Source organism: Hyaena hyaena, unplaced genomic scaffold, assembly GCF_003009895.1.
Source record: "Hyaena hyaena isolate Hyena2069 unplaced genomic scaffold, ASM300989v1 scaffold_164, whole genome shotgun sequence".
NCBI classification, from domain to species: domain Eukaryota; kingdom Metazoa; phylum Chordata; class Mammalia; order Carnivora; family Hyaenidae; genus Hyaena; species Hyaena hyaena.
In genome coordinates, this window is record NW_024080796.1 from 1,274 (window position 1) to 246,601 (window position 245,328).

The 245,328-nt window shown below is 46.5% G+C and overlaps 1 protein-coding gene across 1 annotated transcript; it reads left to right on the forward strand.

The window, feature by feature from the left end:
- Positions 1 to 48,913: 48,913 nt before the first annotated feature.
- ETV6 (ETS variant transcription factor 6) lies at positions 48,914 to 201,431 on the forward strand (the record flags this gene model as incomplete). Its single annotated transcript, XM_039239962.1, has 7 exons — positions 48,914 to 49,046; positions 151,100 to 151,264; positions 165,816 to 165,950; positions 180,645 to 181,190; positions 194,761 to 194,903; positions 196,803 to 196,903; positions 200,513 to 201,431. Coding segments are annotated over 7 exons (1,329 nt in total), but the record flags the coding sequence as incomplete, so codon positions are not given.
- Between the last annotated feature and the right edge of the window lie 43,897 nt (positions 201,432 to 245,328).

Sequence of the window (245,328 nt, forward strand, 5' to 3'; positions counted from 1 at the left end):
ATTTATTTATTTCTAGGAGAGAGAGACAGCGTGAGCAGGGGAGGGTCAGAGAGAGAGGGAGTGACAGACTCTGAAACAGGCTCCAGGCTCTGAGCCGACAGTCAGCACAGAGCCCGACGCGGGGCTCGAACCCACGAACTGCGAGATCATGACCCAAGCGAAAGTCGGACGCTTAACCGACTAAGCCACCCAGGCGCCCCTTAATGTTTATTTTTGAGAGAGAGAGAGAAAGCATGAGAAGAGGAGGGGCAGAGAGAGAGGGAGACACAGAATCTGAAACAGGCTCCAGGCTCTGAGCTGTCAGCACAGAGCCTGACGCGAGGCTTGAACTCGGGAATCATGAGATCATGACCTGCGCCGACGTTGGACGCTTAGTGGACCGAGCCACCCGGGCACCCCAGTAAGTGACTAACTCTTAAGTGACCTGGGCACCAGGGAATTCTTAAACTGGCAGGTGGAGAGAGTGAGTCCCGGTAAGGCTGGCTTCTGGTAGGGTAGCCGTTCCTCCAGGCGTGGCTCCGGCACGGTTTGCTTCCTGGGCTGTATCTGTTTGCTTTCCGCCCGGAGTACAATTTGCCTTTCGAGTTCTATGAATGGAGTCGGGGGGTCAAGTCTTGACTTTGTTGGACGCCAGACCCGCAAGTTGGTTCCTCTTGTTTGGGGAGCCCTCTGCGCCGCGGCGAACATTCTGTACTGTCAGGTAGACCTTTCCGCCAAGGGGACCAACCCTGGGGTGTTTGGAAAGGAAGACGAACCTGTATTTGGTAGAAAGGGCCTATTGTTCCCAGGGAGCGGTTGTGGCCAATTTCTCGGGCTCCTTGGCCGACTCGGAAGAAGGAGTTGAAGTCAGAATGCTAATCACTGACTTGCACAGACATCAACAGTCAAACCTCAGGGAACTCGTAGGAAAGTAAACAAAAGTGCTCCATTTCAGATTCTGGGAGGAGAGCGGTCGCGTCAAAGAGGCTCAAGATGGAAAAGAAATGTGTTGGCGAGGGAAAAGAAATTCTCATTCCCCGCTTCTCAAGTGGGTAGTTTTTTTTTTTTTAATTTTTAAATGTTTATTTATTTTTGAGAGAGAGAGACAGCACAAGCAAAGGAGGGGCAGAGAGAGAGAGAGAGAGAGAGAGAGGGACACAGAGGATCCAAAGCAGGCTCTGCGCCCAGAGCAGAGTCCCATGTGGGGCTTGAACTCACAAACCACCCGTGAGATCATGACCCGAGCCAACGTCAGACGTTTAACCAACTGAGCCACCCAGGCGCCCCAAGTGGGTAGCCTTGAACAGAAGGAAATCCTGAGGTGCAGGCTCAGTCGCTGTCACCAGGATTGGTGTGGCTGGTGACCTTTTTTTTTTTTTTTTAACTCAGAGGGGGTCTCCTCAGCCCAGAGCCCGGAGCAGCGTTGTGAGAACGGCACTGTGTCTACACCGTGTGGTTTCTCCACCTGCGCTGGACACATACATTTGTATCCTGGCCGTGCACCTCATCTCCATTGATCCATTTCGTGTTCTCACTTGTTCTTTCCAATACCGACAGCAGGCTGCTGTTGGGAATGGTGTTATCTGGAAGGAGCAGATTTCTTCTAGAAGGGAGAGATTTTGAAACTGTTGGAGCCAATTGTGCAGCTCCGAATCTTGGGCCGATGAGGTGGGCTTTTCCGTTTGGGTTAGCCTGTGATAACTTTTCTTCGTTGGCTGTCAGGAGAGAGGTTCCCCCTCACCGCCCCCCGTTACTGCCCTCCAGCGTCCTTCACGTAGACTTATGTATTCTAATCTGGGCCTTTCTTGGATTTAGTGCCCGTTTATACACATTCCAAGTCGTGTATGTGACAGGTGGCTAAAGGGGTCTATCCTAGAATGCATGGTGGAAACAGCAGCCCTGGCCGTGGAATGGGGAGACCCGAGTCTACTTCTGCCAGTGACCTGCCCGTGACCTGAAATGTCAATGAGCTGGTCGTGTCACTTTACAGGCCCGTATTCACCTGTTATTGATGAGGCTGGACTAGAACATGACTACAGTAATTCTAATCTCAGCTTTCTTTCCTTCTATATTATAGTTTATAAAGTGACTCTTTAATAGGAGCCCTTTAGCGGGGGCTTGAATGGCTCAATCGGCTGGGCATCCGACTTCTGCTCAGGTCACCATCTCACAGTTCGTGGGTTCGAGCCCCGCGTCAGGCTCTGTGCTGACAGCTCGCAGCCTGGATCCCACTTAGGACTCTGTGTCTTCCTCTCCCTGCCCCTCCCCTACTCACACCCTGTCTCTCTCTCAACTATAAATAAACATTTAAAAAAAATAGGAATCCTTTCTAGGCTGTTTGAAGTGTATCCGTTTTTCTTCCAGTACTTGTATTTATGATTCCCAGCCTTGTTCCCCGAAGTTTGGCCAGTAGAGAAGTTTTCCCATCCATTATTCTGTTATCCTCATCTCTGTATCCAAAGCTGTACTTATTCTCCAGGTTCACCTTTGGTCCAGTGAGAGAGAGCTCTCACACACAGCCTTGACCTCACTTAAGTGAAATTGGACTGCATCAGAGCTGGAGTGTGTGGGACAGATGGGAGCACCTCAAGTTTAGGATTGAGGAGTTCTGATGAGAGAAATTAACAGCCTGGTGGCTCAGTGGGTTAAGTGTCTGACTCTTGGTTTTGGCTTAGGTCATGACCTCACAGTTCATGAGTTCGAGCCCCACATCTGGCTCCATGCTGACAGTGCGGAGCCTGCTTGGGATTCTCTCTCTCCCTCTCTCTCTCTGCCCCTCTCCCGCTCACTCTCTCTGTCTTTCAAATAAATAAACTTCAAAAACATAATAAAAATAGAAACATTAACAGAACCGTTGAGGGATTTGAAGGCACGTAAAGCATTCCTCACTGGTGACCATTCTGGGGAGTCCTGTTCTTTCCTTGTTATTGACTTGACTGGTCGGGAAGCTTACTGGCAGGTTGGCAATTCACTAGATGGGCCATAGTGCCATGCTGTGTTTTCTTAAGGAGACATGGGGCCGAGGTGCCACATCCCTGGGAGGTGCTCCCACCGGCTGCTCATGGCCTGGACATCACAGATGATTAAGGTTTTCACCTGTTGCGCTACAGGCTTTTCTGCGTTGCGCTTATTGACAGGAGGCTGCCTGTAGGGCCCGCCAAGTGGGATGGCCATCGTTTTGCCCTAAGGCACGTTGTACCTGTGCCCCTGTCTTGTTTCCTCATCTCCCATTGCCTCATCTTCCTGCCTTCCGTGACGCTGAAACCCAGTGCTGTTCTGGCAACTCTGCTGTTCTTGGTGGATAGATTTTTATTGCCTTTGCCCCCGCCCACCTTATTATCCAGCCATCAGTGCGCTGTTTTTGTTTTGTTTTTAAAAAAATTTTTTCTCATGCTTATTTATTTTTGAGAGCAGGACAGAGTGCGAGCAGGGGAGGGGCAGAGAGAGAGGGAGACACAGAATTTGAAGCAGCTCCAGGCTCTGAGCTGTCAGCACAGAGCTTGACGGGGGGCTTGAACCCACAGACTGTGAGATCATTACTTGAGCCAAAGTCGGACGCTTAGCCGACTGAGCCACCCAGGTGCCCCTGTTTTAAGTTACTCAGATATTCAGCCAGACTCCGTGGGAGGATAAAAAGTGTTGGAAGAAACTTTCCCAGAATGTGAGGGACTTAGAATCCACCTGAGAAGGGCACATCTAAGCATGTGAAGAGGTATCTAGCAGTATCGGCTCCTGGATAGTGTAGACCATGTGATCAGAGGAGAGATTTCTATTGAGGAGTGATCAGGGGAGGCTGTATTGAGGTGGTAGTCTCACTACGTGGCCTGAAAGCTTGATTTTTCTCCCTTTTATTTGATTTTATTATTTTTTAAGGATTTTTTAAAAGTTTATTTATTTTTGAGAGAGACAGAGCACTGCTGGGGGAGGGGCAGAGAGACAGAGGGAGACACAGAATCCGAAGCTGGCTTCAGGCTCTGAGCTGTCAGCACAGAGCCCGATGCGGGGCTTGAACTCATGAACTATGAGATCGTGACCTGAGCTGAAGTTGGATGCTTAACTCACTGACACTTAACCGACTGAGCCACCCAAGTGCTCCTCTCCCTTTTATATGTAACATTTGATGTGTGTGTGTGTTTGTGTGTGTGCACATGTGTGTGTATACATATACATACATACGTACATATGTGTATATATAGAGATGTGTGAGTTACAAAGTATAACAATAAATTGAAGGGGCACCTGGGTGACTCAGTCCATTAAGCATTCATCCTCAGCTTAGGTCATGATCTCACCGTCCATGAGTTCAAGCCCCACGTCGGGCTCTGTGCTGACAGCCCAGAGCCAGGAGCCTGCATCTGATTTTGTCTCCCACTCTCTCTGCCCCTCCCCTGCTCACACTCTGTCTCTCTCACTCTCAAAAATGAATAAATGTTGGGGCGCCTGGGTGGCTTAGTCGGTTAGGCGTCCGACTTTCGCTTAGGTCATGATCTCGCGGTTCGTGGGTTAGAGCCCCGCGTCGGGCTCTGTGCTGACTGCCGGCTCAGAGCCTGGAGCCTGTTTCGGTCTGTGACTCCCTCTCTCTCTGACCCTCCCCTGCTCACGCTGTCTCTCTCTCCTAGAAATAAATAAAACATTTAAAAAAAAAATGAATAAATGTTAAAAAAATGGAAAAATGACAACCATAAAACGAAAACCTCTGAACCAGCATCTGAGGAACTTGAACATGCTCAGTACTCCTGCCCCGCCTGTGTGTACCTCTGCGACTCCACCCCCACCTTCCCACCCCAGTTAGCAGAGCTTAAATTCCGTGAGGCTTATTCCCGTGCTTTTGTCTCTTCTTTTTGAAAGCCTTTGTACAACTCATGTTTTCCTTGGAGGTCTCAGAAGTTTCTGTGATCTAGGATCTCTGAAAGCAGAACACCGGGGCATCTGTGATGGTCAGCGTTATGCATAGGCTCCCCCACTGTCCAAAAGTAGAGCGTTCCTCTGAAAACTGTCTTAAGCTGAAATGGTGTTAAAGTGAACGGATAATTACCATCAGTTTACATGGGAGAATTTTTGAGTATTTCCAACCCCCCCAAATTAACGTCCCTTGGGCTTTGCTGATGCCTTAGTACACAGACACATCTTGCTAACGGGCCCCCAAAATAAATCAAGCTAAAGCACAGATGGCCACAGACACAGTTCAAAGCTCTGGCGGCTAGATGCAGAGACGCTGAGTGTGGCTTCCAGGGCAGGAGCTTGGCGGGGGCCACTGTCATTGCTCGGGGTGCTTTGCCTCTGTAACGGCTTGCTGCAAAACAAACACTGACTGCTATTTTCACATTTCTCCTTTTTTCAAAAAAAGAAAAAAAAGGGAAAATCCTCTTCAGATTTCATTTGGTTAGTGAAAACAGGTACTAACCCAGGTCCTTTGTAAAGGCGAAGCGGCATAACATGAAGTTTTGCAAAGCGGGGGATACCTGTCCATGCTTGGTTGGGCCACGGTGCTCAGATATGTGGTCAAATCTGTGAAGGTGGTTGTGAGTGAGATTCACATTAAAATTGGGAGACTGTGCATAAAGCACGTTGCTTTATAATGTGGGTGGGTCTTACCCAATCAGTCGAAGGCCTGAATGGCACAAAGGACCGCCCCCCGCCCCTCATTCCCACCCCCCCCACCCCCCCGCCCTGAGCAAGAAGGAAGGATGCAGTGGACAGCCTTCAGACTTGAACCGTAGCCTTGGCTCTTGCCTGGGTTCCCAGCCCGCCAGCCCACACTGCAGATTTTGTACTCGTGACGGTTGTATTTCTCTGGAAAACCCTGACTAACACGGCATATCACAGTTCACTGCATGCCATGTGGGTAGCATTTACAGAATTGATTTGCAGAGGACTCTTATGTCAGGAGATCAGCAGTATATTAGTCACATGCTAGGAAAGCGTTGGCTGAGTCCGACCCAGACCATGGAAGGGAAACCTTGATTTTCTATAGAAGCAAAGCCAGCCCTCTCTTTCTGGAACACTCTTGTCTCCTTGGTGTCGTACCCTATCCACTTCCAAAGCCCCGTTGCTTTCGTTAGTCACTCAGATACCCTTCCCTACCAGCCCTCCCCACCCCCCAACGCCCAATACACCCATCCCTCCTCAACAACACGGCACAGGTGTGTCTGTGTATGTTCCCATATCTTCTATCTAGGACCTAGCTCTCCTCTTTTCCAGGAAAGACATTTCTGTCCCAGGGCTTGGGGGGCGTCATCCACCTGTTTTTAATATGTGCTGCCATGTTCCAGGCACTGATCAAGGTACTTTACCTATTTATTCCATGCTTATCCTTGTAATAACAAGCCCAGGCGGTAGCTGCTATCATCGTGATTACTTTGCAGCGAGAAAATGGCAAGAAATTTACAGAAATGTTATTTGAATCCAGTGTGTCCCTAGAGCCCCTGCTCCTAACACCTTTTAAACATATTATAAACTGGAAAGTATTCTGCAAGTATAAGATACAGCTATTATTAAAACATACCCTTGGGGCGCCTGAGAGCTCAGTCAGTCGAGCGTCCGACTTTGGCTCAGGTCATGAGCTCACAGTTACTGGGTTTGAGCCCTGCATGGGGCTCTGTGCTGACGGCTCAGAGCCTGGAGCCTGCTCTGGATTCTGTGTTTCCCCTTCTCTCTGACGCTCCTCCACTCGCACTCTGTGTCTCTCTCTCAAAAATAAATAAACATGGAAAAATTAAAAAAAATACTCTTGCCTGGGGGCCCTGCGCTTTGCTAGTTGATAGCTAGGGCATTTGATCCAAGCTAATGAGGTCATTAGGAATGTGTTGCCCTTCCTGGAAAGCTCTGGTTCCTTGACAGGGGCCTGGCCGTCACATGTCCTGAGCACCAAGGAAGCGTTCTAAAGGGGACCCTTCAGACGTGACAGTTGGTGGTGAGCTGGGTCTCGAGCCTTCCCTCAGCCCACGCCCAGGAGGCCGCTGCTTAGTTTGTGTTTAAATAGATCCTGGAGACTATAGTGTAGCCCACTGAGGCAAAGCTACGACTCCGTCCTTACTTCAGGCTCCATCCTTAGCTCAGGCGAGGGCGCCTTGGCCTGGGGAGTCAGAGCCCTCAGCCAGGCATGGCTGACCTCTGGTTCTCCTTCGCCAACCCGGAACCGTGGCAGATGCTGTGAAGGCCTCCTAACACTCCTCAGAATCGCCACTGCTCACTGATCGAATTGTGCAAATAGCACAAAAGGTCTTTGGCCGTTCTTGCAGAGAATGGTTTCCCCAGAGAACCGAGCCTGGCTTCACTCTGGCCTGGCCTGTCTCTTTTCTGTCTTTCCCCAGCCGTATATCTCCAGGATTTCCACCCTGACTCTGCCTGAGCTTCTCGTGACTTCCATGTTTTTAACTCCTTTTCCTGTCTGGTGACGAAGTGGGATGGCACTGCACACCTCAGTGTCCGAAGCAGACTCTCGGGGAGTGAGAATCATCTCCCCATTCATGGAGACACTTCAGTCTGTTGGGTAATGGTGGTGTGTGGAGACAGTCTCTGCCCCTGCTCGTGTCTTGCAGCTGTGGAGTTATTCATAACATTGAAGTGTAGAAACTTTTTTTTTAATGTTTGTTTCTGAGAGAGAGAGAGAGAGAGAGAGAGAGACGCATGAGCAGGGGAGGGGCAGAGAGAGAGGGAGACACAGAATCTGAAGCAGGCTCCAGGCTCTGAGCTGTCAGCACAGAGGCCAATGCGGGACTTGAACCCACAAATGCAAGATTGGGACCTGAGCCGACATCAGATGCTTACCCCACCGAGCCACCCAGGTGTCCCTAGAAACCTTCTTTTTAAAAGGCCTCCTTTCCTTTTGCTTCATACCTCCTGGTCCCCCCTCTCTGGTTCTATCACGTGGACACTGGCACGTAGAGATGGTGTCTGGTCCCAGAGTCCTTCTCGAAGGAAGGAGAATGTTTGTGTCTGCCTTAGTTTTCTGCAGGAGATCCAATGCTCTCCCCTCTGCTCTCCCAACATGTCTCCCAACAGCGTTTTCAAAATGTCGGTCATGCAAGAGAACAATGGTTTCTGGGTCATTTCAGGGGCACCTTCTTAATTATTCAAAAACGAATGAAATGTAGAGGAATACTCATCCGAAGCCGTGATTTACACGTCATTTCCTTGCTTTCTTCAACACCCTTATTTTTGAACCAGTAAGTATTTTGATCAACATTTTTTTTTTTTTGAGGAAGAATTGTGTGGTATTTCCCAACCTTCCCCCGTGGGCGGAACTGCATTACTGAATCACTTTTCTCTATTTTTTTCCGCTTTCTGTCTCCTGTTTTGTCAAGGCTCCAGCAAACTCCAGCCTTTTTTCGGTGTTTTGCAGCCCTGGAATTTCAGCGTGGCATCTGTGGTTGTGTGAATTTCCCATCATTATTTTCCAGCCCATCAAGGAAGCCTCAGAGAAACAAAGCATTTTGTTTAGTCCTCAGGTGGAGGTTGGAAGCCTGGTACACGCGGGCCCTTTGCGCGGCCCCGGAGGTTGGAAGGAGAGGGGGCTCATCCGCTGTTGGCAAAGCGAAGTGCATTCCTAGTTTGCCTTTGTGTTACTCCCGCCTTCATCCAGCCAGTCCTTTGTGAAGGATAGAAGTATTGTCAGAAACGTTCCTTGTGTGGTCAGGTTTTCAGCATTTTAACCTCGTCTGAGACCTCGGGTGACAGGCCAGGCCAGCCCCTTAGGGCCCTGTGTGGAGCGAAGGACCCAGAAGCCAGTCTAGTCCCATCCCTTCCTAGAAGTGTGACCTCTCAGGGCTACGCCACCTCCCCGTGGGTGGGGATGATGTTCCTGGCTGTGCCCGTCTGTAGCAGTCGGGGCTCTCTGGAGAACCAGAACCAGTTTGTGTGTGTGTGTGTGTGTGTGTGTGTGTGTGCGCGCGCGCACACACGGAGGCGTGTAAGTGTGCAGAGAGATTATAAGGAGTTGGCTGGCAAGCCCCAAATCTGGAGGGCAGGCTGGCAGGCTAGAGACCCAGGGGAGAGCTGGTGTTACAGCTCAAGGCCAAAGGCAGGCTGGAGTAGAAGTTTCTCCTTTTCAGGGAAGACCTCAGTCTGTCTTCTCTTCAGGCCTTCCAACTGATTGATTGCACGAGACCTGCCCACATTACAGAGGACAGTCGGCTCTACCCCAAGTCCACTGATTGAAATGTTTGTCGCCTTAAACAAACAAACAAAAAAATCGCCTTCACAGCAACGAATCGGCTGACATGGGCCAGATATCTGGGCTCCGCGGGCCAGCCATGTTGACACGTAAAATCAACCCTCACACCATCGTGCAAGGCTTTTACGAGGGGCAGCTGTGAATAGTCAGGAGCCGAAGGCATGTATGGGGAGGCAGCCGTCTTTAGTGCTTCTCTTGTCTTGTCCCTCTGTCTGCCTCCTTCACTTCCTGGATGTTTCCTTCCCTCCCTTTTACCTGTTCCCTCCTTCTTTTGGCCCGTGCCCTTCTTGTCCCTGCCCCCGCCCCCGACTCTGAGATGGGAGACCGGTGTGAAGTGGGGATACGGGGAACAAGCCGGTGGGTGATTAATGTGTAATGGAACGAGAACAGATCTTGAAGTCATTCCGACTGGAGTTAATCTCGCCCTTTTATGGTTATAGGCAAGTGGATCCACCTCTCTGAGCCTTTGGTCACTGATTTTTGAAATGAGAATAATGGGATGTATCTGGTACAATTGTTCTGATTTAAATGATTTAACATAATCATGTACATTTCCCTTGCTCCCAGATGTGTCCTCGAATCAGAGTGTATTTTAAGTTTAAAACGTTGCCCATTTTGAACTCCTTCAGGCTTTGGGTGCCTAGCCTTCCCATTAAGATCACAGGAACTATTTTGCTGTGATTGTGAATCATCTTTTGATAAAGTCTCCTAGTGAATGTTCTTGTGTCTTAGTCTCGTTTGCTATTTCTCAGACACTCCAAGCACACTCTACCTCAGGGCCTTTACATGTGCTATTTGGTCTATATAGAGCTCTTCCCCCAGATAACTGCATGGCTTCTTCCTGAACTTCTTTCAGGTATCTGCTCAAATGTCACCCCTTCAGAAGGGCCTTTCCTGATTACCTTCTATACAATAATACACTCTTGCACTCTGTTGCACTTATTTGATTTATTTTTCTTCATAGTATTCATCTGAAATATGTATTTATTTTCTATCCACACCTCCCACTAGAATAATGGTTCTCAACCTTGGATATTCATTATAATCGCCATGGGAGCTTTTAACAATCCAAATGCCATGTCGTACTCCAGAACAGTGAAAAAAAATTTTTTTATGTTTATTTATTGTTGAGAGACAGAGAGATACAGAGCACAAGCAGGGGAGGGGCAGAGAGAAGGAGACACAGAATCCAAAACAGGCTTCAGGGTTCAGGCTGTCAGCACAGAGCCCAACGCAGGGCTCAAACCCAGGACCCTGAGATCATGGCCTGAGCCAAAGTCAGACGCTCAACCGACTGAGCCCCCCCAGGCGCCCCCACTCCAGAACAATTAAATTAGAAACTCTGGTCTGGGGGGGAGACCTGGGCATCAGTAGTCCGTAAAACTTTCCAGGTGAGTCCTGTGTGTAGCCCAGATTGAGAAGCAGTGTCCTCATCTAGAACTTTACTACAAGAATGGGGACTGGTAGTGCCCACATCATCCGGGAACTTAGTGGAAATACAGGTGTTTGGCCCCATGCCAGACCCGCCGAGTCCGATTCTACTGTTTGGCAAGATCTCCAGATGAGCCAGATGACAGTGACCTTCGAGAAACTTGTGGCCTTGTTTCGCTGTATTCTTAGCGCCAGAAGAGGGTCTAGTGCATAGTAAGCACTCACTAAATATTTACTGAATGACTGACGGATTAGAGTCCGGGATCAGAGAAAGGAGGTAATAAGGGAAAGAGGACAGAGAAAAAAAGAGAAGGGAAGACGGAGAGGCAGACAGCGTTGCCCTGCCCACGTTCCCTGGGCTGCTGCCTGCTCCCAGTGGAAACATAACCAGCTTCACGTCCAAGGTCCCGTGGGCTTGCCTCTAGCGATTGTGCTTTCCAAGGTGATAGCTGACTAATCAAAGATACCCTGATAATGAATTGCCTAACTACCCAGGCCGACTTCCTCCCTTCGAGCATAGATTTTATTAGGAGCCTGCTGAAACCAATTTGCCAATTAAGTAATAATTTAGTAAGACTTTATGGACTGCCCACTACACACATGGCTTAATGTGGCTCAAGAGGCAAAGAACCAAAGATGGAAAAGACACTTATGGGCCCGCGGTGGAGACAGGCGTGGAGGTGAGGGATTCTAACTTGAGGCAAAACGTGATCGGTGCCGTAAGACACGCAGGCAGGTGCTGTGCAAGGCGAGGAGTAAGTGCTTCTTTCGGGGTTGGGGTCGGAGTGGACTTCTGGCGGAGAGGCAGGGGCACGTGCGTGGCTGGAACACGGGGCAAGAGAGGCTTGCTCAGGCGCGCAGGGAAGGCAGGTGGGAGGCGGGGAGGGCGGGGGGTGGGGCACGGCCAGCTGTTTTCTCACAACAATCCCGAGAAGAAAGGGATGTTGTTTCCGTTTTATTTAATTTTTAAATGTTTAAAAATCGAGATTCAATCGACAGGTAACACCGTATTTGTTTTAGGGGTACAGTGCAGTGATTTGCTGTATGTGAACATTGGGCAGTGGGTATCACAGTGAGTACAGTTAACATCCATCACCACACAGTCATGAACTTTTTCTCTAGGGATGAGAACTTTGAAGATGTGGTCTGTTAGCAACATTCAGATATATAGTACAGGGGGCACTCAGTCGGTTAAGCGTCAAGCTTCTGCTCAGGTCATGATCTCACAGTTCATGTGTTCGAGCCCCACGTCCGGCTCTGTGCTGACAGCTGGGAGCCTGGAGCCTGCTTTGGAGTCTGTGTCTCCCTTTCTCTCTCTCTGCCCCTCCCCTTCTTGTGCTCTGTCTCTGTCTCTCTCTCTCTCAAAAATAAACGTTAAAAAAATTTTTTTAATTCAAATATACAATACAGCATTGTTAGCTGTAGTCGCCATGCGGCACATTACATCGCCAGGACTCATTTGTTTTATGACTGGACGTTTGTGCCTTTTGACCTCTCCCCACCCCTCACCTTACCCCTCCTCCTCCCGCCTCTGGCAACCGCCAATCCGCTGTCTGTGAGTTTGTGGTTTTTTTGTTTTGTTTTGTTTTTCGATTCGTGTAGTGTGCGATCCTACGGTCTTTGTCTTTCTCTGACCTATTGCACGTAGTTACTTTCATTTTAAGGATGAGAAAACCAAGACTCCCAGGGTAAGTAACTCACCCAAGGTCACACAGCTAATAAAAAGTGCCATTGTGGGCTGTGAACACAAGTCTGTCCCATGTACACTGTGATCCTCACGGCTGTGCCTGGCTGTCTCCGGAATCAGCACTTTCTCCCGCTGCTGACGATGGGCAGACCTTACAAAGGAAGGTCAGACATTGCCTGCCTTGTTTTTCAACAGTTTTGTTTTCTCTGATTGTCATAAATTGGGGATTTGTGGCAGCCTATTTCTCTCAGAGACTTTGGTCACGGTCACACAGCATGACCTTTAGAAGTAAAGGCTTTGATGGGGCGCCTGAGTGCTTTGGCTCAGGTCATGATCTCACCGTTTGTGGGTTCGAGCCCCACGTCAGGCTCTGTGCTGGCAGCTCAGAGCTTGGATCCTGCTTCGGATTCTATGTCTCCCTTTCTCTCTGACCCTCCGCTACTCATGCTGTCTCTCTCTCTCTCTCAAAAGTAAATAAAACATTAAAAAAAATTTTTTTTAATTAAAAACAGAAGCAAAGGCTTTGAGTTCCTTAAAAAAAAATCTAGATTGTAAGAGAGGGTGGAAGAAGCCTAACCCAAATCAGAGAATTCCTATCAGATTTCTTTATTAGGTTTCTAATAATAAGGAATAAATAGCCAGCAGTTCTTTCTTCACCTAACTAGAAGAGCCAGGGAAGAGTGGTGACCTTTGACCTAGCTGTATCAAGCCTACAATCTTGGTAAAAGGGAACTGACTGAGCGCTCTGGGTCTCACACGGAGAAGCTGAAGAAAGCCACATCTTGCCTATTACCCTTCTGTTTCAGACCATTTGGACGCGTTTAGGTGGAGAATCGGGGCTGTGATCTGGTGAATCGGGACTGATTTATGCACACCCCCACCCCTGCTCCTTGACCTAAACGAGTAGGGGTCCATTCAGACTGCTTCCGTTTCTGGACTGGCATCCATACTAGTATTTTGTGGAAGTTGGTTGACTTCTGGCTGAAACCGGGGGACGTGGGCGGAGCAGAGCTGGCTTCTCTTACCCTCTTCTCTAGGAAGGCGCTGCGTAGCTCAAGAAGGCTCATTATGCAGACCAGCAGTTAACGACCTTAGACATCTCCATTTCTCTGTCTGTGAAAGAAGGGACCTAGTCAGGAGGCTGCCTGACAGAAAATCCTGTGATTCTTCTTTTACACCGTGAGCGAAATAGCTCTTGAGCTGCTGTGTGCGGTTTTGCCTCATCACCCTCTCCCCCCGCCTGGATCTGTGGATTCAACTACGTGCTCACGTCATTCAGTTTTCAGAACACCTTAGTGGCCTCCGCACAGGTGTGCACAGTCCATAAGCGGCCCAGCCACTTACCCCAAGCTGATGAGTAGGTACAGATTCTCATCTCTTGGATCTAAGTAGTGAGGTGGATTTTGACTTGGACAGTGGAAGGCCCAGTGTGGTAGGCAGTAGGTGCTCATCCGAGCAGGTCCTTCTGGCCTTCAGTGCACCTGGGTGGACGGCTTCCCCCGAGCACATGGGAAACGGTTATTTTGCCTGACATTGCCCTTCCTGCACCACAGACGTTAATGTCATTCTTCCACCTCAAACAAAGCAGTGTCCGCTCAGCTCCGTTTTCTTCTGTTTGCCAAGAAGCAGGCAACCGGCCCTGCCTTCCCAAGAGAGAGTAAACGTGGAGCCAGACGGGCCACATTCTCAGTAGTTGGATGGCAGTGACTTTCGTTCCCCTATTTCGGCGCCGATTAGGATGCGAAGGCAGTGCTGTGTGACACGGAGCCCATAATGTGTATCTGCTGCCTGCTGATTTCGTGGTTCTGGAGGGGAGGCTGTGTCTGGGGATTAGGACAGACCGGAGTGACAAGCAGGGGGCCAGGGACTATTTACTTATACTGCAGGGAATCCCTGTCCTTTTGAAGGGAACACAGCTGCCTTTCCCCGCAGTATAGCACTGTACTGCTGCACCCGCGTGTGCGTGCGCGTGCCGCAGAGCAAGGAGTGCCCATCCATCTCTAGCTGGCATGTCTGAGAACATTAATAAAAAGCTCACCCTCAGATGCCTGCAGGTGATCACAGGACAGCTGGTGAGGTATTCACAGAAACACTCTCTGTCTTCCATCCCCTCTTGGATCACTAGGGAAAACCTTCCCCAAACCACTTCTTAGAGGGGATCGTTTGAGGCAGTCCTATAGTTTGTTGTTGATAATCATTGGGAGGTTTGCACCCAGACAGACTCCAGACCGAGTGTGGCCCTAAAATCCCCTCCCCCATCGTCTTGATCGGTCATGTCTGACCCTGTATTCTGCGCTGCGGCAGCCTCTTCTGTAGCCGAGGGAGCCTGTACGTTCTGCAAAGAGTTAACCGCCTAGAAGCGGAGCTCTCTCCCTCTCAGAAACGCTCATCTCATGCAAATTTCCCTTAAGCTGAAAAGAAAAGAACAAACAAATAGAATGCCAACTTTTCAAACAAGCTTGGGAAACATTGGGAAAAAGTCAGACTATGTATAAATCAGAGAGAGAAAATGAGGCCCGTAATCAAAGATTTGAGATAAATGTGGGGAGTCTCCCAAAAATAGTGCTCCAAAGTGAGCAATGCTTGGTATGTGTGTCTGAGCAGCTGTTTCCGAGGCCGCCATCACATTGGCGGTATCGCCCTACCCCGGGCACCCCGTGCCCCCTGTTGCCTGGCCAGCGCCCTCCTTTCTGGGGCGCGGCCACCCTTCCCCGCCTTACCCCTGCCAGCCCAAAGCCTCACACCCGGCGTGACCACACCCTGCTATTGGCCCAGCTTCCCAGACTTACTGGAGTGACTCTTTGATGGGATTTAAAGAGCTTGGCAGGACCTCTGCATCGTGCGTGGGGCCCAGGGCACGATGGACACTCTAGGCCCCTTGCTCAGAAGTTATGAAGAATTTCCGGACAGCTCCGGGAGAGCGTTACAACAAGCACAGGCACGCTCAAACAAGCGCGAGGCCCTCGCGCCCCTGCCCGGTCCCCCGCGCACGAAGCCAGCCGGACGTCAGGATTGCGTCCTGGACTAAGCACGAGTTGGTTCCAAGGCCACCCGAGAGGCCCAGTCTCTGCGAGGGCCTTTGGCGGGTCCCTGGGCTGTGATTCACAGCCGTTCGGACAGGGATTGCCTAGGGTCTCTCTCTCTTCCCTGAAGTTCTTGAGGTTGTGCGGAATGTATTTGTTCGGTGCCTTGTCCAGGCTGTCTGCGTAGGCCTTTGGGGCAGTCAGTTTCCCTGGCGTCCCCAGACGTAGAAGCAGACCAGATTCCACGAAGGATGGAGGAGTCCCCCAAGGACCGGCCATGCTGCCACCCTGTCCACGACACGGAAGCCTGGGCCGCGGGGGGCCTCTTTCCTGGAGTCTGGGATACATTTGCTCCAGGCAGGAGGCCCGCGTCTCAACCTAGGGGGTGCTGCCTTGGGGAAGAAATGAGTGTGTTTGCCCCAAATTATTTTATGACCTCTTGGGGCCACGTGACTCGTCTTAAAAATGCCAGCAGACCTTTGACCCATAAAATATACTGATCTTTGAGGTCTGCCGTGTGATGGGGACATCGGGTCCTGCGGGCAGGGGAGGGAAGAGGCTTTCCCTTCCTGAGGCACAGGCTTCGCTAGTGGTTTCCTGCCCTGAGATTGGGTCACGCCAGCCTTTCATCCAGCAGGGATGGCAAGGAAGGACTGGCTGACAGATAAGAAAGCAAGCCCGTCTGTGATTTCACAGGACACGGCATAGCAACGGGTTTATCTCTGAGCAGCCCGGGGACGGCCTCGGTGTTCCTCATGGTGAGAAGCCCCAGGTGCCATGGCTGGTTTGGGGCGCTAGGGCAAAGTTTCGGGGAGCCGCCTCGTCGGCAAGGCGTGGGGAGGAGACAGGCAAGTTCAGACACTGAACTCCAGTGAAGGTGGGGCTGGAGGAAGAAAGGGACAGGTGCGGAAACAGGGATGGAATAGTAACAGCCTCTCTTCCTCCGTTCTTCCTTCTGCCTTCACACCAGACCGTTTGGCTCCTTCCGTCCCCGTAACGGGAAGAGGTGGGGTGGTGGCCTCCAGACGTGGGCTCCTGCCGCACGGGCACCCTGGCTGGCCCCGACTCTTCCGGGACGGGAAGGCGTCTTTTACAGCCTCCTCTCCCGCCGAGACCTCAGGCTTCTGCTGTACAGGAAATGTCTGGTCTCCCACTAATCAGAAGCTGTGAACAAGTAGTGGCCGTTGGTGCAGATTGGGCAAAGGGGTGGAAACTGGTGGTTACTTGTAGTAGTACTGATCGAAGGGGGAAGGGTACCTACGTGAAGATACCATGAGGGACTTCTCAGCGTGTTCATGTGTGGCCTTACTCCTTAATGTTTGTTGGTTTGTTTTTAAGTTTTGAGAGAGAGGCAGAAAGAGAGGGAGACAGGGGATCTGAAGTGAGCTCTGTGCTGTCAGCAGCGAGCCCCGACGGCAGGGCTCGAACTCCCGAACTGTGAGATCATGACCTGAGGCGAAGCTGGACACGCTCAACCCACTGCCCCACCCAGGTGCCCGTCCGGCCTTGCTCTTTAAAAGACAGAAAGAGCAACTAGCACAGCCATCCCCTCAAAGGGCCTTGAGAGCATTGTCACAAAGAGAGTTCTAGGTGGAAGTAAAAAATCGTGCTGAGTGGTGGGGTGTCATGAGCATAGGTTTGGGGGTGAGGCTTGGGGGAAGTCGGCTCTGTGTTCAGATCTTAGCTCTAGTGCTTAAGAATTCTGGGACTTAAATTCTCTAAACCTGTTTCTCTATAAAAATCAGGATAAAAATTTCTTGCCAGGTTGTTCTAGAATTCAGCAACATCATGTTTGTAAGGTGTCTGGTGGTGCTGTAGCACCCCAGACTGTGCAGTAGGTACCTAATTAATTTTAGAGTTCTTGTTTTTCTTAAGAGAACAAAGATGTCATGGGCAGTAGCAATGTTGGGGAAAGTCAATTATTAAAATTAAGACAGGGTCCACAGAGAGGTGATGGGTCTAAGATACCCGTGATCAGAATTGTCCGTGATCTTGGCATCTTTAAGAGGTTTAGGGGCAGTTGGGTGGCTCAGTCGGTTAACCGTCCGACTTCAGCTCAGGTCATGAGCTCACACTTTGTGGGTTCGAGCCCCGTGTCGGGCTCTGTGCTGACAGCTCAGGCAGGGCTGGGAGCCTGCTTCGGATTCTGTGTCTCCCCATCTCTCTGTCCCTCCTCCGCTCAAGCGGTGTCTCTCTCTCTTTCTCAATAATAAGTAAATGTTACAAAAAAATTTTTAAAAAAGAGGTTTAATTCCAGGTAATAAGATAGCATAGGTTGCCTCCATAGAAATTCCAGAATTTGAACGTCATGCTTCTGTTTCCTTGCAGACTGGTCTCACACTACAAGGTTCGTCTGGCCTGACTGTATCTGATAATTTGGGGCCGGGAGAAGCAGGGAAAATTGAAGCCCACAGATAATCCCAGTGTCTCGTTTTCGCCAATAACAATTTTTCTCCCACCAAGTCCTTGCCAGAGCTGCTAACAAGGAGGAAAATTGGCTGGTTTGAGTTTCCTCACCTTTTCTTCTCCCCTGCTTATCGTCAGTAGAGGTGCTAATGAACAGTGAAATGGCCAAGAGGTGAGCTGAGCGAAGTCACAAACTGGGTAACCGGCTTGAAAAATTGAGTTCAGGTAGCAGAAAGAACGGACCACTTGCTATGCTTTGTCGGGAGCTGAATTAACACTTGGAGCAAGGCTTTCCTTTTCAACTTTCTTTTTTGTTTGTTTAATTTTTTAAAATTTTTTAATGTTTTCTTTATTTCTGAGAGATTGAGAGAGCGTGAGTGGGGAGGGTCAGAGAGAGAGGGAGACACAGAATCTGAAGCAGGCTCCAGGCTCTGAGCGAGCTGTCAGCACAGAGCCCGACGCGGGGCTAGAACCCCCGAACTGTGAGATCATGACCTGAGCCGAAGTCGGACGCTCAACCTACTGAGCCACCCAGGCGGCCCAGTTTGTTTAATTTTTTAATGTTTGTTTATTTTTGAGAGAGAGAGAGGGGGGGAGAGAGACGGAGAGACCAGAGTGTGAGCAAGGGAGGGGCAGACGCAGAACCTGAAACAGGGTCCAGGCCCTGAGCTGTCAGCACAGAGCCCGACGCGAGGCTCAAACCAACAAGCTGTGAGACCATGACCTGAGCCAAACTTGGACTCTTAACCCACTGAGCCACCCAGGTGCCAGCCTTTTTAACTTTCTTTTTTGTCTAGTGATGGGTATTTTGGGACCCTGTGGCCTATTTAGTCTGCTGACTGATGTTGGGATGGCATGAAGGAATGAAACCACCGGAAGAATAAGGATTCTTACCTGCTTCTAGACGCCTTCTGTCAAAGAATAGATACAGTCAGAGAAGCCAGACTGACTTCTCTGAAAATACAGGGCATGGCCATTGCTCTCCTGAGCACCAGTTCTAGGCCACTCCCTACACTGACAGAATGGATGATCCAAATATTTTGACCTTTGCCTAATGCCAGGCAAGGCTGCTCCCCACAGGGGAGAGGTATTTTATTATCTGTTTCTATTTAGCCGCTATCTGGAGACTCACTGCGCTGTGATTAATTCTGTGCTACTCACATTGTTCATCAGAATTATCTAGAGGGCTTTTCAAAACAGTTTGCTGGGTCCTTCCCCTGGAGTCTTTTGATTTAGGACTGGGTAGGGACCAAGATTTTGCAACTCTGGAAGTTTCCAGGTTCTAAGGACCGTGCCTTGGGAACCACGAGCGTAATGGATAAGAAGGTGAGCTCTGAGGGGTGCCAGGGAGGCTCAGTCGGCTAAGTGTGTGACTCTCGATTTTGCCTCAGGTCATGGCCTCCCAGTTCGTGGGCCCGAGCCCTGCGTCGGGCTCTGTGCTGACAGTGCAGAGCCTGCTTGGGATTCTCTCTCTATTTCCTCTTCTCTCTGCCCTTCCCCCACTCTCTCCCTCTCTCTCTCAAAATAAATTAACTTAAAAAAAAAAAAAAAAAGGTAGGTGAACTCTAAAATCAGACTACCTGGATTTGGATCCCAGATCCCTCTCCTGACAGTTGTGAGAGTTGTGTGACTGGCTAGTTAAAGCTGATGTAATCTCTTGGTACCCAAGTGGTCTCACTTATCAAATGGAGATGCCAGTATCTGATAGTGTTGTGACCATTCAATTAATTCTTGCATGAGAAGCCCTTAGAATGGGGCTTGCTGTGTCCTAAGTGTTCAGTGTAGACTGACAGGGTGATAGGTCCCCTGTAACAGTGAAGAGAATGGCTAATATTTGTTGAGCGCTCACTGTATCCCAGAGGCTACACACTTGACAAGGATTGTCACATTTAATACCCACAGCCCCCTTTCCCTTCTTTCTTGCTTCCTCACTTCTCCCTTCCGTTTTCTTCTGTCCTTCCCTTCCCGCATCCCTCATTCCATCCTGCCCTTCACAAACAATACTGTAACAAGATTAATAAGATCCTAAATAACAAAGAAAGCACACATTTTTTTTTTTCTCACAAAGTGCGACCTTCGAGAATGTGACGGCCTTCTTCATCTTGGTATCCAAGTGTGGTAACAGCCATACAGTAGAGTTTGGTGAGCCTTTATGCCATGAAACCCGTCATCCTTACGAAATCAACCTGGGTTTACCCACCAGGGGTCCCTTCCGGTTGTTTTGTCCTGATTTCTAATGCCTCCATGAATTTAGCCTCTGCTCTTTCTCCCTTCACCTCTGGCACGCACCCACCAAGACAAGGTGCTGTCCCCATCTGTCTACACAGCTTTCATTTCCTGGCTGCTACCTTGACCACTTGCCAACATTTAAAAAATAAGAGACCCCCCACTCCCATCCCCAGGAAGCCCCGGGTCAGATCCCCCAGGAAGCACCCCGGGACCCTTTTGGGGCTCCTCGGAGTGACACCAGGCCATCCGAAGCCACCCCAGGCCCCCTGACCAAGGGAATTGGTGCTGTCTGCAACCCCTCCCCCCCAACCCGGGCCGCCACGTAAGGGATGCTGGCGTCCCCTCGCCTGACTCTCGGTCTTGTAGGGAAGTTGGTCATCAAGTATTGCCCAGTTACGGTTGGTTTAAACTCGCAGCTAACCAGTACTGCCTCCAGATCGTAAGCAGGTCGCCGAGTCTCTGGTTACTCTTGCAGTTCAGGTTTCCCTCCAGCATGTCCTGCTCGGGGCTGGTTTTGCAAGGCTGATGCGGCCAGGGCTTAGGGCAAGGTTTAAGGTTTCTGCGTGCGCCGTCTCAGCGGGCAGCCTAGGGAGGGAGTACGCTCTGAGGGTTTGGAAGGGCGTTGCTTTCCATGCAAAGCATGTTCCTGGATCTTTAGTGTTTGGAGCCAGTCATGTGGAGTGGATCTGTGCCAGGAGAATTTTTACCGAGGGGAGTCTGTAAACCCCGTGACATTTCAAGGGGACGTGTTTTCGTTGTTTCTCTTTGCTTGCCCGACGACTGGGTATTCCAGAAACATTGATTGAGGGCCTGCCATGCGCCAGATACCCTGCGAGCTGCTCACAAGGGTGGGGAGGAGAAGGCAAAGATGGATAAGACTTCAGGAAGCCTTCATGTCCACTCTGTGTATCAGTGGAAGATTGAGTTAGTGGCAAGAACAGAGTTAGGGGAGAGGGAACTGAGAAAGAAGGATAAGCCTTCGAGACGTAGGAAAAAGTGTGAACTTGGAACATTTTTTAGACCGTTTATTAAAGCATTCCTAGTAGATATTTATCTAGACATGGGACTTCTCTGTCTGCATGGTTCATGCATGGGACCTTTGCACGCTTCCACAGTGGCTTTTAGCCTGGGTACTCAGCATTAGCATTGAACCTGTATGGGGGAGACCTTTCTTATTATATGACACCAAGGTTTCGGGTACCCACACAGATGAATCCTCTCCTCTGGCCCCTGGGTTCTCCAGCTTCCCATTTGGGAAGAGTGGAGTTCTATGACTAGATATTTCTTCAGTCACGAACTGGCCACCACCTCCTTCTCTGCCCAGTTTCCCTATCAGGTTCACCTTGGGTCAGGGCACATCTTTCCTCCAGGATCCATTCCCTGCCAGGAAGCCACAGGGAGCTTTGAAGGCGTAACGTTTCTTCCTCATCTTCTTCTTCATTTCTTCTTCTTTCTTTTTTCTGTCCCCCATGCAACACCTAGTCTGGTGCTAAACACTTACATGTTATGCTGTGAATATGAGTGTGAACGGAGTGGTCAGGATTCCAAATCTTAGTGGCAGGAAAATCCTTTTGTTTTGCATCGTACACGGTTTAACGTGAGGAAAGGTCCTGACAAGGACTTGGCAATCCTGAGATTTTGTTTGGAGTGACATTTGCCTTAAAATATGCTGACCTGTTTTGTCACAGACCGGGATGGGCTTTCCCTTTTGCCCACAGTTGCAGCAAAGTTCAGTCCATTGAAGGTCTATCTCAAAGGCAATATATGTTTTAAAAATTTCAGAGCAGTGTTCTTAGGCTGAGTTACAACTTCCTCTTGTCTTAGCCTCTGGAATGCTGGATTATTTTAAGTGTTTGTTACCTTCCCATCTGACTTCTTCCAGTTGCCTCAAGGATGGGCAAGAATCGTGTCTTTTTTTTTTTTTTTAATTTTTTAATGTTTTATTTATTTCTGAGAGAGAGAGAGACAGACAGCGTGAGCAGGGGAGGGCCAGAGAGAGGGGGAGATACAGAATCTGAAACAGGCTCCAGGCTCTGAGCTAGCTGTCAGCACAGAGCCCGATGTGGGGCTCGAACCCACGAACTGTGAGATCATGACCTGAGCCGAAGTCAGATGCTTAACCGTCTGAGCCATCCAGGCGCTCCAAGAATCGTGTCTTAACCATTTCTTTGTCCAAGTATGGATTCCCAGTGCCTGTCACTGGCACACAGTATGTCCTCAGAAAATGTTTATGCACTAAAGAAACGTTCTCAAGAGAAATGTACTCAAGAAGTGACCAAATGAGGGCACCTGGGAGGCTCAGTCAGTTAAGTGTCTGACTCTTGATTTCGGCTCAGGTCATGATCTCATGGTTCGCGAGAAGACAGCACAGAGCCTGCTTGGACTTCCCTCTCTTCCTCTCTCTTTGCCCCTCCCCATCCCTCTTTGCCCCTCTCCCACTCATGTGCACTTGCTCTCTCCCTCTCAAAATAAATAAATAAACATTAAAAAAAAAAAGTGATCAAATGAATGGATAACTTGGCTTCTCAGAGTTCTTCAGGGCATTCCAAATGGCCGAAGGATATGTCTGGAGGAGGGAGTTTAAGGGGTCCAGGGGACAGAGGGGGGATCCGCTATATCCAGAACTCACAGTAGTTTCCTCAGGAAACATCACCAGAGATCATGGGAGGTGGGGGAAATGACACCCTTGCTCAGCGTCCTAGACTGCAGTTGTCACACTGGGTACTTACTAGGTGCACAGCTAATACAGTGGAGAGGAAAAAGCAACGTGGCATGATTCTTCACAACTGAGATGGGGAGGTCAGATATAAATGCAAAATAATTAAAAAATACAAGTCAGTTCAGGATTAAGTATGTGAGTATTTAGGCTAGAGAGAGGAAGAGAAATACCTCCTGGATACCAAACATTGCATTCATACAGCAGTAGGAGCCTTGAACACACACACACACACACACACACACACACACACACACACACGACTTCATTTAATCTGTACAGCCTTTCAAGATAGGTATCTTTGACTCTAGTTTTCAGACGAGGGAACTGGGATTTAGGGGCTGGGTCCCTTGTGCAAAATAGCTAGTAAATGTCAGTGCCAAGGTTTGAAGTCATGGTCAGGGAAGAGACAGATGTAGATGGTGGAGGGTAGGTAAGCTGTGGGTGGGCAGAGGGAGAAGGATACCAATATGCAAAGGCTCTGCCTTGTAGCTCTCAGGAAACAGACAGACAGACAGACACACACACACACCCCACCCCACCCTGGACGACAAGTGTTGAGTGTGGAGTTTACCTGACCCTCCCACCAGAGAGAGCGGCACAGAAGAAACCTTACATAGCACAGACGTGCCCACGTCCCTCTCCCATGGGTTACAGGGGCCGTTTGTCCACCCGCACCAGCCAGCGACACAGCTCACAGAACTAGCTTTTGTGACATGGGCCCCGCATAAAAACCATCTTTTAGGGCCCTCTACCTCATCGGGGCAGTGCGCCCGGGAGTTTCCTGTTCCCCTGTGGTGGCCGCGTTCCCTTCGGTCACTTTACATCGCTTTGTTCACCTCCTCCATCCCTGCCATTTGTGAAGTCACTTGAGAAGGATGATAATAATGCTAAAGAAGGACTCAGAATAAGAAATACGAAAAGCAAAGAAAATGGAGCCTCAACATACTTGGAGCTGGGTTTCTAGTTATGAGGCTTGATTAAGAGTGTGGGGGACTGAAGCTGATTTTCACATCGTCATGAGAAGTGAAGGGAAGTATTCTAGCACATGAGCCGAATAGGCTACATCACAGGCATGGGGAAGGAGCCTGAGGGTTGGAGGCCCACTGGTGAGCACAGAGTGCTACCACGAAGTGCCCCCTGATGGCTACACAGGAGCTGACCCTGGCCGGGGACAGTGGCTCTGATTCCAGTTATAGGACTTGGTCATGGGGCTGATATAAAGACTTCTGTGGGGTGCCTGGGTGGCTCATTCACTTTAAGTGTCCGACTTCGGCTCAGGTCATGATCTCATGGTTCGTGGGTTCGAGCCCCACATCAGGCTCTGTGCTGACAGCCAGCTCAGAGCCTGGAGCCTGTTTCAGATTCTGTGTCTCCCTCTCTCTCTGCCCCTCCACCACCAGCTCTCTCTCTCTCTCTCTCTCTCTCTCTCAAAAATGTTGTCCATTTTTCTTTCAAGCTGGTTATTTGTTCAGCACAGTGGAGTACCTTAGGGGTGGATTAAACACCCATAAGCACTGGTGTGCCTCATAAGAGAATGGTCTACACCTTAAAAATTAGATCATATTTACTCTGTGGTGGTAGAGTGATGGGTCTGGCCTTGAGGCTATTTGGAGATCCCCTTCACAGTTAAGATTTATGACACTAGTTTTACTGTCAAATTGGGTTGTAGACATTTATAATGTCAGGAAATCATTTAAACTTATTTACTGTTAATTAAGTGTTTAAACCACTTTAAAAGATTTTTTCAAATTGAGCCTCTTTACATAGTAACCAACCTCCTGCGCCTGATGTCTTCAGTCTTTAGCCCTGTGGGTTCCCATAGCTACTGGGTGGTTTTTATCAATGTCCTGTTACAATTTCAGATTCTACTTTTAGCTATTTAATATTGATATCCTAATAGGTAATATTGTATATTGGGCTTTACAGCTTACAAAACACTTGGACAGACATTATCTCTTATTTTTGATGGCTCAAAAATGGCATTCCAGCTGAACTGATCTGCAACAGCTTAAGGTTCTATTTCATTTTATTTTATTTTGTTTTATTTTTAAATTGTTTTTTAGTATTTATTTATTTTTGAGACAGAGAGAGACAGAGTGTGAGTGGGGAAGAGGGGCAGAGAGAGGGGGAGACAGAATCTGAACCAGGCTCCAAGCTGTCAGCACAAAGCCTGACACAGGGCTCGAACCCATGAACCATGAGATCTTGACCCAAGCCAAAGTTGGACACTTAACCAACTGAGCCACCCAGGTGTCCCTCTTTTTATTTTTTTTTAAGTTTTCTTTTTTCTTTAAAAAATTTTTAAGTTTCTGTTTCTAAACTGAGTTCTGCTCAACTGTGAGAGCCCATAGCAGTGAACATGAACTAGTTTTAGTCTTATTTGCTGTTCCCTGCTTAGGCAGGTAAGATCTGCTGAAGGAAAGACCTGTTGCCGAATGGCCAGGTGTGCTGGCTCATGGCTGAGAAGGGGCAGCTGTCGGATGGACTTTGCCCATGTTTTCGGGATTTTATCTGATCTTCTGGGTGTACTCATGGGTATACACCTGTGGGTGGTACATTTATTTATTTCTGAGAGAGAGGGAGGCAGCGCGTGAGCAGGGCAGGGCCAGAGCGAGAGGGAGACACAGAATCCGAAGCAGGCTCCAGGCTCCGAGCTGTCAGCACCGAGCCCGACGCGGGGCTCGAACGCACAAACTGTGAGATCACAACCTGAGCTGAAGTCGGACACCTAACCGACTAAGCCACCCAGGCACCCTTGAATCAGAGACCTGTTCAAAGGCTTTATAACTTTAACTGAAGGACCTTTCTGAAGGTCCTTACAGGTGTTAGGCAGCCACCTGGGAACAGGCAAGGTCAGGTTGTAGAACAGTAGGTGACCTTCGTGACCAACAAGTGGTCTGTCCGGGGATCTGAGAGGGTCACTCCCGGGGTCCCCTGCATGCTACATGTGCACGAAAGAGAGAGTTCCCCAGTCCTGTTTGGTGGGCCTGCTGGCAGCCTGATGATTTCTTTCTTAATCTTGAGGCCATCTCAGTATAAATACCATGGAGAAGATGGTATTTATACCATCTCAGTATAAATACCATGGTCTTTGAACTCTTGGCTGATATGGTCTTGACCTTGGTTAGATACCATCTTGACCTCTGGAAAGAACTGCGCCCTAGGCTTCTATGTTATTGATTCTCTTTACAAAATAACTGGTGTCTTTCAAGGTTTTACTTTACATGCTTGATGTTGAAGGTCATCTTCTTTGTAGTGAAAAAAATAACCATTTTCCCAGGGGCTGTGCCAGCTGTGTGGGCTAAAGCAGGAAGACTAGCTGCCGTGGGTTCTATCCCTTGGTTTTTTGCTGATTCACGGGGGCAGTTAATTTCTCCCTGCCACGTGTTCTAGCTCTGCAAAGTAAGAGAAGGGAGCTCATGAACATTTATGTGCTCCTGGGGGGTTTTTCGGCACAAGTGAAAATTATTATTGATGCAACCACAGGACTTGCTGCCAGCTTCAAGGGGTGCGTTTTTCCTTTGTCTGGAAAGAGTCCAGCAGTAATGATGGAAACACAGTGCATTTGACTTTGACCTTACTTTTGACAACTGTTCTCTTACAGTCCTTAAAAGCACACTCCACCTTTTAAGAGCATGGCAGCAGGCCTTCCGCGAAGCCTATGCGTGGCTTTGTAGGTCTTTGGGATGGTGGTGAGAAAACCCTGTCCCTCACTTGCTTCCTGGTAGCTTGGCATTTTAGAGGCATCTGGAAAGAAGGGTGGCCGAAAAGCAGCACAACCGGCTTGACAAGTCTTGTATAAATAGAGGAAGTCCAGTAAGGCTCCTGGTCTGGGATTGCCCGGTACAAAGAAACCGATTGTGTGTGCACAGAGGCACAAGTCACTAAGGGCCGGAGATATCCCGGGAGGCCTGCATGTAGTCAGGACCCGGAGATCTTCCCAAAGACCGAAAGGTCCGTTGCAGCCGGGGGGCTAGCAGAGTTCAATGACTGTGGACGCTTGGGAGAGGTGGCATTGTTGCCTAGCCTGGCTGTGTGGCTGGGGGCAGAGGGGACAGGTTTTCTGGCCCTGCCTTCCCACGACCCTGTTTTCTGGATCCTTCAGACTCATCCTGCAGGGGCAGATGGTGGCGGGGGCCGCTGTCTCCACGGCAGAACATGGGTGAACTTGTGTGCTTGATTTGATTTCCTCCTTTTGCTTGGGAAGGGACAGTAGTCAGCTCACTAGAGCAGACGTGGAAGGAGAGTAAACCTTTCCCACCCTGGAGAGTAAACCAGCCCCCCCTGGCCTCTTGGGGGGCTGCCCTTTCCCCTTCCCTAGAAATTGACTTTATCTGGTGCATGTGATGCTTCTAGGACATCAGAGAAGGTGGGAGAGTATGCCTTCCCCAAATATGTGTATAGGCAGCTTTGAGCCGTTCTTGTGAGTAGGGGAACCCATGGACTTGCTCCCCGGTGTACCTCCCTCCTCGGCTCACATCCTGTCTGCCTTCTCTAGGCTGAGCGTCTCCAGTGTGTGTGTGTGTGTGTGTGTGTGTGTGTGTGTGGTGACCCAGAAAAGGCGAAAAGTGAGATGGCCTTCTGGGGGCACTGCTCTCAGAGAATGGGGTAGCGCTGCCCGGGAGAAATAATCTCCGCGTGAAGTTTTACGTTAGGCGACCGTCCCCTTCCACGGCACCAAGGAGAGTCAGGAATCAGTCCAAAAAGGAGTGTTTGCTCTTTAGGATCCCGCGGTGCATAAAATGAAATTATATTCCCCACGTCCGGGGTTGTATTCTCAGCACCTGGCACCGTGTTTAACAACAACCAAGTTTTGATTGAAAATATCCCTAGACGGCCAAATGAACGGGTGCGACTTGAGTGTGAGGATTTCTCTTTTCTGATCAGGTGGTTTTCTTACCTCAGATTATACAAAGCAAGAATGGAGGATGCTTCCAGGGGAAAACGAATGCTGTTTGTTTTTCTATAATATTTCTATACGGAAGCAAGAGCTTGCTCAACTTCAGAAGGCTTTGGAGGTTTTTGAAATTCCCCACCGTTATTCTCAAGAAGAGAAGAGAGAAACAATTTTTTTTTCTACCTTCTTGGCTGATAAGGAAAAGCGAATTTCAGAAAAACATGGGACGGAACAGGAAGTGTTCAGAGATTTAGTCATACTTGTTAGGTCTGAAAAAGCCCCACTGCATTCTCATATTGTTTCTTTTATAGACTTAACACTTCCGACTTTGAGAATACCTTCCTCCCCAAACTGAAGGCCCTTTATAGTCATTAATCTTTATCCTGCTTTCTTTTCTTAAACACTTGAAATGTTAGCAACCGTTTGGCTGGTGTCACGCCAGCTCAGACTTCCAGCTAAATACATTTTATCAGTCCAGGTTCATTCGCTCAGTTGAGAAAGTGGCCCTGCTATAGGCAGTAGGGGGGGCAGTTTGTCCCTGTGTCCTTGGGACTTTCCTGGTTTTACCACCTAAATCCCACATCCCAGCAACCCTTTCAACCCCAGGGAAGCCAGGATGGTTGGTCATTCAAGGAGGTGACCAGTGCCGGGAGCCCTGAGTGAAGAGAAATCCTTCCACCCCGCAGTCCTGACCTTCAACTTGGCCTTAGAAGTGACTTAGACAAGAGCGTGTGAATGACGTGGTGCAAACCTTTAATGCCCCTTGGTGGTAGAGGATACAAAGCATGTAGTCACGGAATTAGGGAAATTGGAGACGAGTAGGGGTATCTTTGGGACTATGAAATAAAATTTCTGGTTTCTTGGGGGGTTTTCTTTTTGGTTTGGTTTGGTTTTTGTTTTCGGTCTGCCCTTTCGCTCCTTACTACAGTGTATGGTGAAAAGCGAAAACGAGAACTGATAACTACCTAATTTCTGAAACAAGAAGTGTGATTTTCAGATACTTCTCTTGGTCTCAGATTTTTCATCTGAAAAGTGAGGACACTGGTCTCGGTTTCTAGGGCCCTTTTCTGCTCAAACATACAGTGAGGAAAGAAGCAGGAAGCAGGAAGCAGGAGAGGTCAGCGAGAAAATGGACTCCAGTCCCTTTCATAAGCCCTGTTCACACGGAGGACGTTTTCCTTTAAACATGAGCCTTTCGACATACGTAGGGCGTTGCCACCCATCTTTACCTACCTCCTCTTTTTCTACCATCTTACACCATGCTATTTGAATGTACTGCTTTGTCACTGCCAGGGAGGGAGTGGGTGGCCGCCATGGTTCCCTGGGGGCACCTGATACACGGACATCCTTTCCTTTTCCCGCCTCTAGAAGACCTAGAACAAACTTTGCTGTCAGGACATCTTGGCAGTGGCCCTAGATACATTACCCCAGATGTCAGCACATGTTCGCTTCTACCTAAATCGTCCCAACTCCAGGTACACAGTCATCCTGGGAAACACTCAGACTCTCAAAAACTTTCCAATCTATTTTGTTTTTTACTGTCTTTTACGAGTCCATAATGCCACTTTCCTTTTGCCACAGATCCTTACTCCTCATTTTGGGGAGGTAACCTAAAGGGATCGTGGCTTTGAAATCCAGCATACCTTGGTTGGAACTCTAGTACCACTGGCATCAGAAAGAGCATTCTTTATGCTGATGAGGCTGGCCTTTGTCATTTATAAAGCCAAAAGGTGTCAAATGTTAGTGTTGGCACATAGAAGGTGCTGAATGCATTTTATCTCCCTCTTAACCCTTTGTTTTCCTGTGGCCCTTCCCGTTGGACCAGACTCCCCAACATATGGCCGTGTGTTTGTCCTTTGCTCCTTGTTGCTTTCAGAGGTTACAGAAAAGGCGTTACAGGTAAGGGAGAGTAAGGACACCGTGAGCGTCCCTGATAATTATACCAGGCTGTCCTCCTGGGCAACGCTGCCCCTGAATGGTTATGGAAACAACGGGAGAAAAGATGTCGTTCGCAAAGACAAAGTCCCCTCCGTGTAAGAAACGAAATGCGTGCGTTCTTAGGCACCTTCCACACCACCACTCCCGTGCTCCACGATACTGAAAAGTTGATCTGTAAATGTGGATAACACTGATAACTGATCATTGTGGCAGGCGGTGGGGAAACCTCTGTTCAGCAGACCTCTGGGTGTCTCAGCTGTCGTCGCTGACATGTTCATCGAAAGAATCAAATGCGTGTTTACCTTTTAGCAGAGCATTACTAACAGTGGTGTAGAAAGCACCTTGAAATCGCTCTCCTGAAATATCTGCCAAATCCAGGTAGCATACCAGGACATGTAGACCTGACAGTGGCCATTTCCATTGCAGCATCTTCATAGGAATTGAGTCTTTCCATGTCTCTGTTTTGTGTTTTTTATTTCCCTTGTTTTTGTTCCTTGCTTAGAAATAGATCATTTGCAACAGCGCTTGAAGGTGACTTAAATCCTGTAATAAGCAACAGTTTTATGTGAGCGTTGTGTCTTTTATTGTACAGTCCTTGATGCGATTATGTGACAATGACATGTAAGTTTGTGATATCTTGAATCTACCACAGATGGAGCCACCAAGCCATCTCAGAAATGACCATATCTGTATGTGTGTGTATCTGTATGTCCTTAAGATTTACCACGGTTTTGGCATATGTACCCCCGTCACTGATACTTATTAAGCGTTTTACGTGTTCTAGTGTATCATGTCCATCAGTCCTCATAGCCTTTGAAGGAGGCTCAGTGTTGTGATTACCCTCTGTTGTAGGTGAAGCCACTGAGGCTTGTAGAGGTAAGTAACTTGCCCAGAGTTGTGCAGAGGCATGCGGTAAGTGCCAGGGCCAAGATTGAAAACACATTTAGGTGCTCCCATGCTGTAGCTCCTCACTAGGTTGGCAAAAAACAATTTGAGAACTGACCAAAGAAATCAAAGAAGGGGAGACATGATCCCTAGACATTAATGTCTTTTGTGATAACAATAGGAAACTGCTGTCTCTTTAAAATGTCATTAAAGTAAAACTTGAAAGTCTCCATTCTCCATGTACTGAGTAGTAAGAATGTGCGAGAAGTCTCCCTAATAATTCATGACATGTGGTCCCTTTTCGAGATGCTAGCTCCTGTTGCCAAGCCTTCTGATTCCTTCCAGTTCCATGTGTACCAGTGTTTATCTGCTTCTTTTTAAAAAAACTTTTTTTTAAATGTTTTATTGATTTCTGAGAGAGAGAGAGAGACAGCTTGATCAGGGGAGGGTCAGAGAGAGAGGGACGCACAGAATGTTTATCTGCTTCTTAATCCACACCCACCCCTCCCTAGGTGTTGGTGGGTCCACCGACATTCCCGTGGCAGCTTCTCCTAAGAGTACCTTTGCCCCAACATCAGCACAGAATGGGGGTCGTGGACCTCCGACTGAGGGAGCCTGGAGTTTCTTGATGCCCGTGAAAGTACAGCTAAGGGAAGCCGGTCTTTGGAGGTCTTAGTGAAATCAGAGTTGCTGTGCCACCTAATGTGATTTCTAGAGCAGTAGGGATAAGGTTAAAAGGAGTATGCGAATCTGCACTTGGTCACTTACGTGTTATCTCCTTCAGACCTTCAGAGATAGTCACTCAAAGGACAAAGCATTTACTTGAATTGTATACCCATTGCTTGGTGTCATGGAAGAAAGGCCCTCAGCTCATAGGCTCTGGGTTCAAAGACTGGCTTATCACTTATTCATGTTACGCAAGTTATGTCACATTGTCGAATTCCAACTTTTTAGTCCTTAAAATGGGGATTAAAATCTCACACTTAATTTGAATGCTGGGACATTTAAATGAAATAATACATGTGGATGCTACGTAAGAGTTGACACTACATATTTTTCCTTTTTCCGTAACATTGTGTTCTCTTCTAGCCTTTAAGCTCCTCTTTAAAGAAAATACTTTTTTTCTTCTTATTCATCTCCATATTCTCAGCTCCCTGTAGTGTCAGGCATGTATTCATTGAATCAAAGACAGATCTTTCAGGAAGGACTTCAGATCATTCATTTATTCATTCGCCCATTAGTTGCACCCCTACAGCGCATCAGGCTCTGTGCTTGGGGTAGTGCAGTCAACAAGACAAACGTAGTCTGTTGCCACTTTTTTAAGTCTTTCTGAGAGACAAACACTAAATAGGTAATTAGAGAGATGAACAACTTTGGTCCTTAGGGCGCGGGATCTACATTTTGGAAATAGCCGAAATTATTTGGCCTCAAGTCTGATGAGTACTTAAAACTGTTTTTGGCCAGATATAAAGAAGAGCAATAAGTTGTTATAATTGGTTCTGAAAGCCCCAAATGAGGTGTTTCTAAAGTACTTCTGGGGAAAGATGGCATCACTGGACTAAGTGTAATCACATTACAAAGGATCTATCTCAAGAGGCAGCAGAATTGATGGGATGGGATCAGAGTAGGTAAGGTGTTCCAGGAGCTTGGAACCACCTCAAGGCCTCAAACCAAGTCACATAACTGGGTAATTGGGCAGTGAACATGCCTCCAGGAGATGAGAAGTAAGAGGTGCTGAGGCAGCTGGTAGCAAGATTCTCATGTAGATAGTTGGACTTAAAACTTTATCAGTAAGTCACTGGGTGACCCTAGGGGAAAATCATAAGACAAATGATAAGTTTGTGTTGGCATCAAGAAATGTTCTTGGTGGGATTTTCTAATGAGGCTCATTCAATTCATTCATTCATCCATCCATCCATCCATCCGTCCGTCCATCCATCCATCCATCCATCCATCCATCCATCCATCCATCCAACAATGAGTGCCTAGTGTTAGCCAACAGGTACTGCTCTAGGTGTGAGGGGAACAGAATAGAGAAATCTCTGCTCACGCAGAGTTTTCTGCTAATGACAGCTTTCCCTCCTGGCTGGGTAGGAGGGTGTGGGGATCCAGGGTGCTCTTGGGGGCCTGAGAAGCAGGTGAAAGTGAGGTAGGCCTCTCCTGCAAACCATCAAATTGGAAATGAGGAACTGTGAAGACGGCACCTAGATCCAGATTCAAGGGCAGATCTGCCAAAGGCGGGCAGGCGTGTGCAGACTGGGGAGGCTTGGCCTGACATGAGGAGAGGTTGAGGCAGGAGAGGAGGCCCTGAATGGGCAGTTGAGCCCACGGAGCGGAGGGAACTGCTTAACGTCCTGGGTTCGGATGCTAGAGCTAAAATCCTACAATCAACTTTAAAAAATTGTCTTAACATTTGATTGAACTAGAATGTGATTGACAGTGGATTTGAAAGAGCCGGGTGTTTATTTGGGTGTTCAGATGCTCAGGGTCACGTGGAACTTTTCATCTTACCCCTATTGGTAGTGCAATTTATTCTTTAAATATTTATTATTTGTTTTTAATCTGAGGGAGAGCAGGGGAGAGGGGCAGAGCGGTGGGGTGGAGGGAGAGAAAGAGAGAGAGAAAACCCCAAGGAGGCTCTGTGCTTAGCACGGAACCCGGCACAGGGCTTGATCCCATGACCCTGTGACCATGACCTGAGCAGAAATCTAGAGTCACACGCTCAACCAGCAGAGCCACCCAGACCAACGAAAACACTGTGTGTTCTCTCCCCAGTGATCTATAGTGCACAAAGAAACTGTTATAATGCTGTGAGAAAAGGCATATGAACTTTTTTTCCTAGCTTCTGACGAGAGTTGTGGACAACGGAGGCAGCATTCGTCTTTGAACCTAGGTCTGAAAGTAGTGGGAACAAGAATGCGACATGGTTTGCGTGGCCTCTTTCACGTATTCTAACTCAGTCGACTTACTCAAAACCTCGTCAGTCCGTCAGTACAGGCGTCTCCATTTTATAGCCGAGGAACCTGAAGCTCAAGTTCGCCCCCCCCCCCACCTTTTGTGGATTTTGTGGGAAGAATCAGTGTACAGGGAATCGGTGTTCAGGCTTAAACTTGTGTTTTAAGCCGTGCGAGGACGGGAAGGCACATACAGATACTAGAATTGGTAGAAAACTGAATGCAAGTTGCACTGAAACTGGAAGGTTAGTCTGAGTAAGAGATTGAGTGTGTGGGGGGAGGGGATGCGGGGACGTCCTTCCGGGCGAGCATCCGTCACAGCCTGGAGCACCTGTGTTCCTTTCAGCAGCTGGACCTGCTGCACTGAGCCAGGCCAGGCAGGTTGAGCGCAAGTTGGACCCAGACTTGCTCTCAAGGAACTTAGATTCGTGTCTTTTACTGTGTATAGGGCCTCACTTCCACTTTCCGCTTTAATTCTGTTTTCTCCTAACTAGATACGTCTTCTCTCTGATGAGTGCAAAGTGTCTTCTGAGAAGTTTGAACCGCTTTTGTGCGGCTCAAGAATTGCAGATGGTAGAAATAATTAGTATGAAAACAGAGTCCTGAAACCTAAGGAGTTGCAGGTGGGTTATTTCTGGGTATCACCTAAGAAAGGTTGTGGCCAAGTTCAAGACCATCCACATGAGACGAGGTTGCCAAGCACAGTGATAATTTGAGCTGGGGAGGAGAGCTGAAGCTGCAAGGTGGCGTCCTGAACGAGCTTGTTTTTCAGCTCCCAGGGAAGTCTTTTAGGATACGGTAAAGAGGGGGCGCGTGGGTGGCTCAGTCGGTTGGGTGGCCAACTTTGGCTCAGGTCATGACTTCCGGTCCGTGGGTTCGGGCCCTATGTCGGGCTCTGTGCTGACAGCTCAGAGCCTGGAGCCTGTTTCGGATTCTGTGTCTCCCTCTCTCTCTGCCCCTCCCCAGCTTGTGCTCTGTCTATCTCTGTCTCAAAGATAAATAAATAATAAAAAAAAATTAAAAAAAAAAGAAAAGGAAGGTAAAGAGAGTGAGCGAGCAAGCAAGCGATCGAGTGAGGGAGACAGATATTTATAAGAAGAAGAAAGTAAAAGACTTCTCTTGGTGGAGTCTAAACTCCTCTATATTCTTTCTGTTGAGTTCTGAGAGGCTCATCATCACTGAGTACAGGGACAGGAAGCACTCTGTCTCCTTTGTCCTTCTCTGTAAATGCAGTTTAGAGGCCTCTAGTGACTGTTGTGTTTTTTTTTTTTAAAGTTTTCTTTAAGGAGAGAGAGAGAGAGAGAGAGAGAATAGGAAGGGTAGAAAGAGAATCCCAAGCAGGCTCCCCCATGTTAGTGCAGAGCCTGATGTGGGGCTCGAACTCAAGAACCTTGAGATCATGACTTGAGCCATAACCAAGAAATAGCCGCTTAATGGACTGAGCCACCAAGGTGCCCCTAATGACTGACCGTTGTAATTGGAGAAATGCGAGAAGAGAGGGGCGCCTGGGCGGCTCAGAGGGTTAAGTGTCCGACTCTTGATTTTGGCTCTCAGGTCATAATCTCATGGTTGTGAGGTGGAGCCCCGAGTCAGCTGCGTGCTGAGCCAGGAGCCTGCATGGGATTCTTGGTCTCTCTTTCTCTCTGCCCTTCCCCTGCTTGCTCACCTGCACTCTTTCTCTCTCTCAAAATAAATAAATATTTAAAAAAAAGAAGGAGAAATCCAAGAAGAGGAACGTGGGTCATGTGTAGTCTCTGTCTACCTACCCAGACTTCATGATGTTTCTGAAAGGATGTGGGTTGGCATCACACCTTGTGACCCCCACTCATTCCTGTGTGGTGCTCGCTGTCCCAGGCTCTAACCTGGGACAATATGCAGTATGGTCGCCTGTAGCTAGATGGGGCGAATGAGCCCCAGAAACAGCTAGTGCAACAGAGAAACGGAATTCCTAGCGTATCCCATTTTAATTTTAAAACGTACTTGATTTTGGTTAAAAATCTTTTAAGTGTGTTTGGAACAGCTTGCATATGTGCATTTACCTTTTCGACTGTAGATTTTGTGAAATCTAAATACAGATCGAGTATTTCCAGTGAAAATTTGGGGTCTGATTTGAACTGTAACCCAAACCAAACACTAGATTCCAAAGACCTAGTATGGAAAAAAAAAGAATGTAGCTCAAAAACTTTACTGCTTTATGTGTTGAAAGAGTATTTTGGCTACATTGGGTTAAATGTACTATATTATTTAAATTAATTTTACCTGTCCCTTTTTAAAACGTGACTGTTAGCGAAACGTTCAACTACACACATAGCTCGCATCGTATTTCTGCTGAACAGTGATGGTCTAGATAATGTCTTATTGGATCCATGGGAAGTATTATTAGGAATTTTAGGGAAAGTTGCTAGTCTTCCAAAATTAGAGACTATTTTTCCCTATTGTGTTAAACTCTGCTTTTTTTTTTTTTAGATGGATGGGCTTATGACACAGAGGGTCTTGGAAAATAGGTTTTGGTTAAGAGTAAGTTAATTGCGGTTGCTTCTGTTGATTCGGATGATTTTCAAATGCATTTTCATCCGTTGGGAAACCACTGATTGTCATGCAAACAGAGACCCACATGAATGCTTTGTCATTTGTGTCTGTTCAGACCCAGATCCTTTTCTTCAGGCACAATTCTTGGTGATTGTCAGCAGAGGTTTGATTTGCCTGTGACAAGGAACCTAAAGAAATGTAAGTAACCCGGAAGTCTGCAGCGTTAAAGGAAATAGTAGCCCCTGGCTAGCTCTTGTTTGAATCCTACCAGCTCCAAGTGGTTTTCAGAGTCCCTATTTCAACTTCGTTGCTTAAACTTTCCAGATCTTCCTATTTATAGATTTCAGTTGTTGGCAGCTCCCTGTTCAAGGCGTTGTTGACACCAGTGGTGAGGCCTGACTGGCGGCAACGCTGTAGGCTGCTTTCACAGCTTGGTTTGCAAGTCGCTTTCTAAAGATGCAAAGAGAATTACTATCCGCTGTAGTAGTTTCAACACCTGAGTGAATTTCACATGACAGAGTCACATTCTTGCCATGAGTCTCCCACCGTTTCAGAATTGTAGTTTGCTCACGAGGAAGAGGAGGTAAAATACTAATAACATCAAGATGCTTGGCAACTTAAACAGATTTTGTTTTATAGGAAGAACTTCGGTTTCCAGAGACTTCTTTTGAGAGTGTTTTATTTTTTAAAACAAGGAGTGAATAAATCATTCTGCTTGCTAGGTTCTTAAGTAAGCTACCCTGCCCCGTAAGGGCCACTTAAAACCGAGAGTTTAAAAACCATTGTAAGGCAATGGGGCGCCTGGGTGGCTCAGTCGGTTGAGCATCCGACTTCGGCTCAGGTCATGACCTCCCCGCTTGTGGGTTTGAGCCCCGCATTGATTGGGCTCTGGGGCTGACAGCTCAGAGCCTGGAGCCTGCTTCAGATTCTGTGTCTTCCTTACTGTCTACCCCTCCCATGCTCATGCTCTGTCTCCCTCTGTTTCTCAAGAATAAATAAATGTTTAAAAAGAAAAAAAAAAAAAAACATTACAGGCAAAAGGTAACTCTGGAGAAGGATGGCATCCTTCGTCTTTGGCCCCCTGCTAGAGGAGTTGCGGGATTCATTCAAGGAGCTCGTTAGCCCGTCAGACTCAGTTCCTACATCTGTTGAGCAGGTTTTCTGCTCGTTCTGGTGACATGAGTCCTAGGCGTGTTAGGAGGCTAGAGCCACCTGTAATTGAAGGGCTTTTGGTAACTGAAGGCTGTCTTGGTAAAAAGCCTTAGCAGCCTCAAGGTTTCTACTGGTTTAGGGTTCTAAAATTTTATTAAGAAGTCAGCTGGTTGGAGTTCAAGCTGTTCCTTCAAATTATAACCAGATGATAGTTTGTAACTATAGTTGCTAGTCTGCAAAAGTAAAGACCTAACCACTGGTAGCAGGGTTACTTTTGGGGGGTGGGGGGTGGAAGTGGAGCCCCCTCACCCCTTTCGAATGGTATGTGCCCTGAGCGCCATCGTGGTGATCCTGCCCCCTCACCTAGGGAAGAGCTGTCCAATCCCCAGGCTACTTAATGCGGATTCATTCTGAGCAAGAAGGGGATCCAGGGCCTTCACACATGAAGACAGACCCTTCTGGGTGGGAGCGGGGGAAGGGGAGCAGGCCACAAGTGGAATGGGTTTTCTTTCGTTCTCTGCTTTTCCTTCATTAACCCTGTCTTGCTCCCGCTGCACACATCAGGTGCTGAGAATGCAGGCTCCGTGTAGAGCTGTGGAGGGGGCAGCAGAGCAGCCTTCCTGCTGCTGGGCTTGAGGGGGGGCCCTCTAGAGGCAGTGGGGGGAGAGAAGAGGAACCACTACAGGCACCCCTGTCTGCTGCAGTTGTTTCTGCGTAGCTCAGGTAGTCATCGTTCGGGAACTTTGTGTATTACACTGATAATCTCCATTGTTTGGTTCAAGGCAGGATGCTAACAATTTACTCAGGAGGGAAGGCCAGTCAGCAAAGTGGTTAGTAAGGTTTCTAAAAAACTATTGTGAAAGATAATCCGTTAACGTGTCTTGATTTGCTGTATTTACTTATGTCTTGATTTCTGACGGTGATTCTCAGCGTGACCCGTCTGCCTATCGGAATCACGGGGGGTGGGGGGGTTGGGGGAGGGAGCTTTAAAGCTACCCATCCCTGGCTGATTTACTTGGATACTGGAATTTCTTTTCTTCCCAAAGCTTCGCCAGATGGTTCTCCCGTGCAGCCAAGATTCAGAATACCTGATTTAGCTTGTTTGTTTCCTCAGCGGTTAACTGATCCTGAGTCCCTGAAGTATGTGGAAACTCAGGCATATTTTTCAAATACCGAGGAACGGTAACCATTTTAATGAAGGCACGGATTAACAACAGGGCTACGAGAGTGTCGCACAGGAATTTCCTTATTTCAAGCGGTGTAATATTCTGATAATCACAGCTGTCATTTTGCACACACGCAGTAGTCTGGTGTCAGAAACAAAACTCCCAGGTCTTTCTCCCACCCATGACCTCAATGAAGGAGAAGATGCCTTTTCCGAGTTCCTATCAGGAGTCTGGCGTCTAGAATCAGGGAATTTCTAGGATTTTTGATAAGCATCGGTAGTATAGGTAGAGGATACTTGCCACTATGGTGATTGCTTCTGGAAAAGTTTGTCTGAAAGGAAATTCAGGTGTGTGACATTCGTCATCCGTATTCAAGGTTGTTTGTATGCTACTTTTTAAGAGGTAGTCTGGGCAGGGAAAGGAGAGAAGTTCTGCTTTAATTCCTCCATCAGTCGTACAGTGAGGTCACGTCAGTCTTGTCTTGGTTTTAATTACGTTAGTTTCTCATTTCACAGCATAAAGACAGGTTTCATTCTTAAAGATGTTCAAAAAAATTTTTTTTAACGTTCTTTTATTTTTGAGAGACAGTGTGAGCAGGGGAGGGGCAGAGAGAGAGGGAGACACAGAACCCAAAGCAGGCTCCAGGCTCTCTCTGAGCTGTCAGCAGAGAACCCAATGTGGGGCCCAAACCCACGAACCGTGAGATCGTGACCTGAGCCAAAGTCAGACGCTTAACCGACTGGGCCACCCAGGCGCCCCAAGACAGGTTTAATTCTTAAAGCACACACCGAAAGTAGTGCTTTATTTGGGTCTTCTCAAATTCTGTGTCATCATAAAGCCTTGCATTGAAAGGGAGCCTTTGTTTGAAGACACTCATAATATTTTATAAGCTTCGTCTCATTTGTCTTTAAAATAATGTTATGTGACAGTGAAGGTTGGGTATCGGTATATGCCAGTTTCTCAGACAGCAACGCTGTGGAGAGGGCTGACATTTCTTTCACACCGCTTTTAAGTGTAGCGTTCTTATGTGGTTCTGTTGCAATTATTTTCGTAGTAAACATTTTCCAGAGATATAAATCTTTTCCAGATCTAATTTGTTCTTGTTACCCTTGGTATACAGTTTACAGGGCTTTTTCTCTTCCTATTTATTTCTCCGCCTGAGGCAGCCCAGGAGTTATCTGATATATGTAGAGCAAGGGAATTTGTTCAATTTGGCCATGGTCGTGGCCGTAACCCAGGCCTCCTCCGCCTTACAGATTGAGGCCCGGTGGGGTTGGGGGTGTCTCCTGGTTCACTGAAAATGGACTGGATCCAGTAAGGAACTTGTAGGCTTTCCTGCAGAGCTCTTCCTCGGGGCTGCCATTTTAGAGACTTGACTCAGTTTTTATTTAGCATCTCTCTCTGGATTAGTCTTATTTGAATGAGAATGTAAATCTTGCCTCTGGTATCAAATGTTTAAAACCTACTACTTCTTATGGTTGTTTTTTTTTTTTTTATTTAAAAAAAAAGCCTTTTTAGTTTTAGAAGAGGTCTGAATTGCGTCCCCTGTAATTACCCCCAGCAAACAGCTGGGGCTGTGGGTTCAAGCCTTAGTCTCTCTCTCTCTCCTTCTCTCTCTTCCTTTTTACAAGACTTCCAGGATACAGCCGTTGGAGAAAGAAGTGCAGATGAGCAAAGCCCAGAGTGACGCCGGAACAGAAAGAAGAAAGCTGCGTGGGGGAGGGGTGAAGGGTTGATGAAGCAGGTGGAAGGAAGGGGAGGAGGAACACATTGGATAAGGCACAGGTTTGAAGCAACCACCTGAGCATTAACCGTTTATTCTGCCGCTTCTGCCTCCGGGCTCTGCAGGAGCCTGACCCGAGATCTTTCTCTGCCTGGGTCTTAAGGTCTGGTGTGACGACCCCACGGGACTTAGCTCCCACCCCGGGGTGGGGGGGAGCTGCCAGGGCGCTAGGAGGGCAGTCACATGGCAGGTGAACATGCCTGGAAGGTATGTCTCCTCTGGGGGGAGAAATTGAGAAGCTCTCTCTAATGGCGCCCTTGATACAACTAAATAGCAACTCTCTCAGTTCATTACTCGTTAGCCCCAGGCAGGGACACCGCATCCCAGCTAATTGTAATAGCCAAATCATTAAGGGGAATGGCATTAATGGAGGAGAAAGCATCTCATCAAGAGCCGAACTTGGCCACTTTGTTGTGCCCAGGATATAAGCTGCTGTGAATTTAAGTACCTGTTTCTTCTGCTATTAGAATTAGTTAGGAAGAAAGGACTTAGTGACCCTCTTTCAAAAGGTAGATCAGAAAGCTTAGGGGCATTTCTGGGTAAATCCAACAGCAAGGCTTTATTTTTCCCAGAGATTACACCTGCTGGTTGGGTGTAAAGAAAGTCACACCAGCTTTCTTACACCGAAGCGACCCACTATCAGTAGGACGTGCCCTTTCGCGGCGTCGCCAGGAGCGAAGAGCTCACCTGATCTCCGCTTAGAGCGAAAGCAGTCCTCTCCATCAAGGCAGGGATTGGGGGTATGGTCAGGGCCATGGAGCTCCCGCATTAATTCTCCCATCCAGGTCGAAAGCCTGTGACCTCATCTGCATCAGCACTGGGTTCCAGCCAAGGGAGCCAAGTATCCTTCAAGCCTAGACCTCCCTGGAAACCATAACCTGGCACGAAAGGGGATCACAGCTTGATATCCTGCTTACGAATCATGTCAGAAATACTTAAGAAATTCAGGGGGAGAAAAACAAGAAAAAGAAAAGGAAAGAAATTCATACCATCTCGGGTTGGAGAGGATCTCAATTAAAATGCTTTGAAATGAGAACAATAAGGAAATCTATCTGGGTTTCGCCCCCACCTCCCCAACCCCACCGGTGCTTGTTTTTAAAGGGCTTGCTTCTAGTTCTAGACATTAGTGCTTTTCCTAATAATATTTGGTAGAAGCCTTGAACGCTATGAGGGATTTCTGATGGAGAAAGGAGGGGATTGTGGTGTTCAGGCGTTGTTTGGATCTGTTCTGCCCACACTGTAACTAATAAGCTCTGAGTTACCAGGAGTTACAAGGTTCTGGAGTCCGAGGGCATCGTCAAGTTCAACTTGAGTTCCTTCCCAGTGTAGGAACCCCATTTAGGGAAGCCTCAGCTTCCACTGGCTTGAGGGAGAGCAGTACGCCACGTACAGATTTCTAGTGTGTGGGTATATGCTGCTGGCCCGACCCTCTGAGGCGCTGAGGAGAAGCCCTCTCTCTTTTTACACTAGTCCTTCTCATATTTGAAGACATCTAGGAGAATCCTGTAGATCTTTTCTTCCCCATAGGCTACATACATCCTCAGTGCCTTTATCCATGCCTTATTTGAGAGAATGGGGTCTGCCATTTTCAGACCGTTGGAGAAGACTTCTTGGACTGTGGCCACTGCAGTTTCTACAGGTAGACTCTGCTCTTTCTCCGTGTGCAGATCTTCTCACTGCAAGTGTGAATGAAATGTCGACAGAGCCTTTCCTCCTCACTGCTCCTGGGCATCTCACCTGTACATTTAGATTTGCTGCTCCTAGATGAAAGGAAAGCGGCTGAGTAAAGGAAATGTTTGTTGTTGTTAAAGAAAATGTTAGAGGTAAGAGTAACATATTTTTTTAATGTTTATTTATTTTTGAGAGAGAGAGAGAGCAGGGCAGGGGCAGAGAGAGGGAGAGACACAGACTCTGAAGCAGGCTCCAGGCTCTGATCTGTCAGCACAGAGCCCGACGCGGGACTTGACTCCACAAGCCATGAGATCATGACCTGAACCGAAGTTGGACGCTTAACCGACTAAGCCACTAGGCACCCCCAAAGTAACATATTTTTACTCAAAAGTTACCTCAGGTGAGGGGCACCTGGGTGGCTCAGTCGGTTAAGCATCCAGCTTTGGCTCAGGTCATGATCTCATGGCTCGTGGGTTCGAGTCCCGCGTCGGGCTCTGTGCTGACAGCTCAGAGCCTGGAGCCTGCCTTTGGATTCTATATCTTCCTCTCTCTCTGACCCTCCCCTGCTCGTGCTGTCTCTCTGACTCTCAAAAATAAATAAAAAAAATTTTTTTAATTAAAAAAAAATTATCTCAGGTGAGATTTCTATACCAGGTGAAGTCATTGTATGCACAAGTAACCTGTAAATGCCCTGGTGGCCCGGCTGATTGTGTCCCACAGGTAATACCTGTCCTTGGATGAATTCTAATGGCCACCCCTACTCTGAGGCCACACCAGAACTTCTCTCATACGTCGTATTTAGTCCCTTGCTCAGCTAAATGTGTTTATGCCTTCCGTCTGTGTTCCCAACAGGATAAGCAATAGGCTTAAGAAAGTCGGCACCCTGGCTTAGGCGGCTCTGTTGAGTGATTCTCGGGAGCCCCACGCAATTCTGTGAGGAGCAAGGGCACAAAGCAATGACATATTCCCAAGTTGCAATGATTCTGTACAAGCTTGGACTTATCTCTTGGGATTCCCCATAAATTCTGAAGCCACCGTTGACAGGCGGTGCTCCTTAAATGCAATGTCTTATTTCTCCTCATGAGCTAGGGACTTGAATGGATTGCTTCACCCCTGTGAGCTTCAGGTCAGCTTCCTCGTGTGGAATGGACATGATCGCGCCCTCCTTCGCAGGGTTATTGTGAGTCTGAAACAAAGTGAAGGCTTCGTGGGAAGCCCATGGCAAGTACTCCTTGAGTGCTAGCCCCCCTTCCTGATGGTCGCGGTGAATATCTTCCAGCTGAGATGGGCACATATGTTCTGAGGGGTGTAAGTATTTATTCTATAAAGTGATACAGAATGTTAAATGTTAGGACCATCCTGGAATGTCTAGCACTTATAGTGGCACAATTCATAATGCCTAGTACAGGCATTGGCTCCTAGTGGACGCTAGAGGGATGATGAAGTATTTCGTAGTGATCATAGGGAGAAAAATACCCTAATGACCTTTCACAGCAATATTTGACTCCAGGGCCTATCACTTATACTTCTTTTTATTTACCGCGCTGTCCATAGCGAACATAGTTCTGGGCAAAAGGAGAGCTTAAGATGTTTTGGCTAGATTGGGTTTGATTGATACACACGATACTCTGTCTTCTGATTTTAGGCCAGGAAGGTGAGGAAGAGGCCTATTCCAGTTGTAGACTTGGCACAGTTCAGGTCCTGAATCCATCTTCTCAGGTGTCCAAAGAAGGAGCCCTTCTTAGACCAGTAAAGCCAGGCTCCCGGCAAGATCTCCCCATCAGTGTGTGTGTGTGTGGCTCGTCGGGCGCTCGCTCCCTCACCCCCTTCCAGTGGCTGAATGGGCATCTGTGTGACCAAGGAAGGAGCAGGGGCATAGTTCCACCTCTTCTAATTTGCACGGGGTATTCCCATGCCACACCCACCCCTGAGATTACTGCAAGTGCGTTGAAAGCCAAAGACCCACTGGGTGGTACAAATCTACTGACTCAGCACCCAGGGGGTGCTCAGGAGAGGGGCTGGATGCTAAGAGGAAGGGCTGCTCTGGCCGCTGGTCTAGATGTCTCCTGGAACCTCTATGGGATGGACAGAGAGCATCACACCTTTGCTGCTGCGATTTGATGGAGCTGGGTTTCTACCTTAGAGTTGGTGTTTGAATACCTCAGATCCCAAAGTATAGCCCAGATCCTAAGGGATACTGCTTTTTTCCGGGGAAATGCCAAAAATGGCATGGCCTGGGGCTGTTGGTACGGTGTATCCTGGTGTCTGCATCTTTTCCCAAGTTCTTGAAGTTGATCTCGCTAAATGTTGGGGCGAGCAAAATATTCAGCGTAGTTTTGCAAGTGAAAGGAACTGGCGTTCGAGCGTGTGTTCAGGTTCTTGTGCATGTCTGTATCCATGGCGCCCAAAACCTCGAAAACCGTGCAGCTGCCGTTTCTGCCTTGTTCAGGTCTTGGGTGATGTATAGATCGCGCTTGTTCATGAAAACTTATTTAATTCAAGCTATAGCCACCGCCTTGAATCATTTCACAGCCAGAAGAGTGTACTTAAATAATTGTGTACTCAGACTTCAGGCTAGTGAATTGCAGTAAATAAACTTCCCACAGGAGACATTTCTTCTCTTCAGTCTATAGAAGACGAACTGTAGTAGAAGCGTTGGCTTTTCCAGGCAGCTTTCCCAAAAACCTGCAGGGTGAAAAAGTGATCCTTCCCTCAAAATAGGGGATGTTACCAGCGCGCCCACCGTATCTCTGGTGCCTGCTGCCTTCCATTGTCTGAGTTGCCAGTTAGAGTGCAGTGACGGGACATCATAGTGCAACAGGGTGAAAAGGGCAGCTGTAGAATTTTTTACCGCATTTCCCGGAGAAATGGTCACCACTCTGTTTCCATGACACTCTTCCTTCTGAGAGGAACATACATGGCTCTCAGAAGCCATCTTTGGGGTAATCTGGCATTCATAATGGGGATGGGGGCTATTTTTGGAAACAGTCCCTCAATCAGGGACATCTCAGCCTTAGAGGAATCTTTAAAATCACCCGGCAAACCGTCTTTTTCCAAGTGCAACCAAACTTTGTTTCTATTCTTGTCAATTCCAGAAATGCTTTATCTTTATTTCCAGAAAGTCAATATTTAATTAGCAATAGGCTCTAAGAGTGTCAGCCCTTCAGCGTCTTTCAAGAACTGATGGTGTAAAAACAAACGTGTAAATGCACCAAGGGATCCCTGTGATTTATAGAAGCTCTACATTGAACAATTTTGAAAAGGGAAGACCTTTTTGGTGATAAGAATATTCATTTTTTTTAGGGGCGCCTGGGTGGCTTAGTCGGTTAAGCGTCCGACTTTCGCTTAGGTCATGATCTCGCGGTTCGTGGGTTCGGGCCCCCGCGTCGGGCTCTGTGCTGACTGCCAGCTCAGAGCCTGGAGCCTGTTTCAGTCTGTGACTCCCTCTCTCTCTGACCCTCCCCTGCTCACGCTGTCTCTCTCTCTCTCCTAGAAATAAAAAAAAAAAAAAAAAAAAAAAGAATATTCATTTTTTGACTTTTCTGTTCTGTAATATGCATTTGTGGTGGGGGCAGAGGGATGGGAGAGGGGAGGGGACATCCCATTCTCCTATGGAGCATAAAATGTTTAAGCTTATTTTACGTGCTAGTCACACGTTCCCTAAGCACTTGATTTAAAAATGAGCAGAATCCAGTGGGTACCCTTCATTGGCCCTTCATGGTTTGGGGGAGGGCGGAGGACAGGGAATAGACCTCATTTTGGTTTCGGTAGTTAAATGCTTCCAACAACCTTACTCCATATTCCATTTAAATTAAAAAAAGAAGAAGAAGAAGAAGAAAAAGCTTTCTATAATGGTTGGTGAAATTTACATTTCATCCCTTGCCTAAAACTACTTTTAGGCTTATTTTCTCTTTTCAGAGCTTTGTGCTGTCCCCTGTCCCCCCCCCCCCCTTAGGTATTACAATTGGTCTTAGAAATGGCAATCCTTCCCTTTTGTTCTGCAGGTTGGTTTGATAGGTTGTGTCTGCACATTTGAGAGCAGCACATTTTATTTATTTTTTTTTAGCACCTAAACAATAATGTAACCACATCACGGCCTTTTCAGTCACATCGTTGACCCCCGTCAACACAAATGCATTAATGTTGTATTCATTTTATCCCCTACAACACTTGAATGCATTAATATCACTCTCTGTAGCATTTTAATTTAATTAGAACAGTGGTTATAATCCTCTGGGGGAAAATCGTTATCCCGTCTGTAATGTTAAAATAAAACACCTCTGGTTTTCACCCGACTGACAATTTGCTTTTGAGGTGACTGAGCTGTACGCGGGTGCTCCCTCCTCTTTGTTGGGGTCGGCCCACAGAGGCAGTTATGAGGAAATAGGTCTCCTTTATTTGAGAAATTGGGTGTTTTAGTTTCCTTAAGCCTCTCCGTCTAGATGTCTCCATCTGACATTGTGGTGTTTGTTTCCTATTTCTAATTGCTAGTAGTGTGCTGGTTATGCCTTGTAGATGTTAAGTGCATGGTTGTAGGAATAGATGAAAAAATGTGAACTGTGTGAGTTGCCCTAGAAATTAACAAAAAGAGAGACAAAGCCTGCCATGTGGGGTTTCCAGGTGTGTGTTTTGTTCTGTTAGGAAAGAAGCCCACATACTGGGCGATGTCCTTTCTTGGGTCCCTTCAGGGCTCTACTGGCTGCTGACCTCAGGGTCAGGGTAGGGGTGTAATGGCTGCTAGCGAACTGCTCAAGGCCCTAGAAGTGCATTTTGCTTCAACCCCTGCCCCCCTTCCTGGTCAAGTACTCTTTCTTCTGATACTGACAAATCTCTTCGTTGAACCTTTTAAAAGAGCTTCCCGTCCCACACTTAGGGTGTTGCAATATTGCTGAGTAGAAACCATCATCTGGAATGAGAGTCCAGAAGCTGTCTCCATCTAGAATTGTTTGGACATGGGGCGTGTCATAAAATCCCAGGGCAGGCACTGAAGTGTGGCTTTTCAGTATAGCAGTAAGGATAGGTGACCACGCAGATGTGCACACACACCAGGGGCTCCCTCCTGAGAAGGTACAGTTGATAATTTAGCCAATCAGAATACATACATTTTAAAGGCGGTACCTAACTTGACTCTTATCAGTACGCTAGAGGTAGATTTCCCAAGAAACCAAGTAAAATCTGCTTTGAGGGCTGGGTTTCTCCCCTTTTTGACTTTGAAGGATTTGGTGAAGGGTGAGGGAGCTGGGATGACGTGGCCTCTCACTCACAGGGACCAGTTGTGGGATCTGGAGAGTTTCTCCTTGCTCTAAGAGATAGTCATGTTATGAAATGCTGCCTTTTCTTTTTTTTTTTTTTCTCGCACTCGTGCCATGCCATTTGAAAACTCTTTGGCTGCACAATGTTTTCTTCATCAACAGTTTCACTTCTGCAAAAACCCTAACAAAACAAAGCTATTTCTGGGAATAAAGTTAACGGCAGATAAGATATCTAGACATACTGGGACTGGGTTTTTTTTTTTTTTTTCGAGGGTTGAAGTGTGTTAAACTAGAAGAACAGACTGCATTTAAAATGCTTCAAAAGCCTATCTCACTTTGAAAACCCCCTAAACAGATTGTGTGTTTCCCAAAGGTGTGTTGATGCCTTTGACTCTTTCACCCGCCAAACCCCAAACCAAACCCCCCAAACTTATAACTCTTCCTGAAGCTAGAGTTGCTCAAAATAGGTGTGATTGACAAAGTTCAAGAAAAGTGAAGCTGAAGGCTTTGCCTCTGGGTGACCTTTCACAGGACATCACGATTGATATAGAAGTGAAATCTAGTATGTATACGCCTGCCTTTAATTAAGAAATTCACCAGGAAACTTTAGGATGTATGTTTAAACAGAACTATTCTAAATGCCTTAGTTGCTTGCAGAGGATGCCTCAGGGAAGGCACAGTGATTCCATTTCGGAAATTACAGAAATATGTATATATTCATTTAAAATTGAAACTTCCTACCACAACCACCAAACTTTCCAGGCTCTGAGCAGAAGAGAAGCTTTAATTTGGTTATACAGCCAGGGGGACACCCCCCCCACTTCCCTTTGCACATTTGATGAAATACAAAATGTTAGAGAGCTGTCTTTCTAAAACATAAACACCCCACTTTACTTTATTTTCATCTGTGATTTTCCTTTGGCTCCTGATTTTTGTCTTCGTAATGACATCTTCCTCATCTTCCCCCCCAACTTATTTTTGGACCTCGTATGTCCCACTTTGCTTTGCCCAGTTGAACCACAGAAACTGACGGAAGTTATGTTTATTTATGTATGGACTTTAAGTCAAAGTAGTTGGTATATAGATCTGAGATGCAAATTGTGCTGCTGGTCTAGATGAACGTAATGGTTGGTTCCTTGCCATTATTTGCCGTGTTTGCACTTGAAGCTAGTAATAATCCTTCCCATCCCATCCCACCCAGTTGTTTTAAGTGATCTAACAAACACTGCCTGTTTGAATTTAAACAGTGGATCCGCAGTTGTCAGTTGAATAAGTACCTTCAATTAGACAGCGCTTTCCTCAAATGCAGACAGTTCTTGAATGAGCTCTGAAATACTTTAGAAGGAAAGGAGCGCGCTCTTAAGATGGAGAACGAAGGGACGAGGAGACGCTGTGAATGTCGCAGATATGTCCCTGCTACGAAGGAAAAAATTAAACCCTGGATATTTTTGGTTTATAATGAGATAGACCGACCATAGAAAAACCGTGCTTGCAGATTTATTCGCTAAATCTAGAATTTCCAAGCCATCACTTCGAGCTCACCTCTTCTTGGATCTGAGTACAGAATCATATTTGCATTAGAAGCTGGGGATATTGCCAGAGAAGAGGAAACGTGGTTTTAATGTATGGGTGACATCAATTATGTGACTTGGACAAGTAATTTTTGAGAGTAGTCTTTAAAGCCATTCTCTTGGACATACTGTTTCATTTCCTCCACCTTGTCTGCCCTCTTCACTTGAAAAAACCTCTAGTACAGCGGGGAGGGGAAATGGATACCCATTGACCCGAGTCCAAAGAAGCCCTAGGTTAAGCCTTTCCACAACCTCGTTGTAAAGCCCTAATGCTGGAGATCTGAAAGACCACTAACTGTCTGGAGTGTCTGGAGGGCGAGCAGCAGTGATGCGAAGCCTGGTTGCTGCCATGCTCAATGCCCTCTGCCCCGTTTGCTCCCCACCCCTCTGGCTGTTTTCACACCGAAGTCAGTTCCAAGCGTTCATGGTCTTCTTCCCCCTCCCCTCTTCCTGCCCTTCTTTTTAACAGCAGGAACGAGTGTCATATACACCTCCCGAGAGCCCGGTGCCAAGTTACGCTTCCTCGACTCCACTTCATGTTCCAGTGCCCCGAGCGCTCAGGATGGAGGACGACTCGATCCGCCTGCCCGCACACCTGCGTGAGTGTTGGCGCGCATGCGCGCGGGGGTGGGCCGGAGGACAGAGCGGCTGGGAGCGGAATGGTTGCCGGCGCGGGGGCGGGGCTTCAGGCAGGACATTGGCCTCCCTCTTGGGGTCCGCCGTGGGAACGTCACAGTCTTCTTTCACCCCCGCCGCCCCCTCCCCCCGCCATTCACCACCCCATTGACGGCTTTGAAAAGCTTGAGACCCCTGTCCCTTTCTGACCTGTTACCCCCGACTCTGGAAATGCGCACCGTAGAGCAAGGTCAGCTACATCTCCTGAGATCTGAAAGTGAACGTTTTGGGAAAGTTTGTCTCTCTTCTTGAGTTCACGCGTGGCCGCTCGTTTTCATCTTTTCGCAGGCCCTACATTTGGGGCACTTTCTGAGTCAGATGCTCTCCCTGTTTGATTTTAGGCTGTGTTGCTCTTCCTTTCTTTATACGGAGGGCCTCCCAGCCTGTTTTTGTTTTCGTTTTTGTTTTGTTTTTTGTTTTGTTTTGTTTGCTGGCTGCTTTTCTTTCCTTCATTTGGCCTTTCCCTCCATCCTTCCGTTTGCTCCCCTCTCCTGCTTTTCTTGCACCTGCATTGCCTTCCCGGCTGCAGCCTTTGTCGTCTCTCCAACCTTTCTGTCTCAGGTCACCTCTGCCCCTTGCCTCTCCCGCCATCGATCTGCAGCGTCGCAGAGGCTCAGCGCCAGCGCACGTGTGCGGCTGGGGCCCGTCTCCAAAGCAGCCGACACCTGTCATTTCCTTTTCGTCTTCCTTTCCTGCGCTGCCACCCAGCCTCTCGAGGGTACAGTGCGATGGGGCAGCCGGGGAGAGCGAGGCACCTGATTCCCACCCTGATCGCAGTGTCCAAGAAAACGCCAGGCTCTCTGGCTTGCGTATCGTCCTCGGGGCGCAAGTCCAGGTGGTACGGAGTACGGGGGTCACCTTGGCCCTTCCCTAGCTGATTCCTGCGACTTGAGTGGCAGCGCGCGCGGTTGTGCCTGCCGCCTTTCCCTGGCCTGGTGACGCTCCCCGGGATATTCACCGCCTCTTGTTCCCGTCTCTCCTCGGAAGCCAGAAGGTTGCTCACTGAAAGGGGAGAACAGAAGGAGAAGAGGGTGCGGGCTTCTCTTCCCTGTCCCTGCGATAAATCAGGGAACCGGGAATCGGGTGACTGACTGGGTTGCTGGGAAGTCGCGGGGGAGTCTGGCTGGCTCTTCCTCCTCCTCCAGTGAGGATGCCTGATGGGCTTCGGGCGAGGACTTGAGGGCCACGACAGTCCGTCCCCTCCTCCAGCTTGCTGTGTCCCACACTGTCTACAGAGTCGCCACAAGTTACAGGCGGCATATTCCAGCTCCACGTGGGCAGAGGTAAAGGGCACAGCTCCACCCTGCCGTCTCCTCCACAAGATGAGATTGGGACCATAGTGGGGCCAGGCTCATGGCTGTGGGCACCCTTGTCCTCCATTACCTAGAGCATCGTGGCCCCAGTAGAGCAGACAGGACTGGAAAAGAAACCACAGGCAGGTCATAATCTCTTTTCCTCCAGAAGCTGTCCTGTGACCAGTAGCATATCCACTTCAGGAATATTCGCTTCCCAGTCGAGCATGCTTGATTATGCCGTGCAGAGCACTCCTACCGTCTAACCTCGTTCATTTTGTTTATTCAACACTGCGCTGCGCCAGGCACTCTTCTCGATGCCCGGGATACAGAAATGAACACAGCCCGCCAAACTCCTTGCCCTTATAGAGCTTCACGTCTAGTACACAGAAAAAGAAATATGTGAACTTTGATCCCAAACAGGCTGAGATTTCTTTCATAGCCTTTCATCCCTTTCTTTTGAGACATCTGGCCCAAGAAGGCCCTAACTCTTGGTTTGCCTCTGGATGCCTTTAGTTTTGGAAGCTCTTTTACCACCCGGGACCGTCTCCCCAAAAGTAGTGACCATGGCAAAAACCAGCCAAGAAACACACCAAACTAGGGGACCTTAATTCTTAATTAGTTCTGCTGTTGAACCAGCTGTTTGATTGTGAGTCAGTCCTTACAATACTCAGTTTTCCTACGATACACGATTGCAGTGGGTCAAGAGACTGTCTCCTGGCCCTCTTACCTTTACAGTATCAGGATCTCATTTAAAGAGGCATTCTGCCTACTCAGAACTGTATTTTCTATGCCAACACTCTTCTGGGGAAGACGGTTGCCTCCCAGGCCACAGCTGGACTGCCGACTGCTCCCTGCGCTTCCACACGATCGTAATAGCTAATATTTGTCGGGGGATTACCCCGGACCCGGCACTGTGTGAAGTCCTTTATGTAAATTGTTTCATTTCATTCTTCCAGCATGGATTTGTGTCCATGTCACACGCAAGGAATTTAGGGATTAGAGAATACGTAACCTGCCAAAGCCACACAGTTAGGAAGAGAGAGAGAGAATCGGGATTCAGACTCAGTCCCGCCTGACCCCAGAGCCAGGCTCTTACCTACTGTGCCACTGTGTAAGTGTGTAAGTATGCCTTGGATAGATGGATGAATTCAGGGTTGACGCTTAGCCAGTATTCACCGGTGTAGCTGTAGTGGCTGGAATGGTGTATGGCTGGAATCTTCTCACCGGTCAATGAATGGTGGGATAGTTTGCTTATCTCCCTCGGATGGGTGGATGGAGGGATGGACAGACCCTCCACATATATTAGCATATCTAGGATTATCATATATAGCATTGTAGCCCGTTACTGCTGACTTTAGAACGTATTCAGTTGTTAGAATATGGATTCAGGTCAGGGCGATGCCTTCTGTCTGGCAGGCTGACTCTCAAAGGCTTCTGGGTGATCTGCATGAGCCCCGTTGGTTCTGACATCTGGAGTGAATCCTCTGAAAATGGAGGTTCCCAGGCTTTTGTTGTTTGTCCTCAGCTGGGGCTTTCCACATGAGGCTGAGCCGCCTGCCCTGCTCGCCTGTTCCAGGATTCAGCTGCACGTTGGGCTGTTTGAGAAACCTCTCGTGTAGCCCCTAGGTTGGTCGAGGCTACGCCATGTCCTTGAAGACGCATCCCAGCTGGGTTTCCAAACCTAAAAGAAAATAAATATTCTAACAAGGGAATTGGGTTCTTGCTGTTTTAATCTGGGATTCCAGACAATTCCCAATGGAATGCTCATGGAAAGTACGGGGAAGAATCTGGAAGCCAAGGCAGCAGCAGGACATTTATGGTATTGCGAGGTTGAAAGCATTTTTAGCTGCTTGTTTTAAAGGGATACTCACCAGACTGGTATGCGTCAGAGTAGCTTCTTTTCACCATTTATCCTCATGGATCTCCAGATAAACCGCCTGTCTTAACTCTTTCTTTTTCTCTTTTCATACTTAAGTCAAGATACAGCCTTTCCTAGTTGGAGGGAGGGTAGGGGTGATCATGTTTAAGATTCGCATAGGAGGGGTTCTCGCCATCTTGTTCTGCAAACTAGAGCTGTATACAAATTAGCAAGCTGTTGGGAAGTAGAAAGTAATGCCTTTCCTTCTACTGGCCTGTGATAAAAACAAAGTGGTAAATGGAGCAAAGTGTTAAATGGCGAGTAAAGAGGACCTGACGGGTCCAGGTGCGGTGGTCTGGGCCTAGGAAGGGGGCGAGCAAAGGGGAGAAGGGCCCGCCCCGCACTGGCCTGGCCTGGCCTCCCCACAGCTCACGTGTGCAGGCTTGTGGCTGCCAACACAGGTTCCTGGAACCTTCCTGTTCTGCTAGGAGAGCAAACATAGGTATGTTTATTGACAAGATGGAAAGGCCTTCTTCTTCTTCTTTTTCTTCCCCCCTGTCCTTCCACAGAGGATACTGACTTAATTTTTAAGCTTGAGGGTAGAAGAGCTGAAGTACAGCAATTATACCAGGTCAGCTGAAAGACACACAAAGCTCTACTCCTTAAAGGGAGCCTAAGCCTCTCGTTGTTCCTTGAAAACCCAGAAAGGACTGAAGGCCCCAGAGAGTGGCTGGAGGAGCTCGCTATCTATTCTCTAAGCAGTGAAGGCTATCGCCTCATTTTCACAAGGGACCTCCTGGGGTGAAGGGGAGACATTTTCTCATTTGTCTGCCCAAAGACCGCCTTTTTCTGAGTTTCTGGGGGAGCATGGGTGTTGCGGGGGGGCCAGAGGTGCCCCATGAGGTGGTGCCCACTGTGTGAACCACTCAGCCTCAAGCAGTGATGTCCGGGGCTGCCCATCGGATTACAGTAAGCGTGCTTCAGATTCATCGGCAGAATTTAAATCACTAAGTGTCTTGTTTTTACGTTAAATCCCCTTTTGCACGATCATTTTGGATTTAGTGGTTATAATCCCATCTAATCACAGGTTGACGTGACGCTCTCTGCCCAAAGACTTTGCACAGTTTCACAGTGCCAGTTGGGCCTTCTAATCTCCCCGCGAGTTGGTATTTAAAAATCGGAACTGAGGACTCATTCATCATTTTTAATAGGGTTACGGTTTATGATGTTGCAGGTTAATAAATAGCCATAATAGCCGCTCAGAGTTTTCTAGAATCGGAACACCAGAAATAGTCCCTTGGCTCTACTTCCTTTCCTTGTGAATCTTTCAAAATTCTTACATTACTACTCCTACTTGTGTGTTTAATAATTTAATTTAATGCCTGCCTTTGGAAACGTTACCTCGTTGCTCACCCACTTCGTGATTTTTGCCTTCTCAGCACAGTAACTGAATTGAAGACAGTCACGTGGTGAGCAAGGCTATATTAGAACCACGATAGTGCGAAGAGATGTACTGCCTCTCTTTTCTAATTAGCTGGAGCAGCCCACAATTTTATACACTTGCAAGTTAATTTTATTCCCCAAGAAGAGGCAAAAATGGGAATTAAAGGTAATCGTAGTTAGTATTTTATATTGTTAGGAGCGACGGCATGTGCTCATATATATTATCTCATTTAATCAGGCAACAGCCTTTGAAGTAGGTGTTACAGATTCTGTTTTATGGATGGGCTGACTGTGGCTCAGGAGGCTCCACCAAATCTTTCAGATTCACACAGCCTATGAGGAGCCGAACGTGATGTCTACCTTGGAAGTCACCAGTTAGGCTTCTTAGGAGAGCACGGGATGATGGAGTCTTGTGGACCTAAAAGTGGAGACACTGCTGACTATTGGAGTCTGGGCGGCCGTGGGTGCGGGGGACTGGGAGCACTTGGGCTCTGGTAATGCACTTGACCATCAATTTGCACTGAACCTCAACACGGTGGCTTCCACCAGGAACCAGAGGCCGTTACTGTGGATAATTCACTTCCGTCTTGCCCCACCCATCTCTCCTGTTCCTCCCTCGTCACTCTCTTGTGAGCTCAGATTGACGTTCCGCTACTGTCTGCAACAGAGCTGGCTGTGAAGGCCTCAGAGGGCCAGCTCCAGGAGTGGGGCCCGACCACATCCCCACATTCCCTGGCATTTCACCAGGAATGGCCTCCTGGGAACAGGTCTCGCTGCCTTTTTGGCGTTTCCAAAGGAAAAGGCATGGCAATCGAAAGGACTTGGGTTCAAGTCAGGAAAGAACTGAGTGGGCTTGGGTTCCAGGGCTGCCTGTCTCTGTTAGAGATGATTTAACCTAAAACTCAAGTTTCTACTGCACCTGACCATGAGGGTTTCCCGTAAAGATCAGAGCTAACTTAAGGGAGCACCTAGCATGGTGCCCGCCAAACGGTGGCCAGTAACTCACAAGGGTCTATTTCAGTTCCCAAAGCTGGTAAACAGCCTGTTTAGGAGGTGGCTTCCTCATTTTTAAGGGCAAAGAGAAGCATGTATGTCCTTGTTTGTTTCACTGAAGAAAGGCCCCTGAGTTCTGCCTGTATAGCATCGAGACTGAGTTCCATCAGTTACACTGGAAGTCGGCTTTATTTTCTAACGTCTCTGATTTCTAGGAGCTCAGTTGTGCTCTCCTACCCACACCCTATCTGCACGTCTGTCTGGGATGGTTTTCTTCACTGGCCTTGCCCAAATCTGTAGGTCTCCTTCTGTGGCCCGCCCTTACCCTTCTTCTAAAACCCAGCAAGGCCTCCCGTGTCCTTTGCCGTTATCAGGATTCCAAAAATGGCCTCGCCTCACGCAGCTGCCTGTGACGTGTCGTGACATCACCAGCAGAGTTGAGGCAAGGACACGGGGCGGGGTGGGGGGGAGATTTAGTTCAAAGTCAGAATCTGACAAAGCAATAAGGACTTCTAACGAAGATGGCCAGCCACCAGCATTTTATATCTTGTTTCCCTGTAAGCCTTCCTTTGGGTGCCTTCACCATTCACATTCAGATGCTTGAAGGCTTTCTCCTTTTCCAGCAGCACGTGTGGCTGTATCAGGGGCCCTGCTTAGCTGTTTCAAACAGCTTGAAGAGAAAAAAAAAAAAAAAAACCAGCTCACAACCGAACAGCCAGGATGCTTTGGAAGGGAAATTTCCTTTTTGGGCTCGCTGTCTGAAAGAATTTCCGATGCAGGCAGACGTTAATTCCTAGCTCCGTGCTTCCTGATAAGGAAGCAGCTTCAATAAATGCAGCTATTTATAGATGTCTTTCTTTAAAAAAAATATATAACCCAGAGGTCTATTGACCTTTTCTTTCACTTTGCATTTCATGCCGTGCGCTCCTTGTACATTTAAGGCAGTTCCTCCGGCAGAAGCTCTGACAAAGTGCCCGTGAACCTGGGGGTGGGGGGGGTGGGGAAGGGAGGGCTCTCTCTGTCCTTGGAATTCTGAAGTTGACGTTTGGAAGCTGTTGGCAGTTGGTGATCCCTGCCTGGTTTTGTGGGCTATTTGCGTGAGCCCAGAGATGCCCGGCACTGTTCTAGACCCAGTATTGAAAGAGTATGACAGACAAGCGAGATAGCCATTTAAACTTAAGAGCCGATGAGGACCAGTCAGTTCTCCGAGTAGTGACTTGAACAATGGGAGATAAAAGATATTCCCATTTCTTCTGTCTCCTTTCAATGGTCTCCCCTGGGATTTTCCAACCGTCAGAACCTCTGTGGTCTCTCTCTTGGCATATTAGGGCCCCTGTCCATTGAGGTCCATGGCCAACTTCATCTATTGTCACACAATCCTTGCTGACAGGCATGATGAAGATTCAATGTGACGTTGGCTTGAAATGGCTCTCATAGGTGACTCCTGAACATCCTCTCCATTATCACAAAGCACTGATGGGGCTGAATCTATACAAATATGATGAAGTTTCCATTCTCAAATAACAGATATTTTCTCCCATTTTGCTCTGTGCCTAAGTTGCATCTTATCAGTAGCTTAGACTCTTGAAATTTCTGACAGAAATGGCTTTGATTGCCTCATCTTTATGTTTTTCCAGAGGTGAAAGTTACCAAGGACCTTCGGATGTTACTGATTTCACTGATGTCATAGGAAGATTCTTGTTCAGTTGCCTGAACCCTCCATGTGTGTTCTGGGGTTTCTCTCTTCTGGTCCCGTCTGAAGGAAGGGAGAGTAGGATTTTAGAGATATAAACTGGCCCTGTCTCTGGTCACATGCAGACTGTAAATTCCCAAGAATAATTAGTTACCCTGCCCTGATAGTTACTGCTTCCATCTTGGGCAGGTGGATTAAACTCCATTCCTTTGAAATTAGACTCTATTTCTGTTTCCTCTAGATCATGGATAGAAATAGCCTCAAATGGAGCTCCAAGATTTCAGTAATAGAAATGCAGATTGCAGATATAGGTACCGGAGAAAGAGCTGTGGATGTGTGGTAGATGCAGATTAGATGCATTGGAGGCAAAGTCTAGTCCGTGTAGGGCTGTGCGGGGAACATTTGACTTCACCAGTTCACTGGGGCTGAATTCTCTACTTTGGGGGTGGTGGCATTAGCGACCATGGTTCACTGAGGAGGGTGGAGGTTTGTAACAAGCATTAAGAGAAGAAAACAAAAGGCACCCAGATGAGTCTTGAAGGGTGTGGAATAGTAATAGCTGAAGAAAAATTGCAGCAGTATCAGGCAGTCTATCTACCTCCACTTTAGAAGTAACAATATTAGGATTCAACTACCGTGTGTTTTCTAGGAGTGGCTTATCTTGGTGAATGAGTGTCCTTTTTGCTGTCATACCCACTTGCCAGTTTGCCAGAACTGTGCCATTTCCTAGGAGCCATTCCTGAGATCAGCTGTATATAAGATGCCACTCTAGGGATGCCTGGGTGGCTCAGTTCAGTTAAGCGTCCTACTTCGGCTCAGGTCAGTATCTCGCGATCCGTGAATTCAAGCCCCACGTCAGGCTCTGTGCTTGACAGCTCAGAGCCTGGAGCCTGCTTCAGATTCTGTGTGTCTCTCTCTTTCTCTGCACCTCCCCTGCTCGCACTCTGTCTCTCAAAAATAAATAAACATTGAAAAAGTTTTTTTTTTTTAAAGGATGCCACTCCACAGAAATCTCTGTTGCAATAATGTGCGTAATAAGTAATCATCGTCACTGCTGTTTATTGAGCACTTTCTGTGTGCCAAGACCTTTATATATGTTATCCTGAATAATCTCTAACACTACAAGGAAGATGTATTTGTGTCTGTATCCGTATCTGAGGCTCAGAGTGGTAAATCACTTGCCAGTGGTCACACAGAGAGAAGGTGACAGAGCCGTGATTTGAATCCAGATTGAATACCCCAATTTAGGCTTTTTGCTACGTCACTGTGCTGCTTCTTCATCAGGAGCTGATAGAAGTCGTGGTTAGAGGCCATTGGTTAGGAGAAAATCCAAGCTAACAGGTTGCTGGCTTCTTTTTTGTTTTAATTTAAGCAGAATTTTTATAAACAAGAGACCAGGAAAGCCAGAGGGATAAATGAGCGACACGAACTAAATTACCTTGTGAACATAGAGGAAGAAAAAATTTTCAAATTCAGTCCTCTCTGCAGACTGTTTTATTTTCAGGTACCTGTATAAATTCTGGAGTGTTAGAAGCAAAATTCAATGAAGTAAAACAATCCTGTTGTCCACAGTCTCCCTTCCTTGAAAAAGAGACGATCTGCCTCTCAGAGGATTAGTAAACAGCAAGAAAGATGATGTGCTCGAACGGAGATTGTATTATTGGGTTCACAAATGAAAGCATTTCATTCCTCATACTTTATGGTAGTCTGACATGCTTCAGAAAAAGGGTCTGACATTTTGGTGCCTCAGTTTACCAGCATGGGTTATGTTCCAGCAAATTCCGCCAGAGGGTAATAGAGCAGGGAGCGCATTTGTCTGAGTGTTGGCCCCTGCATGCCGGCTGGTGGGGTGATTCCAGACAATCCATTCTCTCTCCCAACCTGTAGCTTCCTCGTACATAAAGCAAAGTAGTCTGAGTACAGGATTCCGTGGGTCCGTCACAGCTCACACATTCTATTTGTTCTCTAATTCCAGAAGAGAAATAATAAGGGATGTTAGCAGTGGAGCATTATCTATAAATGCTAAGCATCATGGTCATTCACTTGATCTCAGCACTCAACATCAAGTTTTAGTTCAGATGACGGTATTTCAAGGATACAGGAGATTATTACCCTCTACTTTAGTTTGTGAGGATGCCCTCTCGCAAGGAGCTACGGCAGTTCAATACCTGATGCAATTGGATGCTTCCCTGATGATTAAGGTCAGGTATGGAGGTAGTTCCTCGACCTTGCAGATTTTTCTGAGGGCTGTTGTGGCCACTCGCACCTTACACCCGGTCCCAGGAACCTTCTCTCTGATCGCAGGCCTGCTTCCTAATTCTTGCAGACCTGAGAAGTATCTGTGAGTTGGCTCTTTGCCCAGGGCATTATGCACAGGTGTGGCTTCTGGTAACTACCTCCTTGACCCCAACTGCACGATTTGTGGGAATCCCCTCTGCACCTCGAGGCACGTTTGCCTTTTCCCGTAATGCATAAAAATGACAACATGTATTTTCCTCCCTCTGCCGATGTCCACTGGGTTTCCCGCTTTGCAAAGCCAGCTGATCTGCACGGATAGGGCCACAGGATCCTCTTCAGCTGGCCCCATAGCACATGCACAATTAATACCGCATTAATTAATTATAAGAGGGGAGAGCACAGTTGGCAAGGGAATGAAGGCTTTCAGCTTCTAAAGTGAAGGCTTTGATGCTGAGCTTTAAAGTACATTTCCATCCGCCCCAGCCAGCAGAGAGAATCTGTGACACGTCTGCCGTCCCATGGGCACGAAAACTCACACCCAAGAAACTCTTTCTAAATAGGGGCCCTGAATCAGTTACTCACATCATCTACTCGTTGCCACGGGCTGTGACAAAGGGGTATGGGATTAGGGAGAAAAGAACTGCCCAGAGCAGCAGTGACTTGTGAACAGAGCCGAGGGGTGGTTTTCTTTTGCCTTCTGAAGTAGCTCTCAGGTCACCAACGTCAGGAACTCATTGTAGAGAAATAAATGTGAGCAGATGACTTGGTGCCAACCCTCTTGAGGAAACAGAATTACTCTTTCTCCTTGCCCCTCCTGTGCCTTGCTTGAGGAAGTAGCCCAGAGGCAGTGGCAAGTTCACAAACCTGTTATTCTGATGGGCTGGAAGGTTCCTCTGTCTTGGGCATATTTTCCTACTACAGATGAACCAAGTGAGGGAGAAAACACTTTCCTTTCTTTTTCGTTCTAATTTCTTCCACACTGTCGTTCGCTTGGTTCTGCCTCCCACACTTACTCTTTGCACTTCTGGGCGCGAGGTGGTGGGGAAGCCGCCTCACAAAATCCCCGCCCTACGCAGAGAGTTCTCTTCTCCCTGTTGACAACCCTGCGTCAAATGTGTTGTGTGGCACTCTCGCTGCCCTTAACAGCCTGGCCAGGAATCACAAAGCTGCCCGGCTATCTGGGATTTTATTTAAAGGTTTTTTTAGAAACACAAAAGCAGAGATTCCCTGAGAGAGATTCCTCACTTGAGAGCCGTGGGTTATAAACGTCCTTTGAAACTACTCTTTAATTCTCTGATCGGCTGAGAGGGACTTCAGAGACCCACGAAAATCTAAACAGATGGAAAATTTGTTTGGACCTTGTCAAAGGAAAAAAAATTTTTTTTCTTTTGGTTCTTAGGCAAAGAAAAATTTCCCTTCAGACGAATCTAAGTGTGTGTGTGTGTGTGTGTGTGTGTGGTTCATATTGTCTCATAGCTGTACCTACAGATGTTTGCTTCACAAGACTCCTGTGATGATTCCTATTACTCAAAGCGATCCAGGGAAAGAAGGGGATGGAATACAGCTGGATTTTGTAGCTCTGGCATTGTACATTTAGCTGTGTAGCAGCCTCCGTCTTGTACTTTTTCATTTGCTAAAGGAGGATTGAGATTCAGAGAGTGGCTGGCTTCGGAACGCTTACTGTCCAGAAAGCACGACTATGGAGCAGGACAGAGGGCTTATAGCGGTTTGTGAACAGAGCCAGTGTTATGCTTTCGCCGGGTCTGCGGTCACCCAGGTACAGTGATTTAAGAGTGTCCCGAACTTAGGTCTCTCGCACGATGAACCGCCATGATGTCTGAAGTCCCATTGTTAAGATACATTCCTTTTGGATTGGGCATTATTCCTACCTAGCTCTCCTTTTTAACGGTTGGTTGTTAGGTTAGCTGCCAGTACTTTGGATAGAGATAATTAATACCTTAAGTTTCATTGATAACTTAATGAAAATTAGTGTATCAAACCTCTTGAATCCTTTAAAATAGAAGAACCATGGCCAGCATGGATAAAGTCAAGGGAGGGAGTGGAGTTGGGAGAAACTCCACACTTTTGCCTCGGGCTGGCCTTCTCCGTGGAGAAGACTGATGTAAAATTAGATGGAAAATCCAGGCCCCTTGATTCAGACAAAACATTGTGACCTCGGACCTCTGAGATGAAGATGAGTAATCCGATATTTACCAGGCCTGGCTGCTGGTGTCAAGGCATTTGCAGCATTGGTATTGACCGAACCAAGTTGGATCTTCTCTGGCACATGGTCAACTGGAAAATGTGCAAGTCATCTTCATTGCCTGGAGAGGAGGAGTGAACTTTGGATCTGAAGCCTTAAGTCTTTCAGTCAGTCTTCACCCAAATGCCTTTAACTCTGAAGTGACTGTATGTTTGATTGTAATACCAAGACCACGCTGATATCATGAGGGACCTCACGTTACTCCGAGTCTCAAGTTGGAGTGGTCAGGAAAATCTTGACTTGCGGAGAATTTAAAGGTGCTAGCCAGAGGTGAGTGGCTTATTTGAGGAGTGGGTGTGTGGAATTTGGGAGAAAGATCCTTCACAGCTCTCTGCGTGGAGTAATAACCACCATTTATTGAGTATTTGTGGAAGGCACTTTTCACATGTATTATATCATTTAATCCTCGTGACAGTCCTATGGGCTGAGTTTTATTATCCCCACTTCACTGATGAAAAGTCGGGTTTAAAGAGGTTAAGGAACTTGGCCAGAGTCACAGAGCTGGTAGTTGGCAAAGCAGGTTCCTCAGGCTCCCCTCCACACGTTCCCTCCCAATACAAGCCACAGGCCTGTTTCCTACACCCTTCTCTCTGAAAACATGAAAAATGATGTTGGGTCCCCCTAAGAGATTCAGCCGTGTGGTTAAAACCTCGTAAAGTTTAGGGAAAAAAAAAAAAAAAAAAAAGAATAACTAAAAATAAAACTACAAATCCACTCCACGGAAAATATCTACCACAACCCCCAGCCTCAGGGTTAATCTATTCAGATTTCAGTGCTATAGGATTCTCGCGAGGCCCTTAAATATCGCTCTGTTTCCTGGTAAACAATATCCCTTACAGAGCGCTGGCACTTGAATAGTGTAATAAGATCAGATTCTATCGCTCTGCGTTCTAATGCAATCTAATTGCAGGGTGAAAATCCAGGGCTGTCTTAGTTCCTCATCTATCTGTGTCTCTCTTTGTCGTACCGCCTGCTTTACAGTTTGAAGTTCAATACCACTCCCTCTTTTGGTGCTTTAGGTCTCTGTGTAGTTTCCCGTTCACAACATGGTTTTTTTTTTTTTTTTTAATGAAGTGATTTCAGATGGAAAATTAAAAACTTAATGCAGTTTCCTGCTAATGCCTCGCTGCTAAGAAGCTTCATAAAGTACTATATATTATTCTTCACTTCACAGCTGCTCCGGGTGCTCACCCACTTCGTCATTCACAATATGTCTGAGGGATTAGTTTTTACCAGGCTGTGGCTGTAGATATTTCTCCCCTTCCATGTTTTACTTAACATCTGCACTAGGGGAAGTTTATGTAGAAAAAAACTCCACCACCCTTGAGAAAAGAGGATATGGTAATGGACGTGCTTTAGAAGCTCTAGTGGGCTCCTTTATTTTCTTGTACCTTCTTCATCTGAAACACCGTAGTCTTTCTGTGACAGGTCTCAGGTCGGTGTGTGGGGCTGAGAGGGAACACGAGTGCGTGTTTCGCTCCCGTGTCCTTGTAAACCTCCTGTTTGGGTGTCGGGTGTGTGAGAGAATCACTATTCTGGTTTCAGGCAAAGGCGGGGGGGGGGACCTTACGCCCTAATAATACAGCCTCATCTTGGTGACCAGATCTGATTTTTGTTTAAATATCCAAGTTCCATGAAGACAGGGTTTTTTGCCTGTTGTTGTTGTTTTAACTATTTCATCCCCAGTCCCCAGAACAGTACCTGACACACAGTAGGTACTGCTTTTTGTGGGAAAATAATTCGGGCCTCAGGTGAGTCAGGGCAGCTGTGGAAGCGCAGCTCGGGGCCCTCTTTGTGTAAGCACTGAGGGTAACGAGTGAGATTTATGGGGAAAAAAAGCGCGGGTAGGATGTGGGAAACATAAAAATAAAATGTTTAGAGTAAGAGCAGACCAGACACCCTCTCTCTGCTACCCGTCCCCGCCCCCGCACGCCAACCAAGTTGTCCTGATTTTCAGAGTCTATTCAAATTAATAAAATTTTAAGTGAAAGAAAGAAAGAAAGAAAGAAAGAAAGAAAGAAAGAAGGAAGGAAGGAAGGAAGGAAGGAAGGAAGGAAGGAAGGAAGGAAGGAAGGAAGGAAGGAAGAGGTGCTTCAGTGGTGCAGCACCGTCGGATGAGCGTGGGGTGCGTGTCTGTGAGTGTGTCTGCCTGTGCTCCGTGGGTGAGTCTCCACAAGCCCCGCTTCTTAGTGAAAATGGCGGGTGCTTAATGTCTCCTGGAGAGGTCGAGCTCTTGCTGCGACGCGGGACAGGACGGAGGGGGGCGAGGGCGCTGGGGAATGAAGAAGAGGGAGGAAGGGGCGAGCCAGGGTGGGGTCCCCAGCCCTGTGGGGCGAGCCCCGAACTGTTTGTCCCCGCATCCCCCCAGCAGCAGAAAAGCCAGGGGTGTTTTGGGGACTCAGCTGCCAAAGTTTCTTGAAACAGCTCTGCTCAGAGGCATATGCTGGGCTCACTTCTGAGGGAAATTTCCTTTTTGGGGAAGTTGAAGCAAAGGAATTTCCTGTGTGGGCAGACAGAGCTTCCTGACTTGAAGGCTTCTTGGAAGGGAAACAGTTTCATAATGAAATGACAAATTAAAGACATACCAGCCGGGTTCACTTCAAAACAGCTATTGAGAGTACAGGCAAAGCCCTATTATACTCCCTCACAGAACAAAAATAAATCCCATCCTGACAGGTTTCTGTATGCTGGATTATATCCGTCCCCCCCGCACCTTCCTTCACAGCCTCTGCGCCTCTCCCTTCCTCCCACCCCCGCCATTAGCTGCCGCCATGTCTATCTTTAACCGCTCCCAGGAGCAGCCGGCAAGGAGGCTTGGAGCATCTCTGGCCGTGATGCTCTGTGGCTTCGCCCATCCCTGACCTACATGGAGGCCCGAGAGGTTATGTCACAGCCCCATGCTGCTAAGGCTCACCGAAGTGACCTCTTTCCTTCCCCCCTCTGACACAAACAATGGTTGAAGATGTCTTTAGCAAGGGGGTAAAAAAGAAAAAAAAAATGTAGCCATTTCCTAGGCTGGTCTTTAAAACCTTGTATGCAGTAAATGTAAGTGCCCTTCTGGTCTCAGGAGCTGAGCCTGAAGTCTTCGCTTTGTGGAAGGAAGTAAGGGTCTGGGTTGGGCGGAGGATGTTCTTACACCTGAACAGTTTTCTAAGGTTGGGTCAGCCCACGTTTTTTAAATTGACATGAAATGCCTTGTGGAGTAACTCTCTTTTTTTTTTCAGTCGAAAGGACCAGGAGAAAGGATGGCAGTAACAGTTGTGGGTCAGAATTCGTTAGTCTTAGGCTAATGAAGTGCAACGGCATAGGGTTTGGATCCAGATATGTGAGTTCAGACGCCAGCTCCAGCAATATACGACCAGCAGGATAACCTTGGCCAAGTCATTTAACATCTGGCCTCGGTTTCCTTATTCCTGAAATGGGTACAGCAGAACCTTTTGTATACTGTTGCGAGCAAGTTAGATTAGGATTTCAAAAACGCTTTGTAAACTCCTCTAAAGGCTTTTCCAAGTGGCGCTTGCTATTTAGCCATGATTGGGATCTTTTGGGATTGAAATACAGCATTAGGTTGAAAGAAGAAAGTTGTAGAATTTGTAGATCACTTCAGCAAGTATTTATTGGCGATTTTTCTGTGAGTGCCGCATGCTTGGGCTCTGTGGGGAGAAACAAACAATAAAGCATGAAGTTTAGAGTAGCCTCAGAAAGAATCTTGGACTTGGGGGTCAGGAGGCCAGGGTTCAACCCTGGCTGTCACTCAGTTGCTCTGTGGCTTGGGGTGAACTATTTAACCGTCACGAGGCTCCGTTGTTTGTTTTTAAAATTGGGGGAAATCAGACTCTATGCCTTTAATAAGTCCTGTCCAATTCTGACACTGTTATCATCGATTTTAAGGGGTCTCTGCCTTGTGTGGTTGTTTATAAGATTTATTCTAAAGTCCTCACTGTCTGAGGAAGAAAATCATATTTTTTTATTAGTATATCTGATAGAAACCGGAACAAATTAGTGCTTGCTAGATATGTCAGCCCTAACAATTTGGTTTGGGGTGTTTCTGAGTGAATGCTGACTTGAAGGTAAGTAGGATCATGGATCGAATATGGCGGTTTGCCCAAGATAACGCGTGTCAGGATTTGAACTTACCTTCTCTCAGCTGTTCGTTCACTGAAGCCACCCTCATCATGGACGTCCCCGTCCAAACAGCCTCCTAGGATAGAGGCCGCCATGCTGACTGGTCCTGCCGTCAGGTTTTAGCGTGGGCTCATATGTAATTTTGAAGACCGCCCCATTAGCCTTCCTCTCGTTTCAGTTCGTATGAGTAAAGGTCTCCTACTGACTTTGCCTCCGAGCGTGGTTTCTCAGCACCCGTTTCGATGTGAGAAAGCTGAGGCACTGGAAAAATTAGATACCTCGTATAAAATCACAGTTGCAAAATGGTGACAAGCCAGGCTTTGCATAAAAAGAGCTGCATTGACTGGGTGTGTGCTAGGTGTGCTAATATTCTAATAAATTGTCCCATTAATTTTATTCTCCCAACAAGTCTGAGAGGCAGGCGATATTATCTTCACTTTACAGATACAGAAACCAGGGCTTTGAAATGTTAAGTAATTTGCTCAAGGCCACAGAACTGGTTGGTGGTTGAGCCAGAATAGGAAGGCAGGTCTGTCTGTTTCAGAACCTCTGTTCCTTATCCCTTGGCTGCGTCTCCTCTGGGTAGTCCCTTGTTTCACATCGACCTCTGTGCTTAGAAGTAAAGTCAAGCCTGTGCCAGGCCCCTGAAAGGAAGCAGCACTAACCCCGTAGTCTTGTCATGGCAGAAAAGCCTGTGGGAAATGATCCACCTGGGTAATAACCTGAGCAAACGTAACTCTGCCTCTCGCCTCTGGAAGAGAGCCCTGTTCTGGTTCATCCCGGGGCTGCTCTGGCCTGGAACCTCACCGGCCGGCTCTGGCCACAACTTACAAATTAAGACAGAAATCTGCTGGCCATGTTTCAGAGAGGTTAAGGAGACTGCCTAGTGCCACACTGCATCCTTTCCCTTGTGAAATTCCTTGGAAATAAATGCTCTCTGTGGCTGCCCGGGCTTGTTCTGAACAAAATTCAAATCTCGTTCTAGTCAACAGGCATTGATTGAAGAGCCGCTGTGCTCAGTGCTAGGGATACAAAGATGAGTGAGGTAGGGACTCCGTCTTAGAAAGCAGAACTTTGGATAATCGTTCAACAAAACCAGAATTGAGACTCTCCTGTGCCCAGTAGAGTAGCAACTGCCAAGAGATAACTACCTAAAAAACTTACAAGGAGATGTTTTAACTCTCCACAGAAAGTTTGTGTTGTTTTTTTCTGGATTCCTGTTTGGTGTTCTTAACTTGCCTCTGTGTGAGTGAACTTACAGGGTGTGTGCTCTTGTTTAAGTCCAGAGCGTTACTATTTTTCATTTCTTTGACTATCATGTCAATAGCTCCAGAACTCCTCTTCATCTCATTTTTCTCCCCCAAAGAATATAGATGTCTAAACTTATTTTTCAATAAGGTATAAAATATTTTTAAAATTCACTTCTATTTAAGACACAACTATCATCCAAGAGAAAATCTGAGGGAAAAAATGGGATTTGGTCAGCACTTAATTAGACTCAGAGTGCTAAGTTGTTCTCTGGCATGTGTAGCAAAAACGCTAGGTAGGTGTTGTGTTGAGTTCATAGTGAGGGGAGAAGAGGGGTCATCACTCCTGCAGAGAGAAATGTAATCTCTGATTTCAGTCTTTCAGGGGCCTCCAGCGGCCACTGGGGTCTTCTGAAAAAATTCTTTTTCTTCGTCCCTCACTTCAGTCCCCACTGGGGCTTAAGGTGGAAAAACAGAAAGTACTGTTGAACTGCTGTGACCACATCGGCACTTTATCACGCTCCTTCTCTCCTCTGGCGGGGAAGTGGGGGAGACGTGGAGGAGCTTGGCTTACTCCTCGTTTCGTTTGGAAGCGAGCAGCAGAAGCGCGGGCACGCACCGTGTGGCCCCCCGGTCCTGCGGTCCCCCGGCCGCTTCCCTCCCCCGGCACTCACAGGCAGCTCTGCGAGCCAGGAGTGTGTGAGGAGGAGGATGGTATTAGCTGAGGAGACGCAGGAGCCAAGCGGTGCCACAGGGAGCAAGGTGACTGACAGGTAGATGAAATACAATGTCCTTTCCCCTCAGAGTTTTAAAAAGAGACGTTGCTAATCAGAACGTTGGAGTGAGAGTTCCTTTTTAATAGTCGCTGCTCCTCCGACACAGGCGATGACGATCTACTAAACGTACGCCAGCAGATGTGGGGAAAAAAGAACAAAACTTGCCCCTGAGCCTTGAGACCCCTAAGACCCCCCCAGGGCTTGGATTTCGGGAGCTGACAGTGTCGCCCTGTGCGCTGTGCCGTTGAGACCACAGGTAACGGAGACGGGGGCCCAGCTTACGCTCTGGGCCTGCAGAGAAAGGAAGTCCTGCCTTCTTTGTTCACATCCTACTTGCCGGATGCCGGGGTAGCCTCCGCCCGTCTTCTAGGAGAGCGCGAAGTCTCTGTGTGACCCTGGCCCAGTCTGAAGCCTGAGGCTTCTGCCCGTACACATGGTAGTTCCAGCCTCCCTTCCATGACTCCCAGGAATTCCTAATGGGGAAAGCCATACCTGGCCACTGTCAACCTAATGAAAGACCAAGATCCCTCCTCCCTCCACCTGCCTTCTAATAATCTTAAGATTTACGGGAAACTGGGGACGCTTGGGTGGCTTAGCTGGTTAAGCACCCGACTTTGGCTCAGGTCATGACCTCACAGCTCGTGGGCTCAAGCACCGCATGGGGCTCTGTGCTGACAGCTCAGAGCCTGGAGCCTGCTTTGGATTCTGGATCTCCCTCTCACTCTGCCCCTCCCTCCCTTACATTCTGTCTCTCCCTGTCTCCCAAAAATAAACAAATATTTTTAAAAAATGTTAAAAAGAGATTTAGGGGAAATTGGGATAGACCTTCCTGTAGACAGACACTGAAGTTTCACATACAAATGTAGCTTCCTCTGACACTAGAGAGAGAAAGCCTTTTTGACTTCTTGGCACCTCCTGGATGATCCAGTAGGTAGATTTGCATGAGACCCAGAGTGACCCTGACATGCTTTAACTGATGACCAACATCAGGTCTGTTTGTCTCTCCCATTAGAGACTGGTGCGACCTGTCACACACAGGAGCTCCACTTCCTGCAAACGTAGCAAGGTTTTATAGGGTCGACACCAACTAATGCTTTTGCGTCTCACACCTCCAGTAATGAGTTGAGTTCTGTGTAAATGGTGCATTACGGATGATCAGTAAGTATTAAGTGGTAGTTCCGACGGTGTCCCCCTCCACATTGTACTTTTGGTTCTTTGTCAAATAATGTCGTCACCGAGTCCATAACTCTAACATAGGAAGCAGTCGCTCCTTGTGAACTTGGTTGCTCTAAAATTTTGAGATACCTCTCCCTTACCTCCTTCCTTGTCAGCGGGTATTTATATTTTTAATGGCATGTAAAAGTCAATCTCCAAACACTTTAGAGGTAAATCCTAGCAGAGATGAACTTTAAGCTGGTGGGATTACGGCGTAGAGCAGTCCCTCTGGGAGTCAGAATGAGATGCTTGTGTGTCTGGCCTGGTGGAAGGTTTTTATGTTACCAGAGTGATCTCCATGGTAACAGATCAACATGGTGCCAGGGACGGGTTTACACTCCAGGCTTTAGGTTCCCATGAGAAAGTGGATTCTTACGGCAAATAGAGGGGAAGAAAACGGAATATGGATGTATGCTCCCCTTCCTCGTAAAGTTCTGGTCATTAAGTTTCTGTTCATACAACCAGTGGCGTGTCCTGCTTAAACCCCTGGGTTCCTCTGTTAACCGAGACTCTTCAGAGAATGTGCAATGTTCTCTTGAATTTTAACTCAACTCATACCAGGTTTAAGCGGGCTTTGATAGCAAAGGACTGTATTGTAGTGGGACAGGAAAGCGACTTGGAGTCAGGAAATTGGGCCATCAGACCCAGCTTTTATACTGTCTTGAAGGCCCTTACTTTACTTCCCACATTCTTAGATTCTCACCAGTTTTGATAGTCATCCAGTTATATGGAAAGCCCCCGGTACGATACATTGGCAGTAAAAATGGTAGCCAGTTAAATAGAGTACAGTGTGCCGTCCCCATCACCATCAAAGGCACGATAATGTTGTGATCGTGTGTATGCAAATATGCAGACACCTAAAAAGTAGAAGGTAGGAGTCATCTCTTTTAAAGATTAATCTCTGAACTTAACAACCAAAATCTGGAGGCTGGGTAGCCAGCAAAAGAGTTCGTTTTCTGGAGCATTGGTTCCAGAAGGTTATTAATTTGGAGAATCAGCACTCGTTTATCTTGAACCGCAAGAGAACATTTGTGAATTCAGAAGAACAATTATGTAATTTGGTGATTTCGTGAGCTTCTTCCCTGGGGAATCTTATGACTCAACGATCAAAGGTGTCAGAGTAGAGAAGATGACTTTCAGTGGTCAGGTCTGTGCCCCTGAAGTGAGATTCTTTGTGGCCAAGACCTTGGAGTGATTGGTGACGGGTGGTTTGGGTAATGGTATACATTTAAAGGGGACCAGTCTTTCCCCCAAGGGGAAGTTTCTTTTCTAAGGAATTTATTCCTAGGGTTGTGGGGGAGTTAAACCCACTGTGTGTCAAGGAAGTAACTGATTGCATATTTCCTATAAAAGGCGACAATGAACTTGATATTGACTAAAGCAAACCAGCAGCTTCTTTCTGCCACGTGGTTAGAATATTTCTTTACTGTACTTTGCAAGACTATTAAGGACAACCGAGGTGCCTGCGTGGCTCAGTTGGTTAAGCATCTGAGTCTGGATCTTAGCTCAGGTCACGATCTCCTGGATCGAGCCCCACATCGGGCTCTGAACTGATATCACAGAGCCTGCTTGGGATTCTCTCCCTCTCTCTCTGCCCCTCTCCCACTCACACTTGCACGCACACACACACACACACACACACACACTCTCAAACTAAATAAACTTAAAAAAAATGACAGCTAATAATGGTAGTGCCATTCGTATCTTGCAATTCTCTGTGGTCTATCTCTAACCAGTGAAAGTCTGAAGATGTTTATTTTAGAATCATAATGTTGGAAGTGCTTTAGATTGTCCGTATCATAATGCCACTTTTAAGACTGGTTTTTGGAAGGTTTCTCTGCTCAGAGTTTAAGTATGAAAAATCTTGATCTTATTTCCTTTGTCATTTCTAGGTCTTTTTTTAAATCTTTAAAAATTTTTATTCATATTTTGAGAGAGAGAGAGCGAGCGAGTGAGCACAAGTGGGGCAGGGGCAGAGAGAGACAGGGAGACACAGGATCTGAAGCAGGTCCCATGCTCTGAGCTGTCAGCACAGAGCCCGAGACGGGGCTCAAACCCACGAACCGTGAGATCATGACCTGAGCTAAAGTCGGACGCTTAACTGACTGATCCACTCAGGTGCCCCATCATTTCTAGGTCTTAAGTTATGCTTTATTGACATAAAAGGGATTTTTGTTTAGTTCAGCAAAAGTTAAAAGAGCAATATAGATCTATGTTTAAAAAATTTTTTTTAATAAAGATTTTTTTTTGCCTGAGAATCAACAGTGTTGGGACTGTTTGAGTTGAAAATGGAAACGTTCTTGAGGTGGTATCAGCATGGACAGGACAATGAGTTAGAGTTTCAGAGCTTGGTTTCCTGACTGTACAGTTCTAGTTCTAGAACATTAGCATTGTCTACGTTCAAATGTAAATAGACCTTGTTTTGTGGTTATCTGCTAGTTTAAATTTTCATCGGGCTTGTAACGAAGAGATCATTGATCGCTCTGAACCCTTCGAAAAGGAGACTAGACGTGGCTTAGTCCCACTGAGCCGCTATTCAAAGCAACATTTCTCATGCTCTGGCTTGTAGAGCTTTCAGAAATAAGGTGTTAGGAGGAAAGGGAGGGCTTTGAGGAAAACAGCATGTTTGTACACTTCATTCCCTTCAAAACACAAACAAATAAACTGGGAAAAAAAAATGAAAACACCTATCTGAATCCCAGGAGTGGGAAGGGAACCCGCCCGTGGGAGACTCCCCCAGACCAGCCACCCCCGGCTTCCGTTGCCGATGCTACTGTTGCCGGGAGTGCGGCATGGCGACTTTGACCCGGGAGTCAGGGGATGAGGGCAGACCTGGCGCCCAGACGGCTGAGGGTAAGGAGTGTCGGGGCAGGACCCCAGCCGCGAGGCTGATGGGAGAGGTTGGCGATCTCGGAGATCTCAGAGAGGAGAGGTGTTTTAGTTTGCTTTGGCTTTTAAAGAAAGAGGGAGTTGAATGAGGAAGGAGGGTGGGAAGCCTCAGGGCGGATTCCATCCAGGGCCGAGAGATGTTCCTCCGAGCAACAAAACGCCTGGCTTTCATCTTGGCCTGAAGGGTGGCCCACCGCCTGGGGAACTCCGTTAAGAACCCGCTTTTTAACCACCCAAGAGAGTTTACAAGTGGAGCGTGGGGGCTCGTGCAGACGGAGCCACATGAGTCTGGGGCTGGGCTTGGGCCAGCGTGGACTCTCCTGCAGAGCACTGCAGCGCCCTGTACGGCGGCTTGCTCCAGGCCCTGCAGGGGTGTGAAATGGCAGACTCGTTCTGCCCCTTAGAACGTGTGTCCCCAAATCTTGTTTAAACCCGGAGCACATTCCCCTCCGCCCCTCATGGTAAAAGAATTAGATGTAAACAAAATGGTGTTCAGACGTCTCCTTAGCTCACAAAAGCCCATATCTAGCGCATGCTCTGTCTGAAATAGAGTACCGGTAGACCTGTTTCTACCAACCACCTTTTCTCGTGTAATAATTAATCTGGCAAAACACATGCCGGTGCATCATAACCACTGTCCCGCCCCTCGAAGGAACTTGGGAGAGAATGGACATTTGGTAACTTGTTAGCCAACCTCTGAACGAGGGTAGGTGCTGCTTTGGACAGGCCCCAGGAACTCTGAATGATGCGGGAGAGGACTATGGCCCCATGAGGGCAGATGAGGGAATTATCCATCCCTCTTCCTATGAGCGGGTCACTACGGAGTGTCTAATCAGGAACTTTGTGTCTGGAACATGACCTCTGCAGATGCGGCCACGGCTAGGTCCCTTCCTCGTGTGCTGTAGCTTTCATTCCCGTCCAGGCGCAGTCTCACCCTTGCCTGGCGCCTTGTACCAGAGGGCAATTTGTTTTCTCTCGTTGAATCTACGATGTGAGAATTTGGCTGTTAATGATTGAGAGTACAGGGAACCATGGGGGTCCAGAAGGGTGAAGCTGATGTTCCCAGAACCGTGAACTTGGGACTCTGCACCATGGGTGGTGGTGCCAGCAGTCGCGGCCGAGGCAGGGAGGCTGAGGGTGGGTGATGGTCTCCTTTCCTGGGAGACTCCAGGTTCCAATCCTGGAAAGTTAAACTTGGGAAGAAGACTTAGCCACTCACAACAAACATGTAGCAGACTTGTTTTACGGCAGCCCCTGTGATGAGTGCTGGAGTTTCACACTGAATAAAATACAGATACTCCTCTTTATAACTTACTAAAGTGTTTTTATGGAAGTTTGCGTTCTCTTTTTCAGCAAATATTAACTGAACACCCATCACGTGCCAGACAGCTGCTAGACAGTGTGGACACTTTAGTGAACGGGGGCAGGCAGTGTTGCCCTGTTCGTTTGTAGGATTTATGGTCCAGAGGGAGACTCTACCCACCCCATCGAAATATGTGCAGAAGGCACTGGCACTGCCCTAATTCTGAGTCTTTGCTCAGGTCCCTCCCTGAGTTGAGTCCTCCCGCATTTATAAATATCCCTATTGTGGAAGCCACTGAAGAGGACAGAGGACCCTGATGAGGCAGGCAGGCATTGCACCCAAGAGATGGTTTGTGAACTGTTGCTGGGGCAGCTGCAGTTGCCTGCACCGAGCGTTATGCTTTTTATGTGCACATCAGTGTGTTACTGATTGCTTCCTTGTGCCGATCTGTTTTTATTTCCCGTAGTTCCTCAGGTCTGTCCGAGCCAGTATGATCTGGTTTCCACTAACATTTCTGGAGTTCTAGGGAACTGTTTAATCCACTTTCTTCCGTGTCTGCCACAGCACCAGGCACCACGCTCCCTAACCACGCTTGATGGCGATGCCCAAAAAAGATGACTAATACCAGGACTGGGTCTGTAAGCCAGTCTACCAGTGATAGAACGGTCCAGGCTTAGCCTAGGAGCTCATAGTCACATGGAAGAAGGAGCTGAGCACCATGTCCAGGAAGTTATGGGGTGATGGGAATTGATTTCATGTAAATCTCCAGTAAGGTGGAGACACACAGGTCAGAGCAGCACTATAATGTCCAGGGCGGGGACTTGACTTCTACTTTAGATTGACCATTAGAATCAACTCACCAAAGAATAAATATTAGAAATATATGCTCAAAATGATAACATACCAGAGTTTGGTATTTTAGCTGGCAGATTTTTTTTTTAATGCTAATTCTCAATTCAGATCCAGCTGGGGGGGAGCCCGGCACACGTATCCATGCTTGGCACAGGTAGGCTTTCCAGATTTGCAGCAGCAGCTCATAGAGGAGGCATGTGTACGCAAGTGACACGAAAACACACCAACAGCGACCTGAGAACAAAAACACAAAGCGCTCAGCATACCCTGGGGCAAATGTGGGTGAAGATCCTCAAAACAGTTTAACTCATTGGCTCACTAACCTCTTCTCTAAGAATCCATCCATAGGAGACAGTCTCAGATGCCAGTGATGTTTCTCACACACGGATGTGTGGCCAAGAAGACATCGGTTAAATGGATGAGGGCAGGTGCATTACACCAGAATATGATGCAGCAAGTAAAAATCACATTTTTGAAATGTCCATCTGATATAATCGAAAAGGAAGGATACATATCCCTCTCCTCAAAAGAAACCCCATGTTTAAAAATCCATTAAAACAGACCAGAAGGAAATGCAGGAAAATAGTTCTTGTGGTTATCTAGGTGAAAGGACTACAGGAAGAGGGTTTTTTCCCCCCTCTTTCTCTACCGTCATTTATTTCTAGCATTGTCTAGGATTATTTTTGTCTTATGAAATAGGATCACATCTGTCCCCAGCTGGCCACTTTGCACATAGATTCATTGCATTAAACTTCAGGCAGATGATTAGCATTAAAGAGTGTTATTTAATTCAAGTGCTTTCCATGGTCCCCTTCCCCCTACCTTAAACCCCTCAGGACCTTCCTGCTGCATATGGGACAAATGCAGCCTCCTGCGGGGTCCTGCACACTCCGGGTCCCACTCACCGCCGCACCTTTATTTTGTACACTCACCTCCTTGCTCTCTGCTTCCCAGCTGTACTGGGCCTTTTTCAGTTTCTGTACAGATCACCTTCTCCCTCTTCCTTCTGGCTGCAACACTCTTGTCTAGGCTGAGCCCTTCCCCTCATGCTTCCCCTTCAACTCCCTAATTTAGCAAGATAAATTCAGTATAATTCCAACTCCTCCTTTAGACCCCCACTGAAGTCACCTATGCCTGAGGACTCACCAGCGCCCCCAGTGTACTTCCAACAGGCTCTTGACTTCCCCCCTTACAACATGGGTTCCCAGCCTGTCCCAGACTACAGCACAAGCTCCAGAGGACTGGGACCATGCGGTGTAGATGACTCCCGCCTTCCCCCAGGAGGCAGCACAGGGTTGAGCTGACCATAGAGGGCTCTGAAGTATTGATGAGTGGGTGAATCTCATCTAATTGGACTGAAACTTCTGTTCTCAGGGAAGGCTGTGCCCCATGGTCGAAAATGCCCTGTGTACCTGAATGTCACCAAGTCTCCTTTTCCTCATCCCTGAGAGGAGGCTCACAGTACTTGTCTGTACCGTGGTGAGGTCGTATGAGTTACTGCTTACGGAGTGCCTAGGAGAGTGTGTAGCACACGGCAGGTGCTCAGTAAACAGTGGTGACTTCCTGGGCCGCCCTTGGTGCCTGTCTACGCAGCCAGGCCTGGCATCCACCTATTGCTGTTATTTTTTTTTAAGTTTATTTAAGTTTATTTTAAGTTTATTTAAGTTTATTTAAGTTTATTTTGGGAGAGACCAAGACAGTGCAAGTGGGGGCAGGGCAGAGACTGAGGGAGAGAGAGGATCCCTAGCAGGCTCCGTGCTGCCAGGGCAGAGCCTGATGTGGAGCTTGGTTCTGCCAACCGTGAGGTCATGACCTGAGCTGAGGTCAAGAGTAGAAAGCTTTAACCAACTGCGCCACCCAGGCGCCCCGGCATACAGCTGTTTTTAATATGACCTTATCTGCTACACGGCACTTGAGGAGGGGATTCCCCAGAAGAAACTTAATATTTTTCCCTCCTCGGAAGATGAGGTCTGGTGAGTACTCCTCATAAGCTCTAAGGCACAGTCAGATTCCTGGGGCCCAGGCCTGCACTAGACTCCCGGTGTGGACGTGTGTCCAGTTGACCAGAACCGGGGCTGAGGCACCGAGTGAAACCTGTGTGTCCATCGGCTTCTTCTTGCAGATGCAGATCACTGCGAACGCAGCCTGAAATCGTTTGCCCAGTTGGAAGAGTAGAAAGAGAACTTCCCTGATGGGTCAAAGAGCTCTTATTTTTTCTTTCTAGAAGCCATTCTTCTTTCAGACACCATTAAACTAGCCCAGTTATGGACCCTGGGCTTCAACTGTGTGGTTATGAAAGCCAAGTTCTTTCTTCGAGGCCAGAGCCCTAGATGCGGGTGACCTCAGGTAAAAGCGCACAGAGATTCAGACAAGCCTTTCTTTTGTATAATTGACTATTCAAGTGCCCCAGCCCTGGGACTGCCCCTTACTGTCACTTCTCGAACACTGTCACTCTGTCAGACTTGGGCTGGTGGGGTTTTTTCCTCCCAAACAACCAAAATCAGATTTATTTTGGAAGTGGTTATTAGTATGGATGTTGTCCTTCCCCTGTCTGGACCCTGAAGAGATCAGAACTAGCTTCGGTACCTTGCCATGTAGTTCCGTAGGTGTGGGCTTCGAGCAAACACGAAACTGGGGCCTCGTGGCTTCCAGATGCATGTCTACACGCTCCCACCCCTGTGTTTACGTGTGCGTGCTTTCTGGAATAAGACCTCCTTTAAAACTCAACCTTCCATCATTTGAGAACTGATTTGCTGTTCTATAGCTTGTCCTTTTTACGGTTCTTGGACAATCACGGCAGCAAATATATTTGGCAGCAACTTAGCACGCAAGCCCTTCCTCAGACCTTGGTACCACATTTGCTGAATTCCCATCTTAAAAACTTGAAATCCCTCTAACTTTTTTCCTGCGATGTGCTCATTTTTGATCTAAAACTGTAGTTGAAAGCTCGTCTTGGTAATCATTCACATCAAGAAAGGAGCGAATGTCTCAAAAAAGAAGTCAGGTGCTAAAAATAATCTCCACGCTAAGACCCACTTGCTTTTCTACCTAGGGAATCAAGACAGAAACATTTCTAGGCTAGAAATGGCATAGTCCAAGTGATGCAACCATTTAGCTGCCTACTATTTTTTTTCTCTTCTGCCAGAAGGAAAATATGTAAGATAATGTGGAAAAATTTCCCCTGAGTTGTTAAAATAATCACTGAAATAACCTTTGGTGCTTAGCACAATACCCTGAAATCTTGGATCTTCAGAATAGTTCGTTTCTGAGGTTTTCCAGATAGCCAGGTTTTTACTCAAAAATCGGTCGGTAGAGCAATTGCCGCTGTTACAATTGCACATGTTATGGGAATCCTTCATGGAGGTAAAAAGTGTAAAGAAAATTGCTGAGAAGTGACCAATGACTCCCTTCTGTGTTTGCCTAGTGTGCTGTGTAATTAAATAAGCGGGTAAAGTCTGTGTGAAGTAAAGTATTATGCAATATCAAATAAATGACATGACTTTTAAAAAGGTTTGGCACATAATTTTTTTTTCTATGTCTGTAGCATTACAGATGTTCTACCTTTAGGCTTCCCTGCTTTCTGTTACATGGATGCCAAAAACAATGGGATTAATTAGGACTCATTCCTTTTTTCTCTTCCTAGCACAAAGGAGGCTTTCAATAATATGTGCTGAATGAATGAACCAGTCTGTGAGTCATAATTTATCACATCGCTGATTAATAGAAGTATAATTGTTATCTTCTCTGGTTTAATAGATGTAGCTGATTTTTTTTTTTTTAACTTGAGATTATCTCTGTGCCTGGGATGCCAGCGTTTTAGAAGAATTGTGGGCTTGTACTGCAAGTAGTTTTTAGGGTCAGTATCCTTTTTTTAAAAATTTTTAACGTTTTTATTTATTATTGAGAGACAGAGAGAGACAGAGCATGAACATGGGAGGGGCAGAGAGATAGGGAGACACAGAATCTGAAGCAGGCTCCAGGTTCTGAGCTGTCAGCACAGAGCCCAATGTGGGGCTCGAATTCACAAATCGTGAGATCATGACCTGAGCTGAAGTCGGATGCTTAACTGTCTGAGCCACCCATGCACCCCGTCAGTATCCTTTCTAATATATCAGGACAGGAGCAGATATTCAGCAAACCCATTCTGTGATGGAACACTGTTCAAAGTGTGCCAGTTCTTGGGGCACCTGGGTGGCTTAGTCGGTTAAGCGTCCGACTTTCGCTTAGGTCATGATCTCGCAGTTAGTGGGTTCGAGCCCCGCGTCGGGCTCTGTGCTGACTGCCGGCTCAGAGCCTGGAGCCTGTTTCAGTCTTTGACTCCCTCTCTCTGACCCTCCCCTGTTCACGCTGTCTCTCTGTCTCTCTCCTTGAAATAAATAAAACATTAAAAAAAAAAATTAAAAAAAAAAAACAAAAAAAGTGTGCCAGTTCTTACGTGCAAATAACAACAACAAAAGTTATGTATAACTTAGAAAAATGTCTCATTGAAAAGATATTAGATAATTCATTGGCTCAATTATAAAAAAAAAAAAAAAAAAAAAAGCAGAGGCGCCCACATGGCTTAGGTGTTAAGCATGAGTTAAGCGGAAGTGTCCCGACTCTTGATTTTGGCTCAGGTCATGATTTCACGGTTCCTGGGGTTGAGCCCTGTGTCGGACTCTGTGCTGATAGACAGCAAAGAGTCTGCTTGGGATTCTCTCCCTCCCTCTGTCTCTGCTCTTCCCCTGCTCATGTGTGCACATGTGTGTGCTCTCTCTCTTAAATAAGTAAACATCAAAAAAAAAAATCAGTAAATAAAAGCAGACGCCAAGGCATGTTCAGGAGCCAGAGCTCTGCCAAGATCATACCTCAGGGGACAGGGCTCACTGAATGCCTGCACAGTGTGGCTGCCAGTAGACACACGACTCACGAGGCCGACGCCACTGCCACGAATAATAATACCCCGCCATCCCCGGGGAAGTGATCACTTCCTAAAGATTCAAAAACTGGGACAGGTGCATTGAACACGCCCAGCCTCTGATCCAGGGAACGGGTGAGAAAGCCTGCCAGGCTCAGGATTCCCCCAGCAGGAAGGGTGTGTGGAGGGGCACGTAGACAAAACCCTGCAAGGCTAGCATCAGATTGTAAACAATTGCACAGCACTGTTTCCCCTTGTTTTTGTGTCCCGGGGAAGCTTCATTCATGGCTAACTTCATAACTTCACTCAGAGTTAAGGGGCTCCCCATCTGCATTCCCCAGGTCAGCATGCAGAACATCAGTGGCTTGTGTTCTTATCATCTTTGTTCCACCTTCACCCGTGAGGCTTTAGCAAATTATGTACAATGAATTTTTTGGTTTCCAAATTCTGCGAACATGCTAAGAGCCCGCCTATGCCAAGCAGTAGCCAAGCCCTACTCCAAGAAAATGATAGGCCCAGCTTTCTAACACAGGCAGCATCTGGCTCTTTGGAAGTGTTTATTTACTGTTTTAAAAATTGCTTTTGGGGTGCCTGGGTGGCTCAGTCGGTTGAGCGTCCGACTTCAGCCCAGGTCATGATCTCAAGGTTCGTGGGTTCAAGCCCCACGTTGGGCTCTGTGCTGACAGCTCAGAGCCTGGAGCCTGTCTCACATTCTGTGTCTCCCTCTCTCTCTGCCCCCGCTCATGCTCTGGCTCTCTCTCTCTCAAAACTGAACAAACATAAAAAATTGTTTTTAAATTACTTTTAATAATATCTGATATATATCCATGAGTCTAAAAGCTGTAAAGGACCTCAGAGATGACATGTTTTGACTTGTCACCCAAGCCGTGACTGTCTCAACAGCATCCCGGATGCAGCAGGTCGCTGACCTTCTGCTGGGACGTGGTCAGTGAGGAGCACACCACCGCCTCCTCTCTGTCCGGTTTTTGGATGTCTCTGGATATGATAAGACTTCTCTGAAATTCACTTCGTTGTCACTTTGCTCTTTGGTTCTAGTTTTGTCATGTGGGGCCAAACAGGACACGTTTCTCCTGCATTAATTCTAGAGACAAACTAAACTTCGGAATCAGGTATGGATTTGACTCCCACCTTTGCCATTTACCAGCCGGTTGAATTTTAGAATCACTGTATCATCTTTTTTGAACTGCTTTTCCTCATTGGTAAGATGAGAAATAGTAGCCCCTCGGCCAGGATTAAGATATAGCAGAGAATTAACTCACTATGCCTGGCCAGTAGTATTGTTCCTTAATAAATGCTGTCATCCTTGTTATTAGTCATACATTCGAAGATGGCTATCTTGTCCCTTCAGTCTTCTGTTTTCCACGGTAAGCCTCTGCTCACCTGTGACGAATCCTCCTGGATACTTTACCATTCTGGTCTTCCTCCTGAGTGCCCTTCTGACCCTGTTCTTCCAGCTTTTATGTCTCCCAGTGGTTGGGGTGCCCGGATGGCTCAGGTGGTTAAGCATCCGACCTTGGCTCAGATCGTGATCTCACGGTTGGTGAGTTGGAGCCCCGCGTCGGGCTCTGTGCTGACAGCTCAGAGCCTGGAGCCTGCTTCGGATTCTGTGTCTCCCTCTGTGTCTGCCCCTCCCTCGCTCACGCTCTGTCTCCGTCTCAAAAAGTAAATAAGCAATTAAAAAAAGAAATTTAGAAAATGCGGTCTGCACACCAGCTGGGCTAAGGGGAATGGGACTATGACATCCATGTAGGCGCAAACTGATTGTTGACGGATCAGTAGGCACTTACTTCGTCAGTGTGATACAAGGTGACGTTAGCCTGTTAGTATCAACGTCATACTCAGGTTGACCCTTTTTACTTGGACTATAGCCAACGTCAGAATTCTCCTCCCTTATGCTTCAGTAGATTTTTTTAAGTTAAATATATGCCTTTACACTTAATCCCATTAAATTTCATTTAAGCTGACTGAAGCAATTTCGATCTTATGTTCATCCCTCTTGAGAATTTCTTCTACCTTATGTCAAACAGTTTAGAAGAGAATTCCCTATAGGCCTTTATGGTAATTGTTTGGGAGGCCAAGATGGAATGGCACAGGGTCGGTGAAGAACCCCTGTGGCATGACTACTGAGAGTGTCTTCCAGCTAGGTATGGACTGATCTTTATAATTTATAAGTATGTTGCGGTTCTATCGTGTTCTATGACATATAAGTCTCTCTTTATGTGCCCTGTATTATATCTGCCGTAAATGACACATCATCGTTTTTGCAAATGTGTTCATTGGTACTACATTCCAATTTAACCCATAAGAAAACGCAAACTGTCAGATTATTTGCTGAAGTCAAAGATGCGCTCCTTGGCTCTCCTGAAGAAAGATCTTTACCAACTACCCACTTTCCTCTGCTTGTCTCCTCCTGGTGAACCTAAAACCTAAAAAGGTCTTCTTGGATCTGTGGTAGTAAACAGATGGCTAATCAATTTATATACTCATCGTGCTTTTGAAAGAGAAAAAGGAGAATTGTAGTTTTGCCAGAGAGGAGTTTTTAAACCTGGTCACGCAGCTAAAATATATCTGAAATCTACTGAGCAAGAGAGAGCGTCTTTTATTCTTTTATCATAACAGTATGTACATGTGTATATTTGGAGATGTTTTCTTCCACTTGTGACAGTGGGTTTTTATATTTTATTTTTCATTTTAAAGTGAACTCTGAAATGTTCACTAGTGCAATAGAAAGACAGAGGGATTTGGGCATCACTGGGAAGTGCTTGGAGTCAATCCAGTATATGATGTTCATGGTAACGAGTTCAGAAGGGGTTAGCTTCTCTCACTTATGTGCTGTTTCTCTCTAAATATCTTTTCAGAAAATTCTCAAAAAATAACTTATGACTGTAACATCAAAAGACTACGACACCTTGGTTTGTATGTATGTAAAATTATACAGAAGTTAGCCTCAAGTGTGTTGACCCAAGAAATGCAATTAAATTATCTCTGTGTATAAGAAGTATATGGGAAGCATCCATATATGTAAGCCAGTAGCTACAGATCTATGACTGGCTGAAGAAGGAAGTCGGTGTTGGCTTTTGAGGGGTTCAGGGTATGCCATACTAGTGAGTTTGGATTTCACCCTGAAAGTTGTAGGGTGACTCAAGGGAATTTTAATTTTTTTAAATGTTTTATTTATTTCTGAGAGAGAGAGGGAGACAGCGTGAGCAGGGATGGGGCAGAGAGAGGGAGACACAGAATCTGAAACAGGCTCCAGGCTCTGAGCTGTCAGCACAGAGCCCGATGCGGGGCTCAGACCCACGAACCGTGGGATCATGACCTGAGCCAAAGTCGGACATTTAACCGACTGAGCCACCCAGGCGCCCCTCAGGGGAATTTTAATAGGAAAGAGAAGCGATTAGATTTATGTTTAAAAGCTTTCAGAGGTAGCAACACAGAGGACGGGATGAAGTGAAAAAACTGCTGCACCGATCCAGGTGAGAAAAAATACGAGTCTGACTAAGGCAACGGCAGTGGGGACAGAGTGAAGTAGGAACATCCAAGTGATAGTAAGTAGGTTCCTTGGGCAAGGTTGAGGGATAGATCAGATGAGGAAGGGGAGAGAAAGAAGCGGAAAAGATGGCTTGGTGGAGGGCCCATTGTATAAGACGCCAAGATAAGAAGGAGCAGCCTATAAAGAAGCACATGGAGGAATAGGGAAATCCTGGAAAGACCAAAGAAGGTGCATTTTGGGAAGGAAAGAATGATCCCGAACAACTAAGTGCTGCGAGAAGTCGGATAAGAGGAGGACTGAGGAAGCCCCAGGCTTTTACACGTGAGAAAGTCATCCGTGACGGGTCAGGACAGTTTTTGAGGTGGGGAGAGGCCGATGCAAACCTGACTGCCGTAAATTGAAACGTGGGAAAAAAGTGATGGTAGGCGTCCCTTTGGTTGACTGTGGATTAGAATAGATCGGAGAGGAGCGGGGGCCGGGGCGCAGCCGTGGGTAAAGGGAGGGTTTTGTTTGTTCAGTGGCCGATATTGGTGCATGAAGACTTGCTGGTAAGAGTTACGAGCTGAAAACCAAGGAGGAGTAAGGGGTGACTGATGGAACCAGGTCTCGCAGAAATAGGAGAAAACGAGATACAGAGTAAAAATGGAGATGTTCTTTAGTGTTCAGTAGGAGGGTGGGTTCGTTCCACGAACACAGGAAGAAAGGCATGTAGGAAAATACAGCTGGATGAGGGCAGAGGCTGAAGAGCGCTGAGAATTCCCCCACAGCATGCATCCCTCCCGCCCCCACCCTGCAGAGAAGCCACGTATGGACAAGGTGCAGTTAAAAGGAAATGGGCGAGTGGCTGAGTCAGGCAGAGAGAGGTTGCTTGGCAAATCGGGGGCCTGGCGTTGCCTCCCAGCAGGACGGGGCGTCGGCGTTGGAATATAAGTCTGTCTGTCCGTGTGAGTTTCCCCTGTGCCGGCCAACACTGCGTGTAGCTGGGGAGAAAGGAGATGGCCAGGTTCATTCTTTCTGTAAATATGGAGCACCTGCTGTATGCCAGGTACGTTCCAGATCTTTGAGAGGCAGCAGCTAACAAAATAGAGAAGGGAGGGAGAAAGCCGTGAGGCGGTTTGGGTGTCATGTATTCGAAGCACGGAGGGCGCCGAAGGCCTCCAGGAGGGATACATTTGGTGTATTAAAAAGGCACGGCGAGGAAGCAAGTGTGTCTGAAATGATGTCTGGCAGATGAGGGACCCTTGGATTTGGAAGGAGGGGTGGGAGCAGAATTTGGGAAGACCCTTCAGGCCATTGCAAAGAGTTTGGCTTTTAATTTGCCAATGAGAATTTTAAACAGAGGACTGACATAGTCGGACTTTGAGTTTTAAAGGATCCTCTGGCTGCTGGAGAGAGGAGAGGAGGGACAGTGCAAGGAAGGAGGGAGGGAGGAAGGGAGGGGCCTGAAAGCAGAGAGGCCTGCTGGGAGCCTGTTAACAGTAAGTCTGGCAAGCCATGATGGAAGGTTAGGCCACGCATATTCCTACCTCAGGACCTTTGCACTTCCTGCTCTCTGGGTCTGGGATGCTCTTCTTCTAGATATTCCCGTAGCCCACACCCTCCTCTCCTTCAGATGTCTGCTTAATGTGAGCCCTTCCTAACAGCCCTCACCCCCCTCACCAGCATACCCTTTCCATGATTTTTTTTCTCCATAAAACTTAACCACCATTTGACATAGTATACGTTCTCATTGTTTATTTGTGTGTTGTCTATCCTGACCAGAATGCAAGCTTTTTAAGAACAGAGATTTCCCTCGGTTTTGTTCATTGCTGTGTGTGCCTGCTCCCTAGAGTCATGCCTTCCCTGAGGAGGTGCTCAGCACATACTGGTTGACTCAGTTAACTCCTATCTCCGTTCTCACCAATTCCACCTCCACCATTACGACTAGTAAGAACAGTGGCAGCGATACCACCCCGTTTCCTACGGTCTCTCCCTCTTTGTGAAGATGAGGTACATCGGGCTTCATCGGGCTTCCTCTGCAGAGTAGAAGTGTGTCACTAAGCCATGGAGTCGATTTTTTGGCTCATCGTGCAGCAGGCAGCCTGGCCTTTGGCTTGTGTCAGCCTTTGCGTCTGTGTTGAGTCACGTCGCTCATGCTCTTCAGAATCCTCCAGCTTAAACTCTTGAGTAATTCTGGACAGTGGAGTTAGCTGGGAACTTGAGAACCAGAGGAAGGATCCTGCCAATAGCATGCCGTATGTGCTTGGCATCTAATTTTGGCGCTCATTTTAGCAGGTTTGATTGCATAATTCAGGCACTGGCGACATAAAGTGACCACATATCCAGGGAGGGGAGGACTCGGAGGTTCAAGATGGAAGCTGTTCTAGGGATTAACAGGATGGGTGAGGGCTCTTATTTTTAAAAATATGCCTGCTCTTCCAGTGCCCTTGGGATTCTTCCCAGCCCCCTGCGTAGACCATCATGGAATATTCCTTCCTTTGGGGACTACAGGATGATGCTCTCGGGTCCTTTCATAGCAAGTCTCCATTTTATGTTTTTTTATGCCTGGACCCCATGTTTTGAAGTATTTTTTCTCCTACAAAATCTGTATCAATTAAGTACAACTTAGTTTGTTTTCCCACTTTTCCCTAAAGATCTGTATCTATAGACAGCTCTCTGAACTTCTAAGTATGACATAACTGCCAATAGCATGTGTAGTTGACATGATTCCAAAATAAAGGCCAAAAATTTGTAGATTTCACCCTCACACCCTCAGTGTGAGTCAATAATAAGATTCCTGATATTTTTGAATGTACCTTTTGAGAACCCTCCGTTTGCTCCTAGAGGAGAGACTACCGGGGTTTGCTTTGTGTTCAGTGTGTGGAATTTTCAGTTGTGAGTAAAAGACCACTCTGTATCACGGTCACAAGGCAGGGCACTGGATCTATCCCTCAGCAGACTGGTGATCGCGGGCAAGTCATGTGGAGAAGAGAGTGTTGAACCAGGTGACTTCTACAGACCCTTCCCCCGTGAGAGTACAGTCATCTTTTGCACATGTCCATGCCTGTTGTCTCTTTTTGCAGCCTTCAGGGTTAATGAGAGCTCTCGGGAACACTGTGACCTTAGAGGGAACAGGCTTACATCAAGAGAGCAGATGCCAGCCCCCTCTAGTCCTTTCCTGGGCATGACCCACTCCCTTTTTGAAACCCTGAATCTTTACGTCACTGCTAAGTGCCCGTATAATTGATACTGTCGCCAGTGATCAAACACGGAGATCACCAAATGATAGAGCTGGAGAGACTCTAAGCTGTTATCTAGTCCAATTATGGCCCCCCAGACACCTATGTGTCTGAAAAAAGAAATGGGGGCAGGTCCATGAGCCAACTTTAGTATTCCAAACGCCGCATGGTAATTCTATATTTGAGGATAATATTGTAAGGTTAATCAAGCTAGGGAAGCATGAGATTGCTCTGCTTTTGGCTGGAGTTATCAATATATAGATAAATCAGTTGTTCGTAGTAACTGCTCTCGGGGAAGCAAAAGCTTTTGAAAACCAAAATGCCTGTAGCTGTGTTGTCTGGGACAATTAGCCCCTGGCCACATACTGAGCACTTGAAACGTAGTTAATCTTACCTAAGCTGTGCTGTCAGTGTTACATGCATACCAGACTTCAAAATCTTAGTAGAAAGATGTGAAGTATCTCACATTTTTAGATTGGTTACATGTTTAAGTGATAATATTTTAGATATATCAAGTTAAAAAATGTTTAACAGTGATGTAGATCCTTTCTTTTTATTTCTCTTTACTGTAGAGACTAAAACATCTTAAATTACATCACACGGCCCCCATTATACTTCTGTTAGAAGCGCTGGTCTGTCGCCAGACATTTCTGGGTGGTGAAAAGTCTGGGATGCGTTCTCTATTTGGTAGACCCGCAAAGTGAGATCAGAGAGGTTAGGCCACTTGTTCAAGATCACACAGCAGGTTGGTAGCTGAGCCAGGATTCGGCCGGTGTGCTTTCCATTACTGCAGACAGCCTCAAGGATCACAGTGATTTGTTTTACTAGGGGTCTGTAAACTTGCTTCTTTGAGTAAATGCCAAGGTTCTTGTATAGATGATTAGCCTTGTGTCTCCCCAGTATCAAATCCAACCAAAAATGAAAAGAAGAAAGAAGAAAAGGAGACAGAAAAGGCTTTCCCTTTAAAGGACCCCATGAGAAATCACAGTTTTCATTCTTGAGCAGATTTCCTTTACCCCCAGCACCCTGGCGTGGAACATTAATTGCTGACGAAAACCGCAATAAGAAAACATTGACGAGGAGTGCAGCCCTCATTCAGCATGCATTTCCCTTCAGCACAGCAAGAATCCCTCATTAAGAGATTAAGGCTGACCAAAAATAAATGGTCTCTCGGTCCCCGGGCAGTTCATGTGACATCATTTCCACAGGATTAGGGACCCCAAAGGTATGTGTTTAGCACGGGGCTATGTTAGTACTACGTAGAATTATTCTCCCAAGTTTTAAAATATATTTTTAAGTATTGAACTACTACTACTTAAGACTTTAATGTGACTAGTAACTATGATATTTGGCCCACAAACGGGGACTTTTCTCCCCCTCACCAGCGTGTAACCAAACCCAACAACTCGACCTTAAAAAATGTATAACAAGAAGACTATGGAGTGTAGCAATGTCATGATCACTTGAGGAATTGTGTAATTGTATGGAATGGAAATTTACCCTCCAGTGCACGTGATCCTTGGTCCCTTCTCCTCTAAGCCATCATTTCTCATCTGATAACCTTATGTCTTTTTTGTGCTTATCCATATTGTTAAATACAGAGTTTAAAGAAGCTAAAAATTTTATAAAATTTTGACATCACAAAATCTTTTGTGCACCCCTCCCCCCACTACATCCCTACTCTTGATTTCCTGCCCACCAGAGGCCATCACTTTTGTATCTTTTAATTGATTCTTCTGTCATTTACCTCCAGTTCTTAAATCACACACTCAGGGTGCCTGGGTGGCTCAGCCGGTTGAACATCCAACTTTTGCTTTCAGCTTGGGTCATGATCCCAGAGTCCTGAGGTCGAGCCCCACGTCAGGCTCCATGCTGAGCCTAGTGGAGCTGAGAGTTCCTCTTACCTGCTCACTCTCTCTCTAAAATAAAATAAAATAGAATAAAATAGGATAAAATAAAATAGAATAAAATAAATCGCACACTGATGTTGCTACTTCTTTGTTTTTCAGTTCTAGACATTATCTATTCTTATCCCACCATGGAAGATGATGGTTTATCCTTTTTGTCCCCTATCCTTACCCCTATCATAGAAGCATCTAGGTAATCATAATTTCAGACAGGTCAATATTTAGTGTTTCCATGCTGTTATTATATGAATGCTATCGTATCTGACTCATGTATTCTATTAAGATTGCTTTTCCTTTACTGTAACTTCTGGTTCTGCCCTGGAGTTAATAACTATGGTGTTTTTTACCATATACTTCCAGTTTTAATGTACTGATCATTTAGTTTTTTACGTACTCATTGCCAATTCATCCTTCTCAGATGCAGTAGATGTTAACAAATGCTGGAGCAGAGCCTTCAGAACCTTCCACCTGCTCTGGTCTTGGCTTCAGCATGGTGCTCAGCAGCTGTCTGGACCTTTCTTCACTCCACCTCCTCTTTGAGTTTGATTCCATTTCCTGAATTCCATGCCTTTTCTTGTTTTAGTTTATTTTCTAGCCTTCATGGAGGACAGTTTTCAATAGCTTCCCAGGGATGGGGGGTGAAGCGAGGTTAGAGGGGAAGTAAAATTGTTGAAAACTTGCACATCAGAAAATGTCTTCACTCTCTCCCCGTATTTGATCATTTGGCTTGATAAGTCGCCTAAGTATATAGTTCTAGCAGGAAATAAGTTTCCCCCAGAATTTTGAAGGCAGTGCTCCATTGTATTGTCTTTCAGCGCTGCTATTGCGAAGACCGTGCCGTTCTGACTCTTAATCTTTGGTGTGTGAACTTTTTTTGTTTGCTTATTTGTCCTCTGGTGAGTATTTTTATCCTCCACTTTCTAAATCCACTGTCAAGTGCCTTGGCGTGGGTCTGTGTTAATCCATTCAGGCCACTGCAGTCCTGACCTCCATTTCCTTCAGGTCTGGGAAATTTCCTCCCCCGTTTCCTCAGCTCTTTCCCTGGAACTCCCATTATTAGGATGTTGGTCCTATGATTTTCTTATCTTTCCTCGTTATTTTCCACTCGCTTGTATTTTGAACTCCTCTTTGGGAAGTTCCTCCACTTTACTTCCCACTCCTTCTAATACATTTTGATTCCTGAAATCACGCCTACCTTTCATATGCAAGTGTGGATTTTCGTTGTTGCTCTGGGCATGTTCCTCATTACAACATCTCGTTCTTCTTTCATAGTTGCAACATCTTCTCTTATTTATGGAAGGATAATAAGAATAATAATTATTATTAATTTTCCTACATTGTCTTTTCTCCATGACGCCTTCTTCTGGTTGTTTTGGGGTTGGTTGTTTGTGTCTAGGTGGTATTTTTTTGTTTTGCTCTCTGCCTTTACTCTTTTATACTCAAACATCTAGTGATCTCTGCCTGTTCACTCATATCGGAGAGTTGATGGAGCACTGATTGGAAGCTCTGCGCCCATGGGTGGGCTTATCCGTGAGGGGGACAAGTCAGGGTATTTCCTTGACATACCTTTGTTATGAATATCTCGAAGTCTTTTGTCTTTGGCTGCTTTCCCCAGAGACAGACAGGTGGCCATCCTGGAGGGTGTAAGTCTAGCTGCCGACCTTCTGGGAGAGCAGCAAGAGGAGACGGGCTGGGGTGGGGGTGGGCCATCTCCCTGGTTGCCACATACACATCCTTTTACTCCTTCCTATATAAATTTTCAGTTAATTCCACCAAGCCGTTTTGGTTTCAGTTCTTTCTGAATTCACCGTACCATATTGTCTCCAGTGCGTAAACTTCTTTTTTAATTGTTTTTTAATGTTTGTTTATTTTTTGAGAGCGAGAATGGGGCGGGGGAAGGGCAGAGAGAGAGAGGGAGACACAGAATCTGAAGCAGGCTCCAGGCTCTGAGCTGTCAGCACAGAGCCCAACATGAGGCTCGAACTCATGAACTGTGAGATCATGACCTGAGCTGAAGTGGGCTGCTTAACCGGCTGAGCCACCCAGGCACCGCCGGTGCATAAACATAAACATCTAATCTTCTGCCGTGATAGGAGAGGACTCAACTGTCCAGATTTTCCGATGTAACTAGTGCTGCCAGTCGCCCAGCCTTTGAGGGCTCCTGCTCTACAAATCTGGTTATTTCACAGCTTTTCTTACTATAAGCTTAGCATTCTCCTTTCCTGGGTCTGCTGATTACCATTGGTTCATCTGCTTTCAAGTTTCTTGTCTTTCTCTTCTTCTCCCCTCCTTGTACCTCCCCCTCTCCCATCTCCTTCTTGCTCTTATCTGCTCACCTGGTGTTTCAGTCCATGTGCTTTCTTACAGATCTTTTCACCATTATTTCAAAGGAGTTTGGGGAAAGAGAGCAGAGCTAAAATGAACTTCGTCAACGACTGATGAACTTTGACAGTCTGTCTGCCACATGGAGAGATTGTCTTACACGCGTGTGTTTCGTATATTTCGAACTAGAGCCTCTCAGGAGGAAACTTTTTTGTTCATTGAAATTATTATTACTATTGATAATTTTTTTACCCTTAGGCTAGTACAACTTGTGTCACGAAGTGTCGCCTGCACAGAAGTCTTATAAGACACTACTTACAGGACAGGTAGCTGTACTTTTGTGTTCCTGTGCCCTGTTGAGGGAAGTAAAGTTTTATGTCTCCTTCATTGTAAGAAATCAGTGAAAGAACCTGGATAGAACCCAGTTAGGTTTTGTTTTGTTTTTATACCAACACCCTTTCCTCAATGAAGAAATCAAGACATGAAGTACCCATAAACTAGTTATTATACATAGAGCTCTTAGAATCCTGACAGGCACCCAGCAGTATGTAAATGTTAACTGCTAGTGTCATTCTTAGATGCTCTTGTCTTGATAGAACTTCTAAATCTTCCAAGAGTTCCATCCATTGATTCCCAAACCCGGCCGCACAACAGATTCACCTGATGATCTTTTTAAAAAAAGATCACATTTCCCACCTCAGACCCCCTTCATCAGAATCTTCATGGGTGGGTTCCAAACACCTAACAAAATCCAGCTCCAGTTTTCTGGGGAAGAGATAAGTGAGACATTTTGAGAACCACTCCGAGGAGGGTGTTGTCTTAGCACCGATGGAAATTATGTGGATGATGGTTCAAGAAGATTGCAGGGGAGCCAGCTCTGGGAGCTGAGACTAAAAGCAGAGTACATCTACACAGCAAATAAATAAATAAGTATACACGCAACCCTACACAGAGCTGGAAACCAAGGCCGTATACCTGGCCCTCGTTCTGTACAGAGCATTTAGGCAGTAAGTTACTCTTTTTCTTTATGCTGTTTTGCTCTTTTCTTGAGGTCAGATTTTACCCGGCTAGAAGAGTTATTGAAAGAGGTTCACGTGGATGGATGTGCATTTATTCCTCTGCTCCCACGTGCAGATGTTTGTGAAGTTTTGGCCAGAGTCAGCTAAGCATTTACTTTAGACAAGACCCACACGCCTAAAGGGGAACTCATAAAAAATTCAAATGGATTACATTTATATGAATCCTTGTTCAGACTCCGGTCTCATCTGCTAACAGGGTTCAATTTTCATTCATCTGCTGTAAAACCAAACAACTCTTATTTGTGGCTAAGGGAGAGGAAAGAGAGGAAATTAAAAAAAGCATTATGTTTTATTTCCATGTAAGTGATTCGGAAGGCTCTAAATGGTTATTTTATTTGAGAATTAATAGCAATCTTTTGTTTAACTAAAACGGTGTTCGAAGAATAATTCATAGAATAATGGAATTCTAGCATTCAAGATTATATAATTATATACTACTTCATAGAAATCATGGTGAGGGGCTGCGGAAGAGGGGTGGGTGACAGAAGCAAAATGCCGAATTGCAGTGACCAGATTCAGATCCACTCATGTGTTACATTATCCAGATCTTAATGCTTGATTATAAGGAATATTCCTTTATGATTTATCTTGAGATTCTCCTATACTTGGTGATGGAGTAATGGAGAATGATCTGGGCTTTCTGTTGAGAAAATAACAATAGCTAGCCCTTACTTCACGCAAACTACGTGCCGGTCACAGTCCTGAGCACTTTTCTGACTGCTGGCTAATTGAATCCTCATCAAGGCCTTGGAGAAGGTTCTATTAAGATAAATGAAGTGAGGGGCGCCTGGGTGGCTCAGTCGGTTGAGCGTCCAACTTCGGCTCAGGTCACGATCTCACAATTTGTGGGTTCGAGCCCTGCGTGGGGTTCTGTGCCAGTAGATCAGAGCCTGGAGCCTGGTCCAGATTTTGCACCTCCCCCTCTCTCTCTGCCCCTTCCCTGCTCATGCTTTCTCTCTCTCTGTCAAAAATAAACATTAAAAATTTAAAAAAAAAGATAAATGAAGTGAAAGCATGGGAGGCTTAATTGCTGGTAAGCGGCAGAGCTCCCCTGTTTGCTTAGCTGCTTTGCTCTACTGGTTTGGGGCGCTCACCACAGGTGCCTGGTGGACGCTATGTCCCTGACTGGGCTGGCCAGGGCTGTAGAAGGTGTTTCAGACACGAACCATAGGAGGCTAATACATGGCCTCCTCTTCCTTCCATATGCTCTCTCAATTCCAGACCAACAGTGACTTTCTTAAGGGACTATTAGGTGAAGCTCGGCTCAGAGAACCCCAATAAATTACTCAAGATCACACAAATGGACAGTGACAGTCAGAATCCAATCCAAATTAGATTTCAAAGCCAGGGGAATACCCCCCCTTCTTCTCTTAACATTACCTTTCGCTCTGTGTTGCCTCTCAGGAGGCAGGGATGAGTAGGTACAATTACTCCGTGTAGCAATGTGTGACTCTTCAGTCTCTTTCCCAGGCATAAACCTGGCTGGATGGCAAATAAGCCCCAGCAGAAAGACAGCCTTCCCCTTTTATGCCTGGAAGAAATAACACTCTTTTTGCATTGGCACCAGAGAACGGTGCCCACCAACTCTGATTCTTTTCCTCCCCCTTCCCCCCACCCCCTTCATCAAAAAGATATGAATGCTGAGATCATCTCAGAGAAATCTAGAATAAATACCATGAGAAAATGGTCCCCCTGGAAGGCATCTTGTTCTCCTGCTGTTTGTAATTGTGAAGAGCTCAGCAACTGGGCAGCTGGATGGGTATAAATATAGCCCAGAGCACTGACGCCCGCTGAATCCTGCTTTCTTAGAAGCACAATGGGAACCCACGGAAATCAGGGAAGGAGCAGTAAAGCCCAGTCAATCAATCAGCCTCCCTCCCTCCCCTCTCTCTTTCTCACCCTCTCTCTCTCCATCCTAGACCTCAGTGTGGGTGTGAGGATAGAAGCTGCTTTTAAGAGTGCACTTAAAATAGCTCTTGGAACTGGACGCCGGGTAAGCTCAAAGACAGGGAAGATGCTACCTGCAAAACCGGCCCCTGTCTGACCCGTAAGCCGGGGACTGTTCTGACTGTTCTGGTGGGGACTCTCAGGAGCCCATTTATTCTCAGCCCCGCTGCTTGGGCACAAGCAATGTTTCTAGTGTGAGCTCCAGGCATTTGGTGCCTCCATATTCAGAGATGTTATTCTAACCAGACTCAGCTGCCTAAAGCCCTGGGATTAAAAATAGCCTCCTAGTGCTAGCTGTGGGATTGACGGAGAGATACTCAGGGAGCAGAGAGGTCAGCTTTACTCAGGCACCGGACTCTCATACCTGTGGGTTTCATTGCCTCCGAGTGTTCAATCTCTTGAGGTGATTTTAGTTTTGTGCTATACCACTGCCTATTTTGTATGGCTGTTGAAGATAAAACAGTCAGCCTAGATTTGCGGGCATTGGTATCATTAGGAGTCTGGATTTTGGCAGGAGGAAGCCATTATTTTTGCTTGGTGGTTCCCAGAAACAAATTGTGTCTAGTTATCTTTGCATGCAGACATCAGTAGTGTTTGCTATTGATGCCTACATTTATTGGGTTTTTTTTTTCTTTCCCATTTGGCAGTAAATACTTCACAGAAAAAAGAACCATGCCCTCTACTTTCATTGTAAGTGTCCACAAAGCTTAATAAATGGTCTTACATGACTTACTGTGTTTTGCGACTATTGAGCTGACCGAAACAACCTTTCCTTAATGTCCGTAGCACTCTTCTAGAAGATGGCAGAAATACTGTGTCATTTGCATAACATGCCATTGTTTAAGGTTCCGTGTTCACCACTGGTCTAAGAGTAATCTGTGCGCATGTGTGTTTTTAATTGTTTTGTTGGATATGAGCTGCATCTATGCTTTTTTCTTTTTTTTATTAATTTTGAAGATTGCTTCCTCCAAATTGAACCTCGGAGTGTAATATTTGTAAAAATAAGGCAGGAGCAGTTAAAGTGGAATATATTTAAAGTATAAATTTAAACGTGGATCAATTGGAGAAGGCCCGATGTCGAAGAATAGGAACTCCGTCAGTTCACTGGTGGCCAGAGCGCCGCAAACACAGAACCTTCCTCACAAAACATCCCGTGTCCAATTGTCTGTCCTTGGAACCGGAGCCGTGTTAGGAGAGGGACACCAGCTGTTCTGGCCTTGGTCGTGACTCCCAGGAAGTCAGGCCACCGCTTGGAGGCTTCATAAAACATCTTGCGTTCCAGCCGGGGAGCCTTGCAGGTCCTGCTGAGTTCTAATGATTGACACCCTGAAAACCATTCACTTAGTACAGCGCCTGGCACACAGTAAGGACTCACTGAACGTTAGCAAATATGCGAAGGCCTTCCACCCTTATCTCTTAGCTCAACTTCCAGAAGCCTAGAAAATTCCATCTGCACGACCACAGCAGCAAGTGCATTCCCGCCGCCAATGATGAACGGATGACCTCGGCCACATTCCCCGGATTCTTCCCTTCGCCTCTGAATAGAGACTTCACTTGACACAGATGAAAGGCCAACACCTCAGCCTCCCGTTCAGGGACTGTCCCAGAAAGAAGGAAAGGACATTGTATATGAAAACTCATTAAGAAAAAAATAAAAACAAACTAGTCATAAAAAGAAAGAAAAGAAAGAGCTCGTTATGATGCATCTGAGACAAGAGGCTAGATTGAGTTGTGAGCTTTCATGCCCCGACCAGAAAGGAGAGGAGAAGAGCACGCCACACTGCATCATCTTCTGCTCCCTGGCCGAGATTCACCTTCACCTGTTATGTGCCGTATTCATCTCGCCCCCTTGCGCACCGGCCCGGTGACGTTCATCATTACCTTGAGCTCCCACAACAGCCACAAGCTGGGTGGCGTTATCCCCCATCTTCAGATGAGGAAACAGACTCTGGAGTGAGATGACTTGTCCAAGGGTCCGCTAGCGAGTCGATAGCAGAGGAAGGATTGGAGCCCGGACCTTCTAATTCTCAGCCAGGTGAGGTAGGAATAGAACAGTGCTCATAGCTGTGCAGCCCTCCCAGAGTGTTATTAAGAGTACTGTAGTAAAAGTACTGACAGTCTCAGAGATGATGCTAATTTTTCTACATCGCTTACCACTGAAACCGGGGCTGTTGCTGGATATTGCCCGTGCCGAGCCCTCAAGGCACGGAGACGGTGCAAATGACAGCTTTCCTCTCTACAAACTTTCTTTTCCTCTTTCATTTCAAGAAATTGAATAGTGCTGAGGGATAATTTTTTCTAATTAATTTATTTTGAGAGCGAGGGATCAGGAGTAGGGGAGGGGCAGAGAGAGAGGGAGACAGAGAATCTCAAGCAGCCTCGACACTGTCAGCGCGGAGCCTGACATGAGACTCGAACTCAGGAACCATGAGATCATGATATGAGCCGACATCAAGAATCAGATGCTCAACTGATTGAGCCACCCAGGCACCCCAGGATAATTTCTTGAAATAGGACTTTATCTTCTTCTTTTTGAGAAGGCCTAGGTGTCTTTTCTTTAATGAAAGATCCTTTTTCTCCCATAAGAACCTAGAAATAGTTTGTTGGCCCTCGACTATACAAATCATGCCATAAATAAAGCTTAGTTTTTGAGAGGTCGTTCGTTCTTTCAAGCACTAATACTTTTACTCGGTGTGCTCCGCACTCATCCAGGCACTGGGAACAGAACTGAAAGGATATTCTCTTTTAAGAAATTCACGGTTCCCAGTGCGCCCGGGTGGCTCACTCAGTTGAGCATCCAACGTCAGCTTGCGTCATGATCTCGCAGTTTGTGAGTTCAAGCCCCTCATCGGGCTCTGTGCTGATAGCTCGGAGCCCAGATCCTGCTTCAGATTCTGTGTCTCCCTCTCTCTCTGCCCCTCCCCGACTCACGCTCTGCCTCTTTCTCTTGCTCAAATATAAATAAACATTAAAAAAAAAAAAAAAAAGCAATTCACGGTTCCCAAACTTCACCTGTGCCCACAGAGTGGGGGCAATTCGGGACATTTCAGTATCAGATCATGGGAGGAAGGCCAGGATCACCACTTGTTAGCAGGTTATCGAGGCACACTGCTGATAGTTGGGGGTGGGGGGTGCCTAACATTAACTTTGGAAATGGAGCTTAAGGAACAGATAGCAGAAACCCAGCCATAGAAACTGGGATTCAGTCGCAGGACTTGTGTTATGGAGAAGAACTGGAAGACAGAGCTGGGTGGGAAACCCAGATAAGGGACCCCATTACAGCAAAGAATTTTCTTCCAGGTGACAGAGCAAGGCCCAGTAAAGCCAGCAGTGGTGGTGACTCATTACTGATTCCCTGAACAACTGGACCCAAGCTTCCTCTTGATAAAGGAGACGATTGGGCCTGGAGTCTGGGTGGGGCCGGACATACAGAAAGGGGGTTAAATAAGTCCAGCTGGAAAGGTTGCAGGGCCCTAGGCGCAGCCAGCCGAGTCTCTTCCTGTGGCTAAAACCCTTGTAACATCAGTAGGACAAGTGGGATGCACAGATCTCTCAGGAGAAAGTGGACATTCCAAGTTGGCATCATCTGCGGGAAAGGACTTCAGTTCTGTGAGTCTCAAAGATGAAGTTACGAGGTTGCTAGGATGCTGATGATACAAGACGTGTTTGTGTGAGCACGTTATTTATAGTAGAAACAAAAGAACCTTCCTATAGTCTTTACCACACAAAGGTTGCAGCAGAAGATTAGCTTCTTAACAAATACCTATCAACTATCTATTACGTGATTCCAAAGACAAATAAGACGGTGAAATAGTCGTTGCTCCTGAGGAACTTGTCGTCTCTCGGTGAAGACAGATAACTAACCAACATATTAGAATCCGGTGATTGGGGTGTGTACCGTGTCATTGGCCCACAGAGGAGAAGCAGTTGATTTAGGAAGGGAGTAAGGGTTTACGCAGAGTTGTGAAGGAGAGTAAAAGTAAGGAGCCTGAGGAAAGCAAAGAAATGAAGGTGCGTGGTGAGTTCTAGAAACAACCAGCAGCTGGTGGCTGGCGTGATAGAAATGGAAAGCCAGGTCTGAACAGCCTGCTGGGCTAAGCTGAAGAATGAAATTTCTCCCCGCAAATCTGCGGGGAGCCATTGAAGGGTTTTGGGCAGGGAAACGATGCACTCCTCTTCGGGAATGGTGTGCAGGGTGGGCTGTAAGATAGTCAGAAAGGCCAGTGAGGAGAGAGAATGATGCTGCTACTGCTTGGGTACTCGCCTTTTTCCCCCGTCGCCTGTCGTTGCTCCAGAACTGTAGACTCGTCTCCATAGAAGCCACGCGAGTGTGGAATATTGGCTTGTGAGTCTCTCCAGAAGGGTCTGCTGGTGCCTAGAAGTTGGGCAGATTGAAAGGATTCCTCTAATGAGGACATGAGTTACATTCGGGCACACGTCTGAGGAAACTGCGGAAGAGTTTCAAGTCTCAGTCACACGGGAGCCATGATGTTTGTAAGAACCAAAATTTGACTGAGTAAAATGCACAAAATGCTTTGCAGTTGGCCCCCGCCCGCAGCCCGCCTACCTTCACCCTGAGCTGCAATTGAAATCGAAGTGTGGCACAGCTGTGTGAGGGGCACGCACATTCTCGCACATTTCGGATCCCTCGGGTCCATTTTGGTAGTATTTGTTTTCCTTTGAGATAGGAGTTGACTCAGTCTCACTTTCTTCTCCTGACAATAACTGCATTTTTTTTCCTGGGGTAGCTTTCCCTCCAACCGTTTCTTGTTGTTCTTACCCAAGACCCGGTATCTGCCAAAACAAATGTATGTGAGTGATAAACGCTGAGAGGAATGTCTGTTGGACCACAGGAAATTTCCTGTTCAGGAAGAGATCTTGGGAACTTCCTGTGGAGGGGTGCATTGTGGGACTTTTGGCTGCAGGCCCTTGACCACAGCTGCAATTAACTAAAGGCAAGTGGGGGAGGGGAGAGGAAGAAGAGGAGACAGCTACCCACAGACGTTTTTATCCACGTAGCCGGAGGAGAGAATGGGCTAATACAGGTTAAAATTTTCCAAGTTAACTGAACGTCAAATGCACACCGAGGTTACTGGTGCCCGGTCTCTTTTATTGCCACACCATCCTTCATGGCATCCTAGACACTTCCTTAGGCTTCCTAAAAGCAAGCACTGGCACCTTCTCCACGTGAGGGCTCCTGGGCCTCCATCCCTTATACGCCTGCGTGAAGTGTCCACCTCCTCTTGGGCTGTAGCGACTGGTTGCAATGCCCTGACTATCCTCAGGACCCCTCATGGCCACTGGTGGCCACATCTTGGAGTTGGTGATGTGTTCCATCCCGACTTAGGTTTGGAAGAGAGAAGAAGCGAGGCCTTGGCTCTTTGGCTTCCTCTATCTGACTCAGAACACAGTAAAGACATGTTGCTGAATTATCGCGAAAGACTGGGTTAATAAATCCAGTTCATAACCACAGTCAAAACCAACAGGACGACCCTGCTTTCTTATTCTAGAGTCTCCGTCCTGAGTAACGCCCCATAGCCAGACTTCTCCATGGCTGCATGGCCGAGCTGAGTCCCTCTCCGTGGGGAAGTTTCTGGGGCACTGTAGTAGGCAGGTAAGATGCCACGACTCGGAGTTTCGAGGCTGTTTCTAGCCGTGTAACCCCAGGCTGTGGAGAGGGCAAGTTATTTTTATCTCTGCATTTCAGCTTCTTTGTCTAAGTTGGGGTATAAAAAAAAAATTCCCTTGTCAGGATTGAATTAAATCAAACAATGTATAGGATAGTGCCTAACCCAAAGCAGACGCAGAGAGTTCCACATACATTTTCCTTTGAGTCTGTCATCATTACAGACTGGAAATTACTTAGGTGTGGTTCTGGCCAGCGTCAGAGGAAAGGCTTTGAGGGGCCTTTCACCCTCCACTGCTGTGATTTGTACTTAAGGAAGTTTTTTCTGGAGCTTTGACTCCACATCCAAGTGCCTGTTACTTCCCTGCGGCTCCTGCTCGGCGTTTATGGAGTACATTCTGAAGAGCGGGGCTTGTGCTTGAGAAGCAGTTACAGCTTGGTGGCAGCTTACGCCTGGCTATGTCTTAGTCCTTCGGGATCTCCGGCAGGGGTGACCTGTGCTGTTTTCTAGGTATTGTAGAAGTCGCCGGCCCTCTCTGTGTCACCTGTGTCACCTGTGTCACTGTCCATCCCTCTCACTCTGTGCTACCACACGCGGCCCCCATCATACACAGGGCTCGTTGCTAACTATGAATTTATTCCTGTATTGTCTGCGTCACCCACTAGAAGCTGACTCCTTGAGGACAGGGGCCTTGTCTGCCACCAGGGATGTAAAAAGGCTTGTGAAATTGAATCCACTTCATTTTAGTGGTCTTTAAATGTGGGACTGAAAAGGCATTTATGATATTATGTTGTAAAACACTATACCAACCAGCCTGAAAGTTCTGTATTAAAAATAGTATCTGTGTGGGGCACCTGGGTGGCTCCGTCCATTAAGCATCGGACCTCGGCTCAGGTCCTGAGCTCACGGTTTGTGAGTTTGAGCCCTGCGTTGGGCTCTGTGCTGAGAGCTCAGAGCCTAGAGCCTGCTTCGGATTCTGTGTTTTCCTCTCTCTGCGCCCCTCCCCCTCTCACACTCGCGCTCTCTCTCTCTCTCTCTCTCTCTCAGAAATAAATAATAAAACATTTTTAAAAATTAAAAAATAATGTCTGTGTACACTACTGACTATATGTGTGTGCTCTTTCCCCTTATCGTTTGGCCTGTATGCTCCACGTCACATTTTTGAGTTTTCATTTTCATGGCTCCCGTTTCTTCCAAAATTGTGCGGAGGGGAGGTTCTTTTTTTATTTATGGTTTGCTTTCTTTCTATTCTAGAAGCCTGAAATACAGGCCTATGTTCACAGTAGGCCTGGAAACAAAAGGCAGTGACATTGCCCCTCAATAGAGGGAGCCCCCAGAATCATCTGGAAAATGGGATTCAAATTTCAACATGCTCTTCAAGCACAGGTGACTGAGTGTTCCCCAGACAGAATTAAAAAGCAAGAGTATCTTGTGGCAGACATTGTCCAGGTGTATAGTCTGCCCTCTGAAGTAGTAAAATTACATCATGGTTTTAAAGATGAAAGCAAAACTGTGGGTGATATAAAGGTGAGCCATAGTCATTGAAAAGCTCTCCTCACTCATCCCATGTGATTTTGTCTTACATTATTCTGAGGAGACCCCCCCATGTTAGAATGGCAACTATGTGAGCAGAGAAGCAGAAGTCAACTGGAAGAGAACAAAACAGACCTCTTAATGACCTTTCCTTTTAAAACTCTGACCTTGGTCTTTAGAAGAAAAGGGCAAAAAAAAAATTTTTTTTAAGGTATCTGACTTAGTTTCAGAGACAACTCCATGGGTTATGGCTTAATGAAGCCAGCTTCGTACATTCTGAAAACGTTTCCAGGGTTGGAAAAACAAAAGCTTGTTTAATGAATCTTGATATAGCCCCCAAAATCAGGTAATCGGAATGCTCCATTTCCACAGCTGGTGCTCTCTTTAATTCAGATTGAGTTGACAAAGATGGGGAAATAGAATGATCCTCCCAGGGAGAGACCTCACTGTTCCATAGATAACCTACTACCAGGCAGGCGTTTGCTAGAGTGAAAATATTGTTATGGTCAAACTAGTCCGTACTACCTTGCCTTTGTACGAGACCCGAACAGTGCACTAGTGCTAATGTCTGTATTAATCTATCTCGTTTAACCAACACAGGGCCCCATGTTGTTCAGATGGGGAAAAAGATTCGGAGAGGCCAGGGCTGGAGGTTGACCAGCCGAACCTGCACTCACATTAGGTCTTGTCCCTCCAAGTTCAGTCTGGCCTGGGGTGAAGCCGCTGGCCGGGCGGTGACATGTGCCGGTTAGTAAGCAGTTTTCTGACAAACCAAGGCCAAGGGAAGTGAAATAACTGCTTGGTTCCCTTCCATTTCTTCCCATGCTGTCCACCCGGCAACCCCTGCCGCCTTCCACCCCTATTCACACCCACCCTTTCTGCCCACACCACCTCAGCCGCCTCTGCAGTTTCTGTGGGAAGCTGAGGAACTCTTTGTTTGTGCCATAAGGGCTTCCTCACAGGAAATTTCCTGTGATGGAAACTCTGGGGAAACTTCCTGTTGGTTAGGACACTGCAGAGGGCTGATAACACGAACCACTTTAACCTCCAAACCTCAGCTGTCGAGAAGGATGGGATGGCCCTTCCCTGCTTTCTCAGAGCCTGGGGGGGCAAGAAACTGCAAGGGTGCGGAAGCCTCAGGAGGCTCGCTTGGGCAGCATTTTCCAGAAGCTAAAAGCTTGCATCGGTGATCAGCAGGTTCTTCTAGAAGATCAGCCCTCATGGCTCCATGGACTACTTAGGTTTCTAACAAGCCTGATACCTGCAGACCCGTTCTGTCTAGAAGCATTAAGAGGACTCTGGAAAATGTCTCAAGATTCTGGATTCCATTCTTCCTATATCACCTTAAAACGTATTTCTGTTACTCTTCAATATGTTTATGAGTGCAATAAACATTTGTTTTCAGCTATCACTTAGGGACTGGGAACTTTAACTCATCTTGCCATTGTCAGACACAGTTGACTATGTTACGTGATGTGATTTGCTTAACCAAGCGTAAATTCATCTGGGGCGTATGCCACCGGATGACCAATCTCCAGCCGTAGCCCACAATGATCCAATAGGTTTTACGTTTGTTTGACCTACTCTGTACCTCTAGTGGAATATTTTGTTGTTTGCTGGCCTTTGAGCAAAGGTAATTAATTATTCCTGAATCATCTCTAGGGCTTGAACTTAGCTTTGAATATCTCCAATGTTGGGAATTCTGTAGGTTCCCTTAGCAGCTCTCTTAGCCCAAACTCAAGTTTGGTCTCCTCATTAGCCCAAATTTTTCTTAATGACCTGTTTACTATTACTATTCATCCTGACCTTGCCCTAACACTAAAAATAATTGACCCCGTCCTCTTTCTGTTTGCATATCAGTAGACAGTTACTTGAAAGGTGCCTCTTAATCACTGGATTTGCCCCAACTCAAGTCCATTTCTCTGCGAGTTTCTTAATAGGTGCTGTTTTCCTGGTTTAGGTGCTGATGTGGCCTGCATTTCTAAAGTGCACTAGATTCAGTGGAAGTTTCTACCAGTCTCACCTCCCCAAACTTCTGCCACAAGCTGGTGTTCTTTCTTTCTTGCTTTGCAGGAATGATCATTCTACCATTCAGATAAATCATTCGAGCATACTTTGGGGTGGGGTATTGTGACTGTAGTCTTGGTCCACATTGCAAATTAGGGAAGCATAATGAGAAATTACAGTTAACCAGGAAGAAATTTGTAGCTGATAAGAAGCCTGTCTCTTAAACTCCTGGAAGACAGAAATCATTGTTCAGCTTCGTAGACACAATGATTTGTAATGTTTTTAGTACATGGTCTCCATATATGTTTGTTGAATGAGTCCTAAAAATCAAAAGGGAACAGGATTTTGGATTTATTTTGCTCCTAGAATGTGTAAAAGTTGCAGATTTTTGGAATTTATTGGCGAGGATAAGCTGTCCTCATGAATCGTGAGTATTGATCTTCAAAATGGTGACTCACCAATAATGAATGCTGCTGCCTATAATATACTTACAGAAGCTAGGGAAAATACCTCCGTGAAAGTGCCTTGGAGTAAACTTTCAATATGGAACTACAAGCCAGTGATTTAATTTGGGACTATCAGAAGGAAAATAGGGCCTGTTTAAGTGTCTTGCAATATGACTTACTCTTGACTTTGTATTTGATTTTATATTATAGAATGGGATTCACCGGAATGTGTCATACAGAGAGACCATCATTATAAACACCAGTTAGCACCATTCGTCTACGTAAGAATAATTGCCATTTTCAGTCCGTTCCTACTTTAAAATAGGTCACGGTGATGTCATAATATCTATAGACTGAGCCAAGATGATACTCTCAGTGGTAGCAGTGGAAGCACCTCATGACCTTCATCAGAATTGTATGGAGGTACTACAGGACTCTCTGCTAGGTATCCTTATCTTTTCTGGAAGTCTAGTTAGTGTACCAGAAGGATCGGGGCTTGGGAATCTTGCTAATTCTACTTTTCCTGTCCCGTTCGTCCTTTCAACGGATAATTTATTGCATGACCACTGTATACTCTGAGGCACGAAGTATATATCAGCGACCAAGAGAGACATGCCCCTGCCTTCATGTTGCTTACAACGTAACAGGGGCGATTGAGGCTGACCAGGAATTAGCCCCAGCCATACAGCCCATTCCCCACACAGCGAGGCGAGTAGTCTGTGGTAGAATAGGAATCACATGGTGTCATTTCACTGCTGCAAACCTCCAGTGGCTTCCAGTTACATTTAGAAATATTCCGAGTTCTCAGTGTGAACCTCCAGGTCCTGTTTGATCCAGACCCCGTCACCCTCTCTAGCCTCATGCTGTGTTACCTTTTGTTCTGTTCACTTCTCTGTAGCCAGACGGGCCTTCTTGTCACTCCTCTTCGAACTCTCTGTGATAGCGCTTTCCAAAACCGCACCTTCCCTCATTCCCCTTCCCCTGTACCTTGTACTATTTTTTTCCACAGCACTTTTCACCACTTGTAATTTTTAAAGTTGGATGGCTGCTCCTCAATGTTTACTCAAAAAGTTGGCCGTCCTGTGTGCACAGGTGGGGGCTTGACACCTCTTGGGTCCAACCACCGTGGTTCAGTTGGTTGACAATCTGGCTCTCTCCTAGGAGGCCCCAGAAGTCTTTTCGAGGAAGTGAGTTTGCCCCCAGAGGAAACCCTGTGGCCTCCCGCTTCTAAGGAACCAAGCTGGGAAGAGGCTGGAGCTTTTATCATTCATTACGCAGATTTCCACTGCATTTCCCTCTCCTCTCCTAATCCTTGATCTCTGCTGGACCTGGCACTCTCCGACTCAACCCGCTTCGAGCACGCAAATGTTCAGTCATCTCCCAGGAGTAGCAGCCGCTGGGCTGAGGGGAGTGGAATACAGGCGGGCCACAGATGCTTTCATTGGTAGGCTCTCCTGCTCTCCTTCTGCTTTCAGAAGAACGTGGAACCTCTAGTTTCTGAGCTTTTTGGAGATTGTCAAGAAAAACAAGCTTGTTTCTTACTAGTGTCTCCCCCTGCAGGCCTCTAGGGTCTGGCCATTCCGCTCTGCCAAATCAGATACCAGTTAACCATCCCCTTCTCCAGAATTTGTGTACCTCTCTCGACTGCCTTTGTTTCTTCTCCCGTTCCCTCTGTTTATGAGTTTGACCCTTTTTTATTCCTCTACTGTGGTTTAGTGGGACCTGGGACAGAAGCAGGGGTAGACACAGACACGACTCGTGTCGCTCGAGGGTGAGTGCATTGAAGCGGCACCGCAGGCTGTTCTGAAACTTGGCCTAGTCTACAGTATACACTTAAGAGGCAACTTAAAAACTTAGTAGGAGTTAGTTGGATAAAGAAGAGGTAGGATTATCTCTGGGAAGGGGAAATGGGGTGTGCGAAAACCCTGAGACTAGATTTGGTCTTCTAAGAATGAAAAGGCCAGGCAACGGACATCTGGTGAATTTGCTGTGGAAAACCATGACAGAACTGCAAGGGGCAAAGCTGGTGAGGTAGAGTGAGCCCGTCACATCAGAGATTCCCGTCTTTGTCCTGAGAGCCATAAGCAGCCCTGACCGTTAGCCGTGCAACCTTGGACATCATAGAATCTTGGCCCTTCTTTTGTAAACCAGGCGCATAATCTCGACCTCATAGAGTAGTAAGCACTAAACGGCATCAGATATATACTATATCAACCTAAAATGGTCATACTTGTTGACTGAATTTGATCTTTTGGGACGTGACACGTCACGGTAGCCCCTCAGTATAACAGTGTAATCAAAACGTCGGATTGAGAAATAACCTTTGAAGTCAAGCAAGTGAAAGGAATCAAATAAGAACCAATTGAGGGGTGGTGTTCCGGGTCCCGAAAGTCCAGTAACAGAAGAGGTTCAATTATCCCCACTCCAGACTCAGGCAGGCTTGCAAGATGGTATCAAGGTTAAAAGATAAGGATTTGAGGGGCGCCTGGGTGGCTCCGTCGCTTGAGTGTCCCGACTCTTGGTTTTGGTTCAGTGCATGACCTCATGGTTTGTGAGTTTGAGCCTTGCTTCAGGCTCTGTGCTGACAGTGTGGAGCCTACATTCTCTCTTTTCCTCTCTGTCTCTGCCCCTTGCCTGCCCGTGGTCTCTCTCTCTTCTTCAAAATAAATAAACTTAAAAAAAAAAAAAAGATAAGAATTTGACAGTAGCCCAGCTGTACTCTGAAACTAGTACTGCATGAAGATTGATTAAGGAGCTTATCCACTGGTAGTTGGAGACTATAGAGGAAGCAGTCACCAAAGGAAGGTGGTGGATAGCTCTACACATCTTTGTCCTATGCCATAGCTGATGATGAAGCAGTTTTCTTAGGTTTTCATGTAAAAAAGTTTCCCGTGCTTGGCAATGTACTAAACGCCATAGATAGTAGATGAGGCGCTTGTCCTGAAGGAACTTTGAAGCTTTAATACATTTTCATATGGGTTGTATTATATTTCTTATTTTAAAGAATTGTCCAGAGAGTTGCACCTTCAATGCAAGGATAAATTAACCACTTTCAGGACTCTGAACTTAACAACACAGGTACATGGTGCTCATCCTGCCCGCCGCTAGCCAGCATCAAATGGGCTGATGAGCTCAACTCTGTGAGCTCACCCTTTGGGCCTGAGAATCAGCCTTCACTCATGACTTGATATTTTTGAACACGCTGATCATTTCTCAAAGGAAAGCAGTGGCGCTTAATAGTCATTTGACGGTCTCCCACCAGTCAAGTCAATAAAGAGAATTGTCACGTTGGCCAGTGGTCTTCAATTTCTGGAATTCATTCTGGGTTGTAAAGATGCAGGCAAATTCTGGGGCGCCTGGGTGGCTCAGTCAGTTAAGCATCTGACTTCGGCTCAGGTCATGATCTCATGGTTCATGGGTTTGAGCCCCACGTTGGGCTCTGTGCCGACAGCTCGGAGCCTGGACCCTGTTTCAGATTCTGCATCACCCTCTTTCTCTGACCCTCCCCTGCTCATGCTGTCTCTCTCTTTCACTCAGAAGTAAATTTAAAAAATTTTTAAAAAGATGCAGGCAGATTCTGAACCCCACTAATTTCAGATTGCCAGGTGAGTTTTGGCTATAACACTATCTACAAATAGGCAGCGTGGTTTCCCGGCAACTGATGTAGTTGATATGATTGTATTGCCTTTTATAGCTCAGTAGAAATTACTTGCAGTTACAAATTGTCGGAGAAAGAGGCATCTACTTAGTTTTGATCTTAAGGAATTTCAAGGAAAACAAATGCACACCAGGGAGTCTGTGGATTCTGATAGCTGATTTCAAACATTTTTTAGTAAGCACATGCAGAAGTGTGTAGTAGTAGAGAAAACTGGTAAAGAAAAGTACAGCCAGATTCCAATGGGCTTTCAATGAACTTGTATATATGGTAGAGCTTCCGGTTAGGACACGTGGCTCTGGGTGGGGTTTCTAAGTTTGCAGGGCTCATTAGGCATGAGCGGGAGAGGCTCAGGGCTATCAGGTTGACAGCTATCCCTTGAAACTGCAGACAGGAAAAGGTTTTCATTTCTGAGCCTAGTGGAAGGTGGATGAGAAGGAAAAGACAGTCACATAATAAAATAATATGTAAAGAATAACCAAATAATCCACATTAGGTTTTACTCACTGGCAGGCAGGAACATACCCTGTTTGAAAAGGGGTGTCTTTACCTCAGCGTACCTATGTAAACTAACTACCTTCCCAGTGAAGCAGGATGCACCTGGCTAGAGGTATCTTTGCTACCAGAGCAATGGATATTTTATTGCGCTGACAGATTTTATTTCCTTTTTAGAAAAAATAATGGTAGTTGGTATCACATCGCCTTTTCTCTTGCCCCAAGAAGTTTTGCAAAAATAGGAATCACTTCCTGAACTTGAGAAACCAGTTATCTGACCTACTTTTTCTGGTACCTTAGCACCTTCTTCTAAAGTGAAAAGAACATATATTTTTCCCTTTCATACCCTGCAGCCCCATTGCCCAATTATCATCAGTGGTATGTCCACCCATAAATCAATGGAAGGATCATGAAAGAGAAACATAAAATTCACTTGAAAAAGAATACCTATAAGGCATCCCTAGAATGTTCGCTATGAATCATTTTTTGGCAGCCAAGTTAATTGTTCTCAAACATTCGGTAACAGGGATGGCGTACTGTAGTTCAGTCCAAAATCTCATCTGTGTGACAGGTACAAGGGGAATGGAACCGGGCCCCACGGACCACTGTTGCCATATGGGTAACTGCCGCTTTAACCTGAATTTTACATTTCTGTCTACAGTTCCCATCACGCCACCCCCACCCACCCACCACCCATTTCCCCCCTAGGATACAATAAGAAGAAGAAAAGGACCTGACAAAGTATGCTAGAAAGCTACACTGAAGAGGATAATAGCAGGCAGTAAGGTATGAAGAGAAAATAATAGAAGAGTGTAGGTGTGATGTTGTGATGTATAATAAGAAATATATATTTGGTCTTCGTCCCCATTTCTGGCATAGAACTGAAACGTTAGAATTTCAGAAGTGACGAGAGAGATGGTTTCTTTTGTTAAGTCAAGGAGGTGACTTCTGGAAGCGACAGAGGGATGGGAGCTGGTTGCCAGTGGAGCCAACCGTGCGATTAGAACTTTCACTTCCACTGCGGACTCTTGCGAGATCAGTGAGCAGCGTCCAATGATGTAATCAGTCATGACTGGGTAGTAAAGCCTCCAGAAGGGGCACCTGGGTGGCTCGGTGAGTCAAGTGTCTGACTCCTGGCTGTGGCTCAGGTCGTGATCTCATGGTTTCATGAGTTCGAGCCCCTTGCAGGGCTCTGCGCTGATGGTGCGGAGCCTGCTTGTGATTCTCTGTCTCCCCTTCTCTCTGCCCCATCCCCACTCGCACCGTCTCCCTCAAAATAAATACATAAACTTAAAAAAAGTTTTTTCTAAAAAAACCTAGAAGAAGAGGTTCTAGAGACCTTCCAGGTTGGTGAACACATGAAGGTACTAGGAGAAAGGTTCTCCTGGAGGGGTCACGGGAACTCCGTGCCCCTTCCCCGTATGGCGTCTTGCCGGCTGTCCCTCAGGTACATCCTTTTATAACAAACCAGTGATCTAGTAAGTAAAATGGTTCCTGAGTTCCGTGAGCGGCTCTTGCAAAGTAATCGAACCAAGGAAGGGAGGTGGGAACCTGTGGTTTTGTAACCAGTTGGTCAGAAGCACAAGTAATAACCTAGGCTGGTGACTCGCGTCTGAAGTGAGGTGAGAGGGCAGTCTTGTAGGACTGCGCCCCCACCCTGTGGAGTCTGAGCCTCTCTTTGGGTAAGCGGTGCCCGAATTGAGTTGGGTCCTCGGACACCCTGCTGGTGCCCGGAGAATTAGCGTGGTGTTGTGTCAGGAGTACCTTCCCCCACCCCCAACGCAGGTTGGAATTGGGTCAGGGAACCCAAAAGAGCAGGGTACCCATGAAAATTAAGGAGTGCTGAGGAGAGGAAGGATGAATAGATCAATGTGGTTTCAGGACATGGATAGCTGGACGATCTCAGGAAGTGGGCGAAAGAGAGGCTGTAGGGAAAGGGATGACAAAATGTGTAATGGTCAGCAAGGAGGCAGGAGAGGATACGAAGGAGGAAAACAGTACAGTAGAATGAGAAGGAGAGATACAAAATGGATGTAGGAGAGATATTGAAGAGATGGGAAGGAAAAAAACAGAAAAGAAGATGTAAGGGAAGGAATGAAGATAAATAAGACGGGAACTGCAATTCTGATTTGTTCAGCCCTAGCTGTTTAAGAAGCATGTAATCAACTATTGATTTTCTACCCTAGTGAAGAGAGTGATATGGGTAACCCAAAATAACGGATCCTTTCCAAACCATCAATATATTTTGACTTGGGCTACATTTTTAATAATTACATTGAAGTATATATTTGACTTTATGTGTGTGTGTATAGTTTTAAATTTTTTTTTAGTAAAACAAACGCCACCAGACACATAGTTTATTGAGCAGAACCAGCTCTTTCTGCCTACTGTAGTTCCTTTCTGCTTCTTCCTTTGAGCTAGGAGAGGTCAACACACGCTGATATCTCTCAGTCTGTAATTAGGCCTTATCCCCACCCACTGTCCCCCCTAAAGCCCTAATTTGAAAAATTGCCTGAAATCTGGGGAGGGAATAGAGCATCTTACTTAAAGACTTCAGTGAGCTGAGCCTGAGCGTGGGTGGTGAACCCCAACCCTCTTCTGGTTCCTTCTAGGCTACGGTGCTCCAGAGAGAGAGTTAACATAGAGCTTGAAATTTACCTTAAGGCACCTTGTCTCAAGCAGAGCACCACTGCGTGTAAACCCAGGAAGAAAACCTTGCTCTACTTCTGCGCACAGAAGATCAGTAATTCAAACACATTTTCAAAGACCCAGAAAGAGCTGGGGGTACTTAGGAATAAAGGATGCGTGTGTGAGTAGCCGTGTCTTTGTCAGTGACTGTATAGCTCAGAGCCAAGCATCTTTGTGCCCCAAACCATAGTTTCTAAGTGTCACAGAGGGAAGGAAAGTGTGAATGTGAATTAGTATAAGGCAGGCCACAGTAAAACAAAAATACCTCTTGGGTCCTGAGATTCTAGTTGGCAAGACCCAACCTAAACCGTATCTGACTGTCACCATTAGAAAGAGCCACATATCGGATTTTCCTTTCTCTTTCTAAGTAGGATTGACCTGGAAATATGGATTGCCTCCATCTTTAATAATAACCTACACCTTCTGGAAGATTAGAAGTCATCATTTTCTTTTTTCTCTGATGTTGCTTTTATAGATGTATAATAGGACTCCTGAGGTTAGATGGACATTCTAGGTCATGTAGTCTGTGCCCGCCTGATGCAGGCATTTCTACCTGTGGCATGGTTGAGTGACGGCCATACACCTTCTGCCCAGACACTTCGGTGGATGTGACCCCGACTGTCTCTGAGGCCATCTTGCCATTTTTAAACAACACCAATGGTCAGAAAGCTCTTTAAACTCTTAGACGCATGACATTTTTAAAGTTTATTTATTTGTTTTGAGAGAGAGCACAAACGGGAAGAAGGTGGGGGGGAGGAGAGAGAGAGAGAGAGAGAGAGAGAGAATCCCAAGCAGGCTCTGCACTATCAGCGCAGAGCCCAGTGCGGGGCTCAAACCCACAAGCTGAAAGGTCATACATAACCTGAGCTGAAATCAAGAGTCAGATGCTTAGCTGACAGAGCCACCCAGGCATCCCAGATGCATGGCATTTATTAACACCTCCATCACTGTAGGACAACAAATAATTGGTACCCTATGTTTTTCTTCTCCAGCTCCGATCATTGCCCAGGTATCATTTATAATAGGAGCTCAACCTCCATCAGTCTTTCTGCTCTTACCTCCTCCTCTGGTTGTATCTCGATTATGGGACTCATTTAGAATCTAACTAAAGATCAGAAATCCTCTGTTTCTACAAATATAAAGCGTGGCAATCAATAGGAAAAGGAAAGGAGCTTTAGCAAAAGCTGATGATAATTCCAAGAAGCAGTATCTTTTGGAACATTCTGTGGTGACCCCGCCACTGGAGCTATCTGCCTATCTCTATCCGGTTGCAGAGTTTCCAGAAAAGACTCGCTACCTTCACAATACTTCCGGGCCCTTCCTTCCTTTGGTGTTTGGATTTCTACCCTTAGTGGTTCATTCCTTCAGCATGATTTTTTGTAAAAAAAAAAAAAAAAAAAAAAAAAATGCCCATAGTCCAGAGAGATGGCCCATTAAAGCTCTGGGTGGTCATTGCATTCAAGCGTTAATCCGTTTTATATTTCTTCCTAGAAGCGTGTTTTAATGGCACAGAGGAGGGGGCGAACTGAGAGGAAACAGGCACATGTGGCTCACTAGGCACAGGTTTCTGGGTGGAAATAAAGAAAAGGGAAGCATTTCTGAGCGCTTGCTGAAGACCCAGCACTTTTGCGTGTATAATTTTCACAGCAATCCCTGTGAGTTGAGATCTGCCTTTTACAGATGAGGAGGTGAAGACAGGAGATGAAGAGATGTCCCTCCCGGGTCATACGCGAGTCAGGGACAGGACTGGGGTTTATTTACCCCACAGCTGACTAACCCGAACCCTGCGCTCTCTTTTTATTCCGTGACACCTGTACCATCCATCATCAAAGGGAAAAAAGCACAAGGAACTGGAACGCTGAGAGGAAATTTGCCTACATCCGAATTTTGCGCAAGGCTGACCTTGTCTGGAAGCAGCCCTTTGAGATCCTGCGCACGTGGCAGTAAAAAGGTCCTCGTGCCGACTGATTTCAAGGCTTGGAGTTACTCTACCTCCAATGTATAAAACGCTGTAAAATCGTTTGCAGCGAGGCGTTTGTTTACGAGGAGACTTTCTCCACTTGTTCAGAACGCTTTTTATTGCCTCCTTACACATTATCATAGATTTCCATCCCTTCGTGGAGTAACGGGCTGGGTTCACACTCTAAATGTGAGTCCTACACCAGTCCTGTGTTATTAGCGGAAAGCTGGTGAAGATCAACTGTGAGGTCCCTTCCACCCCGAGATCCTTGCAGTACTTTGGCCTGATGCGGTTACACTAGATCCTAGGTCCCCTTAGGGAATGATACGGGTGTAATTCTCAAGTATCCCCACCCCACCCCCCATGTGCAATGAATGCAGCAAAGCCCCTTTAACCCCCTCCTTTTGTGGCTTCTCACTCACTCAAGTGCATGTAACGTTCGTCCAGGATTATTTCCTGCCCCTCATTCTGGCGCTTTTGGGAGAGCTTTGGGGGCACACAGTCTGGGGGTGAATGACCCACCATCAAGAGAGGATCTTCTGGAGGCATGTCTGTTCTCCCCCACCCCGTATCCTTTCACAGCAGCCCCAAAACCACACTTTCTCTATTAAGTACGCATTCCTGGGACTGTAACAAAAGGCTTCTGTGAGCTTGAAAGCAGCAGGGAAGGGTACATGAAGGACTGAAGATTTAGAGGGTTTCATTTCTTCCTTGCTGGGGACTGTGTTGTGTGCGAATGCAGTTTGGAATCTGTTTCTCTACCACAGGGGGAGAGAGAAATCGGCTCTAAAGCTGCACAGGGACCCCGACCGGTCTTTATCCTCCTAGCTTAGCGATTTCCTGCCACCCCAGCGAGTGAGCGAGCGCGAGCGAGCAAGCACTGGGGCTGCCTGACCCTAGGAGCCGGGACCCCAGGAAGCCCGGCCCGGAGCCCATGGGGACTGGCCTCTGAGCCGCGCCCTCAGTTCACCGCTGTGAGCGTCTTCCCTTTGCTGAGGCTACCCAGTCAGGCAGGTCTCTGCAGCTGGAGCCCACGGCCACAGCTGACCTGCCCTCCCAGGATGGGGGGTTCAGTGTCTTGGAGGTGGCGCAAGGAATCAGAAATTTCCATCCTTCCCAACTGGGGAGAATTGAATTCTACAAGGAAAATAACGAAGCGAGCTCAGCCGGTTGAGCGTCCGACTTCGGCTCAGGTCATGATCTGGCGGTTCGTGGGTTCGAGCCCCACCTCGGGCTCGCTGCTGTGAGCGCAGAGCCTGCTTTGGATCCTCTGCCCCCCCCCCCCCGCTCACACTCTCTCAAAAATAAATAAAAACATTAAAAAATAAAAGACCCTTAAAAAAAAAAAAGGAAAGGAACCCGAGCTTTAAAAAGAAAGTCTCCTTCCCCCACTTCCTCTTCGAGCCCACCCCTAAGGGTACACCGTCTTGTGCTGCATTTGAGGGAAACCTGCTTCTCTGCCTGATAGCGCCAGGCTCTGTGAACGGCAGGCTTGGCTATGCCGCCAAAGCTCTTGCTTTCTCTGTAGCAGAGTTAATGTGGCCATGACTCAGAATTATGGGACCCCAGACGCTGAGGAAGTGAACTAACTTCTTTTCAGCTCACCGTGGACACATAGGCAACAGAATAGGTTTCATGTTCTAATGAAACAGCACAGAAACTCTGTCCTTGGTGGCTAAGTGGCGTGTGGTGAGATGCTGACTGCCTCCCTCTCCCTCTCTCTGTCCTTCATGGCCCCCTCTTTTTTTTCTTTCTTCATGTCAGAGCTGAGAACTCTAATTCCAGCCCTAATTCCTTTAAGCAAAGGTCCTCCTGAACATGACCTTGAGAAGATTTCCTCTCGTGATATGCCCATCCAGAGTTGCATGTTTTTCCTTGGATTTAGGAAAGGCTGGAGAAATCTTCCACTCCATTTAAGGAGCGCCTGTATGGTTAGTGGTTGGGGCCTCAGACGCAGGATTACAACAGCAGTAATGCAAAAAAAAAAGAAAAAATACACCTGCAAAATAAAAACCTAATGATGAAGAACAACTTACAGTTTTATAGCACCTGTTTAAAAAAAAAAAAAAAGACAAAATTCAGCTGAGTAAATTTAGAGATTAAATTGGCTTTATTCCGTGATTCATGAGTTGGACAGCATCCCATCTAGCGGATGGAAAGGAGCTCCAAGAGGCTGTACAGAATGGGAAGGCTTTTATAGCCAGAAGGGGGCAGAAAAAGGAAGTTTCTATCTAAGAGCAGGGTATTTTCAGCAAGGTTACCTCCCTCTAGATGAAGGCTGGGGGTCTGTCGAGCAGATGACCTCTCTGGTGCCGACCAGGTCGTTCCCAGTGGACCGGTTGAAAGTCACAGTCCCGGGAGAGGCTGAAACTGCAATTAAGTCCTCCTTTGCCATCAGGGGTGCAGGTAACTATATTGGAGCCCTATTGTTCGTCTTTTTTTTTTTTTTTTTTTAATGCTTCCCCCCTTTTGATCAGACTCTCCCCCTGAGAGATGTGATGAAAATTGAAGGCATCAGTGCCCCTCGCAGCTGCCTCTCTGTAGTTCTTGCGGCTTTTACCGATCTTCTGTGTGATCTCCACAGGCCAGACCATTTTGTCGGATCTCTGTGATTTTCACAGGTCACAGGTTCAGGTCCATATTCTTTTCGTCGGTCATTCTCTTGGTTGCTTTGACTTTCCCGTCGGAGGGAGGTCGTGTGCTTGGTGGTTAGCTGCAAACATGCATTTAGAGCTTTTGAGCGAATTCAGCCTGCCAGCGAGGCCACAATGGTTGTGATCAGCTGGATAATTCGCAGTGTTGGGATCACACTTCAGAGCCATGGTCTCTGAGACCCAAATCAATCCAAGTCAAGGAAGTCAAAGACTTTGTTGAAGTTACCTCTTCCAGCCACGTGGCTTGTTTAGTGATCTTATGTAATTGAGTTGCAGTGTCCCCAGAAATACTCGTTTAGGTACAGCAGGTGGTATTTGCCACACCACAGACACCTCCTTTGCTCTACTAAAAAGTAATCAAGGGCTAGTCTATTATCAAGAACAATTTTGGTTAGGGAGTCTGAGGATTTGGATTTGGGGAAGCAGGGGCAGCTATTGTCTTAGTAATGGATTCTGAAATATCTTGAAGAGTCAAGGAACGGTTCCTGATCATATACTCATTTACATTTATGCCTAACCAGGAAAAGTAGGGCCCCGCCACAGGAAGCAAATGCTGAATCCTAAAGGTCCTAAAGGTCCTTTCTAAGTTGACGATGTAAATTCAGGGGAGTTGACCGAAGAGGCACTGCCCAGTTAAGCACCATCTAGGTTTTCTTAGGCCCAAGGGGAATGATAACCACCACTAACAGGGTTAAACCCTGTTGGGGCCAAAACTGTTCCCAGGAAGGTGGCCGTGTTTATGGACTCACTCACAGGTATTGGTGCACTTGCTCATTCAAGCCACACGTCATTTAGGTTTTCCACACATCTGGGAAATAAAGCTCCTAGCCTGACATAAATAGTGATTCTCTCTCAATATCTTACAGAGATGGGTGCTGCTGACGAGATCTTTTCGTGATTGGAGGCAGATCTGATTTAGATAATCATGAGAAACTGGGGGCACAAATACAATGAGATTTATGTAGGTATTTGTGTCTCATTAGATGAATACAGTTTAACTGGACAAAGGTGGGGAAAAAAGGGGGCACTGGATTTCTGGCCTGAAGAGTCGAACTCAATGAGAGACTCTTAAGTGGGGGTCAGTCGTAGCTTGTGGTGACATTGGGAACAGAAGAGGAGGCCATAGGAAGGGACTCGGGGGTCTGTAGCATTGTAGATAGATTGAAATCCTTGATGACAAATCCAGCAGTCTGAAAAGTTACTCCGTTATCCGTGGCCTGGGAAGTACAGATACTTGCCTTATCTTTCCAGGCCAATTACAGAATAAAGGAAAGAAAGAGAAGAAGCAAGAGTTTCACATGTAGTTAAAGTATGAAGTCTTGATCGGTGTCTTGGGTGGAAGCAGTCCACCTTGATGTCAGCTCCATTGGAGGTCTCCAATGTCTGCACGGAACCAGATGTCAGGTGGAGCCTTCATCAGGTGCGAGATGTGTACCTGAGGCTCGGTACCTTCTAGTTTCATGACAGTGTCAGTGGTCAGGAGCACACAGTAAGGTTCCTTCCAACAGGGTTCAAGAGCTGTCTTCCTGTGATGATGTTTCCAGACTAGCCAATCATTAGGCTCCAGACTATGACCATCAGGATCCTGTGACTTGGGATCCAGAAAAGCTTCTTTACCCTGCTGATAATAAGCTTTAGCACCAGTCATTAAAGGCAGTGACTAGTCATACTAGCATGAGACAGCAAGGGACAGCAAGTAGAAGGTCGTATACCGGTAAACATTGGTATGCCCATGACTATTTCATGTGGGGTGAGTCAGTAGTTCCCAAAGTGGGTACTGCAAATAGTCATCAAGGCCAGAGGCCAGGGAAGTCCAGTAGTTTTAGCAAATTTAGAGATTTTAAGTTTGAGGACCCCATTAGTTCTCTCGACCTTGCCTGATATTTGAGGGTTATAAGTACAGTCATAATTGCAAGAAGTTTGTAAAGTTTTCATTAAGGCCATGTGATTTCACCAGTGATGTGGGGGTCTCGGCACTGGGGATTATGGAAGGTGTGCCCCAAGTGGGAAACACGTTTTCTAACAGTTTCTTTGCCATTTTAAGGGCATCAGCAGGAGAAGGCGTTGGCCCATCTGGAAAACGTACATATAGTAACAAGGACACGTTGGTAACCCACAGTAGGTGATGTTTGAATCAAGGCCAGATACTCAAAAGGTCCAGAGGGAGGGGGTTTGGAACCTGGGAACAAACGTAGTTTGACCAGGATTGTGGACCTGGCAGGCCAGGCACTGGTGGTAAGCTGTTTTCACAAGAGAGAAAGAGGGGGAGGGAGGAAGATAAAGAAAAGAGAAAAAGAAAAGGAAAGGAAAGGAAAGGAAAGGAAAGGAAAGGAAGGAAGGAAGGAAGGAAGGAGAAAGAAAGAAAGAAAAGAAAGAAAGAAAGAAAGAAAAGAAAGAAAGAAAGAAAGAGAAAGAGAAAGAAAGAAAGAAAGAAAGAAAGAAAGAAAGAAAGAAAGAAAGAGAAAGAAAGAAAGAAAGAAAGAAGAGAAAGAAGAGAAGAGAAGAGAAAAAAGAAAGAGGAGGAAAGAAAGATAGATAGTGGGGTTGCCACGGAGCTGGGAAGAACTAAGTGGCCATCTCGAGTTTCCTGTAATCCCGACTATTCATTTAACCTACAACCATTGCTATCCCACCATGATTTCTCTGATTCAGCAACAGACTGTTGCCATGTTGCAAGGGCATCAGGATGGCAAAAGTCTGGCAAGAAAGGGCCGTTTTTTGCAGAAACAGAACAGACTTCTTGTGGCACAACAGATTCTGTTGCTGCTGCCTTTGCATACAAGTCAGCTACAGCATTTCCCTGATACTCAGGTTGTCTTTTTAGTTATGAGCCTTAATTTTGATGATAGCAACTTCAGAGGGTAAGAGAATAACAGTAAGAAGGTCCTTTACTTATCGTCGTTTTTAAAAAAATTTTTTTTAAACGTCTGTTTATCATTGAGAAACAGAGCAGAGCAGAGCATGATCATGGGAGGGGCAGACAGAGGGAGACACAGAATCCAAAGCAGGCTTCAGGTTCCGAGCTGTCAGCACAGAGCCCAGCGTGGGGCTTGAACTCACAGACCATGAGATTATGACTTGAGCCGAAGTCGGACGCTCAAGCGACTGAGCCACCCGGGCGCCCCGCTTATTGGCCATTTTTTATTGGCGTCCCACTGGATATAAGGAGATCCCTTTGTTTCCATAACATCCTCAAATCATGGACGACCCCAAAGGCACACTGGCTATCAATATGAATATTGACACTTCGTCCTTCTGGTAACTGGCATCCTCCAGTAAGGGCACAGAGCTCCCTCTGCCTGTTGGACCCATCGAACTTGTGAGAGCTGACCCCTTTCCAGTAGTTCATGTTGGGTAGTAATAGCATAACCAGCCTGGAAAATCCCTTTCTTAGTTTTACAGTATCACCCTTTCAAGAAGCACAGGATTAGTCAAAAGGATGTCCCGTAAATCAGGACATGGTGTCACAAAATTGAACATTATCACCTCAAAATCATCAGGCTCACTTTTGTCAAGTAGAGGTAGTAACGTAGTAGGATTAAGAATGTTGTAGCATTTGGGTGCCACCCAGGCGCCAGTTGGTTAAGCTTCCGACTTGGCTCAGGTCATGATCTCACAGTTCGTGGGTTCGAGCCCAGCGTCAGACTCTGTGCTAACAGCTCAGAGCCTGGAGCCTGCTTTGAATTCTGTGTCTCCCTCTCTCTCTGACCCTCCCCTGTTCGCGCGCTGTCTCTCTCTCTCTCTCAAAAAAAATGAATAAACATTCAACAAAATTTTTAAAAAAAAGAATGTTGTAGCATTTAAGATGGAGATTAGGCAGAGAAAGCAGAACATCTCCTAGGAGGTTGGTCTGCTTGCAGAAAAATGTTGAATCAATTCAGAATTAAGACTTCGGACAGCAAGTGGGTTTGTAAATAAATGTCACTTCCTAGGGTTAAATGTGCTGGGGCTTCTAACTTTGCAGCTGCAGCTATAGCCTAAGGCAGTTAGGATAGGCATGAAGAACAAGTCAAGTTGTATGCTATAATAGGCAATAGGCCTGTGTTTATTGTCATGTACTTGCATGAACATTCCCAGGACTCCGCATCTCTTACATGCACAGATAAGGTGAAAGGTTTTGAATAGTTAGGTAGCCGTAGGCAGGTGGTCCTTACAGCACCTGCTATAGTCTTATAAAGTCCTGCTCGTATTTATCCTCTCAAGAAAAGGGTTCAAGGACTGAAATTTTAGTAAATTCTGAAGTGGGGAAACTAATAGAGAAAAGTAAGATACCCACGGTCTGTAATAGCCAGCGAAGGGGGTCATGATCTTGCCGTCTGTGAGTTCGAGCCTCGCATGGTGCTCTGGGCTGACAGCTCACAGCCTGGATTCTGCGTCTGCGTCTCTCTCTCTCTCTCTCTCTCTCTCTCTCTTTCTGCCCCTTCCCTGCTCACGCTCTGTCTCTCTTTCTCTCTCAAAAATAAATAAACCTTAAAAAAATTTTTTTAATGTAATACCCAGCAAGGCCTAGAAATCCACAAAGCTGTTGCTTGGTTGTGGGCCTACAGAATTCTTGAATTAGCTCCATTCTTTTTGGAAACAGCTAGATTTCCTCAGCGCTTAGATCACCACCTAGGTAATGAACAAGAGATCATTGTGAGTTTTCCTTAGAGACTTTACGGCCCCTTTCAGCTGACTGTTGTAGCAAATAACTGGAATTCTTCACAGATGCTTCGTTGGTAACAGCATAGCAAGAGACTGTCGGCGTATTATAAAAGGGTCCATTTCCCTGGGGGAATTGGGACGGTCCTTAAGTCTCAGTAACACACTAGGGAGAAATACGAAGGGGCCTCAGCGAACCCTTGAGGCAAGATGGCCCAGGTATATTGTTGATTGTTCCAAGGAAAGGCAAATATTGACTGTTAGGATCTACGGGGATGCCGCAGAGGGCTGGCACTTGTGACAAAAAGGGCACTGGGGTTCGGAACAGCTGAGAAACCGGGAATAAGTTTCTTGTTCATAGCTCTCAAGGCCTGGACGAATCGCTGTCCCCATCCATTAGGTTTCTGTACTGGCAAGATCTGCGCTTTATGGGAGCTGGTACGAGGAATGATTAGCCCCCGGCCGCTTAGGTCTTCTGCTATTGCTGTGAGGCCTCGTATGCCCTCAGGCTCTAATGGTTATTTGAGGCAATTTGGGAAGAGGCTTAGTTACACGCTCTGCACTTTTATTCTCCCAATGTCAGTACTAGAAGTAGCCCGCGGATTTTCAGGCCCCTTGATTAAATCGGGGACTTCTGTTGAAATTCTTCCTTTTCTATGTCAAGCACAGACTGTAAGGAACATAAAAGATCAGGTTCAGGTTGGTCAGGGAACTCTAAGGTGAAGTCTCCATAGGAGGCAAAACACATTAGCCCTTTTAACTTAGAAAGGAGATCTCTACCTAATAGATTAACTGGAGCTGGATCACGTAGCTAAAACGGAATGTTTTTCAGTGAGAGGTCCCAGAGTCAGGTGTACTGGTTGAGATAGAAACTCTCTCTGAATTTGGTTAGGTACCCCTGCCATGGAAACTTCTTTTTCACTTTGAGGGATTTGTTGTCCTAGGAGAGGAGGGTTTTGAAGTAGAAAGCATATTGGGGCACCTGGGTGGCTCAGTCGGTTAAGCATCCGACGTCGCTCAGGTCATGATCTCGCAGTTCGTGGGTTCGAGTCCCGCGTCGGGCTCTGTGCTGACAGCTCAGAGCCTGGAGCCTGTTTCAGATCCTGTGTCTCGCTCTCTCTCTGACCCGACCCACTCACCCTTTGTCCCTCTCTGTCTCAAAAATAAACAAACAAAAAATTTTTTTTAAGGTAGAAAGCATATCTTTGGTATCTGCCAGAATTTGGGAAGGTTTCCCATTTTTCTTCTTCTTATTTGAGAATACTTGACACACAGTGTTACGTTAGTTTCAGAGGTACAGCTTAGTGACGTTACAAGTTTACACACGATGCTGTGTTCACCGTAAGTATAGCTGCCATCTGTCCCATTACATCGCTGTTACAAGATCGACTGTATTCTGTACGCTCTGCTTTTTCTTCCTGTGACTTACCCATTCCATAACTAGAGGTCTGTGTCTCCCTCTTCCCCTCACCCATTTTGCCCAACTCCCCCACCCCCTCCCCTCTGGCAACCATCGGTTTATTCTCTGTATTTATAGTTCTGATTCTGCTTTTCGTTGATTCATTTTTTTTCAGATTCCATTTATGAGTGAGATCTTACGGTATTTGTCTTTCTCAGTCTGACTTATTTCACTTGGAGTATTACCCTCTAGGTCCGTCTGTTTTGTCTCAAATGGCATGATCTTATCCTTTTTATGGTTGTGCAGTATTCCATTGTGTACATACACCGCATTTCCTTTATCTGTTTGTCTGTTGATGGACAGTTAGGATGTTTCCATGTCTTCGCTGTTGTAAGTAATGCTACAGTCAACACAGGGGTGGGTATATTTTTTTGACTTCATGTTTTCGTCTTCCCTGGAGAAATACCCAGTAGTGGATGGGACGTCTGGGTGACTCAGTTGGTTAAGCGTCCGACTTCAGCTCAGGTCATGATCTCACGGTTCGTGGGTTCGAGCCCCGCGTCAGGCTCTGTGCTGACAGCTCAGAGCCTAGAGCCTGCTTCAGATTCCATCTCCTTCTCTCTCTGCCCCTCCCCTGCTTGCTCTCTCTCTCTCTCTCTCAAAAATAAATAAATAAACATTAAAAATATCCAATAGTGGAATTATTGAGTCATATGGTATTTCTACTTTTAATTTTTTGAGGAATCTCCATACTGTTCTGGGATTGTACTGGCCTTATACCTACAACAGCTCCAAGGTGAGAGATCTATACCAATTTATATTCCCACCAACAGTGCATGAGGGTTCCTTTTTCTCCACACTGTTGCCAGTACTTGTTGTTCTTACCTTCTTGATTTTAGCCATTCTGACAGGAGTGAGGTAATTAATATCTCATTGTGGTTTTGATTTGCATTTCCCTGATGGTGAGCGATGGTGAGCATCTTACCATGTGTCTTTTGGCCATCTGCAAGTCTTCTTTGGAAAAGTGTCTATTCAGGTCCTCCACCCAGTTTTTATTCGGACTGTTTGGTTTTTCGGTGTTGAGTTGTAGGAGTTCTTTATAGATTTTGGGTATTAACACACACTTATTGGATATATACTTTGCAAATATCTTATCCCATTCAGTGGGTTGTCATTTTAGTTTGTCAATGGTTTCCTTTGCTGTGCAAAAGCTTTTTCTTTTGGTGTAGTCTAGGTAGTTTATTTTTGCTTTTGGTTCCCTTGCCTTAGGAGATGCATCTTTAAAAAAAGGTTGCTATGGCTAAGGTCAGGGAAAATACTGCCTGTGTTCTCATCTAGAATTTTTATGGTTTCATGTCTCATGTTTATGTCTTTAATGAGTTTTGAGTTTATTTTTGTGTATGCTGTTAGAAAAGAGTCCAGTTTTATTCTTTTGCATATAGCTGTCCCATTTTCCCAGCACCATTTATTGAAAAGACTGTCTTTTCCTCATTGTATATTCTTGCCTCTTTTGTCATGGATTAATTAACCGTATATATGTGGTTGATTTCTGGGCTCTGTCCTGTTCCATTGATCTGTGTCTCTGTTTTTATGCCAGTTCCATACGGTTTTGATGAGTACAGCTTTGTGGTATATCTTGAAGTCTGGAATTATGCTTTTAATTTCAGTTTCTCCTAGACTTTTTAAGGGGACTCTCAGTGTAATTAGCAGGGATTACCCTTGGAGTCCTGTCAACCCTGGAAGGGATCCATCTGGGGCCCTCCTTCAGGGGCAGTTATTTGAGGTGATGTGGGAGAATGTGTATAGGACTTTGGAGGACAACCTCTTTTCCAGTGTCCTAGTTGAGGCATCAATTTCTGGGTCAGTGTTTTGATAACGGACCCCTGAGAGGTTGCAGTGTGAAGGGGTGCAGGTCTTATTTTAGATCTCTCACCTTGGAGCTGTTGTAGGTATAAGGCCAGTAGCTTGGCAGACTTTTTTTTATGGTCTTGCTCCAAAGTCCTCCCAGCAGTGTTCAGCTGTGGTCACAAGTTCAGTCAGACCAGCAGCTTCCCATCCTGTTTTCTGCCTTTTATCAATCCACCAGTCTCAGCAGATGCTCCACGTACAAACGTATAGCTGAGCGTTGGGTGAGCTTGTTTGTTATAATGAATCCAGAACGCTGTGTGAAGAGAGCTTCCAGACAGACTTTAAAATCTGCCACCGGTTCTTGTGGCGCCTGGGTGGCTCAGTCGGTTGAGCGTCCGACTTCGGCTCAGGTCATGATCTCGCGGTTCATGGGTTTGAGCCCCGCGTCGGGCTCTGTGCTGACAGCTCAGAGCCTGGAGCCTGTCTTCGGATTCTGTATCTCCCTCTTTCTCTGATCCTCCCCTGCTCATGCTGTCTCTCTCTCTCTCTGAAAATTAAGTAAAACATTAAAAAAAAATTACAAAATACAAAAATTAAAAACATCTGCCACAGGTTTATATTTCTTTTGTTTACAAGTTTAAAGGAAGACTCGAAGAATGGTTTTTAAAAGATCAGTTGTTGGGTGGGGGGGGGGGGTTGGGTAGCTCGGTCATTTAAGCATCCAACCCTTGGTTTCTTCTCAGGTCATGATCTCATGGTTCATGAGACTGAGCCCAGCATTGGGCTCTGTGCTGACAGTGCAGAGCCTGCTTGGAATTCTCTCTCTTCTTCTCTCTCTCTCTCTTTCTCTCTCCCCAGCCCCTACCTCTCTCTCTCTCAAAATAAATAAATAAACTTAAAAAAAAAAAAAAAAGATCAGTTGGTAGGGGTGCCTGGGTAGCTCATTTGCTTGAGCATCTGACTCTTGATTATGGCTCAGGTCAGGATCCTAGGGTTTTGCGACTGAGCCCTGTGTTGGGTTTTGCACCGAACTCAGAGACTGCTTAACAATCTCTGTCTCTCCCCCTGCCCCTCCGTCCACTCTCATGCACGCACTGCTCCCTCCCCCCCTCCCCCCGCAAAAGGATGAGTTGCTATATTGTGAGGCTTTGCTGGTCCAGGAGGACATCATGTTGAAGATTGAGGATCTCAAATATCATCCTTGGTGTTTTGCCATTGCCGCTTCCCGCATCCATTTTTGGGGTTCACCGGGTCCTACTGGCACGTGCAGAAGCTGATCAAGACTGGCAGCCCTGAGTCGTAGGACTCAATAATGACTCTAAATTCTTCGAAAAACTCATATCCTCTCTATGCTTAGGAAACACTTTAACTACGGATCTTAATCCGACCTTTGACTAAGGAATGAGAAATATCTAATGAGGATCCCTTGCAACCTCAGATGGTGTTTATCTTAAAAGGTGACCGTTTAATAGTCGTTGGAGTGGAAAGGCAGTTCAGATAGAGAGTTGTAGAACGTGAGAACTCAGGTGAAGGAGGGGAGAAGGGAACAGTACGAGTCATATCAGTCTTAACTGTCTTTTGTTTGAGGGACCTCTTGTGTCTTTAATTTTTCATTAGCCTTTTGCAGTAAATTTTTTAATGAAGCAGTTTTGGAATCTTGAAGCCTTTTCAAAACCACTGCGGGCCAATGAAAATAGGTATCCCATTCTGCTTTTTAATTCAGGGCCCCTTGCTTTCACCTGCACTTAAGTGAACAATCTTGTCTAATTGGAACATTCACCATAATGACCACTGTCACTGTAGGTTGTTTTTAGTGCGATTTTGCCATTTTTTAAGATAGCGATAGCATCTCAGACTATAGTTCCCAGTCATAAAAATAAGCAGGTGTATGAGAAGGTAGCATGCCCACCTCTTTAGGATTTAAAGGTTTTTTGGTTTTTGTTTTTGTTTTGCTAAGGCTTTGGACTTCTGGGAGTCAAGCTAATACCTGAGAGGTGCGTGCCTCTGGGTTGGAAATCATGTAGTGTTTGACAGTGTGTCTCACTGCACGGAAATTTTCTTGAGGTTGGCGGATGACCTCCTGTCAGTCTAAGTCATTCCATGACCAACTTATCTTAACATGGAAGTCTTTGGGTTAAGTGGTGAGCACTCTAACAGCTTTTAGACACTAGACCCTGCCCACCAATTTTTTGCCTTTCTGGCTTCCAGGAGCCCCTTTCTCAATAGCCTTTATCTACATAAAACAAGACAAACATATGCACTTTAACATTCCATCAGTGACCAGAAGAGCCAAGAGAAGGCCTTGCACGCGCCACCAGCAATTCCCAATCTGGAACTGGGGGCAGTGAGGCAAAGACTGAACCAATAAACCCCGAAAATGAAGACTGTGGACTGGACTGGCTTTCCAAAAAGGGGAGTTGTAGACAGGAAAGCCAATTAGATCAGGAACTTGACTCAGGGAGAGGGGAGCACACCAGAAACTTCTCTATGGCCCTTGGAAATGGTGAGAAAGACAGGACACAGCAGGGCTTGTGGGCACCCCACCTGTATTTCTTATTGTCCCCGAAGCTGTTGGAAGTCTCCTTCAATCCCACCACTGCCACCAAATCTGTTAAAAGACAAAATTCAACTGAGTAAATGTAAATATCAAACCAGCTAGTCATCAGTTAATAAGTTGGACAGCATCCCATATAGCAGATAGAAAGGAGTCGGGGTGACTCAGTTGATTTAAGCATCCAACTCTTGATATTGGCTCAGGTCATGATCTCACAGTTCATAGGATCAAGTCCCGCATTGGTGTCTGCATTGTTGGTACAGAGCCTGCTTGGGATTCTCTCTTTCCCCCTCTCTCTCTGCCCTTTCCTTGTTCTTGCTTTTTCATTCTCTCAAAATAAATAAATATTTTTTATAAAAAAAAAAAAAAGGAGCTGTACAAAATGAAAGGCTTTTATAGGGGCAGTAAAAGGAACTTTCTGTCTAAGATGGGGTCTTTCAGCAAGGTTACCTCCCTCTGGGTGAAGGCTGGGGGTCTATCGAGCAGTTGCCTCTCTGGTGCTGGCAGACCAGGTCATTCCCAATGGACCAGTTAAAAGTCACAGACCCGGGAGAGGCCGAAACTGCAATTAAGTCCTCGTTTGCCGACAGGGGTGCAAATGACTCCATTGGAGCCCCGTTGTTCCTTTTTTTTAGCACACATTCTTCTAGGGAGTACCTGGCCCTTCCTTGTAAATTCTGCCCTGTTCTTACAGAGCATGAATTATTTCCTAGAAATGGCTTAGGCTCTTTTGGAAAAGTGCATTGATTCTTTTAACCATCCCGATCCTAGTTACAGTAAAATGTCTATTATCTGATTTTCTGTGAATTTGCAAAGCTGTTATTAACGGGCACATTATGTATATCACCAGTACCAGGACAGCTGATGTTTATAATGGTGACCGTGAACTTTTGTAAGACCCTGAATTACCCACTCAAGAACCAGAAAAAGATTGAAGTATATTTGAAAGGGTTTTTATGTTGTGTCTATTTTATTATATTCAAATCTTTTCAGTAGAGTCCAAGTATATGTCCCCCATGATTTTCCAGGGTAGTACCAATTTAAAATATTTTATCCTTTCTCGGGGCGCCTCGGTGGCTCAGTGGGTTGAATGTCCAACTCTTGGTTTAGGCTCAGGGCATGATCTCACAGTTTTGTGAGTTCGAGACCTGCCTCGGTTTCCGTGCTGACAGTGTGGAAACTACTTTGGATTCTCTTCTCTCTCCCTCTCTGTTCCCCCCTCCCCAACTCACACTGTCTCTCTCAAAATAAATAAATAAACTTAAAAAAAATAAAAAATACAGAAAATATTTTATCCATTCTTGATGTTGTTAACCAAACTTTTAAAAAACAATAAAGACTTCAGTATTTTGGGTCTAAACTACAGGTGAGTACGTGTCAAACCTGACAGGGAAACAAAATTTCTTTTTCAGACCAGGTGTGGCGGGCATGATGTATCATAAATACAGTCACCACCGTGTGGGACAGATCAACCCAAACGCTCCCTGTTGTCACTCTTGAGGATTTTAGTCCCGACTTCATGAGGTGTGCTGAGTTGGGCCAGGGTTTGACAGCAAGGTCCAGAGACTGACCATAGTTTGTCATCCACATCATAATGGCTCAGGTCAGCGGCCCGCTTTACTGAGCTGGGCAACCCTCTCTCGGGTTTTGTGAGATGTGGTTTCTATCATTTTCCTCGAAGGAAACCTTATATAGAATCCCATAACTGGGATAAGCAACAAGGCGACCTTAACCAAGAAATCAGAATTCTCCGGGCATGTAGGACAGGGGTTACTCACAGCAAAATGCGCCACAGGGAAAGGGACGGGGGCAGAACAGCCCCTCCCCCACTGCCTCTGCCTTGTACCGTGGTGGAGGCTAACTGCCATCCAGGGTGTAGCCCCGGTGCAGGGGCACTGTCCTCGGCAACGCTTTACGGGTTAAGCTCAGGAAGTTGAGAGCCAGAGCCCAACAGAAGTTAAAGGAGAAGGAAACACAACCTAAAACAACAGAAAAGGATGCACCCTCTCTTTTGTGGCCCATCAGTTCCCACCCCTGGCTGGAGAAGTCAGAGCGGAAGGGCCCCTACTTGTCATCTAACGGCGCCGTATGGTAATGTCAGAGAACCCTCGTGTCTGTTGCTTCACCTGGGCCTGTAACACCCCTGTGAGGTGGGCATGAAACAAATAGCTGCTCCCACATTGCAGATGAGAAATTAGGCTCAAGGACAGTGAGTGCCATAGCAAGGTCCTGTCCAAACGAGGCAGGCGGCAAAGCCAGGACTAAAGAACGAGGCTTCTAGTTCCTTACCCACGATTCCCTGATGCCCACAATTCCCTGATACAATATGGTCACCCTTTAAGGTGAGTGGCCCCCGAGTTCTGGATTGTAAACAGGCGGAGGAGTATTGAGATTACCTTTGAGGACACTGGCCCATGGGGCCGCCTCTGCCTTCGGAGCTCAGTGTGTTAGGCAGACCCTGGGCCAGGAGCCAGAAGACCTCATTTTAATCTTAGGCGACTTTGGGCAAAGCCAGTTAGTCTCCTTCCCCTCTGGCTGTGCAGCTGGAAATATGACAAGTAATGCCCACACCATGGACCCACGTGGTTATTAGGAGAGCCAAATGAGATAAAGCTTTTGAAAGCCCTTCATTTCCAGGTATAAGGTCACATGTCTCTTTCCCGTGACTTAGCTCAGAGGAGAAGGATATCCAGGGGAAGGGCTTGGTAGGAACGCTGACTTAGTCTGGGGGATATTTGTGGACAAGACGCAACAAATAAATTCATGTGACTGGGGACAGAGAATTGTATGCTGGGTATAGTATAAATGCCTGGAACCTGAAGATGTTGTAGAGTTTGAAATTCGAAAAGTGATTCAATAGGCGGTTCCGTTCGCATTTCTTCCGCTGTGCATCCCCTCCCCCCCACCCCCAGACCTGCTATTCACCACTTCTGAGAATGACATGTCCATTTAACAAGGTGGCCCCTCAGAAATTGTAGTATATTTTGAAGTGTGCATGGTTCACCAGGCAGAAAATAGAAGCAGCCCAGCCCTGGCAGAGGGTGTGGTCTGTGCAAAAGCCGGAGAACACAGTGCCCCTGGGAATTGCGAGCGTGCCCGTGAGCCTGGAGCTGGGTCTGCCGGAGACAACATGGCAGGTTAAGTCGGAGCTCAGAAGGGCCCTGGGAAGCTTCTGAAAACGTTTAAGCAAAAGCAATACTGTAGTCGGCTTTCTGTTTTTAAAAAGATCACTGCTCCAGGGATGCCTGGGTGGCTCAGTGGGTGAAGCGTCTGACTTCGACTCAGGTCACCATCTCACGATTTGTGAGTTCAAGCCCTGTGCCGGACTCTGTGCTGACAGCTCAGAGCCTGGAGCCTGCTTTGGATTCTGTGTCTCCCTTACTCTCTGCACCTCCTCCACTTGTGCTCTGTCTCTTTCTCTCTCTTTAAAATAAACAAACATTTAAAAAAAAATTTTTTAAAAGATCACTGCTCCAACTTGGTGCTCAGCTAGCTACCTGACCCTTTTACTTTTTATTGGATAGAGGAGAGATCTCAAGATGTAGAGAGACTAATGAGCAGGGGGAAGGAAGCCTTCTGGCTTCCCTGTCCCCCTCCGTCTGCATGCCTGTAGTCAGCCCTCTTTCTCTGTCTAAGCCAAAGGATGGTGGGGTGCCACAGAGCCGGGCACTGAGTTAGAAAGGGTAGGAGGTGTCAACGAAAGGGTCCATGCCGCAGCTGACAATTTGGTAGCATTATGTCACTCAAATTAAGCTGTCTCCTGCCCTTCCTTGGATATCTCTCCATCACAAATGGAAACTTTAACCAGATGCCACCTTCTTTCCATCCTTCCATTGGACTCAGAGCCCACTTGGAATGGAAATGTTCAAAGTCCCAAGTCAGAGAGAGCGTGTGCCGTGACCATCTTCAGGGTGGAGGGGGTGGGGCTCTCCAGCCCTTAGAGCCATCAGCGGTGTGCTGTGTGGTGAGGAGGCTGGGGGACCTGAACTTTGGAGTCAGACAAGCTGGGCTGTGAGTCCTGCTTCCTCCATGCATTGTACTCGTGATCTTCATAAATCACGTCACCCCTCTGCCCGGGCCTGCTTTTTCTTGTCTCCCAAATGACAGCGGTAGTGTCTACCTTCCAGAGCTGTGGTCAGGCTCAAACAGACAGTATCCCCAAAGCACCAGGTATATGGTAAAACCCCAATTTATGTTTTTCCTTTTGCCAGAAGTTAGGGGCACCTGGGTGGCTGGGTTGGTTAAGCATCCAACTCTCGGTTTTGGCTCAGGTCCATGATCTCACAGTTGGCGAATTCGAGCCCCATATGGGGCTCTGTGCTGACAGCGTGGAACCTGCTTGGGATTTTCGCTCTCTGCTCCTCCCCTACTTGTGCTCACTCTCTCACTCTCTCTCAAAATAAATAAACTTAAAAAAAAAAACTAAATGCCAAATTACTCTTTCAGTACTTACTCTCTTAAAAGCAAGCAAAAGAGATCCTGTGTGTATGTGATATTCCTGTAGCTGCTCTACGGTATTATGAACTTGAAGAAATAGGGAGGGAGGGGTTAATGATGAAGTCTAGCAGAAAGGAAAAATGTCTCTAAGATGCCAATAAAGGAAAACTGAGGAAGGAAGGGGAGCTAATAAAATCAGTTGACTAGGGGTCAAAATGTGCTCAACTGGCCTAATATTAGGACTCATTCCTACTGATAGGCTCAATGCCCACCCAACCAATAATATGCTTTCGGGCCAGAAAGGCACACTTAGAGAGAGGGTGTATTCAATTTTAATACGCAGAGTGAGGATCACTTGTCAAGAAGTCTTCCTAGTCTTTCTGTGGCTGCAGACGCCCCACCCAGGTCTGCCAACGTGCGGGGTCAGGTGCACGAACACTTCCCTGAGGGCACCAAGTTGAGCACAAATAGCCTTGCATTCGGAACCCATTGCCTAGTGACGAAGAAGACACAAGCGCAGATAAATCTAATTTAACGCAGCTTCTGGAGATCGTATATACAGCTTTGGGGAGCTCTGGAAGCTGAAAGACGGGAGGGAAGACATGTTTGGACGAAGGCTTCATTCATGGAAAGAGTCTTTCCTTCCAGGCATTAAAGGAGGGGTGAGTTTCAGCAGGCTGGCGTGGGGGGATGTGGAGTCCGGTCAGGAGAAGCAAGGCTGTGAGCTAAGACACACCGAGGAGAGCCTGTTTCAGGGCAGGTGCGGCGGGGGTGTCTGTAAAAGGTCTTGGGAAGGGAAAAGGATAGGGGTTGAATGTGTCTCGAAAGAGAGTGATTTCATTGGGGTGGAGAGTCTTGAAGGTCTCCCCTCAAAGGAGAAATGGGAATGGCCCGTAAGGAAGATTTCTCTGCGAACGCTGTGTATCTTCTGAGTAATTTCGTGCTTTGGGTTTTATGCCAGTTGCAGTGTGGGGCTTGGCATCTGAGCCTACGGTCTGCATGTCCAGAAGAGAGTGGGTCGGCTTCCCTTTGTTCAGTGCACGACCCTCACGTGGGCACTGCTCTTTGAGCCTCAGAGGGCCCCTGACAGCACTCTGTTCCTGTGGCTGGTGTCGGCGTCGAGAGCCAGGTTTCCCAGCCCACAGTGCCGCCCTCCTCCCGACAGTCAGCACACCTCAGTCCTCCCCTGCGCCCCTCACTCGCCTGCCTGCGGCCCTAGCTTCGCGACACAGGGCCCTTCCTAATGAGGCGTCTTCCTGCTCTCTCGCCTGAGCTCACGGCCCCCTACCTCAGCCTCCCCAGTTGGTCACCCTGTCCCTTCCCCGTGCTCATTGTCAGGTGCGATCAGCCCTTCCATCTTAGAAGAAACCTGCCCGGATTCTATCTCGCCCTTCACTCCCACCCCTGCCCTTGTGTTCCTTCACAGCCAAGATTCTGAAGAGACTTACCCACACCTCCCCCTCCTTTCCCCACGTCCCGTTAATGCCTCAGCCCGCTCTGACTCGGTTTCCAGCCCCGGTGATACCCGTGCTCTGGCTGGAATCCACTGGACCTGCCTTGCTGCTCCCTGTCTTGACCCTACGTTCGTCATGCATCCGGGTGCTTCCCGAGACCCTCTGTGTTGGCCTGCGAGATGCACCGGCCCTGGTTTGTCTCTTGCCCCGCCCCATCCCTCAAGGGCAGACCTGTTTAAAATGGTTTGCCGCACCTGTTTCAGTCTGTGACTCCCTCTCTCTCTGACCCTCCCCTGCTCATGCTGTCTCTCTCTCTCTCTCTCTCTCTCCTAGAAATAAATAAAAAAACATTAAAAAAAAATAAAAGGGGGCGCCTGGGTGGCTTAGTCGGTTAAGCGTCCGACTTTCGCTTAGGTCATGATCTCGCGGTTCGTGGGTTCGAGCCCCACGTCGGGCTCTGTGCTGGCTGCCAGCTCAGAGCCTGGAGCCTGTTTCAGCCTGTGACTCCCTCTCTCTCTGACCCTCCCCTGCTCATGCTGTCTCTCTCTCTCTCTCTCTCTCTCCTAGAAATAAATAAAAAAACATTAAAAAAAAATAAAAGGGGGCGCCTGGGTGGCTTAGTCGGTTAAGCGTCCGACTTTCGCTTAGGTCATGATCTCGCGGTTCGTGGGTTCGAGCCCCACGTCGGGCTCTGTGCTGGCTGCCAGCTCAGAGCCTGGAGCCTGTTTCAGAGTCTGTGACTCCCTCTCTCTCTGACCCTCCCCTGCTCACGCTGTCTCTCTCTCTCTCTCCTAGAAATAAATAAAAAAAACATTAAAAAAATAAAATAAAATGGTTTGCCGCCTAAATGTTTCCCTTCCGTCTCCTCTCCCCCCGTGGCTTCAGAAATCGCCGGTATGATAACTCCTACCTATCTTTTATATCTAGCCTGATCTTTCCCTTAAGCACCAGGTGTATATACCCAGCTCCTAACTGGGCCGCTCACCCAGCTGCCCCACAGTCTGCTCTTAGTACACAAAAATGAATGTATTCTCTCCCCATCCGTCCTCTCTGGTCGAGAGAGGTCCACTCTCGTCAGGAGAATCGGAAGCCTGGACGTTGCCGTTGCCTTTTCCCTCCACAGAGTTCATCTCCAACTTCTGTCCATTCCACCTCCGTAATACCTTGAGCCCAACCTTTCTCCCTCCCCGCTGCTTTAGTTCAGGCCAGCGATATCTGTCACCTCCACCCCTACCACAGCCTCTAACTGCTGTCTTCTCACCAGTCTTGCTCGGTCCCAATTCATCTTCCACTCTGCGGCTGGAGGGATCCTTCGAAAACAACATCTGATTATGTTACGCCCTTGTTTAAAACCCTTCAGCAACTCTCAGCAGCCTCAGGATAAAGTCTAAAGTCCTCAGTACAGGAGACAAGGCCCATCCTCATAATAGCTGACATTTATCAGGTGCTTCCATCTGTGCCAGGCACTATTTTCCAAGTATAAGACTTGATGCTCACAGCTCTCTGGTGTAGGTCTTGTTATCTATCCTCTCTTAACATTGAGGAAACCAAGGTGCAGAAAGGTTAGGTCGCTGGCCTGAGATCACACAGCCAATAAGTTAGGAGCCAAGACTCAAACCCAGGAAGCCTGGCCCTGGGGCCACACTCCTAGCCACTAGGTCACACCATCTCTCCGCAGGGCATATTTTCTCATTCGTTCAAAACTATGTACTGAATGCAGTGTGCCAGAAACTGCTCGAAGCATCGAAGAAAAGGCTCAGTTGGTTAAGCGTCCGACTTTGGCTCAGGTCATGGTCTCACGGTTCATGGGTTCGAGTCCTGCGTCAGGCTCTGTGCTGACAGCTAGCTCAGAGCTTGGAGCCTGCTTCAGATTCTGTATCTCCCTCTCTCTCTACCCCTCCCCTGCTCACGCTGTCTCTCTCTCTCTCAGAAATAAATAAAACATTAAAAATTAAAAAAACAAAACAGGTCCTTTCCTGCTGTCGTAGATTTTTGTTAACTAATTACGTTGGAAGATCAAAATATATTCAATCGGGAGTCTACCTGTGGAGTCATAACAAAGGCTTTTTGAAAAGCATATTCAGAGACTGGATGTTAAGATAACTTCAATGAAGGTAATATTTGCTTCATTTAAATAGTTTTCCAGAGAATAAGATTGCATTTAAAACAACTTTTATAGGCATATCCTTTGATCTGGTGAACACCGTAAATAAATAAATAGAACAGTGGGGGAGGAGAATCTGTTTACATTCTAGTGAAGAAAATGAATAATTAGCAAGATAAATAATAAAGTATATAGATTAGTGATAAATGCTAAGGAAAAAACAAAGCAAGAAAGAAGATGAGGAGGAGTCTGAAAACAGAGATGTATAGTTTTATGTGGAATATCCAGGGAACACTTAAAGGAAGTGAGGATATTTAGGAGACGACACCAGCGAGAGGAACAGCAAGTACAAGGGCCCTGAGGTAGGAGCGCGCCTGGTATGTTTGAAGAATAGCAAAGAGGTCAGTGTGGCCAGAACAGGATGAGGGAGGGAAAGGAAGGCAGGAGAAGGGTCCAGACAGAGGTCAGCTCATGCGGGGCCCCGCGGGTCATCTTAAGGGCTTTGACCTGCACTCCGAGCGAGATGGGCAGCCACCGGAGGATTTTGAGCATCATCTAAATTCAGTGCCGAGGAGGGACACTTTCTAACGGATCCCTCTAACCTGTATGTTAAGAATAGTCTGTAGGGGAACAAGGGTGGAAACTGGGGGTTTGGTCAGGGAGCTGTACCAAAAGTCCAGGCGGAGGTAACAGTGGCTGGGACTAAGGTCGCAGCAGCTGAGGTGGCGGCAGTTTTGAAGGCGGAGCCAACAGCATCCGCCTGCGGATTGGATGGTTGTAAGGTGTGGGGCCCTGGCCTTGGGAAGGACGGAGCTGGTGTTCTCTGCGATGGGAAGCACGTGGGCAGGTGACGGCTCAGGGGGGCCGTTTGGGGCAGATCAGGTCTCATGTGTCTCTTGAGCATCACAGTGGAGCCTCTGCTTTCCTGCTCCCTCCCTCCCTTACCTGCAGGTTCACCTGCATGCCTGCGTCTTGTCCCACCCAAACGCCTCGGGTGCCCAAACTGCTTTGGCTGTCTCGTAGGCCCGGGCCTCTGTACCTGCCGTTCCCTCTGCCAGAAAAGCTGTCTCTCTCTCTCTCTCTCGCGCGCGCGCACGCACACACACACACACACACACACACACACACACACACACACACTGCTCTTCAGTTCAGAAAATCTTCCCTGGCCCTGCACTAATGCACTGGCCAGCCAACCGTCCCTTACATTCCCTGCCTCCCCACCAGACTTTAAAACCGTGTGTCCCTCACCCCGATGGACCCTGCACCCTGTACCAGAGGCCATCGGTAATGGGTGCCTGGTCGGCTAGATGGATGGGTGAGTGGGTGTGTGCCCGGAGAGAAGGACCGGTGAGCCCTCAGCACAATGAGGCCGAGCTGTGTTTTGATGGTAATGATGGGAATTCCCCTGGAACGCGGCCAGGTGAGATGATCACCCCACACTGAAATGAACGAAACGGCAGATGTCAGGAAGTTTTTGTGTTCATGGTGGCATGTGCGTTAGAGCACGCGGACACAGCCCCTCCCCTCCCCCACCACCCCCGATTCTCGCCCACTCTCCCCACCTTCCTACCCAAGTTCTGGCTCCCGAAATGATATAGTTCGTCTCTGGTATCAGTAAACGTCTACCCTCTACCTGACACATCCAGGTCTGTAGGGGAAGTTTGGGTTCTAAAACCAGAAGAGTGTTTCACCTAATAACCTGCTGCAGGCTTGCTTTCTGAGGGCCTCCGGGTCTGTCTGCCCAAAAAGATGAGGCCTCATTATTTAGGAGGCTGCCTCAGCCAGGCATTACTAATTTGGGCATTGCTAATTTGGATGCCTATTCAGGCAAATGAGCAATGAATGTAAAGTGCTTTTGTCAGTGAATTGCCAGTGAAGACTGCGGTGGGGGGGAAGGTTGAAGTAGACGGAAGGTGATAGAATGTTTTGCGTTTTTGCTTCGATTCCAGAAAGGACAGTCATTGCTTCCTGGAAGCCGCCCTTGGCAACAGGCATGGAGAATGGGAAAGATTTATTTCCCTTCGCCAGAGCTCAGTAATTCAGCTCGAAGTCTCTCAAATCGATACATTTCTTGCAAAGTTTCCAAAGGCTGCATTAAAAAAAAAAAAAAGCCACTTGAAAAAATGATCATTATGTGGCCGCCTCCTTTGATGAGACCTGGGCATCAGGGATGGGTCGGGTCTTCCAAACAGACACCACCCTGCTGAGAAAGGAGGCTTTTCAAGGCAGGAAAGTCGACTTAGAGCTGACAGCAAGCCGGCCAGGCCTGCCCAGCTGCCCGCGGCTTTGCGGCATGGGGCTCTTTCTGGGATGAGTGACTGACTCTCTCCTTCTAGGGCCCTCGTGGTAAAATCTGTGACCGACGTGTAACTCCCTGTTTTTTTCTGAGCCGTGGTTTGTCGCTGAGCATGAAGGGCACTCACTTGAGGAGACCGTCCCCCTGATCTGGGATCACTGCAGTGTCGAGCCGAGGCCGAGTCCATCATGTGTTCGTGACGTCGATACAATCCTGACATCTGTCAGTCTTGACATCTTGTGGCGGGAGGTGTGGAAGGGTGGCGGAAGGTTGGGTGTCCTTCTGCTGCTGTCACTGAGGTTACTTTCGTCTCCTCTAGGCATTCCTTCCATTTGGAGGTTTTATCTTCACTAGAATCGTTCTTTACTCCTTCCCACGAAAGGAGCCGTATATTCCCTCCCTTGGCATCCGATGCCCATCGAGGTTTTAGCCATTTGATGGTGTCTTCTCTCTGGATGCTGTGTCTCTGCTTTCTCTTGAGCTGTGACTCCCCTTGGGTGGCAGAATGTTTGTGCTCTCATTTATGAGACACCGGGGGACGCCACCCTTGGAAGCCTGGGGTATTCTGGGACAGAGCCTGGGAACATGGCGTGGGCAGCCGTGTCCATTTCAATCTCTCAGAACCCACAACGCGACGGCGCAGCCAGAGCCCACGGACAAGGGTGAAACTGCCGACAAACCAGCCCGAAAACCCAGTGGGGCTTCTGATGGGCCAGGAAAAGCCCAGAGCAGCCGAGAGGTGCTCACTGGCAATTGTGGAGGCTCAGTCAGAGAGGGACAGCTGAAAGTGACAACCTTCCGGTGGCTTCCAGGAGCAGCGAGCGCACAGGCGGCGAAGTCTAAAGGGTCTGGAGCGCTCTAGCTGGGAACTCAGGAACTTCCCAGCCAGGTCCTTCTTCCAGGAGGACCCCACCCGGAGAGGCTGCAGGAGTGCAAGCAAGTTGAATAGGAAAGGAACAACAGAGACTAAGGAAGAAAGGTTCCCCAAAGGAAAAAGAATGAGGAAATTTCAGCCAGCAAGCTGCCATATAGTTGAGCACTCCGTCAACACAATAGAAGAGAGAGCTTGTAAAGTTGGAACGCGCCTCATCCTAAAAGTTCAGGAAAACCAGTTTCATATGAAACTGCGCGATAGGAAAGTAGTGAGGTCACGTCCCATACAAAGTTCTTCTAAGATAAAAGAAAGTAAGAAGCAGAATAGCACTCCTAAAGAAAGCATGCCGGAAAGACAAGGCTTCGGAACCATTCACAACTGTAAGCTGCCATCCAGACAGGCTAAAATTTGTTACAAAAATGCTATAAAGTAGGGGGGAGGATAGACAACAGAAATCAGAATTAGGAAAACTTAGAAATGAGATGCCAGAACTCCGGAAGCAGTTAAAAATGAAAGAAAAACCCTTTCCAAGATGAAGAGCAAACTAGTCGGAATACAAGGTGAATGTATCATAAAAGGTAATGTTGAAGAGAAACAGAAGGTGAAAAGCTGGAAGTGTTTTGAAATGGAAAAGAAATAAGGAAGCAGTTTGTGAGAATCCAAGAGAAAGTGACGACCATCGAAGAGAGGCAAGGAAATTGCAGTATTTGGTGATAGAAGCCCTCTCAGGAAGGAAACCAAAGAGGCTTGCATCTGCATAAGTCCAGTCTCTGCCTCTGTCTTCACATGGCCCTCTTCTCTTTTGTGTCCCTCCCCTGTGTTCTTTCCTAAGGACACTTGTCATTATATATAGGTCCCACCTGAATAATCCAGGATGATCTCATTTCGAGATGCTGACCTCAATTACATCTCCAAAGATCTTTTTTTTTTTTTTAATAAGGTCACATTGACAGGTACCAGGATTATGACATGGACATATCTTTTGGGGGGGCCACCAAGGGACCCCCTACAGCTATTGTGCTAGTAGGTGACAGGAACAGGATTTGGATTTCATCTTATAATAAAGTGGCTAAAGGCAGATTTTCACGGTGCCAGCAAATTAGCAATTCTTGCAAAGAAACCAAAGTAGATGGCACGTTTTATAAATAGCAGGACAGTAGGAGGTCAGCCCGCCGACCACCTGGAGGCCTCACCTGGCTCTGGCTCTGCCCGGCTTCAGGGAAGTGTTTGTGCACTTGTGAATGAACTTTCCTTGGGCGGTCAGCGATGGGCTGCTTGTTCCGGGCAGCTGTTTCCCAGACGCCCAAGTCCAAGTTCAAAAACCAACATAGCCCTGTCACCCAAACTCAGGACACTCATGCCTGTGTTATAAATACTCACGCCTTTACAGGTACAGAAGTACAAGCTCCTTTGAAAGAGTCCTACGGGGGCACTGGGGTGACTCCGTCAGTTAAGCATCTGACTCTTGATTTCTGTTCAGGTTTATGAGTTTGAGCCCTGCATGGGGCTCCGCTCTCATCAGAGCCTGCTTGGGATTCTCTGTCTCCCTCTCTCTCCGCCCCTCCCATGCTCATCTCTCTCTCTCTCTCAAAATAAATATGTGAACATTAAAGAAGAAAAAAGAATCCTACGTGATAGACCTCCGTAGGTATAAGTGAACAAAATTCCCTTCCCTCTGCACCCCCACCATTCTGCCTCCTGGCTTTAAAACTTGAGGGCCCTCTCACTCGTTTCTCTGACCAGCTCATCTGACGGCCGAGCAGAGCTAGGGTGTGAACAGATTATATTGATTTAGTGTATTCCCTCCACCGGCCTCCCCTCCCACGGATGTCTTCATGCCTCCATCCAGAGGAGTGAATAAAACTGCAGACAAGACAACAGAGCCAAAGAGAAGGATACTTGGCAGCAAGAGAGAGTCTCCCTTTGGCCATGGAATGTTTTCTGCTGTTCTGGAAGGCGGCATGGGGTTGATTTTGCTTTGCTCTGCTTTGCTTTGCTTTTTTTTTTTTTTTCTCATTTTCCTGACTCCCCAGCAACCATCGTAAGCCCTGAAGCCGTTGGCGGGGGGATGGATTAGTAACCTTCACAACTTGGATACCATGGAATTTAACTGGTAAGAAGAAAGATGACAACTTTTGCGATGGATAAATGGACAACAGCCATTTCCCTGTGAATATCCTCCGCACGCAAGCGGCAAGGGGGAGAGGGATGGGGAGGAGTCTGTGACACACACGTACGGGTGCGCACACACACGCACGCTCACACACACACAAATGCTAGTTATCTTTGAGTGGAAGCCTGCTTTTCCAAGTCTGGTTTCTTTTTTTTTCATGTCATGAGGTGCCCGCGGTGCTGTTGGAGTGGTGTCACCCGGCCTCTATGGCCCCCCGTCAGTTTGCCCCTCCTCATGCTGATGCAGCGTCAGCTCAGGCAGCCTGCAGGAGAGTTGATTGGCCACCAAAGGCAACCGATGGGTCTTGGGAACACTTGGAGTCACTCTCCAAAGAGTCAGGGAAGGAGGTGATGGAAGAAAAAGGGGCGGGGGGGAGAGAATTCTCCTTAAAAGAAGGTATTTTCCAGAAAAGCATTGTGTTAACAGGGTGGAGGATTGCTTGAACCCTGGTCAAATCTGCCTTTTGGGCCATGGATGTGTCTTCCAAGGCCTGCGGAGTTAACACTGTAAAGGTTAAAGACTTCTGTCTGCCTCCCTTTTGCCAGCCCCTTCCCCGCCTCCCCTTCTCCCCACCCTCTTGTCCGCACCCCACCCCAGCTTCCTGTTCACCCCACAGGACTCAGTGATAACAGGGACCGTCTCCATCCTGAGAAAAGGCAGCCCGCTTGTTTAAGTTTGCCCGGAATAAAGAGAGCCCGGGAGGGAAGGGACCAGGCGCGGCAGAAGCACACAAAGGAAAGCCTCTCCCGTGCTGTGACGGGGCGCATCAGGCCCTGTCCAGAATGAGAATGAGTTCTCCTCTTGTTACGCTTTGCAAAGGAATGTTCTGTGGACCATGGCCGGCACAAGACACGACCTGTGTGGTTTAAAAGAGCAGGAGGGTCAGTTCTAGCAGGCTTCTGGTGGAGTCTGTCGGGTTTTCTATCTAGAGTATCATGTCGTCTGCGAAGAGTGAAAGTTTGACTTCCTCTTTGCCAATTCTGATGCTTTTGATTTCCTTTTGCTGTCTGATGGCTGATGCTAGGACTTCCAGCACCATGTTAAACAGCAGTGGTGAGAGTGGACATCCCTGTCGTGTTCCTGATCTCAGGGGGAAAGCTCTCAGTTTTTCTCAGGGCTTGTCATAGATGGCTTTGATGATGTTTGATGATGTAAGTTCCTTCTATCCCAACTTTCTCTAGAGTCTTTATTAAGAAGGGATGCTGTATTTTGTCAAATGCTTTTTCTGCATCTATTGACAGGATCATATGGTTTTTATCTTTTCTTTTGTTGATGTGATGGATCACATTGATTGATTTGCGAATGTTGAACCAGCCCTGTAACCCAGGAATGAATCCCACTTGATCTTGGTGGATGATTCTTTTTATGTGCTGTTGGATTCGATTTGCAAGGATCTTGTTGAGTGTGTTATGCTGAGTGAAATAAGTCAGGCGGCGAGGGACAAATACCATATGTTTGCACGTATAGGAAGATGAGGAGGAACTTAACGGAGGACCATGGGGGAGAAGAAAGGGGGAAATAGTGGGGGAAAGGGAGGGAGGCAAACCATGAGAGACTCTTGAATGCTGAGAACAAACTGAGGACTGATGGAGGTAGGGGGGAGGGGAAGGGGGGTGATGGGCATGGAGGAGGGCACTTGTGGGGATGAGCACTGGGTGTTATGTGGAAACCAACTTGACAATAAACTATTTGTAAAAAAAATATAAATAAATGAAAATAAAATTTAAAAAAATAATACAAGAGCAGGAGGGGGCGGGGAAAGATACTCATTCTTCTTTATTCAGACACCCGTAGTAGATTGTGTGAGTTTTGTGGATCATGCACATCCAACGGGATCCCTCTCTTCTCCGCATCCCTGCATTTCTGCTGATGATTAGAAAATCTTCTTGATGCTAGCTCTTCCTCGCAATTTCCCAGTCCGCCCCCTAATCTATTTCAGGAGCATTTCAACTTTCAGTATCTATCTTCCTGCATTTTGTTCCTCTTAAAAATGGACTTCTTTGTGTGTGTAAATATAATAAGGTTGAAAATAAAGTGGTTCTGGGCGCACCTGGATGGCTCGGTCACATAAGCGTCTGACTCTTGATTTCGGCTCAGCTCAGGTCAGGAGCTCGCGGTTCGGGAGTTTGAGCCCCTCATCAGGCTCTGAGCTGACAGTGTGCGGCCTGCTTCGGATCCTCTCCCTCCCACTCTGTGCTCCCTGTCTACAAAATATAAAAAGTTACAACAATAATAAAAAAAGAAAAGAGTTTTTTTCTGCCCCGTGGGATGAGAAGTGCTGCCCTTACTTGACTCTTTCCTTTAGAAATTCCTTTCAACCACATTTCTCCTTCAGTGGTAGCTCTTCTATCCCAGCTGCCTCACTATTCATAAATTAAAATAATTTGCAGTGCTCAGTCTTCACCAGTATAAATACAAACTCGCCCTGTGTTAGCTGTGATTCCTAAAATACCCGAGGAAGGGACATTCCGTATTTAAGGTCAGGTGTGTGCATTTCATAAGGAAGTGACCCCCACAGTTGCCCTTCATCATTTCATTGCCCCCCACGAGCTTTGCAGTGCATTGAGAGCACCCTTCCTGCCCCTCTTCTCTTTTTGTCCCCAAAACATCAGGACAGATAGTGCGTCTTCTCTTCTCAGACCTGAATTGCTTCTCATCCAAAACTGCTAGAACCTCTTGTCAGGCCCATTTGCATACATGAGGCTAAAAAATACCTCCCCGATTCTCCAGGGGTTCCTCCATAAACGCCAGGGAGTCTCTAAACTGTAAAATTGTAGTCAAATATTTGTGTGTGTGCACCTGTGCATTTTGAAAGAGGGTCCGTGGCTCTCCCTCAGTTCTCAGAGGGATCCATTATCTCCAGAACGTAAGAAGTATGGCGCCCCCTCTCCGTTGCCACCACTACACCCTCATCCTCTCTCTTCTCAATAGAGCTTCGGTTAAAATGTTGCTATTTTGTTCAACGTGAAGACTTTTCAAATTTGGCACCCAAAGTGAGCCCTTTACTTGCCTTGCCCTAGCCCAGGACCTAAATGGGCCCCACATCTGACCTTTCTTCCTCCACCTTCTCATCTGCTCCCGTCCTTTGTCTCCATTGCCTGCTGAGCCATTTTCCCAACCTGCAGTGCACACAGATGATGCCTCTTCAAAGCCCTGTGTGGGGCCCATGGCTCCTGCCAGAGAAGAACCTCGGCTCCGGTTCCTGAGGCCCCAGTGAGCTGCAGAAAGGATTTCAGTCTCCTGGAGACACGGGCAAAGTACAGTTAATCTGCCATCCAGCCTCTGTCCTACCCAGCCCCCCCCCAAAATGCATCGCGCACTTCCCGCGTACCTGACGTGGTGGGAGGTCTTTATAAGGGTTACCTCGTGTCGTACTTAAATGTGCCCGAGGAGATAAGTACTCTTCGCAGCCCCATTTTACTGCTGGGGAAGCTGGGGTTCAGAGATGTAATTTGCCCCAAACTGCTGAGCCTACTAGGTGGCAGGGCCAGTATTTGAACTCAGGACTGAGTCCATAACCCAAATTTTTAGTCTAAAATATTACATGCTTCTCATCACATTGGGCTTGCTGCCCAAAAGCAGAAATGGGAAGGACTCTTATGTTTGCGAGGGTGAGCGGCAGGCCCTGGGCCAGCTTTGCTGTCAACAGGTTTGCTGCTAAGAACCCTTTTGTGGATAAAACTGAGTGAAAGCCAGAAAAATCCACACAGTGAAGTCCATAAGAAAAAAAATTTTGAGGGCATCAAATAGGACTCTGGATCAAAACATGCACATGTAGTGTTCTTGCTTTGGGGATCTGGGCCAAAAACCATAGGTGGAACCTTCTCACCTCTACTTGGGAACTGAGTGCTGAGAAACAGGCTAACCTAGAGGACGAAAATAGGAAATGTTTTGGAACTTCTCTTTTCCCAGTGACAGAATTTGTGTGCTAGAAGCAGTTTTGATCAAATAGCAAATCCAAGGTTAGAGGCAGACCCAGAGACATGAGAATATAGGACTGGGAGTTATCTCTGAGACCGAGCCCAGGGTGGGGACTGGAGGACTGGCCATCAGGGAGGAGAGTCAGAAGAATCTCCTGGAAAGTGCTCTGGGAAGCGGCTCGGAAGACTCTGATGATACTTGGTTTGACTTTGGAGGGTTTATTTGTCCTACGGTAGAGCCTGCCCACCGCAACCCCCTTTGCAGAGGGCAGAGGGGGCCCTCTGGAAACTGCTCAGAGTTCTGGGTCTAAGGCTAAACCAGACCTGCCATGAGAAGTTAAGTTCATACTTTATTGCTGTGAATTCCCTTGCGTCATTAACCATGCATTCCAGGGTACAGGGGAGATATTTATATCCGCTGCATCCTTTGACCCAGCCGAAGTCCACTGAACTGACCTGGGGCCGCAGTTCTGGTCTCAGGCGCACTGTGACCTTGGGACAGCCCCTTTACCTCTCTGAGCTTCCATTCCTTCAGCAAGGACAGTCGTGCCAGCCTAAGTTCCCGCACAGAACAGTTGTGGGGCCGATCCGGATGCGGCAGCAGATGGTGATGATAAAGCCTCCCGCACAGATCTGAAGCATCCTACCCGACGAGAACAGTGTTGGCTGGGAGTGTGGCGGCAGTTGCAGGCTGTAGAGCTGGCCCGGCGGTGGATCAGGGACCTCTGTGCCGTCGGGCATCACTGGGGGACCGCTGCATGCCAAGCGTGGCGGGAGAAGCGCTGAGCAATCACCATCGGCTCCGTGCACGCGCGTTGTAACTCTTTTAACGGATGCACTTTGCAGTTAGCAATTTTATCTCCCAGAAGGTAGAAGAGGAGATGAGGAGCACTACGAATTTGGACTTGGGTCTGACAAATAAGGAGAACAGGCAGAGTAGAAATGATATGGGGACATGCTGGTGAGAATCCAAACATCATCTTAGAATGGGAAAAGAGAAATGAAAGACATGATCAAGTGTGCTTTCAGAAGTTTAGAGGAGAAGTGTCTATGGTCCCACAATCCACAGTGCTCACACACAAGTCAGAAGAGGCAGGGTGCTTTTGAAAATGAACTTCTAGGAGATCATCTGCTCAGGGCAGTTGCTGAGATGAGTAGGCAGGAAGGTAACTAGAGAAGCTGATGAGGCCGTATTGGGGACATTCTCTGAGGAGCTCAAATTTTAAATTGGCTTTTTAAAATATAAAGGTATTGCATGCTTAATATAGAGAATTGGGAAATAAAAAATGAAAAGGAGAGGCACCGGGCTGGCTCCGTCAGTTAAGTGTCCAGCTTTGGCTCAGTCATGGTCTCGCAGTTCCTAAGTTTGAGGCCCCGCACCTGGCTCTGTGCTGTCAGCACAGAGCCCGCTTTGGATTCTCTGTCTCCCTCTCTCTCACTGCCCCTTCCCCTGCTCACACGGTCTCTCTCAAAAATAAATTAAAAAAAAAACCAAAAAAACATTTAGGGGCACCTGGGTGGCTCAGTTGGTTAAGTGTCCAACCTTGGCTCAGGTCATGATCTCACAGTTCATGGGTTTGAGCCCCGCGTCGAGCTCTGTGCTGACAGCTCGGAGCCTGGAGCCTGCTTCTGATTCTGTGTCTCCTTCTCTTTGCCCCTCCCCACTCACTCTGTCTCACTCTCTCTCTCAAAAATAAATAAATGTAAAAACATTTTTCAAAAAAGAAATAAAATAAACATTTAAAAAAAGAAAAAGAGATAGTAAGCATCACCTCTAACTCTACTGAGTGAAAGCTGCCATTAATATTTTTATGTTTTATGTTAATATTTTCTGTGCATTGTTTGGGATTATCATTCATACGTACATATGCAATTTGGCATTCTTTCATATGCATAGATACTCTATAAGATGTGCGTGATTGGCTGCATAATTTTCTGTCCAAGGTGTTGTCCACAGTGTGTTTAACTGGTCCCTTATTGATGTTTTCGGCCTCCTGCTATGAAAAATAACACCGCAGCTGAACATCTTTGTGCATGGATGGCTTCTGAGTATCCTAAATTATTTTCAGGTAGATTCTCAGAAGTTAACATTCATAGGACTCTTAAATTACCACCAAGTTGTTTGTCAGAAAGATAATGCCAGTTTATCTTCCCGCTCTTTCTTTTGTATGTACCAGCCCAATGAACTCAGATTTTAAAAAGATGTATATAGTAGACAGAAGAACAACTCTCTGAAAAGCGAAAGCCTGTAGGAGCCATGTTTAGATCCAGAGGCTAAAACTAAGCAAGCTGACAGCTATGGAAGCTGCTTAACAAAACAATAAGTGTTGGGGGTGATGTAAGAATCAGAATGGTGGGGCACCTCGGCGGCTCAGTTGGTTAAGCGTCTGACTTCTGCTCAGATCATGATCTCATGGTTCGTGAGTTCGAGCCCCGTGTCAGGTTCTGTGCTGACAGCTCAGAGCCTGGAGCCTCCTTCAGATTCTGTGTCTGTTTCTCTGCTCCTCTCCTGCTCTCTTTCTCTCTCTCTCAAATATAAAATAAAACATTAAAAAAATAATTTAAAACTAAATAATTTTAAAAATTGAGAAACAAAGAATAAGCATGGTATCAGCCTGCCGATTCGATTGGATAGAGTCACATTAACAAACAGAAAAGTGGGGCACTTGGGTGGCTCAGTCGGTTTAGCGTCCGACTTCGGCTCAGTCATGATATCGCGGTTCATGGGCTCAAGCCCCGCGTCTGGCTCTGTGCTGACAGCTCAGAGTCTGGAGCCTGCTTCAGATTCTGTGTCTCCCTCCCTCTCTGACCCTTCCCTGCTCACGCTGTTTCTCTCTCTTTCAAAGATAAATTTTAAAAAATTAAAAAAACAAGCGGCAAAGAGATAACTGTTCAACTTCTCTCATTCTTCTCTCTCTTCCATCGAAGAAGATGATTGTCAGACCGGACCGAAACAGGTATTGCAGACATTGACATAAGGGACTCCAAGCCTGCAGGAAGAATTGTGTAAAAGTGAATCTAAGCTGTTCTAAATAAATTCAGTGCTCTTGGCCCAAATGCCAAGCGAGAACACAGAACTTACAAGAGTGAGTGTTAGGCCTCTGACAGCCATCTCTGAGGGTTGTAGGAAATGGAAGAATGAAAAAAAGACTATGGGCCACCGTTTCCCTGATATTCACAACAGAAAAGGAAAAGAGAGTGTCCATATAGACTAAAGACAGCTAGCGTGATCTAACTTCCAGGTGAAATTCGGGACAGGGTTTGAAACGTAGATGTTGTGAGCATATAGGAGAAAGTTGTCCCTTCAGAGCCTGGCACTTGCTCCTTCTCTTCTTCCTCTATCCTCTCCGATAAGGTTGTAGTTACTTATTTACGGACATGAAGAAAGCCTTTCATTGAATTTTAGACAGTGCCTTTTCAGCTGAGCTTGAAAACTAGAGTCCAACTACCAGCGTATTTAAAGGGGTTGATCATTGACCCCTCGCACCCCAAAGAAGCTGAGAGCTTGATCAGTATCTGTCTGAAAGGAGGTGGCTATTATGTCACCAGAGTGCTCCCACCTCAGCCGTTCCCCCTTATTAGCATTTTGTCAGGAACCTGTTGAGGTGACAGATGCTTATCGAAGCCGCAGATGACACGAAGCTGGAAAGTTATGGTTGTTACTAGAAAAAGAACCAAATCCGGAAAGACTGCAGCAGGCGGGGATGAGGGTAAAAAAATAACAAGATGAACTCTAATATCGATTAAAATACAGTCCCTCCAGTTGGGTCCCAAACACCACCTGTGTGTGTGCAGGGTAGGGTCCCTGAAAGTGATAACCATAGTAACCGTCGCTAATATTTATTAAATGCCTGCTACGTTCCACGTACTGCCCTCTGCATTTTTGATTGTCATCACTTGTATAATCTTACTGTGTACTCGCTGTATAGCATCTTCAAATTTGATAAGCATGTCATCTGCGGTCTACTGGATCGCAATTCACAGATTGGAAACTGTCCCCATTTTTCATTTGAGTCAAGTGAGGTACGGAGAGGTCAAGGAACTTGTCTGAGATCATATAACTGGGAAATAGTTTCAGTGCCTGCATGCTTTTCCACTGTGAAAATTCATACAACCACTGAAAGCTTTCTCCCTCTCTTTTTTAGATCATGAATTTAATTTGATGTTCTGCCAAAACACCAAATAAGCTTAGACTGATGGTGGTTAGGTGGTTAATCATGCAGACTTTGGGCCAAGCCAGCTGGCTTGTCCGTTTCCTAGCTGTGTGACTTTGGCCGAGTCACTTCCCTGCCCTGTGTTCCGGTTTTCTCCTCTGTAAATAGAGATAGTGATCATTTCTGTCACATGGTATTGTTTATGGGGATTACGGAGGTTCTGTACAGAGAGCATTGGGGACAGTAGTTACTTGCTGTCCTTATGAAGCACTTGGGAAACAGTATGGCAGGGTTTTAAGAGTTGGGACATTTGGGGGTGCCCGGGTGTCACTTGAGCGTCTGAGTTCGACTCAGGTCATGATCTCACGGTTCATGGGTTCGAGCCCCACATCAGGCTCTGTGCTGACAGGGCAGAGCCTGCTTGGGATTCTGTGTCTTCTCTCTCTGCCTCTCCTCCACTCGTGCTTTTTCTCTTCCTCAATATAAATAAGTAAAACTTAAAGGAAAAACAGAGTCGGGACTGTGGAACCAGACCACCTGGGTTTGGATCCAAGCGCCCCCATGTCCCTTCACGCGTGCTACATTTTTTGCTCATCTATAAAACGAGAATAAGAATCTTGGTAGAAAATACTCAGTCTCAGTGCCCAATAACCATTAGCTACAATTATCAATAGAAACCTGTTGTCCAGGGGAGGGAAGGTTCTGGCACTGCGCCTGGCACTATGCTTAGGCCTGGGAGCTAAATATGATCTCTGGAGGAGGTGGGTGGGGTGGGGAGGGTCTAAAACCTGCAGTCAAGAAGTTATGTTTGGACCAATTAAGGACGTTTAATGTGAAGGCAGGATGACTAAGTAAGGAAGTGATCACTTTCCTCAGTCATGTCAAGGGTCACAGGGTTGTTCTGTATCATTGAATTAAGTTATGAGACAGCATGCGAAGCTGGAAGACGGGAACGTGGGGCAGCTTGCTCTTGGTCCAGCCTCTTAACTTTTCCCAGCATCAGTTTCCCCATGAGCGAGATGGGCCAGATCACCCCTGGGGTGTGTTCTTCTCTTTTACAGTTCTATCCCGTAAGCCATGGAATCTGTCTCAAAATCCTGTGCACGCAGCAAGTTGGGGACGAAGGGTGTTTTTGAGGAGTGTATTTTATAGCACCAGAGTTTGCACTGAGTATTGTTCATACCAGCATAATCGTCTCATGACTCTGAGCCCCTGTTCTCCTCCTTGCCTGTTCAAATGAAATGGGATCAAGAAGGACTTCACAGAGTTTTTGTGAGAATTGCAGGAGGTCATACATGGGAAAGCACCTCGTTGAAATATTATGTTTGTCCTTGCCTTGGCCGGGTTATAACTTTTCCAGAAAGTGGAATATAATAAAAACACTCTTGGGCACTACACCCTATTTAAGATAATGTAATCTGTTTCCCAAGACTCAGAAGTCATTCGGGAAGTTACAAAATCTCGGGGTCCTCGTCATGAGCAGGGTAGTAAAAAGGTCCTGGCTGTTTATATTCTTTGGTTTTCAGGACTGAGATGAAGTGGGGCTGTGTTGACTATGTGGAATCCAGAAAAGAATAGAGATCCCATCGTCTAAGCCCCTCATTTTACAGAATGAAGTGGCTGAGCCCGGGAGAAGGTGCCCCAAATCACCTGCTAATGAAGGGCAACTCTGGTAATAAAGTCCAGGTTCCTTCCTGACTCCTAGCACACTTTTCATTGTTAGTTGAAACATAGCTGAGAGACCTTGCAGTGAGGCTAACAATGTGCTCATGCAAGCAGCTGCCCCTTTGAACGGGGACTTGAAGAAATATTAGAGGCAAATGTAGGGCCTTACAGGGTATGACACCACGAACTTCACTCAACCCACTTGGAAGAAAAAAAATTCTTAGAAATTTTCTTAACAACAGCAGTTCATTTCTTCTGTATCAAATGCTTCTCAGATATGCTCTGAAATGAATTGACATTAAGAACGCAGGTCTTGGGAGCACCTGGGTGGCTCAGTCAGTTGAACACCTGACTTTGGCTCAGGTCACGATCTCACGGTCTGTGAGTTCAAGCCCCACATCAGGCTCGCCGCTGCCAGCGCAGAGCCCTCTTCAGATCCTCTGTCCCCCTCTCTCTCTCTGCCCCGTCCCTGCTCACACTCCCTCTCTCAAAATAAACACAACGTTTTTTTAATGCAGATCTTAGTAGGCTTATTATGTGCACAGGGAGTAGTAGAACATAGGCGTAGAAAAATGGTCTCTCTCTTCCTTGTACTAATCGTTAACGGCTCTGTTATTCAGTTTTGGGGAATTAAAGTTGCGAGAGAGAACTGTAAGGCCAGTTCTGTGTTAGATGTTCTCTCCCATGCAGCTTCTGTTACATTAGCAGCTGTGAGCCATGTGACATCTCAAGACCAGTGCAGTGAGTGCCCACGGGCGAGTACCCAGTGAGGGCGGCACTTTATTCCTGGATGTGTTCAAAGCGGAGTGCCACCTACACCTCCCTCCTCTTCCCATTTATAAATCTACTTCTCCAAGGATATACAGATTTTTGGCTCTATTTTTAGGCTGTTGATAACTCGAGAAAGCCTCCAACGATCAAAGTCTTGGATGAGGAGGATTCAATTCACGCAGTCTTTTCTGCATCCCCGATAGATGCTGAAAAGCAATGTGAATGCTGACGCTGGGTGGGAAGTCCGTGCGTAGGTATAGTGTAATGGATAGGAACACACACTCTGAAGCCAGACTCCCTGGGTTCAAATCTCAGCGCCTCTTGTTTCCATGGCTGTATGACCTTGGCCACATCCCGTAAGTGCACGGAGCCCAAGTTCCCCAATCTGGACCTCTATCTCACGGTGTTGCTGTGAGCATTCAGTTAAACAAACTAATATTTACAAAGTGCTTACAATAGTGCGAGATGATAGACGCGCTTGATAAGTGACTGTTAATTAAATTAAATGGTCCTAATTAGACAGAGTTGCCTCTGGGTCCAAGGCTCTATTCCATTTAGACACTGTAACTCCCAGGCTGTAGGGCTGTGAGGTTCAAGGCAAGGGGGCTTCTTTTTCCCGGTTATTCTAGAGAGTTAAAAAGGAAATAGCAGTAGGACTTGACTTGGAGCGCCAAAGTTTATCAAGCCTCTTTCCAGCTTGGTGAAATGTGTCCCTCTTCTCTTGACCCTGTCTCTGATGCGTTTACTTGGTGGCCTCCAGCGGGTAGCTTGGTCTGTCAGGGTCAGGGGCACTTTTGTAAAACCGCTAGGATTGCCTGGCAACTCCCTGGACTGACAGTGACCTGATGGGTCCCTTTTGCACACAGCCCAGAGCCTTCATGTTGGTTCCCTGCGCGAGGGGGTTTCCGCGTCAACTCTGCTCGCTTCAGGGACCGGGCTGTGGGAGAGATTAATGGGAAGTGAAAAGAGAAACTATTGCCTTCACCAGCAGGGCTGTTTGGAGTATGCGACTCTTCTTGTATTTAGGGAAAAGATTACTCATGAGTATTTTCTTCCATAGAATATAAAGAACCTCAAATTACTACTTGTGCCCCCTCACCCCCATTCCCCCACCTCCCTCCGGTTCAGTGAATCCTCTGCAGAAACTTCAGCATTTCACTCTCATTTCCCCTCCCGAGTGGGATTCGGTTCTGTATTTGCTTTGGCGCTCACACTTCCAACAAGCTACCCCGTCGTTTTTCCTGTTTCTGACTGAGTATCTTCTGCTCTGTGGCCCACCTACCACCAGGCTCCTTCCTAGGCCAAGCTTGACTGGAACCTCATATTTGCAACCCCTCCCCCCCACCGCCCCCGGCTCTGGCTGTACCCGTGCTGCTCGTGTGAAGGAGAGGAAGGGAAAAATTCCCAGTAACAGATGACTAATCACTGTGCTGTTTCTGTTCAGAGGTGACACCCTGACAATAGGAAGTAAACGTTAAGGTTTTTTTTTACCGGTTCAAAAGTTAAGAGTTTACTGAGCCACCTTCACGCCCACCGCCATTTCATTGTGATTCCTGATGTGTATGTTGTCAAGGTCATTGGAAAGACTGGGGGCACCTTCCGTATCTTAAGGACTGCTTTTAATAGGCCTTACTTCTGGGCACAGTTAAGAGCCAAAAACAAAATCTTGAATTCTTCAGTGGCTGTGTTTTCTTCTCAGGATCGTGGACCAGTAGCCTGCTACATGTTATTATTTCGTGACACCACTTTCTTTTCCCATGGAAAATGATAAAACTTAAAAAGGGAAGAAAGCTCTTGAATGCCCATCTCTAATTATGCCAGTGCCCGTAGTTCTTTGTTGGTGTTGTACCCGATAGACTACTTGAGAAAGGACTTCCTCAGAGTTCAAGGAATGGCCAGCTACCATTCTTCAAAACTAGACTTTGCAAAGGAGCCACCTGGAAGACAGAGCCAGTAGTCATGCCCAGAGGCCGTAGACCTTCTCCAGGGGAACTGAGCTGTTGGTTCCCTGGTTCACTAGGGAGGAGAGGCAGCGTCTCCAGATAGACCAGACAGTTCTTTGTTATGCTTGACTTAAGGATGAAAAGGTGGCTCCTTCCGGGATCAAACTGAAGGGCACGTTTATAGCATACTCATGGAGTCTTCTTAGGAAGTTTAAGTTAACTTCCTGGAGAGACCGAAGCTCTTCTTAGCAAACCCGGATGCCATTGTATTTGAACCGTTAATTCATACAATGCAGTTTTGGAGAATGAAATGCCGTTGGGCGTGCCGTTCCTTCCAACCCATCAGTTCTCATTTTGGTCTCAGGACTGCTTTCAATTTTTTAAGAATTATTGAAGACCCAAAGAGCTTCACTCATAGGGATTCTATCTATATTTACCATACTGGAAACTAAAACTGAGAATTTCAAAAAAGCTTACTGAAAAGTAATAAGCTAAACTTACATTAGCATAAGTAGATATTTATGAATATATCTTCCAAAAGGCAGTGAGAGAAGTGGCATTGTTTTACATTTTTGCAAGTCTCTAATGTCTGGCTTCATAGAAGATGGCTGGATTCTCATGTCTGCTGCAATATCACATGTTGTATAGCTTCTAGAAAGTCCCACTGTATCTTCATGAATGAATGAGAGTGAAAGAAGGTAGATAACCTCTCAATATTGTTATAAAAAGAGGTTTGACCTCACAGACACCCTGAAAAGTTCTTGGGAACCTTGTGGGGGTCCCCAGTTCACACTTTGAGAACCACTGTTCTAAACCACTTGGATGATATAGCAAAGATTTCCCACAATAGCAGTGTAAAATTAAAAGATACACTCAGAGTCAGACTTCCAGAAAAACCCAGCCCAAGCTACCCTCTCCACCTCAGCTGCAACCCTCTCTTTGGCCCACTGCTGGTCCTGCCAGAGCCCAAATACCACCCCTGGCAGGAAATTCTAACATTGAAAAGTAGAATGAAGAGTCAAAAGACCTTTTACCCTTACTTTCCCCTCTCATTCCCAGAGGCTAGCCTGATAGTTTCCCAGAGGCTGAGTGAATTGCTCTTCCTGGAAGAAGATTCAGGGAATACTTCATTATTTGGCAGCTCTCAAAGGTCAGGCCTGACTCTGGAATGTTCTCACTTAAAAAGGACTCTGGGTGGCAATCAGATCAGCTCTGATTCTAAGGTCCCCTCTGAAGCACGTTGACATTTGTCATGACTCCGAGTTCCTTGGGTGTTTCAGGCCACCATTGGGCTTTGGGCATGCTTTGAACCAAGGCAGCCCCTAGAGCTGGGCAGGGAAGGGCGGGTCACTAAGACCCAGGGTCCATTAAAGACTAAAAAAGGATTTTTCTTCTCACGTTGCCTCTGAATAAATAGTTCATCTGATACCACACTTCAGCGCTTATAAATCTGGAGCTTTACCTTGGGATTCAGAGATGAACCTAAGGACTCTTCAAACATGGAAACTCGATTGTATTAACCAGAAAGCTTTTACCTTTATTCCAACAGTCTAACTGACAAGACCCTTTCTCTCTCTTTCTGCCTTGCTCTCTCTCCAACAGGCTTGCAGCCAATTTACTGGAGCAGGGATGACGTAGCCCAGTGGCTCAAGTGGGCTGAAAATGAATTTTCTTTAAGACCAATTGACAGCAACACGTTTGAAATGAACGGCAAAGCGCTCCTGCTGCTGACCAAAGAGGACTTTCGCTATCGATCTCCTCATTCAGGTGAGAGTTTGGACTCCTAACACGTGGTCAGCTTGGAAAATCTGTTAGCCTTTGCTTGGTCCTTGACACCGCCCATCACGCCCAAGAAACCCCCGCAATAGGCCACCGCGAGCACAAGGACCATGACCTAGCTTCATAGAGGAAAGATTTGGCTGACATAAGTCCACTGGAGGGGGAAAGAAGAAGAATTTCCAGATCAGGGAGAAACTTGGAAGGTCAGGAGAGGGACCCCAGACGCTTGGAGCATAAGGGATCTACTGTGCCCCCAAATCAAGGACAAAATGCATTCCAACCCTTTCACTTCTGCCTTGCTCCTGATTCTGGAGTCTTCTGAAAGTGATGCCTGGGAGTGAGTGTAGGTGGTGAACTGCTCAGTTAAAACCAAAGACAGAAGAGGAAGGGGCCTGACCCTGGCTCAGGCAGACGGAGTGGAAGGGGAAGAAGACATGAGGGAAACAGAAGATAACGATGGGAAGAGGTGGAGACCCTAGGAGTCAAGGCAAGTTTAGAAATAAAGGGCTCTTGCAGGGCACCTGGGTGGCTCAGTCGATTAAGCATCCAACTTTGGCTCAGGTCACAATCTCACGGTTTGGGGGTTTGAGCCCCGTGTCGGGCTCTGTGCTGACAGCCAGCTCAGAGCTTGTTTCCTGTTTCGGTTTCTGTGTCTCCCTCTCTCTCTGACCGTCCCCTGCTCATGCTGCCTCTCTCTCTCTGAAATAAATAAAAACCATTTAAAAAAATAGAAATAAAGGGCTTTGGGTGATTTCCTTTGGAAGTACTGAATTTTTTTTTAAATTTATTTCTTTATCTTGAAAGGGAGACAGAGAGCACACGAGCACAAGCAGGGGAGGGGCAGAGAGAGAGAGAAAGAGAATCTCAAGCAGACTCTACCCTGTCAGCTCAGAGCCCAATGGGATCCGTGGGATCTGTGGGATCATGACCTGAGCTGAAATCAAGAGTCGGATGCTTAACCGACTGAGCCGCCTGGGTGCCCCCGAAGTACGGAATTTTTCGAAGTATCACATCTTGTAGCTTATAGGAATCCTGAAAAAGGCAGTGGCAGGTTTCCCAGGCTCCTCGAACTAGGCAGTTCAGTCACCATGAAACCACATGGGAAGATCTGATTCCGTAAAGAGTGAATGTACCTGCGAAATGTATTGCTGACATAGGTGTAAGACTTCAAATGTGCTCTCTAATTTCGTTTCTTAAACTGTATGGATATTTAGGAGATAGTTCTTTGGGAACTCCGTATGTGAAATGGGCAACTCTGGTCTTGGGTTTATGCCTCTTGAGGGGCTAAGTTGTTCAGGGCCCAATAGGCCCTCCTTCTCCGAGCCCCATCGTGGCCGACTTTGATGTAACCTGTCTCGCAGAGACTCTCTTTGTCTTGACAAAGGGAAGAGACCCTGCACAAGGTCTTGGCACAGTTCCAGCGATGTTCAACCCTTATGTGCTCCTGGAGGCCTGCCAGGAGTTAATAAACTAACTGTCGTGAGGAAACATCCCCATCACAGAGGGTGAGGTAAGGATATAGGACAGTATCTCCCCCGCTTTTCCCAATCGCTGCAAACCGTTTATATGAGGAAATGATAAAGGGAAGTTTCCCCTAGAAGTATAGCAGTTATTGAAACTTGAAAGTTCCTGTCTCTGAAAAACAGATCATTGTTAACATTTTATGAAGGAATGGAGCCAGACATAACCTGAAACATTTGTCTCAAATCATTGATTCTTTCTGTAGTCTCAGGATAAGAAAACTAAAACAACTATAAAAATAAATAAAGCTAACCCAGAAGGAAACTAAATAGTCCCTTTTTTTAAAATGTTTATTTATTTTTGAGAGAGAGAGACAAAGCGTGAGCAGGGGAGGAATGGGGGGGTGGGGGGGGACACAGAATCCGAAGGAGGCTCCAGGCTCTGAGCTGTCAGTACAGAGCCCGATGCAGGGCTTGAACTCATGGACTGTGAGATCATGACCCGAGCCAAAGTCAGACGCCCAATTGAGTGAGCCACCCAGGCGTCCCTAAATAGTCCCTTTTAGTGCAAAAATACTTAACTTTTCTGTTCTAGGGGAAACTCAAAGGTGTACTCAAAGGAGCAAAGCTACCTCTCTGGAGGAAAAGAACTCTTAGCTCTTTAATGTGTTCCAGAAAAACCACTCATGTCAGGCAAACAAGGGAGAACTCAGTGATGTGTTTTGACTGGATTTGACTTAGTGCTTAGCCAGGCTTTCCTCCCTGGGTCCATAATTCCCCGCCTCCACCCCCACCCCCACCCACCGTATATCAGGTACTCCTTTTTGTTGCTGATTTCTTTTTCTCCGTAGAGACCTCTCTCCACTTTACTTAGAAGGTAGGTCTTCTCTGCTCAAAGCCGGGAGCCAAGATAGGCAAAAGCCTACCAGTAATCACTTGCCATTTTGTCAGGTCTTTGCCAGAGTGGGCTACGCGGAATGTGGACAGGATCCCGCTGTCCTATTAGATAGGATTGCATTGACCCTAAAGGCAAAAGGAAACTTGAGAAAGGAAAGGGCAGAGTAGGCTGGGGCTTAGGAGAGAAGGAATGGAGCTGATCTGGGACACGAAGGATGGGTGGAACAGAGAAGGTGGGGAAGAACATTCCAGATAACTGACCCAGCATTAGCTTAATGTATTTAGAAGACGGTGAAATAGCCCATCTGATGGATGGAAGAGGCCGGAGATGGGAGACCAAATGACGCCAGTCCACTAGCTGGACATGAGGGGCTTTGACCCCAGTTAGGTGGTAGTAGAAACCCATACCATGTGTATTCACTGAGCAACTCCATACTAGAGTTACAGAAGTACAGGCTAAGGAGGTTCAGGGATTGCAGAGGCAGTTTCTGGCTGGATTGTCCAGTGGAGCTCAAGGGGATGGTAATGGAGCCAGAACTTGGAAAGCTTGGAAAGGTACCGAAGGCGGAGGTAAGGACAGGTGTTAAGGAGGAGCTGTAGGCCAGTTCGTGTGCAGATGGAATTCAGACATAAGGCCATGCAAATTCCATCCTCTGTCTGAAACACCCTTCCCTCACCTGTCTGAATGCCTTTTCGTATTTGAAGTTCTGACTTTCTCCAGGAAAGCTCTCCCCGGTTCACATCCCTGCCTGTCTGATCGTGTGCTGCCTTCCTTTCCTCCACCTCTTCCCACCTCAGTCTGGGCTCGGTGCTATTCCTCTTATATCACAGAGCATCCCCTAATTCTGTCGTGGCTCCCGACACACACACACACACACACACACACACACACACACACACACACCATGTTATATACGATTGCTTTCTGTTTTGCATCCCTCCCCTGGAGGAGGAAGTTCATTTGGGTAAGGGTTGTGTCTTGTTAAGCTGACTTGTCCGCAGCATTTAGCACAATGCGTGGCATCCAGTTGGCACTCAACATTGATTGAATGATGGCCCAACACATGAGTCCCTTAAAGCCTCCGTTAAGAAGTTCGAATTTTATTTGTCAGGGAGTGGAAAGCCACTGACGGGTTTTGATCAGGAGAATAATAAAATTGGAGCTCTCCCTCCGGAGCAGACCTTGGCTGTCAGTGCATAGGGTAGACTCATTTGGTCACTAAAAAGAGGAAAACTAGGGGTGCCTGAGTGGCTCAGTCAGTTAAGCATCTGACATCGGCTCAGGTCATGATCTCATGGTTCATGGGTTCGAGCCCCACATCAGGCTCTGTGCTGACAGCTCAGAGCCTGCAGCCTGCTCCGGATTCTTTGTTTCTCTCTCTCTGTCCCTCCCTCACTTGTGCTCTCTCTCTCTCCCTCTCTCTCTCTTTCTCAAAAATAAACATAACATTTTAAAAAAAAAGGGGAGAACTAATTAGGATGCTATTGCTACAGTCCTAATTGGAGACACTGAAATCCAGAACTCGATTGATGAGAGTAAAATAATAGTGCTTCAGGCACAGAATGGTTGGCTCAGCCAGGGAGCTCATTTGCAGGAAGTGGTAAGATTCAGTTTGGCCCGGCATTGCCACACTATCCAAAAAGACATGTCCCATTCTGCCCCCTGGAAGTCTGAGACCAGAGCCAGGCCAGAGCTGGGAATAGTAGATGTGAACATTCATCCCCATTATGTTGAGCTGGGAAGAGAGAAATACATGCTGCAGGTAATTTAATTAAGGCATCGACCAGAAAGCCGTGTACAGAATTTCAAGGTGATTCCTGCCATTTGGGGCTGCCGGAAGACTTATCACAAAAAGAGGGGAATTGTCAGAGGCTTTGGAAACGAGACACAAATGAGTTAAGGAGACATTCTCATGGAGTGGCCACACAGCAGGGTAATGAAGGCATGATCTTCCTGCTCGGATTCTCCTCGGAGAGGGGACAGTGTTTAAATAGGAGACATCCTTTAGTTCTCACATGTAACATCTGCCACTGCTTCTCCTGACATGGGCTTTCTGGTGTCGCGTTTGATATAGTAGATGCCTAGTGGCCCAAGTTCTATACGTGGCATGTCCACAGGTCACAGTACTTCATTGGCCCCTGTTTTCCTCATCTGTAAAATGGGATTTTTACCATATGGATCTAAAGCGCCCTTCGACTCTTAACAATTCGGCCCAACCATGAAACAGTATTAAGCTTCTGTTACGTAGTACAACCTCCTACCTTACAGGCAATGAATAGATACTTTGGTGCCCTTTGACCTATATGCCTTATAAAACTTAGACTTGACTCAATTTTTTTCTGTCTTTCTTTGAATGTTTTCTGCTATCTCAGATGAATCGGCAGTGACTTCTCTGTAGTCATGGGGCCACTGGAATAAAGCAAAAATCTGATTGCCCCGTCACCGTGAATTGGATGTTTACAGCTTCCTCCCAGCCTAGTTTCCTGCCCGGCCACACCCAGAATTATGTTATCTGTATATGGACAAAACATTCCTCAACACACCTCATTTCAAATACATTTTGAGAGGAGGAAACGGTATCCGGTGAATTTTAATTACCTGAAATATTAATATATCTTAGGCCCGAATATGGTAGCCTCTCTGGACCCCACATTCTTTGGCCAGTTTCATAAACTACACCTGTCTCATCCATTTCCAGGACTAGAGTCCTCCATTTTCGACCTCTGGAATAAAGCAGGGAACATTTAGAATGTGCTTTAAATAACATATTACCTCCAAACACAAGATCTTAAGGCTGTAGATAAATGGGATGTTTTCTTTGGATTATTCTCCCAGGTAGGGGACACAAGATGTGAATTTGTAATAGTGGCAAAGCTAAAGAAAAAAGGCGAAGGAAACTTAGCTTTATAAAATTGTACCTGTACAGGATGATTTTACCTACTCTTTGAGCTTATGGGATAGTAACTGCCTTCAGTGGTCTGGGATGATTTAAATTCAAAGGGATATTTGATTATTTGACCACTTTGAGACTTGAGGAATCACATGAATAAGTAGGAACAGACAAGTTAACATTGATATTAACTCTTATTTAGAGTTATCCACTGCTAGACATCAAGGTGAAGTAGATTTATGTACACATTATTTATAAGAACAACAGCAAGAAAAACCACAAGTTTTTTTCAATTTAATTCATGTTAGACTCTATGGATGCTAAAGAATGGAAAATAAGCATCTTTTCAAAGCTCCTTCAGTTCGGTTCAGCAAAAAAATGTATGGTGGATTTACAAAGCAAATCAGTCTTCTAGTGTACCAGAATGTGATGTGGCAAATTGTTTCTTCCCTCTCCAGCGCACCAGAACCTTTGTTCTGAGAAATATGCTTTGCTTGTGACCTCCAAACATAGTGAAATTCCCTTTCAAGGTCAAACGAAAAACACTGATCTTTATCTTCATAACGTTCCTCCTCAGACCAACTTGCTTGTTCATTTCTGTTAAGCAATGGTAGGTGCATTTGCTGGGTTGAATGGATGGGTCAACTGGCTATTTTAGAATCAAGTTGCAGAATCTGAGGGTGTTGGTCACAGAGGGGAATTACGGTCATGAGGTGTGGGAGTTGCAGCAGGCATGACCCTTGACTGTGACTCCCAGAGTTGGCTCTTCTTGCGTCTGTGAAGAGAGCAGGGAAAAAAAAGTGTATACGCCTCAGAGAACGGTTTGAGAAGTCAGTTACGGAAAAGTCTTCTAATTTCTCAGCTCTTGACCCGTTTGTAAAGTGGTGGTGATGGCCGATCCCTCCGCCAGACAGAATGGCATTATAACCTGTAAAACAGACCACGCTTCCTTTAATAAAGCACCTACTCATTTTACAATAGTCGTATTTTCTCCCAAGCTTAGTTTTTGGTGTATCTGTACCATCCCTCTGTGTTCTGCGTCCGCTAAAGGCAGTCGTCTTACAGTATCTCTTTTCTGATTTATTCTTGTCTTAAATACAGTGTTCACATTTCCCCACAACCTGCTCAGTTTTTCTCCGGACCTCTAGGTCTGAGACACAGCTGTCAAGCTACCTCTCAAATACTTGTTCCTAAGTAAAAGACTAGCTGACGTTTATGGTTGCGGAAATCACTCCATATTAAGTGAAAAGGCCTGTGCTTTAATCAGCCTACAAACATGGATTGAATGGAATTTTCAGAATCTGTAAGGTCGAACAGAGTTAGAAGGCGAAGCAGCACCCTGATGGGAGGGCCAGTGCCGGCCTTGGCGTTCTTGCTGCTGAACACAAAACGGAATGAACTGAGCGGTGACTACGTCCCTAACGTCTGCCACAGGCAGAAAGGACCCAGCAGAGAGAATTTGATGACAGATCTGAAAAGTCTCCCTTCCAGCCTTGCCCCATTTGTTTTTTACGGATTGGTCAAAAGGAAACCAAAATCTCTGAATAAAAACAGAAGAGAAAGAGAAAAGAAAACAGTTTGCAAATTTAAGAATGTGTTAGTTCAAATCACCTTCACATGAGGGTATGTACGTAGGAAGTCATCCCCTGAACTGTGCACATTTTAAGAATGTTAAAACATCTGCTTTAAATCTACTGAACTTGAGAAGTTAAGTGATGCGAAGCCCTGGGGGAGGGGCCCTGGGAAGCACTGTAGGTGACGCCGGCCGTGCGAGTGTCCCAGCCTTCTGGAGGACAAGGAATGTATAAGAACTTTATGAGTGATCAAAGCCCGAAATAAGTCAGTCAGAGAAAGACAAATATCGTATGATTTCACTCACATGCGGAATTTAAGAAACAAAATGGATGAACATAGGGGAAGGGAAGCAAAAATAAGAAAACAGGGAGGCAAACCATCAGAGACTTTTTTTTTTTTTTTTAATGTTTTATTTATTTCTAGGAGAGAGAGAGAGAGAGAGACAGCTTGAGCAGGGGAGGGTCAGAGAGAGAGGGAGTCGCAGACTGAAACAGGCTCCAGGCTCCGAGCTGGCAGTCAGCACAGAGCCCGACGCGGGGCTCGAACCCACGAACCGCGAGATCATGACCTAAGCGAAAGTCGGACGCTTAACCGACTAAGCCACCCAGGCGCCCCATCAGAGACTTTTTTTAATCTTTTTTATTTTTATTTTTGAGAGAGACAGAGAGACAGAGCACAAGCAGGGGAGGGCAGAGAGAGAGGGAGACACAGAATCTGAAGCAGGCTCCAGGCTCTGAGCTGTCAGCACAGAGCCCGATGCGGGGCTCAAACTCATGGACCGTGAGATCACAACCTGAACCAAAGTCAGACACTTTACTGATACTGAGTCAGCCACCCAGGTGCCCCAAGAGACTCTTAAATATAGAGAACAAACTGAGGGTTGCTGATGGGGTATTGGGTGGGAGGATGGGCTAAATGGGTGATGGGCATTAAGGAGGGCACTTGTTGGGATGAGCACTGGGTGTTTTATGTAACTGATGAATCAGTAAATTCTATTCCTGAAATAATTATTATTATACTATATATTAACTAACTTGGATTTAAATAAAAAGAAAAGTGGGGGAGAAAAGAGTGATCTTCTTTCCGTTTCACTGATAATACTATTTTAAGAAAACATTCCAGGAGGTGCCTGGGTGGCTCAGTTGAGCGCCTGACTTTGGCTCAGGTCATGATCTCGAAGTTTGTGAGTTTTAGCCCCACATCGGTCTCTTTGCTGACAGCTCGGGGCCTGGAGCCTGCTTCTGATCTGTGTCTCTCTCTCTCTCTGCCCTTCCCCCACTCACACTATGTCTCTCTGACTCTATCTCTCTCTCTCTCAAAAATAAATAAACATTTTAAAAAGGAAGAAAGAAAATATCCCAAGGATGCAATTCAATGAGGGAGGGGGGAAGAAAAGATGCCCTTAGCAATCTTGTTTATAATTATAAAAACTGGAAAGCCACCCACAGTATGGGACTTGCTACACAAACTTGGAAGATGTCAATTTAAAGAGATATACTGTGACTCCATGACTACTCATCGAGTCATTTATGATTTCTTTAATAGATTATAGGGCCTTGCAGATCATGTTTACGGTTCTAAATGTAGTTTTAAAGACAAATAGAAGCCATTCTCTATCTTAAGCAGAGACTGGCATGAGCGCAAAAGTACAAAGTGTAAAGAGTGGATGAGGGGCAGTTGGCTTGGCTGGCATCCAGGAGCAAAGGTGGTGACTTGAAGTAGGACAGAACCAGCAGCGGGTGAGGCCAGGGCTTATGTGAAAAATAGTCAGAAAGTCTTGGTGACTGATGTTGGATGAGAGAAGGAGAGGAGTTAATTAAGTATGACTCCTAGGTTTCTAGCCTGATCAACCGGGCATTGGCTGTGCTAGGAAACACCATGTGGGTTGTAAAGACTTAACACTGGACACACAAAATGTGCAGTGTCTGTATGTCATGTGAGAGGAGGAGTCTCGGAGATAGCTGAAGGCTCTGGAGTTGAGAAGAAATTCCTGGCTGGAGCAGATTTCACATAGACAGGCTGACTGAGGCCACAGGAGTAGATGAGATTACTGGGGGGAAATGGGGAGCCTTAATAGTGCAGGGTTGGAGGAGGAAGAGTAGAAAGGTGGGAAGAAATCCAGGAGGGGAACGTCTGAAGCCGTGGAGTGTTCTAGAAGGAGGCAGGTAGTGAGTGCTGCTGCTGAATGTTGCTGAAAGGCAGCCCCCACGTACCGACCATTGCCCTTTGGGTTTGACCACAAGGAGGTCAGCCGTCGAAGGGGAGGGTCGTGGCACTAGCAGAGCTGGACAGCTCCTCAGACAAGCATGGCTGTGGTGTGTGTGTGTGTATAGAAAACGGGGAAACCTGACACTGTTTAAATGCTAAAGGGAAGAATCCTAGTGAAAGAGGCTGAAGATACAACTGTGAACTAGAGAGAGAGAGAGAACTAGAAATGTCTATGTGACATGATGTCAACTGGAAAAAAACATATTCGATACATATGAATGTGACGCCATGAAACTTGTATCTGCACTTTAAGTACAACACTGTCGAAGCAAAGCAAATAAAGAGTTTCCAGATTTTGTGAGACACGTCTGTTAATAATTATCAAAATCGCGAGGGGTGCCATCTCTTGAGCCCACGTTGTCGCAGACGCAGGGCTGGTGCTCATTCACGTCCTCTCACCTAATCTTCACAGCAGCTCTGCCAAGTCTGTGGCATTGTTCTCACTTGAGACAAAAGAATATTGAACTAAGCCATGAGTTAAGCCTCACCGAGAAAAAAATATTTGCCTGAGGGCATGCAGCTGAGAAGGAGAGGCACCAGGGTTTGAACCTGGAACCCCCCAGCTCCAGAGCCCAAGCTCTTCCCTCTAATAGGAAGGATGCAGATGACTTTAGCCCCCCAGACAGCATCTGGTTGTTCTCAGCCTTCAGACATGAGTTACATTATTAAGGCAACTTGTAGCAGGTGTGTTCACTCTCTCTACTTCTCCGTTTGAAACAAATTACAAATAGAACGATAGAATTTAGTATTCTCATAGTGGATGCCTGGCTTTTCACTGTCAAGATCACCGATATGAAATTACGTGTGTGTTTAGTTTGTGCGTTTCTGTGTCATATACGTGTGTGTGCATACGTGTGTGTGCGTGCAAGTACAACCATGTGTCACTTGTGTGCATGTACCCGGAAGTATATCTAGGTCTTATGGGGCCTGAAGCTTATCATTTGGGGGACACAAAGTAGGTCTAGGCTCCTCCCGAGAGCCTGTGCAGGTGGAAGCCTTGAAGTTCAACCAGCTTCTTGGCAACTCCACTTCTGCACATACATGTGTGTACATGAACTCTGTATGTATGTGCCAGGATAACGTAGAGAAACCGACCAGAGCTATCGTCCCTTAAACAATAGCCTTGGTTCCATTGCTTACTACGATAGCAGCACCTTTTCCGGTTAGTACTTGGCGTTTCTTTTCTGGGAAGACAGAGGAGATTTATCACAAATCAAATGGGCCGAGAATTTTTTGACAGCTGCTTTTGAATTCCAGCCAGTGGTCATGAGCTAAGTTCAATACGCAGTGCTATGGCCCATGCCCTTTGTTTTCAGCAGGCAAATAAATATAACTTATTGTTAAATCTTTTTTTTTTTTAATTCCGGTGATCTGTTTGTTAATCCTACTTTTTCGATGTGATCTTCTGTGTCTGTGAACATGTTAAGAGTATAGAAAGAGAGCAGGCTGGGTGGCGAAGGGAATAGGAGATGGGGGGGGGTGGGAGAGGGTGGGAGGCCGCCTTTATTTATTTGGAAAGCTGTTGTAGACGAGACACATGTTCTGCGTCGTTCCAGAGCCAAAGCTGGGAACCGAGGTACACGGGATTGCAGGAGAGGCCAGGCTCCAACTCAACAGAAGAACTTCCTATCAACTAGAGCTGTCCAAAAATGGTTTGCTTATGTTAGTGGCCGGCTGCCCGTCGCTGGAAGAGCTCAGCCAAAGCTACTTCTTGGCAGGGGCCGGGGAGGCAGGGGACTTCTACCAAACACAAGTTTGAGTCGATCGAAGTAACCTCTAGAATCCTTGCTAGGGTTGCAAGCTGTTACCGGGCGCACACTGCTGCTGCCAGCCGTACTCAGCCAGGACTTGCACAGTAAGTCGGTTTTCCCCCCGTAGCGGGGGTGCCTTTGTGCTAAGCCAACCACATTCCCCACCCGAGCCCCTGGTTGCTGCGGAAACATGTCTGTGAACGGTCTGATCCATCTATGGCCGTACGCTACAGTCTTAGAGTTAAATTTCCGCACCTGTCAGCCAGCCGTCTCAGGTGGCACTCACGAATGTTATCTTAGGGGCTCTCATAACGGGGTTATGGTTTAGGTAAGGAACTGGCAGAATTCCACTCAATGCACCCCTCCCCTGCTTTCTTTTCGCACAGTCAGATAGGAACCTTCTCCGCCTGGCTCCCCTCGTTGGCTTTGGGATGAGAGACAGAAGAGAGCCGGCACAGAAGGCTGGGCAGGTCTGGGGCGGAGCACCTGTCGCCCGTCTGTGGGCCTGTCCACCAGGCCCCGGCGGGGGGTGGCGGAGAAGCCAAGATGGGCGAATGGGCTCCATTAATCTTTTCCCTTTCTGGAGGGGGACCATCGCAGTGCCCATGACCCACACACTCGTTCTTTGTTCTCCCTGTGAGACTGCGTTAAGGGTCTACAGGTATGCCCTCGGCCACGGTAATAGTATCGGTAATGACAAGGATGGTGGTGAGGACGGGAGCGGTCATAAACCAGCTAGTGTTTGCTGAGTTAGTACTGTTCGCTGGACGCCATGATGCGCTCTTTACGGCGATTCCCTCATCCAGTCCTTAGCATGGCTTCTAGGAGGCAGCTGTGACCGTGGCCATTTTGAAGACCTGGAAACTGAGGACTAGAGAGGGCAAAGAGTGTGCCCAAGGCACCGGTCTGACTCCAGAGAATACACTCTTCCCCTTTATGCTTTATTGCATCACTTTCTATACACACACAGGGAAATGGAAACACAAAAAAAGGAAGCAACCTGCCCGGTCTTTAACCACCTCACAGTGGGACTTCTGCAGCCGAAGGCGGGGACCTCCAAGGAGGGCTCAGTGTGGAAAACACACACCGCACCTGCCCCAGGTGCTTTGCCACGTTCCCCTCCTTGAGCCTCCCCAGCAGATTTCCAAGGTGGATGTTGTTTGCATCTCCCGGAGAAGTTCAGGGACTTGCTCAAGGTCACCTGGTGCAGAGGGGCTGGGTCGCAAGCCAGGCTGTCGCATCTGCAAGTCTGTGCCTTCCCCGCCACATCAGCCTGCCTCTCTTGAACGAACAAAGTCGAACACCCTCACACACACTAAATTTATATTTCCTGGCCTCCTCTTCCAAAATGGATACACTAATTACTGACCATTTTTTTTAGTAATAGTAATCATCAAGAACACATTTTTCAGTGTTTTCGTTTTCTCTTCTGCGTACTACCGAAATAAAGCATTGCCAAAAACCATAGGATAAAACCCAGCGGGTGCGAGGCCATGGAAATTAAGACAAGTTCAGGAAGACATTACATTAAACCCAAAGAAACAAAGTGTTGATTAGGGACTTATTTTTGTAAGCGATTAAAATATGAATCATTAAAATAGGACCGTATTTCAGGCTCTATATTCTCATCTCATCAGAGACGACATTACCATGACTACTAGGTTCAGGCCCATCTAAACGGGCTACAAGCTTCCTTAGCTCAAAAAAACGCAGTCTTGTGCACCACGGGTCTACCTTTAACAGAACATTTGTAAAAGTCTGGCTCACAGTATCTCTGTATCTTCTTACCCATTTCGTTAAAAGGAAATTCCCAAGTGACATGCCTGTTTTCAGCTCTTTAAAGTCTTTTGTTTCATTTCATTGTAATTGTAAATAGTGTCACTAAGTAATGGTCATGAGAACCAAAATTCAAAGGTAGAGGAAGGAACAGAGTCAAAGCAAAGACACAGGGGCGCCTGGGTGGCTCAGTCGGTTGAGCGTCCAACTTCGGCTCGGGTCATGATCTCACAGTTCATGGGTTCGAGCCCCGTGTCGGGCTCTGTGCTGACAGCTCGGAGCCTGGAGCCTGCTTCTGATTCTGTGTCTCCGTCTCTCTCTGTCCCTCCCCTGCTCACGCTTGGTCTCTCTCGTTCTCAAAAATAAAATAAGCATTTAAAAAAAAATTTTTTTTAAAGCAATGATATGAAGGCACGTCGGGAATCACTCAAAACACAGTATCCTCGAACTTTATTTGGTACAAAGGGTTTGCAGAAAGAAAGAAATTAATATGGAGTGTTTCTCAGGTTCAGACAGAAAAAATTACTCAGCAATAGCCCAAAATATGCAGTTAAGTTGTTCATTAAAATATCTGTTAAAAATGGCTAAAATTAGAGACAAAAGCCCATTGTCTCATGCAATTGTTGACTGCCTGCGTATGTAGATGTGGAAGGGTATAGGGGGGCAGTTAGAAGCCTGTGGTATTTTAAAGATGCATCACCACCCCTGAGGGGTTTTGAGTACCCACCTGCATTTTTGAACTTGGATCTAAGCCAAAGGGGTGGGACAAGACCATGACAGGTTTTTCTGGGTTTTTTTTTTTTTTTTAGGTTTTGTTTTGCTAATTAACTACTCAGTGGACATTTTAAACACCAAATATATCAGAACAGAGGGGCCAGGTTCAGACCGGCCTCCACCGCCCTCCTCAAGTGGCTGACATCTAAAGATGATCATCTAGAGGCTGTAGGACCTTGGAGCAATGCCTGTGTGTATTTTTAAAGGAGGGAGCATCCCAGAATGTAGCAGGTCTTTATCCGATATCTTTCACAGTTAGCCCCTCTGACCAGACTTGTGCATTTTCCGTCCTCATTCTCTTCCTGTCTGGGGTTGGGATGAGTTTGAAAGGCTTCCCCACCCCCACCCCCCCCACCGTCAGAAGATCTCTGTGAAAAATCTATAAATTAACAGTGGAACATTAAAAATGTCCATACTTAATGACTTCATAATTCTTCTTTGGTTAATCTGAAACGCAAGGAAAGATTGATAGGAAAATATCTTTTCGCAAGAATAGCAGCAATAAGTTGGAATCGTTGAAATGTCCAGTGAAGTCCAGTACCTCCCTGTGATCGGCTATCATTTTGCAGCCAGGGGAGCCGTTCCATAATGTGGAGAGAAAAAGAGGCCTACAAAACTCTAGTAGAAGCCTGATTCTAACTATAAAACCATAGGTAGAGGAGCGCCTGGGTGGCTCAGTTGGTTAAGCCTCTGACTTCGTCTCAGGTCATGATCTCACAGCTTGTGGGTTTGAGCCCTGCATCAGGCTCTGTGCTGATGGCTCAAAGCCCAGAGCCTGCTTCAGATTCTCTCTCTCTTTTTCTCTCTCTCTCTCTCAAAAAATAAATAAGTAAACATTAAAAAAAAAACATAGGTAGTAATAACAGGACTTCTTTCTCTTAGTGATAGAATTATAGGTGATTCTCGTCTTGTTTTTGGCATTTTTTAAAACGCTTTTTGTATATTACTTTCATAATTTAAAAAGTCCAATTAAAAAGCGATCACATGGCTCCAAACTTAGGAGTTGCCCCTGTGTGCTCTGGGAGGTGACACGCACATCTGGCTGATTCTTATGTCGTTAGTCCAGTGCCACCCATAGATCAAAGCTCAGTTGGTGCTAACTAAAATGTTCCCTTTGCTCTAGTTCTCTTTTCCGTTTTCTTCCCAGGTGACGTGCTCTATGAACTCCTTCAGCATATTCTGAAGCAGAGGAAACCTCGGATTCTTTTCTCGCCCTTCTTCCACCCCGGAAACTCTATACACACACAGCCAGAAGTCCTACTGCATCAGAACCATGAAGAAGGTACCAGAAGGAGCCTTTTCTTTCCTTTCATGAGGGTTGGACAACCCAAAAGGTTTCAGCGTTTCTTTGATGCGTTGTTCCTATTCATGTGATTGGTCCGTCATTGAACAAACATGTTCTGAACGCTCACTATGTAGAGGACATTGAGGGGAATGCCAAGATGAATGAGATGTAATCTTGGTTCTCTGCAACTCATAACCTAGGTAAAGAAATGAGATACATAGATACATATATATCAAAGCACAGCTATAATAGTAGGCACCATGAAGAGAGAGTGGGAGGGGAAATTACATCGAGGCACGAGCATCAGGGGCAGCCTCGTAAAGCAGTTGGTTCTAGAGGCTTCCTTGATGGTCCAGCAGATTTCTGATAAGCAAGAATGAAGTAGGGAGCACTCTAGGCCAAAGAGGTAGGATGGAGTGAGCCCCCGGGACAGAGAGCCATCAGATGACTTGGGTTATAGAGCTTATCTTCCCCCCCATCCCACTACCACCAGCCTTTTGTTCTAGAAAATGTCAGACAATAGAGATGTCTCCCAAATAGAGAAGATGAAGTAAATAAACCCTGTGAGCCCTCACCCTGTTTCAGCACTTGGCTTTTGCAGAGCTAGTCCAAGGAGGTTATATTGGACCCTGAGTGTAGAGGCGTTTTGTGAAGGAGAGTCATGGGGTGTCTTTGAAAATTTCTGAGGAGAGGATGCTAAGAGCCAGGGGACTCCGACCCCGTGAACTCCGGGGGGCCAGGGGTCTGTGCACCAGAGGTGGTTCCTTGCGGAGTGCTCGGGCTAAGCCGTGTGCCCAGTGCTTCTCTTCTCCAGTAGGCCCCCGGGGTCATAAAATCATCGGTGGAAAACAAAACAACAACAAAAAGGCCAAATTGACCTGTGGCCCCGGACCTTGTTCCAAAGCAGGTGTTTGGGTGCAGAAATCCATTATTAAAATCTTACTTTGTGTGCCGTTCTATTGAACACATGATACCCCGTGCCCCTGAGGAACATTATGTCCGTGTTGTTCCCTGCACGGATCAGCCAGACCACAGACGTGGGGACCCAGAGTAACACTTTGAAACGTGTGCTCTTTCTCAGGACCTGATTTACGAAGGGCCTAAAACCCCTGGTTCCTTGGGGGTATTTCCCTAAATTGGGCGTCTTCGAGAGCAGGGCTGATATTTTGGTTTTGTTGTTGGCACACTGAAAAAATGAGAAGTTATTTGTTTTCTTAATTAATACTTCACAAAAGAGAGCCTGACTCCCGGCCGGCCACCGCCATCCCCTTCCTGGTGCCAAGTACTTCACAGCAGGGCCCCTTGCTTTCCTGATGGAGAGTAAATGAGCGTCTCCTGCTCCCTGCCTGTTTCTCTCTCGTCCTCTCTTCCTCCAGCTTTACTCTGGCTGAATTTAGCAGCTGCCTACCCACCCCCCGCCTCACCCCCACCCCCCCAACAATTCGGGTTCTCCGTTCTTTTGCTCTTCCTGCCTTGTACATTTCCGGCTTGCATCATCGCCAGCAGCTATTCCAGAGACGAGGAGGTGGGTTTACTGAAGCTTGACATTAAGGCAAAAATCGAATTACCTAGTTTGCCTCTTCAGATACAAAAGGTGCGGGATGAGCTTCCCCCCCCCCCCCGTTCCCCTCTTTCTCTCCTGTAATCATTATTTAAAAAAAAAATCCCATTTGGAATTCCTGTTCCTCTTTTTATTCACCAAATGTGATTGGGGGCTTAATGGTCTCTCATCACAAATCCTTCCTCCTTTCTCCTTGGTCTGATTTGACTCAGAAGTTGGTGTCTTTGATGTTGGTCTCATTTGCCGGAGCTAATCAATAGAGAGAGCCGGGCTTACTCCCTCTCAGAGCTGTCGCCCGGCCAAGTAAATGCAGACGCACCGCTGCATATGCCGTAATGAGCTGTGCTCTCGAGTGTTACACTGGTGGTGATGGCGACTCAGTAGGAAAAAGAATGGAGTTAATGAGACCAAGGTCAAGGGCTTCATCACCCTGCGGACCAGTGATGAGCTCTGCCTCAGACCTAGCTCTTAAAAGGAGTGTGTTCTCAGAGACCATTCCTTAAAGCTGTCAGCCAGGAAACAACACCTGAGGGCACCTGCCTGTTCAGACGCAGGGCATTCTCTCGGGTGAACAGGTAGACACTCGAGAAGGGCAGGTTAGGTCTTTATCAGATGGTATCAAATGAGAAGCGCTTTACAAGGCTGTGATGTAAAGGGGCTGCCTGTCCCCAGACTGCCGCTGGTAACAAGGGGACCCTTTAGTAAGGGGAACAGACCAGTACCAGCTCCCCACCTCCAAACACCTCCCACCTCATTCCCTTTTCTCCACCAAAAAGAAAAACACACCCAGCGCAGCATGCATCATCTCTGTTAGGCTTACTTGTGAACCGTCAAACACTAATACAGACACCTGTTAACACACAGAGAGATCTGGTCCTGAAAAAGAAAAGAGGCTCTAAAGTGAAATTATACACAGCGAATACTCTAACCCCCAATGATCCGTTTCACATAATTGGGGATACAGTCCTTCGCAAAAGTATGTTGCTGTTGACTCGACACAGAGCTAATATGATAGAATAGAAGGACGACAGGGACATTCCAGAGGAGAACCGATCCGCCCCTCAACAGCCTGACACAGTGAGGCACAAAGACACCGTTTCATTCACCCCGCCTCCCACACCCGCACCCCGCGACTTCACCTCATCGCTGCCACCGACTTTACCGATTCAGACATTCGTCGTTTCACAATGGGAATTGATATCACCATACAAACAGATCTTGTTGAAGCTAGCGACTGTCCCCCACAGATCTCCCGTCTGAGTACGTGACATCGAAACCACCCCGAGCAGGCGGGACAGTGGCAGAAGCTAGGAGGCGGGTGTTACGGCTCCAGGGCTTCCCTCTCCAGGCTCTGAGGGGAACGCAGCGTTATACGTTATGATTTCTCATTCATAGTGAGGCATTGTGACAGTGAAACAGGACTCTCCCAGCAAGCGTGCCGGACAACGGGCAGAAGCCAGGACCACCCCCAGATAAGCCGGCATGAGCGGTCAGCTTAGATAAAATTTTTGAAAGGACAGGATTTGGGAGTCAGGAAACCAGGCTCTAATCCTCTATCCTGCCAAAGCTTAAGGGCTGAGTTACTCTTCTCTGGCCCTCAGTTTCCCGTCACAAGACAGGGGTTAGCCTGAACGGTCTCGGATCTCCTGCACTCTCCAATCCTACGTTCCCTCCAAAGTCTGGGTCTCCCTGGGTGATAAGAAGATGACTAAGACACACGCTCTACCTTCAGGGCCTTTGGCAACTAAAATCCAGAAAAACGTTGCTCAGAAACAGTTGAACATCACTTCTGTCTTCATTTGTCTCACCTTACCAAGAACTGCTGATAATATTACCCTTCCTAGTAGTCAGACCAAGAGCGGCACCGTTCCTTTATCTCGTGACGAAAGCTGCAGCTTAAGTGGATTCCTTTTCTTTGATTGTTGTGACTCATTATATCTGCATGCTCTGAATGAGTTAGGTGTGAGGCAGATCGTGATGTAGGAGGGAGACAACCCAAAACACGATAGCGCTTCTTTCACCAAAACCAGGAGGTAACACGTCTTCAGAAATGTTGAGTCAGTAAATGGCGATAAAATAAATTTATTTGGCCACACACGGTTATATCAACTTCTTTTGACGCCTTAGGTTCTAAAATCAGTTACTTGCAGCTTCCATGGAGTAATTACAAAGAAAGGCTTTGTCCCAAAGTGCATATCTGATGGTCAATAGGCCTTTGGTGGTAAAACTTCTTGAATAGTGAAGTTCCCTAAAAGGTCAGCAAGCAACTTCAAATGTGCTTCCAGCTGGACCAGTCTCCACATGAGGCTCTGCAGAGTCGCCCCCGTAGGGCTGGTTCTGCACAAGTCTGTAGAGACGGAAAACAAGATGTGTGTTTATCACGTGCTTTCATCCGGTGACCCCTCTGGGCATCTTCCTCCACTTTCAGCTCTGTAGTCCCACCCATCTCCTCTGCCCCATCTAAGAGACTGGGAGATGGTTTTTAATCACTTTAATTTTAATTTTTCTTAATGTTTATTCCTTTTTGTGAGAGACACACAGAGAGGGCGAGCGGGGGAGGTGCAGAGAGAGAGGGAGGTACAGAATCCGAAGCAGGCTCCCGGCTCTGAGCTGTCAGCACAGAGCCCAACACAGGGCTCGAACTCCCAGACCTTGAGATCATGACCAGAGCCGAAGTCAGCCACGTCACCGACTGAGCCACCCGGGCGCCCCTAATCCCTTTAACTGGAAAATAGTCACACATGCAGGGCTGTGATTGTTTCTGCAACAGTGGACACACTTTTAAGACACAGGTTTTGCTTGGGAGCAACTCTGTGTCACCAGGTGGACACGGACATCGTAAGTGGTGAGGAATTCCAAGTGTCAGAACAGTTGACCTTGATCCTCTGTACAACCAGCACATAGTGATGGCCCAGAGAATAGAGAGAAGTCATTTCTTTGTGGGGAGTGAGGGGGGTCGCTCACTGCATTCTGGGATAGCCCAAAGATTTTCATGTATGTGATTGCTTTATGGCAAGAAATGTTTCCCTTCCACCCTCAGTCGCCTCTACCACCAAATCCAAGTGCCCAAAGACTGCTCTGGAGGAAGAAAATCTTACTACACAATTCTAAGGAGATAATTAAAGAAGACAAGATCTGTGAATCTGCTTCATAGAAAATAATAGCTGACGTTTTGTGGGTCTTTGCTGTGTCCCTGGCCCTGTTCTAAGCTCTTACGTGTCTAAGCCATTTCATCTTCACAACTACCCTATAAAGAAGGCAGTGTCATCCCCACCGGATGGATGAGGAACTAGGAGCTAAGAGCCTCCAGATTACACAGCTCCCAAGTACCCTGGGTCCGCTTAACTCTGATGCCCGTGTTCATTCCATTGCAGCCTGAAAGAGCTAACCAAATAACATTTTTAATCATGTGTTTTGTGCACATTAATTCCTGGAAATGGGACCGAAGCTGGAGCAATGAGTAGAACTGGGAGACTAGGTCCCCTGACTGGGGTAGAGTATAGCAGGCGGCCGGCAAGCCTGCTTATAATGTTTCTGCCGCACGGTACTTGAAAATCGAAACACACAAACAAAAAGGTCAAAGATAACTTTTGAGACACCACTGCACACCTGCAATTCATCACATTAAAAACTCATGCTAACTCGGCACTAACCCCCTGTAGGTCATTGACTGCCTCCGAATGAGTGGACTTAGCAGGAAGAACATCCCCCAGCCTGTGAGAACAGTGGGGTCCGGAGTCAGGCACCGGCTTCTGAGAGCAGAAGTGCTGGCTGTCGTTCCCCTTGGGAACCAGCCCTTTGGTGCTGGTGGGTCCCTGGAAGCTGGCCCCGCAGGACAGCTGCTGAATAGGCACCCGGCTAGATAAAGGTTTTAGCTGATGCAGCCATCCTGCTACTGGTTGCTGTAAGAACTTCCCTGATTCTCTAGTCTTGCTGGAACCGTGTTGATGAGATTAAGGTGTCAGGGAGGCCACTGGCTAGGGCTGGACATCTGTGCTAATCCTGTAATGCTTGCTGGAGGCAGAGAGCGCAGTGGTGGTGGGTGTGCGCACGCCCTGGATCCGGACCATCTGGGTTCAGATCCCGGCTCCCCCGTTTACCAGCTCCCCCGTTTACCGGCTGCGTGCATTTAGGCAAGTTGTTAACTGCCTCGTCTCTCGGTTTCCAGCTGTAAAAGGAGGATAATGGCAGTGCCTGTTGAAGACGACTGATGTAAGAAAAGAAGCAAGTTAAGCTGGGAACTGCCGTTAGAACAAGAGCTAGCGCTCAGTGAATGTCCTCGTTACCATTCCTGGAGACTCCTCACCACCGTTTGGGTGGGGCTTCTTTCTTCCTTTTTTTGTAAACCTAAAAAATATTTGTGATACGACACACAGAACCTCGTCTTAGCCGTCTTTAAGCCGTGCTAGGCCGTTTTACATGCAGTCCGTAATGTTCAGCGTATTCACGTTGTTGTGCGATGTTTTTGCGATGTTTTTGCCTTCCCTCCGATGCCAGCCGTCGTAACCATTCCCATCACTGTGTCTGAACGAACCCTGCGCGGACACCGGGTTTGTGCGTCCCGGACACCGGAAGGGCCTTGCCACCTACCCGCGCTGTGAGCGCAGAACTCGCTCACAGGTGCCCCGGGCCCGCTGTGTTCCGTTCTGTGGGAAAATACATTTACAACGCCAGCCTCAGTTGCTCTCGGGACACAGCCTGTGTTTGGAAATGAGCGGTGCTTATACTTTGTGACCGCACAGTACCTGGCACGGGGTCGGTCCTCCGTGACCCCTCGGGGGCCCTCCCAGCTGTGTCCTCTCACACTTAAGACGTGTAAGATTAACCTCTTGTGCCCCTTTCAATTCTGGGATTCTGGGATCTGGCTGGAGACAATGAGGTCCCAGCAGAGGAAGACAAGCAAATCTTGACTTTTATTGTCCCCGGACGCCAGGGAACACCTTTTGCCCTTCGCCTGCTCCTTCCACTCTTCTCTTAACTCCTCCTCCCTCTCTCTCGAGGGCCCCTTCGTCCTGCTTTGCTTCCTGTATTTCAGAGGCTGGGGCAGTGTGACCTTTTACCCTCTGACCCTTGTCCCCTGATGCAACATTTGATTGTGACGGGGAAGTGTGGAGCCCTGGCGTGGCACGCAGAGCCTCCTCATCGGTCTAGACCATCAGCCCCCTTCCGAGAGGACCCGTCGCCCACCTTCCCCGCCTGCTCTGGCGTCCTCCAATCTGTGGAGGGCTAGCTGGCTCTGTTAAGCCAGAAACTTCAGCGCACGCGATCCCTAACATGCGTGACTAACTTTCCCCAGATAGCCAGGAAGTTTTCAAGAAACTTCCTCTTACCCCTGGGGAAGTGCTCTCTGAGCGCTTTGAGATAAGGGGACCGGGACAGTTGGGGTTCACCTGCAGAGCAGGCAGCCCTCTGTTATCTTGCTCTTTCCCCTCTCCAGCGCTCTGGCTTACCTCTGTGCCACCCTGAGCCCCTCCCTGTAAACGATCCACAAGCTTTACCCCACGGGTCTAATCGGCCCATTTGGAACCTGACCCCGCTGATTTCTTCATTCACTTCTTTGGTGCGGCTTTACTGAGACTGAGGCTGGCCGAGTGGCCTGTGTGTCGTCTGTGCTGAGCCACCCACTGGCAGAGGCTAGCCTGTTTGGAGGCTGTCCCGCCCCCAGGCAATAAAGATTAAGCCTCAGAGTCCTACATGTCATCTACTTTGTGTTTTCTTTCAGCCCTTTTTCATAAAATTCTGGGAGCTCGCATAGGATTCATTGTTTACGACCTCACACATCTACACATCATACACTCCACACTAGGGTGGGCTTCTTCTCAGGCACTTCAGCGACTGTTGCAACTTGTTGAGGTGAATAGACTGAAATGAGCAGGTGGAGGTCAGTGGAGAGTCTCAGTGGAACCTCTTGGAAATGGAAGGGGCAGGGGGTAGGGGGTGTCTTAGTCTGGTACTTAGGTCCGCCATAACCAAGTACCGCAGATTGAGTGGCCCAAACAACAGATTATCATCTCACAGGTCTGGAGGCTAGAAGCCCAAGATCGAGGTGAGGGCAGGATGGGTTCCTTCTGAGGGCTGGGAGGGAGCGACGGTTCTGTGCCTCCCTCTTAGCTTCTGGTGGTCAGCTGGCCACCTTGGGTGTTCCTTGACTGGTCACGTGGCAAGCACCCCCTATGTGCATTGACTCATAATTCAGCACCTATAGCCTTTTGCTGTGTTTTTTTGACATGTCTGCTTTCGCCATTCGACTATTATATCCTTGAGATCAAGGACCACGTTTCCTTACTCTTTGTATCCAAGACTCTACTTGAAATAGGGTTGGCATCACTGAAGGTTCAGTGGTTCAACACATAGTTTTGTAGTCGCTGTGTGGCAGAACAGTCCCCTTCCGATCAGGGAATCTGGGCCTGTCTATGTGTCCAAATTCTCCTGTTCATAGGGACACCAGTCTTACTGGATTCAGGACCCCCCCCCCCCCCATTCTTATATGAACTTAAGTAACGAGATCTGCAATGACCCTATTTCTAAATAAGGTCACATTCTGAGGCAGTAGAGGTTGGGACTTCAATATATGCATTGAGAGGTGTGGATGAAAAGGCAGGCAACACAATTCAACCCATGGGGGTGGGGACAGACCCTAAGCTTGTGTAGGAAATCTGTTTTGAATTGCACCTGAAGACCAACAGCATTTAATCTCTAGCTCTTTGTATCATTTGTGGTTCCCACTAATCTTTCACAAAGTCATGCTGGGAAGTGGTTCCTTCCAGAAGAATGTGGAGCACTGTGGGCTGAGGCCAATTGAGTGAGTCACCTGCTGGGCCAGTTGATTTGCATCTCACTGACTAACTTCTCTTATCGCCATCCGTGGCCTTGGGGAAAGCATGGTGGTGGAAATGTCGTCCTGGTGTGTGAGATAGAAGCTTGAGCTTTTCTGTACCCTGGACGTTTCCCACTTCAGGCCCACGACCTTTAACCAAAGGCAGTTTGCGTTGGTTTGTCTCGAGTTTACTAGTTATTCGTTATTTATAACGCGACTAAACTGGGTCACATGTTGATAAGTTTCAAGTAGACAAACTTTTCTAGTAATAAAAGGAAAGAAGACAAGGAAAGAAATCAGACCTTTTATTGTACTCATCACATTTAAAGTTTTAATTTATTTGGCGCCATTTGGTGGTAGGAAGGGATCATCTGTATCTAAAAGAGGTCTGCAAAGAGAAAGGTTTGGGATTAGAAAACACTTTCAACCAGGATGGGTTCCCCACCAGTCCTTGGTCGCCCCCCCCCCGCCCCCGCTTCCCTCCATGCCCACACTGACTAATTATGTGTGGCTTTCTTGCGCATTTCCCTCCCATATCAAGACCTTCAGACCGAGGGCAATGTGGATAATTTCCCAGCTCTCCAGCTGGGCAGTTCACCAAGAACAAACCCAGACATCAAGGCCAGACCAAAAAAATCTTCTTGTTTTAGACAGAAGACTCCTACATCTGGGGGATTTAATGCACCCACTGTCCGCTCCGTGCATTTCCTGTGTCCGGAGCTTCTCTGCCTGCCGGCTCTGGTCTCAGAAGTTTCCATACCCTGCTGCCAACTTATAATAACAGGGGCAGCAGGCGGCAGGGTAGGAGCGTCATAGCCTACTCCATACGTGGGCGCGTGCTTTGCAAACTGAAACAAAGCTTGGAAGGGCTTATTGCTGGCCTTTCAGCCTTGACAGTGGCTGTGCCCAGACCACCAGGAGCCTGGAATTAAATACCCTTGGATCCAGTTCTCTACCATTAATGTTATCAACTTCATCAAGTACTTCCTCTTTGAGTGGTGTCTGCAGAGAAATAAATAAATCAAGCTCCTCCGAGTCCTGTTCCTGCCTGGACCCAGAGTCCAAAGTAAAATCTATGTTGGATTGTCCAGAGCACTGTCTCCCTCCTCCATTGTTCCCAAAGCTCTGGGCAGGAACAGAGAGTGAAATCTCTCCAGGACATTACATCAGTTCCTCTTTTACCCTTGGCATGGAAATTCTTCCTCTCATAGTCCACCCAGACTTCCTAAGGCTTGCCCCGAGCTCACACCCATGCACTGAGCCTTGAAGCCCAAGACATCAAAGAAGGCCTCAGGTGACCAGACTACTGGCCAACGCCTGTGTCTGTTTTGAAATTTGTGAGACAGGAAATGGACTCAGGAAATAGGGTTCTTCGGTACATGGTCTTCATCATCCTTAGGTATTTTTAAACCTTAATAAGCTTTTCAGTGAAGGGAGAAAATGGCATTTAGAAGAAAATGCACGAAACTTCAAAATACAGCTGTCTTATCGTGATCGTGTTCTGTGACAAAGAGATACATTTGTTTTTGTAGACAGCAGAGCTGAGATCTGTGTTAGCTATGACGAAAAGGTGCCTCATCCCTGAAAGAGCGCAGGTCATATTATCATGCTAATAATCTCAGCCATTAAAATTAACTCCGAGGGCCTAATCAGTGAAGTGCCCTGTAAGCATTTATTTGCATTTGGGTTAAAGTGAAGAATGTAGTACTGGTTATCCCAACATGTTTCCTGGCAAGGTTGACTAACTACTTGAAAACAACAAAACACAGGGGCATCTGGGTGGCTCAGTGGGTGAAGCATCCGACTCTTGGTTTCAACTCAGTTCATGATCTCATAGTTTTGTGAATTGGGGCCCCGCATCAGGCTGTGTGCTGTCAAAACCCTTCTTGGGATTCTCTCTCTCCCTCTCTCGCTATCCTTCCCCTACTTCTGCTGTCTCTGTCTCTCTCAGAATAAATAAGACTTAAAAAACAACTTTTTGTAGTTGATAATATCAAACTTACACAAAATTAGAGAGAATTACTTAATGAGCCACCTTACCCATCATGAGTTTCAATAATGAACTCATGACCAATCTTGTTTCCTCTGTGGCCCACCTACTCTCTGCTTCACTATTTCAAATTAATTTAAAACAAATTCCAGATATGTAATTTCACCTGTAAATATATCAGTAGAGGTCTGAAACAATAAGGACCCTTTATAAAATCACAATCACAAAACCATCACATCACCAGAAAACTAACAATTCAATATCATCAAATACTGTATTAACGTTTACATTTTTTACAACTATCTCATAGATGTTTTTACCATTTCCTGGAATCAGAATCCAAGCAAGGGTCTATACATTGCAGTTGGTTTATGTGTCTCTAAGTCTCCTTCAATCTATAGGTCTCCATCCATATTTTTCTTGTGCACATGCTTGAGCACTCTCTCTCTCTCTCTCTCTCTCTCTCTCTGGGTGTTTAAAAGAAGTTATTCATAATTAGTATAACTTTCCCTGTGTCCATAGTGTATCTTTTTTTCTCTCCTCTGGTTGCTTTTGGGATTTTCTCTTTATCTTCGGTTTTTAGCAATTTGACTGTGATATGCCTGGATGTAGTTTTGTATTTATCCTGCTTTGTCTTTGCTAAGCATCTTGGATCTTTAAGTTTGCTATTGTTGTTACCAAATTTGGGAACCATTTGGTCATTATTCTTTTCGGTCGGGGGGTGGGGTGCTTTATTCTTTCTGTCCTTTCTTTGGATTCCAATTACATTCCATTAAACCATTTGATATTTTCCCACAGGTTACTGGGGATCCATCTGTTTGTTTGGGTTTGTTTTTAACTTTTATTGATCTGTCTTCAAGTTTACTAACCCTTCCTTCTGTTATCTCTAGTCTGCTGTTAAGTCCACCAGTCCAGTCTTTCGGATACTGTATTCTTCAGTACTAGAATCTTTTTTTTTTTTACAATATCCATTTCCCTTCTGAAATTCTCCATCTGTTATTTCTCATTATGACCATCATTTCCTTCAAGTGTTTACACTTCTCTCTAATAGCTCCTTTAAGGTTCTTTTTTGCTAATACTACCGTCTAGATTATCTCAGAGTCTGTTTCTGCTGACTGCCTTTCCTCTCGATTATGGGTCACATTTTTCTGTTTTTTTTTCACATGTCCAGAATATCTTTATTGAATCCTGGACATTGTACGGGGTACAGTGCAGGGACTCTAGATTATGTTACATTCCTCTGAAGAATGTTGATTTTTGTTCTAGCAGGCGTATGACTAGCCAGTCACTTTGAATTTGTGAAGACTTGGTCTTGCATTTGGTTAGGGCAGATTCATTTCAGCTCTGCCTTTAGCCCTCAAGAAAATCCCTTTGTTCTGGAGCACAGTCCTTACTCCTACGGTGTGGCTGTTCCGGGCTAATAAACAGCCTGAGGTGTTTACAGAGCCTTTGTTGCTAGGACTCACATTCTGAATTCTGTCTCCACTACAGGGGCCAGTACCCAATATTCCTGCTCTTATCTTTCAGCCATACCAGTGTGGCTTCTCGCTGAACTCTTTCGAGATCCCCTGCACACGTGCGGTTCAGGAGCACATGTTAAGGATTTGAGAGAACTTTATGTGCCAGTTGAGTGGCTACTCCCTGCCCGAGGCTCTCTCCTTTATGGGATTCGCTTTCCCAATTTTTGGCCACTGTGGCAGCTCCAGACTCTATTCCCTGACAGATTACACAACTTCCATTTCATTTTCTACCTGCCCCCTGCTACGTGGACTGGAGAGGACCCTCAGGGCTACGTAACTTTGGCTCTCACTCATGCAGTTCTCTTCTTTCCAGAGTGAAATCCCCTTCGGTGTTCTCCAGTACCTTCACATCACTTTTACAAAAGTTCCATCATTTCTATATGTAGGAAGGTTAGTTGGATACAAGCCACTCTGTCATTACTGAAACTCCAATGCCCTTCTCCTGTATTATAAAAAGATGGTGGCATACCACATACTTCGCCTGGCTTTGCATACCTAATCATAGAGCCTGGAGACCAGTCCTTAGCAGAATATTGACACTACTCCTCATTCTGTTTTATAGCTCTGTAGTTCTCCATTGTTTAGAGACATAATTTTTTAACTTTTTAAATGTTTATTTATATTTGAGAGAGAGAGCCAGAGCCAGAACCAGAGCCAGAGTGCGAGTGGGAAAGGGGCAAAGAGAGGGAGACACAGAATCTGAAGCAGGCCCCGGGCTCTGAGCTGTCAGCACAGAGCCCGACGCAGGGCTCGAACTCATGGACTGCGAGATCGTGACCTGAGTCAAAGTTGGACACTCAACCGACTGAGCCACCCAGGCGCTCCAGAGAAATAGTATAATTTATGAAACCAGTCTCCTGTTGATAGCTATTCCAACAAGTAAGCACTTTTAGATGCATGTCAGCAAGCTATACGCTAGTTACAAAATAAACCCTTTGCCTTCAAGCAAATGATCTTTTAGTCATCATGAACAATATTTCTTTTGTTCATTGTCTTCTATATCTGAGATCTAGAGGAATTCCCATTTTTCCGTTAATCCTATGTAAAACTTCAACACACTGCCACCTTAGTCTCTGTTTATGAACCTATCAGATCCCTAGATCCCCTTTATATGTTCTTTATGTAGATATTACCGTAATGGACAAAGGAGATATGTTTGACTTGCTTTACTTAGAATCATGGACACATCTCTGACGACAGCAAGGACCTGAAAGCATGTGTAGCCTTTTGGTGAAACAGCTCTGGGAACAGTTGTGGCCAGAGAGACCTCATGAAGATGAGTATGGGGCACTGTAGAAAGTTCCATTTTTATAGGCAGATTTTTGTCCTTCCTTCCCGTAAGCAGGTGCTCACAAGGCCCCGTGTGTGCCCGTCAATCCCTCAACCCGGCCCACGGAACGACTCCGGTTGCTGAGTTGTGCACTCTTCTGATGTTGTCCTTGCTCTCAAATATCACGAGCTTGAAAGTTCAAGTAGGATGGGGTGGAGGCACTGTTGGGGTGCCCGTCCCTCCTTTTCCTTCCTTACCTCTACCTATCTTTGAGCATTTATAGGGTCTGGGCACTCAGAAACAAAATGATCCTGGGGCGCCTGGGTGGCTCAGTCGGTTAAGTGTCCGACTTCAGCTCAAGTCATGATCTCACGGTTTGTCATTTTGAGCCCCACACCGGGTTCTATGCTGACAGCTCGGAGCCTGGAGCCTGCTTCGGATTCTGTGTCTCCCTCTCTCTCTACCCCTCCCCTGCTTGCGTGCTCTCTCTCTCTTTCAAATATAAACGTTAAAAAAAAATTTTTTTAAAGAAACAAAATGATCCTAAATCATCTTTCAAGTACAAGATTGTCATCCTGTAAATCAGGCCCACTGTCCATGCTTAGAGCAGGTTTTGATATAACTTTTCCCCGTGGTTTCTATATAGCAAAGTGGCAGGTATTGTAATGGGTACCTAGATTCTGGAATCTTAACAGAGTCTGGGTCTAATTCCCTAACTGTCTGTGTGTCTTTGAGTAAGTTGCTGAACTTCTTTATGCTTCCTTCTTATCACCTGTATATTGGAGTAATGGTATTAGCATCTCCTGTTTAGGAGTGTTACACATTTTAAACAATACAATCCAGTACCAAGGATATAGTAATAGCTTTAGTAGTAGTATTGTAGTATCATTATTAATAATACCACCAACAATGTCCCGGAGGTAGAGAATACATAAATCCAGTGATGAAAATGTAAGTCAGTGAAAGTATCTAGAAAGAAACCCTTATGTACCCCAAAAGCCACATTGAAGAGTCATGTAACAAAAAGCTAAAGAACACAAGTTTGGCTTCCTTGTGTTTATAAGCCACTAGTAAGTGACTAATGGAATGCTGTGGACATTCTTAGCCTGTCTAGTGTAGGAAAAGAATTTCAAGCATGTGCATTTTAATTGTTTTTTTTTTTTAAATTTTTTAATGTTTATTATTTTTGAGAGAGGGAGAGAGACAGAGTGTGAGCAGGGGAGGGGCAGAGAGAGGAGATAGAATCTGAAGGCTCCAGGCTCCAAGCTGTCAGCACAGAGTTGGACACAGGGCTTGATCCCATGAGCCATGAGATCATGACCTGAGCCGAAGTCGGATGCTTAGCCGACTGAGCCACCCAGGCTCCCCTTTAATTGTATTCTGAAGCAGCGAGAAAGACACTCCATATCCAGGGACAAAAGGGGCTGCCCGGCGGACGCACGTGCCCCCGTGCTCACTGCCTTTAGAACTGTGTGGGGTCCCTCTCCTGACAACTCACCAGGGTCAGTGACCGTCTCTCCTTCTGCTCCACAGATAATTGTGTCCAGAGGACCCCGCGGCCTCCGGTGGAGAACGTGCACCACAACCCCCCCACCATTGAACTGTTGCACCGGTCCAGGTCACCCGTCACAGCCAATCACCGGCCTTCTCCCGACCCCGAGCAGCGGCCCCTCCGGTCCCCCCTGGACAACATGATCCGCCGCCTCTCCCCGGCCGAGAGGGCCCAGGGGCCGAGGCTTCACCACGAGAACAACCACCAGGAGTCCTACCCCCTGTCAGTGTCTCCCATGGAGAATAACCACTGCCCACCGTCCTCCGAGCCCCACCAGAAGCCATCGAGCCCCCGGCAGGAGAGCGCCCGCGTGATCCAGCTGATGCCCAGTCCCATCATGCACCCTTTGATCCTCAACCCTCGGCACTCCGTGGATTTCAAACAGTCCAGGCTCTCCGAGGACGGGCTGCACAGGGAAGGGAAGCCCATCAACCTCTCCCATCGGGAAGACCTGGCGTACATGAACCACATCATGGTCTCGGTCTCCCCGCCCGAGGAGCACGCCATGCCTATTGGGAGAATAGCAGGTAGGTGCCGCACCCCTTCACGGCCGCGCCGGCCTCGGCAGTCCATCCACGAGCCCCGCTGCCTCCCCAGCCTTGCAGCGGGCCTCACACGGGTCCCCAGTTAGGTGCCCTCAGAGGTTCTGCCGGGGCCAGCCGAGGCTTCTGCCTGAATGAAGTGAAATCCCTAATGGGCTAGTTAATGAGCCGCTGGGATGGAGTAGTTAATGAGCCTCAGAAATGTTAAGAAACAAATGTCCTACATCCAGCTTACAAGGAGAGTCACATCAGAATCATGGCTAAGCGAAAACATTTAAAATAAAAGGTTTATGAGCATGCTACTGGCCCTGTCTTGAAGTTTCCAGCAGCTAATTAATGACCAGACGCAGCAGAAAGAACCTTTGTCTCGGATTCAGACCTGTAATTCCCTCCCGTGGGCAGTAACTCCGTGTAGCCTTCACCTTGGGAGAAGGTGAGAGAGAAAAACACGATTGTGGTGCTGGAGGCAGGTGTTGCTGGGTCATTTGGACAGAGGAAGCCACTCCCGAATTCTTCCACTTTTATGATGACAAGCCCAAATTTGCTTCCCTCGGACAAGAAACCAGTGGAAGCCAGTGGGGAAAAATCGACACACTGTATTGTGCTAGTCTGCTAAGTCATCCCCCAGACACTTAATGCTCCCACCACTTGGCAAGGGCAGCTCTTCTCCCAGAGCGTCTCTCCATTCGGGAGACAGTTATTGATGACCTACTATGCACAGATAAGTGCACTAGGAAGTAGGGGGACCCACAGCTGATTGAACACAATTGTTTCCTCAAGGAACTTAATATTTCCTCTGGAAACCACTAACTAAGCTATGAGGCACAGTGAAATCAGTCGCAGGTCCCGTTCATTCGGTACGCAAGCACTTATTGAGTGCCGACTGTGTGCTAGGATTAAGTGCCGTGGAAGCAAACCAGAGAGAAGGTGCATTTTGACTGAAGGAATTGAGGAAGGCTTTGCAGAGACGGAGCTCGGGGTTGAAGGGGATTGTGGTGGGTTCGGTAGTGGGAGGGAGGCACAGAGGCAGGAGAAGTCAGACCTGGTCAGGGAAAGGCGAGAAACCCTCCCTTTCTCCATGACAGAGCCCCAGCTGAGCCCTAGGACGGAGCCATGCTTCTAACAGTGTGACTGCACAGAATCCTACAGGCTACATTTACTACCTCTGCCTGGACGCATTGTCCCTTTTTTATTGAAATTATTTGTTTCTAAGTTTTCCTCTGTCTCCCTGTACACCTCCAGTGTTGCCTCAGGTTTTTTTTGTTTCGTTGTTTTTAATTTTTTTTAATGTTTTATTTATTTCTAGGAGAGAGAGAGAGAGACAGCATGAGCAGGGGAGGGTCAGAGAGAGAGGGAGTCACAGACTGAAACCGGCTCCAGGCTCTGAGCTGGCAGTCAGCACAGAGCCCGACGCGGGGCTCGAACCCACGAACCGCGAGATCATGACCTAAGCGAAAGTTGGACGCTTAACCGACTAAGCCACCAAGGTGCCCCTGTTGCCTCAGTTTTACTGTTAACAAATCATTCACATGAGGAGTGTTGAATCAAGATAGTGACATGGCAAAGAGATATGACTTACGTTTGAAAAACTACGAGAAGTGGAGTGATCTGTGTCTGGGATTTGATTCTGAAGGATCCCACTGCACTGGGGGTGAAGCACAGGTGGGGTGCACGTAAAATAAGGTGAGCTGTGAGCTAATGGCTGTATGGCTGGGTGATGGATGCAACAGGGATTCCCATTATTTCTTTTTCTCTACCTTTACATGTATGTATATGTGTATATGTATGTTTTAATCTAAAAAAATCATGAAAGCCAACAAAATAGGGGATTTATAAAGAAGCAAAGGGCTTAAGCAAAACATGTGAATTTCCCCAGATGATTAGGGAAAGAGGACGGGGTCAGTGTATTATTGGGAAGCACACAAATGGCCTGTCTTGTGCTTCCCAGGCCAGACCTTTCTTACCTACGCATACCCTTCGTGCCTTATTTCTTGCACGGTCTATACAGCAGTACCGGACATTTTGCAGATACTTTCTACTTGTTTATAATACTCCGGGTAGCTCTTAGAAGCAGCTTATTACCGCCATATTCATTTTATATGGAAAGTCATCAGAACCGGGGAAGCCACAGAGGAAACAGAGCCCCAGAGAAGCAAAGGTCAAATACGGGTTGGGTCACAGGGTCCATGAGGCAGTCTCTGCTGTGTGTTGGCTGCCGCTGGTAGTGCTACCCCCATGACACCTGCTTCCTCAGCTACATCCATCCTGGCCCCTGCCACTGTCACACTGTCTTATCACAGACTTCCTAGGAATCTAAGATCGGTCCATCCATCAAGAAAGTTAAATGATTTAGACTTATAGAGTGATTTTTCCCCTGTGTAATAATAGGTTTATACACTTCATTAGTCTCTTAGAAACTGTGCTACTAGCCTTTTATATCTTATTCCTAAACATCAGAATCGTTTGGCAGTGGAGGTAGCCTCATCAGTAATACACGCCACAGACTATCATACCAGCCAGGGATGAACCTTGATACTCATGGATGCCCTTGTCTCTCTCCAGAACACAAGAGGGGAGTCTGTGCTTTTCTTTGGGACCCTAGGAAGTCAGAAGAGTCACATAAAATAACCCTAGGGCTCAGACCCCTTGGGGAATGTATTAACTCCTTCGGTATGACAGAACCTTTAAAATTATTCGTTATTAATTAGCTCTAATGATATACTTGAAAGTTTAAAACTCTCCAGGTGTAAGTATGAGCTAATTTTCTTAATTTTTTTAAAATTTATTCCTGAGAGAGAGAGAGCGTGAGCAGGGGAGAGTCCGAGAGAAAAGGAGATACAGAATCTGAAGCAGGCTCCAGGCTCTGAGCTGTCAGCACAGAGCCCGATGCAGGGCTCGAACCCACAAACCATGAGATCATGACCTGAGCCGAAGTTGGATGCTCAATCAACTGAGCCACCCAGGCGCCCCAAGTATGAGCCAATTTTACCAACTCTGGGATCTGCTAATTTAACTGAAAGTTACTGTTTTTCTCAAGGCTGAAATGAGAGGGTTGGAAAGTCTACAGTCGAACACTTGGTCCTGATTCTAACCCTCCGAAGTGAACTCATGAGGGCTCCGTGCCCCTTAGTTTCACTGTCTCATCTCTCCTGCCCTCCTAGTTTCTTTTTGGACTCCTCCGATCCTTATAAAATTCTATTTCTTAGGGCCCAACCTCATTGGGTGATTCCTACATACAATGTGGCATTACTGAACAGCCATAAAACTCCTTCATATCTGTAGAGCAGATGTTGGATGCGAAAGCTTAGTTCCTGAAGCTTTTTAAATGAGCAGAGCACAGAAAGAAACGAAGGTGCTGCCGAATGCTACACTGACGACTGCCATCGCCTGAGGGCATGGATGGAAACACCGCTTATGAATGTGGATCAGAAAGGGAAGCCACATTCCTGTCCACTCGGCTGTCATTTGCTCAAGTACTTTGGGATTTATGTACTTGAGCACTTTCTGTGTTTGAGGCACTAGACTGCATTCACGGGGGTAGGATGTTCCAGAAAATCTAACACGCAGTCTTGAAACGTCTTGAAAAAGCTGAATGCTGTTGGCTGTCAGGGTCATGTGCGGGGTCTTTGACGGACTTCTGTTAAGTACTATAGGCATCAGAGTCGGGGTGTCAGGTAGGGAAGGCTTTGCAGAGGGGCTGGCTTTCAGCTGGGTGTACGCATGCTTAGAATATGAGGAAGTGAAGATTAGATCATCCCAGATGGAGACAAGTCCAGAGCAAGGTAAGGCCCAGTATAGTTTTTCTATTCCAGGTAGAAATATAAATCGAGGAACCCAAGTCCGTTAAGAATCTATCATATTTCATCAATTTTTTTTCTCACTTTCTAATATCACTGAATTGGGATTTTATCATACAATTTAGAGGTGACCGGCAAAGCTATGATGTTTACTTTGGTATCAGTCTTGTAGAAGAAATAAAATGATCAATAAAAAAATGTAGGAGGTGGTAGACAGCTTAAATACAAACCACAAATTAGATCTATTTAAATACAGCATGTAGCTTATTTTTAAAGGTATCACTTATTTTTCAGATGATGAGAAGGACTGCTGTTGAGGATAGTAAGTTAGAATAGCCAGAGTTTATGGGAGAGGATTTAATATGGAATAGAGTGAGCCAAGACCCTTGGGTTCAAACTTTTTGTTGAATAGCTAATGGTGTATGTAACATACAAACAGTATTTAATTTTTTTAAACGTTTATTCATTTTTGAGAGGGAGGGAGACAGTGTGAGAGGGGGAGGGCCAGAGAGAGAGGGGGAGGCACAGAATCTGAAGCAGGCTCCAGGCTCTGAGCTGTCAGCACAGAGCCCGACGCGGGGCTCGAACTCATGAACCACGAGATTCGTGTCCTGAGTTGAAGTTGGATGCTCAACTGAGTGAGCCACCCTGGCGCCCCCAAATTGCTTTTTTCTAGGCTTAGTTTCTATTTGTGTTATATTCACGAAGGGATTGCTTGGTGGGGGCAGTGGGACATAGGGTGTTGGGACAGCATCTGTGAACCTTCTAGCACTTTCCCCAGCCCATGAAAGTTTTACTGGCCTGCGCCTTGCCAGTGTGTCGTATCCAAAGAGTATATTGGCAGCGAGCTCCATAAGGCGATGAGGCGCAGCCCTGCTGATGCCGTAAGTCATGCTTTTGGTGTCTATTCACATTCCTCGTTAGAACTCGGTGATTTCAAAGCTAACAGGGTCTTTTACAGATGAAGAAACCGAGATTCAGGCCCATCCAGGGTCCAGCCTCGAGCTTCGTCCGGTGTCCTTTCCAACACCGTGTTTCATTCTGACCTGGGACCCCAGAACGGGGATTGGAAACTCTGGCCCGTGGGCCAACTCAGTCACCGCCTGTTTTTGTAAATCAAGTTTTATTGGCATACAGCCACACCCATTCACTCAGCGTTGTCGCGGCCGCTCTGGCCCTGTTAACAGCAGAGTCAAGCCGAGCTGCAGCAGAGATTGCACGGCCAGCAGAGCCTAAAATATTTGCAGAAAATGCCCCAGGAAACATTTGCCCCCCCCCCACCCTTCTACAGCACTGTTTACTCGTATGTGCAGCACAGTGCACTTCAAATCATAGGCATGACGTAGGATGCGGAAGTAGAAAACACTGTCCTTGCTCTCAAGGAATTATTTGCACTTTAGAGCGTGAGGCATGCCTAAGACACGTAGAAAGAACAATAACAAGTGATGTTAGAAAGGAGGCAAGTGCTAGACTGTAGGCTGTTCGCAGACCAGTCCAGAATTGTTACAATAACGTGGTGAACATCAGTGAAATACAGTTAGGTGGCATAATTTGTTTCTTTGCATACCTGAATTGTGCAGTTAAATCGTTCATCCACTTATTCAAAACTGAGCACGTATCTGTACAGGCCAGGCATTTTCCGAGGTGACAGGGTATAGCATCTCCAAATGCCAAATTTTGTGTCTTTGTTGACATCAGGCAGTAGCCCTCTGACTCTGTGCCCCCAAACAAAGTAAGCTCCTGCTTGGGTTTTAACTATAGACAGCGAAGTCTGACAAGAAAAATCTCAAGTCGATTAGGCTTTCTCTTAAAGTTCTTCAGTTGCATTAAAACCTGAGTTACCAGACTTCCTGTCTGCTTGCCCCTTCCTTGGCCTTAATCCAAAAATCTGCTACGGATGCAAGACTCATTGGCGACCCGGTTTATCGCCTATTCACTATCCTTCCTTTGCTGCCCAAACGTGGGGATTTTAGACGTTCTCTACAGAGGGGTTCTCCAAGTCCATGACCACCCAGATAGAGACTATGTCTTTTCTTGTGCTTATCTCACACCTTCTGCTTTGGTCCCTGATTCTCTTTGCAAACATGAGCATCTTCATGGTTTGCGAGGCCATTATTGGTTGGTTGATCCTGCAGCAGAGAACACATACAATTGCCCCCCAAGCTCGTGCTGTCTTCAGGCCGAGCCCTCTAATCACGCTCCTCATGGCGATCTTTCCGATCTTTAAAGGCACTTGCAACAATAGGTCTACTATCTCTCGAGGTTACATTTTACACCTGAAACAACAAGATTCTAATCGCGGAGGCCTGGAGTCTCCTGTACTGCTCATTTGTCACCCGCCTAGAGCAATGTACTCTCTCGGTTTGGTTTTATTGACTGGATGAGTTACATATGCACAGACATTCAATCCTGGAAACCTCGAACCTTCAGTCAGATGAAGAAAAGTAAGCTCCCCTTGGATCAGCCTCAAATGAGTTGGAGGCACATCCTCCAGGGCTCGGGGGCCAGGGGAAGTCACTCTGGACTCTTCCACCTGCTTCCACACCTCCCCCCTCCCCCCCCGGCGGTATTTAGTGCGGTACAACGGTTTCCAATGAGACTCATGGACTTAATTATTTATTTTTATTAATGAGCCTCAGGACCAGCCTTGAGGGGAAAAAGACGTTGTTGTTGTTGTTGTTTTTAAGTTTATTTATGTTTATAGAGAGAGAGCACGAGCAGGGGAAGGGCAGAGAGAGAGGGGGAGAGGGAGAATCCCAAGCAGGCTCCACACTGTCAGTACAGAGCCCGATGCCAGGCTCAAACTCACAAACCTGTGAGGTCATGACCTGAGCCAAAATCCAGAGCCGGACACTTAACTGGCTGAGCCACGCCGGCGCCCTGAGGTGAAAAAGACCTTCAGAAAGAGAAGTCTAAAGGGGTTAGTGTGAAAGTGACAAGGGGCAGTCTCATTCCTGGGCCTCGGTGGGAAGGTGTGCGTTTGCATGCTTGTACGTAAATGTCTGCGCTTCAAGGAAGAGGAGGGCCGGGTGTGGGCTGTCCCCATAAGCCAGAGGGGCCCAGGGCTTCAGCACCATCAAGAGCCACATCATCCCTTTCTGTCTCAGGCAGATAACCCCGCCCCGTGGCATCCCCAGGGCTCCCGACCCAGGGGTCCCAACCAACTGCTGGCCCGGAGTCTTCCCAGGGAAGCAGTGTGGGCCTGTGGGAAAACGTGCAGTCTGTAATAAGCAGGGTCGGAACCCAGGTCTTGTCTCCAAAGAGGTGCTTACTGTCCCTGAGGCCTGCTTTCCTTCTCCATCATAATGAGAATACTAATACCCACTTCTGTAAACATTAAAACATTGTTTATTTTTCAAAAGGGGTGCTTGGCTGGCTCAGTTAAGCCTCTGACTTTGGCTCAGGCCATGATCTAATGATCCGTCAGTTCAAACCCCACGCTGGGCTCTGTGCTAACAGCTCAGAGCCTGGAGCCTGCTTCGGATTCTGTGTCTCCCTCTCTCTCTGCCCCTTTCCCCTCCCCCAACTCAAAAATAAATCAACATTAAAAAAAAAAATCTAATACCCATTTCCGGGCACTTTTGAGTACTAATGAGACAGTGTGTAAATGCACAGCACTGGTCGGCTAATTACTAAGCGGTTCAGCCAGCCCGCTGCCCACCCTGAGCGGGCAGGGGCCTTGACCTGGGAGGCCTGTGTCTGGGATGTTTGTTTCAAGCGACACCAGTCTGCAAAGGGCACCCCTGCACGGCGCCCTAGTTTCCTTATCTCCTTGGAGATTCACCTCTGCGCTCCCTCTCACCCCCGGGGCTTTGCTCAGGAGTATCCCAAGCGGCTCCAACTCCTCACACTGGCTGAGTCACTCCAGTTTATTTCCACTGCTCTACTGAGAAATCAAAAGAGCCCTCAAAGAGAAGGAAGTTTCAGGACAGCGGGGCTGCCGGGAAGTAGGGATGCAGTGTCCCGGGCTGCCTTCACCAGAGCAAAGCAGGGGCTGGGCGCTACGAAGCACCAGCTGGGGGTTTAAGCTCAGCTGTACCAGTGTAGCCCAGCCCCTCCCACGCCTTATGCAACCAGAGGTGGAAAGGGCCAGCCGCTCTTTGCACCTCTGGTCCCAGCGCTCCCTCCCCACCCCCTGTGGAGCCAGGAAGCAAAGATTATATTCCTCACCTTCACTTCTCCCCCCACCCAGCTTGCCACCGTGCGCATACGGTTTTGTTTTCCTAAGCCGATCCCCACTGTAAACACACCTCTGTGTATCAACCCAGAGTTGGCTGCGCTGGGTTCATCTACTTCCAGGTAACGGCTGACCTAGAATTGAGAAAGGGAAAAAAGAAACAAACAAACCAAAAAAGTAAAACAAACAAACAAACCCCTGAGCTGTGCATGTTGTAAAGCTCGTGTTTCTAGAAGCACGGGTTCTCAAGCTCGGCACTCTTGGTACGTGGGTCAAATGATCCTTCGCTGGGGAATGGGGGAGAACCGACTTGTGCGTTGTAAGACACTGAGCAGAATCCCTGGGCTCTACCCACGAGATGCCAGTAGTATCCTCCACCCCAGCTGGGACAGCCAAAATTGTCTCCAAACAGTGCCAAATACCTGCCCCACGGGGCAAGATTGGCCCCTGGTTTAGAATCACTGCTATGAAGCAGGGGAGCAACTTTCTATTTTGTATGTTATACTCCGCTCTTTCGTGGCTGAACCCGAAATAAATCTATTAATTTTTTGCAATAAACTGAAAGAAATAAGCCAGGGACCCTCAGCATCTGGTGAGTCGGGGATTATACCCACAGAACTCCCGTTTACAGACCTTCATTTAAAATTCCATTTGGGCACGTAAAACAACATAAAATCACTTTCTCAGAAGCCTTCCCAAAATGTTAATTAACCACCGGCATTAAACATTCCCTTTGTCGATGACTTGACTTGCCCACTCAGATTTTGAAACGTCGGTTTTGTCTCGCATGGTTTTCTCATTGGAAACTATGCTGGTTATGTGTGAATCGCCCATCTTTTTACAGTCTCTGCTCGGTGAGCGTGTACAATGGAGTCTCTGGTAAGAGACAGACGTGGGAGTGGAAATATTTCTCCTTAACCACAGGAAGGGAGTTTTTACAGTGCCTTTTAGCTGTGGGTACCCAGGGCATCTCACCCAGCAGAAAGGACGGAGAGCGCTCTCTCTGCAACCAGCAAATGGCTCTCCGCTTGAGCTAAACCCTTTTATAAACTTCCTCTCATGCAAGAGGCAATCCAAATACTGGACATTTGTTTAAAATACCCACATGCCTTCATATAGAAGGCCCTTCAGTTTAAGAGAAGTGCACTTAGAATTAATGAACACTTTGTAATATAAATAGTTTTCACATGTCTGTTCAAGGGTTATATTATAAGATAATCTTTTCTTTGTAGAGTTTGGTGAATTTTGTTATGTAGTATTAAGCATTTTCACTGATGATCAGAGAACATTGTATCTGTGCAGATGTGGATTTCGACAGAGCTAAAAACTTGCAGGGAGGGGCGCCTGGGTGGCTCAGTCAGTTGAGTGTCCGACTTCAGCTCAGGTCATGATCTCACGGTTCGTGAGTTCGGGCCCCATGTCGAGCTCTCTGCTGACAGCTAGCTCAGAGCCTGGAGCCTGCTTCGGATTCTGTGTCTCCCTCTCTCTCTGCCCCTTCCCTGCTCATGTTCTGTCTCTCTCTGTCTCTCAATAATAAATAAATGTAAAAAAAATTTTTTTTAAAGAATTTTTTAAAAATTGCAGGGAAACTGTGTTAACAACCTGCAGAGAATGTAGGGAACTAAAAGCTTCTGCCTTTTATTACTTGAAATCTTAAAAACAAAATAACTCATATGGCTGAACTTTAATTGTTAAAAAAAAAAAAAAGAAGAAGAAGAATAAAGAAAAAAAAAACCTCTTGTATGATCAGGCATTTATTTTTATCACCTGGAATAATTTTTAACCAAAGAAATGCAACAATCAATAGAGTTATAAAAGCCACTTAATACTCTGAGTTTGAAACAACTGCTTTATGCCACAAAATTCCCGTTGCTCCCTCCGTTAGTGACTGAGTAATTCAATATGTCTTGAACGTCAACATATTTTTATTACTCAGCTAATGTTGGCTTTGCTGGATTAAATGTTGTTTAAAGCGATCAATTAGCAGCATGTTTGGGGTTATTTTCACATTTATGAAAGGGAAGAGTTTGCAAGAATCCAGTGTTTTTGAAACATATAGGTGAAGTCTGTTCTCTAGTAAGCCCTGCCCTTCATTTACCAACCAAAGAGCAGATGACATTCTAGGCCTTTTTGGGTTTTTTTTAACGTTTATTCATTTTTGAGAGACGGAGAGAGACAGAGTGTGAGTGGGGGAGGGGCAGAGAGACACACACACACAATCCAAAGCAGGCTCTGAGCGGTCAGCACAGAGCCCGATGGAGGGCTCAAACTCACGGACTGTGAGATCATGACCTGAGCTGAAGTCGGACGTCTAACCAACCGAGCCACCCAGGTGCCCCTTATTTATTTATGTTTTTAGAGAGAATGCATATGCGGGGGGAAAGGGGTAGAGGGAGAAGGAGAGAGAGGGAGGGAGGGAGCGAGAGAGAGAAAGAGAGAGAGAACCCCAAGTAGTCTCCATATTCAGGACAGAGTCCAACACCAGGCTTGATCCCACGACCCAAGCCGAAATCACGAGTCAGATGCTCAACCGACTGAGCCACCCAGGCGCCCCTCTAGATCTTTTTTAGTAAATGGTTTACATAAAGATCCAAGCTTGATGCCTCTGAAAAACCAGCATGGACCCCAGTGCTGGTTAAGCCCTTACTTGGAGCAAGGGTCTGGCCCAGCCTGCACTGTTGTACGAGAAATAGAAGGTACCCCAACCGTAAAACAGAAACCACAGAAACAAAGTGAAAATCTTTGTGCCGATGGGGAGGGAAAGACCATTCGCTTTACTCTTCAGCCCCACTTGGCCTAGAGCTGAGAGGATTAGCAATATATTGCTCTCTTTCATATGGGCACAATTTCTTTAGACCGAACGATTAAAGACAATCAGCTGGTTCCGTTATTATTCAATGTTTGTAAAATGAACGCTGAGAGAATCGAGTCCCCAGTCCAGGTGAATCTACGAAGCCACTTTGCAGTGAAGATGATTTCTCCCGTGTAGAGAAGCGAGAGACGAGTTAGACCCATCCCCCTTTGCTGTTCCTTCTAATTGACTGGCCTCCTGTGCGATAATATTTGTTCTTGTCCGATGTTTTCCAGTTGGAAGAGACTGTGGGGAAATTTAAATGTATCTGCCATTGGATGATAGGACAAACACCGAACCCACAGCTCAATCCTCCGTTTCCCATTGGTAGTGAGAGTGTTTCGGGGCAAGAAGATGGCAGGGAGGGTTAGGACACTTTGCCTTCGCCCCCCACCCCCGGCATTGCCAAGAAACCAGAGTCGTCCTGTTACAAGAGCCTTGAAGTGAGCGTGCGCCTGGGTGGCTCAGTCGGTTAAGAGCCGGGCTCTTGGTTTCTGCTCAGGCCATGAGTAGTTCGAGTCCCGCACTGGGCTCTGTGCTGACAGGGCAGAGCCTGCTTACGATTCTCCCTCTCCCTGTCTCTCGGCCCCTTCCCTGCGTATGCTGTCTCTCTCAAAATAAACAAATAAAAACTTTTTAAAAATATGAGCTAGATTCTTCTCAGTGTGACACTGACTTCTCCAGGTACTTATGGTCCTCAGATTGGGTCCCCTGCTCTCTCCCTCTGGCTGGCAGGGTGGGTAATAGAAGTGGCCATTTCTGTCCCCAGATGGGGTTCGAACTCCCGGAGAACATGGTGTCGTAAAAGAAGAGCACCGTCGGTCCTTTTCTGCAACACAGTAACTTGTACATCCCATTAATGTTTAGACACAGATAATGGGTGGAAGGGGGAAAGGCTTCAGGAAGAGAGTTATGGTCATTTCAAGTTTAATGTCAGTTTCCTGAACAATTAAGCCTCTTAGAAAATGCCACATTTTATGCCAGTTCCTTAGGCTGTTGAGAGAAAAGGATGGATTTCACAAAGTCTGCTCTAAACAGAGCTAAACCTTGCTCTGGAAACTCCTAAAATGTTACAGACAGCTACCTGTTAACTTGCTTCTCTGAGAATAGAAAACCCATCAGGAAGAGCAGTAGACAACCAGAACCTGGAATCCTGTCACTCACGAGCTGTGCCCTGGGAGTAAATTACCAAGCCCTCTAAGCCCCAGCTTCCTCGTCCATGAAATGGGAATAGCAACAGCACTTGCCTCATAGGGTGTCGTCAAGGTCAAGTGCAGCACAGCGCCTGCTAATAGCGCCCAATAAGTGGCCTTGTTGTTATTTCCATTACTTTCCCTTCACTTGTGTTTTCATTAATTCAGTGATCCTGTAAAATATGCCTTATTCCCATTTCATCTATGAGGAAATGGGACCTCAGGGAGATTTAAGAAACTTGCCCCACGTGACCTGACTCAGTTCCCCTTGTGAATATACTCCTGAGAAGGGTGTGTTTCGTTCTCTGCGTGTGTTGGCTGTAAAATTAACTCCGCGTCTCGATTAGACACTCGCTGCGCAGGTGTGCCGGGCCTCACCCAACATAAGGAAGTCAGCACACCATCGCACAGGGGCCCCGGAATTCCTGTCCCGGCCACCTCAGGCCTCAGAGGGTCAGGAAGGACGCACGTAACGTGCTGAGCACATACGCCGCATTGGATAATCTGATCATTCACGACCAGCCATTCTGGCTCAGGCCCTACCAAAGCTCCCAGAGTTGACAGTGAACCCCTGGAAACTGGAGCCTCTTACGTTCTTCTGGGGGCCAGTCCACAAGCACTCATAGATAGTAACGTCTCCCTCCGTCCACCCATCAAGGGGGGCTGGAGGGCAAACCGCATCCCATGACGGCACACGTCCGGAAGGCACTAGAACCAGGGAGAGCTGTGCAGTATGTGTCTTCTCGTTTCAGCCGAGAGCCGAGGCCTGGCACAGCACCTGGCCCGTATGAACCCACTTAGTAAATATTTGCGGCCTGACCCAGTGACGGAACTTCGGTCCTACACATGGGGTAGATGACCTTTTGCCCCAGGTTCCTTTCTACGCTGATTTCGTTACAATAAACCCATTTTAAAGAGCTCCAGAATATTCCGTAGTGAGAATATCTCTCTTCTTTTTGAAAACCGCACTAGCCACAGCTCCCAGCCGTGGCAAGCCACAGAGTCTTCTTTTCTGCAGCTCTTCATGCGTCCTGCTTGTTTTTCTGCCCTTTTGTAGCCTACCCCGGTCTTCTCGTCTGTATCCGTTCGCCCTCCAACACCAGAGCGATCTTGGAGCATCACTGGGAATACCACACTGCTCACTTGCAACACTGGGGCTCTCTTTCCGCCCTTTGTCCCCGCCAGCCTGTTTTCACCCCCCTCTTTTGGCTCGCTCCGTGTCTTTCACGGCTCTGCTCAAGTTCAGGTCATGACCTTGGACAGGCTGCTTCCTCTTCCGGGCCACTGCATTCCCATCTGTGGAGGGGAGGCCGTTGGCCAGGATGGTCTCCGAGGCCTCCACGGGTCAAAGGTTGCCTCTCTCCAGCACCATCTGCCGGATCTCTCCGGGCCCTGGTCTCCTCACTGTGAAAGAAGAAAGTTAGACCATCAATCCACAGTGGGCAGAAGCCGTTACTTGATGATTTTCTGGTTCTTCTTCTTAGGGCATCAACAAGAAACGTATTCAAAAGTGTTTTCTCGCCCTTTTCCTCTGTAGACTGTAGACTGCTTTGGGATTACGTCTATCAGTTGCTTTCTGACAGCCGGTACGAAAACTTCATCCGATGGGAAGACAAAGAATCCAAAATATTCCGGATAGTGGATCCCAATGGACTGGCTCGACTGTGGGGAAACCATAAGGTAAAAGGGCACCAGATATTTACTGTGCAAACGAATTCCAAAATCAAGCCTTCATCTCCAGGTTGGAGGATAATTGTCTGTCTTCTGCCCTCCAAGTGTGCCCATCATTACTCAGTTTATTCCTCACCGGGCAGACAGTTAGACAGTTGGAAAGGGAAGAACGTAATTAAAGATGCCACTTTCCATGTGTTACTTAAGCCGGGTGCCAGTTAACTCCACGCCCCCTGGTCTGCACTGGGAGTAGCCCTCCGTCCCATCCCCTGTGTTTGCAACTGCTGCCTGGGTGTCGCTAGGAGCTGAGGAACAGGGACTCTGTGACTCACGAGGGAGCTGGGGAGGTATCACTTCTGTTCTGCTCAGTTAGCAATGCCCACGTCCACTAAGGCCCCCTTGGACATGGAAACGCTCTCATTCTGACTCTGAGACGTCCCCTTGAAAAGCAAACAGGCGAGAACTGTCCACCCCACAATTTTCCACCCTAGGAAGAGAGAGTCGAATTTAAAAGCTACAGTCTTTTATAGTCAGGAAAACTGTTGAAGTGCGCAGAGGTAAAAAGTGGGTCGAACACCCTAACCGAGCCTGATGGATGCCTGGATCAGGAAACACTGCTGTATACGTACAGCGGAAGCTTACTCAGCCTTAATAAAGGATAGAAATCCTGTCACAGGCTACGGCATGGAGGGGTCTTGGGGACATTCTGCTAAGTGAAATAAGCCAGTCACAGAAAGACAAATCCTGCCTGTTTCCACTCTTACGAAGTAGCTACAACAGGCAAATTTGGTGAACCGAAGAGTGGAATGGTGTGGCCCGGGGTTGGGGAGAGAGAGGGAGGGGGAAGAACTAATCAATGGGCATAAAGTTTCCTTTAGGCAGGATGGGTAAGTTCTAGAGATCTGCTGTACAACATTGCACCTACAGTTGACACTACCATAGTATGTGCTTGTAGATGTCTTCTTAAGTGTTCTTACTGCAGTAACATTAGAATAGAATAGAATAGAATAGAATAGAAGAATAGAAAGAATAGAAATAAAGAATAGAGCAAAGAGTCCCCCCCAAAAAAGTCCTTAAATAAGTAAATCTGCATTCCTACTAACAAAACAAAAACGAGTTACCAAGACCCAGGCCTGACCACTGACAGGTAGATGTGGGGCAGGGTGCGCAAAGCACCTTATAGGCACGACCCCAGATGAACTGAGCAAACGGCGACGGAGTGGGGCACAGTCAAGCTACAGGGCAGCCTGTCTCTGGCCCCGTTGAGGAAGAACTAATTGCAGGCCAGGACCAGATACGGCAAGGCCCCACCGCCCTGCTCTCGGATGCAGGGAAAATCCTGGCCCAAGCTCCTGATGGTGCCTTAGCCCCAGGGCTCAGAACCACTGTATTCTTCCTTCTACGACAGAATTTAAACAAACAAAAAATCTCTTCCTTAAAATGACAAACCAGAAACACGAGTTGGAGAAAGGTCCCTACAACCCCAAACAAAAAAAAAAAAAAAGAAAGAAAGAAAAGAGAAAGAAATTCTCTGTGGGTGAGAAGGTGAAGGGTGACCCACAGGTAGGGAACCTGCAGGGAATTCACCGAGCGCAGCAGAGCGTGGGCTGGGGAAGGCCACGAGCGAGGCTGCTGCGGGATGTGTTTTATTAGCCGCAGCTTCCGACAAAAGGTGATTCACCTGAGGAGAAACGTGGGCGCCAGTGTCTAAAAGCTGAGGGGGTGGGAACTGGTTGCGGGGGGTGGGGGGGGACAGCAGGGTAACAGGTAGCTCTCCCCACCCAGCAGGGCCACACGAGTGGCCGAAGAGCTTTTATTTTAATAGCTCCCCAGCGCCTGTTCTGAGGTTTATTTCACTGTGTCTTTGTGCTTTTTTTTTTTCTCCCTCTTCCTCCTGCGAACAAACAGAACAGAACAAACATGACCTATGAGAAAATGTCCCGAGCGCTGCGTCACTACTACAAACTGAACATTATCAGGAAGGAGCCAGGACAAAGGCTTTTGTTCAGGTAGCACTTCCTTTTTCTCCTTTCCTTCTTTCGGGAGGATATTGTTTTCCTTAAATAAGAGGGAGGAGGGCACCTGCCTGCCTGACAAGGCGAGCCATCTCTGCTGCAAACTGGATACCAGTTGCTGGGTTAGAAGTTGGGTTCGTTTGGTTTTTTAACTGAACATCTGTCCCATAGCAAAGCCCAAACGAAGTAAGCAGAATCTGACTCGCGTTAAAATAATGCAGTGACCAAATAGTAGTGTCTGACATTAACATCCAGCGCCATTGAGAGGGGCTGCCGAGGTCACACCATCAAAGTCAAAGCGAGGTATTAAATCTAGACTTCCGGGTTCCCAACCCTTGGAAGCCGGTTTCTGAGCCAGCGTGTGTCCAGCTGCAGGTCCTGACCATTAGTGAATCATGAAATAGGTTTAATGAGTCAGCTCACCTTTTTTCTTTTTTTTTTTTTCAATGGAACAGAACAGAGTTGAATAGGGTAGAATAGAGTTGAAACTTCAGACTGTATCACGTGAAATAAGAGTGACTAAATGAGGGTTCATGAAAACTTTGTGTCATGTTTGTGTGTGTGTGTGTACGTACGTGCTGAGTCATGATGTCAAATTATCTTTTTTATGGTGCATTATAATCAGAAAAGTCTGAAAGCTGCTGGACTAGACATTCCTCTTTCCAGACTTCCTCACAGCTAATGAGTTCCAACCATTTTGCCTACCACATAGATTGCAATTCCAAGCACTATGCCAGAGAGGAGAGAGAATTACCAAAGGAGGAAGAAAGCAATGTAAAGAACCGATCAGGAGAGGTAGAAGCAGTGGTCACGGACACTGGTGGTCATGGACGTGGGGTGACCAAGGGAAAGCTGGGAGAAGGTGGGATCAACAAGCATGACGTTAGGTTATGGGTTTGGCAGACAGGACAGGAAAGAGTTTTGCGTGGGGCTAGAGAGATGGGTTTGGAATTATGTGTACACACATCACAGGTGTCACTCTGTTTGAGTAGATGCGTTCACTGGGACATTAGAAAGAGCAGAGAACTCAGCTTTATTTAGCCTTAGGAGTAATGGTAACTTGGGAAGAATGGAAACAGTCGCGTTCTTCAAAAACAACAGAAAAGCTTATTCAAGAGATGGAAGCAGAATGGAAAGAAGTAAAAAAAAAAAAAAGAACCCTCGCTTCTCTGACTCTGCTGACGTCTTCTCTTCGTCCTTGACCCTAAACATAGTCCGCAGTTCCTGTTCTTTCTGGATGAAATGATCCCATTACACAGCCTCAGTTAGACTTCATGATTTGACTCTTCAATCTTGGTTTTGTATCCAGTTCTAGAATCCCCCTGAATTCCAAATCTGAATTTCCAAGAGCTTCTTATAGTACATGTCCACTTCCATACCTTCTCCACGTACTAGAAATCTCCCCTCCCCATATCCAGAACTCCCTTTCCTCATCAGCGGGGCCAACGTTGCTTTAAGCAACCAACTTTGATGCTGGAGTTACTGTTGACTCTTCCTACATCCAGGGCAGTCATTGTGCCGGATTGTCCCTCGCTCTTCCACACCATTTCTACTCCATTCTATGTCGCCGGGGTGAAAAGCCTGGGAACCACATTTCCCAAGATTTCTTACCAGCACGTTCGAGGTTGGAGTCTACCAATGACCAGCACTTTCCTGAGAATTCAGAAGATGTAAGAAAGGCAAAAGCATTATTATTGCTTCCCTGTCTAGACTCGATGATTCACACCTAGATTAATTCAATAATCCTTTCTACCTCTGGTCTACTCCCCTGCCTTCCAGATTCGTCACGCATACTGCCAGCTACCCTGCGATGCTAATATGATTCCCTCTGCCAGAAATATATACCTCTGACCTTTGCTTTTTTAATATATATGCCTTCTACATCCATCTCAAGTGTCCTGCCCATCATGACGCTCCAACGCACACAGATAGCTTCTTCCATCATCTCTTGGATTCCCTTGGCCCCAAACCACATCCTGATTTGCATTTTCGATAGCTGTACCTACGAAGTCCTTCTCCCCACAACTAGGCCAACTCTCCTAGAAGGGAGAGGATTACGCTTTATATAATTCTATTTTATATACCTTATGGAGGCTTTCAGTAAATGTTTCTTGACAAGCCTGATATGGAATATCAGAAGCTTATTGTGGAAAAGTAGTCAAGAGAAGAAAGAGGTAGGGTAGAGGGCCAACTGTAGTGTATCTGTGGATTTGGGCTTGGGAGATGGTTAGTGACTTCAGACGTTGAGGAGAATTGTTAGTTAGTGGATGAAAGGAGAAGACAAACTGCAGACGTGACAAATCCTACTGCTTGAGAGGTTTAGCAGTAAAGGGCAGAAGTAGTTGGAAGGTTCACAGGCTTCCAATAGTGATTTTCAACAACATAAAAGGACGGGATCGTGCCATGAGTGAGAAGAGTTGGTCATTTTTGAGGAAATGAGTGGTGGAAGCCAGACTTGCCACAAAATGAGGGCTCCTTGGTATAAAACCCGGTGTACAATCAGACGAAGTGTTAAATTGCCGGTAGTCTTTACAAGATTTATGGGCACTGAGGGAAGGAGGATTGCAGTGTGGACTGGTGCTGTTCCGTGGCTCTTTGGTGAGGAGGCAGGGCGCAAAGAATAAGCAGGGCTCAGGGGGTGCCCGATGAGGTGTGGAGGAAGGGATGGGCCATGATGTGTATAAGAAAAAAGACTGGCCAGACTAGAATAAAGGGTTCATGCTCGAAAACGGTGGGGGACAAGCGTCTCCTGGGTAGAGGTGTCAGAGAACCCAGATGGGCACGCCGAAGAGGGTGTCCGTGGCCTTACCTGGTAAGTGGTCATGGCAGGCTTTGGAACGTGGCGTGAGCATGTTTGAGGACACTTGATCGGGCGCAGGGCGGAGCGTCTGGGAAGAGGAAGGTGTGCAGCACCGAGCGGGGCGGTGGAGGGGCCACTCCCACAGTGAGGGCGGAACGTTTGCACCCGGGCCACCTTCCTGAACCGTGGAAACTATGCTCCTAACGGGTCACTGATAATGTTTCCTACAAGAAGCTAAGGCTTGCTGTATGTACACCCAGCTGCAGAGGAAGACAGGCTAACGGGGATTTCTTGCTAGCGTGTTGGGTGGATCGGTGATAACACTGAAAATAATTCTTTTTGCCTTCCTAATTTCTAAGAGCACCACTAACTCGCCCTTTTATGAGAATTTTCCCTTCGGCATTTCACGGTATCCTTTGAGTTAAATTCAAGCTTTGCATACGGTTCCCCGGGCCCACGGTCTGGGATGGAAGTGGATGTGCAGCTCCCATAGGTCATTGGGAAATCTCTATGAAAACAGATCAGTGAGCTGTACCAGGGTTCCCTCATATGGTCATGCAGGAATGTGCTACACAGCTCACAGCCATCCTAGACGTTTTTATAGTTATTCTGCCGTTTTCCCGGCAGTCAGAGGGAAGGGGCACCTCCTTGCACTTTGTGCTAAGTCAGCGTTACTGGCCGAGTTCAAATCGCCCTCCAGCTATTTGAGGTGACGGGCCTTTGCCTTTAGTTTAAGGGTTCAAGGTGAAGGCCACTGGAGGAAAATGTAATCTTCTGTGCTCGTCCGTTTCCCCTTACCAAAGGTTTATGAAAACCCCGGATGAAATCATGAGTGGCCGAACGGACCGTCTGGAGCACCTCGAGTCTCAGGAGCTGGATGAACAAATATACCAAGAAGATGAATGCTGAGGGAGCCAAGCCACCGCCTCCGCGGGCCAGCAGCCGGGGGCCCCTGCCCGCGCGGGGCCTGGAGGCCAGCCGAGCAGGCGGGCTGAGACTAGAACCAGAGGAGACCCGGAAGTGGGAGCGTCACCTGTCTCGGTCACGGGAGGGCCCCCAGAGCACCTTAGACAAACCACCCAGCAAAGGCGGGGCTGGGATTCTGGCCGAGGGCACGAGCCTGGGACTCGCAGTTCCTGTTTCCTCCTCATTTGGAACCTCTCCATCTGTAATTCCTCACCCTCACCCGTCCGCCTCTTGTTAGTTTCATGGTGTTTTCGTTTTGGTTTTTTGGTTTTTTTTTTTTAAGACCATGCAGTTTGACTTTTCATCATTCATACAGGGGAAGACAGCCGAGGTTGTTTTCCTATGGAAATATATATCTATTATATATATCTATTTTTTGCAAATCTCACCAAGTGCGGCAAGCCCGGCTGGTCAGGAAAGAGAACACACATGCAAAGAGTTTCAGGTTCCTCTTTATCCTGCCCCATGGACCAGGTTTGTGCCTGTTGCTGTTGGGTCTTGGCGGGCGGGGAAAAAAAAGACGCTTTGAAAAAAAGATAAAGTGAAAAGGAGAGCTCTCTTTTTCTCTCTCTGGCTCTTTCCTCCCCTGCCTCCCCTCTGTCCTCCCTCCCTGCCTTGCTGTTGAGCTTCAGATGCCTTTTAGCGGAGTCCAGGCTCCCGGACGGTCTTGGGAATTGGTGACACTCAGACAGAGTCAGTGGTCTGGGTGCTTTGCAGCGGCGCTGCACAAAAAATAAAATTAAATTGACTTTAAAAGTAGTAATAATAATCAAACCCACATCCGGGCATCTGGCGACCGATCGGAGGGAGGCCCCAACCTCACAGGTGCTGCGGTCCTCCAGAGAGAGAAGCGCCGGTCCAGCGGCTGCCCTTCGTCCCTCCTCATAAGAACCCCAGGGCTTGGTGCTTCCGCAATTCGGAAGATCAAGCTGGAAGGCTGTGTGCCCTATTCGGCAGGCCCCAGCATTGTGGGGTTAACTTGCAGGTCCCGCGAGGTGGGAAGTACAAAAAGAGCCCTCCGTGCTGATGGTCAGAAACTCAGAAACTGTGCAGGAGCGGGGGCTGGCCGTTCCAGCGCCGGTGGTCGAGGCTAGCGAGGAGGAACGTCTACACTGCTCCATCCCAAAGGCCACCTTGTGGTCAGTTTCATGCCCTCGCCTAACTGTTTAAAAATTCCTAGGCTTTTTTAAAGTTTCCTGGTCCCCACAGGACACAGGGCACTGGCGAGGGGAGGACTCGAGTACACAGTCTCACTCGCTGCCGGTGTTCGCCCACCCTGGGCAGACAGAAACTCGCCAGATCCATTACCGTTTTCTCCTCTCCTTTCATAGCTGTGTTTCACCCATCCGTGGCGCTTTTTCACCTCCAAATAAGGTCCATGGTGTCTTGTAAAACGAGGGAAGGGCCACCCCTTAGTGCTTTTGATGATGACACATATTTTTAGAAAGCTCGCCGAGATGGTTTTTTTCCTTTTCTAGCCATCGGAATTGACTCTAATACAGGTTCAGAATCCAGTCTCAGAAGGAGGGTCCTTTTAATGCAAAAGATTAGACCTGCCTTACCAAGCACGCCCTCCTTGTTTCTCTAGTTTTCTCTCCTCAGCTGGGTGAGCATCTCACAGCCCGCAGGGTACATGTGCCCGCCGTCCGTCAGTGGCGCTTCTGGGTGGTCCTGTCAGACCCCTGGGTGTCTTCTCAAGCCATTTCTGAGTGAGTCGGGGGCGGGGGGGCGCGTGTTTCGAGGAACACAGACAGGAGTTCTCCCCCAGCCTTACTGACAAGGCCCCAGCCTGGACAGAGGGAAAGACAGATTGACTGTGGGTCAAGGACACTGGAATCAAGGAGCCCTTCAAGGCCCTTCAGTTGTGCTCTGTGTCTGCCTCTTCTCAGACCGCAGATAGACTCGTAGAGGTGGCCAGCCTCCTCCACTGTCACTTGATCCACCAACTCTACCTTCCAGAAGGCCGGGCTTGTAGTGAGGTCAGGGACCTGCTGCACGAGGCTGGAGGGGGTCCCATGATGAAGGAAGGGTTTGGTCTCAGGCCACTTGAACAGTGGTGAAAGTCCGCTGGACCCCAGCAGGCTACAGGTGTCTTTCAAGAGCATTGAACAGCATGCACTGATTCATTCTCCAGCCTTTAAGATGACTGATGTTGGATGGCAACTGGAGAGATTCGGCCAAAAACCTGGTGTGTTGGGAAGGCCATTGAGTCAAAGGGCTGGGGAGAAAGGGCAGATTTTACTGAGGCCCTTTGTATGACTGTGAAATCAGAGACCGGGGAGTGATGTTGCTCTTTCCTAAGATCAGAGCATCTCATTCTGTTCGCTTTACCCACGTATAAGGACTCAAGCGCTTTCTGTTAAGATAATATTACAGCTGAATTATGGAAGGCAATTCCCTTTGGCCCCAAGGATCTCTGTTTTTAAAGTAGTACCCTGTAAGAATATGTAAGACTTAGGATGGTGACACCTTCACCTGCTTGAAGAATAGAAAGTGCTAATTCCAATGTGCTCTTCCTTTCCCGCCCAGGGGTTCCCAGTAAGAACTTTCTGTTGAGTCCCTTAATGGCAAAGTCCTCCTCATCTGTTCTCGGAGCTGACGCCTGGACAGTGCTGACACCAGGGGTATGGTGTTTACACACTGCAGACCCCAGAGATCTCAGGTTCAAGTCAGCAAGCGTTGATGAGGCACCTTCTAGACACTGTGAGGGATTCAGAGATGAATCAGGCGCAATCCCTGCCCTACAAGAGCCTATGCTACACGTGTAGCATCTCTCCAGTATGGAATTCCTTACTTCAACACTAAGTACTAGGGGTGATGCGCATTTTCGCCAGGGACCAAATTAAAAGCACGTCTGTGATCCGAATAACTGGCCTTTGCCCTACTGCTGTCGGGGGAATCGTGGGCTTGCAAGGTGGGAAGTCGGGAAAGGAGAATGTGGAAGAGCACCGCGGAGTGGGGAGAGCTTCCTTCTGCCATGTCGAGGAGGGTCGCTCTCACTTGTGTCACTAGCTAGAAATTCTCAAGCACCTTGTCTTCCCTGCACCTTGGGTTAGCCGGGTTGCCTCCTCTTCGTCAGAAGAAAGCAGTGGCAATTGGCTGGCCTAGCTATGTGGCAGTTAACATTATCTTCCTGTCCCAAGGCAAATTGGTCATACCTAAGACAGCATCGCCAATGTCCTGAATCCTTTTTTTTTTTTCTTGGAGGGGGGCGCTCCCCACAGGAAAAGAGGAATAATGGACTGATGGATTTTCTCCTTTCAACAGTGTATCTGGCAGCTTCTGACCAAGGGTCTTTTTACACTGATACCTTGTCCAAACGAGAACGTAGCTTTAGCTGAAATTTAGATCGCTATGACAGGATTCGCCTAAATCACTAAGTAACCACCGTTTCCACCTTTCACTGCCTAGAATCCAACTCGGAGTACGTTTGTGAAACATAACTCCCTTTCGCAGAAGGGAGACCTGAGTATTCAGGTGGTAGCATGACTTGCCCGGGGAGCAGACACCATGCCAGGGGTGGAATGAGGATTGAAATCCAGCCTGGCCAGACCCCCCCCCCCATATGACCCATGCCCACCCAGGACCCTGAAGATGAAAGAGCTGGGGAAATACACAAAGAACAAAGGGCCGGGGGGCGGGTGCCCTAGCATTCGGTGCTAGTTAGTTTTCACCCACTCAGCCTGCTCCTCTTCTGAGCAGACATCTGGAAGGAAGGCAGTGACACAAGGAAGCCGTGGCAGGAGTGGGGGGTGACAGTAATCCCAGCCTGTCTAAAAACCACGGAAGACTAACCTGATACTCTTTCGGCCCCATCTGCATCAACACTAAACAACTATAAATGCCCTGTATCTTTCACACATGCCAAGTGAACATCCTCAAAGATTTCTCTTTGTGACTGCAACCACCTGCAAACCAGAATGAATCTAGAATTTCTTTTTTGTTTTGTTTTGTTTAATTTCTAATCTCTTGTTGTTTATGAGGTGTGGGGTTTATAAGGGACTGAATCAAATGAATGTAACAGAAAAAAAAAGAAAAAAAAAACAAAAAACAAATGCCTTTTCTCAGGGCCAGTGAGTTGCAAATAATTTTTAAGGAAAAGCCTATAATTGCATCATCTCAATAAATTTTTTATAAAAAAGAAAAAGGCCAAGTCTCTGTTTTTCCTAATATGGAATGGAGTCGTGCCGGCATGGTACGCCAAGGAGGTACATCCTGTCTCCACTCAATTACAGTATGAAGCACGGTTGGTCGTGGCTTTTCACTGGCAGACAGCCGCTGTCCCCAAGCAGTCTGCAGGCGGTCAGGGGAACAGGCGGCACCAGAAAGGTCTGAGCAAACCGTTCAGAGCTGCGCACCTGCCGCAGGTGGAGAAATCAGCCTGGAGGAACCCCGGCCAGAGGTGCTTGGGTCCCGTGCTGTGCCAAAGATTTACCAGCTCCCTGCGGACAGTCGGGATCCCAAGGTCCTCCGACGGTGGAGCTGCTCCTCAATTCTCCTGAAATCGTGGGTGCGAGCCTGCCGGTGATGACGGCACAAGCGTGGGGTAGGGACTACACAGAGGACCCTAATGATCTGGGAGGTTATCACACAACTCAGAGACCCGCCCACACCCCCGTGCTCAGAATGTCTCCATGACACTGGCCAGTCTTGCCACTTGCCAATGAGTAGGCACTTGTGATTCCATATCAGACATTGTGCAGTCAACCAGAACTATCTGCCGTCAGAGGTGGGTGGAAACTAAAGGATGGAAAACGAAGCAAAGGAAGTTGCTTTTTAGCAACTCAGACGAAGGTTCAGGAAGTGGAAGTTTGAAAGCAATCAGATTATGTCTGCATTTACTCTGTCTTCCCTGACCAAGAATTGCTGATATTTGGCCCTCTATCCTGTATCATCAGGGCACAGTATCGGCTAATAAGTGTCTGTGTATTTCCTGAGGTGCTAATAATACATCTGGACGCTACTATTTTTACAACTCAGCATTAGCATCACCTGGGGATTACTAGAAATGCAAATTATCAGTTCCTATCCCCTGAGCTGAATCAAACACTTTGGCAGGGGAGGGCTTAGCAATCTTTTTTAAACTTTTTTTTTTTAATGTTTTATTTATTCTTGAGAGAGAGAGAGAGAGAGAGAGAGAGCCCAAGCAGGGGAGGGGCATAGAGAGGAGACACAGCATCTGAAGGCTCCATACTCTGAGCTGTCAGCACAGAGCCCGACGTGGGGCTCAGACTCACAAGCTGTGAGATCATGACCTGAGCTGAAGTCTGACGCCCAACTGACTGAGCCACCCAGGCGCCCCAATGTTTTTAACGAGCTCTCCAGGTGATTCTGATGCATGCTAAAGTTCGGGCACCACTGTGAGCATCAGTTGGCTCATTTTGGTAAAAAGATCTATGTGGCCATCTAAATAAGAATGGCCTGATGACGAGTAATTTGTATTAACAGTACTCACACACAGCATTTCTATGTTTTTCCTAATACTAGATAGACTGTGGAACAAGGCTAAATGGACAAAGAACCACATAGCAAAATCTCTTCTTGCTTCCTCCAAATCTTTTAAGCAGTCTGCTTGCTCTAAAGATGAGCTCTTTTAAAGGGTAGCTCTAACGGCCGACCTGCCCTTGCAAATTAGAGTACAACTATTTACTCATTTATGTCCACTGTTCTGCCTAACCAGCCTAACCTAAAAAGAAACATAAAAGGATCATTCTCATCTACTCACTGATCTTGGCTGTCTGTCCCCGGGGTGATTACGCAGAGCCCAGGTACCCATATAGCCGGGGTATTGGCAGGGATTAGATCAGTGCTTCCCAACCCTGAGAAGTGTTCGCGAATCACCGGGGATCTTGGTAAAAAGCAGACTCTGCTAGTAAGCTCAGCATCTTGGGAATTAGGGCAGAAGAGCTGCTTGTACTTCTCCCTCCGAGTGAGGCTTGAGATGTGGCACTAATTTAGCTAACAAGCCCCCCACACGCTTTGAGTAGCAAGACACCGGTTCTCTCCCTTCCAGCCCTGAGATTCTGACCCTAATGCAGAAGAATCTCTTTGGCCTACTCCTTTGCCAAGTCCTTCCTAGAAAAGTCCCTGGGGTCGATCTGCTCTGCAGGAAGTTTGCTTCTTCTCCATCTTGGCAGCAACAAGAATGAACATCATGATCAAAAGCCTCTTGGCCAAATAAAGGGACAGCTATTCATGGACTGGACTTGAATGCAGGTGCCCCTAACCAGATGCCTCACGGCCACTGTCATTATGGTAGGGAATGGGAATTCCTGGTATCACTGCCTCTCTTTTAGCCTCTAGAGAGACTAGTCATGATCGCTGTAAGCAGATAGAAAGCTGGTGTTGAAATTCTCTTTCCGAAAGACAACAGGATACACGAGCAGATATTCCTTCCAAACTGCCCAAAATGTTGACATTGTAAGCCAACAGTCTTTGGGCACCGTCCTCACTGTCGGTACTTAAAGATTCATTCTTTTTCTAAATTAAGAACCAGTTGATCTCAGGGCACCTGGGTGGCTCAGTAGGTTAAGCATCCAACTCTAGACTTTGGCTCAGGTCATGACATGGCTCGTGAGTCTGAGCCCCGCATCAGCTTCCACAGGGACAGTGAGGAACCTGCTTGGGATTCTCTCTCTCTCCCTCTTTCTCTGCCCCTCCCTTGCTCACACACATGCTTTCACACACACTAACTTTCGGTTAGACAACGATTTCTTACATATGACACTAAACACACAACCCATAAAAGAAAAAAAACAGCTTTTTTTAATATTTGTTGACAAAGAGAGACACTCAGAGTACAAGCCGAGGAGAGGCAGAGACAGAGGGAGACACAGAATCTGAAGCAGGCTCCAGCTCCGAGCTGTCCACACAGATCCTGATGAGGGACTCAAACCCACGAACTGCGAGATCATGACTGGATCCGAAGCTGGTCACTCAGCCGACTGAGCCACCCGGGCGCCCCCAAAATGTGTTTTAAAAGTGTTTCTTCTGTCTGTCCTGTTGACAAAACACTTTTCACCATTCTGCGGTTCATGTTCCCTTTTCCCTTTCCTTTTCTGAATTTCTGAAGTAGGCAGCCTTTGCGGGGAGGCATATTAAAGGGCTGTCAAACTAAGAAAACTAAATCGCTCATTCCTAGTAAACAGCATTCCACGCTGACGCGTCTGGTCTCAGGGCTTACAACTCTAGGCAAAGCAACATTTTTAGCCTGTGGGCCTCGGGTCTGGGGGAGGAGGCTGCAAGGTCAAGGTGTGACCTGCTAGGTCAGGAGCAAGACTGGCGCCAGAGATGGGGCAGCACGAGCAAGGACCTTGCTTTGTCCACCTGAGGAGTCTGTTCACCGGAGCTTTAGATCCAACTTGCATTTTGCCAGTCACATCAGGAGTCCTGGACGGAGAGACCTGAGTTCCCTGGTACCACGTTTCTGATTTGTTCCACTCTGATTTTCTGTACCCCTTGCACAGGCTGCTTGCCCGGCCCAGCTGGTGTGAGGGCAACAGAACTGGGTGGTTAAACGGGTGCAAAGTCCAAATGCCTGGCCCATCCCTGCCTCCGTTCTCTGGCTGTGTGACCTCAGGCAGCTTACTCACCCTCTCTGTGTCTCAGGTGCCTCAAATGTAAAATTGGGATGATATTGATAACAGCACCTACCGCAGGAGGATGGTTGTGAGGAGTAGATGAGCTTTTACAGAGAAAGGGCTTAGAAAAGTGTTTGGTGCAGTAAAGTTACCTTTACTTTGTTTAATTATTTGTTTATTTTTGAGAGAGAGAAAGAGAGAGCACCAGCAAGGGAGGGGCGGGGAGAGAGGGACAGAGGATCCAAAGTGGGCTCCATGCTGACCACAGAGAGCCCGACGCGGGGCTCAAGGTCAGAAACCGTGAGACCGTGACCTGAGCGCAAGTCAGATGCTCACCCGACTGAGCCTCCCAGGCACCCCACCTGCTATTATTTTTATGCTTTACTCTGGCTCCCGTGAGCCACCAACCGCTGCTCTACCCAGTAAAGCTCCGCTCTCATCGGCTCTCCACATCAGAATTCTCCAAAACAGACGTTTCCACTGTTTCTGGGTTTTTTGTTGTTGTTGTTGTTGTTGTTTGAGTGTGAACACCAGTGAGCGTGTGCAACCCTATCGCTTCACAGATGAGGGGTCAGAGCCCCGCCAGGTGAGGGGCTGAGCCCTCCCACGTCCCACGGCCGTCAGAGCCAGGGCCCCCAGCCCAGCGTCTGCAGTGAGCCAAATTCTCAGCCTCGTGGAGCACCTGAGCACTCCGTGATGTTTACTTGTGGCCATGGACTTGACCCAAGGGAAACAGTGCCTCGATTCAGGTTTACTGAGAATATTTTCATCTGGTTTGGTTCAGCTGGATGGCTTTAGGAAACGTGTGGATTTCATTCCCCCTTGAAATTGCTTTGTGAGTGTCCTTGATTTTGTTTTTCTCCCCCTTGTTAAGGAAGTCGTGGCTCAGCTCACATGTGCACAAAGCAGTGTGATTCAGGTTCAGTTTGGACACTGGGGAACTAGAACGTTCCTTTGGAGCAGAGTCCTGAACATGAAGGAGCCGCATCATAAAGTCCTAGAGGTCTGGCCGCTCCGGAAGCCATCCTGCTCAATGCCGGACCTCCTGCTTTTCTCTCAGAAAAGGGAAAGGTGCACCTGACCAGCTCGAGAATCTTCCGTTTCCAGAGATGAAATCTTCGCACGCAACACCAGGAAGAACACCAACCCTACTGGGTTCTCGTCCCACTTAACAATCACAAGCAATTCACTGAACCTTTGGGCCTCAGTTTCTTAAAGACTCCTTTTTCCTCAAAGCGCCGCTGAAGTGATCCAGTAGAGAAAATGTGTAACAGTCTTAGTTCATACTTGTTAGTTCCGTTTCCTCTTTCACGCCTGACAAACCGTCCCCACGACTCCTACACACTCCTGCCAATGTCTGTGATTCTGATTTGGTAGAATTCCAAGTGGGAAAGTCACCCAGTGGCCACTGCTGACGGATGTTGAGCTGTTGTTCCCAATCCACTGAATAATCCACCTCCTCAAGACACGTTAGGCCGTTAGTCAAGACCTTGACCAGAATGGGGTAGATTACCTTGAGATTCCACCCGGGGAAGTCGGAATAGCCTTCCTCTGCCAGTCTCCCTAAGGAGGAGACGGCTCCAAGATTAGAAGCCTGTAAACCGTTCCCCTCCCCCAGCTCCTTCCTCCTCATAAAACCTGCGCAGGCCATTTGCATCAGCTTAGAGCTGCTTAGTGAAATAGCAGATAAATGCAAATTCTCCAAGGAATTGAAAATCTGCTGTGGGCAATTCGGTTTGAAGCTCTTTCCTTTCCTTTCCATTCCCTGACAAGCTCTGAAAACCTAAGAGAACACGAAACACTCCAAAGATGACTTTATTCCTGAACCAAAGACTTCTCTGTTGCAAGAGAAATCTTGATTTGGGTTTAACCTGCTTAGGGGTAATGTGGGTTTTAGACACTCCGATCAAGTTCCCTTGCTCGTGAGTGCTTTGTTCGCTCGCCATGCTCCCAGCACTCACCACCATGGCCGTCTTCTGACATCACCTCAGTGCCGGGGATGGCCTGGCCCATGGCCACGTGCCAGGGAACACGGCGCAGGAGCACCACGGAGTTCTTCTCCATGAAAGGTGCAGACTCAGAGTCAAAGTCAACATGACCGGGCCATTCGGCTGAGACATTTGGCCTGAGGAAGATCCAGTGCTGGCCTAACCTGCAAAGGCTTCTTCCATTTCAGACGATGCAATGCGGCTTAACCAGCAGTCAGGCAGAAATTACACCGGAGTGAATAATTACACAGTGATGTAGCTACTGCTTCAGCCTCCCTCATTTTATAGTTATGGGTGCCAACCTTCGGATGGGCTCAGACTTGCCAAGGAACATTCCCTACTGGGTGCTCCGCAGAGGCTCCCGGGTCTGGGGAGGCAGCCCAAGCCACGGTGCGGTTTGAACAGGTCTAGCCCAAGGGCCGTCAGGCCAGTCAACCTCAAATTATTTTGAAACATGCCTGCTCTTTGTTTCCTGAACATGTTTTGAAGAAGATCCAGGCGCCCCAGGTGGAGTGTAGCTTCTGAGATGGATCAGTATGCTTCCTCAGAGTAGTAAAGGCAGGGTGGTCTGGTGATAAGAGCCCAGGCTTTGGTGTCAGACAGAACTGGAGTTGGAACCTGGCTCCACCTCCCACCTGTGATGGGATGTTACAAAATGAAATGAAATGAAATGAAATGAAATGAAATGAAATGAATTTAATTTAATTTAATTTAATTTAATTTCAAAAAAATAGGGGCCCCTGGGTGTCTCAGTTGGTTAAGTGGCCAACTCTTGATTTTGCCTCAGGTCACGATCCCACAGTTCGTGGGTTTGAGCCCCGTGTTGGGCTCTGTCTGCCCCTAAGCCATGGAGCCTGCTTGGGATTCTCCCTCTCTGTCTCTCCCCTGCTTGTGTGTGCTCTCTCACTCTCTCTCCTTCAATAACCTTGGGGTGCCTGGGTGGCTCAGTTGGCTAAGCATCCAACTTTGGATCAGGTCATGATATCATAGTTCATGAATTCAAGCCCCATGTTGGGCTCTGTGCTGACAGCTCAGAGCCTGGAACCCGCTTTGCATTCTGTGTCTCCCTCTCTCTCTGCCCCTCTCCCAGTCATGTTCTCTCTCTCTCTCTCTCTCTCAAAAATAAATAGACATTTTTTAAAAATTAATAAAAAAACTTAAAAAATAAAATAAAAGGAGACTCATGTTCTTTGAGTAGCCATTTCCTTCTCTACCATTCTGAAGGGTTTCTTTGAAAAGTAGAGATAATGCGTATAAAGTGCCTTGCACATTATAGATGTTCAATAAGTAGTTTATATGATTATTCAGTTGGGTGGGTCCTTTCTTCAGAAAGTGAATGCAAAGGTGGGTATGGAATCCTCTGTCCAATAATCTTATTGTCCACATACTAAATCTGACCAAGCTTCTCTCTTCATATTTTGTCCTTTTATTCCCCTTCATTATTCAAGGGGAAAAAATTTTTTTAGTGGTGTATATGACGAGGCTGAGAAGCATTTTTGAATCCTGCACAAAAATCTTTATTCTTACGCGGTACTTACAGGGAGCCCTTGCATACGCTATGCATATAAATTCTTAGAACAACCCCATGAAAAATATTTTCTCTCTCATTTTAAGGTGGAAACAGACTCAAGAGAGGGCAAGTTATTTGGTTAAGTTCACACAGATAGAAAGCAAGAGAACTGGATTTCAAAACAAGGTTTTCTGTTTTCTTTTTCTTTCTTCTTTTTTTTTTATATTATCCAGGCAAGGAAACTCTTCAAACCACCATCAGCCTTCGATACCAATGTTTCTTCATTTGGCTATTAGAGAACAGGGCTCCGAGCGCACGGCTACAGACAAGTAACTGGCTGGAAGGCAGGGCTGAGGCTGGCAGCCACCTGGAATCTGGAGTCCTGAAATCCAGGGGAGGGTCCCACTGGTGTCACCTAAGGCAACAAGGAGAGCTCTGACTGTCTTGACATGTGGGGGGCCGAAGAGAAGAATTTGTACCTGAAAGTGAGATGGAGGGATACTAAAAATAAACTCCCTAAGTCACAATTTCACTTCGGTCCAGCTCCACCCCTTCTTTACTGGCCTCATGAATGTTCCCTACTCTTTCCACGGCCTTTCCTCTGGAATCCAGTCAGCCACAAGAATGCGGTCCAGTTCATTCATATAATGAGAAGGGCCAGGGACACGGCAAAATGACAGGCCACCATCCCAGGTGAGGCCGCATCGAAGAGGAGGGTCTGGTGAAGAGACAGACTAAGGAGGGAAACTCCAGTGAACTCGGCAGGCAGAGGCAGAATATAAGGCCGGGAGCGGATTCCCAATTAGCTGAAATGGGCAAAAGCCAGATTCAAGAACATAAACACTGAGAGTATTTGAAGGGCAAGGACCAGGCAGCCAGCTATGGGGTGGAAACCAGGAGGTACCCAGCAGCAGCTTCTAAGGGTGAGGATGAGGGGCGCCCGGGTGGCTCAGTCAGTTAAGTATCCAGCTTCGGCTCAGGTCTTGATCTCGCAGTCCGTGGGTTCGAGCCCCACATCAGGCTCTGTGCTGACAACTCAGAGCCTGGAGTCTGCTTGGGATTCTGTGTCTCCCTCTCTCTCTCCTCCTCCCCCACTCACACTCTGGCTCACTCTCTCCCTTTCAAAAATAAATAAACATTAAGAGTGAGGATGGCCAAAAACAGAAGTATCGGAGGATAGCAATAGAGGACAGCTATATGTATGTGTTTGCATGTACTCTCGTGTGTGTGTGTGTGTGTGTGTGCGCGCGCGCGCGCACGTGTGCCCGTGTGTTTGAACAACTGACAATATTGCTAAGGCAGCTCAAGTCAGGAACGCAGAATATTAGAACTAGAAGAAGTCTTAACTCATTTCATGTACATTGGAGCTCAAAGGAATTGCACGATTGACCCAAAGTCACAGAGCTACTCAGAGACATGGCTAGCAGGCTCCTGTATGGTTCACTGGCTTTAGCACAGAGTCGGGGAAAAAATCCCAGCAAAGAATCAGAGGCAAAAAGCAATCCTCAAAAATTACCAATCAGCAGGGTAAATGCGAAGGCAAAAAGAAGAAGAAGAGAGGAAAATGTTCACACATTCAGACATGAAAAGTACCATGTCTTAAGAATTTAAGTCTTAGGAAAAACAGACCCCCAAAACAGAAAAGACATAAGAATATTGTCTCAGAAGGAAATGCCAAAAACACAAAAAGATTAATTTTATGGGCAGCTTGATACCAAAGTTTTATAATAAAATACATGCCGTAAATATTTGATTTTGCATGAGGAAATACAAGGAACTTGTTTGTGTGGGAGGAAGGAGGCTTCGATGTTCACTGCAATTCAAGTTAAAAAAAGAGGATGAATAAACCTAGTTTATTAGGTGAAAGGCTGCAATTGGATGTTCCAATAAAGTGGCTTCCTGTAGGCTTCTCAGCAATTTATAAATACACATGGACAGTTTCAGAAACAAGGAGTTCACTGAGGCTATAAACTAAGCCTTGGTTTTCACTCATGTCCCAGAAACTGCCAGATAGACTGGTGCTTCAAATCACATAACCTTAAACAAAATGAGATTAGAACAAAAGTTATAGCATTGTAGTTGGGGGTGGGTGGGTAATAACATACAGAAATGTAATACATATCACAACAAAGACATAAATGACAGTAGGAAAGTGGTAAGTGAACCTATATGGTTCTTACATTTTACATGAGGTAATACAATACTAGCTCTAAGACTCTGAAAAGTTAGGAATATATGATATAGTGTTTAAGTAATCACTATTAAGAATGCCAAGAGGCTAGTAGATAAATTAAAATGGAATTATGAAAAATATTCAATTAACCCAAAAGAAACCAGGAAAGGGGTAACAAAGGGGGAAGATATATAGGAACAATAGAAAGCAAAGAACAAAACATAAACCTAAATACAATCAAATTAATAATTACATTAACTGTAAAAGGACTAAACACTTCAGATACATAACAGAGATTGTCAGAATGGCTAAAAAACAATATCCCAAGTATATGCTAGCTACAAAATATAAATATAAATATACAGAGAGGTTGGGATGTGTGGGTGGCTCAGTCAGTTAAGACTCTGACTTTGGCTCAGGTCATGATCTCACAGTTAGTGAGTTCGAGCCCCGCATTGGGCTCTGTGCTGACAGCTTGGAGCCTGGAGCCTGGTTCAGATTCTGTGTCTCCCTCTCTCTCTCTCTGCCCCTCCCCTGCTCACACTCTGTCTCTCTCTCTTTCTCAAAAATAAATACACATTTAAACAAATGTTTTAAAGGTATGGATAGGTTAAAAATAAATGGTTAAAAATTATGCCGTGCAAACAGCAAGCATAAGAAAGCTGACATGGCTACATTAATGTTAGACAGAGTACACCTGAAGGCAAAAGAGTATTACTGGAGGTAAAAATGCGAGCCTTTGGAAAGAGACATTAGTTTGCTGACAATAGAACCTAAAGAGTCAAAGAAGTCAAAGGGAGGACAAGATGAAGTATTACAGCCATTTTCCCAAATTTCCTCTAATTTATCTTAAAAGTAATTTAAGATAACTTACTCATACTTAGCTTCCTGAGTTTGCACTAGAAAAGATACAATGTAAATTTTTTTTAATTAAAAAAAAAAAAAAGAGTAGGCTCTTCAACTGGAAGAGAAACTGGGGAACACTGAGTTGTGTGGTCTCTTCAGCTCTGAGTCTAATTAAATGAATAGGGGATGACCAGGCATGTGTTTAATCGATTTACATAAGGTCTCACCATATGTCAAGCACTGAGCTAAGCGTTGGGTGAGTAATATAAAGTCAACCCCTTCACTCATATTCATAAAACAAATAAAGCAACGAGTCACTAAACCAGCTATAAATCATAATAATCTTTATCAAGAAAATACTCATGATGCTGAGACAGAGAGTAACAAAGAACAGAGAAAACCTGCCTGAGATATGATTATCAGTGAGGGGCTTCAGAGGATGTGACATTTGGGAAAAGCCTACGCAGGCTGAGTAGGGAGGTCAGGGAAACAGTATGTGCAAAGGTACTCAAGGAGGAAAGAACTCTGGAGTTTTTAAGGAACTGAGTCAGAGTGGTGCAGCCCAGCATAAGGGAGACAAGCACTAAATCTTGTGGGAGAAGTCTGCCGAACTTTCAAGGAACGTAATATCCAGTCTTATATAAAATTGTCCATAAAGTAAAAAATAAATAAATAAATAAATAAAAAAAGCACCCCTTTCCTAACTCAAAAGACCAACACAACTTTGATACCAAAACCATAGAGGACAATGCAAAAATGGAAATTATGGTACAGTCTCACTCATCAAATAGACATAAAAATCCCAAATCCAGCAAATAATAACACTTATCCAGGCCCTTGGAGGTATTACTAAAGAGCCCAAAGCATCACACCTTGAAAAGTGGCAAAATAATTTATTGTTGCCTTTCATAATACTGGAAAATCTGTACCTGACTGAGATGCGATGTAAGTTTATAGTGGGCAGCACTTATAACCATGGACACACTCAGCTTTCAGGTTTTATATACAAATGTGTCAATAGGTAAGTTTTGTCTTTAGAACCTCGTGCATCCCTTTCCCTACCCTCAGCTCACAACCTCACCCTGAATGGTCTTACCACCTCTCCTTTTTGGGGTTTGTATTGGCCATTTACCTCTCTGTAAAATAGTGGTAATATCTAATTCCTTTAGCTGTTGTGCGATGACTACATGAAATAATGCATGGTACTAGCATTTGAAAAGTAGCAGGAATTCAGTAACATTTTTTGTTGCTTGTTTGTTTGTAGAATAAAGAGTTTTGTTCTGTATTCTAGGATTGCCGGTCTTTCAGGAGCACAAAGAGGTATGATGGGAAACCATGCCCCCGCCCCCGCCCCAATATAAAATCTCAACGAGTTACACATTTATTGACCCAATAAATGAACAATAAATGAACCAGGTTCTGAAGCATACTATGAGGGGCAAGTATCAATCAAGGGCTTAATTTTATTCCCAAATAGAGTTTGAATTGCCTTTGGCCACTCCTTTCTTTTTTCTCTAACTGATCCTTATTCTTTTACAAATCTTAGCTGCTCCTATCCAACCAAGGATTTCATTAAACCTTGGATCTTTTCTTCATAACTTAAAAATCTATTAGTTTGAATGTATCAAATACAAACATACAGATTTTAAAGGACATCTCTGTCACTCCTTGGTCCATCTAAGTATCATTAAGTTCATGCCAATGCCATCTAACATTGCTCCCACATCTTGGGAGCTCACAATTCAGCGTCGGAAAGGTAGCATCCAAAGACAGAATCAGATTTTTCTACTCAAAAAGAGGAGTTCCGTTTGTCTGTTTTACAACTAAATAAAGCATATTGATGCTTTGTGAACCCTCCATGCCTAGCTTCCTGATGCTCAATACTGCAGCAGAGGAGGAAATAATGGAGTGACTTGGGAGCATCTGACATAGCCAGCACACTCATCACAAGAGTCTGTTACCAGGATAAGGTGTGTGTCACCTCACAAAAACCTATCACTCCATTTTTTCTTAGAGGTCCTTCCGCTGTACTGGATACTACATAAAAGTGCATCTGCCAGAAAGAGAAGACTATCCTTTTTGAACATGCCCAGAAAGTAAATTCCAAACTGCTATCCCAAAACTACCTCTGATAAATAGTGACTGATTGACTGCTTGACAACTTATTTCTATGAACATACTTGTTGCCAATTATGATTGTTTGGATTCTGACTAATATCTAACTTATTTATGTGTTTCTCTGCTGCTCTCCATCCCAGCCCAGATTTCTTAGGCTCCAGGAAGGCAGAAGAACCATGACTGACTCAACGTTATCTGTGCTTTGCTGTCTTTACGTCTAGAAAGTATTCTCGGGGAAGAGGGATCAAGACCTGGTTGTCCTGGTGGGAGCTCAGGGGGAACGAATTGGGACAGAAAGGCTAATCTGATCATCCAAATCACCAAGTCCAGAATGAGAATGGCAAGCTGGTGTCTGAGCCATGCTTTAATCAATGGGAAAGAACTCACATCCAATGGAGAGCTCGGGGGAGGAGGGAGTGCCTCAAGGTGGGAAAGCTGGGTGGGGCTCCCAAAAGGCTTAGACTCGTCCACACCACCACAGGATGACTGCTGGGGCCCTGTTTCCAAGGTAGTCATGTCTGGTGGGAGGAAGAGAACAATCCATAGTTGGAGGACATGGGAAGCTGAAGTCAGCCCCACGAAGTAAAGCGATCCCATCGGACCCAAGAGCTTCTCTTAATGGATTAGTAGATAACAGATTGAAGAGATCAAACATAAACACATTGCTTTTGAAGGGCACTTTTATCATTCCTTGATCCACCTAAGAGCCCCTTGGGCTTTCCACCGGCAAGGTTCACTGGTGTGGTACTTAAGAAAAGACAAAGAGCTGACAATGCATTCTAAGGCCTCTTGACCTCCTCCGGATGGGTGGGTACCCCACCCAGTCAAGTTGGCCATTAGACTGACCAGGTTAGCAATGACCAAAGCCAATCCTACTGGGTAGGTAGACTATATCCCCACAGCCATCTTATTTTCCCCAGTCATAAACCAACTCCTTCTTCCCCTTAGAAACACATAGAGTAACAGGTGCAAACACCATGATGGAACCTAGCTCAGGTGGCAACGATGTATCCAGTTCTGAAGAAAAAACATCTGTACATGGTATGGCCGGCCCCCATCTCTGAAACTGACATGTTGACTTTACTGTGAGTCGGGTACTAGAGTCTTCTTTTGAGGTCCACCTTTCTCCTCCTCTTGCTCCTGGGGTCTGACACCTTCCAATCAGTCCTTGGGGGGGGGGGGGGGGGGGGTCTTGACTTCCAGCCTCTGCCAAGCTCAACCCTTGCCAGTGAGCCACCATTCCTAGCCCCAACTACAATTATTCACCCCAGATTTCACCCAAGGGGTGTCTCAGCTGAGACACCCCCAAGGCAATAAAAAAAAAAAGTCAGAATGAGCTATATCTGAAACACAACCCCTATGGTGTTCCTTACAATAACTTCTTCATCTTCTGATAGTCATGCAAGGGCTTGGCTCCTTTATACAAACCATCAGTTAGAGCTTAGCTCTCGGGGTAGCTAGGCTATTCTCACCTTAGCCTAAATATAAATCTGTAACAGGGAGAATCTAGGAAGTAGATCACAGAACACGCTTCTTCCTTCTAGAAAGGAAATATATATTCCCTAGATAAACAGGAAACTAATTCGATAGAATATTCATACTCTCTTCCCTGGCTCATATCTGTAAGATTTTCTACTTGATTCTCTGTAGCCCTAGTGAAACCCAAAACAAGAATCCCCAAAAATCCTATTTTCAATATCTTTAGGATTCAAAATTCTGTTTAATAAGTAAATAATTCATTTGTCATACATATTGATGATGTGAAATGTAAATAAAATTTTCAGAAAACTGAAATTAGTATTTTAAGTCCTGAATGACATTTTGTTTTTGTTTTAATATATTTATTTTATTGATTGATTGATTTTTGCTCTCAAGCTAGTTGACATATGGTATAGTCTTAGCTTCAGGAGTGGAACCCAGTGATTCATCTTACATATGACACCCAGTGCTCAGTCTGAAGAGTGCCCTCCTTAATGCTCATCACCCATTTAACCCAACCCCTCCACTACTACCCCATCAACCTTCAGTTTGTTCTCTCTATTTAAGAGCCTCTTATAGTTTGTCTGTTTCTATCTTATGTTTCCTTCCCTTCCCCTATGTTCATCTGGTAAGTTTCTCAAATTCCACATATGAGCGAAATCATATGATATCTGTCTTTCTCCAGCTGACTTATTTTGCTTAGCATAATACCCTCCAGTTCCATCCACATTGTTGCAAATGACCAGATTTCATTCTTTTTAATCACCAAGTAGTATTCCATTGCGTATATATCATATATATAGCACTGCTATAAACATTGAGGTGCATGTGCCCCTTCAAATCTACATTTTTGTATCCTTTGGATAAATTTCAAGTAGTGCTATTGCTGGGTCACAGGGTAGTTCTATTCTCAGTTTTTGGAGGAGCCTCCACACTATTTTCCATAGTGGCTGCACCAGTTTTCATTCTCACCAACAGTGCAAGAGGGTTCCCCTTTCTCCAATCCTTAGAACATCTGTTGTTTCCTGAGTTGTTAATGTTAGTCATTCTGATGGGCGTGAGGTGGTATCTCATTGTGGTTTTGATTTGTATTTCCCTGATGATGAGTGATGTTGAGAATCTTTTCATGTGTGTATTAGCCATCTGGATGTCTTCTTTAGAAAAGTGTCTATTCATGTCTTCCGCCCATTTCTACACTGGATTATTTGTTTTTTGGACCTCGAGTTTGGTAAATTCTTTATAGATTTTGGATATGAACCCTCTATCCGACATGTCATTTGCAATTATCTTCTCCCATTCCATCGGTTGCCTTTTAGTTTTTGACTGTTTCCTTTGCTGTGTGAAGCTTCTCATTTTGATGTGGTCCCAATAGTTTATTTTTGCTTTTGTTTTCCCTTCCCTCAGGATGCGTATCTAGAAAAATGTTACTACTGCTGCTGTCAGAGAAATTACTGCCTATATTCTCTTCTGGGATTTTTATGGTTTCAAGTCTCACCTTTGGGTCTTTAATCCATATGAGTTTATTTGGGGAGATGGTGTAAACAAGTGGTTCAGTTTTATTTTTTTGCAGGTAGCTTCCCAGTTTTCCCAGCACCATTTGTTGAAGAAACTATCGTTTCCCCATTGTATCTTCTTGACTCCATCATCACAGATTAGTTGACCATAGTATCGTGGATGTATTTCTGGGCTCTCTATTCTGTTCCATTGATCTATGTGTCTATTTTGGTGCCGGTGTCATATTATTTAGATTACTACAACTTGTAGTACACTTTGATACCTGGGGTTGTGATAACAGTTTTGTTCGTTTTCCAAGACTTATTTGACTCTTTGAGGTCGTTTGTGGTTCCATACAAACTTTAAGATTATTTCAGAGCAAAATGTTTTAATTTTAAGAAGTCCAGCTTATCAAGTCTTACTTTCGTGGTGTTGTATCTAAAAAATCATCACCAAACCCAAGGTCCTCCTGCATTAGACTTTTTCCTGTGCTGTCTTGTTGAAGTTTTATAGTTTTGCATTTCACAATTAGGTGTTTGAGTTAACTTTTGTGAAGCATTTAAGGTCTTTGATTAGTTGCAATTTTTTGCATGTGGATGTCCAGTTGCTCCAGCACTATTTGTTGAAAAGATTATCTTTGCCCCATTAATTACCACTGCTCCTTTGTAAAGATCAGTCAGCTATATTATGTGGATCTGTCTGGGGATTTCTATTCTGTTCCATTGACCTACTTGTCAATTCTCTTGCCAATATCACACTCTCTTGATTACTGTAGCTTTATAGTAAGTCTAGAAGTCGGGTAATGTCAGTCTTCCAGCTTTATTCTTCTTCATTATTGTGTTGGCTGATTGACTTTTAAAGATTTATTTAAAATTTACTTTTTGTATAGAAGCTTTACTGCTGTTACAGTTCCTTGGCTTACTAAATGTACCATATCCAAATTTTTTCTAACTTCAAAAATTAGAAGTTATTTCAATATGTGTTATTGTTTACCCCACCCCCCACAAGAAGACTCCAGATTGCATTATACTTTAGTGATTCTGCTATTTCTAGAACTTCTTCTTTCTGTTCCTTATCCCTTCCATTCCCTTCCATCTTTTCTTTTCTATATCCAATGTCATCTACTTAAGTGGCAATAGATTGCAATGTCCAAAGGAACTATATTTTACACTCAGGTGAAAACAAATGGATAAGAAGTCCTAAGAGGGACGTTTTATCCCTTCTGCAGAGTGAACTACTCACTCTCAGAAGCTCTAGGTTCAAAGGCATGCTCTCGGCAGCCACACTACTCAAAATCCTTATCTCACGATGTGGGGCAGTCTTTGATACAACTATAATAATGACAACTGTAATTAGCAGGTAAATACTAAATGCATCTCTCTTCTTCAAAAACTCAATTCCTGGGAATTTCTCCTCTTCCGTTCCCTTTTTCCTCACTTCACTGTTTCAAAAATAAGAAACCTGAGCTACCTCAGGACCTTTAAAATGATATAATAGATGTCACTATTAACAGTCACCAGAATCTCTATCTACCAGTGACACATTCCTCCCCAAACCTCCTACCCAGACACCTGCAGTTTACTTTTCAATGTTCCTTTGAATCTAGAGATAGGGAAAGAACCATAGCTCAGGAAGAATTATCCTGTTCAGGGATTACAATTGATCTAATGAAAGTTGATAAGCCTTGTTTGCCTGGGGTCATTGGTTAGTAGCCAAGCCAGCTCAGTGGGTCCCATTTCTAACTTATCACTTTTCACCCTTCATCAAGAGAGGCACTGGAAAGACCACTGACTCCACAAAGCCAGTATTGTCGATTGTGATTAAAAAGAGTGCGGGATTCACTTTCTCTAACACAAGAGGGAAACCGAAGCTGACTCCACTAAGGGGAGGGCAAGAGGAGTCCTGGCCGGTGTCACCTCACCTGGAGAGGGAATTCAGAGAAGACTGGGGTTTCCATTGTACAGTGTCTGGGGAATGCTAGAAGAACAGGGCTCTTTGTTCTACGTCCAGCGTTTAACTACCAGAGATGAGAGCTTCCTTTCTACTCACTACCTATGGCCCAGAGTTGCTGGGAGACATAATCAGACGGTATGGTAACATCCTTTGAACTCCCTGGAGAGCTTGAGTGACAGTAAAGCATGTGTGATCCTTATCAACACTAACTCCCTTGGGTGCACCTTACCCATCTTTGACACCTGCAGACACTTCACTCAAAGTGGTTCATTCTTCATTCTTTGCTGCTGCTGTTTGTTTCAAGCCCATTAAAAGCTCCCTCCAGGAAGTAGCAAATAACATAAAAACCTATGTCAGCATCCCAAGTGGTAAAGCACAAGCTGGGGGATTAGCCTCTATGCAAATAGTAGAGTAATACTAGTGCACATTGATTCTGCAAACGTGAAACCATCAAAAGAGACCCAAGTCTTCAGGCAGCATTACGGTGCCTACATTAACTTTCGCCAGATGCCAAAACAGTATTTTTTTTCCTCTACATATTGTTTACATTCTTCTCCTTCATTAATTCCAAATCAAAAGTTCTGGGGCACCTGGGGAGCTCAGTCGGTTAAGCGTCCGTCTTCTGCTCAGGTCGTGATCTCGCAGTCCGTGAGTTCGAGCCCTGCGTCGGGCTCTGTGCTGACAGCTCAGAGCCTAGAGCGTGCTTCGAATTCTGGGTGTCCCTCTGTCTTTGCCCCTCCCTCGCTTGCACTCTGTCTCTCTCTGTCAAAAATAATAAACATTAAAAAAAACTAAAAATATATATATCACGTTGAATTTAACCTTTAATTATAAGCAGTGATTCAGACTGACAATTAAGTCTCTGGGCAATGCAGAAATGAATCCCATTCCCCAGTAAATAAAAATGTGGTTTACTGCAACACATTCCATTCTGAAAACATTCCCCTGACCCTCGTAAGCTTAATAATCACACTACTGTCTGAATAAGGTATCTTTTCTTCACTAACTTCTCCTCTGTAGTGCTTGAATAGATCCCATCTGGTGAATAAATCTAAAATTCAGGGGCTTATATTCTAATTTTATGTTTCAAATAAGGTTTCTAGAGAGCATCAGCCAAAGCTGCTTATAATGATATATAGATTCTTCCTTTAGACCATTACATATGCGTACGCACACATACATGAAGGAATATATATATTTATGTAGATTCTCTGCTAAATTCGTGAATAAGAAAAGGCTGTCAACTGTCACCATTTCTAGTTCTTTCTTTTCTTTTTTAAGTTTATTTATTCATTTTGAGAGAGACAGCACGAGTCGGGGGGTGGGGGGCTCAGAGAGAGGGAGAAAGAGTCTCAAAAGCAGGCTCTGTGCTGGCAGCACAGAGCCCAACGTGGGGCTCCATCTCACAAAACTGTGAGATCCTGATCTGAGCCAAAACCAAGAGTCAGACATTTGACCACCTAGGCACCCCCACCATTTCTATTCCTATTTAATATTATTCTGTAAATAAATTTAAGCAACAAGAAAAAATGAAAAGTGCAACATTTGGTGATACTATGATATTTACCTGGAGAACCCACAACAATCCACCAAAAATTATTATAAGTAATAAGAAATTGGAGTTGTCTGGGTACACAATTAATATTGAAAAATCAAAAGTCTTCATGTATCCAAACAACGTCTGCTTGGAATTTATAATGAAACAAGAGATCCCATTGATAGTGAGAACAAAAGATAGAACACATATGAGTAATTCTAAAAAAAAACATGCAAGAAATTGTAAAATGTTGCTGAGGGAATCCCCCAAAAAAATCTTAAATGAAAAACTCATATCTATTCTTAAACAGGAAGACTCAACATCACAAAGGTGTTAATTCTTTCTAAATTAATCTAAAATGTATGCCATCCTTATAAAATAGGAACAGAATTTTTTTTTCAACTAGACAAAGTGATTTTATAATTTGTTGGTAGAATAAACATGCAAGAATTATCAGGGGGTGCCTAGGTGACTCAGTCGGTTAAGCATCTGACCCTTGGTTTTGGCTAAGGTCATGATCTCATGGTTCATGAGTTCCAGCCCTGCATCAGGCTCTGCCCTGGCAGTGTGGAGCCTGCTTGGGATTCTCTCTCTCCCTCTCTCCTCTCTACCCATCCCCTGCTCATGCTCTCTCTCTCTCAAAATAAATAAAAATTTAAAAAACTTTTAAATTGTCAGGATAATTCTGGGGGAGAGGGGAATAGTGAAAGAAGTCTATTTTGCCCAACTCTAGCTAATTAAGACAGTATGGTGCTGGCCCATAAATGTATCAGTAGAATTGAAGAATAGAAAAACGGGGCGCCTGGGTGGCTTAGTCGGTTAAGCGTCCGACTTTCGCTTAGGTCATGATCTCGCGGTTCGTGGGTTCGAGCCCCGCGTCGGGCTCTGTGCTGACTGCCAGCTCGGAGCCTGGAGCCTGTTTCAGTCTGTGATTTCCTCTCTCTCTGACCCTCCCCTGCTCCCGCTGTCTCTCTCTCTCTCTCCTAGAAATAAATAAAATATTTAAAAAAAAAAAAAAAAAAAAAAAAAAGAAAATCAAGAAGTTGACTCAAATTCATACAGGAATTTTGTGTAACATAAGGGTAGAATTTTAAATCAGTGAGGACCCGATGACTTCTACAACAAAGAATGTTTTGACAACTAGGTTGTCATCTCAGGAAAAAATCATGTGTGTACTCCAGAATTCACAATAAAATAAAAACAAAGCAAGTGAATGATTGAAATGGGAAAAACAAATAAGTCTTAAAAGTGTTAGAAGAAAACACAAGGAAATTATTTTTATAATCTTGTAGTGGAGGAAACCCTTTCGAGTATGCCAGACACGGAGTTGTCTGTCCATTATATTCGATACCCACTTCCCCACTTCTTTTCTACTAAATAAAACCCCCATTTTGTTGAGGGCCTCAAACCCCCCCAAAATGGGTCACGGTGGCAGGTCCATTTTCCACCTTTGCAGCTATGGTGGCCATGTGACTTGGTTTTGGTCAATGAAACTTAAGTAAAGATTTCCTGGAAACAGTTCTTAGCTTGCCCAATAAAAATGGCCAACGTGCCAGCACCCCATCCTCTTTCAAAGGCTAGTCCTAAAGAAGTCATCTTGGGTGGGGCACCTGGGTGGCTCAGTTGGTTAAGCGTCCGATTTCGGCTCACGGTTCGTGGGTTCGAGCCCCACGTCAGGCTCTGTGCTGACAGCTAGCTCAGAGTCTGGAGCCTGTTTCAGATTCTGTGTCTCCTTCTCTGCCCCTCCCCTGCTCACGCTGTCTCTCTCTCTCTCTCTCAAAAATAAATAAAACGTTTAAAACAGTTTTTTTTAAAAAGAAATTATCTTGGGACCAGAAGGGAAAGGCTAAAAGGTAGAATAAGGGGCACGGGCCCTGACCTTGTTGAACCACTGAATTAATGCTAACAACCACGGATCCCTAGAGTTTTCACTAAGAGACAGAAAAAATCCAATTCACTTGAGCTACTATGTATAGACTTTGTATTGACTGTGTATAGACTGTTTCTTACAGTTGGATGATACTTTGCAGTCCTAACTGACATGCCGAGAATGCCATAAAACTCAGAAACCTTGAAGGAAAAGACTGAGCAATTTGACAACATTTACAATTAAAAACAAATTGCCCCCAAAAAGATATCAAAAGGAAAACAAAAGCAGATATTTTAAGTTTGCATCATAGTCAAAGGGTTAATAAATTTACTATATGAGGAACTCACCAAATAAAAGTAAAAAGGACACCTGGGTGACTCAGTCATTAAGCGTCAGACTTCAGCTCAGTTCATGATCTCACGGTTCGTGGGTTCAAGCCCCATGTCGGGCTCTGTGCTAACAGCTCAGAGCCTGGAGCCTGTTTCGGATTCTGTGTCTCCTTCTCTCTCTGCTGCTCTCCTGCTCACTCTCTCTCATAAATAAACATTAAAAAAATTTTTTAAATAAAAAAAGTAAAAACACAATAGCCCCTGAACTATTGAGACTTCATCAAAACAGAAAGCTTCTGCACAGCAAAGGAAACAATCAACAAAACCAGTGGGCAGCCTACAGAACGGGAGAAGATGTTTGCCCATGACATACCTGGTGAAGGGCTAATACACAAAATCTGTAAAGAACTTATCAAACTCAACACCCACAAAACAATCCAGGGAAGAAGTGGGCCGAAGACAGATAGACACTTTTCCAAGGAAGACATCCAGATGGCCAACAGACACATGAAAAGATTCTCAGCATCCCTCAGCATCAGGGAAACACAAACCAAAACCACAATGAGATACCACCTCATACCTGTCAGAATTGCTAGAATCAACACCACAAGAAACAGCAGCTGTTGGTGTGGATGCAGGAAAAGGGGAAACCTCTTGCCCTGTTTGTGGGTACAGCCACTCTGGAGAACAGTATGGAAATTCCTCAAAAAAAAAAAAAAATCCAGCAATCGTATTATTAGGTATTTATCCAAAGGATATCAAAATACTGATTCAAAGGGGCACATGTACTCCAATGTTTACACCAGCATTATTAACAATAGCCAAACTATGGAAAGAGCCCAAATGTCCACCAGCTGATGAATAGATAGAGAAGAAAGAAGATGTGATTATACACACACACACACACACACACACACTGGAATATTACTCAGCCATTAAAAAGAATGACATCTTGCCATTTGCAAAGACGTGGATGGCACTAGGATTATTATGCTAAGTAGGTCAATTAGAGAAAGACAAACGCCGTATGATTTCACTCATCTGTGGAACCTAAGAAACAAAACAGATGAACATATGGGAAGGGTGGGAAAAGAAGAGAAGAGAGGGAAACAAACTGCAAGGCACTCTTAATGGCAGAGAACAAACCAAGGGCTGATGGAGGGAAGACGGTGGGGGATGGGCTAGATGGGTGATGGGTACTAAAGAGGACACTTGTAGGGATGAGCACTGGGTGTTACAGGTAAGTGATAGATCACTGAATTCTACTCCTGAAACCAATATTGTATGTTAACTAAAATTTAAATTAAATAAAAAAAAAAAAAAAAAAAAGACCGGAGCCCAGTAGGAAAATGGCCACGGGCTATTAACATTCACCATAAATAAGGCTACAGATGGCTCTTAATCCTATGAAAAGATATTCAACTTTGCTGATAACAAATAAATGATAAATAATTTGTGCTGTAGTAACATCATTCCTATCAATTTGTTTGGCAGATATTTATAACAAAATTGGACAACGTGCTATATTTTTCAGGAAACCCATACTCTGGCATTTCCATTAAGAAAGAAAATCAGGAGGCACCTCACTGGCTCAATTGGCTAGTCTCTGGGTTGTGAGTTCAAGCCCCATGTCGGTCATGGAGTCTATTTTAAAAAAAAAAAATTGTTTAAATTAAAGAAAAGGAAAGAAACCCAGAATCACGCCCAAGGAGAGCAATGTGTCAATGTCACAATTACAAATGCCACCCCCGCAGATACTACCTGGTTACAAAACTAAAGGGCTGAAAACAACCTAAATGGCCGTCAAAATAGGAATAGTTATTTGAATTATGGAATATTTATTAATAAAGTATTATAAAGAAAGGCAGATACCATCTTATTTCATTTATACGGGGAGTCTAAAAAACAAAACAAAGTGGAAACAGACCCATAAATACAGGAAACCAGCTGATGGTTGCCAACTGGGAGAGGGGAAACGGGGAAAATGGGTGAAGGGGGGGGGAGACACAGGCTTCCAGTCATGGAATGAATAAGTCACGGGGATGAAAGGCACAGCACAGCGAATATAGTCAGTGGTATAGTAACAGTGTTCAGGGTAACAGATGGTAGCTATGCTGGTGATGAGCACAGCATAACGTACAGAGCCGTCCAATCACTTTGCTGTATGCCTGAAACTGATGTAATAATGTGCATCAGCAATACTTCAATTAAAAAAAAAAGACAAAAGAGGTGCCTGGGTGACTCAGTGGGTGAAGTGGCCGTCTCTTGATTTGGGCTCAGGTCATGATCCCAGGGTCGTGGGATGGAGCCCCAAGTCATGTTGGGATTCTCTCTCCCTCTCTCTCTCTCTCCGAATAAATAAATATGTTTTCAAAACTTTTTTAATTAAAAAAACCCAATAAAACAAGTCAGAACTAAACTGGCAAGACAGATAAAAGAAAATTGTTACCCTCCCTATCACAAGCAAGTTTGTAATTCTGATACAATAAAGCTGAGTAAATATATTAAAAAAAATAGAAATACGAATTCTTTCTCATCTTAAAAATAAGATAAAATAGTACACTTCTATAAAAAGGAATGAAAAAGCGCTCTGCATACAATTGAAGAATCTTCAGGGTAGGTTGTTAGATGATAAAAATCAAAGTGCAAGACAAAGTGTAGGGTATGCAACCACTTGTACTAAGAATACATCAAAAGGGAAAATGTGTGATTTTATATTAATAAAATAGCTCTGATAGGAAGCACAAGACACTAGTGATGGTGGTTTTCTCTGCGAGCAGGAACTGAATGACGTGCTGGGTGATCCAGTTATCTGTAACCGTATACTGAACCACGTCCAAGGTCAGCGGCATCAAACCACATCCATCTGATGGAACTCACAGATTCTGCGGGTCGAGAATTTGGCCAAGGCTGAGGGCAGGGATTGGAGGGTGACTTACCTCCGATGGTTGATGTCTGGAGCTCCAGCTGTGAGAATTGATTGGCAGAATGCGACTCAAATGGCTGGAGATGGAAACACCTGAAGGCTTCTTCTCTCCCCTGTCTGGTGTCTGCGGCGGTGACTCAGTTGTCATTGATGACAGCGTGCCTACCAGCAACCTCTCCACGTGGCTGGGGCTTCCTCACAGCTTGGCAGCCTAGTTAGAGCAGTGAGACCTCCCAGAGCCAACGAGGGGCTCCAAAAAGCGAGGCAGATCCTGCACGGCCTTTTACAACTATCTCCGAAACCCCATAGCATCACCTCTACTGTACCCTATGGGTCGAAGCAGTCACAAGCCTGCCCAGACTCAAGAAGCCAGGAACTAGAAATTGAAGTACAGTAAAACCTTAGATTGTGAGTACCTTGTGCTGTGTGTGTTCTGCAAGATGAGCATTTTTTTTAGTTTTTTATATGTTTATTTATTTTTGAGAGAGGAGACAGAGTACAAGTGAGGGAAAGGCACAGAGAGAAGGAGACACAGAATCTGAAGCAGGCTCCAGGCTCTGAGCTGTCAGCACAGAGCCATATGCAGGGCTCGAACTCGGGAACTTGGAGATCATGACCTGGGCCAAAGTTGGACCCTCAACTGACTGAGCCACCCGGGCGTGTCAACAAGCAAACATTTCTTTTCTTTTTCTTTTTTTTATAGTTTATTTGTTTTTGAGACAGAGACAGAGCATAAGCAGGGGAGGGGCAGAGAGAGGGGGAGACATAGAATCTGAAACAGGCTCCAGGCTCTGAGCTGTCAGCACAGAGCCTGATGCGGGGCTTGAACTCACGAACTGCGAGATCATGACCTGAGCCGAAGTCGGATGCTTAACCGACTGAGCCACCCAGGTGCCCCAACAAGCAAACATTTCTAATATATTGCGTATCAATTCGATAGTGGTGGTTATCTCTAGGGAGTAGAATTTGGGGAGATTTTAATTTTCCTAATTTTGCCAACTTTTAGTTCCTCATCTCTTTAAATAAGAAGGACCCCCTGTGCTATATTAAAAAAAAAAGTTTTTTGAAAAATCAAGGATCTCTCTAAAAATTCTTCTTTCCCGAGCACAGCAAGATCACACTCCCCACGCATTTCCTTGTGAGTCTGAGACAGTGACAGAGTTCAGAGATAGGTCCACGTGTATTTTCTGTAAACTCTCTCCCCGCAAGGATGCACCCTTTAAGGAACATTATGGTCACAGGTGACCGCATGAGTGGAAGTGCACCGTACTCATCCGTCGCAATTTGCAGAATGGAGCTCTGCTGTTTCAGAAAAATACGGCTTCAGTTGACATTACCTGGGCCTCATCCAGCTGCGCAGCACAGCTCTGTGGGGGACACCCTTGTGTGGGGGTGTGGAGCGGGCCCAAGACAACCCGCCTTTGTCTTCCGCCCCCTGGCTCTCATGCCTTTACGGAAGCTTTTCCTTTCCCTATTCTTTGTCCTCCCTCCTACCTTCATTCTTCTGTCTCTCTGCATGCCTTCGCCTTTCCCAGATGTTTCCTTCTTAGCCTACTTTCTTTCCTCTCACCTTTTATTTTCCCCCCACACCACACCCACTTTCATATGGACCATTCTATAAGCGCGTGGGGGGGACCATCGTAAATCAACAAAATGGGTTTACAAGGCTCTTTTGCCTTTTCTCAGCTACCAGTTTGGGTTTTCTTTTTTACTTTTTTTCCATATCACTTCCTTTTATTTCCTCATTGGTCTTAGGATGACATGATCGTTTCTAATTTCCTTCTTTCTTTTTCTCGGCTGAAATACACATGACATGAAATTTACCATTTTAATCATTTTGAAAGATACAGTTCGGTGGCTTCAAGCACATTCCCATTGTTGGGTAACTATCACCACCACTCATCTTCAGAACTTTTTTATTTTCCAAAACTGAAACTCTGAACCCATCAAACATCAGCTCCCCACTCCCTATGCCCAAACCCCTGGCAACTGCCATTTGTACTTTTCAGTATCTATGAATGTGACTCTGCTAGATATTTTGTATGAGTGGAATCTTACAATAATTATCCGTTCTGTGATGGGCTTATTGCACTTAGCATAACTTCTTCAAGTTCGTCTATACTGTAGCATGTGTCAGAATTCCTTTCTTTTCCTTTTCTTTTTTTTAATGTTTACTTAGTTTTGAGAGAGAGAGAGAGTGTGTGTGAGCAGGAGAGGTGCAGAGAGAGAGGGAGACACAGAATCTGAAGACAGGCTCCATGCTCTCAGCTGTCAGCACAGAGCCTGACACAGGGTTCGAAATCACAAGCCACAAGATCATGACCTGAGCCAAAGTCGGACGCTTAACCGACTGAGCCACCCAGGCGCCCCAATTCCTTTCTTTTCCAAGGCTGAATAATATTCCATGGTTTATACAAACCACAACTGGTTTATCCACTCATCTGTTGGTGAACACTGGGTTCCCAGCTATCCATTTTTTCCAAACAAGTGAAGTAGGCCTTTCCCTCCTGTCGCCCCAGACCAAGGATACCCTCTCACCTCCAACTCCTCCATTCTTGGCCTGTGGTCCCTCCTTCCCTGCTAGAGCACCTTGGAATTGGGTCATGTGGCTTCATCTCACCTCTTTCCACATGGTCCCCCAAAGTGGCACTATTTCCATGCCCTTCAATATCTTCCAGAGATGATGACTCCAGGCTTATCTCTCCACTCATTTTATTTTATTTTTTTAAGTTTATTTATTTATTTTGAGAAAGAGAGAGAGCAAGTGGTGGAGAGGCAGAGAGAGAGAGAGAGAGAGAGAAGAGAGAAAGAGAATCCCAAGCAGGCTCCACATTATCAGAATAGAGCCCAAAGCAGGGCTCGAACTCACGAACCACGAGATCACAACCTAAGCTGAAATGAAGAGTCAGACGCTTCACCGAGGCATCCCCGGGCTTATTTCTCCAAACAAGACTTCAGCTCACGGCTCCAAACCTTATACCTGCCTATATATATCACAGCTCTGCTTATGAACATCTCATAACCAGTTCAAAACCAGATTTCTTTATTTTTCCCCGCCCTTCCTCTCTCAGGGTAAAAGTGACCAGAACTCTTCCTTAAAGCAGCCAGGAGACTAGAGGCTTAGTCTTTACGATAGTGAAGCTTGCTACTCTACCTCTGGGCACCGGCCACAGAGGATGGCAAGAGTGAGAGACAGAGCAGAATAAGGTAATTACTATTTACAGAATAACAGAACATAGAGAAAGGCTCTATGTTCTAAATTCTTTTAGTGTTTTTTAATGTTGTATTTATTTTTGAGAGAGAGAGAGAGAGAGAGAGAGACAGCTTGGGCAAGGGAGGGTCAGAGAAAGAGAGAAACACAGAAGCCAAAGACAGGCTCCAGGCTCTGAGCTAGCTGTCAACACAGAGCCCGACGCGGGGCTCGAACCCACGAACCTCGAGATCATGACCTGAGCCAAAGTCGGACGCTAAATCGACTGAGCCACCCATGCCCCCTGTACGTTCTGCAATCGGAAGCTGACCCAGCCCCCTTCCCCTGCCACACTCCCAGAACAGCACGAGTCAAAGGCAAGTTCTCAGGCAAGAGATTAGAATTTTCTTCCCTGGAGAAACAACCTTTGGACACAGGTATTTGGCTGGTTCACTGCCTGCTCCCCATCGTGAACACCCCATCACCAAGAACAAGGCTGGATGTGCACACGAAGCTTTAACCTGTGCATGAGGGTCTACCTCTTGAATGACAATAAACAACCAAGGATGGGTAGGCATTTAAGGAATGTACCCATATTATCTAGAAATTTAGAGAGAAATACCAAAAGAGTCGGAGACGGTTGCCTCTGTGGAACAAAACCGTGGAATAGGAGGAGACCGATAGACCTTTTTTTAGTATTATTTGATTTTTAAATATGAGTATTTACTTATTCTTCTCGGGGCGCTGAAAGTAAAGTTCCTAAAATGTCAACCAGGTCACTTACGACCGTGCGATATCTTCACGTCGTCTTCAGGAAGAAACAGAAACTCCAGAGGTGACCCCCCAGGCCCTACATGATCTGACCCCGCCTGCCGCTTCCACCGCATTCTGCTTTGTTCCACTCTCTTCCTCGTTCATTAAGCGCCAGCCTCACCATTTTCCTTTCCTTCAATTCTTTTTAAAAAGCCAAGGTCTTTGCTGCTTCAGGCCTTTATATGCGCTCTTGCACATCCATGGAATATTTTTGTCCGGCTCTTCATCCGGCTGGCTCCTTCCTGTCCTTCCTGTCTCCACTGAAATATCGCCTTCCAGGGAGGCCTTCTCCAACCAACCTATCAAAAGTAAGTCACCCCCATTATCTTTTTTTATTAAAAGAATTTTTTTTAATGCTTATTTATCGGAGAGAAAGAGAGACAGACAGAGTGCTAGTGGGAGAGGGGCAGAAAGAGAGGGAGACCCAGAATCGGAAGCAGGCTCTAGGCTCTGAGCTGTCAGCACAGAGCCCGTCACAGAGCTCGAACCCATGAACCATGAGATCATGACCTGAGCTGAAGCTGGACACGGAACCGACTGAGCCGCCCAGGCGCCCCACCCGTGTTATCTTTAATTTATCCTCTTGCTTTCCTTAATGACATTTTTATTCCTTTTATTTTTTTATCTATTTGTTTGTTTTACTATTCTGCTCTCTCACTAGAAAATTAGTTCCATGAAGGCAAGGACCATGCCCTGTCTCAAGGGGCAGAGCAGGACAGGTCTGGCACACTACCTGTTGGAATAAACTACATCCTAAACCAAATGCAAATCTCCCTGGAGAGTTTTCCATGTTGTGCTACTCTTCAGAGTAAGTACTACTAATGTGGTTAAAGATTAAAGATGCAGAACAACAGATGCCCCCAATATGTGGCACACATCAGCCCCACTCCAAACGGCTAAGTCATCTCCCTTATGGGGCTTGAGTAACAGTGTATCTCTTTATATTACAGGAAGCAGATAATGGGAAAAAGCACACTTACAAATTGATTCCGGGGCACCTGGGTGGCTCAGGGGGTTAAGCATCTGACTTTGGCTCAGGTCATGATCTCATGATACGTGAGTCTGAGCCCCACGTTGGGCTCTGTGCTGACAGCTCAGAGCCTGGAGCCTGCTTCGGATTCTGTGTCCCCCCTCTCTCTCTGCCCCTTTCCTACACACGCTCTGTCTCTCAAAAATATATAAACATTTAAAAAATGTTTTAATTGATTCAGAGGGAGTGAGGGGGAGTGCTATTTATTTAAATGGCTCAATAAATCTTCCTTAGATAATAGGGAGGAACCCCTAACTTGAGGGGCTTTGGAGAGTGAGAGCCAAATGCCAATTTTCATTTGAATCACATTAGTGTAGATAATGTAACAGCTTAGTACTTAATAATAATGATGACTATTAAATTGTAATAATCTAAGAGAGCATAAAATCAGAAAATGAGAAGGAATAGGCAGGTTAAGTGCCCTCAACTGTGTTCTCCAGACATTTTAGTTTTACCTAAACCATCTCTTCATCAAAAGAAAATCTGCAGGTTAGGATAATGCTAATGACAAGACATTTGTACTTGTCTGACCTGGAAAGTACCTTAAAATTCAGTCCATATCATCTCATGTCACCCAATCCATGTCACAATCCAAAATCATGGTGACTTATTTCAAGCACTACTGGACACATATTTGAAAGGCGAGCCATGCACTCTGCTGATGTTGAGATCTTAAATCACACAGTCTTTTTCTCCCACTTTTCATGGAACGGAAGCTTCAGTCCTATGTTGAGGAGAAAGTGGAATCAAATGATTCCTCCACATTTCTCCCGGCTTTAAGATTCCATAATTGGATGACTCATCATCTGCTGAAGGAAATTAGTTTAGGAGATAGGGTGGTAAGCTCATTAGCCTGGTCATACTTAGGGAACTGTTAAATCTATACATTGGCATCCTATAAAAAGGAAATCCCAGAGGAAAGAAAGAAAATACGAAATTCTATATAAGCAGAAACCAGGAGTGATGAATTACTACTCATGATTTATTTGATCATTAAGCAAACATTCATTTAGCGCTCGCTATATGAATGGCACAGTGCTTGAAATGGGGCAGATGTATAAAATGACTCTCTGTGTTCAAAGAATAGTAGAGATAGAACAAAAAAATAAGCAATTTTAGCACCATCTGATGAATGCTATAATAGAGTTCAGTGCCACAAATTCTATAGGAACCCAGAGGGATGGGTAGCTCCATTGAGGGAGTTTATCAAGGAGATGATAGTTGAACTGGGCTTTGAAGGATGAGTAGGAGTTTCCTAGTGTAGAATGAGAAGGGGAGTCCAAGAAAAAAGAATGGAAAACACAAAGACTTAGAGACATAAAGGAACACAGAAGAAAAAGAGAAAGGAAATGTTTGGAGTAAGGGAAGCAGGAATACACAGGGATAGGAGACTACGAATCAAGACATATAGGAAACTGACCACTAAGAATTTTGTATGCCAGGCTAAAAGCTTCTTTTCTTCCCCTATAAACAAGGTACATGATTGAATGATTTTTTACCAAAAGTACTTCATGATCAGCTTGCTTTTGTTAAAAGGAATTCCCTGGTGGGATTGTAGAAAATTAAAAGACCAAAGAAGACAAGCCAGGAGGCCACTGTAATCATCTAGTCAAGAAATAAGGACCTACCTTAGCGCATGGAAATATGCTCGACTTCACTATAATGAGAGAAAGTCAAACTACACTCACCCTGAATACCATTTCTCACTGATTAAGAGGGCAAAAATTCAGATTCTTGAGAACAGTCTCAAGGTGCAGATGAAGCCAAGGGAAAACAGGTCCTCTTATGTATTGCTGGTAGGAGTGAGTAATAGTGCAATCTACATGGAGGGCAGTTTGGCAATTTCCAATAGAATGATATAGAATAATATATGCTTTTACATAAAGCGATGTACAAATTCAGTGCAATCCTTATCGAAATACCAATAGAGTTTTTCACAAAACTAGAACAAATAATACTAAAATTTGTATGGAATCACAAAAGACTCCAAAAAGCCAAAGCAATCCTGGGAAAGAAAAACAAACCTGGAGGTATCACAATTCCAGATTTCAAGATATACTGCAAAGCTAGAGTAATCAAAACAGTATGGTGCTGGCACAAAAACTGACACATAGATCAATGGAACAGAACAGAGAGCCCAGAAATGAACCCATGATTATATGGTTAATTAGTCATTGACAAAGGAGGCAGGGATATACAATGGGGAAAAGACAGTCTCTTCAATAAATGATGCTGGGAAAACTGGACAGCCACATGCAAATAATGAAACTGGTCCACTCTCTAATACCATATACAAAAATAAACTCAAAATGGATTAATGGTCTAAATATGAGACCTGAAACCATAAAAATCCTAGATGAGAACACAAGTGGTAATTTCCCTGACATCAGCTGTAGTAACATTTTTTCTAGATCTGTCTCCTAAGGCAAGGGAAACAAATGCAAAAATAAACTATTAGAACTACATCAAAATAAAAAGCTTCTGCACAGTGAAGGAAACCATTAACACAACTAAAAGGCAACCTCTGAATGGGAGGTTACAAATGACACACCTGATAAGAGGTTAATATCCAAAATATATAAAAGGCTTATAAAAAGCTTGAACAACTCAACACCAAAAAACACCTGATTAAAAATGAGCAGAGGACCTGAATAGACATTTTTCCAAAGAAGGCATCAGATGGCCAAAAGACACAGGGAAGATGCTCAACATCATTCATCGTGAGGGAAATGCAAGTCAAAACCACAATGAGGTATCACCTTGCAACTGTCAGAATAGCTAAAGGAAAAAAAATTAAAAATAACAACAACAAGTGTCGGTAAGTATATGGAGGAATAGGAACCTTCATACTCTGTTGGTGAGAATGTAAATTGGTGCAGCCACTGTGGAATAGAATAAGGATGGTCCTCAAAAAATTGAAAATAGAAATATCATATGATCCAATCATTCCACCAGGTACTGAGAGAGAATAAATACACTCATTTGAAAAGATATCTGCACCCCTATGTTCATTGCAGCATTATTTACAATAGCCGAGATATGGAGGCAATCTAAGTGCCCATGGATAGATAAATGGATAAGGAAGATGTGGGGTGTGTGTGTGTGTGTGTGTGTGTGTGTGTGTGTGTGATGGAATATTATACGGTTATAAAAAAGATGAGATCATACCATTTGCAACAACATGGATGGCCCAGAAAGTATTATGCTAAATGAAATAAATCAGACTGAGAAAGACAAATACCATATAATTTCAATCATGTGTGGAATCTAAAAAAACAAATGAATAAACAAAAAAACAAAAAGCAGAATCAGACCTATAAGTACAGAGAACAAACTGATGTCTACCATAGGGAAGAGGGTGGGAGAATGGGTAAAATGAGTGAAGAGGAATGGGAGGTACAGGCTTCCCAACATGGAATGAATAAATCATGGGAATAAAAAGCACAGCATAAGGAGTATAGTCAATAATATTGTAATAGCATATTACAGAAGGTAGCTACGCTCATGGTGAGCAGAGCATAATGTGTACACTTGTCGAATCACAGTGTTGTACACCTGAAATTAATGGAATGTTGTATGTCAACTAGACTCAAATATAATTTTAAAAATTATGCCTTTAGTCTTTGGCCTAACAATCACCCTCTTAAGAGTTTACAGTGAAGGTATACTTCTACAAATACAAAACAACATACCATATAAGATTAATTGTAGCATTATTCACAACAAAATACTGAAAATAGCCCAGATGTGTATTGAATTGACTATGGTAGATCGGTCTGATAGAATATGCGGCAATGAAAAAGAAGGTGAAAGATTTCTATGACTCAATATTAATGATTTTCAGAATATATTGTGAAGTAAATAAAGCTAGCTTCGGAAGAATATATACAGTATGCCATCTTTTATTTAGGAATGAAGGGAAAATAGAAATGAGTACACATACTTGTTAATTTTTGCAAAAAACAAAAACCCATAAGAGCCCTTGGGTGGTGGCTCAGTTGTTTGAGCATCTCACTCCTGCTCAGATCATGATCTCACAGTTCATGAGTTCAAGCCCCGCATCAGGCTCACTGCTGTTAACGCAGAGCCCAGATTGGATCCTGTCCCCCTCTCGCTCTGCCCCTCCCCCTCAAAAATAAACAAACATTAAAATAACAGAAAATACAAGTCAAAAAAGGGCTCTGAGACTCTCGTGACCTGAGACTCATCATGATCTCACAGTTCTTGAGATCAAGCCCGGAGTCGGGTTCTGCACTGGCAGTGAGGAGCCTGCTTGGGATCTTCTCTCTCCCTGTCTCTCTGCCCCTTCCCAGCTTGCAGATGTACTTCCTCGCTCGCTCTCTCTCAAAATAAATATACATTTACATTTCATAGTAAATATCAGTGAACTTACAGTTTTTTAAAGTATATTTTCTATTACTTCCATTGAAAAGGCCTAGGTGATTCAATAAGACACCCACATCAACCAGATCTGGATGTCTAAATACCATTCCTACTAAAAGAGACCATGATTCCTTGGAGAAATCTATTCCCAGGTCTGGGGCCAGAAAAACATAAGGTGAGCCTTGGATCTCTTGTTTTGTCAAAGTAAAGAAGTACATAAAGACCAAGAATCATGTTAAAGAGCCTCAGAGCATGGCTTTAAGGGGCCTCCCCTGATCACATATGGGTCAACTCGGGCAATTTGCAAAACTTGATTTCAGACAGGAATCATCAATAAATACTGATCACACTGAGTAGACCTTGTTGGGCATCAGGATGTTCACACCATCTCAAAGTGTTATCCGGGGCGCCTGGGTGGCTCAGTCGGTAGGGCGTCTGACTTGGGCTCAGGTCATGATCTCATGGCTTGTGAGTTCAAGCCCCGCGTCAGGCTCTGTGCTGACAGCTCAGAGCCTGGATCCTGCTTTGGATTCTGTGTCTCCCTCTCTGTCTTTCCCTCCCCAACTCATACTCTGTCTCTCTCTCAAGAATAAATAAACATTAAAAAATTTAAAGTATTACCCACAGATTGCTAATTATGAAGGGATGAATTACTTTTGTGGTTGAGAGATATGCTTGCTATTTCTCTTTCCCTCCTCTCGGATCTTCTTTTTCTAGGATGCTAACCAAACTCAGCATCTGTGGTGGGTTCATACTGTATACACTTAGCCAAGCTGGAGCCATGTTTCCCAGAATTCCCTTCCCTTTATGTCCTGAAGTAAAGCTGGTCGCGGGAGAAGCTTACGAGTGATTCAGAAAGTGGACATGGAGGCATACAGTCAATAAAGTATAGTTTTCTGGAGCTGAACTTCTACTGGAGGAAGGGCCATTCTACCCGTCTGCAACTTCACCCGGTCCTCACTGTCTCCATTTCTAGGATGTGAAGCCAATGGTCCGTCTTAAACAGTAGAAGCACAGGATTCACTTGTTTATTGTCCTTCTTAACTCCTCCCAGCATACCATAGCTTTCCCTAGAAACCATAAGTTGAAAAAATAAAACAACAACAATAACAAACCATCATTATTAAATACCTCAACCTCACCCACGAGTGGGCTTACATAAAGCCCCTGTGTGTTTGGGCCTGAAGGAAGAAGTTCATTTAAATATCTGTGACATCAATGGAACAGGCACTGATTAGACAGATGGACAGTGGCATTTTTAGTATAATATGCCTTATAAGCCTGCAGAAAAATCACTCAGCCCACCATGATGTTAGTGACTCATGGGTGTTAATAGTGACAGTTCATAACTCTACGGAGAATACAGCCAATTTCTGCTTATCCACAAATAGATTGTTTCTTTGCCAAGTATTTGCACAGCAATCTGTTCCAGCCTCGGCTACCACAGCAGGCCCCAGCCTGGGTGGGGTCAAGGCTATATAAAGCAATGTGAGGAGTAGGGCTGGGCCTAGAATATAGACGGAAGGGTAAGGAGTATTTTCACCCCAGCATGCATCTGATTATATTCTAAGGTGAAATGTTATTCATCCGTGTCACCGAATATTTACTGAGCACCTACTACGATTGGGACACTGTGCGGACCAGTAGGGATTCAAAAGCTACAACAGAGGAACCTTCTGGAAACTTACACTAGAGTTTGGGACACAAACTATAAACATAAAAACACCTGCATCATCATTCAGTAACAACAGTAAATGGCCAAGTGTGAGAAGCAGCCCACAGAGAGTAAAGAAGAGGAATTTGTACTATATAGATGTGATAGATAAATCACAGCACTAAGTGACTTCTCCAGGGAGAAAGGAGAAAGCAATAGAAGCAAGAAATATTTATTAAGCATCTACTAATGATATCTTAACAGCTACCATTTGGGGACACTTAACAATGCCAACTGCTTTACCTGTGCTTTCTCACTTAATTTTTGCAACCATCGTGTGATTAAGTGACTTATTATTCCCATATTACAGTTAACCAGGGAGTCTCGGATAAGTCATTTCCCCAAGGTCACACAATCTGTAAACAACTGGGCAGAACTCACACACAGATTTTTCTGACTCTTTCTGTTTAACAGTCCGTGCTCGCTTCTCTATATCTCTTCATGCTACAAATGTGTCATGTATGTCATGTGTAACCTCCACGGCCTTGGCCTTCAAGGAGAAAGCCATGTACAAGATGGCGGGGAATAAGAAAATGCCAAAAGAACACTCAAAACACTCAAAAGTGAGTGAGTGCCCCAATCTATGGTAGACATAACTGGTGCTGGGGAGGGAGCAGTGTGAGGGGGCGGTAGTGTCATGGGGAAAATATGTCATTCTTAAAGCATCAGCTCCCTCAGGCTGCCTCCAGGGAGCTCCCAGACAAATTCTGTAAACTACACAGCCCCTCAAGGATTCTCTTTATCTGATGCCGCACAGCAGAGCACCCTGGTTAGGTTTCAATAGCAGACAAATGGCCCTGGGTGGCCTGACTGATTGTGGACATAAGAGGTGGCTGCCATTCCCAAGGCCCAGCCACCCGTCTGAGTAATGGCAGCTCTCCAGGGGCAGAGAATATTCCCCATGCCTATAATGGGCCTAACTAGCATCAATATTTACAGAGGAACCCAAGGGACAACAGATGGATGGAGTGATCCAAAAGGCAGCCGCTTCCCCGTCTTCATTTTGAAGTTCTTGTTGCAGAAAACAAGGAGGGATTCAGGGAAAGTGGTGTTCCGCTGTCACCTTGGCAAACTTGTTCGCCTCCCTTAAACATCTAAGGAACAGCCCACTGAAAGGTGGATCATAAATGGCAGGAATCCAGTGAAGTGTTAGCATTTCTGTCTTAGGATAAAACAAACCCTCTCCCCTCCCCCGACTGTAATTTTCTTCTGTATAATTTTCTAGCCGTACTTGGCAGGTTTGGGACTCACAGGCACATAGTCATTAGCTGTAAAAATGACAGCGATGATACTTAGAGACCAGAGGGGAGAGAACTGGCCAAGAAAAATCTTGGAGAGTGCCAACATCTGAAGCTGTCATGTGGAGGGGAGGTACCTATGAACGCTACGTGAGCATGGGTGTCCATAAAGAACCAGGACCCAGAGGTGTCCCAAGAGACTGTGGTCCAAGGCAGCAAGAAAATCCAGGAAGAACACAACTAAAACCTGTCCCCTGTGTTCAGTACATAGGTCATGGGTGACCTTATCATGGAAGTTCTGCAAGAGTGGTAGGGTTCAGATGACACAGCCACATGTACTAAAGAGCCCGAGAAGGCGGGGACATGGAGACGAAAAGGAGACACGTGAGCTTTCAGAGAAGTTTGAAAGCTCAAGGTCAAGGGGAAGGTCAAGGGAGCGTAACTTTTTTTTTAAGATGGAAATTATTTGAGTATGATGAAAGGGCCAGGGGAAAGACCCAGTAGGGGTGAGAAGTCGTAATGGGGATGGAGGAGGTGATGGCAGAACATTAGCAGACATCAGACAGAGAGAGCCTGGAATGCGTGTTCCTCAGCGAGCCTCTCGAAGCTTTCCCAAGAAGCCGAAACAGCTTAGATTGTCGTCTTCCATCTCCTCGTTGGTCCTAGTCAAGGACAGAAGGCCCAGACTGGCTAATCAGTTTATCCCCAAAAAAGTACAAGCCAGGTTTAGTGTGGGCAGACCACTTGCAGTGTTTCCTCGGCCCCCACTCTTATATATAAATCCTTATCTCCACTTAAGAAGGGATTCCTTGGGGCTCCTGGCTGGCTCAGTCAGCGGAGCCTGCGACTCTGGTTCTTGGGGTAGTGAATCCGAGCCCCACGTTGGGTGTAGAGATTAGTTTAAAAAAAGAAAAAAAAGGAAGGGGAGGGATTTGTTCACATATGAGGAAATAACTTGCACACAAACTAATGAATCAACATGTAAGCTAACTAAGTGTTCTTGAGTTACTTTTGTTTGAGAGAAAGGAAGGCAGAAGATTCAGGAAGAATTGATGGGGACTAATGAAGCAAGATCCAGAGATGGTGGGAGGGGACGGGTCAGAGGGATCCCGCTGCGGTTGCCTTTAAATAAGAGCATGGATCTCCCCGTGCTCTGAGCCTGGAGGAAATGTGGGGAACGTGCACAGGCTGGGGGGGGGGGGGGCAGCGAAGGCAAGGAGCGGGTAGAACAGGAGGTTAGAGGGCTGTCTGCCCGCAGCGAAGACGTCATGTGTTCAGGGGAGGGAGGAAGGTTTGAATCATTGAAGAGAATGAGCGATGGACCAGACAAGAGAAAGCAAGCACCACTGGGCGTCCACAAAGACCCAGCTGAGGCTGAGACACAAATGGTGACAGTCTGCACAAGCGGCGATTTCCCCCCACCAGCTGTCCCAGGTGGGAGAGGTATGTCGCTGGGTGGGTGAAGAGGAGGGATGGGGCGTGGGGAGGAGGGAGGCAAGGAGTTCAGATGATTGCAGGACCTGGGCTGGAAGGGGAAGGGAGAGAGGCAAGGAGGGTGCTCGCCGTGGCCCATGTTCTAGTTAGAACAGCATCCACTCCAGCTGGCTGCAAAAGAGAGGGATATAGATAGCCCAGAAAACCTCCGAGCGATGCAAAGAAACAGACTCTGGCTCAGCGTCCAGGAATGACTCCCCCCACACACTGGGGACTGGCCCATCACAGGGGCTGAGCCTCCGCCACAATCATGCAGCTTTAGCTCAGAGGCCGGCCACCACGGCTACCAACTATAGAATGAAAGCCCCTCCGTCACATGCTCCTGGGAAAACAGACGCCCCTGCTCCGCCTTCTCTGTAGAACCCAGGGTTAAGTCAAAGTCTCTTGCAGGTGCATTAGGTTGGTAGAACCAAAATCATGGCCCCTGGCAGCGAGGGAGAGAGGGAGACTGACACGTTAACTGCTAACTGCGTGCTTTGTCTCCCTTCCTCTCTGCGCACCTCCGGGTATGTGTGTGTGGGGGGGGGGGGGCAGGTTCTATTGCACTTCAGGTAAGTGTGCAAGAAGTAGAGAAAGAGTTCAAGGACAGCCGTCCTCTGTAAGGTATATCGAGGCTGCTGCAGGCTACACAGTGTCTTTTTTTTTTTTTTTAAGTTTATTTATTTATTTTGAGAGACAGAGAGAGCACAAGCGGGGAGGGGCAGACAGAAGGAGAGACAGAATCCCAAGCAGTCTTTGCGCCATCAGTGCACAGCTCAGTGCAGGGCTCGAACTCAGCAACTGTGGGATCATGACCTGAGCCAAGATCAAGAGTCAGCCACTCAACTGACTGTACCACCCAGGTGCCCACACAAAGGTCACTGCCTTTGTGAGTATTTTCTTTTCTAATGCCCTGCTGGGTACATGCATCTGTGTGCATATGGCTTGGCAAGGTCCTTTCTTTATGGGAAGGGGAGGGAAGGGGTGGGGAAGGAAGGGGAGGGAGGGGAGGAGAGGGAGAGGAAAGGGAGGGGAGGGGAAGGGGAGGAAGGGAAGGGGAAGGAGGGAGGAAGGCGAAGGAGAGGGGAGAGGAGGAGAGGGAGAGGAAAGGGAGGAGAGGGAGGGGGAGGGGAAGGAAGGAGAGGGGAGATGCTCCTTCTGCTGGGGAAGAAGGGCACGCCCTGCCCCCATGCACAGGTGCAGTGTTTACCCGAGCAAAGTACAGGCTGGGTTCAGCTCCCACCCACTACCTCCAGGGGCAGACCCTGTGCAACGCGCGAAGGGCACACCCCTTTGTGACAATTCGGGGGCCTGCTGCCTGGGCAGAAATGGAGGCCCCAGGACCGAGAGGTAAGCACAGAGGCAGAGAGCGTGTGTGGCGGAAGGAGAGCGAGAAGGATAGGCGTTCTGGTCACAGCATGAGCCCAGGGGTCTGAGAGTTCTGGGCGGAGCCGTCCGTGTGGCAGTAACCAGTCCCCGTGGGCAGGTGAGGTGCAAGGGAGGCCCTGGAATTGTGGAAGCTGATGGACGGACAGACCACCGATGTGGATACTGGGAACGGAGAAGGGAGCCAGATTTCAAAGTTGTCCCTGAGACACTTACAGGGACACAGTGGGCGGCAGCGCCCAGGAGGACGAGAAGGAGGCACTAACTTCAAGCAGGAGGGACTTCACGCAAGGCTGCGAGCAAACAAATAGCCACAAATCCCCAGCTTCCCGCTCCGGGCCTCTTGCTCCGTGGGACGCTGATGTATTCCTTTAAGCAGATAGTGAAGGTCAGGCTGCCATGACGAAGTACAAAAGACGGGAGTCCTTAAATAGAAGAAACGTATTTCTCACAGTTCTGGAGGCTGGAAGCCCAAGGTCAAGTTGGCAGCATGATTCGGGTCCTGGAGAGAGCTCTGTTCTTGGCTTGCAGATAGCTGCCTTCTCCCTGTGTCCTCACATGGCAGAGAGAGAGGCCAAGCTCCCTGGTGTGTCTCCTTCTAATGGCACTAAGCCCGTCGTGAGGGCCTCATCCTTAGGAACTCATGTAGCCCTAATCACCCCTAAAGACCCCACCTCCAAATATAACCTTCCGTTGTAAGGGTAACAAGTATTGTATGAAGCCTTAGGTGGCAGAGCGCCAGGACATTTACTGTGCATCAAATGGATAAGGAAGAACGGAGCGAGACATCGAATATCTGGCGGAAAAGCGCGTTGCGGCCTGAGAGAGCAGCAAATGCAAAGGCCCTGAGGCAGGATCGGGTTTGACCCGTGAAGCTGGAGAGGAGGGATGAAAAGGCAAGGGCTAGGATTTGTTGTCACTGGAGTAGCACAGCTGACACACCACACAGGGAATTGTACGGACTTCGGTTCTTACTCTGAGTGAGGTGCAGCCTACTTTGCCTAAGAGGAGAAAAATGACAGGATCCAGACACGAAGCATGGAAAACCTGCAAGGGAGGAAGTCACATTCCAGGAAGTTCCCGAGGGGAGAGGCGGGTTGCAAGGAAGAGAGGGGTGGAGGAAGGCTGGGCTGAGAAAACTGGGCACTGAGAGGTGAGGGTCCACAGGGCGCAGTGAGTGGCATGAGGGGGTGGGGAGGGCCAGGGTGAGGAAGGGGCAGGAGGAAGGAGCAGACGGGGGTGGTCGCCTGGACGCCCACGATGAAAAGAGCGAGGAAGACACTGGACCAAGCTGCCCGAGGCATCGGGAGGGCTCCCTGCAGTCCGCAGAGGGCGGAAAGGGCCGCGGTCTAACGAGGAAGCCACCGGAAGCGCCCGTACATTTCAGATGGCGGGGGGGGGGGGGGGGGGGGGGGGGGGGGGGGCGGGGAGTGAGACGCAGGGAAGCAAAGACACCCCCGAAATATGCAGAGAAGCTTCCTGGAGAGCAGGCAGAGCGCAGGGACCTTGTGGCCAACATCTGTCCCCAGGTAAATTTTGAGGGAAAAGGGTAGACAAAAATGGACCCCAGCAACACGGCCCCGCGCAGGAAAGCCCCCCCCGCTCCCCCCCCCCCCCCCCCCC